This window comes from Elephas maximus, chromosome 12 (assembly GCF_024166365.1).
Source record: "Elephas maximus indicus isolate mEleMax1 chromosome 12, mEleMax1 primary haplotype, whole genome shotgun sequence".
Taxonomy (NCBI): domain Eukaryota; kingdom Metazoa; phylum Chordata; class Mammalia; order Proboscidea; family Elephantidae; genus Elephas; species Elephas maximus.
In genome coordinates, this window is record NC_064830.1 from 61,661,843 (window position 1) to 61,950,200 (window position 288,358).

General features: G+C 42.8%; 2 protein-coding genes across 4 annotated transcripts; one reads left to right on the forward strand and one right to left on the reverse strand.

Annotated features, from left to right (window-relative positions):
* Positions 1 to 4,289: 4,289 nt before the first annotated feature.
* Positions 4,290 to 158,376, reverse strand: CREBBP (CREB binding protein). 3 transcript variants are annotated; one of them, XM_049903808.1, is made up of 31 exons: positions 158,106 to 158,375; positions 128,631 to 129,343; positions 89,528 to 89,704; positions 69,006 to 69,246; positions 67,579 to 67,692; positions 59,022 to 59,264; positions 57,417 to 57,519; positions 56,938 to 57,084; positions 55,826 to 55,943; positions 54,066 to 54,237; positions 53,677 to 53,721; positions 51,536 to 51,660; positions 50,775 to 50,963; positions 48,888 to 49,298; positions 47,329 to 47,508; positions 46,137 to 46,326; positions 34,921 to 35,039; positions 31,480 to 31,719; positions 30,964 to 31,052; positions 25,704 to 25,784; positions 24,245 to 24,301; positions 20,990 to 21,067; positions 20,605 to 20,672; positions 17,011 to 17,161; positions 16,476 to 16,622; positions 15,837 to 15,950; positions 14,637 to 14,802; positions 14,062 to 14,229; positions 11,389 to 11,550; positions 10,591 to 10,872; positions 4,290 to 8,966 (listed from the first exon to the last, which is right to left on the reverse strand). In XM_049903808.1, the coding sequence occupies exons 1-31, from the start codon at positions 158,188 to 158,190 to the stop codon at positions 6,789 to 6,791; spliced, it is 7,353 nt and encodes a 2,450-aa protein (XP_049759765.1). In that variant the 5' UTR covers positions 158,191 to 158,375; the 3' UTR covers positions 4,290 to 6,788. The 3 variants fall into 3 exon arrangements, with proteins under 3 accessions (XP_049759765.1, XP_049759766.1, XP_049759767.1); XM_049903809.1 differs by lacking the exon at positions 89,528 to 89,704 and having other exon boundaries at positions 158,106 to 158,376; XM_049903810.1 differs by lacking the exon at positions 48,888 to 49,298 and having other exon boundaries at positions 158,106 to 158,374.
* A 417-nt stretch (positions 158,377 to 158,793) lies between these two features.
* LOC126087487 (uncharacterized) lies at positions 158,794 to 194,125 on the forward strand. The gene is made up of 2 exons (XM_049905020.1): positions 158,794 to 159,534; positions 194,069 to 194,125. Exons 1-2 carry the CDS (start codon positions 158,956 to 158,958, stop codon positions 194,123 to 194,125), a joined length of 636 nt encoding a protein of 211 aa, XP_049760977.1. The 5' UTR covers positions 158,794 to 158,955.
* The last annotated feature ends 94,233 nt before the right edge of the window (positions 194,126 to 288,358 follow it).

Here is a 288,358-nt window from a genome sequence, read left to right on the forward strand (position 1 = left end):
TGCTACTCTGTCCTATAGGGTCGCTATGAGTCGGAATCGACTCGACAGCGCTGGGTTTCTGGGTATATACTGCTAGTTGCTCTCCATCTAATGAGACAGCACGTTCCTTCTCTCCACCCTGTGTTTCCATGTCCATTCAGCCAGCTTCTGTCCCCCTCGGCCTTCACATCTCCCCTCCAGAAAGGAGCTGCCCAGATAGTCTCATGTGTCTGCTTGATCCAAGAAGCCCACTCAACAGTATCATTTTCTGTCATGTAGTCCAGTCCAATCCCTGTGTAAAGGGTTGGCCTCAAGAATGGTTCATGTCTCGGGCTAACAGAAGGTCTGGGGACCATGACCTCTGGGGTCGTTCTGGTCTCAGACCATGAAGTCCGGTCTTTTTACTAGAATTTGGGGTCTGCATCCCACTGCTCTCCTGCTCCTTTAGGGATTCTCTGTTGTGCTTCCTGTCATGGCAGTCATCGGCTGTAGCTGGGCACCATCTAGTTTTTCTGTTGACACATATTTTTGTAGGACACAATTTAATCCATGACAGCCCTGATGGTGCTGTCTCCCTGAGAGGCACAGGAACAGAGGGTCTACCGTCCTTCATGTCTGTAGCACCCAAACTTCTGCAGAGCGGGTGCTAGAAGGGCACCACCGCCTCCCGTGCTGCAGCTGGGAGACACACAGGAAGCTTGCAGCCCCTCATTTCTCTGCTTTGGGAGCCGAGGATGCGCCCATCTAAGGCAGATGCTGTTTTGGAAACGCAAGCATGATGCCATCTTTCTTTCCCTCCTACCTGGCAGTAAGCACATGAGGGCGTCACCCTGTACCTGTTGTTCCCTGGAGCGAACGAAATGGCCAGGAAGTGCTTCCCAGGTCACTGAAGGTTTTCCTAAGCCCCCCAGACTGTTCACCTGCCCGGAGTGCAACTTCCCAGCCTTAGCATTGCTGTGCTCCTCATCCTGTCTTGGGGGACCTGACACGTTCTCATTTGGGGATTTGGGAAGGGGTCAGCAGTGGGGGCTACGAGGGCACAAGGGGCTCCAGCCTGGAATGAATGTTGTGAAGGAGGCTAAGTGACCACTTGGCCAAAGCCGTACCCCGGCCCCGCCACCCCATGTGGTGAACATTAAAGCAAAGGCAGATTCCCACTCAAGGCATCACGACTCGACATGTGGACAGAGGGAGGGTGACAGCCTCGGCTCCACCAGGGAGTGTGGGAGCAACCAGAATCTCAGGTCCAGCCCCCCCGCCCAGTCAGAATTCTAGCAAGATCCCAGGTACCTCATCCACGCATTGAAGATGGAGACCCACTGTCCTGAGGAACACAGGAGCAGCAGCAACACAAAGAAGGTATGTACTTCCCAAGCCACGAAGCAGCACAGCTACCTGCCCAACAGAGAGGCTCCTCCTCTTTCCAGCACAAACTCCTATAGAGTGGGCTCCTGGAAGGCTGTATCACAGACCTAGGCCCTGCAATCTAAAATGCTGGGGAAGGAACCCGGTGCTGAGACAAGGCCTGCCCATTTGAATGGAATCTAGAAGCGGCAGGAAGCCTGGTGGCACAATGGTGGGCTGCTAACTGAAAGATTGGTGGTTTGAACCCACCAGGGGCACCTCGGGAGAAAATACCTGGCAATCTGCTCCCATAAAGATTACTGTCCCTATGGGGCAGTTCTACTGTCACATGGAGTTGCTATGAATCAGAATTGACTTGACAGCATACGACAACAGAAGCAGCAGGTTCGCCTTAGGAGGGGACTCCTCTACCCTGTTCTGGAAGGCAGGGGCCTTGGCTCAGGGCCCACCCGTCTCTCACGTCGCTTGCTGCTCCCTGCCAACACGAGGACCCCTTTTCCTTGCCCAGCAAACCAAAGCCCGGGAAGCCCAGAGAATCAGGAATGGTGAGAACGGGCTGCCCAGGAAGCCCAGAGGCGGGTCCTGTGCTCCGGCCCCACCGAGATCCAGCTGACACCAACTCTGGCTGCTCACAAGTCAGCTTCAAACTGCTCTGCACAGTTCTGTCTGCCTATTAATCCCTTCCCCTACCTCTTTCTGTCTTCTGGCTTTGGGAGCAAACGGTGATGCTGTTGTCTAGACTCCAAGACTCTTGGCATGCTTCCCCCTCTCCGTCCACCAATAAATGTATCCACCCCACCCCCACCCCATAAGGGAGCCCCTGAAACAACTGTCTGTTCTCAGTACCTCAGACCTGGGCAGGACCTGAGGAGTCAAGACAGGAAGATGGCAGCTGGAAGCGCGGGCCACCCCACCTGCTCTGGCAGGAGAAACGGGGAGCCCTTGCTACAGTACCCCAAGAACACGTCTGTCTCCACTACACCTTGTAGGCCACTCTGGACAGCCCCTGAAGGACCTGCAGGCTGCAGGTTCTCAGTCTAGTTAGGAACACTCCCTGCACATCACTCCCTCCCTTTGAGAGTCCTTTGGTCTAAGTGTCATTGATAGAGCTGCATCTATTTGTAAAATCAGTTCATAAATGCTTGCCTTTTGCTGGGCCAGAGCCATGGGGACGCAGGACTAGAGAACACAAAGCCCAATGTGATCACTTAGCCCTCTCTTAGAGTGGAAGGTAGGTTAGCGTCGTCTACACCAGGAGCCTGGGAGCTCTGCACAGCAGTGCCAACGGACTCTGATGCCCAAGTTCACCAGTGGGCACCAACACAGGCAACGTCTACTACAAGGAGAGCAGTTACCACTTACTATCTACGCACTGAGGGGAGAGGGTCTGCTAATGGTCCAACTCCAGCTACTGAATCTTAGGCTACCTACAATTTATTTTAATTCTCCCACAGCCCTAAGGTGCCCCCAAAGTGGGTTCAAGGCACACATGTGGAGTAAGGAGGGGAGATGGGGTACAGGACAGTCTTCAAGGGCAGAAGGAAGCTCAGAGCCCCTCTGGGTGCCCACGGCCCAGCTCCGCACTGCTCTGCCGCCCGCCGCTGTACGAACCCAGCATGTTACTTAACTTGGTTTCCCTCCCTTATCAACAGGGTGGAGGAGTTAGTCCATTTATTTTCAAGAGCATTTGTTACATATTTTTCCACCTGTTCACTTTTTAGGAGCCTTAGTGGCACAGTGGTTAAGCACTCAGCTGCTAACTGAAAGGTTGGTGGTTCAAACCCACCAGTTATGCTGGGGAAGAAAGATGGAGCAATCTGCTTCTATAAAGATTACAGCCTTGGAAACCCAATGGGGCAGTTCTACTCTGTTCTATACAGTTGCTGTGAGTCGGAATCAGCTTGATGGCAATGGGTTTGGTTTTTTAGACTGGTTTTCACTTTTCTGTTCAGATGAAGGCACTCACTCAAGATGAAGGCAAGGGCTTTGCTGGGGCCCAGGGTTCCTGGCTACTGTGGCACTCTCAGCATCCATTTCTCAACCCCTCCCAGCTCCAGGCCTGACGGCTCACCCCAGAATCACTTCCTAATTCCCTTAAAAATAATGGTAACACTTTCCTAGTTGTTTCACAGCTGTTGGCTCCCTTTGAATTTTTCAGTTTAGCAAACTAACAAAGCGATACGGAGTCAACAAACTCCTAGTCAGTCATCTGTAGAGATGGGAGCCCAGCACATGTATAACTGAGACGCCCACAAAGCATTCTCATCTCCTCCTGGAAGTTCCTTCAGTAGCTTCACTTTGTTAGTCTGGGGCTACATTCACTCAAAAGTTCTAACCTCTTTAAAATCTCACCCTGCACCCATGTTTCCCTACTCTCGACTTTCTAGTTCTTCAGTATGTACAATAAGATTACGCACGAGCACTACATGTGAAATTAGCATATAGCATCTCAATGAGGGACAGTAGGTCCTTATGATCCAGGATGGACTGATTTATCCTCCTTCCTGCGTGCCCCTGCCGTCTATGCAGCTCTGGAGAGCAGGGCTGTGGTGGCTCCTTCCCAGCACGACTTTCTCCAGTGGAACATCCTAGCTGCAGCACTCAATCATCCCCTTAATAAAAGGTGATTTTTTTTTTTTTTTTTTTTTTTACAGTAGCGTGTCTTCCCATGATGTGCTAAAAGCACGTCTTGGCTCAAATGAAATCTTTGGTTCCATTTTGCTGCAATCCAAAGAAGTTACACATCTTTAACCTGAGATCTCAGGAGAGGCATAAGCCTCATGTGATCCAGAGAGGCTTCATTCTATGTAATAAGCTACGTTTTCTAAAACATAATTGAACACATCCACTGGGTGGTCAGGTGTGCATCCTCAATCTTAGAGCGACTGACCACTGAGCTTATCCTAAGGGGCATTGGTCAATGGGAACCATCTTTGAACCCAAGCAGTTTTACCAGATTTTATTATAAACACCAGCACATTTCAAGTTTTCTCTTTTTGATCACAAATGCAGGATTTTTTTTTTCTTCTTTTAAGTACACAACAGGAGACAGAGTTGCGGCTTTCCAGCTTTCTTACAGAGCTGCCCTTTCGCCCCTCTGCAGGCCACACTCTCAGCCCCATCCTCTGGTCTTAACTGCTCAGGACAGTGGCCTGGGATGCAGACTCCAAAGAGGAGGTTGGTGTACAAAGTTTTGAAATCTAGAAAAAACCTGAGAAAAGCTCTCCACTTACATACCCGGGAGAGTGCCCCCTTGGGGCCACTGGAGCTGCCCTGCCAGTGCCCTGATGCCCACCAAGGCTCACTCCCTTCTGGTTTTAACACTGGCCTCAAGACTACTCTGTGGGTGGAAAAGGTGGTCCTGGACACAAATATTCGAGGGCGAGGCCAGCTGACAAGGACAGTTGACCTGGGTGGGGGAGGAGGGTGAGGGAGATGGTCTTAGTCTCACCGGACACAAATCTGGTTAAATTAATCATTAAAACATGAGATAGGAAACCCTGTGCTAAATTGTATACCCTTCCAATTTCTGAAATTCCTCAAATTCAGATTCTAAAACCAAGTATTTTGAAAATATCTCTGTGAACATAACGGCCAAAAGGGAGGCTATTTGAGCCATGATTTTAAAACATAAGCCAGAAAACCCCATGATCTAGACTAGGGATGAGACTGGCCAAGACTAACAACTTCCACTCTCCTGTCCACAGCCCTCCTGAGGTGATTTTTACAGCATCTACGACCTCCCATGCCACCCACCAAGGATGCCTGGACCCTGAGGGGTGTGCTGGGGTGGCTAGTGGCTGAGCCTGTCCCTCAGAGGCAGGGCCTTTGTTAGCCCCATCAGGGCCACTGCACCCTCCCACTGTGCCCTCCAGGGCAGTGCCTGGCCAGCATTTCCTAAGGAGGGTGGAGGTGAGCAGCTGGGGCTGTATTCCTTCGTGGTGACTTCTCCCCCACTAAGCCCCCAATCCAAGAAGCCAGAAGCCCACCTGCAGTCCCTGCCGCACCCCTGGCATCAATTCTGGGGTGTGTGTACAGGAAGGGGGAGCTGCTACCTGAAAATGCTGCAGGAAGCTTTCCCTCTCTGGCTTTTCCCAGGGCAGCTGGCTAAGACAGGGAGGAAGATGGAAGAGGACAGGAAGCAAAAACGCAGTGTCAGACCAAGCTGCCACTTAATCTTGTGGATGAGTCACCAGCGAGCCTCAAATGTGGGGGGCGTTCGGCCCTGGACGGGTTCCCCAGCTGCCACCCAGGCCTTGCCTCTGCAATCACTGCCCTGGGCCTTCCATCTACGAGTGAACAACCAGAACCATGTCTTACAAAGAACAGACTCCAAAAAATATACATAAATAAAAGCCTTAAACATTCTTACATGGATCTTAAAGAACAGAATACATGTTAAAAACTTCAGTAATTTATATCAATTTTAAGCAGTACTTTATATACAAGGGGGAAAAACACATGCATAGTCCAAATACAATGTTGAAAACAGCATTTTCATAACAAAAACCCCAAACACTAAGTGTTAATACCATGTACATGAATTCAAGAAGGACCACCCTTTTTGTCTGTTGCACACAGTTTATTTAACAATATGATATAAGAAACGAGTTGGTATGTTACCATTCTATACAGTGATTGAATCTTCTTGAATTTTCTTATTTATAGTAATTATAGCACTTGCATGATTTACACTAGAATTGCTTTCCTCATTTCAAGTTTCACACAGAAGAAAAAAAAGAATGCTTCTTCCCTAGTAACATTAGCATGGTCTAAGAGAGTGATCGTCCCTATTTTTTATCTAAAACCAGTTTTATCAGAGAAACAAAGCAACAATTTCTACATCTGCAAGACAAGAGTTTGGCTTCGGCCAGCATGTATAGATAGATGTGTGGGTTGGTGTGTGTGCACACAGGAGTCAGTTCCTATCGTCCAGGGTAATACTTGGAGAACGCCCACAGAGTTCACTATAGAAAAAAATCATCCCGCAACGTCAGAAAGTTATCGGGATACATTATAAGCTTGCATTATTTCAGGAATCAGTTTCTGAATATTATTTTTTCTTCTCACTTTTAAACATAAATGCTTAAAGTCTTCAAAATACAAATAAAAAATATGAATATAATGAAATTGTTTTTTTCCCATTTAAAAAAGGCATGAGTCACCAGCAATGACGACAAAAGAATCCAAACAAAACCCCCCTCCCCCAAAAACATAACAAAAAAACAAAAGCAAAAACAAAAAACAGAGAGAGACCAGATATTTAAATCAACTGGTTTTTAACAAAAAAATATATTCTTTGTATTGTTTCTTTAAACAGCAATCCGCCCTTCCACGGCTTGGAAGTAGCAGTTCCATCTAGGAAGAAAAGAACCTAGATGCCTGGGTTTTCAGTACAAAAGGTCCAAGAACACGAAAGGGAACAAAGCGATGCTCTCACGATGCTACAAACCCTCCACAAACTTTTCCAGTGTGTCCCCCGTGGTGTCCCCAACCAGGGACAGCTCACTGGACAGCGCATTCCTGGTGGGGGTGTTCAGCTGTGGAAGCATTGCACTTTGTTCGGGGTTCCCCAGGTGTCCCTGATCTATGGAGCTGGCCATGGTGACGGCGAGTCCGGGGTGGGGGGAGCCAGTCTGGGGGGAGACATGGTGAGGCGAAGGCTGGGGCTGTATCCGTGGTGACGGGCTGGAATGTGGTGGCTGGGACTGGGGCCGCGGAGACTGGACAGGGGCCGGAGAACGCACCTGGTTACTGAGGGACGTGGCCATCTGCTGGCCAGGGAGGTGAGAAGCCTGTGGCTGTCCTGAGAGCATGTGCTGCTGGGGACTCATGGGGTTCGGCTGGCCTGGGGACCCAAGCTGCTGCTTCATCTGCTGCTGCTGCAGAATCCGCTGCTGCAGGGCCTGCTGGATGTTGGGGGTGCTGTCTGCGCCCAGCCCCGGCTGTCCCAGCTGCCCCATCTGAGCTGCCATCTGGCCCATGGAGCTGCCCTGGATGGGGAGGTGCTGTGGCATTCGCTGTGGCTGCAGGGCTGGGGGGTAGCCTCCAGATCCCTGCGGCTGCTGGAACTGGCCATGCCCGGCCATGCCCGCACTCCCCTGCTGCTGCTGCTGCTGCTGCTGTTGCTGCTGCTGCTGCTGCTGTTGCTGCTGCTGCTGCTGCTGCTGCTGCTGTTGCTGCTGCTGCTGCTGCTGCTGCTGCTGCTGCTGCTGCTGAAGCAGCTGCCTCCTCAGCATCTCCCTGTACTGCGGATTCATGCTCGTCATGTTGGGGTTGTGCCCTGGGTTCATGACGTTCAGCGCCTGGCCCTGGGGGTTCAGGCTTCCCATGGCTTGCTGCGGTGGCGGCACACCGGGCCGCGGCACGCTGGCCTGCATGGCATTCAGGTTCTGCAGGCTGGTCTGAGAGTGCATGCTGGGCTGGGACTGCAGGCCAGGCTGGGGCTGCAGGCCAGGCTGGTTGGCCACATACTTGGCCGTGCGCTGCTTGATGAAGGCGGCCATGAGCTGCGGGTTGGACTTGAGGATGTTCAGCACCTGTTGCTGCTGCTGAGGAGAGCTGGGCGACTTCAGGGTTCGCAGCAGGTCTTGCAGGGCACTGGGTGAGATGCTCCGGGGCGGCTGCACGCTAGGCATGCGTGGCCCAGCCACAGCCGGCTGTGTTGGCATGGACATCACCGGCCTTGGCATGCCTGGCATCTGCTGCTGTGGAGGCATGGGCCCCTGCTGCCACTGGCCCGGTGGGATGTTGGATAGGACAGGCCCGCTGACCTGGCTGGGGCGTGACACATTCAAGCCCACGGGGGCCATCTGGCTCACTGGGGTCACCATGCCCGTGCGCCCTGGGGGCATGCTGTTGTTGATGTTGACGCGGTATAGGTGCTGCTGCTGCTGGGCCTCGCGCTCGATCTGCCGAGCAGCCTCCACTGCCGCTGGTGGGGGCTGGGCAGGTGGCGCGGGGGCCGGCACCTGGGTGGTGGGCTTCCCCGTGGACACCGTCGTAGGGGGCTGAGTCCGGGCCACACTAGGGAAGCCAGCTGGTGACATGTTCACAGGAGAGGGCTGAGGCTGAACTGGGGGCTGTGGTGTCTGGGGCGTGCTGGGCTGCTGAGTAGGGGTGCTGGGCGGTGCTGAGGTAGGAGAAGGCAGGCTCTGCTGAGGCACGTTGCGGGTGTTCATGGTGGCCATTCGCCGGCGCATGAGCTGGGCCTGCTGCAGGCGGTGCTGGATCTGCTGCTGGCGGAGCTTGTGTTTGATGTTGAGGCAGAAGGGCACAGGGCATTTGTTCTCTTGGCAGTGTTTGGCATGATAGCAGCAGAGGGCGATGAGCTGCTTGCAGACGGGGCAGCCACCATTGGTTTTGCGCTTACAGCCCTTGGTGTGCTGCACCACCCGCTTCATCTTCTGGCAGGATGGCAGCGAGCAGTTGGCATTTCGGCACTGGCAGGCATGCACCAGCGACTGGATGCAGCGCTGGATGCTCAGGCGCCGAGACTCCTGCGGGCTCTTAGACTGTGGCTCGCCCTGGCTGCTGCCCTCGTCGTCCAGGCCCAGCCCCCACTTGACCATCTTGTGGCTGTGGCTCTTGGTGTTGTAGCAGTTGATGCATAGGTCATAGTCCTTCAAATAAGAGGAGGAAACAGATCAGTATTAGCACAAGGCTTGCATGGGTGGCAGCATGGCCCCCGATACCCTGCCCCCAAGAATGGGGGTCCATCTGCACTCTGGAGGGGGTAACAGATGGCAAAGCATGCCCACCCCCAGTGCCTATACTTCCGGGACCTTCTCTGGAGCTCACAAGAGTCCAAGGACCACCTCCTCTATCTGCTTGCCCGTATCCCCCAGTCCGGGTGGCATGCTGGGCCCTGGCCATGCTCGCTGCCCAATCCACTACTTCACAACGGTCAAGCAGGAGGAAGCAGACACGGTGAGCAGGGAGACCAGTGTCTGCCTAAGCTCCCTGGGCTGTGAGAGAGACCGGTCTCCATGTGCCCCATCCTCGCTGTCCCTCCTCCCTCTGTAGAGACGTCATCTGCATCTACCTCGTCCTGCTCCAACAGGATCCAGAGGCTGGACCACTGAAGGACCTACACCACGAAAGCGCCCTCCAAAGCACTGCCCACAAGTGCTCACACATTGCACCTCGGGGGCTCTCCTCGCCCTCTCTCCAGGCTGCTGCTGGGTGCCCTTGTCATGCCTGCACCACAGGGTAGCAGACAGCAGCCCCCTAAGCCTATCACCAGCAGCAGTCTCCAAAAAGGAGCCCTAGAGTGAGATGCAGTCCCCAGGAGGAAGGCGTGGGCTAGCCACAGGGGCCAAAGTGGTCCTTCCCAATGTGGAGCCCCGTTTCTGAAAACCGCTCGTATGTAGGAAATGTGAAAACAAAGTCCTGCACCAAAAGAACCAGAGGCCCATGGCCAGGCCCTTCCTGGAAGGGTTTGAGGATTCTAGCATGGAAACAAGACAGACGCAAAAGAAGGCTGCAGGGAGCTGGAAACAGAGAAGAGGGTGTCGTGAGGTGGAAAGGGGAGAGAAGGGCTGGAGGTGCGAGGTGCCCTCCCTCAGCTGAGGCAGAGATCCTATCTGATCTCTGACTACAGTCACCCTGAAGACCACCACTGGAGAGAAGATCTGGACAAGAAGAAGGAAGTGAGGAATGGAAGGGCATGTGTCCGTCCCGTCGGTGGAGTGGGAGGTGGGAGGGCTTGCCAACAGCCCAGGACCCCACACAGGCCTAGGGCCTCTGCACAGGTGACAGTGCGGCAGGACTGGGAGGGCCAGCGGGGACACTGAGAAGCTGCTTGAGACCCCTGACCAAGGTCACCCAGCTGACAGCAAGGCAAGGGCACTCCCAACCCCTCAGCAAGCCTAGACCTGAGGCATCAAGAAGGGGTCAGCAGGCCGATGCCCACAGGACACAACACCTGCCACAGAACCTCCCTCCATACTTGCTCTAACACTCTGGGAAGGCAGCATGAACATGGGCCCTGGAGAGCCTCGGTGCACCTGTTCTGTATCCTGGCACCCCCTCCGACCACACGTAGCTCTGTCTGGTAACTACCAGACTCCTCCTGGAGGTGAGAGCCCACTCCCCGTACCGGTGTGTCTTTGCCGCCGAGCAGAACCCAGTAGATGATGAGCTGAGCTGGCTTCTGTTTGTGATTTCAGAACACAATCCTATAACCTCTACCCTAAAGGGCTGGGGTGGAGATGAGCGCTTCTCCTTTGGCCACGTGGCACCCACCTCACACACGGTGCAGTGCCAGCGCGTCTCTACATGGTGCTTGCACTCGTTGCAGGTGTAGACAAAGCGGTCCTGGCCCTGGGTGTGTAGCTCCACCAGCATGCAGAGTGTCGCCCAGCGGGAGCGGCGCAGAGATGAGAATTCCCAGTGCTTGTCCCTGGCCAGTGTGAGGAAGGCATCGCGCCCATCCATGAGGTCGCAGCTAAGCAGGGCGTCGGGGTCCACGATGGGGGGCAGGGTGTTGATTACTGGCCCCGCATGGAGATGGATCACAAAGAAGACCTGCAGGCAGAGTGTGGCCAGAAGAAAGGCGTCACCCGACAGAGGGTGGCTCTGTGCAGCAGGCAGGCAGAAGGCGGGGCCCAGGTCACACCCTGCACCTGCGTCTCCAGCCTGGGCAGTGAGGACGCTAGTCAGCCAGATTCCTGCAGGACCACATGCTCCCTGGGCTGAGCAGGGCTGTCACAGCTCCGAGTTCCGGGGCTTTCACAATACTAGGATGGTGGCCACCAAGCCGGGGCAGGTGGTGGTGGTGCCAGGCTGGGAGGTACCAAGCCCGGGGAGGGAAGGGGGGCGGTGGTAATAAGACAGGGGAGCACCAGGCTGAGTGGTAGGGTACCAGAACCGGTGGGTGGGGCCTCGATGGGGGGTAACAGGCTTGGGGCAGAGGCACTGCTTCTCAGCAACTTCTCTTCCTTTACTGAGGGGCCCAGGCTGGATAAGCTCTGGCCCGTGGATCCCGAGCCTGTGCTGAGGGCCCAGTGCTCCCCTACCCCCTGAGGTAGCCCCATACCGTACCTCTTTGTGCTTCTCCATGGTGGCATACAGCTTTTGCGATAGATCGTTGGAGACATTAGGCATACTAGGCTTCTTCTTGTTGGCTCGGCTGATGCTGCTCTTGTTCTTATTGGTTTTCTTGTTGTTCTTTTTCTTGGCATTCTTGCTGTCTCCCTGGCTGCCCTGCAGTAACATGGAGCTGTCAGGTGCGTCTGGCCTCCCCCACACCAGCCCAGCACACTGAGGTGCCCAGCGCCCAGGCAGTGGGGGCTCCAGAAGGCAGCATCAGTCAACCCTGGTTGACTCCACCTAAGGAGACACTGAGGAAGAGGCAGGAGGAGAAGCAGGCTACACCTGACCGGGATCGGGTGTGCAGAGGGAGGCACAGGCCCTCTAGGTTGCCTGCCCCGCCTCAGCTCCACACAGCAGGCCTTCCAGGGACAGTGACAGCCAGACCTGACATGCACATGAGTGGACATTGGTGTCCCTGCATCATGGTCCTCTCCATGACGCTCGTACCCTGACTCTGTCTGCATGCTTCCACGAGAGGGTTCCAAACACCCATGAACGTGGGCTTTGGTGGGAGACAGGGAGAGTGCCAGCAGGAGGGGCAGATATATGGGTTTGAGTGGGGATACCACAAGGGCCCTGCCCAGGCCCAGATCTCACCCTAGAGGGCTAAGGGCAGGACCAGGCAGGGCAACCCCAGACCCACGGCCCCTACCGGGCTGGCCCAACCTGGAGCCCACTCTCATAGAGTTCACTCCCCAGCTCCAACGCCCCGCCTGGGAAGGACTGCGGCTGTCCCTCATTTAGCACCAGCTGTGGTCTGGAAAGCACTGCTGCCAACAAGATGGAACAGGAGGGGGCGTGAGTCCAGGACACACATGGTCAACAAGAGGGAGCAGGAGGGGGTGTGAGTTGTGACACATGTAGGCAGCATGGCCGAGGGTGCCTCTGGAAAGCAGTTGCCACAGCCCAATGCCTGGAACCCAGTGCCTCAACACCACCAACGCCACCAAGAAAGGACGGTCTCCTCCTCGTAGCACAGCCACCGCCCTGTGCACAGGCTGCCGCCCCAGCCCCAGCTCAGCGTACTCACACCTTCTGACTCCTTACGCTGGAAACTTTTGTTTTAAAAAGGAAATTTCAAAACAACTGCAAAAGACAGCAGTGATAGTCATGCTGACGGTCTGAGCTTTTGAGGAGGCCCTTTACCTCAGGGTCTTACTCCCCAAGCCCTGCCCCTGTCTGGTCATGAGAAGATACCAGGCAAACTCCAAATGAGGAACATTCTACAAAATACCTGTCCAGTCCTCCTCAACACAGTCACGGTCACCAAAAACAAGGAAAATCTAAGAAACTGACACAGCCAGTAAGAATGAGAGTCACGTGGGTCCTGGTGGGGCGTTAGAGGAGCTGAGGAGACCTGGGTAAAGTAGGGCTTTAGGTGGTGCACACCCACCACACGGACTGACACCAGACGCTAACGGACACTGGCCGCAGGCTGTGTGGAACTCTCCAGACTACTTCTCAACTTTTCTCTGAACCTTTTGAAAGCTGTTCTAAAAACAAGGCCTATTTAAAGAATTATGGAAAAAAGACATTTATTTTAAAAATTTAAGAGAGCAGCCCCCAGTGCCAAGGGGGCTATGGACACCGGGGCCATCCTCACAGACTGTCGCAGTCTCAAATGCTGACGGAGGCCAGCCCAGACCCGTAGCTTTAAATGCTGTTCACTTACTGATGACCCCAACAATGTCCCCAAGAGCCAACATTAACACATCCAGCACCCAGTCTGGACATATTCCCCGTGCCCTTCCCTCCTGCTACTCCCCAGCTCCCCCATCTCAGGGGCAGCGGCTCAGGCGCCAAGCGCAGGAGGCACCCCCTCATCCATGCCCCTCCCCTCACGGGATGCCGAGGCCCGCCTCAAGTGCTGGGGGTGCTACTTTCCACATATATCATGTCATTCCTGCAGTGTCACTGCTACAACCGTCGTGCAACCCTGAAGGATCTCTTACCTGGGCAGTTCCAAGAACCGCTGGGGGGCTCCTGCTTCCACTCCTGCCCACCCTGCACCCACCTCCACCTGGCCTCTTGCTTACAGCACCCCCTGCACTGCCTGGCTTCATGACCCTAAACACACACAGGCGCTCCCGACACAGGCACTTCCATCCCCACCCCGCTCCCCCGACCTGGAGGGCCTCCTCCTAGACCTCCACAGCTTGGGCGCTTCTGGTCAGCCACCTCTGCCTCTCCTCCCCTTCCCTGGCAGTCTCCCCAATACTTCCCCCGACACCTTCACCCTGCACTTTGTTCTCTTCTCAGCCCCCACACCACCTGAAGTTATATGATGGTCCATTTGTTTCTGCTTCACCCTCAACAAAAAAACCAAACCCACTGCCGCTGAGTCAATTCTGACTCACAGTGACCCTACAGACAGAACAGAACTGCCCCACAGGATTTCTAAGGCTGTACACATTTAGGGAAGAATCCTTCCACTTTCTTCTCCTGTAGAGTGGCTGGTGGGTTTGAACCATTGACCTTTCAGTTAGAGCTGAGCACTTGAACAGCTGCGTCCTCACTGTCCTGGTGACCCTGGCACCCTCAGGCCAAGCAGAAGGCAGACAGGGGTGTTTACTTCGAGAGTCTTCCTCTGGCCAGGCAGAAGGCAGACTGAGGGGGGCTTACCTCGGGGGTTTCGCTTGCGGCTGTGCTTTCTTCCTTTTTCCGCTCTTCTTCTTCTTGTTCAAGCTCCTTAATGCTCTCTTCCAAGACATTGGGCCAGAAATCACCTTCAAAATAGGGCAGCTCCTTGGCACTTGTGAGCCTGTCCTCTGTCGCTTGTTTGAAAATGTCCTAGAGAGGGAACAAAGCACAGTGTTGAGATGGTAGGGCCGGTGGAACATCCCAGAACACTGGCCTGGGCTGCCCATCGAGGTTACAACAGTCTGTGTCCATCAGGGATTCTGAGTCTCTGGGAAAACCACTAGGACTCGGGGATACCGGCGTGGGTACATTTCAATGGTACACGAACTACAGAAATGAGCTGACTTAACAGGCACACTGTATCAATGTTTTCAGGTTACCAAGTAGAAATCTTGATATGGCGCAAGGTAAGATGTGTCTACATTTTTATTTCTTGCCTTCGAATCTCTTGTAATTATAATTCTACAATAATTAAAAGACACTTGCGTGCTAGAGGATAGCATACAAATGTACCTGGATCACGGAGGCCTGGCCACCCAGCATGTGGGCCCTGGTACCTTGTAGTCGTGAATGATCCGCTCTGCAAATGCCTTGTCCAGCATCTTTTTGTACCACTCCTGCAGTCGTTTTGGCTTCGGGATTTTCTGATCAGGGGGGTGGCAATGGAAGATGTAGTCATCTCCTTCGCTTGGGGGACAGGCCCAGATATGGCCCGTCACATACCTGCAGGACACACACAGTTTAAGGGGATGTCTTAGCAACACCAGGGCCTGCCCGCATGGAGTGACAACCAGGTAAAAGTTGACGGGGACCAAAGCAGGACAGAAATAACGATAAACAAAAAAATAAAACAGAGAAATGACCCTAATGCCTGTGGCAAAATGTGGTGACAGTCTCAGGTCTCAAACAGTGTGCTGGGGGTGGGGCAGGGAGGGCTGAGCACTGAGAGCGCACACATGCAAGCCCCAGACATTGCCCCACCGCACGAGCCCTTCAAGGGCGTGCATGCAGGCGTCAGATCAGCCAGGCCGGGGCTGAGGAGCCTGGGACACAGAGACCCATCCAGGTTTATCCATGCACTTTCTCTCGTGCACATAAAAGGCAGTTAAGCACTTCTCTCTAAGGGGTTAAGGCCAAGATGAATCTCATTCATTCTGTTCAAGACATGTCTACCAAATAATTCTAACTTTCTCAATTTGGGAAAGAAATGGGACAGATCTAGAACACATAAGCAATGTACTAGAGAAAGAAGTCAGACACAAGAGACTATGCATTGTAGGACTCCATTAAATGAATTGCCCCAAAAAGGCAAATTTAGAGAAAGTAGACTAGTGGTTGCCAGGTGCAGGTCGGGAATGGGACTGGGTGTCGATGGGCATGAGGGATCCTACTGGGGGATGAAAACATCCTGAAACTGCCTTAGGTGATGGCTGCATGAACTTTCGAAAATCACTGAATTGTATACCCAAAACAGATGAATTTCATGATATGTAAAATATGCCTTAAAAAAGGAAGGAGAGGGACAAGCAGGAAAAGAATTCATGAGAAGAAAGGAAAGGCAAGGAGATGGCTACTGTGCTGACCACGGATTCATGTCCCCCAGAGGAGCACCCTGAAAGGGGGGCTTTGGAAACTTGGGAATCGATCTAAGGAAGTTAACATAAATATACATTGAAAAATGCTCTCAGTATCTCACCAATACAAAAGGAGAACTAATACAAAGTTTTTAATAAGTTGTATGTGTAGAGTAAACTCACCCCAGTTTCTTCACATATTCGAGATATCCAATGAGGATTTCGTGGTACACGGCTGTTCGGAGGCAGCGGGGCCGGAAGAAGTGGATGCTATCCAGGTAAGATATGTACACTCGCCTGGGAGGATATGAAGGAGACTCGTTTAAAACTGAGAAAGCCCAACACAAGCACCCCAATAAAGCTCCAGAGATGGGTTTTGTTTTGATGGTATTTATGTGGGCACTAGACAGGACATGCTACACTCCCATCACCAACTGTAGCTGCCCATTGGTGAAGGAATTCAGCCTTCATCTCCGAGCAAAGAAGGGCAGGCACCACGGAAACATCAGGGCAGATGAAGAGCCACCTTCAGTGTTCCCACCTGGATTCTTGATGGAGAGGGACACACGTTTCACAGGTGGGTTAAAGAAGGCCTGGCTCATCGAGTGTCCCCACCCAGCTCCCTTGATGTCACCCTTCCCTGGGTTTACTTGTCCTAAATGAGACCTACACACTCGCCCAGCACGTCCCTGCTGGCTTGGTTAGTTCACTGTGTATTTTAATCCAGCACCAAGGTACCCAGTTTCCTTGACATGCTCCTGGCTGTGGTCTGTTACAACCTACCATGCTAAAACAGTGCCCACCCAGGAGATGGAAAATTACCTTGTGTTTGGAGGGGGGCAGTCAGAACCATACTCCTGGACATGCATTCCAAAAAAGCACACGTCCACACCGTCAATTTCCTCAAAAGCAAAGAGCGCTTTGGTTCGGTATGGGAAAGATTCGGACATTTCTCCGGAATCCACAAACCTGAAACAAAAGTGCTCCCGTGACGTTTACACGCATTATTGCTTGAAAGGTGTTGGCACAAACTACACCTGTCGCTCTAAACCTGGTCCATGCGGAGAGCTATAGGCTTGGCCCGCCCTCCCGACCATGGCTGCAGCTCCTCCCACTGGCACAAAGTCTCACAGCCATGACCCTGTTCTTTGTGACACTGCTTCGCTTTCCAAGAATGTTAACTGTCTTAAAGAGTTTGGAAATACTGCTTGGAAGGTTGAGGGAAGCACTGGCTACATGTGTACCACAGACAAGCCTTTGAATTACAGAATTAAACTTAAAAGCACAGCCAAAAAGGAGGGTGTTTTTCATCCTAGTTGGGGAATTCAAAACTTCACCCCACAAAGGGGGCACGTACCGCGACTTCATGCCTGGCTTGACCTCCACAGTCTTATCCGAGCTCGCCACCACTCTGACAAAAACCTCTCCAGCTTCGGGGTGATTCTGTCGCCGCAAAAACTTGTTCACACGGTCTTCCAAGTGGTTACCCAATCGTGTCGTCTGCAACCCTAGAAATAAGACCGACAAAGTAAGCAGGCCCAGGTATGGCTACTGAGATGGTCTGCTGGGACCTCAGAATCCATCTTATGTTCTTTCACTGTGGTCTGATATTTTAAAGCTCCAAACACAGACAGGCTCATCCGTCCTAGGATGCGAGCATCTTAGGAAGCTGCGCGAGCACAGGACTTAACCTGCTCTCCTTGAGAGTCAGGTGGTGCTCCCTTGGGAGGCAGACGGTGCAAGTGCACTCAGTGGTGAGGTCTCCCTCCCAACCAGCTCTTGGGACAGTACCTATGGAGTCTAAAAGCACAGAGAATATTCCAGAATAGCCTAGCTAAGCACATCACCCTATGGTTGTTTGCTATTTTGAGTGCTGTAAATTTTAGCGTTTTAAAAAAAACAATTCATCTGGAGGCAGGGCAGACACTGGATCAGTATTCGAATCTGGCCCCAAGCACCCCCATATGGATGTGTGTTAGTGAGAAGAGCTTGCCTTCCATGAACAACGCCTGGCTCCTGGGCTGGCTCCACCTCCTCCCTCACCCCTCCCAGCCTGCCCCAGGCTTAGGCTTGGCCACTGTGATGGGTTACAGGGCAAGCCACAGAGAGGTGGGAAGACACTAATGAAAGTGTAAAAACTTGCACAGAAAAGAAGACCAGAAGAAACAAGAGCAAAAGGCTAACGGATTATTTACAAATGATGACATTTTAAAGAGGTTTTCCTCTTTGTATTTATTGGTTTTTTATATTTTCTACACTAACGAGAAATTTAAAAATAAAGCTATTTGGGATTTTAGAATCTTCCTAATACCAGGTCTAGGACCTCTTTCTTGTCAGCATACCAAGTTCCGCCATACCCTTAAACTCTAGTTCTCTACAGAATGCATGGCCCATCACTTCAGCCACTCGCTTTCACTTCCGCATCACTCCTCACCCCATTCATCAGCTTACCCACCAAAGGTCCAAATACCTGTTTCCACCTTTCCCTGGACACTGCAGTGGGGGTGGAGGCAGGGCCAGCCTTTGGGGCTCTTTGGCCATTCCCACACACCTGCACCTCCTACCCCTTCCAGCTGTGATTGCTGTTCTATTAAGGTCTACCTCTCCTGATGATTCTGTTTTGTGGTCACTGAAGCTCTGACCCAGAAAAGAGCTAACTTGCTGCCCTGCTTCAGTGATCTCAGTCAGGACGCAGCCTTGAAAGCACAGGTTCTTAAACGTGACTGTGCCCTCGAGGACACCTGCAGTGTCTGGAGACATTTCTAATTGTCGTGACTTGGGGAGGAGGTGCTGCTGGCATCTAGTGGGTAGCAGCCAGGAATGTTGCAGAAGGTAGTCAAGAACTGATTGTATCTGATCAAATAATCATGACGCTCAAAAATAATGCTGTCACTGTTTACAACAGTAAGAAAATGGAAGCAACCAAGGTGCCCATCAATGGATGAATGATAAATAAATTATGGTATAGTCACACAATGGAATACTACACATCGATAAAGAACAGTGAGGAATCTGTGAAACATTTCGTAACATGGAGGAACCTGGAAGGGATTATGCTGAATACAATTAGTCAGTTGCAAAAGGACAAATATTACATGAGACCACCCTTACAAGAACTCGAGAAGTAGTTTAAACAGAAAAGAAAATATTCTTTGATGGTTGCGAGAGTGGGGAAGGAGGGACGGAGGGAGGAAAAGGGGTATTTACTAATTACATAGTAGGCAAGAACTATTTTAGGTAAAGGGAAATACAACACACAATACAGAAGAGGTCAGCACAACTGGACTAAACCAAAAGCAGAGAAGTTTCCTGAATAAACTGAATGCTTCGAAGGCCAGCGTAGCAGGGGCAGGGGTTTGGTTGTCATGCTTTCAGGGGACATCTAGGTCAACTAATAAAATCTATTAAGAAAACATTCTGCATCCCACTTTGGAGAGTGGCATCTGGGGTCTTAAACGCTAGCAGGCAATTGGTCTCAACCCACCCAGAGCAAAGAAGAATGAAGAACACCAAAGACACAAGGTAACTATGAGTCCAAGAGACAGAAATGGCCACATAAACCAGAGACTACGTCAGCCTGAGACCGGAAGAACTAGATGCTGCCCAGCTACAACCGATGACTGCCCCGACAGAGAACACAACAGAGAATCCCTGCGGGAGCAGGAGGGCAGTGGGATGCAGACCTCAAATTCTCATAAAAAGACCAGACTTAATGGTCTGACTGAGACTAGGAGGACCCTGGAGGTCATGGTCCCCAGGCCTTCTGTTAGCCCAGGACAGGAACCACTCCCAAAGCCAACTCTTCAGACAGGGACTGGACTGGACTATGGGATAGAGAATGATACAGGTAAAGTGTGGGTTTCTTGGATCAAGTGGACACGTAAGACTATGTGGGCCCTTCCTGTCTGGAGGGGAGATGAGAGGGCAGAGGGGGCCAGAAGCTAGGTGAATGGACACAAAAATAGAGAGTGGAGAGAGAGCGTGTGCTGTCTTATTGGGGGAGAGCAACTAGGAGTATATAGCAGGGTGTGTATAAATTTTTGTATGAACCCATTAACCCACTGCCATTTTGTATGAAAGATCGACTTTATTTGTGAATTTTCACTTAAAGCACAATAAAAATTAAAAATATATACATATATATAATAATAATGCTCTTAAAAAAAAAATGCCTGAAACTACTGCCCTGAGGTAATCTTTAAAAAACCAAAAATATCCCCTAAAGTCTTTTTAAAATCAAATAGCTTAATTAGTAAAGAATGGCTGCCTTGAACATTGAGCTCTTTTAAAGAACTGTCTGTACGGGATCAAACTGACAACTCTAAAGGTTAGATATGAAGCTTAGGGGGCAGAAAAGAAGGTGAGAATGATTGTACAATTTTAAGAATGCAATCATTATCACTGAATTATACAGGCAGAAACTGTTGAATTGGTGTATCTTCTGCTGTATATATCCTCAACAAAAACAAAGATTAAAAAAAAAAAAATAATGCCTACAGCAGCAAGTTGCTCTTTTTACATATGTACAAACACCACCAGCTGCTCCTAACGTGTCCCTGGGACTGAGGGTGCTGATCATTGGAACCCATCAGTGTGGGTCTGTGCGTGTATATGTGTGTCTTATTTCTAGGCTCTCCTTGAGAAGGGTCTGCTGGCCAATTTTCTCTCTCAGAACTGACAAAATCTGCTGTACACCTAAACTTTCACCCAAAATGCTCATCATAAAGCTGACTTTCATATAAAGATCATACCAAATGATTCCATTTAAGGTTAAGGCAAGACAATGACAAAGGCCGGGAAAAGACCTCATGGACACAAGCCCTCGACGAGCTCCACAACCACGTGTGGAGAGGGACACAGGCCAGGAAATATACACCTCCCTGCACTTACAACCAAAGACAGGAACATGCAGGCACGTTTCTAAAACAGACAAAACGTCCCGCAAACTTACTCTTCGCGCTGAATTTGTTTTCTTTTCGAGTTCTACCAGTTTTCTTCAAGCAGTTGTCGCATACAAAGCTGCAAGAACAATAATGGGTGTGATTAGATGGTATGATACAGTGTATGTTGCCAAACCAATGAAATTCGCATTCAAATGCTTGTTGGCAGCTTAATTCACATCCTTATAAAAAAGGGAAGAGGCAGACTGCTTTAACTCTCTAATTCCTGGAGCAGGCAAATACCCAGACGTAAATTTAGGACCAGCTGCTATCCATCTTAATTGCTGAGTTCCTACTGACAACAATAAATGGGACGCAGCCAAAGCAGCAGACATCTTCTGTTCTAGCTTGTGCAGAAGGGCTCTCCCTACCCCAAGATCACAGGAAATTACCTACCCCGAGGGCCAGATGATGTCATAGTGTAGCACACAAATCTGATGCATTTTCCGGGCACACTCCTTGCAATCCACAAACCTGGGAGACAAAGGAAAGAGGCGGACATGCTCGCGGCCATGCACAGAGGTGCATGACTGACCAGGAGCTGTGTGCCCTGGCTCTCCTGGTCACTTTTAGTGTGTGTGAGACATGAAGTGGGGGTGGGGGGTGGGTGTCGATTCAGCCATACATGTTAAAAAGGCAGCATGTGACACTTCCTACAGGAAAAGTGGACTCCTCCTTCCTTATACAAATGCCCTCCTCTTCCCTTTGCAGCCAGAAATGAAACAATCTGTTTTTACAAATTGCTACGATAGAGGCTTGACTACATATTTTCAAGACCAATGCCTTCTCTAGGTGCTTTCACATGCTTACATTGACTTAAAGGAAAAAAAGAACAACACTTGCGGTGTTACAAACTCTTGCTCTTCAGTCTGAGATTTTTTAGGATTCCTTGATGGAGTTGCCAGTGGGGTGGAGCTCTGCCAGGGGAGCCACACCACACGTGGGTCTGGGAGCCATTCTGCTCTGAGCTGGGGGTAAAAGGCGCCAAGTGTCGCCCACTGCACACGGCCAGGGCTTTACTCAAGCACATGCTGGAAAAGCACAAGCGGGGGCGGGGTGGCCTGCTTGTCAATGACTGCTGCGGGTGGGGTGAGGGTGGAACCAGTTCAGTGCCCCCTCTGCAGTGCCCCCTCCACGGCAGCACAATGGCTCTGTCATTTTGACACTGCTCTGCCCCGGAACCTTAAATCCCAGAGCAAACCTTCGATTCTCAGCCCACTCCCTTACTTCCATCACACCTCTTGGGAATCTAAAGGGACTAGAAAGTATCAACTGTTCCTCACATGACCTGGGTCAGGCTCCTCCTGGCAAGCCCAGAAGCGGGGCTGTGGACATGATCCACAACCCCAGCATCTGCTCAGTCTCTCGCCCCCTAATCTCTACCCAGCCCTGGCCGTGAAAGCCTTCAACCTGGGATCAACCCAACCACTCGGTTCCTCTGTTCCTGTTCTGCTGGAAAAGAAAAAAAGACACATAGGCTTAACTGCACAAGGTGGCTCCACTGCTACCTCCCCGTCCACTGGGACTCCTAGCACCCTGTTCGGCTGGGCCCTCTCCCTCTGGGCAGCTCTGTCCATTCTCCGTTGGCACAGGAGAATCTAAAAAGTCCGGGTCTACGAGCCCCCAGTTTCTGTGTCCCCTCCAAGCACTCACCATGCTTATTCTCTCCCTCCCAGTCAGAGGAGAAATGGCCCCCGTCCACTAAGGACGGAATTCCAGCCTCCCCCACCTCCTCAGCAGGCCCATCCTTGACCTCCAGCCTCCCCCTGCCTCGCCCCTCTTCCTCCCGTCTAAGTGAAGCTCATGGGAAAGTGTCTGGGTATCCTCAACCCTGACCTTCTTCAGGCACTGAGCTGACTGACCAGGTGTCTTGGAACTGCCCTTTTGAAGAGGACCAGATGCCCTCAGGCTCACGTCCACCACTGGGTCCTCCTCTAACACGCTTTCTCATCAGTACCCCTCTGTTGCTCCCCTAGCACTGTTTCTCTGGTTCTTCTCTGGCCCTCCCTTGTAGGCACCTGCCCAACCTGAACTGGCCCTCCCAGGCTCCATCTGCTGCCAGCCTTCTCTTCCTCTCTACGCAGGCTTCTCAGCGGGGCCTGCTCACCACTAGCACCTGGGGAGCTTGCCTGAGCCCTGCCTGGGAGGTGGGGGTTTGGGGTAATTCTCAGCTGGAACTGAGGGCTGCCGCTGCTGTCAAATGTCCCTGCTGCTGCAGTTCACCTCTGTGGCGCTTTCTGCTCATTATGTTAAAAGCAGACCAAATACCAAATCTCTGACACCAAAAGGGCACTCAGTAAGCAGCAGCTACTACCTGTGGTGACACCTGCAAGTCCTACTTGGACAGGTTCCTGCCTACCCTCCCCATGGCACAGCCTCCTCTGCTGCCAACAGATCCTGCTGTAGTTCAGGCCTCTACTTCTTGCCTCAATTGCTGCTCTGTCTCCTAAGTAGTCTCCCAGCTAGACACTGAAATTTTTTCCTCTTCTGATCAGTTCACCTCACAGATCCAGGGTGATCTTTACACACCAGAAACCAATGATGTCCTTTGAAACCACCTGACCTCACAGAGGATCAAGTTCATACATCGGAGAACGGTAAGAGAGGCCTTCACCAAGTGCCCTCCCCTCGGCCACCTCAGGCACCTTCCACCTCATCCCTGTGGCCCACCACACATCCCCACCCTTCCATCCACTCCAGGCTACCTATCATTTTGTTGAACATCTGTGTTCTTCCACTCCTTCAAGTGGAGAATGCTCTGTCCTCGCCCCATAAGTGCCACCTTCTCTTGGAAGCTGAGCTCCATATGACGCCACTCTGCCCAGAGCACCCTCGGGGCCACCTCTGGGCCCACCCTGTGGCTACTGGCTAGTCACCTGCCAGAAGTCCAGCTAGATCTAGTAAATAGGCCTGGGTGGGAAGTCTGTGGGCGGGGTTACTAGGGCCTGATTCTTGGCTCTGGACATGTCATATCCCACAGTTCTCCAGAACTCAGTACTGCTGGAGTGCATGCTCACAGAGCAGCCCCCGATGGGCTTTACCACAGTGACAGAAAACAACAGGCATTGCCATAATCTAGTGTGGCCCTCAGAACTCAGCTTGAAGACTTGGGAGAGGCCCCCAAACCCAAGGGACTCTGAGGCCCTTTTAAGAGTTATTTCAAAGCAAACTTTGCAAATGCAGACTTTTTATTTACCACTGTAGGAAAAGTAAAGTGTCTGCCAATGGTCTTGGAAACCAGACTATACTGAAGTGGGTCGGAAGAACATACCCTGGGGTTCCCGTTATTCATTTTTAGAAAGTGATTTCTGAGAGGGTTTCCTTCTGAAACTGCCCTTTAAATGATGCTAGCACTAATTCAGACCTTTGGTCTCAGAAGAGTCACACACAATGGCTTCTTAAAGTGATAAGTTATTAGAGAAGTCCTTAACCAAAACATCCACCTTCTCTTATTACTTTCAAACTGTTCAGTAACTAAAGAGGATGTTAGAGAGGCATATATATTTTTGTGTGAGTAAAAAAGAATCCCTACCTAAAATGTAACTTCACACAAGAAATTTCGAAAGTCCCCCATGACCCAATCACAAAGTGTTAACTTCCCCGATTTGAAACTAAGATCTGAGAGTTGGACAGAATTAGCTATATACTCACGGTTCAGGGTCTAAGGTGTCATTTTTCTTCTTTTCAAACTGATCCTTTGAAATTGTCCTTGTTCCAGAAAAAAAAGGAAAAATGTCAACAAAATTATCTGTTGAGCATTAACTATAAGATCTCTGAAATATATTCCAAAACTAGCTTTTTAAAAATTTATTTTCATAACTAGTTCTAAAGATGAAAAGTAAATGGTCACCTAAAATCTCAAGGAGATATAACAACGACGTGAATATAAAATTTAATTGCACAGAAAGAATGACCATTTATTTTTCTCTATCTTCCTTGGAATACCTCCTCCCAACTACCATCAACACTTACTAGAAGAAAAATTTAATTAAGATTAGTCAATATATGATGGCAAAATGGAGTTGAGATTCAAACCTGTTCATCTTCAATCAAATCTACAAAATGGATGGCTGCTGAATTTGACTGATATTGGAGCAACCAATTTGTTTAATCAAAATATTCCCTTAAGCAGCCAGGTCAGCATCCATGTGGGGATGTTTTACCTGCTCTTAAGGGGGTGAACATTTGGGTTTCTACTGTCCTTTTGTCATAATTGTGCATTTGCAAACTGCTTTTGAATCACAGAATTACCTGTGGCTCACCCTCCTTGCTGGGTGCAGAACCCCTGGAGGACAGGGGGCCCAGTCTGGAGAGAGAAGAAAACTGAAAAACACTGGCGGCCCTGGGCAGATTTGGGGGACCAGCAACTTTTTAGGTGTCGCAGGTGTATAAAGGAATTGATCATCCAATTTGAGGACGTGCTTCTTCCTTGCCACATTCTGGCCATTCTACCACTCACAGGTAACTCTATCAGAGGACTTGCATTGGGCAGGGAGAAAAAGATCAATATTCAAGAAAGGAATGAATTAAACTCGTTCCTGTCAATTTTGGAGCTAGTGGACAACAGTCAAACCACCAACAGGAAGAGGGCATATTTACACTTCGGGCCAAAAACTGAGCTTTGAGAGAATACTGGGATCATGTTATTGATCTGCATTCTACTTGCTCAGCAACTTAAAGATAAACTAAACATAAGCACACAAGTCTTGTATACAAGACTTACTTTCTGGTGTTGCCAATTCTGCGAATAAGATTACCTGGTTTCTTAGGTGTAACTGAAAATTTATACTTTCCCCAAATGGAGGTTGACAACCACTAGGGAAGCAAGTCTTTTAAAAGAAGAGACACGTCAAGGTCGGGACAGACCAGTGAACTTCACAGATGGAGGGAAAAACGTGGAGGTGGCATCAGTGTTGAGCTAAATCACTGACGTTTTTAAGTATAAATGAGTGTGCACACACACATTCAAATCAAATGTGTACATAGTTGACATGAAAAGATACACTGCACAGAAGTCGAAACGGCAGTGGGGTTTGCCTTTCAATCGCGGACAGGAGGAAAATAACTCGAGTCCCTCCACCCCCATGAAAAATCACAGGATGGTACTTACGTCTGGGGCTGTGAAGGGTCGTCACCCAGGGTAACATTCTCCCCCTGGATCTCTGTGAAACACTTCTCACAGAAATGATACCTGTCAGCAAGAAGGCCATACTTGGGTGAACTGGTCCATCATAACACACAGCCACCCAAGCAACGAAGCCACCAATCAGAGCAGGGCAGATCACCACGACGAAGGGGGGGCGTTGTTGGTTGATTGATGGGTCAGTGAGCACAATGAGAGGAACAGAGGGCAGGTGGGGAAGGGCAGGATTAGAGAACAGGGGAGGGAACAGATAGCACAGACAGAAAGGTAAGACGCACACACCAAGACAACACGGAGCAGAAAGCCAAGGCAAAGCATCGATTAGCACTCGGTCTCATTGCACACATCACAGGCCATCACCCTAACAATGACAGGGCTGTCCGGCTCTGGGACGCCAATCTTTTCAAGGAGCTGTTAATACCAAAATTGCAGGGAGCCTCAATTTAGGGATTCAAATTTTGTTATTGCTTAGAGAAAATTAAATACAACTCCAGGGTCTGCGATGGAAAAAGATTTACTTTGAACAAAACAGTCTGACAAAAGGCCTAAAAAGGCAATTTAAACTGGAAAAGCTTTAATTTTTCAAAATGGAAAATTTATGCTCGACTGCAATTTAGAAATTTTATTTCTGGCATTAAGCCAGATCTTTAAATGTACGGAAATGCTGAATACCCAGAAATAGTTTGAATTTTCTCCTGTTATTTTTCTCATATCAATCATTCAGTTACTTGGGCTACAATACAAATGAAACCAAACCCATGTTCTAGACAAACATTTAACAGAAATGCAGTCAGGGTCAGAGACTTTCCAGCCATTTATCAATAAGTATAAACAGATAAAAAAAAAAAAAAAAAAAAAGCTGTGATATATTGTATAAACAATAGATGCAAATCCACCAATAATCTTAAGATGTTTAAAGTTCATTCTAGGCTTTGGTTTAGAGTTCTGGTCCTGGGACGGATCAGTCATCAATCTGAGATCCTCAGTAAGGGACTGCTCTGGCTTGATGACAGCCCAAGTTAAGCAAATTTAAAGTGAATTTTTTAAGCACAATCTGCATTTGAGAAATTACCCACTTCCCAATTTTTGGTAAGGTAATACAGAGCCTGGCCTCAAACTATCAAATAATAAGGATTAAAATAACAACTATTAAATGTTTGGAAAGGACACAAATTAAAAAAAAAACACAAAAACAAAAACGCAAGCAAATGCTGCAAAAAACAGGATGGGCACATAAGAATACTGTGAAACTGAACAAGCTGAACAGAGGTGGACTGTACAAGCAGAGGATGAGTATAGTAGCAACGGCAGCATGACCAAATGCAGTTTTAGGGCTCAAACTACACCTATAACGCCGAAAACGATTAGTATTGTCAAAAGACTCAGAGTGCCACACTGAACCAACAAGTGCAAGGCGGAGGCAGCAGAACAGCCCACGCATGCACACGCCCCCGCCCCCCGACACACACGGGGAGAGGCGAGTGGACGCCATCCCGGCCCCCGCTTGGCTGAGTGAGCCTTCCTGACGCTAGCACAGGCCCCGCAAGTTCTACTGCTACCTTCACACACACAGTGAGCATTCGGGATGCGATGTCTCACTGACCAAACAAGTAAATTCAGAGCATACAACTTGAGAGCAAGCACAGCATCTCGAATGCACATCACATTTCACGTTTTATTGAAGAGGAACATGGACAGCTCTCAGCAGGTACTGACTGGGTTAATCGAAGCTTCTTGTTGGACTAGTGTATTTAGGATCAATTCAAGTAATGAATTCTGCCATGATTAAAAACTCTTACCAGGAAAAATCAGATTACCATTACTGTTTTTAATGAAAATATATTTTTTATAATGAACTGTAGTGATATTCTAGCTATTCGCTACTTTGTAAATCATGTTATTAAGGACAATTTCTATATGCAGAAGGGCATTATTATCCCTGGCCAGAAAAAATTTAAGTACAGAAACTGTAAGCCAATTCAGTGGCAACCAGAACAGTATGGAAAAAAAAAAACCCTCCATGCCAAGTATTTCCCTTGTTAAAAAAACCTGGAATTGAGTGTTCCAATTCACTATACAATCGAACACACTGTGGCTGTGAGCTAGCTAAAACAGGTGTGCTGACCATGTTTTTAAATGAAATTGCCACGGTAATTACATGTGAGTCTACAAGGTTTTAAAATCTGGGACAAATTCTTTGCTTTTATTCAGGCAGGACCATCAAGCCTAGAACATCCAGGAAACAAGAATCATAAATCCATCATTTTTCAACAGCAGAAACTGATAGAAAAAAGCACTGATGGTTGAATGCCAGACCCTGGAGTGTTCACAGAAACCTAAACTCTCCATTTGCAACCAATCCTCCAGTCCTGAAAAATCCCAGGATCAGAAATCTGGGAGCGACAGAGTTAATACACTCGATTGCCTGTTCCCAAAGCAATGCCAGAAAAATTGGAGAATCCAACCTATTTATGTTCCAGAATGAGAGAGGGAAGTGCCCCCGGCCTCACTTTACTACTCTTCTGAGAGAGATGAAGACAGCAGGGAGAGAGGGTAGGGGACACCCATCCAGTCAAATTGGTGGAAAGCAACCCTGGCAACCAATGAGGGGCAGATGTTGAAGCCAGACGGCCCCATCTTATCACCTAGTCCACACTTTATTCATCCTGGAAACCCATATGGGTTCAGAAATTCACTCTGAAACCCTGACAGCGTAGACAACACTCCACCTTATTTCAAGGAAGCAGTGTGATGGATATGGAGGAGAAACACTGCACTTAAGCTGATGGTGATGCATGTCTGGGTGTCAACAGCACAATGTCACAGTGTAGTTTGTCTTTAAGGGTAATTTAATGTATGGAGTAAGTTTTCAAATGCAGATTGTTTAAAGTACTGTTTAATATAAAGTAACTGGAAAATCTACAGACCAGTTGTCCCACCATGAGTTACTTTTAAACTTCATAAGTATGGAAACAAGTGAAAATGTAACCATGCACAAGTTTATGTATTAGAGTTTCACTTGTTTAAAGAGTCTGTAGAACTTTCTTTTGTTCTAAGTGCCTAAACAGTTTAGGACTACAAGTGCCAAAGCAATTATTTGTAAGAACATTGTTGTGTTCATAAGTAGTTGAAGTTGAGAATGAAAAGGTAAGCAGCTAAGATTTCTGTCACAGAATTTGGCCACTGCTTTTTGACAATCACATCCTGTTCATTGACTCTTGTGCAGGATCCTAGCAAGCCCTAGGAGGTTCAGTGAGAAGTGGTACATCCCTGCTTTAAAATGTATCATTAAAGACACAGACCCCCATGACTTGTGTTTCCACATTTAAGAAAAATACATGAAGTTCTATAGAAAAATAAAGTCAGATATTTCAGAACTTTCACAATAGTCCTGTGTTTGCACTCCTTCAAGGTTCATGCCTCTGACACAGCAGTAGCGTCTCTGATCCCATCCATTCTATTTCATTTCAATGGCTCTCAAACTTTAACACAGCCAAGCCCAAAGGCAGCCTCCCAGATGGCCCAGGAATGGTGAAGCCAACAACGAAAAGGCCCCAAACACTTTAGAATCATCTGTGAGCCTGCGGGCAGCATCTAGATACCAACATGTACTTCCTTCCAGGCCAAAATACGCTGAGCTGCCTGGTAGCAGGGGTATCGTTAAGTTTTAACCTACCTCTTAATGTTTTATAAAAACTATGTTTTGCTTGGCACATAACGGTTTTCAAAGTGGGTTCCTCTTCATTATTTCACTGTAGATGGACAACACGAGGTTGCCAGAGAGGACATTCCTGTGCCCATGCCATGGGTGAGATGGCTATGCTTAACACGGTAAGAGACATGCTCAAGGTCATGGAGTTAAAACAGTAAATGGAAGAAACTGGGGTCAGAACTTCCAAAAGAATCCCTTGTCACAATAGGAGAAATCCCAGTATGAAGGGGCTGTGATATCATTTCAAACTTTTTAAAAATGCTTCTACTGAAAAAGGGGAAGTTAAGACAAAATTAAACTCCAAATGTTAAAGTATTTTGGACAGGACAGTTGTGCGGGCTGTGATTCCAGTACAGACTTTCTGGGGATGTCCACCTTTCACCTACGCCAGCATTTCATGGTACTGGGAATCGGTGGGCAGGTGAGGCTTAGATGTATTTCTGGAAGCATTTTTGTGTTAACAGTTCTTTTTCAAGAAAATAAATTTTTGATGGGACTTACTCGTTATCTTCAACATGGTTAAGATTTTTTTTTAATTAAAATAAAGAAAAATACTTAAATTTGAAAATTCTAAAAATTCAAAATTAAAGGTCTGTGCAGTATACTTTTGAACCAAATAACAACATACCCTCTATCTATCCTCTTTGAAATACCAGAATATATGTAATTACTATAACCAAACAAGATCAAAATAATCAAAATACCAACCCCTAACATTTCATACTGAACATAAGGAAGAAAAATAGCCATGAAGCACATCTTGGTCACAAAGAGTTCAATAGTTGCTTCATAAGATGGAGGCCATGTTACTGACAGTGATTGAGAGTTATATTGTTGTGGGAAACCAATAACAAAAATGTGATTTTCACTCTCCCTCTACTTAAGATAGGAGAGCTAGTCTTCAGCCATCTTCACATTTCAAGAGAATGGCAAATATTTCTTAAGCATACCCACCACTCACAAAAACCCAAAAGAGCCATCTTGTAACAGAAGAATTATTCTTTAACTCAATCAAAACACCAGAGCTCATTTTGTACTGGGCTACTAACTTAAAATTAAAAAATTAAAAGCACAGACTTTTTTGTGGAGTAGCACTAATCCAAGTCTTTCCATGAGACTGTCCTGGCCAAATTCTCTAGACAAATATTTATGAGCAGAAGAGTATGAATATCTTGAAAAAGGCAATGTCAGCCCTTAAGAATTACTCTTAGCTAAGACCCTTGCTTACATGATTACATTTTACGAAGACCACAGCTTAAGACTGAATGTACCCAATTCAAGTAGTATAGCAAGCAGTCTTAAGCTTACATTTTTATACTAAAAAGGATTTAAAAAAAAAGCCTTAAAATTAAGAAAACGTGGGCTTATCTGAATGACCAAGCAGCACCGAAATAAAGGCACTTTTCATTGTGCCAACGTCAGGAAACAAATGATGCACCCTGGCTACATCAGATAAGCTGCCTTGCCCTAAGAGTGTACTGTGCTCACTCATGTAGAAGACCATGTGATGCTTACCTATTCTGGTAGCTGTAGTAGGCAGCGTCTCGAGGAATTGTACACAACTGCTTCCCGTAGCAGCACAAAGTCTGTGGGGAAAACTCATACTGCAAAACAAAGGAGAAAAATACGAAAAACATATACCATTTACCTTCATGGTTCACTTCTAGTTCACTATGGGGAGTTAAGGTTCAAATAGTAAATGGTATCTTTTAGTATGTATGGATAGTCTTCTGACAATCTCCATGTGCCAGAGCGTGGTGTTGGCTTTACCAGGCCATTATTACAGATGAAGAAATAGCACCGGGCAGCTAGAAACACTAAACTCCAGGCCTCATCCAACAAGCATCCCCGTTATACAGCTTCAGGCAACCAATTGTTTTACAAAAGCCCAGGCTTTGACTGGGCACCCCTTCCCCTTAGGTTCCATCAGAATGTTGAGTCTACATTTATCATTATAAATTATCATTATAATACCCTTTTCGGCTAGATTAATCAAGAAAGTTCACTTTCCAGAAAAAAGTAAAATCGTACCTTGCGTCCACAGCAATATCCAAGGGACTGCATAACAGGGTCAATTTCTTGTTCAAAGACCTCAGCGAGTTTGCTGCAAAACTTATAAACCCGGGATGTCTTCCGATTGTAGAGCCAGGCATTGTTAAACATGAGCCAGACATCGTCCACATATTGCCAGGGCTCCTGGTACTGCCCTGTATCCAGCTTTCGCTTGATGGTGGAAAGGTCCATGGGATTCTTCACAATGTCAAAATAATCCTTAAAAACAAAATAGTCTCTCAATCTAGAGGGTCCCCAAATTCCACATGTCAGCTGTATCTCTGAAAACAGTAAAGTGAAACAGAAACAGAAAATACCAGAACTTTCCTTCCCAATAGTAAGAAGTAGGCAGTGAACAGAAAATCATCTCTGGTTTCCTTCTCTAAAATTGGTAACTGATATTTTCGAATGTGATCAAATTGCCCCAATGGCAAACTAAGATTAAAAATAGTGTTAAGTGAATTGTTTAGTGAAGATTTTTAAAATAAGGATTTTAATCCAACTGAATCACAAGTGTGAACAAATTAATCAGACAATGTTTATTTCTAGAGATTCATTCCTTACCCTAGCAAGCAAAGTGAAACTCCAAGATAAAATCAAAAACGACTACAACAAAACAGAATCTTCTGGGTCACCGAGGCTCTTGCAAGATGACACAGGGATACCAAAGTGAGACGCCCAGATATTTTTATCAATGCTCACCAATTCTTTACATTAATGCCTATAGACAAGGTCTCACACAAAACTGCCACTCATAAGGTGAGGCCACAGAGACCACCAGTATTAAGGGGAGTGGCCCAGACACGTGTCTTCCTCTACCTCTGGGGCACCTCCCGCCATGGACCCTGGAATGTGTTCAAAATTTAAAATAAAAAATTTTTTTTTTAGTAAGATAAAGGTACACTATTTTTTTGACAGAAAACAAATTTTTTATTAGAGGAAAGATCTTCAGAGAAAGGGCGTTATTTTACCCAATTTTCAGAGATAAAGCAATGGATACTCATGAGTCACACTGGAAAAGCTTAAGTGTTGCTACATGTTATGGATTAAACTGTCCCCCAAAAATATGAGTTGTAAAATCTTAACCTCTTATGCCTGTGATTATAATCCCATTTGGAGATGGGCTGCCTTTGTTATGTTAGTAAGAAAGGATTAGTGTAGGGTGTGTCTTGAGTCAGTCTCTTGAGACATAAAAGAGATTAAAAAAGCAAGTGAGAGAAGCAGAAATGGAGTAAAAGGGATGCCAAGACAAATGGAGATATCCAAGGAACCAGGAAATGGAAGCTGAAGAGACAAGGACCTTCCTCCAGACCTGAGAAAGCTTCCCCTAGACTCGGTGCCCTGAATGCAAACTTCTAGCCTCCTAAACTGAGAAAATATACTTGTTTGTTAAAATCATCCACATGTGGTATTTGTTATAGCAATACTAGATGACTACGAAAGAATTCGGTACAGAGAAGTGGGGGTGCTGCTCTAATAAATACCTAAAATGTAGAAGTGGTTTTGGAACTGGGTAATGGGTGGAGACTGGAAGAGTTTTAAAGTACCTACTAGCAGAAGACCAGAGTACCCTGAAGAGACTGTTGGTAGAATTACGGACATCAAATGCAATTCTGGCGAGGGCTCAGGAGGAAGCAAGGAGAGCTATCGAGAAATTATCATCTTCGAGAATACACGTGGCACCAGCAACGGCATGTTGCTAGAAATGTGGATATTAAACATGCCTCTTCAAAAGAAAATGATGAACATGTGACTGGACAATGGAGGAAGGGTGATGCTTTTTATGCAGTGGCAAAACACTTGTCTGAATTATGTTCAAATGTTTGGTGGAAGGTAGAACTTGTAAGGTAGAACTTGTAAGGATGAACCTGGACATCTGGCAAAATCTTAAAGGGACCACGCAGTTTCTCCTCGCCACTTATAGTAAAATGTGAAAGGAAGGAGAAGAACTTAAAAATCAACTGTGCAAAATGAAAACAAAGCTTAGAGATTTGGAAAATTCGGCTGTATAAACTAAGAACACATGTCCTAGAATGTACACCAGGGATATGGCTACACAGTCTTTTGTTAAAGAGATGAAACTTGTGACTGATGGATTTAACCAACTGCACCATAGCAGAAAACCTATCAGCTTAGACTGAAGGGGACAGAGAAAGGATGAAAGGAGAGAATGCTGTCTGCCTCTTGGAATTCTACGGGCAGGAAACAGGCCAAAGGAGCTACATCTGTTGTCTCCAAGAAGAGAGAAGGACCATCCCTGGTGCAGCTTGGAGATAAGCAGAACTGCTGGAAGGAGATAAGGTAGCAGGGTTACCCAAGTTTCAAAGGGTGGAACCACAGCCTGCTGGGTTTCAAAGGGTGGGGCCACAGCCTCCTAGGTTACAAAGAGACCTTCGCCAACTTGGTGCTGGAGCGCGGGCTGCTGTTCACGAGTGCCAGGGGATGGGGCTGCCATGTCCAAGGGGCAGAAGAATGAAGCCTGGCGGGGGCTGAAGGGGTAGTAGGGTCGCCACTTAGATGGACTGTGAGAATGCAGTAGTGGGCCTCCACCCAGAGTACAGAGGGTGTGGCCAAAACCCAGAGTTTGGAGAGCAGGGCCATTGCCCTGATGGTCTCAGAGAACAGAGGATTACTTTCGAGCCTTGAGAGTTAAAGTAAATTGTTCTGCTGAGTTTTGGACTTGTTGGTGCCCGTTATCCCTTCTTTCCCTCCAATTTCTTTCATCTGTAATGGAAATGTCTACCCTGTGCCTGTTCTACCATTGTTCTTTGGAAACAAATTATAGTCTAGATTTCACAGGTTCACAGATGAAGAGGAATTTTGCCCCAGGATGGAATACACCTAAAAAATCTCACCCGTATTTGATTTAGATGATTCAGAAGAGATTTTGGACTTGGAGTTGATTTAATCAAGACTTTTGGGATGATGTGATGGGGTGAGTATGTTTTTCATTTCTCAAGGACACGAATTTTGGGGGAGGAGGGGCAAAGGGTGAAATGTTAGGGATTGAATTGTGTCCCCCAAAAATATGTGTTGCAAATTCTAACCTCTATGCCTGTTATAATCCCATTTTGGGTTGGGATGTCTTTGTTATGTTAATGGACACGATGAGGGTGTGTCTTGAGTTAATCTCTTTTGAGGTATAAAGGGTATTAAACAAGCAAGCAAAAGAAGCAGAGATGAAGGAAGAGACATGCCAAGCCACATGAAGACTGCCAAGGGGCAGAAGCTCCAAAGAGACAAGGATCTTCCTATGGAGCCGACAGAGACAGAAAGCCTTCCCTCATAGAGCTGGCACCTTGAATTTGGACTTCTAGCCTCCTAAACTCTGAGAAAATAAATTTCTGTTTGTTAAAGCCATCCACTTGTGGTATTTCTGCTAGAGCAATACTCAATAATTAAGATACTACATTAACTTACGGGAATTCCTAGGAGCTGAGGATCCACGGGCTGCCGAAAAGGCAAGGACTCTGGGTCCTGTCGATACAGCGCTTCCAGAGTTGGCATAAGAGCCTGGCGTAACTCCTCAGGCTTGAAGACTGCAATTAGAAAACATCAGAAAGAGACAGAGTTCACAAGTCACTCAGATGCCTTTACCATCACCTTTAAAACAGAAGTCCAGGCTGCTTCTGAAAGCATCCAAATGCTGCTCTCCCAGGCACTCAGCTTCCCAGACACTTTCTGGGCTTTCAGTTGTCTCAAGAGCCCATGGACACTGAAAAGCTGCAATGCAGGGGTTCTCAAATACAATAATGTCATTAAAAAAAAAAACCCATGTCCAGGTCACGAGGCCAAACGCAACACTACCAGTTTGCTTCTTCAAGGGAAGAGTTTTTCCAGTGCAAACAATTTGTTGGGCTAGGAAATAAAGCCAGCTCCTGAATAAGCTCAGGGATCAAACTTACGGGAGGTAAGTGAAGACACCTTATTGGAAGGGGCCTTGAAAGAGTCTCTGAGAGAACTTTCCTTTGATCAAATTAAACTCAAGAGCACCCAAGACAAATGATTTAAAAAAGGAAAAAAAGTGTATATATACACATATTTTTTAAATTGTGGTAAATATACAGGTAACAAAACATTTACCATTTCAACAATCTTCACGTATACAGTTCAGTGACTTTAAATAAGTTCATTATGTAGAGACAAATAATTTTGTATTAACAGCCTCATAAACAAGTGTATACAGTAGTAGTAAAGCTATAAAAAAATTTTTTTTTTTTAAAGTCTGCCGTTTTTCCTCCCACATTTACCAAGGCTGGTCTCTCCACAATCATTTCTATGACACTTCTTTTGTTCTTTTGTGCTGCCGACACTTTCACGTAGGAAAACAGGTTAATTCACGGTTAGTGTGCTCTGGCCCCACTAGTGACTGTACACTCTTCTGTACAGAATACGAAAATGGCTGGGAACCAGTATGTCAAAGTAGTACCCATGATCTGGGTTACAAGTGATGCAAATATTCTTCTTTGTACTTTTTATATGTTAAAAAATTTTCTATGACAGATACATGGTACACTGTAATTTAAAAATCAGATGAAGATGCTTGTAAACATTACAGTTCCAGCCGGAAGTGGTACACATTACGTATAATGGCCCATCACCATTTTTGTCAGAGGTGTAACGTGTCAAATTTGGGAAAATGCCACCTGATTTCCATTAAAGTAGAATAAAGGAAAATCCAACTTAAGGACTTAACATCCTCCCTTTAGAGATGAAAAAACGGTGGTGCTGAAAAGCTTGGTGGGAGTTCATTCCCATCAGAGCCAGGTGTACTGGCTGCCTTAGACCTGGATGTGGAATATTCAAATGTAGCATTTTCCAAGCATACTCCCCCAGCCTCTCCAAAGCACAGAAGCCTGGTCTAGTGATATGCCTTCCAGCAGCACCCCCGTCCATGTGTGTGCACACACAACCTTGCTTTCAGCTAACTCCATTTCTTCCACTCTGGTTTATACAGAGATGAAGCAGTATTTGGTATTCTTTGAATAACTCTTTATAAAAAAATAATTTACTTAATCAACAGCTTTTTCATTCCTCTATTGCGACCCACAAGCCTAATCTGACCAGCTGCTTGCTTTTGAATGGCCTACGAACTAAGAGCGGATTTGACATTTTTAAATAGTTGGGGAAAATATGAATAGTACCTCAAGACCCATGCAAATTACATGAACTTCAGATTTTAGTATTCAAAAATAAAGTTTTATTGGCACACAGCCACTCCCCTCCGTTTACATATCTACGGCTGCTTTTCTGCTACAACGGCATAGCTCAATGGTTGCAACAGAGACTAAGTGGCCCTCAAAGCCTAAAATATTTACTATCTGGGCCTTTACAGAAAAAGTCTGCTGCCCCCTGTTCCAGACCCTCTCATCACCCTAGTGGCACAGCGATATGGCCTTCAGTGAGGTCTCACTTTTTAGTTCACTCAACATTTATTTAATACTTGTGCCCAGGAAAGCATTTTCAGTCTCCTGTCTTTAACTTCCACATTTAACGTAACAAGACTCCAAATGAGCCGAAGTAGAAGTTGAAAGCTGTATTCGAACCAAACTCTCTGCTCCTGATTATACTGTGGTGTCCTAGGGAGCAAAGCCATCCCACTTCTCTGGCCTCAAAACTGCGTCCATAAAAACAAAAACATGGGGGCCAAGGTGGCAGACTAGGTAGACGCTACCTCGGATCCCTCTTGCAACAAAGACTCGGAAAATCAAGTGAATCGATCACGTACATAACAATCTACGAACCATGAACAACAAACACAGATTTAGAGACAGAAAACCAACAAAAACGGGGAAGCAGCGATTGTTTTCAGAGCCTGGAGCCAGCGTCCCAGTCAGCGGATTTTCTGGAAAAACTAGTTTCCCAGTGATGGCTCGGAGACAGCAGTCCATATCAAACCACATAAAGAAGCAGATCATGAGAGCTTCTACAACCCCCCAAACAAAAGAATCAAAATCTTTCCCAAATGAAGATACAATCCTGGAATTATCAGATACAGAATATAAAAAACTAATTTACAGAATGCTTCAGGACATCACAAACGAAATAAGGCAAACCGCAGAAAAAGCCAAGGAACACACTGATAAAACTGTTGAAGAACTCAAAAAGATTATTCAAGAACATAGTGGAAAAATTAATAAGTTGCAAGAATCCATAGAGAGACAGCATGTAGAAATCCAAAAGATTAACAATAAAATTACAGAATTAGACAATGCAATAGGAAGTCAGAGGAGCAGACTCGAGAAATTAGAATGCAGACTGGGAAATCTGGAGGACCAGGGAATTAACACCAACATAGCTGAAAAAAAATCAGATAAAAGAATTTAAAAAAATGAAGAAACCCTAAGAATCATGTGGGAATCTATCAAGAAGGATAACCTGCGGGTGATTGGAGTCCCAGAACAGGGAGGGAGGACAGAAAACACAGAGAAAATAGTTGAAGAACTTCTGAAAGAAAACTTCACTGACATCATGAAAGACAAAAGGATATCTATCCAAGATGCTCATCGAACCCCATTTAAGATTGATCCAAAAAGAAAAACACCAAGACATATTATCATCAAACTTGCCAAAACCAAAGATAAACAGAAAATTTTAAAAGCAGCCAGGGAGAAAACAAAGGTTTCCTTCAAGGGAGAATCAATAAGAATAAGTTCAGACTACTCAGCAGAAACCATGCAGGCAAGAAGGGAATGGGACAACATATACAGAGCACTGAAGGAGAAAAACTGCCAGCCAAGGATCATATATCCAGAAAAACTCTCTCTGAAATATGAAGGCGAAATTAAGATATTTATAGACAAACACAAGATTAGAGAATTTGCAAAAACCAAACCAAAGCTACAAGAAATACTAAAGGATACTGTTTGGTCAGAAAACCAATAATATCAGATACCAGCACAACACAAGGTCACAAAACAGAACATCCTGATATCAACTCAAATAGGGAAATCACAAAAACAAATTAAGATTAATTAAAAAAAAAAATACTCATAACAGGGAATCACGGAAGTCAATATGTAAAAGATCACAATAATCAAAAAGAGGAACTAAATACAGGTGGCATGGAACTGACATATGGAGAGTGATACAAGGCAATATAGAACAATACAAGTTAGGTCTTTACTTAGAAAAATAGGGGTAAATAATAAGGTAACCACAAAGAGGTATAACAACTCCATAACTCAAGATAAAAGCCAAGAAAAACGTAACGACTCAACAAACATGAAGTCAAACACTATGAAAATGAGGATCTCACAATTTACTAAGAAAAGCGTCTCAGCACAAAAAAGTATGTGGAAAAATGAAATTGTCAACAACGCACATAAAAAGGCATCAAAATGACAGCACTAAAAACTTATTTATCTATAATTATGCTGAATGTAAATGGACTAAATGCACCAATAAAGAGACAGAGAGTCTCGGACTGGATAAAGAAACATGATCCGTCTATATGCTGCCAACAAGAGACACACCTTAGACTTAGAGACACAAACAAACTAAAACTCAAAGGATGGAAAAAAATATATCAAGCAAACAATACGCAAAAAAGAAGAGGAGTAGCAATATTAATTTCTGACAAAATAGACTTTAGACTTAAATCTACCACAAAGGATAAAGAAGGACACTACATAATGATAAAGGGGACAATTGATCAGGAAGACATAACCATATTAAATATTTATGCACCCAACGACAGGGCTGCAAGATACATAAATCAAATTTTAACAGAATTGAAAAGTGAGATAGACACCTCCACAATTATAGTAGGAGACTTCAACACACCACTTTCGGAGAAGGACAGGACATCCAGTAAGAAGCTCAATAGAGACACGGAAGACCTAATTGCTACAATCAACCAAATTGACCTCATTGACTTATACAGAACTCTCCACCCAACTGCTGCAAAGTATACCTTTTTTTCTAGTGCACATGGAACATTCTCTAGAATAGACCACATATTAGGTCATAAAACAAACCTTTGCAGAGTCCAAAACTTCGAAATATTATAAAGCATCTTCTCAGACCACAAGGCAATAAAACTAGAAATCAATAACAGAAAAACTAGGGAAAAGAAATCAAATACTTGGAAAATGAACAATACCCTCCTGAAAAAAGACTGGGTTATAGAAGACATCAAGGAGGGAATAAGGAAATTCATAGAATGCAACGAGAATGAAAATACTTCCTATCAAAACCTCTGGGACACAGCAAAAGCAGTGCTCAGAGGCCAATTTATATCGATACATGCACACATAGAAAAAGAAGAAAGAGCCAAAATCAGAGAACTGTCCCGACAACTTGAACAAATAGAAAGTGAGCAACAAAAGAATCCATCAGGCACCAGAAGAAAACAAATAATAAAAATTAGAGCTGAACTAAATGAATTAGAGAACAGAAAAACAATTGAAAGAATTAACAAAGCCAAAAGCTGGTTCTCTGAAAAAATTAACAAAATTGATAAACCATTGGCTAGACTGACTAAAGAAATACAGGAAAGGAAACAACCCGAATAAGAAATGAGAAGGACCACATCACAACAGAACCAAATGAAATTAAAAGAATCATATCAGATTATTATGAAACATTGTACTCTAACAAATTTGCAAACCTAGAAGAAATGGATGAATTCCTGGAAAAACACTACCTACCTCAACTAACACATTCAGAAGTAGAACAACTAAATAGACCCATAACAAAAAAAGAGATTGAAACGGTAATAAAAAACTCCCAACAAAAAAAAGCCCTGGCCCAGACGGCTTCACTGCAGAGTTCTACCAAACTTTCAGAGAAGAGTTAACACCACTACTACTGAAGGTATTTCAAAGCATAGAAAATGACGGAATACTACCCAACTCATTCTACGAAGCCACCATCTCCCTGATACCAAAACCAGGTAAAGACATTACAAAAAAAGAAAATTACAGACCTATATCCCTCAGGAACATAGATGCAAAAATCCTCAACAAAATTCTAGCCAATAGAATCCAACAACACATCAAAAAAATAATTCACCCTGATCAAGTGGGATTTATACCAGGTATGCAAGGCTGGTTTAATATTAGAAAAACCATTAATGTAAGCCATCACATAAATAAAACCAAAGATAAAAACCACATGATCTTATCAATTGATGCAGAAAAGGCATTTGACAAAGTCCAACACCCATTTATGATAAAAACTCTCACCAAAATAGGAATTGAAGGAAAATTCCTCAACATAATAAAGGGCATCTATGCAAAGCCAAGAGCCAATATCACTCTAAATGGAGAGAACCTGAAAGCATTTCCCTTGAGAACGGGAACCAGACAAGGATGCCCTTTATCACCACTCTTATTCAACATCGTGCTAGAAGTCCTAGCCAGAGCAATTAGGCTAGACAAAGAAATAAAAGGTATCCAGATTGGCAAGGAGGAAGTAAAATTATCTCTATTTGCAGATGACATGATCTTATACACAGAAAACCCTAAGGAATCCTCCAGAACACTACTGAAACTAATAGAAGAGTTTGGCAGAGTCTCAGGTTATAAAATAAACATACAAAAATCACTTGGATTCCTCGACATCAACAAAAAGAACACCGAAGAGGAAATAACCAAATCAATACCATTCACAGTAGCCCCCAAGAAGATAAAATACTTAGGAATAAATCTTACCAAGGATGTAAAAGACCTATACAAAGAAAACTACAAAGCCCTACTACAAGAAATTCAAAAGGACATACTTAAGTGGAAAAACATACCTTGCTCATGGATAGGAAGACTTAACATAGTAAAAATGTCTATTCTACCAAAAGCCATCTATACATATAACGCACTTCCAATCCAAATTCCAATGTCATTTTTTAAGGTGATAGAGAAACAAATCACCAGTTTCCTATGGAAGGGAAAGAAGCCTCGGATAAGCAAAGCATTACTGAAAAAGAAGAAGAAAGTGGGAGGCCTCACTCTACCTGATTTCAGAAGCTATTATACAGCCACAGTAGTCAAAACAGCCTGGTACTGGTACAACAACAGACACATAGACGAATGGAACAGAATTGAGAACCCAGATATAAATCCATTCACATATGAGCAGCTGATATTTGACAAAGGACCAGTGTTAGTTAATTGGGGAAAAGACAGTCTCTTTAACAAATGGTGCTGGTATAACTGGATATCCATTTGCAAAAAAATGAAACAGGACGCATACCTCACACCATGCACAAAAACTAACTCCAAGTGGATCAAAGACCTAAACATAAAGACTAAAACGATAAAGATCATGGAAGAAAAAATAGGGACAACCCTAGGAGCCCTAATACAAGGCATAAACAGAATACAAAACATTACCAAAAATGACGAAGAGAAACCAGATAACTGGGAGCTCCTAAAAATCAAACACCTATGCTCATCTAAAGACTTCACCAAAAGAGTAAAAAGACCACCTACAGATTGGGAAAGAATTTTCAGCTATGACATCTCAGACCAGCGCCTGATCTCTAAAATCTACATGATTCTGTCAAAACTCAACCACAAAAAGACAAACAACCCAATCAAGAAGTGGGCAAAGGATATGAACACACACTTCACTAAAGAAGATATTCAGGCAGCTAACAGATACATGAGAAAATGCTCTCGATCATTAGCCATTAGAGAAATGCAAATTAAAACTACGATGAGATTCCATCTCACTCCAACAAGGCTGGCATTAATCCAAAAAACACAAAATAATAAATGTTGGAGAGGCTGCAGAGAGATTGGAACTCTTATACACTGCTGGTGGGAATGTAAAATGGTACAACCACTTTGGAAATCTATCTGGTGTTATCTTAAACAGTTAGAAATAGAACTACCATACAACCCAGAAATCCCACTCCTCGGAATATACCCTAGAGAACTAAGAGCCTTCACACAAACAGATATATGCACACCCATTTTTACTGCAGCTCTGTTTACAATAGCAAAAAGCTGGAAGCAACCAAGGTGTCCATCAATGGATGAATGGATAAATAAATTATGGTATATTCACACAATGGAATACTACGCATCGATAAAGAACAGTGACGAATCTGTGAAACATTTCATAACATGGAGGAACCTGGAAGGCATTATGCTGAGCGAAATTAGTCAGAGGCAAAAGGACAAATATTGTATAAGACCACTATTATAAGATCTTGAGAAATAGTATAAACTGAGAAGAACACATACTTTTGTGGTTATGGGGGGGGGAGGGAGGGAGGGAGGGAGAGGGTTTTTTATTGATTAATTAGTAGATAAGAACTGCTTTAGGTGAAGGGAAGGACAAGACTCAATACATGGAAGGTCAGCTCAATTGGACTGGACCAAAAGCAAAGAAGTTTCCGGGATAAAATGAATGCTTCAAAGGTCAGCGGAGCAAGGGCGGAGGTTTGGGGAGCATGGTTTGAGGGGACTTCTAAGTCAATTGGCAAAATAATTCTATTATGAAAACATTCTGCATCCCACTTTGAAATGTGGCGTCTGGGGTCTTAAATGCTAACAAGCGGCCATCTAAGATGCATCAATTGGTCTCAACCCACCTGGAACAAAGGAGAATGAAGAACACCAAGGTCACACGACAACTAAGAGCCCAAGAGACAGAAAGGGCCACATGAACCAGAGACCTACATCATCCTGAGACCAGAAGAACTAGTTGGTGCCTGGCCACAATCAATGACTGCCCTGACAGGGAGCACAACAGAGAACCCCTGAGGGAGCAGGAGATCAGTGGGATGCAGACCCCAAATTCTCATAAAAAGACCATACTTAATGGTCTGACTGAGACTAGAGGAATCCCGGCGGCTATGGTCCCCAGACCTTCTGTTGGCACAGGACAGGAACTATCCCCGAAGACAACTCATCAGACATGAAAGGGACTGGACAGTGGGTGGGAGAGAGATGCTGATGAAGAGTGAACTAATTATATCAGGTGGACACTTGAGATTGTGTTGGCATCTCCTGTCTGGAGGGGGGATGGGAGGATAGAGAGAGTGGGAAGCTGGCAAAATTGTCACGAAAGGAGAGACTGGAAGGGCTGACTCATTAGGGGGAGAGCAAGGGGGAGTACGGAGTAAGATGTATGTTAACTTATATGTGACAGACTGACTGGATGTGTAAACGTTCACTTGAAGCTCGATAAAAGTTAATAAAAACAAAAAAAACATGCTGTGCTACATCAGCAGTTCTTAAGAGGGTGGGCCATGAGCCCCTTGGGGGTAGCCTGCGCTAGCCAATATGGCAGCCACCGGCCACAGATGGCTATTTAAATTAACATTAAGTAAAATTAAGAATTTATTTTGTTTCTCGGTCACATTTCAAGTGTTCAGCAGGCAGTTGTGGCTGGTGGCTGCCACAATGGAGAGACAGACGTAAAATATTTCCATCATAGTTCTAATATTGCCCTATTCCCTCCCTAGGGGTCTGTGAGATCAAAATTACTTTCATAATACTATTTTCATTGTAACACTAAGTCATTATTTGCCTTTTTCAGTGTGTTGACATTCCCACAGATGGAGCAAAAGCAATGGTGGGAACACCAAACTTTACCTCATAGTCACTGTATTCTTGGTACTCAGGAAAAAAATGCCAGCATACCTCAGAATATCACTGATGAAGTAGTGAAAATTACTACTTTTATTAAATCTCAACCCTTGCATCCAAAAACCAAACCAAACCCACTGCCGTCGAGTCGATTCCAACTCATAGGAATCCTATAGGACAGAGTAGAACTGGCCCATAGAGTTTCCAAGGAGTGCCTAGCAGATCTGAACCCCCAACCTCTTGGTTAGCAGCTGTAGCACTTAACCACTACGCCACCAGGGTTTCCTAACCCTTGCATACTCATCTCTTATTCTGTCTGATAAAATGGGGAATCTGCATAATATGTTTCTACCTCATACAATGGTTGTCTCCAGAGAAGGCAGTGGTGTGACTAATGGAGTTGAGAGCGAGCTAAGTAGCTGCTTTTTTTTCTTGGAACACCACAGAGTTCAAAAGAATGACTGATAGACAAACTATGGTTGTTCAGACTTGGGTATCTGGCAGACATTTTCTTGAAAATGAACAAAGTGGGCTGTTACTTCAAGGGCAAATGACAGTTATTTGCTGCCAATGGTAAAGTAAGAGCTTTCAAACAAAAATTATAACTTTGAAAACTTGAGCTTGGCAGTTTCTCAAAATTTATAAGACTTGTTTGAAGAGATTGATGGTGATATTAACAAACATGACTTTTTAGAAAATATTATATGGTGAAGCATGTCACCATCTGGAAGATCTGAATAACTAAGAGAAGCAGTCATTTCCAGGTGACTAAAGGATGGCATCATAAATTCACTCAAGGGCCAAAGACTCGCTCCAAGTGCAAGGTGGACCAGTAGGCTGTGATACCATAGGGAACACCAAGTTCAGTGCTATGAATCCGGATTCCACACTGCAACTAGGCTCTTAGAAACTACTAGCATTTGTTGAGTTTTCGTGTACTATCAAAGAATATTCACACTTAAATGTCATTCATAGGTACCATGTAACCCAAAAAAAACCCCTACAGGACAGGGTACAGATCTGTTGTATCTTTAAGTGAATTAAATACTTAAAATTTTTCTCAGTTTTAATTTCTTATGCAGTAAATAGAGATGGATAATTACATAAACAAAAACTCTTTGGGGTCCCAAATTTTAGGAGTATAAAGAGGTCTGGGACCAATGTGTTTGAGAACTGCAAAGCTACATGAGCTCCAGGGCCCCCTCCACTACAATGCCATCCAGCACAGGCTCTCATGTTTTCCTGTGCTTGTTCTTAAGTGAACCACCTGCAGCCCTTAACTTCCTGAGCCTCGCCTTTTATTTCCATAATCACTAGACATTTTCCAGACACAGTTACATCCTTCCATTCGACACACTCCGAGTGGATTCCATCCAACTGCAAGGCTGGAACACTCCACACTCCCCACTTCCCTGGTGTGGAAACCCCGAGCACCTCAACTCCCCCCATCCTGTTCCGTGAAGTTACTGGGCCCTACCCTATCCCTTACTCCACCGCCACTTTACTTTGGGTTTCACCCTTCATTCCTGACCAACATGAAAGTTTCCTACTCACATCAGCATCTACCTACAACCTCCAGTGCACATTTGTGCTGTTGCAGTAATAATTTTCCTAAAAATCACCGTTTCTTCTTTTTTTTTTTTTAAAATCATTTTCAAGATAAATCCTCCAATAGTTCTTTATGCCTTGTTAAGTAATACCCATAAAAATGTTATTTATGGGTGCCATGTAACAGGTTATTGTTAATTTTAAATGAATTAAGAATTTTAAAAATTTCTGTTTCTGCTCAAGGACCTGGATGCAAACTTCCCCTCTGGCCTTCCCAGCCAGCAGCATCCTGGGAGTCACCTCTGCACTGTGTTGGCTTCCCTAAGAGCTGCAACTTGTTTCTCACTCATACCACAAAACCTCAGATTCTCAGGACTGGAGTCCGGTGCACTGTTACAATTTCTAAAGAGAGAAAACTTGGAGAACGGCAAGGCAAGAAAGATAAAGGGGGAGATGGAATTGTTTTGTTTCAGCTTTTAATCCTCAGCATTGACTCACAATATGATGGAAAAGCAGTACAGTTCAAGAAGTTAAAGAAACATGACCTACTTTTTTTGCGTGGCTGCGAAGGCGATGTTGACTGGGCGGCTGTTCCATTAGCACCGTTCTCTTCTTCCTCTTTAGCCTCCACTTTGACTTCAGGTTTCTTTTCATCCACTTCCATTGGCTCTGATTTCTGCTCTGTTGTGTCTGTTTCTTCTTTAATTTGGGAAGATCCTTGTAAATCCTCCTCCATTATCTTGAGGAATACAAAATTATAGACAATGACATACGAATATCAAAGACGTTTCTTCCAACTCAGCCTTGCCAGGAGACTCTTGAACATCCATATGGGCTTGTTAAAAAGCTTTGCCTAGACAGAGTGCCCATCTCTTTCCTTTCTTCTCCCAGAAGCAGAAGTGAAGCATGTGTGGTGTCAGCTGAGTCACTTCCACACAGCACCAGTACAATTACAGGCCTGGTTTTAAAATATTTATATGTGAGAGTACTAACAAAAAAAAATTACATACACATGCCTGTCATCTGCTCAATATTTTTACATATGGCTGTTTTCTAGTTATCTTTGACAACTGGGCCTGGGATCAAAAGGCCAGTTGGTGAGAGTGGCTTTGGGTAAAATAAGTGAATGCAGTAGCATGCATGGTATAAGGCAGCAGTGAAGAGTAGAGACCTGGGCAAACCAGACGGTTGGCCCCAGCAAAGGCCCCAGCTGGGGCTCAGGTGCAGACTGCTGCCTCAAAGGGGGTGTGCACAACACTGGCTGAGCCCCATGTTTTTTAAGAGAAGTCAGAAATCTGGAGTTTTCTTTGCATTGTCCCAATTTTTTAAAATACTGTGTGGGCCAAATAAAACATTTACAGGCTGGATGCTGCCCATGGTCCACCAGGTTTCACCTTTTGCCACCGGCCAGAGAGAAAACGCACACATCCCTTCTGTAGTCCACCACTGCAGAGTTAGAAATGGACTGAGAATGCCAGGGAAAAAGTTGTTGGGTGATTCACAATTGTAAAAATATACGCTGTGGTGTTCTTCATTTCTGGCAAAATAAAATAAACCCATACTTCCTATTTAAAGAATAACCAATCTGTTTTTAACGAACCTACTTTCCACATATTCCAACTTGAACCCGTATTCAAAGAGAATACAAAAACAACCAGGGGCATCTGCTGTTGGGGTTGTCCACTGATGTATCCAGGAGGGCGGGCTTGTGGATACTTCTGCATGCAGGAACAGAACCCACCTCAGACCTGGCCTCCCCTTTAGGATCACGAGGCTCGGGCTCGGGCTCCTCAGTCTTGACCTCTGCTTTCATTTCGAGCACAGGCACATCGGGTCCTTGCTGCTGGGAAACAGTTTCAGTGCTGGCCACCGAGGATGGGGTGGGGACCCTGTTATCAATGCTAGCTGCTGGCTGGGAAAGCTGTGGAAAAACGAAAATCACGCACCTTTGTAAACAAGACAATATAAATGATCTTAGACGCTATAGGTCATCTAATACATAACTTCTTGTTAACATTTTCTGTTACCTACAAAGGCACCCCTATTTGAAAGAAATGAGGAACAGAGGTTAAAGTGGAGTTCTAGAGGAAGTCAGCATCAGTCAGAAACACAACTCACTTCTTGCTGAGAAAAAAGAGATGAAAGTGCTTTCCAAATTTTGATATGAAATTATTTTCTGCAAGTTTCCTATCTCAATCAGAGAACTGTCTATTTTAAAATGAATTCCTCCCAAAAGTTCATTAATGTGGTTTTGGTAAAAGAGTGAATTATAAATATGTAAGTCTATTTTTTTTTTTTTTTTTAAGTCTATAAGAAGGTAAGAGAATAAAGTGCTTATGCGGAAAAGAGTGTGACCAGCCGATTTACTGCAGGGACAGTCAAGGTAAACAAACAATAAGAGAGGGAAGCACTAAAAGAACTTAAAATTTTCAAAGTCTTACCCAACGAAGTTTTAAGTAAACAATCGATAACATTAAACTATACGATAACATTAAACTAAACTCCACATTTCCATGGACAAACATAAATAGCAGTGCCATTTTGGGATACTGCTGGGGTTCAATGTTGACATCTTATTATAACCTAAGTGCCCAAAAATAAGGTTAACGTATTAAGAAGGCCTAAATTAAGACTGATAAGAAAATGGATCCTGAGGTTTCAGAGACAGCGAGGGAGGAAGATGTGGTGGTGATGAGACCAGCCTCTAGAGCCCCTGGTGCAGTGCAGGGTTAGCCCAGCCTGGAAGAGCCCAGCCTCAGCTGGTGGGGCGTGGTGAGCAGCTCATGAGCATGACTCTTCACCCTAAAGGGTGAATGGGCAGCTTGGAACCACAGGATTACAAGCCTGCTCCACCATCTCAGTTCATGAAAAATAAGAGGATTTTCTAGTATGGAGAGAAGGCTGGTAGGCAACACCAAAGCACATGCAAAGGGGCACATGAGTGTTCACCATACCCTCACATCAGAGAGACACCACTGGAATTAAAAGGGGTACATCTAGAATAGATAACGGCAGCACACTAGTCCTGTATATAGACAGCTTGAAAACGACCCATGGGTGACTCCTGATAATTACTTATTTCTGAAAACGAGTTTACTTAGGGAGGATAATCCTAAGTCACGTCCTGCCAAACAGCTTTTGCAGGCAATGTCAGAAATAAGCCACCACTCGTTATGATTTGATGACCATACAGATATTTCCTGGGGCTGCACCAAGATGCTACAGCAACTTCCCAAGAGCCTCGTTACAGGGAGGGTCTCTCCTGGTGCTCCAGCCCACAGCGACTGGGGTGGCACTCACCGGTGTGCCTGGAGGCTGGGCGTGCACAGACGTTGGCTGCTGCTGAGATGACTGTGGGGTGGGCACTGACGGGGGCTGCACGGGGGTAGGAGGTTGTGGGGTCACCTGGGCTGGGGCTGTGGCCTGAACTGTTGGGGTGCTCTGTGTCTGGGTGGCACTGGGCACTGAACCGGGGGTGGGGGTGGGCGTCTGCCCTGAAGACGACACAGGAGTTGATGGTTGAGTGGGGGCTGCTGGCTGGGGAGGGGTCATCCCAGGCGGTGTCGGATGCTGCAGAGATGACATGCCAGCAGCTGTGGAGGAAGGAGGGGGCGTCTGGTGCAAAGGTGACTGTGTTACTGGTGGACAAGGCAGTTGGCCAGCCTGTGGCCCCAGCATGTTTAGAGGGTTAGGAAGAGCAGCCCCAGGCACCTGTCCCGAAGAAAAGAAGACAGGTTAACATCATCTTCCCCTCTGAAAACGCGACAATCGATGTGAATAAATCACATGTATGAAAATCTGATTATGGCGTCCTGGTAGTGTTTGCTGGTTCCCATGAACATTCCAATTATGAGAATTCACCAAGGTGCACACGGCACATGCTGGTAACAGTGGGCACTTCTTGACAGCTATTGCTACAGGCATCTCCCATGCTTTGATCATACAGCCACCAAGCCCTCCAGCTTACACAAACACAAACATCAGCTTATTAGCCATATGCTTTGTCACACAAATCCACAGTTTAGACCACCAGAAAAAGTATTTCTCCTTTTGTTAAATAAAAACAAAAAAAATTATTGAGACACCAAAATGCTTCAGTGAAGCTGTTCTCAAATGGGGACAACACCTCAGAATTAGTTGCCATCTTTTTGAAAGCATGACCGCCTGAGACCCACCCAAATACACAGAACTTCAATCTGAGGATCTGAAAAACACCTGCTAGAAGCTCTGCAGGGCTTCTGAAGCACCGTTCTAGAGCAGGGGTTGGCAAACAACAGGCCTGTGGGCCAGTCCGGCTTGCTGCCTGCTTTTGGAACACAGCCACGCCCATGCATTCATGTATGGCTCTGTTGTGCTACAACAGAAAACAGAGACCCTATGTCCAGCAAAGTTGAAAATATCTACCACCTGGGGCTTTACAGAAAATGTGTGCCAAACCCTGTTCTAGAGCAAGAAATGTATGGAAAATAAGAATGAACAGTTATTTCATGAGTAAATCTAATATATTTAACGACTTTCACTCAGTATTAATTATGATAAAAAGTTTAAGCACGCATTTTATCTTTTGGGAAGATTTGACCAGTTTTAAATATGTGCATATATATATACAACAGCAACCTAAGGCACTACAAAAACAAAAGGGAAAGAAAAGCAATTAGATATACAGAAAGTAGTTCTCTTCACCTTTAGGTTGAAGAATTAAAAACACATCCAACAAGGAGAGCCACTCAAATGATCCAGACCCAGTTGGTGTGAATTTAACTGGGCAAGATGGGCAACAGGATGCCCCAGCAAAATCACGAGGAGGGAACATCCAGGCCCTCCCTCCCTGCCCCTTCAGTCCCAGTGTCCCTTGGGATCACACATAAAGGTCAGAATTTAACACATGCCAACAAAAAACAAGACAACTAAAATATCCAAAATCAAAACAAAAGCACGCAAACCAAGGAAATTACAATGTACTCCACTTTTACGTGACATTCACCCAGAGATGAGAACAGTAATTCCAAACCAGTTAAAAATTGCAGGACAAATGGGGAAGGATAAAGAGATGCTGGTACATGAAAATGAAATGCCTATTCTAGAATTCTAGTTCCCACGAAACAAGATCTGCTCGTGTCAGCAAGGTGGCGGGGGGGGGGGGGGGAGGCGGCGGCAGCATGCATGGTCCACCTGAGAGAATGGTACCTGTGACACTCCCGTCTGTGTGGCCGGCTGACCCAGGCTCACGCTGTTCACACTCATTGCCCCACTGGACGACGGGAACTGGTTCTGAGGCAGGAACTGGCTCTGCGGGGGCGCCTGGGCCATCATGTTGTTGGTGTGCGCACCCATCATGCTCGGGGGCTGGGGCATTCGGGAAGGCGAGATGGCCACCTGAAAGACAGCAAGCAAGCCTGAGGGCTGCCATTCGTAAGAGCAGAGGCCTGGCCCACCCACTCAAATTCTAGGTGCATGGTTCAACCTTCCCTTCCTAAGTGGGGAGGGAGCTGCCACTCCCTAAGAATTCTACATGCTTTCTGGTGCATTCTCCCTAAGAAGCCAACTTCAAAACTGCCCATGAACAAAGTTCAAAACGCAGGTTTTACAACTTCTCTGAAGTGTTTAGGAAGCAGAAGAGGAGAATAAGCTCTAGGTGTCAACAGATGCTGATGATTCCCTCCTGGGCATATAACTGAGACCACCTCCTGCATCCTTAGACCCCTATCTTCTCACCAAGCTCAAACCCCTAGGAATGTGTCATTCTAACAAAAATAAACAAGGCCAAATAATTCTCATTTCAGTAATGAAGACAGTAAAAAAAAGTAGAGAAATAGAGCATAACCCAAATTCAAGGGAGCAAGCATCATATAATTACCAGACAGTACGTGAATTTGATTACTTAAAGAATTTTCTTTACTAAAGCTCGGGATTTCTCAGGCACAACTGAGGGAAGCTGAAGCACTCACCCCTGGAACCGAGCCCATGCTGTTCATCTGGACAGAGTGGTTCATGGGGGAGGCTGCCCGTGGTCCCATGGTGGCTTGTGGCAACTGCACATTCCCCAAGGACATTGGGTTAAACGAATTCATCCCTGTAAAAAAGGACCCACAATGGTTCATTGGGAAAAGCATCCACAGCAAATGAGAATTGTAGCCTGCCAAGAAAACTGAGGTAAAGTAAGATGGAACACACGGGCAACAGGTAACACTGAAGGCGATCATCCCGTTATCACAATAGCTGGCTCAGTAACAGGCTTCTGCATATTGAGCGAGGTATCATACACTTTCCAAGCTTCCACAAAACAGTCAGTGACAGAAAAATGGTATCGATGTGGTGGTGAGGGTGGTGGGGAAGGAAGAAAGAAGGGTGGCAAGCCAGATAAATGCAGATGGAAGAAGCCGAGGCAGAGCTGCTGGGGCACCGAAAACAGGCAGCACACTGACTCAGGAAGCAAAACAACAAAGGAAAAGTCTGAGGAGGAATGCGGGCCAAGACAGCACCCCAACTCTAGGCTGCTGAGTGCATTATTCACACCTAGGTAACCTAACCATTTGAGCAACACTCTAGCACCTCTGGAGCTCTGTCTCCTGCAGAAAGCCTGTTCAGATCACCCGTGGTGTTACACTTTTACATTCATTGCTGGAAGCTGTGATTTAAGACTCAAATCATTGTTTTAATTTTCCAAGCACCCTGAGTGTGTAAAAAGTACCCCAGAGTCAGCGGTTCCCAGTCTCAGCTTCCTCTGCAGAGTGGAGAGGTCTCCCTTTCATGGTCTACCCTCCCCAGCCCAGGAGCTCCTGTCCACATGGAATGTCTCCAGACATGACAATAATCTATAAACTCGAAGTACTAGGTAAGTGCCCGTTCGAGTTATCTAGGACAGACACAGGGTTCTAACCAGAATCCTTGAGAGAATTTCTGGGAGGTGCTATCTTACCACAGGGTCAGCTGCAAGGGTCTCAATGAACCCCTGCCTCCCATGGCACTACCTTCAATGTCACCTCAAACACAGAGCGTCAGCACAGGCCCAGGAGGACTTCCAAGGGAGCCTGTAAGCAAAAGTTTCCCTCTGTCCTTGAGGACTTTATTAACTAAATAAGAGAAAAAGATGTACTAAGAACTGCACCATAAAAAACCCACACCACAAAGACTGCACTGGCAAGTGAGCTTTAGCTGGGAAACATCTCTTTTAGCGGTTAGTTAGAAGCTACCTCAGTATATCCAAACCAGCAATATCCTCTTATGGAGACCAAAGGCCACGCCACCCCCAGCAGACTCTTCAGCACTTTCCTGAGGCTCACTCTCCACTTCTTATTTCACCCCTCATCTCTAGTCCATCAAAACCAGTCCCAGAGTTTTCTCTCTGATATCAGTGTATCTACCACGCCTTTTTAAGTATGAAAAACTACTGCAACTTTCTAAATGGACTCTTCTCTCCTCCAAGCTGCCCTATACACAGCAGCAAGGCCTCTTTCCTTAGATCTTCTGGATTGCCACCTGTTTCACAACTGTAAAAACATCCTACTGCTCAAGTCTCAATCTGTCAAGAGCTGTAAAAGCTTTCAAATGTGGCCTTCCCAAACTCCCACAACAAAAACAGCTGATTTAATTGAGCAAAAGCCCTAAAACCTCAACAGGAGAAAGAACCACGAGCGGTTGTTTACACCAGTGCCCACCGCCCAACCTGATGCAGAATCTCCGTCTACAAACCTTTCTTAAGCAGACACCCGCTGGGCTTGGATACCTGTGCAGCCCGGAGCACCACTGCACCTCTGCACCTCCGGCCTGGACCTCCTGCCTGGGCTCCTTTTCACACATTCAAAAACAGTGCCTCCACCCACCAAGAATGCAGGTTTTTTTTTTTTTGGCCTCTTCCTAAGAGTGATGTCCTCCTGTCTATTTTTTAAAAAAAAGGTACTAAATCCTTCTTCTGATCTCTTTGGAGAGCTTCCTTGTGTGGTCTCCAAAACTCCAAATGCAGCAGATTCATACTGCCCGTGGAACGGAATTCAACAAAAGCGAATGGAAAGGAATAAAACACAATGAGAAGGGGAAGAAAAAAGAGTCACGAAGAAAGAGGAAGTCAATTCACGATGATGTGAACTACCTTGTGAGACCTGCATGCGGTTCACTGGCAGGGCCATAGGTCCATCTGCAACAGCAGGAAAAACTGGTTACTTAAAACAATCTCTGGTTTAGAAATAAGGGATTTTCTGTGAGGACTTCAAACTTACGGGGAAAACATAGTCAAAAGTTCCAAAGGCACAGTGTTTTCTGAAGATGGCATACCATTTAAAGGATCTTCCCACAAGAAAAACTTGACATTCAAATACAGCCAAAATGCAGCTCACTTCATTACAATACAAACAGCTTAAAACATACAGTTTCCAAAGCAGAGGCTGAGATTATAACTCTATATTCTTGGTGATATACCCAAAACACAGAGGAAAAAACAAGCAAACCGATGAGGGTTGGCAGGAGGCGTGAGGCCCTTACTTGGAGGTCGCACGGGCTGCCCTGGCGGAATCCCGGGGGGCTGAGCCCCTGGGGCTGGTAGGGCTGGCTGGTTACCCAAGATGCCTTGCTTATGTAAACGTGACCTCCGCTTTTCTTCTAGTTCCTTTTGAATCTTGTAGATTTTCTCTGCCAGTAAATGATAGTATTCATCCTAAAAAGCAACAAAATCCAATATTAAGCTGTGAAGACTGTACAAAACAATGTTTCCTGTGTTCTAACATACTAAATGAACTTTTAAATTTACATACACTGGCAAGGTGAGTGTTCACACTTGTAACTAATAAACCAAAAGCCCAAATTCTTGTTGAATTCCTATAGGACTTTATCAGACACTAGGGTGTTGCTGTTAGGTGCTGCTGTCGAGTCAGTTGACTCATAGCGACCCTATGCACAACAGAACGAAACACCGCCTGGCCCTGCGCCATCCTTACAATCATTGTTACGCTTGAGCTTAATGTTGCAGCCACTGTGTCAATCCATCTCATTGAGGGTCTTCCTCTTTTCTGCTGGCCCTGGACTCTGCCAAGCATGATGTCCTTCTCCAGGGACTGATCCCTCCTGACAACATGTCCAAAGTATGTAGGACGCAGTCTCGCCATCCTTGCTTCCAAGGAGCATTCTGGTTGTACTTCTTCCAAGACAGATTTATTCGTTCTTCTGGCAGTCCATGGTATATTCAATATTCTTCGCCAACACCACAATTCAAAGGCGTCAATTATTCTGCAGTCTTCCTTATTCATCGTTCAGCTTTCACATGCATATGATGTGACTGAAAATACCAGGGCTTGGGTCAGGCACACCTTAGTCTTCAAGGTGACATATTTGTTCTTCAACACTTTAAAGAGGTCCCTTGCAGCAGATTTGCCCAATGCAATGCGTCTTTTGATTTCTTGACTGCTGCTTCCATGGCTGTTGATTGTGGATCCAAGTTAAATGAAATCCTTGACAACTTCAATCTTTTCTCCGTTTACCGTGATGTTGCTCACTGGTCCAGTTGTGAGGATTTTTGTTTTCTTTATGTGGAGGTGCAATCCATACTGAAGTCTGTGGTCTTTGATCTTCATTAGTAAGTGCTTCAAGTCCTCTTCACTTTCAGCAAGCAAGGTTGTATCATCTGCATAACTCAGGTTGTTAATGAGTCTTCCTCCAATCCTGATGCCCCGTTCTTCATATAGTCCAGCTTCTCGTATTATTTGCTCAGCATACAGATTGAATAGGTATGGTGAAAGAATACAACCCTGACGCACACCTTTCCTGACTTTAAACCAATCAGTATCCCCTTGTTCTGAGAACAACTGCCTCTTGATCTATGTATAGGTTCCTCATGAGCACAATTAAGTGTTCTGGAATTCCCATTCTTTGCAATGTTATCCATAATTTGTTATGATCCACACAGTTGAATGCCTTTGCGTAGTCAATAAAACACAGGTAAACATCCTTTTGTAGGAGTCAAAATCGACTCAACGGCAAAGCCAATAGGTACTAAATGCATATTGTATTTCATTCCACAACTGAACCTCTCCTCAGACATTCACTGCCGGCAACTGAGCACAGCCATTATCCCACAGTCTACCCCACGGATGTAACGGAATTTTATGCAGCTCATTCACCTCTGTGTGTCTACATTCATAGTTTCTCGTGTCACCTACTGCGAAGTCTCTCTGGTCCGCCTCCTCAAGGTGAGGTGTCAGCTGAACATGTTCACATTGCAGAGGCTGGAACATCATGTGGCAACTTACCCGGCTGTTAGCAGACTCATACATGTCCCCTTCCACTTTCTTAGCATAGGCTACCAGGTTCTCCATGCGGCGATCCTTCAGTGCTGCTGGATCAGGGGTTGGAAAGATGGCTTGGACGCTGGAAGAAAAACACACTTCATCAACCTTCTTTCAAAGCAGTCGAATAGTAACTACAAGATTAGCATCTTGCCGTTTCGTACATGGCATGGAACGTGAATGAGGAGCGGCCTGTGTACCTACGGTAGCACCTCGCTGTGGGGTCCCGACTGCTCTTGCCTAGTCGACAGACGTGCCTTGCATGTGCACAAATGAAGCCACTCCCTGGAAACAGTACTGACCTGTCAGCCTATCTGCAGGCTGAACACATCCACATTTTACTACTAACAAATAAGTGATGTGTCAGTCACAAAAATGACATGACTTCAAGTTCCCAATTATTAAACTATTACAAAAAAATAATTTGATTAACATTTTGTTGTTGTCGTTAGCTGCTGTCGAGTCAGATCTTGACTCATGACGACATTATGCGTAACAGAATGAAACGTTGGCGGTCCCGCACCATCTTCATGATTGTTGGTATGTTTGAGTCCACTGTTAAATTAAGGAAGGAAATAATACCACAAGAATCTAGCTAACTCCACCTGCAAGTGGGTCAAGAAAGCCACTTGCTGGATGGTGGTATTGCCAAGCCACCTGTCCTTACCAGCCCCAAACTCCCTGATTCACAGGATTCTCCACAGCGATAATCCTGAGTCGCATTTAGAAGGAAAAGTGCTTGCTCTAACCCCAACCCCTCTCAAGCATCCCAGAGTTCTGAAAACAGGCCTCCTGGCCTCACTGGGGATCCTTGCCTCTGTGACTTGGCCAAAGTCACGCCACTCTGCAGTGCAGAGTGCCACTGATGTTTCGACCCCCACCCTCCCGACGTGGGGCCTAGGTGGTGGCTGTGGCCCCTAAAACAAGCATGTGACCCTCTTTAGCAGACAGGGTACTGTCATTCCTGGAACAGCGGATGACTCAGGCATGAAATCAGACATCCATGGGACTACAAAGCTGTTGTGTCACTTTCAGCCACAGAATGTTCATACCACGCATGAATCATGGGTACATACAGTTTATGCACTAGATGGCTACGCAGGTCCTGAGTGACGTGTTCATGCCAGCCTTTCCGAATGCCAGTGCTGGAAGGCGGTGCTGCTGTTGGGATAGTGCTGAGGGTTCCAATGTTTCCAGAGTTTGAGCCATCATTCATTAGTGGGCTAAGGTAAAAACAAGGAGACCTCATCCATCTACTGAAAAGACTCAAATATGCTTCCTTAAGTAAGGTTTTTCTTCAATCACACATGACTGTGAAAAAGTTTGTTAGGAGAGCCCAGTGACACACATATAACAAAATTTAAATTATGTTTAATCTATTACCTGCTGTACACTTATTAAAAAAAAAAAAAAATCAATCTCCATCTACCACCCTGCTCAAACTATTTTCTCTGCCACACATTCAGAAATAATCACAAAGCCTTGTGAATCCCCACAGACCACTTTCGTGCCTGACCATCACCCCTATATGAGCAAGCTGAAACATGGGTCTTACTTTGTGGCTCCAAGGGAAGCTGGAAGAGCTGACTCTGAAATCAAGTTTGGTGGCTGCTGATCTGTTGTTATTCCTCCTGCTGGAATGTTCACTGGGTTAGTTCCTTTAAAACAAGAAGGAAGAGAAATTGATCAACTCCTCAATTATATGCTTCAAAGTTCTGAAAGCAGATAGACAACACAACAACACAAACAAGTGACTCTGATGTGTTGGGGGTCTGGGAGCCATGTGTCCAGCACTGGGGACAGGCGTGCACAGATTTAGCGGGGAGCTTCTCGCCGCTGGGATCAGAATAAGGCATTTCTACGGAGGCCAGCTGCTAGTAAATGTGTACTCTACAGCTGTGGAAAAATTCAGAAATAACCCATTTGCAGCTTCACACTGGGAATCTGGATCCATTACTATCATTCTCTGAACAACTAAGCTGGCCTGCCACACATCCTTGTGAACATACCAGAAAATAAAATTACAGAATTTCTTAAGAGCAGGGAAAAAAACTTATGTCAATTTGTCTAATGACTTCATTTTAAAGTAAAAAAAGTTGAGGCTCAGAGAGGTTAATGGTCTTGTTGCAAATCACCAATAAGGGGTGGGGTCAGGTCATAACCCAGGTCTCAGGACTCTAGCCCAGTCCCTGTGCTAGTATAAATTAGATATTCACCAGAGGGAGTGTTTCACAAAAAAAGAATACATGAGATGATCTTAACTGGCCATTTTTAAGAGTATAATACTTATTCTAACATCTATTAGGAAAAAAACAAAACTAGCACAACAAAACTATGACCTCACAGACACTGCCGCTTAGCTTATGTCTAAGTTTAAAAGGACTATGCAATTTAAAGAAAAATATTATAGAGACAATATGCAGAGATGGAAAAACTGTGGAGATGTATGAGCAAATGGCCCAAACCGTCAGATAATGGGTTGGGATGACATGGGAAAACACTAAAACATCTAGACGCCTGAGACAGGGGGTATTTCTGAGTCCTGTTAAGCCACTCAAATCCAGGCAGGCACTTCCGTTGTGAGGCAGACACAACTACAATGCACTGGGAGTCAGCAGACCACCTGCACTGCCTCCTTCCACTGAGTGCCAGCGACCGGGCCCAGCAGAGCCTTCACCTGAGCCTCTGGATTCTGAGCCCCTGGAAACGTTCTGCACAAACACTGTCCACCAGAGGCAGTGCAGCAGGCAGGCAACAGAAATGCTGGTTCATTCACAAATGCGATTCTTTGCACAAGCATGTGATGTCTTCCTTGTATCAGATTCTTTAGCTTTCTCCTGGAAGATTTTTATTGTGGCCACTTAAAAGACACCATACCAGCATAAAAACCCAAACCCACTGCTATCGAGTCAATTTCAACTCATGGCGACCCTATAGGACGGGGCAGAAGTCCCCCACAGGGTTCCCAAGGAGTAGCTGATGCGTTTGGTTAGTAGCCGAATGCTTAACCACTGCACCACAAGGGCTCCATACCACCATAATATATACCCAAATAATTTTGACTTTAAAGTGCAAATAACTGAAAACGGACTTAGGTTCCAGTACAAGCTATCATTCTGCTTGACCAAAGAGGTTTGTGTGAGTGGCTTCCTTCACCTACCCAGGGGGTTGATCGTCCTCATCTGCTGGTGAGTTTGAGGCTGTGCTGGTTGCTGGCCGGGAACCTGAGGCTGCAGCTGTGTCTGGGGCTGGTTCATGTAGGGCAGTCCAAGCGCAGCGTATGCCCGTTGCATGGAGCTGGGGTCTATGGGGTTTGGGTTACTTAAAGCAGTGGCATTCTGCTGACCCGTGCCAACAGAACCAATTGTATTCTGAATTCCACTAGTTGGAGACCCCAGGATGGCTACAATAACAAACAGACAAACAAACGAAAAGGTAAGTAAAAGGGAGAAGCCCACAAATGATTTAAAAACTACTGAGGAGCAAATAGAATGTTACCAAAAGGCTCTGCCAGAAAGCCTTCTGCTAAGGCTACCAGGAAAGGAGCTGTGCTGAAAGGAAGGCTGCTCCCTGTGAAGAACACTGCTCTACTCATGTCTTCTCCTGGCGATAGTGGAAAATCAAGCTTCCAACTCAGAAAGCAACAGACCATAAAATCAGAGACCCCTTAATAAAAATTAACAAGTACTGGAGTCTGTAGACTCATGAGGAGTCTGTCCCAGGAAGTAGCAAATGTGTCACAATGAAAACGTTTTGTTTTGTTTTTTACTATTTGGGGTTGCAGCCCCCTCTGTGATGAACTAAGGACACCCCTAGTGCTGCCTCTCTATCTGGGTCCTTCACTGCTCACCTGCACAGGTACAGACGGATTAACAGAAGGAGCAGACTGGTCACTTCTGTTATTTATTAATAAGTCTAAGAAGTGATCTTCCAAACAGTAAAACCATATTTCCTTGAAACTCAGGTGTATAATGACGACATTAACAACAAATGTTCCCTACAGGCTTCCTGCACAGGAGGGTACCACGCTGGGCTCTCTGGCTACATGAAACTGTTCAACAGTGTACTTAATTGATTGCCTGGTCTGGCTGAAATTAACGGATGAGAATGAGGCCTGGAGACCCTGCATGGATTTTCATTTTTTTAAGTGCAACCTCAGTACCTCTGAGATTCAGGAGCAGGCTCTGCCTCAGGTAGGCACCACTGGTGGCCACTGCCTGGGCCTGCAGGTGGGGCATGACGACATTCCCTATGGCTGTCCCAGCAGATGAAAGAAAGAACTCTAATCCTAAGGACTTCAGAGTTAACTGAGGGGTGATCCCAAACCTGTATATCCTTGGTCATTTCACCCATCATCCATCCACACATCCATCCATCCACTGAGCACTTATCATATGGCATGCTATTTATTCTCACTCTTAAGAATTCCTTTCTTTTTAACTCCCCCGAACTTCAGTGTCATGTTGTAAACAAGAGTTTATATAAAACTGACATTGAATGTATGATCTCTGATACATAAAACACCATCATGAAGCCTCTGTTTCAAATTTACACCATTATGTTTACCAGCAGTATTCTCATATTCAACCATAAGTTCTGCTATAACATAAACAACTCAAATACTTACCTGAACAACATAATTAAACCAAAATGTGTTTAAAAATTTCCTTGGTAATTACACATTCCATATTATTCACTTTTCTAATAAGGATATTTCGATCTCAAACTCATTAATGCTCATTAGATATAATTACATACCTCAAGCACCTCATTATTATAAATAAAGCAATTCCCAAGATACATTTTATGACATATATTGGAGATAAGCCATGTACAGTATCTTTAAAAATATTTTTTCTAATAGTTAAACTTTAAAGATGTGTCTATCACACTCCTGAAACTGACATGCTCAATTTCTTAACAGAACTATGAGGTGAAAAGGAAAGTAAAAACTGGGGTAATTTTTTTTTTTAATCACTTTTTTTTGTATCCCTGGATTACATCTGATACATACAGCAACCAACTGTAGAGAGGAAGTTAAAGGAAAAAAAAAAGGAATCTCTGTGGCTCGTTTCTGGGTGAAGATGCAATCAGTCATGCATCGCTTAATATCCATGATACATTCTGTGAAATAGGAAGTTATGTGATTTGGACGTTGTGCAAATACCGTATTATGTACAGGCAGTCCCCAGATTTCAACGAGTTCCATTCCTAAGTCTGTCTTTACGTCGAATTTGTATGTAAGTCGGAACAGTTAGGTGCAGTTCATATCTAATGTTACTCAAATGTCTGTCATAATATATAGTATATTGTATTCCTTTCTATGCATAAAAAAACATTAAAGAAACACTTCCAGATACACTAAAACGTCTTCAATAATATGGTAATAATAATGTTTTGATGCGCATTGCAAAGTAACACCCATTTATTATTACGAACACTGCATGTACCTCGAATTGTTAATATAATTGCTTTACAGAGGCTGGTTTGTGTTGGACATTTGTAACCTGGAGACTTTGCAAAGCTTTATGAGATATACTGTACACATACAGCACTGTATTTTAGCTAATATACCTTACAAGGTAATATACAGGGTAAGTAGGTTAATACTGGGGCCACGGATGTATATGCGGTTGGATGTTGTCTGAACAGACATTATGGCGCATGACTACTGAACTTTAGTAAGGACTTCTTCTTACTATATTCTACCTTTATCTGCATTTCCCAAAATGTTACTTGTTTGGCCAAAATACCCCACCTTATAGTGAACACCACTTCCAAGGCTAAGGCCACTGCTAGAAGCTGCGGACATGGTCAGTGTATCTTGCGTCTGTGTTGAAAGCATTCATTTTCTAAATGTAAACGTTTAAAAGTTTTCTGTATTTTTTTAAAGAAAATATATACCTATAAGACTACTAAGCATTTAGAACCCGACAATTCTAGAAATTCTGAAGCATGGAAAACAAATCACAAGCACACAAAAAAGGCCTCTAACGTTTAAATATGGCCCAAATGATGCTACTTGATGACACAATGACTTAAGGTAAAGGAACCTGGGATCTACTAGGGAGGAACTGGAAACCCTGGTGGTGTAGGAGTTAAGAGCTACAGCTGCCAGCAGAAAGGTTGGCAGTCTGAAACCACCAGGCACCCGTATGGAGCAGTTCTGCTCTGTCCTATAAGGTCGTTACGAGTCGAAATCGACTGGACGGCAACAGGTTTGTTTTTTTTTTTTTTTTTTAATGGAGGGACTGCTGACTGAAAGCGGAGTTACTAGGAGAAGCCATCAGGAACTCTGTTTTGCCACCTCACGACCCTAGCACCCCTCAGTGACAGCTCTCCTGGTCTCTTGGCCAACAGCAGTCTTTCTCTGAATTCCCACAGCGTCTCCTGGGTCACTGGCTCTCTACAGGCATGTACACTTCATGCATTCACCCACTCATTCTTTCTTTCATTGATCACATTAACTGAGTACATACTACTCTGCTAGGTTCTGGGGTATGGTGGTAAGCAAAAATATTCTCTGCTTTCACGGAGCTTAGGGCCTGTTGGGAGAGAGGACAAATCCATCTAATAGTCACCTAAAGAATGTAAAACTGCAGCTCTGGACCCTGTCTCCAAAAAAATTCTGCTCATCCCACCCTCCCCATGCTTCCCCACAGAGCAGGATCAATGGGAGACCACTTCTGTTGAGCCACAGTGCCTGGGTCAAACCCCAACACAGAGCTCACAGGAGTTCATGGGAGTCCTGGCGGTAGTCTACATGATGATGGAAAGCCACAAGGTCCTCCCTCCCACCCAGTACTGGAAAACTGTGTGCCTTTGGGCTGAAAAGTTGCATTAAGTACAGCAAAGCTTCACTTACCTGGCATCACTAAGAATGAGGCCGTCTACATAAGTCAGTTTTCCACAGGACTGACATTTCCCTCCATGTCAAAACCTCTTGTCTTCACATCTTCTTTCCTTTCTTAGCGTCTACAGTCACCTCTCACACACGATCAACCTTTACGCTGTAACGCCACAGTCTCTCTAATACACCAGACCTGGGTCTTCTCCTTGCTGATGAGCTGCCATTTCTGCTATCAGTATATTGCGACCCGTCCCCCGGCACCCTGCCACCAATACTTCCTCTGCCTCACCGCTCCCTTCCTGGTGTAGCTCCACTAGAAGCCCAGAGCCTATGAAAACAAAGGCCACGTTTCAGACTGGGCATTTCCAGGACTCATCTGTCACTTGTCGTAAGGGACAGGTGGTGCCCCACATCCCACACAAAGACCGCTCTACTGACAGGTTCCATGTAAGGAACATACTGCTGGCTAGCAACATTCAATTAACCAGAAAACTTTAGTTCCCAATCATTCTCAATAAAAGTGGATTCAATTGGGAAATTCAATGAAAAACTGAAACAATAAATTTTAATGCTCTGTAAGGGGGGGGTAGGGTGGGGAGGAAAGACATTGCTTAGCAGACAAAGCAGCTACCATATAGTCACCACTTAGGTTTCTATTGAAAGAGTTGCGCTAGAATGTCCCTAGCAGGCCTTGTAGGCCAGGATACACTTCCTTCCACAGCACGTACTGATGCCAAGTCCAAGTGGTGGGACTCGCATCACAGAAACTACCCATCAAGGACACACAAGCCCTCAAACAGAATGTTTCCTTTAGAAGCTAAGAGATTCAGAAGGGGGCAATATTATATTACCCAGAAGAGCAAAGGAAAAGTTATTCTGATGAAACATATCACTAAAGACTGTTTGGCCTTCAAATGCAGCAAACAAAGCCCCCTGGCTCCTTCCTTACAGTCATTATGCTCCACTGCCCCCTTATCTTAGTCCACCACAGAACACCAAGAGGTGTCTAGAGGCCTGTGAAGAGCTTGCCAGTAGAACAAAGAGTCTGTTCACCACACATTTACTGGGCACCCAGAAAGGCTACTCTATGGGTGGAAGAAGTTTTAAGGAGGTGGATTTTGGCTCAATGTAGTGAAAGAATTTTAAACAATCAGAGGTGCCTAAAAAGAGAAAAAAGAGCCAGGCTAGGCCATGAATACCGAGCCCACAGAGGTGTCCCAGCAGTAGGCTAAAGGACTACAGACATCAAACAATGTAATGGGGCGTGAGCGTGGCTATGGACAGGTCCATGGCTGTGCAAATGGCGAGGCGCTTGACTACCAGCCAAAAAGTTGGGGTTCAAATCCACCCAGAGGCCCTCGAAGACAGCCCCGGTGATCTGTTTCCAAAAGGTCACAGCCTTAAAAACCCTATGGAGAAGTTCTAGTCTGCCCACATGGAGTGGCCATGGATTGGTATGGACTCAGCAGCTACAGTGGGCAGCGCTGGGCTGGGGCAGATGCTGTAGCCCACACTGTGACCTCCTCATAGGATTCTGAGCTGGGAATTCATGGCCAGGTGGCCTCAAACCTTCACAACAGCTCCAGCACAGACACCACCCTTTGAGGCACTTTGAGCTGTTCAATGTACATCCCAATCATGTGGGAGCTTGTGAGAATGCAAATCCCAGTTCAGGACACAGGGAAAGGGGCCCAAGTTTTTAGGGTTCTAATCAGCAACCTAGAAATGCCCAGAAGGCTAATCTGAGGACTTTGCTTTGAGCAGCAAGAATCTTCCCAGTGAGGCAGGTTCAGTTCTACCAGGAGACGTGGTAATGGGTCAGCACAGGCCCCATGCTGCCGTGGGCACTGGAACCCACTGGAACCAGATGCCAGGGCTGACCCACTTGGCGTACACCTGAAGAGTCCCACTTATTCAATACACATGGAATATCGCTGCAGGGATGGATACCTTAAGATCGGTGATTTACAGAATCTGTAGAAAAAAATTCAAAGAAAAAATTTAAAAAATCTCCACAAAGGCCAAAAAGGGAGCCCAGGGTCTGGATTTCATTTCAAAGAACACCAGGTTAGCCTATGGTGACTTTGGCAGGTCTTCTCAGTAGAGACACCAATTAAAGCTGCCAGACGGTGGGATGTTGGCATCTGCGGGAAGTGCTCCCCAAAAGCACAGCCCTGCAGGGCGCCTGGGCACACCCTCCATGGTGCAGGCATAGGTGGGCCTCAGCAGACTGTCCCCAGGGGTCTCATTCACCCTCTAATCATCTCCTTGCACATGAACCTCCGAGTTTGGTTAGATCCATCCCCTCACAGACTATGAGCTGTGCTGACAACTGTCCCTGCTGTCTAAAATGTTCTTCCATTGTCATTTTATCTAAAGCAGGCTCCATCAAGCTCCTTTCCCTGTGTAAAAGTCAAGGACAGCCGATAGTTCTGACTGGTCTCTACCCTGCTCCCCCGTGTGCCCCATCGCCCCACCATCTTTAGTGCATGTACTCTTCTGTCTGGCACCCGACTTCAGGCTCCTGGAGGGAGGGGCCGTGCGTCCCACCCCGGGGCCCAGGGCTAGCACCTCATCAGCTTCAGGAGAAACACCAACAAAATGTATAGAACAGGTACCGCCGAAACTTCCTCACTCACCACACTGTACAACCGTGTTCTCACAAATCTATAGTGGTAGAGCCGAAAAGAACACACTCCAAGCTGAAACTCAACTTGAGTATTTCCAATGTTCAAATTCAGTGCTTTCATCAGAGACTACCCAACTCTTGAGCAAAGATCTAAATTTTCTTGATAACATTGTATTATAAAATTGCCCTGGTTACACCTTATGCTATGACTAACCACTTGAGAGTACGCACTGAATCAATTTTCACAATACTCAGGCAGTTGTAAGCATGTTAGAGACAACAACACACAAAAAAAACTCATAAAACCACACATGCAAATAAATTTCTTTTCCTTTTTAAAAATTAAAACCACGTGTTTCTCAAAAAATGAAAAAGATCCAGGTTTACAATCACCATGGCAGTATACATTAAACAACAAAAGATCCCAGAAAAGCCATATCCCCAAACTAAAAGAGTAAAGTCTTTGCTCATTGCTACTCAGCAGTATTTATTCATGAAATTCCTACTGTACAACTCCAAACTGTACGATGAATACCTTAGCACTTAAGAAGCCTATTACTTCTTAATATTAAATGTTTTCTAACAAAAGATTGTAACCATCACAACATACTAGTTTAAAAAAGAGTTTTACACTAACTTGGAGGGAAAACAAACTGTATTCCACTAGAATAATTGTCCCAAATGTCTGGTTCTAGAAGTCCCAGGCTCCTAGAACTTCACTTTATATAAGACATGTCCTGGGAAACTGCGTATGTGAATTAAAAAAAAAAAAAAATTAACAGATTCAGGAAGCTGACTTTTAAGGAAACTATAACTCTTTTTGTGGGCAGAGAAGTCACAGGTCGACCCCCAGAGCTCTCTTCCTCCACGATGCAGACACCCTGCTTTAAGTGCTGCACTCCTGCGCAGGGGGAGACCCTGCATGCGGTCGTGGGCACACCACTCCTCAGGACCCTGAGGAACAGTCTGCTTCTTGGCCTTTTCCCACACCACTGCACCACTTGGAAACAACCAGAAAGACAAGTAGCACATTTTCTCCCAGTGGTATTGAGGTCTTGCGAAAGATGATCAAGAAGAATGAAAGTGATGAACACTTAAAACGCAAACAGGGTAGGGTGGAGAGATGGCACGAATGAGATGAAGATGGCTGTGCTGGAAGAGCTGCTTGGGAGCAGTCCAGGCAAGAGGGTAACAGATTGAGGGCACCTTCTGAACTGGCCAATTGTGGGACACACCAAGAGTAGAGCTTTCTCTCTGACACCATGGGAAGAGGGCATAACTGGAAGCGATGTTCAACCTTCCTGCTGCTTCGTGCTCAGCTCTGATGCCTACGAAGGGGAGGTGGTCCCAAAGCCACTGCTCAGGCCTCCTGACTAAAAGGGTCATGTTTTACCACCTGCTCTGGGGCTACACAGCTGATTTGGAAGATAGCACAACAATGGGAGCGATCAGGAGGGGGCCAGTCCCGGGGCAGAGACTCCCAACCTGAAGCTGCACAAATTGTCAGTTACGCAAATAGGGCTGGGAAGCACTTCACTGGGTAGGACGAAAACCTTCACATAAGTCTACCTGTGGGATGTGAGACTGACCTAGGCTGATAGGCTCTCCTAGAATACCTTCAAAACTTACTTTTGGATAAGGGGATTCCAATTCCAAAGGAAGTTTTCCCCCCATAAAATCCCTGCCACAATAAATGACCCAAAAATCAAGCCAGTGAAAATGTTAGGAATCACAATGCCCCATCTGCAACCGATCATGGGGATGGCGCTGGACTGGGCAGTGTTCTGTTCTGTTGTACGTGGGGTTGCCACGCGTCAGGGTCTGACTTGATGGGAGCTAAAAACAACAGTGACCCTGCATTCAAATCCTTCAGATACTAAGTATTTATAAAGGAACATGGAGAATCTTTACCTTGGCTCTTTGATTAGTTAAAGCGGCTTTCCTCTTCTTTACTGCTCTATCATTACTGAATTCACATGTATGCGAGTGGGGGGCAGGGAAGTGGAGAGGCAGTAAACAGAATTCCACATCTACCAGGTCATTTACGTCCATGGGGACAAGTCCACTCGCCTTAACTTGACCCTGTGTCCTGCATGTCTCTACCTCAAGTACCCCTGCTGGCCACTACACTTGGTGGCGAGTGAATTCTGCCCTGCTTCCTAAATGCTCCTCTGTATTCTCTTTAGAAATAGCTCATTTTCTCATCTCCAGACTTCTCTACCCCCAGTGCTCACTTACTTTGTTGGTTTCGCTTGTCACTGGCATTTTTCAAAGGGAGGCAAACAGGACAGTCATGTCGTGTGCAGTTCTTCCAATGAGAGATGATTTGTCGTGAAGATGCACAATGGGCAACTATGACCAGAAAAACAACGAGATGTTATTTTTCTATCCAAATCGTCACACTTTCCATTATACCTAAGTTATAATGCCAGAGTCCATAAGAAAATGGTAACAAGTGTAACCGTAACACAGTATAGCAGTCCTCAACTTACAAACAGGCTGTTTTCCAAAACGTTTGTAAGGCGACTATGGAGAATTCCAAATAAAAACTTCCCATAGAAGCAATGTTATGAATGATGGGTAGTTAAGGTTCAGCCCACAAAACAAAAACTATTGAACCTGAAATATGGCGCAACTGCAGTAAAAGACAGAACAAATTATAGTTCTGTATTGTCACTAATATAAAATTTGAAATTATGTTTAAAGACGAAAACCATCTAAACACTAGTTGAAGAACTACAGAGAAGCAAATGAGAAGTCTGGAGATTCTGAAGGGCCCCCAGGCGCTGTTTAAAGGACGTCAGAGGGTAAAGAACCTGGTTTCTCATCTTTGTCTCCATTTCTGTACATGGTGTTGTACTTTCTTTCTCAGGGTCTAGCCTTGCCCCCCTTTGCTTCTCTGTCATGATTGGGCTACTCTGGGGACTCACAAATGTCACAGAGAGAGGGAAGGTAGGGAGAGAATTCCCCAAAGCTTGTGAGCATGAGTAAGAAAAGAAGGAAAGAGGACAAGGACTAAAGGGAAGGCAGCTTTGGGTCTGAAACATCCCTCCAGCAGAGTTGAGGCATCTGCCGCAAGAGGGGACAAAGGAGGCAGCAGGATGATGCGCGTCCATGCAGCTCCCAGCCACCACTGCACTGAAAGCCAGCCAGCAGGACAGCTTTGCTGTCCTTCTGATGAGCCTCAAGAGCAAAAGGGAGAGGGGCAAGGGAGCAGGCCCCGGTAGTCAGAACACAGGAAACAGGTGCAAGACAGATGCTCTGAGTCCAGGAGGGGCGTGCGCGTCAGTGTGGGTATACCCTATGTGGCTCAAAAGAAAACCATGATCTAGATGCTTGCGATAAAGACGGTGTTCAAGAAGTGACAGATGTCTTCCATTACAGAGGGAAGAAGAAGAAAAAGAATAAACACTGGACACAGCCTCATCCAGCCTACGTTCACAGACCATTATGAACCCAACCGCCTTTCGCCTCAGCAGATGAGCATTCCTGTGACGTATGAGGGGTCGACGTGTGGGGACCCAAGCAACATGTTCTAGGCTCCTCCAAAAAGGAAGGCAGCACTAGACTGCTGCTCTCTTACTGACAAGAGAGCTGCTTAAGAATGATAAAGACATATTCCATCCTAACTTCCTGCCACTAGGATTTCAGCAAAAGGCACCCACCTTGACAGGCTTTCCCAGCCTGGCAATGTGTCATGTGATTCAGAACGTTTTTCATGGTTCGACAGTGGGGGAGGGAGCAGGGCCGGACCTCGCCGTTGGCTTGCTCTCGCCGCTGACATTTGTGGGCATGGAGCAGTAGAACCAGCTGCTGTTGTATCAGTTTACGTTTCTCCGGGTCGGCAGTGGGGCCTGTTGCAATTGCTTGTGTTGATACAATTCCCACTGACGTTTGCATCTGAGACTGAAAGAAAAGAAACAAACAAAAAATCAAAACATTTAAATAAGCTCACAGAGGTTCAGTTCATGTTTGTTAATTGTTTTTTAAACCAATAATTAAAGCTGATGGGTAATACCATCACACTATAAACCAGCCACAGAGAAGAAAGTTGATGTATTTCTCACTAATCCATCAACAACTTTAAGGAAGATCAAGAAGCACAGAGGCAAGACTGATTAAGGTCTACTCGCACAGATTATCATTGGAGCATGAAAATGACACTTACTCTTAACTGCAGTAATCAAAACCCAACTCACCCTATAAATACACCGTTACAGGAAAAGCTGTGTAGAGTATCAGGCAGAAACATACGAAACTGCTGTCTGTGAAGTTCCCAAATGGCCAAATGGCAGTTTCATATGGTTCGGGCTAATTAAAAAGATTGCCCTAGCCCGATCAACTGTGACGTGCTGCAAATATCCCATGTAGCAAAAAGAATCAGAAACATCCTCCAGATTTCACACTCAGGTGGCCAGAAGGACAATATGCACAGCTTGATTTTACCGTGTTCACCACCTCTCCTAAAAGTACACTTTTCCTTAATATTACCAGCCAGCACTATTGTTTTTAATGCTTTTTCTGCTTTTGTTTTAAGAATGTTTTCCTGCCATTAAAATTTCTACTCAGATGTTTAACAATAATTTTTCCAAGAAGTTTTTGCTGAGCTGCTAAAAGTACAGAAATAGTTTAACGTGTTTTCATCTGTCCAAAAGAACAAGCCATACTAAGCGTATTTCTTGACTGAAAAGAAAAAAATGAAAAGGGAAGGGGTGACCTATAGGGTCTTCTTATTCTTTAAACTACGAATGTTCTTCAGGAGAACTTACTACAGAGACTTATGAAACAAGAGACATATAATGTTCTTAATATGTTCCTAATATGTATGTATATATGAATCAGCTCGATGGCACTGGGTAATATGCAACCAAATAATCCATAATTCAGGGGTTTTCACCCTTCCAAAAATATGATACCCTAAGGCTCTCAGCTTGATTTCACAACACTTATTACTCTATTTTTTTTAAAATTAAGAATCAAAACTACGTATCTGTAATTAGGATGGGGGAAAAACCTATAAAAGCATATCTTAAAGAATCAGAGCTTGTTTTAAAAAGGATGTAGTTTTCTGTTTGATTCTACCCGTTTGTGAACTAGAAGATAATGTGTACAGAGAGGCAGGGTGGCTCCACTCAGGTGCATAATCACTGGGAGCCTCAGCAAGGCCATGGGGCATCCTGACAGCAGAGTAAGTACTGAAATCCTAGGAGAAAACAGCTTCCTTTCCTTATGTTTAGGAAATAAAAGCAGTATATTCGACTCGACGGCACTGGGTTTCTGGGTTATATGTACACTGTAGAAAATCAGGAAGCCAACAGGATGATTAATAAAGTAACTAACATCACCTAGAGTCCATAGCCAGGAGATTACTGTTAAAGAATAAAGTATTCATGTGTTTTTCTTCCAGTATTTTTTCTTGTGTACACATACATGTATGAGCCACAGTCTAGATAGTCTTGCATCCAAACATGCTTTGCTTAGGATTACCCACAGCATTGTCCCATGCCACTAAGCTGTCTCGTGCAGTAAGATTTTCAGTCCACATCCGGCCCTTCTCTGTAGGGCTGTGTACATCCATTTAACCAATCTCCCATTGCTGGGCATTTAAACGGTTCCCATTCTGTTGCCGTTACTGAAAATTTTCAATAAAGTTTCAGTAAACAAAATAATCTTATAGGTAAACCTCTGCTCTTATTTTCCGTGGCTGGATTCTGAGATGTGGAAATAGTGAATCGAGACAGGGCCATCATTAAAGCTCTCTCCTGATACATGTTGCCAAATTATTCTCCAGGAAGGTTGTGGCACTTCCCATTTTCACAGGTTGTTTTTGGAAGTCTCTGCTCTCACTATACCTCTGCTGGTATTCAGTGATAATGCTAAATCTCCCCATAGATCAGCTCATCCCCCTGGATTTAGAAGGTCCAGCCAGAAATCAATAGGAGGAAAGATATAGAAGAATCTGAGGAAAGTATTTTTGTACTTAAAAAAATTTCAAAGTATACTATTATTACACCTAATAAAATCAACAATTTTTTAATATTAGTTAATACCTAGTCTACACTAAGAGTTCTCCTGTTGTCCAAAAGCATCTTTTACAGTTGGTTTACACAATCAGAGCCCAATTAAGGGTCACCCTCTATATTTATTTGTAGTTTTTGTAAGGTTCTTCATCTACTGCCACTTTGCCCCCCCACCCTCCATTTACTATAAAGCTGACTTGTTGGAAAAAACCAGGCCAGCTGGCCTCCCTCTGTTTTTTAAAATACAGAAATGCTATGTACACAAACATAAATCACACAAAAATTAGGTAAAAACCTTACAATTAAATTAGAAGCAGGTTATCTGTAAGTTACAAATTAACCTACTACTTCTCATTTAGAATTTTTCTTTTTTTTTTTTTAATTGTGCCTTAGGTGAAAGTTTACAGCTCAAGTTAGTTTCTCATACAAAAATTTATACACTCATTGTTATGTGACTCTAGTTGCTATCCCTACAACGTACATTTCTCCCCGCCCCCGCGCCCCCCGATTTCCCATGTCCATTCAACAAGCTCCTACCCCTTTCTGCCTTCTCGTCTCGCCTCAGGACAGCAGCTGCCCATTTAGTCTCGTGTATCTACTTGAACTAAGAAGCACACTCTTCATGAGTATCATTTTATGTCTTATACTCCAGTCTATTCTTTGTCTGAAGAGTTGGCTTTGGGAATGGTTTTAGTCCTGGGTTAACAGAGAGTCCAGGGGCCATGTCTTTTGGGGTTCCTGTAGTCTCAGTCAGACCATTAAGTCTGGTCTTTTTACATGAATTTGAGTTCTGCACCCCACTTTTCTCCTGCTCTGTCAAGGACTCTCTGTTGTGTTCCTTGTCAGGGCGGTCATTGGTGGTAGCCGGGCACCAGCTAGTTCTTCCAGTCTCAGGCTGATAGAGTCTCTAGTTTATGTAGCCGTTTTGTCTCCTGGGCTAATATTTTCCTCATGTCTTTGGTGTTTTCCATTCTTCTTTGTTCCAGGTGGGCTCGGACCAATTGATGCATCTTAGATGGCCGCTCCCCAGCTTTTAAGACCCCAGATGTCATTCACCAAAGTGCGATGCATAATGTTTTCTTAATAAACTTTGTTATGCCAATTGACCTAGGTGTCCCCTGAAATCATGGTCACCAGACTCTCGCCCTTGCTACACTGTCCCTCAGGGTGTTTGGCTGTGTTCAGGAAACTTCTTAGCTTTTGGTTTAGTCCAGTGGTGCTGACTTACCCTGTATTGTGTGTTGTCCTTCCTTTCACCTAAGATTAATTCTTGTCTACTATCTAGTTAGTGAATTCCCTTCTTCCTCCCTTCCCACCCTCGTTAAAAAACGTTCTCTTCTGTGTTTAAACCTTTTCATGAGTTCTTGTAATAGTGGTCTCATACAATATTTGTCCTTTTGTGACTGACTAATTTCACTCAGCATAATGCCTTCCAGATTCAACCATGCTGTGAAATGTTTCACGGACTCATCATTATTATCATTGTGTGACTATACCATAATTTGTTTATCCATTCATTCATTTGGGATGTCCCTAATAGGATCACTGAACTACAGCTAGCCATATGCTGGAACCTCAGCATGTACATGTGAAACTTGGTCTATGATTCGTCTACCTGGGGACAGAGGCCAAAGTGTGGTTTAATGAGCTCTACGCATGTTTACATGTATCTCAAAAGCAACCTGGAGGGTGAGTGAAGCTGAGTCAACAGCAAAATGGACCAGAAGACTTAGCTTTTGTCCCTGTGTCTGGCCTTTACCATGGCCGCAGTCAAAGACATGTGGAGCAGAACGGCCCAGCTGAGCCCTGCCCCAATTCTCAACCGACAAAAATTGTGAGATCCGACATGATGTATCGTTGTTATTTGCGGCCAAAATAATAAGGTAAACCCTGTTATGTCTGTATATGTTCTTAGAAAAATCTCTGTAAGACTAGACAGCGGTTCTCCCTGGGCAGGGATGGGGTTATGTGTGTGTGGGGAGATGTCTTTCACTTTTTACTTCATTTAACTGTATATTGTTTGAATGTTTTACAACACCTCTATTTTTATAACCAAAAAATATTTCACTTGGGGGAAAGTTATGGAAAAATGCTATCAGAATAATCAATAGAAAATGATGAGGAAGTAAACATAAAATTGTGAAAGTACTACAGAAAAATTAAGATGAATACTTTCGTAATGTGTAAGTGGTAAAAGCCTTAGTCAAAAACATGAAGCAGTGATTCAGTCACCAATAATCTTTCAAAAACACAGATTCCCGATCCCTCCCACCTGGAGGACACGATTCACAAGTCTAGGGTAGAACCCAGGGCATTTTTATTTTTAGAAGCTCTGTCGGGGATGCTCGATCATTTTTAACTTTATACTTTTTCCCAAATTTTCTAAAATGAACACACGTGCACGTTTACTACTCAAATAAAAAGAAAACATTTAAGAGAAACAAGTACCCCGATGATTCTCATGCAGGGAAGGGCACAGTCATAAAGGGACAAGTAAGGGGTCTAAGTACATAAAAAGTGCAATCGCTCTCAGACTAACACCACTGGGAACAAGCCAAAAGGCAAACAATCCAAGAAAACACATACTGGAAAAACACAAGACACAGCAATCTTACTTCTTCTCTGCTCCATCCCCTGCTGGCCCATCATCTTGCCTTCCCAAACTCTTCCTGTCAGGCAGGCTGGTGTCAGGGAGCAGCAGCTCATTCAATGCTTACCGGCCTGTCCCTCAGGGAGGAACAACTTCCTGACTAGCCTCTCAATCCCCAGAGAAGGTAGGCAGGCCCCAAGCTGAAGGTGGCCGAGCAGGGGGCCCAAGGCAGAGCCCACCCAGAGCTCCTCGGTAGCACTGCCTCCATGGAAAGCTGCCTCTTGATTTAGGAAATGTTCTATTAGTATCTAACAGAACCACCAGGGAAGGGCAGGGACTAAAGACCTAAAACAAGTGCATTTCTAGAAACAAAAATACTTTTAATTTTTCCCTAGTAATCAAAGAAATGCAAATCCAACTAGTTTGACTTCATTTTCACCCATCAAATTGACATGCATGCTCCCCAGCCCTGGAAGGTCCTGGTAACAGGAACTGACGTCCTGGTGGGATGGCTTTTGCTGGAAGGCCACATCTATGGCTCGCCACCCAAACACGGCCAACATCACTGTCCCAGGACATGAGGACAACTCTACAAGCCTTCCACGTGAACAGTCCTCCACCAGCCACGCTCTCCTCCCACGATGACATGGGGCAGCAGCTGCCCAGGGCCTCGTACAGAGCCTCCACGCCACATTCTCTGACACTTGGGCAAACCGAGTCACCATGTTACTCTCAGAATTGCCTTTAAAAAAGTGGCACTTGTGGTGTCTCTCCTGTAGGACACCTTCAAGGACAGTAAGGTCTCCCAAATGTAGCTCTTAAAATTTTCTCCAAAAAAAAAAAAAAATCACACATTCTCACTTCACATTAGAAATAATGCTCATAGAACCCCTGCAACTATGGACCCTGGACACCCTGCTAACTCAGAATTAAGTCCACCTCAGAGTCCACCTTTCAAAGGTTAGACAGGCCTATAAAACAGTAACACATGTGAGGAACATGCTTCCTAGTTCAATCAAGTATACAAGACCAAACAGGCAACACCTGCCCAAAAGCAAAGGCAAGAACGCAGGAAGGGACAGGAAAACTGGACAAATGTACAGGGGAAACCTGGGGTGGAGAGGGAACGGGAGAGAGTACTGACACATTGTGGGTATTGCAACCAATGTCACAGAACAATTTCTGTATAATTTTTTTCTTTGAAGAATCATAGTTTAAAATATTTTACTATTGTTATTATTTGGGATGGGGTGGCGTGGGAAGCCTCACGACATGAAGAGATATAACAAGGCAGTACAAGTAACCTGACCATTGTAGACAAGTTTAGGCAGTAGCACAGGCCTCAGTTTTAAACATTCCAGTAAGGTTTTAGATAAGGTCTATGTGTCCTGCCAAGGTCTCTCTCTTTTTTTTTTCCAGCTTTTATTGTACCTTAAGTGAAAGTTTACAAATCAAGTAAGACTCTCATATAAAAATTTATACACACCTTGCTATATCCTCCTAATTGTTCTCCCCCTAATGAGACAGCACACCCCTTCCCTCCACTCTCTATTCTCCTGTTCATTCGTCCAGCTTCTGACCTCCTCTGCCTTCTCATCTCCCCTCCAGACAGGAGCTGCCCACATAGTCTCATGTGTCTACTAGATCCAAGAAGCTCACTTTTCACCAGTATCATTTTCTATCCCATAGTCCAGTTCAATCCCTGTCTGAAGAGTTGGCTTTGGGAATGGCTCCTGTCCTGAGCTAACGGAAAGTCTGGGAGCCATGACCTCTGGGGTCCTTCTAGTCTCAGTCAGACCCTTAAGTTTGGTCTTTTTATGAGAATTTGGGGTCTGCATCCCACTGCTCTCCTGCTCCCTCAGGGGTTCTCTGTTGTGGTCCCTGTCAGGGCAGTCATCGGTTGTAGCTGGGCACCATCTAGTTCTTCTGGTCTCAGGATGATGTAGTCGCTGGTTTATGTGGCCCTTTCTCTTTCTTGGGCTCATAATTACCTTGTCTTTGGTGTTCTTCATTCTCCTTTGCTCCAGGGGGGTTGAGACCCACTGATCCATCTTAGATGGCCACTTGCTACCTTTTAAGACCCCAGACGCCTCTCTCCAAAGTGGGATGCAGAATGTTTTCTTAATAGATTTTATTATGCCAATTGATGTAGGTGCCCCCTGAAACCATGGTCCCCAGGCCCCTGCCCCTGCTACGATGGCCTTCAAAGCAGTCAGTTTATTCAGGAAATTTCTTTGCTTTTGGTTTAGTCCAGTTGTGGTGACCTCGCCTGTATTGTGTTCTCTTTCTCTTCACCTAATTCTTATCTACTATCTAAATAGTGACAACTCTTCTCCCTCCCTCTTCTTGTAATGATGAAAGAGTATTTTCTTCTCTGTTTAAACTATTTCTAGAGTTCTTATAATAGTGGTCTTATACAATATTTGTCCTTTTGCAACTGACTAATTTCATTCAGCATAACGCCTTCCAGATTCCTTGATGTTATGAAATGTTTCATGGATTCATCATTGTTCTTTATCAATGTGTAGTATTCCATTGTGTGAATATACCATAATTTATTGATCCATTCATCAGCTGATGGGCACCTTGGTTGCTTCCATCTTTTTGCTATTGTAAACAGAGCTGCAATAAACATGGGTGTGCATATATCTGTTCGTGTAAAGGCTCTTATTTCATTAGGATATATTCCAAGGAGTGGGATAGCTGGATTGTATGGTATTTCTCTTTCTAGCTTTTTAAGGAAGTGCCAAATTGATTTCCAAAGTGGCTGAACCATTTTATACTCCCACCAGCAGTGTATAAGTGTTCCAGTCTCTCCACAACCTCTCCAACATTTACTATTTTGTGTTTTTTGGGTTCATGCCGGCCTTGCTGGAGTGAGATGGAATCTTACTGTAGTTTTGATTTGCCTTTCTCTAATGGGTAATGATCGTAAGCATTTCCTCATGTATCTGTTAGCTACCTGAATGTCTTCTTTAGTGAAGTGCCTGTTCATATTCTTTGACCATTTTTGAACTGGATTGTCTCTTTGTAGTTGAGTTTTTGCAGTATCATGTAGATTTTAGAGATCAGACGCTGATCGGAAATGTCATAGCTAAAGCCTTTTCCCCAGTCTGTAGGTAATCTTTTTACTCTTTTGGTGAAGTCTTTGGATGAGCATAGGTGCTTCATTTTTTTTTTTCCAGTTATCTAGTTTTTCTCTGGCATTTTTAGTAATGTTTTGTATACTGTTTATGCCATGTATTAGGGCTCCTAGCGTTGTCCCTATTTTTTCTTCCATGATCTTTATCGTTTTAGGTTTTATATTTAGGTCTTTGACCAATTTTAAACTGGTTTTTGTGCATGGTGTGAGATATGGGTCTTGTTTTATTTTTTTGCAGATGGATATCCAGTTATGCCAGCACCATTTGTTAAACAGACTATCTTTTCCCCATTTAACTGACTTTGGGCCTTTGTCAAATATCAGCTGCTCATATGTGGATGGATTTATGTCTGATTCTCAGTTCTGTTTCATTGGTCTATGTATCTGTTGTTGTACCAGTACCAGGCTGTTTTGACTACTGTGGCAGCATAATAGGCTCTAAAATCAGGTAGAGTGATGCGTTCCACTTTGTTTTTCTTTTTCAGTAATGCTTTACTTACCCGGTGCCCCTTTCCCTTCCATATGAAATTGGTGATTTGTTTCTCCATCTTATTAAAAAATATCGTTGGAATTTGAATCGGAATTGCATTGTATCTCTAGATTGCTTTTGTTAGAATACACATTTTTACAATGGTAAGTCTTCCTATCCATGAGCAAAGTATGTTTTTCCACTTATGTAGGTCACCTTTGGTTTCTTACAGTAGCGTATTGCAGTTTTCTTTGTATAAGTCTTTTACATCTCTTGTAAGATTTACTCCTAATTTTATCTTCTTGGGGGCTGCTGTAAATGGTACTGATTTGGTGATTTCCTCCTCGATGTTCTCTTTGTTGGTGTAGAGGAAGCCGACTGATTTTTGTACGTTTATCTTGTATCCTGATACTCTGCTGAACTATCAGTTTCAGCAATTTTCTTGAGGATTCTCTGGGGTTTTCTGTGTATAAGATCATGTCATCTGCAAATAGAGATAATTTTACTTCTTCCTTGCTAATCCGGATGCCCTTTATATCTTTGTCTAGCCTAACTGCTCTGGCTAGGACCTCTAACACAACGTTGAATAAGAGCGGTGATAAAGGGCATCCTTGTCTGGTTCCCATTCTCAAGGGAAATGCTTTCAGGCTCTCTCCATTTAGAATAATGCTGGCTGTTGTATAAATGCCCTTTATCATGTTGAGGAATTTTCCTTCAATTCCTATTTTGCTGAGAGTTTTTATCATGAATGGATGTTGGACTTTGTCAAATGCCTTTTCTGCTGCATCAATGTACAAGATCATGTGGTTTTTATCTTTTGTTTTATTTATATGGTGGATTACATTAATGGTGTTTCTAATATTAAACCAACCTTGCATACGTGGTATAAATCCCACTTGATTGTGGTGGATTTTTTTTTTTTTTGATACGTTGTTGAATTCTATTGGCTAGAATTTTGTTGAGGATTTTTGCGTCTATGTTTATGGGGATATAGGCCTGTAATTTTCTTTTTTTGTGGTGTCTTTGCCTGGTTTTGGTATCAGGACTTCATAGAATGAGTCAGGTAGTATTCCATCATCTTCTATGCTTTGAAATACCTTTAGTAGTAGTGGTGTTAACTCTTCTCTGAAAGTTTGGTAGAACTCTGCAGTGAAGCCGTCCGGGCCAGGGCTTTTTTTTAGTGGGAGTTTTTTGATCACCTTTTCAATCACTTCTTTTGTTATGGGTCTATTTAGTTGTTCTACCTCTGTTTGTGTTAGTTTAGGCAGGCAGTGTATTTCTAGCAATTCATCCCTTTCTTCTAGGTTTTCAAATTTGTTAGAGTATAATTTTTCATAGTAATCTGATATGATTCTTTTAATTTCAGTTGGGTCTGTTGTAATATTACCCATCTCATTTATTATTTGGGTTATTTGCTTCCTCTTCTGTTCTTCTTTGGTCAGTTTGGCCAATGGTTTATCAATTTTGTTAATTTTTTCAAAGACCCAGCTTTTGGTCTTGTTAACTCTTTCAATTGTTTTTGTTTTCTATTTCATTTAATTCTGCTCTAATTTTTATTATTTGCTTTCTTCTGGTGCTCTGTTTCTCTATGTTCAAGTTATAGGGACAGTTCTTTGATTTTTGCCCTTTCTTCTTTTTGGATGTGTGCATTTATTGATATAAATTGACCTCTGAGCACTGCTTTAGCTGTGTCCCAAAGGTTCTGATAGGAAACGTTTTCATTCTCATTGGATTCTATGAATTTCTTTATTCCATCCTTCATGTGTTCTATAACCTAGTCCTTTTTGAGCAGGGTATTGCTCACTTTCCAAGTGTTTGATTTCTTTTCCCTGCTTTTTCTGTTACTGATTTCCACTTTTATGGCCTTATGGTCAGAGAAGATGCTTTGTAATATTTCAATGTTTTGGATTCTACTAAGGCTTGCTTTATGACCTGATATGTGGTCTCTTCTAGAGAATGTTCCATGTGCACTAGAAAAGAAAGTAGACTTGGATGCTGTTGGGTGGAGTGTTCTGTGTATGTCTATGAGCTCAAGTTGGTTGACTGTGGCAGTTAGATCTTCCATGTCTTTACTGAGCTTCTTTCTGGATGTCTTGTCTTTCACCGAAAGTGGTGTGTTGAAGCCTCCTACTATAATTGTGGAGCTGTCTATCTCACTTTTCAACGCTGATAGAGTTTATTTTATGTATCTTGCAGCCCCTGTCATTGGGTGCACGGATGTTGAACATGGTTATATCCTCCTGGTATACTGTCCCTTTAATCATTATATAGTGTCCTTCCTTGTCCTTTGTGGTGGATCAAACTTTAAAGTCTATTTGGTCAGAAATTAATATTGCCACTCCTGCTTTTTTTTGATTGATATATTTTTTTCCATCCTTTGAGTTTTAGTTTGTGTCTCTAAGTCTAAGGTGTGTCTCTTGTAGGCAGCATACAGATGGACAGTGTTTTTTTTAATCCATTCTGCCACTCTGTATCTTTATTGTTGCATTTAGTCCATTTATATTCAGTGTAATTACAGATAGGTATGAGTTTAGTGCTGTCATTTTGATGTCTTTTTGTGTTGTTGACAGTTTCTTTTCCCACCTGATTTTTTGTGCTGAATAATTTTATATTGCCTTTTTCTCTTATTCGTTGCAGTTGATTTTGTTTCTGATGTGTACTTTTTTCTTGTATTTTATTTTGATGAGTAGGATAGTCTCCTTTGTGGTTACCTTAATATTTACCTCTATTTTTCTAAATTTGAACCTACTTTTATTGGTTTATATTGTCTTCTCGTCCTCTCCATATGAAAGATCTGTGACTACATTTCTTAATCCCTCTTTATTTTATTAATATTGTCTTCTTTTACATAATGACACCGCTGTTTCTCTGTTGTGAGCGTTTTTTTATCTTGATTTATTTTTGTGATTTACCTGTCTAGGCTGACATCTGATTGCTCTGTCCAGGGTTCTGGTCTTGGGTTGATACCTAATATTATTGATCTTCTAACCAAAGAACTCCCTTTAGTATTTCTTGTAGTTTTGGTTTGGTTTTTATGAATTCCCTAAACTTCTGCTTATCTGGATGTGTCCTAATTTCAGCTTCATATTTGAGAGACAGTTTTGCTGGATTTATGGTTCTTGGCTTGCAATTTTTTTCCTTCAATGCTTTGTATAAGTCATCCCATTGCCTTCTTGGCTGCATGGTTTCTGCTGAGTATTCTGAGCTTATTCTTAGTGACTCTCCTTTCTAGGTGACTTTTTGTTTATCCCTCACTGCTCTTAAAATTCTCTATCTTAGGTTTTGGCAAGTTTGATTATAATATGTCTTGGTGCCTTTCTTTTGAGATCTACCTTATGCGGAGTTCGATGGGCATCTTGGATACGTATCTTCTCATCTTTCATGATATCAGGGAAGTTTTCTGCTGACAAATCTTCAACAATTCTCTCTGTATTTTCTGTTGTCTCTCTGTTCTGGTACTCCTATCACTGGTAGGTTATTTCTCTTGATAGAGTCCCACATGATTCTTAAGGTTTCTTAATTTTTAAAAAATTCTTTAATCTGATTTTTCTTCAAATATATTGGTGCTAAGTGCTTTATCTTCAGGCTCACCAATTCTGCCTTCCACTTGCTCAATTCTGCTCCTCTGACTTTCTACTGAGTTGTCTAATTCTGTAATTTTATTGTTAATCTTCTGAATTTCTGATTACTATCTATCTATGGATTCTTGCAGCTTATTAAGGTTTTCATTATGTTCTTGAATAACCTTTTTTATTTCTTCAACTACTTTGCCTGTGTGTTCCTTGGCTTTTTCTAAGTCTAAGGTGTGTCTCTTGTAGGTAGCATATAGATGGATCGTGTTTTTTATCCATTCTGCCACTGTCTCATTATTGTTGCATTTAGTCCATTTACATTCAGCATAATTATAAATAGGTATGATCTTCCTAATTTTGTTCCTGATGTCTTGAAGAGCTCTGTATATTAATCTTTTGAATTCTGCATCCGGTAATTCCAGGAAGGCACCTTCATCCAGAAGATCCGTTGATTGTTTTGAGAGCTTGTTGAGGCAATCATGGTCTGCTTCTTTATGTGCCTTGATATGCCTGTTGTCTCCAAGCTATAAGTTATTTTAGCAGTTTATTTATTTTATGTTTGCTTACTTGCTTCTTGATTTGTTTTGTTTTGATATGCTCAAATAGGTTGCTTGAGTATGATAGGGTGATTATTTTCACCTTTGAAACTCTGACATCTTGTCACCAGATGGCTAGAGCTGTTATCAGGTATATCAGTCTAGGAGTCCATTCACTTTTCTTGTATGAATTCAGCTCAGGTGTCCAGGTAGCTGATCGTCAAGTTTGTGGTACAGCTCTGTCGTACAGTCTTAGAGGGGCAGGGGTGATTGGTGTAGGTACCGGTATCTGGTTGCAGCAGAGGTCACACTCTGAACAAGGCAGGGGACTGAGAATCGTCCCCCAAATATCTGTGAGTAAAATGTGTCCCTGTTCCCTGGAGTGTATAGGTGGGTGGGTTCTGCAGATGGGCCATGGGCACCCAATGCTTTTGTTTGTAAAGACTGGGAGGTACCAGTTATCCTTGGACCCCTTTTGTGGCTGGCTGGGTAACCTGAGTAGAGCCACCATTTCTTACACCCTTGATGTGGGTAGGTGAGGACCCTATTTAATAGGCAAAGTGGTGTCAAATATCAAACACCCACCTCTTCATCGCACAGCTGAAACGGCTGTAGTCTGCCAACAAGGGCCTGTTCTCCTGAAATAGGCCCACACAGGTCCATGCAGGAGGGAAAGGTATTCAAAGTCCACGGACCGTTCATACTGGGACAGGAGTCGCTTCTGTCCTGAGCTCCCCCAGTTAGTGGAGCTGGAAATTATCTTTTTCCCCATTGTGAATTTATTTCTACTCCAAGGACGTGAGGATGGCTTGGGGCACTCAACATGGCCTACCTCAGGCCCAGGGAAGTCAAAAGCCACTGAAGCCGGCTTGAAGGCTAGGGGTGCACTAAAATATACGCGAGTACTTAGCTTTTGCAGAGAGCGCTGTTCTCCTCTGGTTCTGGAGGTATGAGTAGGCTGTGTGGTTGGCTGCTTCTCCCTGAGGAAACTGCGGCCAAACGATACCACCAGCCCGCCACAGTCGCTTCCGGGAATGGTGCCTGAGGGATCCCAGCGATTCAGGTCCAGTAACTCCTCTCCGCTTCTGAACTGTCTCTCCCTGCTCCTGCCACTCAGTCTATTTTCTAACTTTGCGTTTGATGTTCAGGGTTCCTAGGTTGTCATAAATATAATTGTTTCACTTGTTTTTTTCAGGTCTTTGTTGTAAGAGGGATCGCAGGAAGTGCCCGGCTATTCTGCCATCTTGGCCCTGCCTCCTAGTGTTTAAATTTTGGAATGAGAAACTAATCTGCACTGTCAATGTTCACCTAAAACGTTCACAGGACACCACTCTGGGATCCCTGGCAGAAGACAGCGTGGGGAGACCTGACGGTGAGCCCCCTCCTCCCCAGTCCCTAAACTTCCTAAGACTAGACAAATCCAAGCCATGCCTCACTTCTACACAACGCTTCTCTTGAAACAATGCTGACCTGTCCTGAAGGTTCGAAATGACCTAACCAACAAGTTCAGGATGACCTGGCCTTCCCTATTCGGGCGTAAGGGACTAAGATGCAGAGGGCACTAGGCCCATCCACGATGGCTTAAGCCAGAAGGGAGTTGACTGGCTCATCTAATAGAACTGTCCATGGTCAATGAGCACTGTGGGTTTAGCTGGCCTCGGACCCCCACCAGAAGGAATCCAGTGGCTCCTCTCCCTTGAAAATCACCACCTCACTTGCCCTCATGGCTTCACTTTCCTTGTGTGCAGCCCACCACTCAGCGCCCAGCCCCAGCTCCCACAACACTGACCTAACCTCATCTACCGTGCCAAAACCCACGCCTCTGCTTTCATGAACACAGTTCAAATAATTTAAAAATTCTTACACCCGTGTTAGCTATTCTGGAAAACTGCATAAGAATGTATACTCTCAACGGTTATGTTACTCTTACTCAATTTATGAACAAGTAAGTGAAATACTATCCACTCTGTATATCCTCAGATCTAAGACTCAACAAAGCCTAAAATACAACCTGGTTTCAGAGATGCTACAATGTGAAAAAAAGTGATTCTTACAATCATGAAATAAAATAAAAATATGGCAAAATTTATAACAAAGCTTAACTCTGTATAAAGTAAGAAACTACGAATAAAATGGCCAAAGATAGAGCTGCAATGAGATATATCTGAAAATTTAGAAAAAAGTGGTTGTTTCCTTCTGTATATTGCAATGGGAAGATATCTGTCCTCTAGGATGTTGTTGTTAGGTGCCGTTGAGTTGGTTCTGACTCACAGCAGCCCTATATCTAACAGAACGAAACATGGCCCAATCCTGTGCCATCCTCAGAGTCGTTATGGTTGAGGCCACTGTTGCTGCCAGTGTGTCAATCCGTCTTGTTGAGGGTCTTCTTCTTTTTCACTAGCCCTCTACTCTACCAAGCGTGATGTCCTTCTCCAGGGACTGGTCCCTCCTGATGACATGTCCTTGTGTCTAAAAAACACAGGCTATACTTCTTCCAAGACAGATTTGTTCACTCTCCTTGCAGTTCACAGTATATTCAGTATGCTTCACCAACACCATAATACAAAGGCATCAATTCTTCTGTCTTCCTTACTCTCTGTCCAGCTTTCACATGTATATGAGACAAGTGAAAACATCATGGCTTAGTCAGGCACACCTCAGTCCTCAACGTCACATCTTTGCTGTTCAACACATTAAAGAGGTCTTTTGCAGATTTGCCCAATACATCACTTGATTTCTTGACTACTGCTTCCATGGGCATTGACTGTGGATCCAAGTAAAATGAAATCCTTGACAACTTCAATATTTTCTCCATTTATCACAATGTTGTTTATTGGTCCAACTGTTTTCTTTATGTTGAGGTACAATCCATACTGAAAGCTGCAGTCTTTCATCTTCGTCAGTAAGTGCTTCAAGTCCTCTTCCCTTTTTAGCAAGCAAGGCTTCGTCATCTGCATATCACAGGTTGTTAAGGAGTCTTCCTCCAATCCTGATGCTACATTCTTCTTTATATAGTCAAGCTTCTCAGGTTATCTGCTCAGCATACAGACCGCATGAATATGGTGAAAGGATACAGCCTGGACGCACTTTCCCTGACTTTAAACCATGAAGTATCCCCTAGTTCTGTTCTAACGACTACCTCTTGATTTAAGTGCAGATTCCTCAGGAGCATAATTAAGTGTTCTGTAACTCCCACTCTTCGTAATATTATCCATAATTTGTTATGATCCACACAGTTGAATGCCTCCGCACAGTAAATACAACACAGGCAAACATCTTTCTGGTATTCTCTGCTTTCAGCTAGGATCCATCTGACATCAGCAATGATATCCCTCATTCTACACCCTCTTCTGAATCGGGCTTGAATTCCTGGCAGTTCCCTGTCAATGTAATGCTGCAACCACTTTTGAATGATCCTCGGCAAAATTTTACTTGTGTCTGATATTTATGATATTGTTCAATAATTTCAGCATTCTGTGAGATCACCTGTCTTTGGAATGGCCACATATATGGATCTCTTCCAGTCAGTTGGCCAGGTAACTCTCTTCCAAATTTCTTGATATACATGAGTAAACACCTCCAGCACTGCATCGGTTTGTTGAAACATCTCAATTGGTATTCCCTGAATTCCTGGAGCTTTGTTTTTCGCCAATGCCTTCCATGCAGCTTGGACTTCTTCCTTGATCATATGCTACCTCCTAAAATGGTTGGACACCGACCAATTCTTTTTGGTACAGTGACTCTGTATATCTCCCATCTTCTTTTGATGCTTCCTGCATCATTCAATATTTTTCCCGTAGAATCCTTCAATACTGCAGCCTGAGACTTGAGTTTTTTCTTCAGTTCTTTCAGCTTCAGAAATGCCGAGCTTGTTCTTCCCCTCCAGGATAGAGGGGTTCTATATTCTACATCCAAAAAGTGGGGATTCTGGCTGCAGGCATGTAAGCATATATAAAAGAAAGGGCCTTGGGACTTTCAGCACCCCCACACAATACCCTCGCAGACAAGAATTGTTGGGAACGGTGTAGAGGGCCACGGAGCTCGGGAATCCCTAGGCGTCACAACCACAGGTTACATCTAACTCAAATCAAAGAAAGCCTTCCCTTTGCCCCATGTGCACATTCTGACAACAATGTCTCCACAGCCACCACCTCAACTATTCAAAGCCTTCCTCTCTTGGCTGCAAGAATGTAGCCATGCCCTTGCAGTCTCTAGCCCCATCATTTCTCATTGCTCTCCCCTAAGGAACCACATACGTGTCCACAACTTCACTACGATGTGTTTACTGGGAACCCCCACTGGCAGCAGCAGCCGTGCCTCAACACGCATCTCTCTTGGCATCTCCACCTGGACCCTCACAGGTAGCTCAAGAGTAATTCGTATAAGTGGAATCACCAAATCCATCTCCTTCGTTACCATTCTCTACAAGTCTGCCTCTTCTAGCTCAGGAAACTGTTCCACTGCCCACCACGTTGCTGGCTCAGTCCACACTGTCTACCCTAGCAGAGCCTGTATGGTCTCCCATCCCCACTGCGATCACCAGCCACTACAACCTCCAGTGTAGACCATGGCAGTGAGCTCACCCTCCCTCAACCTGTCTCCGCAGATCACTTTCCTGCAAGTCCACGGCCTCCTTCCCCTGCAGGGCCCCCCTGAGTGGCTCCTATATGTCTCTTGACATCCACTCATCCCACTCACCCCTCCACTGGGCTTCTGCCAGTCCCTAAACAAACCAACTTATTCACAGTATTGCAGAGTGTCCAGCTTCTTCTCAGTTCCCCAATCTTGCCTTCAAAGTGCTCTTCCTTGGTGTGGTCTTCTCCATCACTCCATTTAGGAAGGCGCCTCTGTTCACCTCAAGCACTGCCTGCTATTGGGGCCTCTGGGGCAGTGTGCATGTTGTTTATAATACTCCCCCTCCCAACTTCATGAAAGAGGGACCACTCTATGTCACTAACACCTGTACTTCTGGTGCCTGGTCCAGCACCTGGGCACCCAGAAGGCACTCAACAAATATAAATCAAATGAGTGACCACAGCCCCGTCCCCTATCAGTGCCAGCCCACCAGAAATCCTCAGGAAGCCAGGAGAGGAGAGAGCAAGGGCTCCTTGGCCAAGGAACATGCTGGCTGCAATCATTCTGTGAAGATCTCAACCAGGTTCCAGGTGACTCCACATCAACAGCTGACCAAAGTGGTTTAGCTCACCAAATACAGTTTGGCTTCAAGAGATTACAGCCCAAAGCAAGGAAGAAAAAAAAAAAAAACCCAAAGTAACCGATATGTTCTGAAACTGCTTTCCCTCACTGTGTAAAATCTGCTTCAAGGAGACAAATATAATTTAGAAAATTCAAGGAAGACCACAAAACACATTTAAAGAACTGCAAACAAGCTGTGCGAGCAGCAACCAATGACGCATTCCTGGTGGATTCGAGCTGCAAAACATACCAGCAAGCACATAATTAAAAAGATCTGTGGGCTTTGCAGACAGGAAGCTACATAGCCTTGGACAAACCAAAGCCTCCCCAAAGCTTTAATTTCCTCATCTGTAAAATGGGTATGTAATGAAGTCTCTCAATAGGCTGTCTGAAGACTACGGTAAGACACAGGGCGTGACAGCACTTTGAAAGATGTCGGCAAGCTGTGTGTGCTCACGGTTACCACCTATGTGCCAGGCTTCCAGGTCTTTCCCTGGCAGTGCTGACAGCTGTCACTGAGTCACGCTGCCTCACAGACCCCAGCGAGACAGCACGAATGCACGCCATGTGTCTCCCAGAGCAGACAGACTGAAACACCTCCTCAGCCTACCACGATCCTGATGAGACTGAGAGAGAAAGAGAGAGACAGTGGCTGAGAGATTGAGGGGAAGGGAAGGAAGGAAGGAGGGAAGATTGATTTTACTTCTGTTAGATGTCAGGAAGATAGACACAAGGATGAGATACATTACTACTGCCTTCCCTAACTATTCCCCACAGCAGGGGTTCTCCACTGGGGACAATCGGCCCCACAGGGACACTTGGCCATGTCTGAAGACAATTTTGGTTGTCACAGCTTGGGACGGGGAGAGAGGAGGTTGCTACTGGCATCTAGTGGGTAGGGGCCAAGGATGCTGCTAAACATCCTACAGTGCTCAGGACAGTCCCCTACAACCGACAATGATATGGCCCCAAATGTCAGCAGTGCCCAAAGAGACTCCCTACCCTAGAGCCCACAGCCCCAGCTCTGGGTGCAGTGGGAGGGGACTAGAAACCTCTTCCCAGTCCAGTCTGAACTGCTCTTGACAAACACACCTTGCCCAGAAGGTGTAGCCCAGCAGCAAAGGCTAGGAGGGGCGCTCAGAGTGACAGGATTCCATCACCAAGGTGTGGGTAAAGAAGAGAGGATAGCAGAGGAAGGGCTGGGAGAGATTTTAAAAGAGAAGAGGGGAGGAAATGTTAGGTCATGGTTTCCCAGACTGAAACACAGACGCCTGGGAAGAAAGCAGACACTTTTACTCTTTAGTCCTTGTTTGCTCCTTGTCACTGAGCCTGCTCAGGTGATAGCCCTGCACGGGGCCAACGCTAGGGGCTTTCTATGGACTGGGAAAGGAAAAGCAAAAAGAGAGACCAGGAAGAGCTCCAAGTCCCCAGCCCAGCCCCCAAGCCTTACACGGGCCAGGGTTGCCACCAGAACGCAGAGGGGCTGGGCCAAGGAGCACTGGGCTTGGTCTTAGGTTCTTGTCTCCAGAAACAAAGTTACCAGAAAGAGAAGCAGGTCACGGAAAGCAACGGGGAGATGATCAAAAGAAATAGAGACCTCCTTGATTATCATCCCATTTTTTGTTTTTATCAGGCACTAGGAGAAAGAGATCCAATGCTCCGTGCTTCCCAACAGCTTTCCAGCTTTTTCAGAAGCACTGTACTCAATGTTCGCTTCCTAGTTTTGAGAGCTGTACCAAGGCTGCATAACTGGGGGGAGCTGGGTGCAGAAAGTACAGGGTTCTCTGTACTGTCTCTACAACTCTTTTGTAAATCTAAGATTATTTCAAAATAAAAAGTTAAAAAAAAATTATCTTTTCTAAACATAATCCCTTGGCTTTCTTCTGAGTCTTCCCAAAATTTGTGCTGCAGAAATACATGATAGCACTGGGAAGGTCAGGTCCCCAGAGACAAGTCCAGGGAAGTGAAGAGGCAGCTGTTCATGGCCTTTACTGGCTCCCACGTGCACGTCAGTCAGCAGCAGGCGGATGCGCACATGGAGGTAGCACAATAAGAAGCACCCCCCCCCACCCCGAGTCTTCTATTAAAAGAGATTCTGTTTTATGGAGCAAAAGGAGATATTTCCCCCTTAACATCTTACTTAGTTGGGTGCGCGGCTGCAAGGACAGCTTCTAGTTTACAGGTGGGAAGCCTCAGGAAGACTGAAGACACTGGAGTCTAAGTCAGGTCTCCTAAGTGCGGCGTGGTCCTTGGAAGATCACTGTCCTTTACTGGACCGTAGCACAGAGCAACAGGCTCCTAAAACACCTTCAATGGCTAACAAAGTGGAAGAAGTGACGCAAGCCAGGCTCCAGATTCTCTTGCTCCATTACAGAATCAAGGGGGAGAGCTGAAAGGCTAAGACGACTCATGTACAGGGATCCTCTCCACCAACAAAGGGAACTTCGGGAGGAATGGCCGAATAACGCTTAAACTACTACCCTACTTCCACTTCATCACCAAGAGCTTGAAAACCCTTTAGAGAGAGCAGTCAAAAGAAATCTGGGCTACTTTCCTATTGCCCAATGGCAGACATCAGTTACGTATTTTCAGCTAGCAGGTGAAATCCATAAGCCAAAGCACCCTTTGGAGGCCCAAAGCGCAAGAGCCAAGGGCAACTTACCATGTTTGGCACGTTGGTGACGGATGCATTCTTGATGTCTGTAGGGAAGGGAGGCAAGCTGTTAACCATGCTCTGCTTGTTGGACAGCTGGGGGTTCACTCCAGTGGCGCCCATTTGCTGCCCTCCAGTTTGACTAAAGGGTTGTCCAAAGGGACTCGAGCTACCAGTCATTCCCATCTGAAACAGAAAGAGGGCACGTTGGCTTCTGGGATGAGACCACTTATAGAAGAAAAGGGGCTCAGACTCACGGAAGCAAAAGTCATCATTTTCTGTAAAACCCTCATTTCAATTATAAATAAAAGGCTCATTATCAGGGTTCCCAGTGAGGATGATGATGAGAGCAACCTGCTCAGAAGGCAATATACTAAAAGCAGAAGACCAAACAGCTGCCTCGATCCCATCATTCTCAATACCGCCCCCCAAAAGATGGCACTCCTACGTTGTAACTGTCAATTTGACACACAAGAAATTTTCTGATTTATTAGGATACGTCAGGAAAATCACTGGGAGAACAAGCCTTCCAAGGGGAGCCCCTTCAGTTTAATCCTGAACTACTCTAAGAACTGGTTGCTTTCAAGTTCCCCATTACATTCCATTTGAAGAAAGTTTCCATTAGTTCAAAATACACAGAAGAAATAGTTACAGATGAAATGATACAATGTCTGGGAATTGCTTTAAGATAATCTGGTGAGGCAGGGGTGGGAGCTGGGAGGGGGCATCAATGGAAACAGACTGGCATGTGCTGATACTGCTGACTGAGGGAGAGGTGCCTGGGGATCCGTCATCTGCCTTTGCTTCTTCACAAAGTTGCAATGTCCCATCTGCTGCCTAGTGCTTGCTTCTACTTTTCTGGTGTCCCGGTTTGTTTGTATCTGGAAACTGGGAGGAAGGGGTCCCGGCAGGCAAGACCCCCGGAGGGGTCAGAGTTTCCTTCAAGGAGCCTCAGTGGGATTCTCCCCACAGCCTCCTCATAGTGATGGCCACCCCAGACCACCAACAGTGGGTAGCTCACCCCTCTGCACTTCCATTTCCAGGGTGGAGCACATTATTTTTTTTTAGCTCTAAAGCTCTAGGCAGCAAAGAGGTCAATGCTCATGACAGCTGACGGCCGCCACCCTTTGCTGCTGCAATGCCAGTAATAAAGGCACAAACCAAACCAGTATAACCAAAAAGATCCAGTTCTGTGCATTTTCATAGTCAGGTGGTTTCCATGCAGCCCTTACAGCTGACTTTTCTCACCGTTTTGGAAGGTGAATGCATTCTAGTTGCCACTTTTGCGCTATTTGCTTTACTTGCGTAAATTAAAACAAATTCTTCACAAAGCCCACTAATTAACTTGAGTTCAAATGACTTACTCAAGGTGAGATGGTAACTCAGTAAAATGATCAGTATCAGCACGTGCCAGTCTGTTTCCATTGATGCCCCCTCCCGGCTCCCACCCCTGCCTCACCAGATTATCTTAAAGCAATTCCCAGACATTGTATCATTTCATCTGTAACTATTTCTTCTGTGTATTTTGAACTAATGGAATCTTACTTCAAATGGAATATAATGGGGAACTTGAAAGCAACCAGTTCTTAGAGTAAATCAGGATTAAACTGAAGGGGCTCCCCTTGGAAGGCTTGTTCTCCCAATGATTTTCCTGACGTATCCTAATAAATCAGAAAATTTCTTGTGTCAAATTGACAGTTGTAATTTTACCATAAAGGGCATTTCTGATACTCAACTAGGTCCTTTCAATTGTTATCTGAAACTAAGAAGAATTGAAGCAACAGTTTGTATTTTCAGAAAGCATTACACAAAATTAATTACATTTAGCAATGACTTCCCCCAGAATTTGTTTTCTTACATAGACTCAAGTTGCTGAAACACTGTTCTTAAGAGGGCCCAAATATCTGGAAACAAAACACACTGCCATTTCCATTTCCTACAATTCATTTTAAGTTTCTCTACTTATTGTCAAACGTGTCAGAAAGCACACTGCTCCCACCCCATCACTCCATCCCGCTGTCAACCAATGTCTCCCAAGCACCTGCTATTGCTATTAGGTGCCCTCAAGTCAGTTCCGACTCATAGTAACCCTGTGTACAACAGAAGGAAATACTGCTCGGTCCTGTACCATCCTCAAACCTGCTGTCATGCTTGAGCCCACTGTTGCATCCACTGTAAGCCAAGTCTCGGTCGTGCTGACACAATTTGTCTACATGTCATGGAGCACCACCTTACAGCCACCAAACTGACAAATCAACGACATTTTGGAAATTTGTGATTTATTAGGATATGATGAGCACCAACCAAAGTCTATGGCAGTGGGGGGAGGGGGGACTTTAAATGACACTATCCCCCCCACATCCAGTACCCAAGTTAGTCGCACCCCTTCAGTGTCGAGAGGAAATTAAACACCAGAGGAGCCCAAGAGTCTCCAAGTGCACTAGACCTCTTCTGAAAATCTATTTCTGAGATGTGTGAGCACTGTGGACAACTTTCGTGGAATCATCTTGTCAGAGTGAAGATGAAAGGCACAGTCAGTTCAGGTGAGTCACACCTGGGGCACAGCCATGTCTACTTGCCTGAGCCTCACCGGGAAGCCGTCTTCCAGGGACACGTGGATAGATTTCATGAGGAAATGTGCTTTTCACTTTTTCCTCTTTGCCACCCATAAGTGAAGAAAATGATTTCAACAAGGTCTCAAATTTTTATGAGGTGAGAACACGGTAAAATCAGAGATCGAGTGGGGCATGTGAAGGACGTAAACTTGCAGGGCTCTGTACACTTTAATAGGAAAAAAAAAAACCACCCTTGGCCTATGACAAAAGCAAACAAACACACGTTGAAATTCCAAGACGCGTGCAGGAGGTCAGGCTCTGAGGCAGGGGCTCAGCATCAGGGCCAGGACTGGCCAAGCGTGACAGGGAATGCAGAGCAGTCCTCCCTCATATCACCTCTGCTGAGCCCCTCAGGCAAGGCTCTCCCCATGTCACAAGCTGCCCCCTGACAGCCTGGCAGAACCTGGGGGCCCACTCTCCTGTCCAAGGCTGCCTCCTACCCACTGCAGATTTAGGTAAAGCATCTCTTTCTAGAGACTTCTAGATTTTTGAATTTCTAGTCGGTATTCTCTTTTGATCAAATTGAACATTCTGGTTCCCATGTCTAGGCTAATACACATACTTTTAGTACCAATGCTCAAGATAAGACAGTAAAATCATGATGTCTAATTAATTTCAATTAACAAAAATCTTGATACTGCTTCTGATTTCCCAACAGTTACTTAATAGTAATTTAGTGGTAACTTGGCTTTATTTTCAACTGAAATTTACTGGAACTTGGTTTAAGGCTGCTAGAGAGAGAATTACTACATAATTTGTTCAATAAAATCCAGAAAGCAGAACAGAGTAAAATTAGGTAACCCGATGGCAGTGGGTTTTGTTGTGGTATAGCTGATTGTAAAATTTATATAATACGTGAACAAATCAAAATCTATGGAATATTGGTATTCTACCTCATCCGACAAGTCCATATATGTTAAAATTTCCTTTTACTCTATTCTTCCACACAGAGCCCCCTTAAGCGTTTAACTCAAGTTCAATTTCAGAAAATAGGAAAAGTACACTACAGTAAAACCAAAAAACCAAACCCACTGCCGTGGAGTCAATTCCAACTCATAGCGACCCCGTAAGATGGAGCAAAACTGCCTCATAGGGTTTCTAAGGCTATAATCTTTATGGAAGCAGAATTCCACATCTTTCTTCCGTGGAGTGGCTGGTGGGTTTGAACTGCTAACCTTTCAGTTAGCAGCCAAGCACTTAACCACTGCACCACCAGGGCTCCTTGTATAGCAAGTAGTTTTAAAAAAGGGCAAGGGAATAGTTCTGCCATAATGAAATCTAAATGCAATCGCACCTTGTAGCTCTACCAAGCTCTCCCACGAAAAAGCATCCTCCTGACAAAGAAGATCCTTCGTCCTTAGGAACTCAGTGGCTGCAGGTCTGTGTCTACCACTTCACTGAGGGATGAAAATGTGTCAACTACAGCTCCTGCCTGCCCACCCCCCCGCCCCCACAAGGATGTCTTAGCATAGCTCTAAAGCATGAGATCTGATAAGCACAAATCTACTCTTTAGGGTTTAGTTCAAAAAACATGAATCATGCCCATAGAGCCCTTTATTACTGAAACAAAGATGGTGCAGACAGCACCATCTGGTGAGTGCATCAGCCCATCTGTCAAAAGCTGCTCCAGTCCTGAACTATCTGGCGAGTGGGCTGGTGAGGTGGTGAGCAGCCGCCCTCAGCACGGTTGCCTGCGCACAGAAGAGGGCCAGGTAGCTATCCCTCCAGGGCTCTCATACAGTCTGCAGGTGTACTATGGGAAGTACAAAGTGCTTAACAACTGGACAGCGTGACTTTCTCACGAAGTATCCATGATGATCCATCCAGAATCTGTCTTGGGCACAAAACTGTAATAAAACCCTTTGCCCTCCTGGAACGTTCGTCTCCTCTGTGTCAGGTGCTTAATTAGCATTTGTGGAAGAATCACATGAATAAACGCTGCAGACCACGGTACCCTGCAAGCCTTCGGGACAGGAGAGCTCCCAGCATCAGCCCAAAGGGAGAAGGCGACCACAGGATTTGGGCATGTCGCCCCCTGCTGGAGGGGGAGGCAGCAGTAGCGGTCCTCTTTCTATCTTCTAAGATTCTCTGATGCTGAGGTGCCTGTGCTAAAAGACGGAGGGGTTGGTGTCTCCGCACGGTGAAGGTAGTTTTGTGTCTGGTCACATCACATCCAGGGATGCAGTCTGGCCATAAACTGGTCCTCTGTGCTACACTCACTGGCCAATAAGCCCTTAGCTTTGGTGCAAGACCCAGCCCATGCCCTGACCCAGAGCTCACATGGCATGCTGAAATCATGACCCATTGGCCTCAGGGGTCACCTCCGCCGCAGCCTTCAATTTCCTCAGTGTGCAGTACAAAGGTTACCATGGTGTCGGATATAACAACTACAGACACAGTAGTGAGAAAGCAAGCGCTGGGCTCCCAACAAATGTAAGACTTCCTCCACTACACCCTCCAGGAGAAGAACCCCACAGCTCACCCACCTCCCCTGATCAAACAAGGCCTAGTCTTATAAAAGAGGTAGCCAGCTCAAGTCCAAAGCTAGTTAGGGGACTCAGGTGGAAATAACACTGATAGCAAACAGGGGGTTAGACCAAACTGGAACAACACAGAACTGACCATCAAAACAGAAGTTTCACCCCACAACAGGTTTCTACAACCAGTAGCAAACCAAGTATCCATTTCTCACTTCTCTGTAGGACAGAGACAGAGAACGCATCCTTCCCAGGCAGGGCTACCACCAGGTAGCTCCCCTCCTCTCATCCACAGCCCCCACACACGGAGGTGGTGGCGGGCCAGGCACCACCTGGAAGCCCCTGCCCACCCCAGAACCATGTGCAAAATTTTGTGCGCTGTATATTTCGGGGGAGAAGGTTCATCATCAGACTCTCAAAGTGGGTCCCAAGATCCCCTGAAGACTAAGAACCACTGCCCTCAGGGGAAGGAAACCCCCTCCTCACCACACCCTTTGCTGTCACAGATGAGGAGGGGCAAGCTCTCCCTGACCTCAAACCATCCCCTCTACCCTGTTCTGAGGAGTCTCCTGCCCAAAGGCACCAATCATTCAGGTAACAACCATCGTCACAAATGAACTCATCTCCAAATACCCTCCTGAAGTACAAACTCATGAGAGGGTCAGATCCTAACCACTCATTAGCTAAAAGCTGAATGTGGGCATGCTGCCTAACCAGCGGAGACTACCTGGAACAAGAGGGAAGAAGGAGGCTTTCCAGGGGCCCTAGGACGGTGGCCAGAAACACGAATCTACTTCCAATTCCATGTGGAGCAGCCCCTTTAAGTGGTAACAAACGCTGACTTTGATGTGGCTTCGATGAGATCACTAGATGCTTTTGTTTTTCAAAAGCTCAGTTCTTCAGTAGTTTCCTTCATACTCTGATGTACTTTTGAAACCGCAACCCGCAACAGAGCCATCAGAGAAGGCCTGCTCTGGGGAGTTATGGGTGCGGGTCAGAAATGGACAGTAAGGGCAGGAAATACGATGTCAGCAATGAGCTTAGTAGGGACAATTGCACAAGTTAGAATTTTCAGCCGGAAGAGCCTCAAATTATCTGGTTAAAACCTAGCACGTGGATGAGGAAATGGTGGCCCTAAGACCACACCAAATCAGGGAGAGTGAGCTATGAGGCCCTCCCTGCTCCCAGTCTGGTGACCCTGCCCTGCATCCCGCAACTCATCACCTCCTTGCTTAAGCAGAGCATTGTCTCCTCCAAGCACACTGGCCTCTCACCTGTGTGGTACTCAGTATGGCTGGACACAGGCAGGTGAAGGAGACACTGGCTCTGTCCACAAAGACCCAGAGTTGGCAAATATGGCCCAGCGCCTATTTTTATAAAGCTGGACTTCACTTCAAAGAGAAAGTAAGCCATTGTGGTTAAGTGTGTGGACTGCGTAATGGCTCTGCCACTTGCTAGCAATTTACTTAAATCTCCCTGTGCCTTGGTCTTATCATCTGTAAACTGGGGTTAACAGTAGCTCCTCTTAGGGTTGTTATGGGGAGTAAACAAACTGATATATGTGAAGCACTTGGAAGAATAACTGACATGGTGTGTGCTATACATATTGGCTGTTGTAGTATTGGAGTCCCTGGGTGATACAAACAGTTAACAGGCTTGGCTGTTCACCGAAAGGATGGAGGTCTGAGTCCACTAGAGGCACCTAGGAAAAAAGCCTGGTGATCTACTTCTGAAAAATCAACCACTGAAAATCCTACGGAGCATAGTTCTACTCTGACGTACACGGGGTCAGACTCGACAGCAACCGAGTTTTTTTTTCAATACTAGTATTTGGTTTTGGGAGGAATCAATTTACACTAGATATAATTTCTCTTGTAATCACATTTAGGAAGGGTAATAAAAATAAAACAACATTTTCAGAGAACATGTGATGGTGGTCAGTGGCGCAAATATACAGGATGATAGGAGAGGGCAGCTGGAGTTACGCACATTTGATTATGAAACTTTTCAGACAATCATAAAAAAACTTGTAACAAAAACAATGCTGTGCATTTACTGGATGTATAAATGCTTTAAATACACACTTATTTCCAAATTGTGGCACGACGGTTTAAGAGCTACAGCTGCTAACCAAAAGGTTCAAATCTACCAGCTCCTCCTTTTAAAACCTATAGGGCAGTTCTATTCTGTCCTACAGGGTCGCTATGAGTTGGAATCAACTAGATGGCAAAAGGTTTTTGTTGTTGTTTTATTTTCAAATTGTCCTAGTACATTAAAACATTACCAGTTTTCATCCTAGATTATTTACCAGCTCTAAAAACAATAAACTCAGAATAGTCACTTCAAACTTAAAATCTATCATAAGCAATAATGATATATAATCAAAACACTATAACCTAACCTTCCTGGGTTGAAATTCAAATCAAAACATTTAAAAAAAAGAACAAGAAAGAACAGGCCCAAGAAAAAATAAACTGCCGAGACTCCTGCTTGTGAGCCAGCCACGGCAGGGCTATAAGCACTCCATCTGATGTGGCTTCCACCTGATCTGACATTTGTTAAACAGGAGCTTTAAGCATCTTTCTTCACACAATGGTATACACTTAAAACCACAGATTCATATAAAGTGTGTAAAACAACACAATTCAGTACGCCAGGAGAAAAAAATTGCCAAGTGAGAGTCAGAAGTAGTCCTCCCTTTCAATGACACAAAGAACCAGAACTAACCCAGATGATGGCCATATCATTTGTAAAGCCAAAAGGATTTTCTGCTGGCAACTGACCACTGTTGGAGGAAGGCCAAGAAAAGCAGTTTTCATGGAAAGACAGAGCTGTATTCAGTTGTCTGCTATCACCCGCTTGCTCCTGGAATCCTTCCAGGCCCATGACTTGGCAAAGAAAGAACACATAGAAACACTCAACTCACTGCAAGGCCACCAACAGCCCGTGGCCACTGGAAGCACACCTGGAGACAGCACTGACCGCTGCCCCAGAAAGGAGGAGAGAACGGGCTGGGGCCCAAAGCAGCCCCATGCATGTGTCTGAACCCCTACATGCCACTAACACTGATGCAGCCCCAACTCTAAATACCTTCCCTGCACCAATAAAACCTAACTGGGGTGGGTAAAACATCTTTAGCCACTCTCGTGGTATTTCATTCGGATGACACATCTTCCAAGAAGCACGGACCAGAATGTGACTTGGAGAGAACATGACACACTGAGGGACACCAGACATTGGCTTGGGACAGGGGCCTCATGTGTACCCACCATCCCACTGCCCTAGAAGCTTCTGGCAACGAAGCGGTGCCTCGAGAAGTCACCACCATCAGACACACCAGCTCTTCAGGGTGAAGTATGCATCCATCCTCAGCAAGAGCACTGGCAGAATTCCACAGAGACCATTACACCACCCAGCTGTGAGGCAGGAACGCTTCACACTCCCTCTAAGCTTTGGCATCCCTCATCTAGAAAACATGCAGCACTGAGGTTACTGCCAGGTGATCTTTCAAGTTCCTTCTGATTCTAAAATCTGATCAGTTTGTGAGTCATTTAAGGGCTAAGCTCCCCGGAGACGCAGTCTCTTGCTGGAGCCCACAACCCAGGATTCTGGCTCTGCACAGCTAAGTGCCAGCCCTGGACTAGAGGAGCTACATCTCAGCAATGCTATCTGTGAGGACCCTAACGGTGGCCAGTGGAGATGGCGGGTTTTGTAGGGCACTCCCTTGCCATCCACACAGCAAGAAGGATCCAGCTTTATATAGCTCTGCATCCTCCATGCCACTCCATATAGCATTTTACAGAAAGGGCAGCTAGGCCAAGGTACAGTGTATGGGTACTAAGATTTAAGTTGTTTATCTCTCCTAATTCTTCCAAATCCCAATATCTTTTTGGAGTCCCTGGGTGGTGCAAATGGTTAAGCACTAGGATGAAAGCCTGGGGGTTCAAGTCCACCCAGAGGCACCTCAGAAGAAAGATCTGGCAATCTATTTCTGAGAAAACAGCCACTGAAAATCCTATGACGTGCAGTTCTACTCTGACACACATGGGGTTGCCATGAGTGGGAACTGATTTGATGACAACCGGTTTCTTTTTTTTTACTTTTTAAAATCTTTTGAGGTAGGAGAGCAGCCCCATTAGGACTGAGACTCCTTCAAAGCAAGACACTGCCAAGTCCACAGTGGCAATGGAGAAAGAGAAGGAAAGAACAACAGGCAATAAAAGATTTGGAGAGAAAAGGGAAAAAGATGAGAAAAAAAGATGAGGAAACGGCACTATGTGGTATTGCCTTGTACAGAGAATTACTCTTTTGTTAGAGGAGTTTTAATTTGCACCGCAGCTCAGCTATGGGACAGATTAGAGTCTCTAATAATCCCCTTGGTCAACCTATGCATTTACCCAAAGCCCTCGGCCGAGACAGCTCTTGTGTTAGGCAAAGAAGTACCTTCCCCCGTGGCTTTACAATCCTCTCACTGATGAGTGAGAACACTCAGAGGAGGCAATGAAATAACAAAGTGGTGTACACACAGGCAATGCAGGAATCCAGGGAAGAAGAAATAAAGATGGGTTAAAAGATGCATAGGAGGCTTCAAGGAGGAGAGTCCAAGACTCCTTCTAGTAAGATCTAAAGGAGAAAGAAGCCTGACATCTCAGAGAGTTCGGGTTCCTCCTCATTATGGAGGGAGGACAACTCAACAAGTTGTTAAACTAAAGGCTATGAGCTCTACCGCGGACCCTCATGTCCCATCAGGCGGGACACGGGCAGCCAGGCCCAGGCGAAAGCTGTGAGGCCCATGTCCACACAGGGTGTGGTGGGACTTCCCCCTTTCTAACTCCTGGCCTCAGCTGCAGAAGAAGACTGGGGTGGATACAGCCAGGTCCTGCTGATTAACTGCCACACATCTACAACTGAAAAACAAACTCGAAGATGGAGCACTGTTTGAAGAGTATGTGGCTCCACCTCTAACCAAAACTAAGTTGTGAAAAGTCCTAACGAAAGTATACTTGGTACGGAAAAGTGTCTTAAATAGGAGACAGCAGGGTAAAACTACGGGCCTTTTTCATAAAATGTATGTAAAAGTGCTCTGAACGTTGAAAGCTGGAGAATCAACATGAGGTGGGAGTGATGTTATTAAAAGCAAAATGGTTCTTTTACTACAAAAAGTCACTCGTTACGGACGAGGGAAAATGCTCCTTGTAAATTCTGTTTAAACAACAACAACATACAATCTTCAGTAAACGCAAAGGAAGAAGGAAAAACATCAAAATGTAGTGACAACTGGCTGGAGAGGTTATGGGTGATTTTTATTTTCTTTTTTATACTTCTGTATTACTCAAATTCTCTTCACACAGTGTTATTTTATTCTAAAAATTAAAAATTTATTTTTTAAAGCTATTTTCTAGTCAAATATTCTGACTGTCCATGACAACAAGATGACCCACTGTTTGGCTGCACGGCTGTACTTAAAATACTAACGTAAGCCACCATCAGACACAGAGTAAAACTTGTTAGATCAAGTTAATAATGACCATCAAAGATTACTCATGGGTGGTAATTCAAGTCAAATTCGTCCTGGCTGTATGTTGTCATATTTTGCTCTAATGTATTATACATGCGACCAGAAAGAAGCCTGAGGGAGGTGCAGACATCTACCACCACTATCTGCAAAGGCGGCTGGAAGGAGGGACAAAGAGGCAAACGCAGCCCACATGCAGTCAGGATACAACGAGTCTTACATAGCTCTAAGAGCGTACGCTTACCTCCTCAGAGAGCACATGGCTGACTCTTGGTACAACAAAGGTACAATTTACCCTACTATTTAAACTATTCGGTTCACAGTTCGGAAACCCTGGTGGCGCAGTGGTTAAGTGCTATGGCTGCTAACCAGTTCAAATCTGCCAGGCGCTCCTTGGAAGCTCTATGCGGCAGTTCTTCTCTGTCCTATAGAGTCGCTATGAGTTGGAATCAACTTGACGGCAGTGGGTTTTTGGTTTTGGTTCACAGTTCAGGCAGCGAGGAATACCACTTCATAGAAATCTATCTAGCACCTGAGCTCTGGAGAGCAAGAGGTGAGAGATGGGATCATGAGGGATTTGCCTGGATTTATTTAGTTCCCAGGTGTATGCACTTGTCATTCAACAGTACCTATTTAAAAAGCAGGTCTTTCTGGGCAAGGAGACAACGAGCAGCTCTCCCACCCAGTGGTGTCACTAGGGTTGGTGTCACCCTCCTAGGACCTCCTCCAGTACCAGATCACACAGAATCCTTAGTAATGTTTTTTGCACTAATGGTTCTTGTAAATCATTAATTCTTATACATCACTCTTTCTTTTCCTTTAATTACTACTTCATCCTCAAAATATTTATTGATATAGGTTTACAAATACTAATTACCACAATATTGTAGCTAAAATACCAGAAAACTTGACAAAATCAGTGACTATGAAAACACTGGCAGCAACGAAAACAACAGTATGTCCTTATAGTGTCTGTAGACAAAACCATGTGAACTGGGTAATGACAGTTCTGGTGAGAGGGCATTAGAAGGTTCAAAAGTAAATTAGTGTTTTAGCCTTGTAGGTATACTGATACATGTAAGCTGGCCTTACAAAAAATGCCGTTACAACTACAGAGATATTTCTATAAAAAAAAAATAAATTTCTGCTGAAACACTGCACAAAAATTTTACAATCATTTTGGTGTCATCCCCTCTGACAGTGTCATCCAATGTGGTACGAAGCCCCTGCACCCCCCAGTCATGCCACTGCTCACACCTGCCTGGCTCCCTCCCTAAAGCCTCCTTGCCTCCTAGCTCTCCCTAGGCTCTTAGTAATTATGTTCTTATCTCTGGGACAGCAGAAGTAGAAATGGCTAATGAGCCATGAAAGAGATGTCTATTAGGCATCTGCTGGGGGGCGGCACAGTGGGTGGTGACCTGCAACAGCACCCAGGGCCACATTACCACAAGTCCAAGGTAAGAGACACGGGTCACCAGGAAATCAGAGGTGCACCATGAACAGGTGGCACCAACTGCCAAATGGAATCTGAAGAGGGAAAGAAGGGATCTTGACCCAGGAGGCAGGCTAGATGATGACACCAATATCTTAGTGGCCACTGCTTTGCCCCGTCGCTAATGAGAATGCGGTAAGATGCCTCAGCCTCAGGAAGGGGCCTGGATGCCCACTATGCCTGGAGGAGTCCACCAAATAGTCTGAATGTCCACAAGCAATATAGCAAGATGACCAGCCATGTGGCTGGGAAAGAGTTGATAGACGGAAGGCATAAACTATAATGAACATGAGGAATGGAAAGGACAGGGAGAAGCTGATGGTTGATGCTGGAGATTCCTCACCAGAGATGAGCACTGTCCAGAGGAGCATCACTCACATCGACAGACAGGAGAGGAAGATGCTATGACCTCTCCAACCAAATCCTGACAAACGTGACCTGAGTGACAGCTCCTGTCTTCTGGCCACTCCCACCTCTGCACACCTTTCCCTCAATGAATCCACAAGTGGAGGCCACACACCTAGGTGGAGCCACACCCTGACAACCTGGAGAGGACAACAGCCAAACGAGCCAGCACGTTCTGCTCTACAGTACATCTCCAGGCAAAATGTGCCAGGCTTGCAGGCAGTAAAAAAAGCACTGAGTAATCTCTCCTTGGACACCCCACCTTGGTTCCCGCATGTGGTCAGTAGGGTTGCTGGTCACTGAGATCGCATGTGCCCATATGCCATGTACACAGGGTTGCTACGACTTCCGGTTTCTGACTTCAACAGGACAGCACATGGGACAATGCTCTGAAAGCCACCAAGCACTGTGCAATCTGAGGTGGCTTTAAGATCACTTTCCAAAATTAAAGCATAGAAAATCTCTAACATAAGACACGGCTCTTTAAAATGAACACATTTTCTAAAAACCTGAGAAGTTGTCGCATCCTAATGGCAACAACTTACAAAGCCAATGACTGCAGGATATTATACATATGTCTGAAGTCTGTCTTTCCCAGCATTAGCTATCTGTTGCCCTGTCCTAGAAAGGATTTAAGATAGCTTGTTTTCCAGCTCATTCTTCATATACTTGGCAGAAAAACATGCAGTGAAGAATATGGCTCATTATTGAGTACACGAACTTTCCACTTGGTAAATAACAAAGCAAACGCTGCAATCCCATTACTTCAGATCATGCACCATTTTTCAAAAGCCACAAACCAAAGCACTGTGTTCTTACCCTACGATACATAATAATATGCACAGATGTATATACACAGAACTCTGGCCTCACAATTATAACCCACTGATAAATATTGATGTTGACAGGAAACTGTCGTCAACATTCAATTCATAGCCCCAATCAGGTGCTCTAAAGAGTGCTCTGAACACTCGTCTGATTAGAATGTTCAGGAAAGGTGCTTATTCCTTTACTAAGAGTCAACAAGAAATGTAATATTTGAACATGCATAATGTGTTTTACCAAAGTCTTTAAGAGGGCTGGGTGAAACTCAATTTATAATTTTAAGCCTTTATTAAGGAGTCTTGGAGGCACAAACGGTTAAGCACTCGGTTGCTAACTGAAGGTTGGTGGTCTGAACCCACCCAGCCGGTGCAGGAAAGAAAAGACCTGGCGATCTGCTCTCATAAAGATTACAGCCTAGAAAACCCTATGGGACAGTTCTGCCCTGTCACATGAAGTAGCCATGAGTCGGAATTAACCCAACAGAACCTAATAACAAATGCCTTCACTGGAAAAATTACTGCATCACGCCTTCCTGTTTCTGATATTCTGCCACACCTGCTATTTGCACCTCTTAAAAGGGGCACTGACACTAGAAAAGTTTTCGTTTCAGAATGTTGTCTGTACCCTCAAAAGCATGGGCAACAGTAGAGAAAAATTATAATAGAAGAAAAACACAAGGAAGAATTTAAAAAGTCATATAATGGAACATAACACAGAAGTTATATGAATCAAATCTATGCATCAATTTTAATAATGCCAAGTTTTTAAAAAGATGAAGCATATGTTCAGTATATCATATGTAAGACACTATGTTAAATTTGATTTCATTTATTAAAAAACTATAAAGCAAGGTAAATCTCCCATGTAGAATAATTCCAAATAAATGATGTAGCTACTCTACCCTAAAGGAGGTGGAGCATAACTCCAGCTGTGTATGTGTAGTCTGTGCAGTGACTTCCTGCCAAGAGTACAGCATGGATAAGGAGGAAAAGGGTAATTTTACACTGGAGAAACCTGACAAGCATGACCTTAGCCAGGGGACCAAGGTCAGCATCAACAGTGATAAATCATGTAGACAACAAGCACCCCTGATATGATGTGATGAGACTGGCGGTTTACTCCTTTGTAGTCTTTCTCCTAAAACCCATCACCCCAGTCTAATCATGAGGGAAAAAACCCACCAAATTCCAACAGAGGGGTGTCTTACAAAATACCTGCCCAGTACTTGCCAAACTGTCCAGGTCACCCAAAGCCAGGAAAGTCTGAGAAGCTGTCACAGCTAAGAAGAGCCTAAGGAGACATGACAAGTAAATGTAATGTGGTGCTCTGGATGGGATTCTGGTATTTAAAAAAAAAAAAAAGGATATTAAGTAAAAACTAAGGAAATCTGAATAAACTATAGCCTTTACTGATAATGTATCAATACTGGTCCACAAACTGTTGATGAATGCACTTCAAAACGGGGAAGCTGTCTAGTATGGAGGGACAGGGAACATCTCTACCTATCTTAACAGTTTTTCTGTAAGCCTAAAACTGTTTAAAATAAAAAAAGTATTTTAAAATATCGGGGAAAAAACTACAAATATCAACATGTGTTAATGCTAATGAACACAGGTCCCGATTATATTACTCTTTGTTCTTTTTGGTGTTTTGAAAATAGAAAACTCAGAAATTTACAAATCAAACCTTTCTTGTCACAGTAACACAAGAAAAATATTTAGGAAGAAGACTGATTCTTAAAATCACATGTAAAAAGAAGTTATCGTTATGATAGCCTCCTGCATGTAAAGTAAACACACATTTTTCACTAGCCAGAAAAGTCAACTTCTTTATGGGTCTTGCAAAATCTGCTTGGATTAATTAATATCTCCAACTGGGAGCCAAGCCCAATCAGACCCCAGGCAAGGCTCACTTCATACAAGGGTGTGTTTCAATAAAGGTGTAAGCAATAAATCCTCTCACATGGCAAAAAATACTCCCTGGGAAATTAAGACTCACTCTCCAAGTTATTTGTTCTATCAATTTTGTGTATCGGGGAAAGCCTGATCCATACCCAGAAAATTAGGTAGTATGCTCTTTACCACCCTGGTTTGAACTCAGTTGTATTACAGGCAAAACGGTGTAGTAGAAAACACATACAGGCTTTGGAGTTAGACATAACCATATTTTAAGTCAAAGTCTGCCACTTTCTAACCTGTGCCATCTTAAATGATTTCCTGGGAGGCAAGAACGTGGCTCAGAACCTCTTATTCCACATGTCAAATAAGTATGGCACCCACCTCACAGAATTAAAAATGAGATGAGGTGAAACCAGGTTTGCAAAGCATCTAGTTAAGTGTCCCATACAGGAGGCATCAAGGAATGTTATCCCTCCCCATTCTCCCTCTGACTGTAACTCAACAAGAGTAAATATAATGATTGTTATCCTTGTTTGTACCAGGATTAAACTGAAATTTTATGCTATAATTATATACATAATTCAGAATAATGCCAAAAATATTACATGGTAATCAACATAAAAACCCTAAATGTTTTAACTTAGTGACAGATGGACAGCAGTTACTGTCCACAGTAACCATAACTCTTTCCAAAATTTGGTGAACACATTTTGGAGAAGCAGGCCCTGTGAGCTCTGCTTTGGACCCATTTACGTCAAGAATGTTAGGTATAGTGCTACTGTCCTGTTTCCTACACGGAACAGATTACTCTGATAAATAAGACAGTAAGAGAGATAACTTTCAAAGTGTGCCATGTACAATCACCATGGGGCACCATTATATACCTTAACGCATGCTCTTACCATCAGAACAAAGATTATCTCCCGGTGCCCAAAGAAGCACAGCCACAGCCCGCACGCCTTCACAGCTTGTTAGAATGGCAGCATCCCAGGCCCCAGGCCTCTGAAGACTCCCCAGGTGATTGTAGCTCATCCCAGTTTGTGAAGCACTGCCTAGTCTATGCTAAAATGTGTCAGACAGGTTCACGGACAGACTGGGGAATAGTTCTTAAAATGTATGCACTGCTGGAAAAGCACCCTAGAGAACGACAAAGGGCAGAAACTTTTACACAGACTGTGAATTTGAATACTGGGCGGTAACTTCCCAGTTGTGACCCCATGTAAATTACTTTATTTCTGAGCCTTGAATTTTTCATCTCTTTAGTAGTTACAAGGTAACTTTAAGGCTTAGATACAATGATTCTTCCAAAGCACCCAGTAACCTGGCCCCGTCTCCTGCGCTTGGGGGTGGAGGAAAATCCCTCCACCCAAACTCAGAAGCTGATGGGCTGCTGTGGTGGGAGTTCATCTGAGGTGGGGTTGGCCTGCAGAGTCAGGCTCACAGTTTCTGACCTCCCCAGAAATTCCTATTTGTTCCTTCAAATCAGCAAAGTTTTCTGGCCAAGAAATCACAGCACAACAAAATGCAGAACTCCACAGGCACCGGAGAGCCAGCCCAGGGACACATGTGAGCACAGGCAGGGGAGAACTTGGGGTCACTGCCCAAGTGCAGGACTGCCAGAGGGGCTGGAGCTCAGGGGTGCAGCAAGGGCCTTGTGTGTCAGGCGCTGGAGTTTGGGTTTTTAATTGAAAGCACCTGGGAGCTACCCCGGATTTTTGTGAAGAATGCCATGTTGAAGTGTGTGTATTCAGGCCACTGTGTAGAAGAGACCAATTAGAAGATGACTGCAACTGTCCAGGTGAGAAGCTGAAGACCTGCACTCAGGAAGGAGGGCTGAAACAGGCTGGCAAGCCAGGCTGTCTGCATTCAAATCCTGGCCCCTATCTACTGTGTGACCTCCGCAAGTCACTTAACATCTCTGTACTCATCCCTGTCTGTGAAATCGGGATGCCTGAAACATCACTGGATGGTTGTGAGAAGCACAGGAGTTAACCCACATAAAGCACAGCACGCAGTCCCTGATACATGGAAAGGGCCAGTGAGCATTCATTTTCACTGCTACTCTAGGTAAGTGCTGCTCACTGGGTCATCAACTGGACACAACTTAAGGACCCACAATGTAGAGGACGGTTCAAGTGGCAAGACAGTGGCACCAGGAACGTACTGGCTAGTCAGGAGGAGGAGCAGGAGGGGAGATGAGGATGAGTTGAGTTTGAAAGGTTGAAAAGGAAGAGGTGATATTCAGAGGAATAGGTTCGGCTCTGAAGCACAGGAAAGGGGCTGAAGTGAGTAGGAGCCACCAGCGACAAACAGGAGCTGAGGTGCGCTGAGAATCACTACCAGTATAGAGGGCTGAGGTCTGCTGGGAGCAACCACCAGTATACAAGGGCTGAGGTGTGTTGGGAGCAACCACCAGTATACAAGGGCTGAAGTGTTCTGAGAGCCACCACCAGTATACAAGGGGCTTGGTATGCTGGGAGCCACCACCAGTATACAAGGGCTGAGGTGTTCTGGGAGCCACCACCAGTATACAGGGCTGAGGTGTGCTGGGAGCCACCACCAGTATACAGGGCTGAAGCATGCTGGGAGCCACCACCAGTACACAGGGGCTGAGGTGTGCTGGGAGCTACCACCAGTACACAGGGGCTGAGGTGTGCTGGGAACCACCGCCAGTACACAGGGCTGAGGTACACTGGGAACTACCACCAGCATATAAGGGCTGAAGCATGCTGGGAGCCACCACCAGTAACTAGGGGCTGAGGTGCACTGGTGGCAATCAATGTCTTGGATGTGAAGGAGACTGGATGCAGGAAAGTGGTGGATATATACAGAGTTGAAAGGTGGCAGGAGGCAGAACTGAAGGATACCTACCGGTAAAGGGACTAAAAGATCCCAGCAAAGAGAGCTGCCAAGAAGACAGAAGGAGCACAGAGCCAGTAGTGACAGGAGGAAAAGGTGGGGAGAGGGTAGGCACTTCAGGAGAGCAAGAATGCAGAACAGTGTCAAAGATAACTGACAGGGCAAACAGCATCAAGACTGAGTTACCTGGTAAACTTGACAAGGAGGTGAAATTTTTACTTTTAACTTGGTTGGACAGTGGTGGAGAGAGGAAGAGGACAGAGCTGATGTAACCAGTCTTGAGAGGCCTGGCTGGGATGGGGAGGAGGAAGACAGCCATGCTGTGCCCCTCCCGACAGCCTGGCACTGACAGAGCAGAAGTAGCCATAAACGTTAGAACCCCCTCAAAAGAGTTTTAAATAACATACCATCAATTCTCAGGAAAACAGCAAACACCAACATTTTTACAGTAAATATCTCTAGAGAATGGGATTTTGAGATGTTTTATCTTTATATTGTTCTACATCTAATTTTCTAAGAATTCTGTCCCACTTCTATAGCTATAAAACGTCCATTTTATTTTTTTAAAATTGGTTTCCAGACATTCAGCTCTAGGCACCATGAGACCATGACCCCAAGAGGAAAGAGATTCATGAGAACCCCTTTGGTTCAAGGTGCTTCTAACTGCAGTGGGCCAAGGTGCAGCTCCAAAGGAGCACAGTCCACTTGCTGACCTGGGGGCAGGGATGGCGTTTGGGGCTGCTGGGGTGGCTAGAATTTGTGGTGCCAATAATGCACTGGCTAGTCAGAGGAGCTCAAGAGATTGGCATGGATCCCTTTTATGTTTTCAGTGAGTACCTAGTTGTGCAGGAACTAGCAAGGAACTGTGAACTGAACAGATTCCGGAGATGGCACCGGGCTGGGGACATAGGAGTTCTGACCAGCTGGAGATTCAAGACCTTGCTGAACACGCCAGGCATTCAACTAAGACACAAAAAACCCAAGTCTAAGGAGCAGGGCTCCTCAAGGCCTGCACTAATGAAGATTAAAAACAAGCCTTGAAAGACCCAAACCAAGCTAGTTAACTGAGTAATTAACTGCCTGCCAGAACAAAGCTCAACACTCTCTAAAGACAACAAAACCTATATTGTGAATACATCAACCACAATGTACATTCCACAGTCAAAAATTAATGAATAGGTAAGAAAATGTGACCCATAAGCAGGAATTTTTTTTTTTTTAAGCCATACGTGAAACAGATTCAGAGATGCTGGTTGGAATTGGCAGACAATGACTTTAAAAAAGTTGTTAGAAATACTTTTAGAGATTTAAGGAAAAAATGGACATAATGAGTGAACGGGGGGTCTCAGGAGAGAAATGAAAACTACAAAAAAGAACAATAAGGAAATTCTAGAATTAAAGAATACAGTATCTGAAATAAAAAATTTGATGATTGTGGTGATGGCTATACGACTCTAAATTTACTAAAAATCACAGTACTCTTAAATTGAGTGAAGCTGCTAAAAATTATTTTTTTTAATATATAAATAGAATTGTGAAAATTTCCTAATTTGGTGAGGCTTAATAAATCCCACACAAGATAAACACAAAGAAAGCCACACATAGGCATTTCTCCGCCAAACTGCTGAAAAAAAAAAGAGAAAAATTTTAAGGTAGTCAGGGGAAAAAAGATACAGTACACAAAGAATAAGATTATTCACAAACTTCTTATCAAAAGTAATGCAAGCTAAAAGACAACAGAAGGACCCGAAGGCACCAACATCAACAAAAAAAAAAACCCTGTCAAATTGGAATTTTACATTCAGTGAAAATACCCTCCAAAAATCAAGGTAAAATAAAAACATTCTCAGATAAACAAAAGCTGAGAGAATTTGTCACCAGCAGATGCACTATCAATAATGTGATTATGGGAAGTTCCTCAGACTGAAAGAAAAAGAACAGCATATGGAAATATGGATCTGTACAAAATATTGAAAAGCACTAGTAATGGTAAATAAGTTTTTTTTTTAACTTAATTTCTTGAAAAGATAACTGACTGCTTAAAACAAATTTAACAACAACATATTGTGGTGTTTGTAACATATGCCAGCAGTAAAAGTTATGACCACAATAGTACAAAAGGGGCTAAGATTCCTAGACTATACATAAAGTTATAAGATAATAATTCATGGATAGACTGTAAAAAGTTAAGAATCATACTGTATCCCTAGAGTCAACCACTTAAAAAAGAGAAAATAGATATAAAGCAAAAATGTCAAGAAGATATAAAATAAAATACTAATAAGCCAAGACCAAAAAAAAAAAAATCCAACTGTATGCTGTTCATAAGATACTTTAAATATAAAGACACAGGTACATTAAAAGGATGAGAAAAGACATGTTTTGCAAATACTAATCATAAGACAGTAGGAGTGGCTATACTAATATTAGACAAAGTAGATTTCAAGGCAAAAATATTAGCAGAGAAAAAGTGGAATGATAAAAGGTTCAATTCATCAGGAATTGTGTGTTCACCTAATAAAAGGGCTTTAAAAACATGAAGCAAAAACTCAGATTTACTTCTGACTAAAGGAAAAATAGACAAAATCACAATTATTGTGGGATATTTTTAATACTGCTTGCTAAATAACTGAGGGAACAGACAAATTAGTAAGGACAGATCAAACTTGAATGAGGGCTTTGCACCTATTTGTTCCAGTTGGAACCCCTGCTAAGAACTTGCATTTTTACCAAGTTCCCAGGAAGTTATACATATGAATCACCTGGGGGATCTTGTTAAAATGCAGATTCTGACTCAGTATATCTGGGGGTGCAAATGCAAATTCTAAGCAGCAAATTTGCCCTGATTTGAACAATACAATCAACCAGCTTACCCTAGTTGACATTCACAAACACTAATAGCCTACCAGCTATAGAATGCATGTACTTCTTGAGTGCATGTAGAACATTCATGAAGACAGAACATAAAACAAGAATCAATAAATTTCAAAGACAAAAATCAGAGATCTCTGACCAAACGGCATCAAATAAGAAATCATTAACAACATAGTATCTGCAAAATCCCCAAATATTTGAAAATTAAGCAATACAATTCTAGACAGCCTACAGATCAAAGAAACCACAAGAGAAATTTAAAAATATTTTGACTAAATGATGAGAACAAAACATACAAAACTCTATGGGATGAAGTCAAAGCGGTATTTAAAGGGAAATTTAAAGCTCAAATATTAATACTGGAAAAATCTAAAGTCAATGATTTAAGCTTCTACCCTAAGAAGCTAAAAAGAACAAAGAAAACCCAATAAAGTAGACGAAAATTACACAGAAATCAAACAATAGAAAAAAATTAACAAAATCAAAAGTCGATTGTTGAAAATATCAATCAAGTTGATAAGCCTCTATCTACACTGATGGGGGGGCGGGGAGAAAGCACAAACTATAGTATCAGATGGGAACCACCACACCTTATTACAGCTTCTACAGACATTGGAAAAAACTAGGGAAACAAACATACTTATGCCAATATATGCAAGAACTGAGATAAAATAGACAAATTTCTTGAAAAACATGAATTACCAAATAACACAAGAAATGGAAAATCAAAACTATAGTGACATATCATCTCATCCCCATTAGAACGGCAATGATCAAAAAACAGGAAATATTAGGTGTTGGTGAGGTTGTGGAGAAACAGGAACCTACCTTCATTGCTGGTGGGACTGTAAATTGGTACAGCCACTAAGGAAAACAAAAAAAGCTGAACACAGAACTACCACATAACCCAGGAATTCCACTCTTAGGTATTTACCCAAAAGACCTAACAGCAGTGACGCTAACAGACGTACGTACACCAATGTTGATTGGAGCATTTTTCACAGTAGTCAAAAGGTAGAAACAACCAAAATACCCATCAACTGATGAACAGATAAACTGTAGTACATACATACAATGGAATATTATTCAGCCATAAAGAGGAATGAAGTCCTGATGTATGCCACAACACAGATAAACCCAGAGGACATTATGCTGGGTAAAATACGTCAGGCACAAAAGGACAAATACTATATGATCTCACTAATATGAAATAAGCAAATATATAGAAACCCTAAGTAATTAGTGGTTACCAGGCATGGCAAACGGGGAAAGTGGAGGTTTTACTTAGAACGCATTGAATGTATGTTAATGGTGGTGGTATAATTCAGGAAAGGTAGCAAGAGTGGTTGCACAACTTGAAGAATGTAATCAATGCCAAGGAAGTGTATGTGTAGAAATGAAGTGTATGTTTCATTTGTACACGGTATGAAAAAAAAAAAAAAGACATGAAAATCTTTAACAGACAATAACTATTAAAGTAATTGAGTCATTATTTAAAACCTTTCCATGAGGGACGCTCGTAGTCCAGAAGCTTCAATCTTACATAAGCTCTTTCAGAAAAGAGAGAGGAGGGAAAAATTTCCAAGTAATTTTATGAAGCCAGTATATTCCTGATATGAAAGCCAAATGCTAGGAAAGAAAATTATAGAACCATATCCCTCGTGAATACAGATGCACAAATCCTGAACAATATACTAATACATAAGATTTAGCAATCTATAAAAAGCATAATACACCATGATCATGTGGAATTTATCGCAGGAATGCAAGGCTGGTTCAACATTCAGAAAATATGTAATTCACTACATTGACAGAATAAAGAAGAAAACCTATATGATTATCTCAACAGTAGCAAAAAAACCACTTGAGAAAATTCAACAATTATTCATGATAAAACCACTCAGCACACTGGGAATTGAAGGGGACCTTCCTCATCCCGATAAAGGGGAGACCTAAAAAAGCCTACAACTAATGCCATGCTTACTAATGAAAGACTGAATACGTCCCTCCTCAGGTCAAGAACAAGACCAGGGATGCCTGCTCTCATCACTTTAATTAAATATATCATACTAGGTAGAGCAGTAAAGCCAGAAAAAGTAAACAAAAGGCGTACAGATTAGAAAAGGAGTAGTAAAACTGTCTTTTTCTCTCAGACAACACGACCTAGAAAATTCTAAGACATCTACCAAAAAAAGTACTAGAATAAAGGAGTTAGTAAATGCACAGAATACAAAGGTTAATACACACACAAAAAAATCTCATTTCTCCATACTAATACCAGAAACAAATTTAAAAAATGCATCATTTACATTATTAAAAAGCTAAATAATTTAGGGTTAAATTTAATGAACTTTGACAATATGCTAAGTGAAAGAAGGCAAACACAAAAGATCATGGTGTTGTATGATTCCATTTATGGGTAATGTCCAGAACAGGCAAATCTACAGAGACAGAAAATAGATTCATGGTTGTCAGGAGCTGGGGGGAGGAAGAAATGAGGAGTGACCGCTAATGGCTTCTTTTTGTGACGTCTTAGTTACCTAGAGAAGCCTTAGTGGTGCAGTGGTTAAATCTGTTTGTTGAAGACATCACAATTGGTACTCCATCAATTCCTGGAGCCTTTGTTTTGCCAATGCCTTCAGTGCAAAAAAAAAAAAAAAATTTTTTTTTTTTTTTTGCACTGAAGGCATTGGCATAAAATCCTTCAATATTCCAACTTGAGGCTTGATTTTTTTTTCTTCAGTTCTTTCAGCTTGAGAGATGCCAAGCGTGCTCTTCCCTTTTGGTTTTCTAACTCCAGGTCTCCGCACATTTCATTATAATACTTTACTTTGTCTTTTCCAGCCACCCTTTGAAATCTTCGTTTCAGCACTTTTACTTCATCATTTCTTCCATTCACTTTAGCTATTCTATGCTCAAGAACAAGTTTCAGAGTCTCTTCTGACATCCATCCTGGTCTTTCTTTCTTTCTTGTCTCTTTAATGATCTCTTGCTTTCTCCATGTATGGTGTCCTTGATGTCATCCCACAACTCATCTGGTCTTTGGTCATTAGTGTTCAACATGTCAAATCTATTTTTGAGATGGTCTCTAAATTCAGGTGGGATATACTCAAAATCGTATTTTGACACTTATAGAGTTGTTTTAATTTTCTTCAGCTTCAACTCGAACTTGCATATGAAGAGTTGATGGTCTGTTCTGCAGTCAGCCCCTGGCCTTGTTCTGACTGATGATATTGAGATTCTCCATCATCTCTTTCCACAGATATACACCCACTCCTTACTTTCCCACACAGTTAGGGTCCAAAGACCAGGTCATTATGCGAAAATTGGTGTTAATGTGAAAACGGAGGATTTTTTTTTCCTATTTTCACACCATCCATTTGTCTGATTTTATTTAGAAAATATGATCATAGAAATAATAACGGCTCAGATTTACTGACGTGCTCATCACTGTGATGAGTGCAGGTATGGATTATTCCTCCGCAGAAAAGGAAGTCTGGAGGAGACACAGCTGGATAAAGCTGGGCTGTGTGACTGGAGGGTCCAGGCTTACTCACTTCACCTCCCACCTGTGGTGGGTCAGAGCTTCCCTCACAGAGCCACCTCTAGAGTTCCACTCCCACCCCTTCAAGCCCTGCGTTCATGATCCTGGAGCTTGTTCTGTCCTCTGGGCTTGGTGAGTCACCTAAGCTTGAGACTCGGGGCTTCCTGCAAGGGTGCTGGGAGCCTGGCCAAGCACCTGGCCCCATGGAGACAGGCTTCAGGCCCAGTTTGGCCCACTTTGGGATGTCATTAAACTTGCACTCATTTCTTCCAAACACCCTCTCCAATGTCTCTTTCTTTCCTATCTTCCCACCCCACAGCAATTTTGAGCTGCAGGGCCTCAGGCCACTTAAGAGCTGGGAACCCAGAAAAGGTGCCTGCTGGCTCGGTGCCACTCACATGTCTGCCCGGAGGCCATGGCCCTGGAGGAGGCCAGTCCACGTGGCAGCTGGACAGAGTGCCCCCCTGGCAGGAGGAAGCAGAGGGCGTGGGATGGCAGAGTCCAGCTTCTCGGAGGGTGCCCAAAGGCTCTCTCTGAGGGAAGGGATGCTCTGTAGCTGTTGCCACCATGCCCGCTGCCTCATTAATGCACAAAATAGCCAGAGAATAGATATTTTACCACTGTTGCAAATGTAAAATGCTGGATAATGAAATAGTTGATAAATAAGGCGTAGGTGTATAGTTGATTTGATTCCTATGTATTCCATCCTGCAAGGTCTATGTGTACAATCACCATTTATGTTGTTGAAAAAAGATATTTCCAATGAATACCAGCTTCTAGTAGCTAACAGCAATCGTTATAGATGTATTTGTCTTCCTTGCTCCCCCCATGTGTGTCTGTGTGCATTCTGCTCTTTTTATAACTCAGAAGTGATTAGATTAGAACCCATCCTACTCAAGTATGACCTAATTACCATAACAAAGAAACCTCTGTTTCCAAACAGGATCCTATTTATGGCATTGTTGTTGTTGCCAGGTGGCAATGACTCAGCTATGAATCACAGAGATCCCATGTACAACAGGATTGGATCACTGTGATCCATAGGGTTTTCACTGGCTGATTTTTGGAAGTAGATTGCCAGGTCTTTCTTCCTAGTCTGTCTTAGTCTGGAAACTCTGCTGAAACCTATTCAATATCTAACATGAAAGGCTCCACTGACAGATAAGTGGTGACTGCATTTGAGGTGCACTGGCTGGGAACTGAACTCAGGTCTCCTGCATGGATGCTGAAAGCTCTGCCACTCAACCACCACTGCCCTTATATTTATAGGTACAGCAGCCAGGATTTCAATACTTACTTCTGGGAGTCACAATTCAAACCATAACACGGGGTTTTGAAAATATTCTAGAAATTAGTGGTAATGGCTGCACAACCTTTTGAAAATACCAAAACCACTAAATTGTACACTAAAAAAATAATATATGTACATATGTTAGTGAAAGACATGCAAAACCTTTTCACTGAAAACTCCAAAACAGCTAAAACTTTGCATTTCTAACAAGTTCCCAGGTGATGCTAATGCTGCTGGTTAGGGACCAATTCTGAGAACCACTAGTAGATCACTGGTTCTCAAAATGTATTATACATAGAATCAGTTGGGGATCTTGTCAAACTATAGATTCTGATTCAGTATATTGGGGTTGAAATGCAAATTCTCAGCAGGAAATTGAACTGGAACGAACCAGTTCGAAGCCCTGCTCTAAAACCCTGCTGGATTAAAGAAGACCTTAATAAATGGAGAAATATACCACATTCATGGATTGAAAAACTCAAGCCAGTTAAGAAGTCAATTCTCCCCAAATTGATCTATAGATGCAATACAATTTTAACTGTGGGCCTAGCAGGGTTTTTCCTAGAAACTGACAAGATGATTCTAAAATTTCTAGGGAAATCCAAAGGACCCAGAATAGCCAAAATGATCTTGAAAAAGAACAGAGCTGTAAGGCTCATACTACCTGATTTAAAACTCATTAAAAAAAAAAAATTTTTTTTTTTTTTTTGTAAAGCTATAGAAACAGGCAAATAATAGTTCAGACTTCTGTAAAGGGCCAATTAGTAACTGTTTTAGGTTTTGTGGGCCGCATATGGTCTGTCCCACATTATTATTGTTTGTAACCCTTAAAAAATACATAAAGCCATTCTTAGGCTGTGGGAGGTCTAAAAACAGGGCTTGGGTTGGATTTGGCCCATGGGCTGTAGTTTGCCAACCCCTGGAACTAGAGTCCAGAAACAGACCCACCCTTATCCAGGCAACGCTATTCCTAGTTATTTATCCCAAGGGAAATGAAACATATATCCACACAAAGCCTTTACAAAAATGTTCACAGAGCTTTATTCATGATAGCTCCAAATTGGAAACTACCCAAATACCCATCAGCAAGAAAGTGACTAAGTAAACCAAGGCATACGCACAATACAGAATTGTATACATACAAGAGAATGCCATGTGCCAATAAAAAGGAATGAACTACTGATTCATGCAACGACATGGATGAATCTCAAAAACAAGTCATGGGCCTAAAGAAGCCTTGCAAGGAAAGTACATACTGTATGAGTCCATTTACATGAAGCTGGAGAAGAGGTAAAACTAATCTATGGTGAAAGAAATCAGTGGCGATTGTGGGGAGGAGGGCAGGAAATGAAAGGGGATAATAATGTAAATATTTTATCTCTTGACAGGTATGGGTGCATGGGTATATGCATTTTGACAAATGCACCAAACTGTAACACTGAAAATGTGTCCACTGCACTCTATGCAATTATAACTCCAAAAACATTAAAAGTAAAACAATAAAATATTTTTAAAACAAATATATCTTTAACTTCAGATACTAAATGTTTACCTTTGGCAGTTTAACAAGATTGATTGGTTTTTCTTACAAGTATTATCTTCAAGGCAGTCGCCTAGGAAACTTACAAGTCTTCAATGGTGCTATTATGTAAAACAATCAGTTTTTGTTACAGAAAATAATCAGTTACAAAGTTAACGGGGAAAAAGAAATATGACTCTGTCTTGGGCTTAAATCAAGATACATAATTACTGATATAAGACCAGAAGGGAAAACATTAAGGAGCCCTGGTGGCTCAATGGGTAAAGCACTTGGTTGCTAACCAAAAGGTTGGCAGTTCAAGCCCACCAGCGGTTTCAAAGGAGAAAAGACCTGGCAATCTGGTCCTGTAAAGATTACAGCCTAAAAGATTCAATGGGGGCAGTTCTACTCTGTACTATAGGGTCATTATGAGTCAGAATCGACTCGACAGGCACACAACAACAAGGAAAAACATCAGAAACTTAACATGAAGTATAACTCGGTGACAGGAGTATGGTCAACATAATTCCTTTCTAGACTTTCCTGTGCTTTCAAACTTTTGTACAATAAAAACCAAAGATTATTATTATTATTATTTATATTCAATCCGTATGCTGAGCAAATAACCCGAGAAACTGGACTATATGAAGAATGCAGCATCAGGATTGGAGGTAGACTTATTAACAACATGCAATATGCACATGACATAACCCTGCTTGCTGAAAGTGAAGAGGACTTGAAGCACTTTACTGATTAAGACCAAAGGCTGTGTACAGCCTTCAGTATGGATTATACCTCAACATAAGGAAAACAAAAATCCTCAACTGGGCCAATAAGCAACATCATGATAAATGGAGAAAATACTGAAATTGTCAAGAATTTCATTTTACTTGGATCCACAATCAATGCCCATGGAAGCAGCAGTCAAGAAATCAAGTGACGTATTGCACCAGGCAAATCTGCTGCAAAAGACTCTTTAAAGCATTAAAAAACAAAGATGTCACTTTGATGACTAAGGTGCACCCGACTCAAACCATCTTATTTTCAATCGCCTCAAATGCACGCAAAAGCTGGACAGTGAATAAGGAAGACCGAAGAACTGACTCCTTTGAATTATGGTGTTGCCGAAGAATAATGAATTTACCATGGACTGCCAGAAGAAAGAACAAATCTGCCTTGGAAAAACTACAGCCAGAATGCTCCTTAGAAGCAAGGATGGGGAGACTTCATCTTATGTCCTTTGGACATGTTATGAGGAGGGACCAGTCTCTGGAGGACATCATGCTTGGTAGACCATCCCTTAACGAGATGAACTGACACAGTGGCTGCAACAATGGGCTCAAGCACAACAAGGACTGTGAGCACAGCATAGGACTGGGCAATGTTTCGTTCTATTGTTTCTCAGGATTGCTATGAGTAGGAACTGACTCGATGGCACCTAACAACAATTTTTATTATTAGAGAGAAATGTCCTCAGAAAGCATTAGAAAAAGCAGTGTTATTATCACTTCAAGTTTTTGATGGCTATCTCGAATCCTTTATGCAACAACCCCCCACAGGGTTTTCAAGGAGCAGCTGGTGAATTCGAACTGCAGACTTTTTGGTTAGCAGCCCAATGCTTAATCACTGCACCACCAGGTCCCCAACAAAGCACCTAGTGCCAGTTAAGTTTTCTGAAAGGTTTTCAGTAAATGCCAGGCATTGTGCTAAAGATTTTACATACATGATCTAGTTCAAGCAGCACAATTCCATAAAACGTATTATTATTCCCTTTTAAGCTACATACCTTACCCATTGCCATCGAGTCGATTCCGACTCATAGCGACCCTATAGGTCAGAGTAGAACTGCCCCATAGAGTTTCCAAGGAGCTACATAACAACCCTCAAAAGTAGGTGCTGTTATTATTACCGTTGTTAGGTGCCATCAAGTCAGTTCCCACTCATAGCGACTTATCTCAGGCTGGGTTTTCTAGAGAAGCAAAACCAGTAAAGCATATAACTATATGCAGAAAAAGATTTATATCAAGGAAATGGCTCACGAGGTTGTAGAGGCTGGAAGGTCGCAAGTCCGTGGAACAGGATGGAGGCTTCTCTTGATTCACATAGCCGCAGGAGCTGGTGAACCCAAGACCAGCAGGTCAGAGACAAAGGCTCTTGTTCACAGGCTGCAAAGATCGACAAATCCCAAGATCGGCAAATCCCAAGATCGGCAGGCAAGATGGCAGGTAAGCTGCTAGCTCAAGTCCCAAGAACCACAGAGCAGACAAACAGGAGCCAGCTGCAGAATCCACAACAAGCAAAAGCCCACAAGCCCTACCAGAAAGTCCACTTATATTCAATGCGAGCCACACACCCAAGGAAACTTCCTTTCAACTGCTTGGCTACTCACAGCAGATCCCATCATGGAGGTGACACATTATATTAAATCTCATCATGGAAGTGATCACAACATCATATAATTGCCAAACCACTGAGAATCATGGCCCCGCCAAGTGGACACACAGCCTTAATCACTACAGCGACCCTATGAGCAACAGAACGAAACACTGCCCAGACCTGCATCATCCTCATAATCACTGCTATGCTTGAGCTCATTGTTGCAGCCGCTGCGTCAATCCATTTCATTCAGAGTCTTCCTTTTTTTCACTGACCCTCTACTTTACCAAGCATCATGTCCTTCTCCAGCGACTGGTCCCTCCTGATAACATGTTCAAAGTACGTGAGGCAAAGTCTTGCCACCTTCACTTCTAAGGAGCATTCTGGCTGTACTTTTTCCAAGACAGATTTGTTCATTCTTCTGGCAGTCCATGGTATATTCAATATTCTTCGCCAACACTGTAATTCAAAGGCATTGATTCTTCAGTCGGTACTATTATTATGATCATTTAAAAAAAAAAAAAAAAAGACCCAGAGAAACCAAAAACCCACTGCCATCGAGTCAATTCTGACTCATAGCGACCCTGAGGACAGAGCAGAACTGCCCCACAGGGTTTGCAAGGAGCTCATGGGGGATTTGAGCTGCCAACCTCCTGGTTAGCAGCCATAGGTCGTAACCACAACGCCAGCAGGGTTTCCCAGAGAGATTAAGTAATTTCCTCACAGCTAATACCCGGTGGAGCCTGGATTTGAACTAAGGTAGCTTAGTCCAGAGCTCAAGCTCTGTGCTTAAGCACTGAGCTGAACTGTAGTAGGCACTCTGAGCTGCTGCTGTTGCTGCTACTACTAAGCTTAATAAACAGATGGAGTACTATCCATGCCAGACATTTAATATCCATATACAGTTAAAAAGTTTAAAGAAATTAATTCATGGATGAGTATCATGGGAAGGTAGGCATGTCCTGAATCACACATTCTAGAGCACAATTATGAAGACCTTCCATTAAAGTTATAAGATTACTGAGCTGTTACAAAACTGCTCAAAATTGCTGATGGAAACTTGTGACCACAAGAGTTACATATATCCCGCATCGCACTGTATTAATTCAAAGCTTTCAATCTTTTCATTCTAGAAAGTGATAATTTATTTTTGTTATGATCTTTTAAAAAAGGCTAACTTAGGATTTATGTGATACAAAATTCTCTGATTTTCTCTGCATCGCTTTAAGGATTAGATGACCTTACATGAAAGAGTGACAGCATCAAACAAATGTAGAGTATCACTTCTCTTACTATTAAATATTGAAATTTTCTAATTATCTTCCCAAAATAGAGAAAGTGGACTAGTGGTCCCTTTAATAGCTAGCTTAGCCCTACTAATTCTTTACTGACACACCTGCGCTGCGAGCCCATTCCTGTAGAGCACACGTGCTCAGAGTGTGGTCCCTGACCAGCATCACCTGGGAACTGGTTAGAACTGCAGCATCTCAGGCCTCGCCCCAGGTCCCTCAATCAGAATCTCCAGGGGTGTTGCCCAGCCACATGTGTTAACAAGCCCCCAGTGGTTCTGTCAGATGCTCAACTTTGAGAACTACCACTTTCTGGTTTCTGACCAAAATGTTGGCTGACTGAGTCCAGGGAAGCCTCCATCTAAGTCAAAGCCTTAGGGAGAGCTCCAGGTAAAGCATGATCTACATTTTCTCATCACTTTCTAAAAAAAGGATATTCCAAAAATCCTATTAAAAAAATAAACTCTAATCTTTTGTATAGCCTGGGTGAAAATAATTTTCTATTAAGATATAGAGGCCCTGACCATCAGCCTGAGACTGGAAGAACTAGATGGTGCCTGGCTACCAGAAGTTTATAGACAAACTGTTTTGGTCCCTTTTCAGATCCTGTTAGTTATAAGAAAGGATTAAAAGGATTTCTAAGGCCACAAGAGCAAATTTTTATCAACCTTAGAAAGATTCTGGACCTCTTGGCCAAATACATCGAAGTATCTTCCTTTTTCCACCAGCTTCTGGCTTCCTTCTGCCACCTTCTTTGTGCAAAGCCAACAACTCTCAACCCCCCATGGCCAGAATAACTTCAGTGTGTGTACCACTTCGAATTCCACTTATTATATATTGTTCTTTTTTTGCTTTCCTTCTAAAAGACAAGCATTTGGGTTATTTTCAGTAGAAAACTAGAACATGCTACCAAAAAAGGTAATATGATTACATATCACCTTCTGCTACTGTTGAAATGGATGGAGAAATCTGTTTTGTTTCATTTTAAATTTGTATCATGCCTGTTAACACTATTGCCATGTTGCTGGAATGGCTCATTTCCTATTTAAAATATTTCTTCAAGACACACAAGACTAGGAATGAGAAAGGGGAAATAATTACATACAATGAGAAAGCAAAAAAATCACAAGAATTTTGGTACAACTCTAAGTTAACTAATTGTACAGCCTGGGTGAAAATAATTTTCTATTAAGATATAAATTATAAAACTGACCAAAGAGACAAGTGGCATGAGTTAGTGATTAAGAGGCCCTGACCATCAGCCTGAGACCGGAAGAACTAGATGGTGCCTGGCTACTACCAATGGCTACCCTGACAGGGAATACAACAGAGAATCCCTGGTGGAGCAGGAGAAAAGTAGGATGCAGAACTCAAATTCTAGTAAAAAGACCAGACTTAATGGTCTGACTGAGACTGGAGGAACCCCAGAGGACACAGCCCCTGGACTCTTTGTTAGCCCAAAACTAAAACCATTCCAGAAGCCAACTCTTCAGACAAAGATTAGACTGGACTATAAGACATAAAATACTGGTGAGGAGTATGCGTCTTAGCTCAAGTAGACACATGAGATTATGTGGGCAGCTCCTGTTTGGAGGCAAGATGAGAAGGCGGGGGCGGGGGACAGGAGCTGGTTGAATAGACACGGGAAATAAAGAACGGAGTGGAGGAGTGTGCTGTCACATTATAGGGAGAGCAACGAGAGTCACATAACAATGTGTGTATAAGCTTTTGCATGAGAAACTGACTTGAATTGTAAACTTTCACTCAAAAACCAAAGCACGATTAAAAAAGAGGCCCTGAGCCAGACTACCAGGGATCCAGTCCTGGCTCTGTGCCTACTCACTATGTGATCATCAAGTTAGTTAACTTCTGTGGGATTCCATTTCTTAATATTTAACATGCAAGTAACAGGGGTACCTACCTCATAACTTTTTTAAATGAGGATTAAAGAGTTACATATTTTGAGTATTTCTCAGAAATAAAGTAAATTTAGACTTTTCTAAAAGAAAAATGCATTCACCCAAGAGACCAAGTCTAAAAGAACCAACAGCCATAGAAAATAGCAAAAGAAGGGTCAAAGATCTTAAGTCACCCCCAAAAATAAGCTCAGGCCCCCACAATTGGGCAGGTGAAGTCTCCTAAGCCTTGAAGTAACAGATCTTTCCAACACTACTGAAACTGTTCTGGAGAACAGATGTTAACATAACATGGATATCAAAACCTGGCAAAGATGGCACACAAAAAAGAACTATGGGTCAATTTCAACACTGATTAGTGAGAAGCAAAAATTCTAAATGTAACACTAGCAAATAAAATTTAGCAATACATTAACTTCTAATTTCATAATTACAGGAATGGTTCAGTCTGACATTAGGAAATCTACTGAGATAATCTGTCACATAAATAAAAGAGCAAAATCACGGGGTAATCACCATAGATGTTGAAAAGGCATTTGATAAAACCCAACAGTTGATAAATGAGGAATAGATTAGTCCTCAATTTAGAAAATACATTTGTTGACTACAAACCAAAGCTAACATTATGCTTGAAAACAAAATGCTAGATGTATCTCTATTCAAGTCAGATGCGAGAGAGGGATGCTTAAGAGCATAAACACTGGCATGGAGAATACAAAAGTATCAATAATGCAAAAGATGAGTGTCTACTTGGAAAACCAAGCGACTCACCTGAAAAAGAATTAGAATAAATAAGAATTCCGCCATAAAGCAGCCAGATTACCAAAGTGACATATACACATCAACATCTTTCCTATACTAAAAACAATAGCCAGTTGGATAAAAAGAACTCACCTCCAATAGCAAAAAAAAGCCATAATACATTCAGAAATAAGAAAGGCATAACACCTATATGAAGAAAATGATGTCATGCTCCTTAACAATATAAGATTCCAGGAAAAGATGTAATTTGTATTTATAGGATAAGAAGACTCAGGAAGCCACAAAACTGTTAAAATGTCAAACTTCTCCTAAAATGATGTATGAAATTCAATATAATCACAATCAAAATGCCCCAAATTTTTTTAATTTTAAGAATTTGAAAACGGTTTGAAACAGCGGTTTCTCTCTGCCAGCTGCCATGAAAATCACCTAAGGCACTATAAAGTATATTAATGCCCAGCCCACACCCCCCGAGACCCTCGTTTAATGGGTCTGCAAAGGGGCTCAGGCCCCATCTACTTCTGATGCACAGCCAGAGTGGAGATCCACCCATTTCAAAGAGTAACTTATAAGAATGGCAAAGAAAACAACGGTGTCCTGGAAAGGAACGAAGGGCAACTCACGCCATCATACATTAAAATTCTTTGTACAGCTAGGATAAAATCTATGGAACAAAAAAAAAAAAAAGGAGAGAGAGAGACCAGAATTAGACCCAAATCCCATGTATATGAAAACTGAATTAAGCCTATATCAAAAATGGCATGTCAGGTCAACAGGCAAAAACATAGATGACCAATATCTAAATAAATGGTACTGGGGCAACTACTGAAACCCTGGTGGCGCAGTGGTTAAGTGCTACGGCTGCTAAAAAACAGGTCAGCAGTTCGAATTCACCAAGTGCTCCTTAGAAACTCTATGGGGCAGTTCCACCCTGTCATATAGGGTCACTATGAGTTGGAATTGACTTGAAGGCAATAGATTATTTTTTGTTTTTCGGGCAACTATGATTTGGAAAAATATAGAACTGGATTTCTATATCTCACTTCTTGTAAGAGCCAAAATATATTCTGGGTTACAGATCTAAGGGAAAAAAAAACTGCAGTCTGTGTCATAATTTTGAAACAGGGAAAGCATTTCTAAATATGAAATAAAACCCAAAAGCCATAAAGAGAAAAATGGAAAAATTCATTTCTATAAAAACTGAACACATCCATTTGGCGAAAACACAGCTATCATATTGTAAGCAAATGTGGCCATATCACTGGTAAAACAAATTTTGGCAAATAAAAAAGGGGGAAAAGGCTTGGATACACTTATCAAAAGGCTTATATCTTTAATATACAAAGAGTTCTTACAAACAAACAAGAAAAAAAAGGGGAAACCATTCGAGAGAAAAGTGGACAATGGTTATATGCTAACAATTAGCAAAAAACAAATGCCAATTTATGAAAAGATGCATAAAAAAGAAATGCAAAATAGAACAATATGGCTTTTTTACACAACAGAATGGCAAATAATAAAAAGAATGATAATATCTAGTACTGGTGAGATCTAGGGAACAAGAATTCATTCACTGTTAGTGAGGGTGTAATTTGCACAACATTCCTGGAGAATATTTGGCAATATCTCTGTTAGGGTTGCTATGAATTGGAATTAACTCGATGACAACGGGTTTGGGTTTTTGGTTTTTGTGCTTATTAAAAATGTAATATCCTTTAATTTAGAAATTCAACTTCCAAGAATTTATCCAGAAACTATACAAAGATGTTATGTACAGGTAAGTTCAATGCAAAATTGTTGCAATTGTAGAACACTGGGAACAATAATGTCCAGCCAATAGACATTACTCCTATAAATCAAGATACACCCAAATTAGGAAGACTACCATACTATTAAGAATGGCTGAGAGCTATATGCAACATGGAACAAATTTCCAACTTACACTGTTAAGAGTGTATGTGATGGGAGGGATGATATATACACTTTTTTTGCACAAGTGTGCATATTATACTCTACATTTAGAAGAGATATCTACACACACTCCTCTACATGCACAGACCATCTCTGGCAGAACAGAGAAAAAACAGCAGTTGCCTTTGGTGAGAGAATCATGGGTCAAAAACTAAGGGAGATGAACTTTCCAGTTCTTGCCCTTAATGCTATTTATGTTGTTAAACCATGTGCATGATTACTTTCTAGAAACAAAACAAAAAACATTTAACACAGTCTTTGACCCAGTAGTCTAGCTTTTCAGAAGTCTATTCCACAATGCTTGTGGATTTGCCTACACAAGGATATATCTACTGCTGCACTGTTTGTACTCGTGAAGATGCAGAAACAGTCCAAATGTTTGTCATTGGGGGACTAAGTAAACAAATTATGGTGCATGACATAATGGAACACTTTTCTATCAGTAGAAAAAACAAGAAAAATCTGTATGTGCTGACATGGGAAGGCATCTAAGGCATACTGGTAAGTAAACAGGCAAGGTGCTTACGTCCTTTGGTTCCATCTTGTATTAAAAAAGTGTATTAATAAATATTGGCTGTATAGAGGTGGTTATCTGTAAGGAGTGCTGACGTGAGCTGCTGTTTTTTAAAGTTATTTTGTAGGGAATACTTCCTTTGTAATAATTTTTGTAACGTTTTTTATTTTGGTGAAAACACACGTACCATTTCAACAATTTCTACATCTACAATTCAGACACTGATTACATTCTTCAAGTTGTGCCACCATAGTGGTGGTGGAATAATTTGCAAAAGGATAGCAAGAATGGTAGCACAACTTACAGTAATAATTTTTAAAATAAAATTATCTTTTCAAAGGTGTGCACGTGAAGATCTTATTTGGCTGTGCTACAGTGATGTTATAGAGAAGGGATGGCTGAATATAAACCTGCCTCTTGCTGTTACTATCTGTTCATCACTATTTGTCTTGTGTCCCACCCAAAGGGTATGACAAATCTTTCAAAAATTCCAGCCCCCAGCCCATTTACCTCTCTGGGACACCTACAGGAAATGGAGCTGACTGCCACCGTAGCACTCACGTGGCTCACTTCCCAAACAGCGAACGCTCACAAAGTGTTGTCTGGAAGAGAGCTCACATTGTACAAACAGAACTCAAGGATGATAGGAAAAACCTGGGCAGACAGCAGACTGTGAAATGATAAATAGACACAATCGGCAAAATTCGGACTGCAGGCAACTCCCCGGGACAAAAAGCATACAACCACCACCAAACTATCAGTTTCTTTAACAAATAAACTGTAAGGATTCTACATATTAGTAGATTCTCAAGAGACATGTTAACCAAATGAAATACGGATTATTAAGATTTTAAGTAAAAATTTATAAAAATAAATTATGACATTATTAGACAACTGGAAATTTGAATGTTTGGTGGACATCTGATAGTGTGAAGAAATTGTTTATTTATATGTGATAACAATATTGTGTTAGGTTTACGAAGTCTACTTTTCATAGATTTATTTGTATCAGCAGCTCTCAAAGTGTGGTCCGGGGATCCAGACCTTTTGGGGAGGGGCACAAAATCAAAATCATTTTCATAAACTACTAAAACACTCTCTCCCCTTTTCACTCTCATTCTCTCCCAAGTACACAGTGGAATTTCCAGGGCTTCATGACATGTGAAGATTCTTTTCATATCTAATACAGTAAATACTGATAGACGTAATCCACATTTTTAAAACTATCATTTGGGCCCTCATTGATTTTTAAGATTACTCCGCGGTTCCAAGACTAAAAAGTTTGAGAACCACTGCAATGTGTCTTACTTTTCTATACGATTTGAATTCTTCTAAATAAAAAGTTTTCTTACTTGGTAGATAAAATGCTGAGGTGAGGCTATTAAGAAGGCAAAAACATCATCTACCCGGGAACCACGAATCCATTAGAAATCCCTTCTCAACCCCAGACCCTAAAAAAGGCATGCACACACAGAACCCTCTTCAAATACCAGGTACAACTAATGTTTCAAAAGAGGTAAAAGCTATTTTAACTCTGCGAATTATTTCACTTTATTAAGTTTAAAAAAAAAAAAAAAAAAAGCCTCTCCTTACCTAAGACAGTCACAGGAAGGGCTTTGTAGCCATCACAGGATGCTCGAGCCAACACTGTGGAGGAACTGTGTTCTACCCCTAATCTCCCCATCCCTCATTTGGGACTAATCATACCCAAACAACAGCCCAAACTGTTTTTCTGTTCTGGAATTTGCTGTACCAAATACTCCCTGAAACAGTGCGCCAGTGGCTGCAGTTTAGAAACCTCTTGTGGCTGAGCATCTGGAGTGTTTGTTACTGCAACAGGAACCAGCCTGCCTTTCTCCCTCGATCTTCCTCCCTTGTCAGCTTTTATCTTTCTCAGCTGTCTGCTTTTTAGCTTGGTCTTGCCCTTTTCTCTCCCCCAAAGCTCATCTCCCACTCTACACACCAGTTGCAAGGCTCCTGGCTGCCAACCACAGCCCAGACCATTTCCGAGCAAGGCCTCACCTCGCACAGGCCTCACAGCCACCTGGAGGCATCTTAAAACCCAGGTAACGGGGCCCACCCCCTGAGCTTCTGATTCAGCAGGTCTGGGGTAAGGCTTGAGAATGTGCATTTCTAACCAGTCTCCAGGTGATGCTGACGCTGCTGGCCCGGGAATCCCACTTCGAGAGCCACCATGTTAGGGTTTCCTCAGGGGCCTGGGCTTCCCCTAGCTCTGCCACCTCTTAGCCCTATAATTGTGGCAAGTAGTTGAGCTAAAACACTCAGAACGCACCTTCTTCATCACTAAAATGGAGGCCACGGTGACAAATACCTTACTGGATGGCTGTACAACGCGGAGGCTCTGGGTGGTGCCAACAACTAATGCACTTGGCTCTACAGCCCAAAGTTTGGAGGTTCGAGCCTACCCAGAAGCACCTCAGAAGTAAGGCCCAGCAATCTGCTTCCCAAAGATCATGGTCTGAAAACCCCATGGAAAACAATTCTACTCTGACACATATGGTTGGCAAGAGTTGAAGTGGGCACGACAGCACCTGGTCCTGGTATACATGAGTAACGAGTTCGTCAGTTGGGCACAGCGTAGGTCACGCATCCCTTACAGGGTTCACTGATGCAACAAGAAGCTGATGCCCAAGAGGTGTGTGCTCCTATGCCTACACATCTTCCTCAGAGTTGAAAATCAGCAATCAGTCCAAATACATTCCCTACACCTTCAACTGCCTGACGTGCCAGCCACCCTATTGGTGGCTTCTTTGAGAACTCATTCTAAAGACATAGGGCAGAGATCTTTTACCTGGGAAAGAAGGGTTCCGGATAACAGATCCGTCCCTTCCAAACTGAGTTTGGAGAGCCTGCTAGGAGGAACAGGAACAGGTCACGTGATCCCATTTAACATATCACTTGGTTCTGGGAAAAGTAAGGCCAGGAAGCATCAAGCACCTAGCTACTCACCTTAGCCATGCCTCCAGCCTGCGCTGTGTTCAGTCCCGCATGACTGGCCATTTGGGGTGACACCTGTGTTAGTGTCTCGGCCAGCACACTGCCCGAGGCCCCCTGCATGGCGGGGGCGGGGTACGGCATTCCGGCTCCCCTTCCTCTGCCCGCAGCCCCGAGAGATCCGTTCATGACTTGCGCCTGCCCTTGCTGGGCCTGATTCACGAGACTGTGGCCAGAGTTACTACTAAGGAGGCCTTGGTGGGTCTGGTTGAAGTTTGCATTTATGCAGATCCCAGGTCCAGTCTGCGACGTGGCGGGGCTGCTGGTCACCAGCCCTACTTGTTTTTGTGCTTGCGGATTCAGTGCTTGTGAGGCAGGGGGGGTAGGACCGGAGGTGCTAGCTGCCTGTTTGGGCAGGCTAGGGGCGGAAGAGTCTCCCTGGTTCAGAGGGCTCTTGCCCATGGCACCCAAGCTGGCCATGCTCACACTGTTGGGCTGTCCCTGGGCCTGGCCCCCGAGGCCTTGCTGTACAGGGCTGCTGGCGCTCACATTTCCTATTCCTGGGGTGATGCTAGAGCTGCTGCCTCCTCGCAGAAGCTCTGACAGTTGTTTATGTTTGGAAGCAGCATCTGGAACAAGGTTCCCACTGTTTAAAAGGCCTAATTCTCCTCCATTGGGGATCAGCTCATCGGGAAGATCATTTTCCAAGTCAAACAATGATCCAAAATCTAGAAATTAAACAGAAATGGCAATGAGAAACGAAGCAATCACAGTAGCTCTTCAACTGCTGTACATGTTATCATGATCTCAAACTACAGGGCCTTCAACATGAAACACGTGTCTTAAGAGCAATGTCAAAATGATCTGAAAGTTCACTTCAGAAAATGAAACAAAGAACGGTTTTCAAATTCTGAGAAAGAAAGAGTTAACCAGAGCTGAGGAAGGCAAGCCCTGCTAGATTTTATCATGTATTCTGAAACAATAACTAAAGAGTGTGGTGTGAGGACAAAGGCAAACATACAAATTAAAAGAAAGCAACAGCAAGTCCAAAAATTCACTGGATTATAATGTTGAATGTCTTTAAGAATATATGTACGTGTGTAAAAAAGAACTGGGCTTCAGGTTTGATGAGTAGCAACTTGGGGAAGTTAAAGTAAAGCCTAACCTTAAATGATTACACAAATGTGTTTAAAAAAAAAACCTAGCCTTAACATGACATCACTGATGTCTCAAGGTATTGAAGCTGCAGAAATAACTTTAAAAAGAACATGTACAGAAACTAAAAGTAGTTGAAAATAAAAGAACAGTTAAAAACGTGTGTCATATTAAGAGGGTTAGCATAACCCACACGAACACTGAAAAGCATACTGACTGTGTAGGACAACGGACACAAGCAGATAATTATCACTGAGGAAGATAAAATAGTAAAACAGATCCTCCTCCCTCGCAAACACGTGAAAATTAAAACACCTCCTTTTTCCCAGTCCCTCTCAAAAGTGACATTCTTCTAGAGAAATGTCTCTCTGTCATCTCTACTCCCTCACCTCTCATGCACTCTTCAAACCCCACCAACCACGCCAGGCACATGTGTGCAAAGGACAAACGTGTAGAAATATGTTCATCATAGTACTATCTCTAATATTAAAAAAAAAAAAGGCACAACACAACACTCTCCAGAGGCAGCTTAGCACAACAGTTACAAACTCTACAATCACAGTGCCTGCATTTGAACCCCAGCTCTGCCTCCAGCTCCCCATTTTCAGCTGTGGGGCTTTGGGCAAATTCCTTAACTGTTCTGTGCTGAAGTTTCCTCTATATCTCATAGAGTCATTGTGAAGATTAAACAAACTAAAAGCTGTAGAGCACTTAGAACAGTGCCTGCACATGGCAAATGTTAAGTATTAGCTATTATTATCATTACTGTTATCCAATAACAGTAAGGCTTAATAAACTGCCTTGCAATGTTACAATATATTATACATTTACCAACATAATTATGAGCGACGTAGAACTGTAGAAAAATATTTTATGCTATATAAGAACATATGCAAATAAAAAATGTATGCAAAATGGCACACAGAATAAGATTAGAACTAATTAAGAATAAATGCAGTGGACAATGGCTGGAAATGAACGCGCAAGGAACAAAAACAGCTGTTCTGGTTAAGTGGTGGGGGTAATGGGTGCATGGGGCTTTTTTTTTTTTTTTTAAATCATAGCCTCCCCTCTCCCCCCAAACCACCCGTCTTTAGAAAATGAAAACCATTTTCCCCCATTGTGGTAGACCCTAATGACTGCTTAGCCAACAAGCCCTTCCCTTCTCTGCTGGGGAAACCCCATGGTTCCAGGATGGCGGCCAGGTGGCTCCTCCAAGAAAGGGTACTGCCTTCCCCAGCAGGAGGATAAGCCGATCACCATGGTCACAGTTCCCTTGCAAGTGACACATCCCAGCTAAGGGATCTGAAGGTAAGACAGCTCTGGAAAAGGTCTTCTTTCCTAATAAGGGACACTCAGAAAGAAATACTCCTTTTCTTCTTTAGATTTCATTATGGAACAATGGATCTACCTTGCAATGAAGAGAGGAAACAATGCTCACATGTTAAGGATGTGCCAAAAAACAGAGACGCCTGGATTAGCAAAGACATCTCTGAGCTGCTGAATTATGCAACCCTGGAACCTTGCTCCTTTCAGACTTGTTTTGTGAGATGATTTATGTCCCACTGTTTAAGCCACAGGAAACCCTGGTGGTGTAGTGGTTAAGTGCTATGACTGCTAACCAAAAGGTCGGCAGTTTGAATCCACCAGGTGCTCCTTGGAAACTCTATGGGGCAGTTCTGCTCTGTCCTATAGGCCCACTATGAGTCGGAATTGACTCCATGCACGGCAAGGTTTAAGCCACGTTAGCTGGAGTTTATCGTAACTTGCAGCTGGAAGCATCTGTCTGTAGGAGACATTCACATACCTCAGCACGGCATTTGAGGCCACTCAGAATGCAGCCCCTACCTACTTCTCAGCAGAGCTTTGAACCAGTTGTTCTGGCTTGAACCCCTGCTGAGAATTTATATCCCTAACAAGTTCTCAGGCAATGCTAATGTTGTTGGTTAGGGACCAATTCCGAGACATCCGCAATAGAGCAGTAGTTCTCAAAATGTGTTATACATAAAATCATCTGGGAATCTCGGTAAGATGTAGATTCTGATTCAGTATATCTGGGTGGAAACGCAAATTCTAAGCAGGGGTTCCAACCAGAATGAACCAGTTAAAGCCCTGCTTCTCAGCCCTTTTTTCACCCACTTTCTAGCCCTAACACAGTGAGCCGGCACACATGGCAGTCATCTTTCTTCCTCATGCTCTCTCTTGGTCCAGAAAACCCACTCCCAACCTCCACACAGATTAGACACAGTCTCAGACAGCTATGAAGAACTTCTGAGGTTACCCTTGCAGAACTAACCAGTCCCTCTTCTGTGCCTCCAAAGTTCTCTGTACACACGTGCCTAGCAAAACACCTCTAACCCACAACTACTTCTTCCTAACAGGCTGTAAGAAATCAGATAATAATGGCCACGTATACACACACACACTTTTAGTTTTTAACTCTAAGCAGCAGTCAGTCTCATCCTTTCCTCTTAAGCATTTCAGTAGGCATCACCTAATAACATCCTTTTACATGATCATATTACATTTATCAAGTTTGGGAAATTGAACATTGACAGAACACTTGAAGTACTGCCCTTACTCAAATTTTGCCAGTTGTTCCAATACTGTCTTTTTTTTTTTTTTCCTTTCCCCTGATGTAAGATCCAACTCAGGATTTAGGTGTGCATTTACCTGTTGGTTCTTTTTAGTATGCTTTAATCTAGGGCAGTTCCTTTGCCTTTCTTTAACTCTGACATTTTTGAAGAGAGCAGGTCAGCTGTTCTGTAGATGCCCCACGATGTGGGACTGCTTCCTCAGGATTACCAGACAGGGGCCTTTGAGAGACATGAACTTGACTCTTGTGTTGTCCTGCATCTGGAGGTTCACCAAGGTCTCCAGATACAAAGATTACATGCAATAAAGTAAAAAAAAATCCAAAACACTCTCCAACATAACTAAGCTTTGTGGTTGTTGCCATCCAGGCCTTGTTCACAAGCATGCGGGCTCTTGCTCAGTGTGCAGTTTAAACGTCACAAGCCCTGGTGGTGCAGTGGTTAAGGTGCTTGGTTGCTAACTGAAGGTTCAGTGGTTTGAACCCATCAGCTGCACCACAGGAGAAAGATATGGCCGTATGCTTCCGAGTCTACCCGCGAGAAAATGAAGCTGCGTCTAAACCAGAACACGGCAGCTATGATGAAAGACTGGCCTCCCTGCCTGTCTGCCTGAGTGGGGGCGGGAGAGTTTCTATTTACAACTTAGAACAACCTGCAGACCACCCTAACTGGCTCTTCCAGTGTCCCTGAGCTCTTTTCCTGAGAGGTATGGCTGGGCCCAAAGCAGCAGGCAAACCCTTAAGAGCAGGGAGGTAACACGCAAGGTCACCACAGAACAGGAAAGAAAACTGAAGCTCACACATGAGCGCAAACCATAACTTTGTCAATTAGCCATGCATCCTGAGCTAAGTGCTTCATTTTTGCACCTTAATCTCTTCATCCGTAAGACAAGGGTGACAATATCCCAGGATGACATGATAAAAAGGGCCTTTAAGGGCCCTGGTGACCCAGCGGTTAAACAGCCTGGCTGTTAACCAAAAGGTCGGCAGTTCATATCCACCAGCTGCTCTTTGGAAGCCCTATGGGACACTTCTACTCTGTCCTATAGAGTCATTGTGAGTCAGAATCAACTCAGTAGCAACTGGTTTTGTTCTGTTTTTTTGGTTTGGAGCCCTCTGGGCCAGATACTGGGTATTTCATTTTATTTTTGCACAAAAACTTTTTTTACTCTGAAATGTTTTTAACTTTAAAATTTCACCCACCACCTTGCCACTCCCAAATTTACCGGTTTTCATTTATGTTTTATTCTGGTTCTTGTCCAAGTGTACATGTAATTTTTATCACTATAAGCAGGGCATTTTGTCTTAGGCTCATTTTGGTTTTTGTTTGGTCTGCCGCATCTTGTCCACCTTGACCACTTGTTCTCATCCTACTCAGTCCAAACACACCTCATAGCCAGCTGGGGAGGGGAGCTGACTAATTCTACTAATGTCCCCACCTGCCAGGCAAAACACATATGAACTGTGTACACCCAAATACACAGGGTGTGTTTTTTTTAAAAGGCAGTCTGGTTGGGTGGGGTTTGTGGAAGACACCTACAGACCTGTCCTTCTCACCACAGGCTGTCACCACTTTTCCCTACTCTTCTAGTTCAAGACATCGAGAGAGGGGAGTGAGCGCAGGCCAGGATATTGCAACACAACACAGCTATGCTTTCTACACACCAGTGTCCCAATGCATTCTGGGTTGAGCAATAGCAATCTGAATCATCGGAAGTGCCTGAGATTAAAGACTGAGAGCTATCACTTCCAATCCCAGGTAACTCCTCTTCTCTCTAATGCTACCTCAAAGGCATTCTTCCCATTCTTCCAGTGGTACAGCAAATGAGTTCAAACAAACAAACAAGTAAACAAATAAATAATGGAAGCCAGGAATGAGCCACAGAGGCTGACTTGGCCCTTGTGCTCACCAAACCCATTGCCGTCGATTCCAACTCATAGTAACTCTATAGGACAGAGTAGAACTGTGCCATAGGGTTTCCAAGGAGCAGCTGGTGGATTTGAACTGCCGACCTTTTGATTAGCAGCCATAGCTCTTAACCAAGCACCCTGTTTTCAGGGGCTTCCTCCTCAGCAGGAAACTTTCCCATCTCCTGGAACCACTGCTGTTACATGTCCACGGCTAGGGACAGGAATTTTCTCTCATCTGGGGCTTTCTGGCAGCCAACCTGGAGTTCACCCTATCCATGAAGCTGATCTGAGAGAAAAAAGAGCTCCAAGCACTCCAGTCTTTATCACACTCAAAGGAGCTGGGGACTCAGCAAGGGGCTTAGGGAGGGAAAACGTCACAGAAAAACTCAGCAAGCCCGGGGAAAGAGAAGGTTTTCACCAAGTAAGATAGCAAGGACGTTTCACTTCTAAACTGGGAAAGCACACAGAAACTTTGTTCTGGGTGATAACCTACCTCTCAACCCTGGGGGACAGATGGTGGGCCCCACACATGCTGGAGCTCAATTCTTACTTAAACCGTTAACAGGATGCACTATTTCACCTTAAACAAGGACTGATGAAGAAAGCTTTCCATTTTACAGACTTCAACACCAGGTGAGCAAATCAGTCTGCACAGCCAGTAACATTTGAAAATAGTTTTGTTTGAGCAAGGTCAAAACAAATCATCTATAAAACACACCTTTCTCCAGGATTTCTAAAGTCTCTTCTTTATGTCAGAACACCCTTTTCCCTTTTTAGAAATGCATGTGGAGCCCCCAATTCTGGTCTTCAAAATGCTTCTGTATTGACAGAGCTGGTTTTCCTGTCAAAACACATACAAACCACTTTATCATACCCTCTACTGGCATATAAGCTCTTATCCTCCATAAGCATAATGAATCTTAGAATTACGCTTCAGCGTCTCAGTGTAACTCAGGAGGCTGCAAGCTCCATGAGGGCAGGGAGCATGGCTGTGTTGTTCCCCACTTCCCACCCGTGCCCAGCAGACTGATCAGCATGTGCTAGGCATTCAGAAGATCTGTGTGCTGAATGACAAAAAGTGCCAGTTACAGAAGATACACAGTATCAACTTTAACAAGTTACTTGCCTAGTCAAAGATACCAAGTATTAACCTTCACATTTATTACCACTTTCTTAAAACAGACACAAAGAGAACAAAACTCACTAATGAACTCTCCGTTAATGTTATTGTTCTCAGCATCTTTCTCTCCCCTCCTCTCCCGCCTTCTTGCAGGCTCTTGTCTTCTAGGGAGCCATTTGAGTATCTTTCCCTCTGTGGCTACACCTCAGCATCTTAGGGTTGATGCTAAGACGAGATGTCGTTATGTCATTACAGTGGCGTGAAAAAGGCTTTAATAAACTAGACAAGGGTTTTGATAACGTTTTGCTGTGTGTTCACAGTTCTCTACTTCCAAGCACAAAAACACCCCTCCCATGGATAGTTTCTCTTCCCTACCCATCCTGTATCCCTCATTTGCTGTGCAAGAGGGCTGCCTTTTTTTTTTTTCTTTTTTAAAAAGATGTTTTTATCATTTTCTTTAAATTTTCTTTTGGCATTACTTGTACTGTAATGCTGACTACTCCAATGTTTCTCTTAAGTCTTTCAAGAGCTAACTTCCTTTACTTACTCACCCTGGAAAAGCTTACAAGAAGAATTTTTAATTCCTCAATCAAAACTGGTTACAAAAAACTTCACCTAACTTGGGCAATGCATCCTGCAAAAGCTAACATCTAACGACAAGCTCTGTGTTATATGTATTTTACCATGATAAAACTTCAAAAAAATCTAGTATCTAAAGATTAGGCATCCACAGTAGACACTTTCACATGAGATTATTATATTGTTATGGATTGAATTGTGATCCCTAAACATGTGCGTCAACTTGGCTATGCCATGATTCCCAGTATTGTGTAACTGTCCTCTGTTCTGTCGTCTGATATGATTTTCCTATGTGCTGTAAATCCTGAATTAATGAGGCAGAATTAGAGGCAGTTATGTAAATGAGACAGGACTCAATCTGCAAGATTAGGTTCTGTCTTGAGTCAACCTCTTTTGATATATTAAAGAGAGAAGTGAGCAGAAAGAGAGGGGGTGGACAGACCTCATGCCACAAAGAATGAAGTACCAGGAGGGGAGCTCGTCCTTTGGATCCAGGGTCCCTGTGCTAAGAAGCTCCTAGAGGAAGACTGATGACAAGGACCTTCCCCCAGAACCCAAAGAGACAGAAAGCCTTCCCCTGGAGCTGGCACCCTGAATTCAGACTTCTAGTCTCCTAGACTATAAGAAAATTTCTCTTTGTTAAAGCCATACACTTGCAGTATTTCTGTTATAGCAGCACCAGATAATTAAGAGGGATGGCCTACAGACAATTCTAGACAACCTCAATGTACTTATTAATATATTCTTAATTAAACGTTGGGAGTCTCTGGGTGGTGCAGTTAACACACTCAGCTGATAATCAAATGGTTGGAGGTTCACATTCACCCAGTGGCACCTCTGAAGAAAGACCTGGCAATCTACTTCCAAAAAAAAACCAGCCACTGAAAATGGAGCAAAGGTCTACTCTGATATACACACGGCCGCCATGAGTTGGAGTCAACCCGATGGCACCTGGTTACTGGTTATTAGGCTCTGACAACACAGAAAACACAGTATGGGATGGTGGAGAGAGTGCCCAGCCAGGTCTTGGTTCAGGTCCCAGCTCAGTCATTCACTACTCCTGCCTCCCTGTGTGTGTTTCCTTGGCTCTAAATGGAAATGAAAACGGTATCTGCCCCACAGGACTGCTGGTCAAAGAATGAAATTATACAATGGGTATACAGCACTCAGCCTGGCTCAACAAGCAGTCTTCGCCACTGTCATCAGCCCATTCTCCAAGGTTGCTAGGAGGTGTGGGTAAGACAGCATACCCAGGTCCTAGCACACCTGCCTGGTGCTGGCTAGGTGCTCGGCAACTGCCACCTCTCTACGGTAAAGCCTTGCAAATGCGGTCACCCCTGAATGTGCATGACCATCCTGGTAGAATTAAAGCTTACTTTGCTTTGAAACTTCATGGGGCTTGTGCAAATAAATAATGGAACAACTCTTCAACAATGAGGAGCTAAGATACAAAGAAAAAACTGCTGTTTTATTAGCACTTATACCATTAAAATAATTTTTATCTAGGCATTAAAACAAGTTCCCAAAAGACAGTTAACTTTTTTTTTTTTAAAACAATGAATACTAGGAAATAAAGCAAATTTCTCCTGACATCTTCTGTAATTTAAGCTTCTATTATGCAGACACACACCCCTAATTAGTACAGAATAATGAGGTTTTACTTCATTCTGAACAGTGATCTTACACTAAGCAAGAAGTCCGGCCCTTCCTCAGAATCCCTCATCTGCTACAGTCATCTGCCCCTCCTGCTCATTCACTACCGCAGGGAGCCAGTCCTCGTTCTCAGGCGCTCACTCTGGGCAGGATGCCTCTGGGTTTGTCTGTGAGACCCGAGTAAAAGGCAGCCTCCCCAGAAGATTATAATCTAATTGAGAAGGACAGGTCGAGGTCACCACTCAGTGATATCATTTAAATGCATTTCTATCACAGTTTACAGACAAGTGGAATACAGAGTGGACAGAATCAGGAAAGGCTTCAGGAAAGAGACAAACTCTGAACCAAACTGTAGAGGGAAAGGACACCGGGAAAAGAGAAAAGAACATTCCAAGAGGCAGGGACAGAGGGCAGCAAGCTAAGCAAACATAACAAACTGGCTGGTTTGCTTTGGTAAGTTTCAAGAAAAGAGCTCCAAAATGGTAGAACAGCCTGGGTTAAAAACAAAAACAAACCTGTCAAGTCGATTCTGACTTACAGTGACCCAACAGTTGTGAATTTGATACAACAGGAAGGAACCCACTACAATGTCCTAAACAAGAAATGGGTTTCCTGGGAAAAATCATTTTTAAATGCCCATTTAAATAGTCATTCAATCATACAAAGCAGAGCATATGCCAAAAAAATAAGAAAACCCAAGTCTTATCTGCTAATATAAGTGTTGAGGGCTGTAGGACAATCCAATATATAGCTAAATTATGGGACAAATATTCATGTTACGGAAGGATCCATCCATGGGGACTCTTCTAGATGGGAACTTGCCTAGTAAGTTTGCTTACATACTTCAATACCATGAGCTGTACTGTTTGAAGTGAGGGGAAGGAAACCAGGCTATGGCAAAGGTGCAAACAAAAAGAATCTATGGCAAATTAGAAACTGTGATGTAAGTCAGAGGGGAAATATCTGATTTTTAAAAATGTACTTCGTACAATTTTTCAAGAGTAACTCTACTTGGAAAAAGGGAAATCTACCTTATGTGGTAATTTACTATTACAATTTTAACATTTTAGTTTTTCATTCCCAAATACACTTCATGGCTTCACTGCATCAAGTACCGAGAAATCTTGCTTCCCTGAATGTTTGCTATTTACCTTCCCCTTAAAGAGCCCAAAGCAGTTCTTGTCCACAGGACCCTAAGTCACCAGTCCTGGACACAGGCAGCCTTCAACATTCATTCGGTGCACTGGGAAGTTAGAGGAGGTGCCCTCAGACAGCTAAGACAATTTTAAGTTACCTAAATGTGGATTCCCCATGTGTCTGTCAGTTTGTCGTACTGTGGGGGCTTGCGTGTTGCTGTGATGCTGGAAGCTATGCCACCGGTATTCAGATACCAGCAGGGTCACTCATGGAGGAGAGGTTTCAGCTGAGCTTCCAGACTAAGACAGACAAAGGAGAAGGACCTGGTGGTCTACTTCTGAAAAGCATTAGCCAGTGAAAATCTTATGAATAGCAGCAGAACACTGTCTGATATAGTGCCAGAAGATGAGCCCCCCAGGCTGGAAGGCACTTAAAAGATGACTGGGGAAGAGCTGCCTCCTCAAAGTAGAGTCAACTTTAATGACGTGGATGGAGTAAAGCTTTCAGGACCTTCGTTGGCTGATGTGGCTCGACTGACTCTAAATGAGAAGAAACAGCTGCAAACATCCATTAATAATCGGAACCTGCAATGTACAAAGTATGAATCTAGGAAAACTGGAAATCGTCAAAAATGAAATGGAATGCATAAACATCGATATCCTAGGCATTAGTGAGCTGAAATGGACTGGTATTGGCCTTTTTGAATTGGACACACAGTCTACTGTGCTGGGAATGACAACTCGAAGACGAATGGTGTTGCATTCATCGTCAAAAAGAACGTTTCAAGATCTATCCTGAAGTACAACACCGTCAGTGATAGGATAATATCCATACGCCTACAAGGAAGACCAGTTAATACTATTATTATTCAAATTTACGTACCAACCACTAGGGCCAAAGATGAAGAAATAGAAGATTTTTATCAGCTGCTGCAGTCTGAAATTGATTGAACATGCAATCAAGATGCATTGATAATTATCGGCGATTGGAATGCAAAAGTTGGAAACAAAGAAGAAGGATCAGCAGTTGGAAAATATGGCCTTGGTGACAAAAACAATGCCAGAGATGGAATGATAGAATTTTGCAAGACCAACAACTTCTTCATTGCAAATACCTTCTTTCACCAGCATAAACGGCAACTATACACATGGACCTCGCCAGATGGAACACACAGGAACCAGATTAACTACATCCGTGGAAAGAGACAATGGAAAGCTCAATATCATCAGTCAGAACAAGGCCAGGGGCCGACTGTGGAACAGACCATCAATTGCTCATATGCAAGTTCAAGCTGAAACTGAAGAAAATCAGAGCAAGTCCACGAGAGCCAAAATATGACCTTTAGTATATCCCACCTGAATTTAGAGACCATTTGAAGAACAGATTTGACGCATTGAACACTAGTGACCGAAGACCAGACGAGTTGTGGAAGGACATCGTACATGAAGCAAGCAAGAGGTCACTGAAAAGACAGGAAAGAAAGAAAAGGCCAAGATGAATGTCAGAGGAGACTGTGAAAACTTGCTCTTGAGCATCAACCAGCTAAAGCAAAAGGAAGAATTGATGAAGTAAAAGAACTGAACAGAAGATTTCAAAGGACCTCTCGAGAAGACAAAGTAAAGTATTATAATGACGTGTGCAAAGAGCTGGAGAAGGAAAACCAAAAGGGAAGAACATACTCGGCGTTTCTCAAACTGAAAGAAGTGGAGAAAAATTCAAGCCTTGAGTTGCAACAGTGAAGGATTCTATAGGGAAAATATTAAACAACAGAGGAAGCATCAAAAGAAGATGGAAGGAACACACAGAGTCATTACACCAAAAAGAATTAGTTGATGTTCAGCCATTTCAAGAGGTAGCATATGATCAGGAACCAATGGTGCTGAAGGAAGAAATCCAAGCTGCTCTGAAGGCACTGGTGAAAAACAAGGCTCCAGGAATTGATGGAATATCAATTGATGTTTCAACAAACAGACACAGTGCTGGAGGTGCTCACTCGTCTATGCCAAGAAATATGGAGGACAGCTTCCTGGCCAACGGACTGGAAGAGATCCATATTTATGCCTATTCCCAAGAAAGGTGATCCAACTGAATGTGGAAATTATAGAACAATATCATTAATATCACACACAAGCAAAATTTTGCTGAAGATCTTTCAAAAACGGCTGCAGCAGCATATCAACAGGGAACTGCCAGAAATTCAGGCGGGTTTCAGAAGAAGACATGGAACAGGGATATCACTGCTGATGTCAGATGAATCCTGGCTGAAAACAGAGAATGCGAGAAGGATGTTTACCTGTGTCTTATTGACTATGCAAAGGTATTCGACCGTGTGGATGGTAACAAACTATGGATAACATTGCGAAGAATGGGAACTCCAGAACACTTAATTGTGCTCATGAGGAACCTTTACATAGATCAAGAGGCGGTTGTTCGGACAGAACAAGGGGATACTGATTGGTTTAAAGTCAGGAAAGATGTGTGTCAGGCTTGTATTCTTTCACCATACCTATTCAATCTGTATGCTGAGCAAATAATACGAGAAGCTGGACTATATGAAGAAGAACGGGGCATCAGGATTGGAGGAAGACTCATTAAAAACCTGCGTTATGCAGATGACACAACCTGGCCTGCTGAAACTGAAGAGGACTTGAAACACTAATGAAGATCAAAGACCACAGCCTTTGGTACGGATTGCACCTCAACATAAAGAAAACAAAAATCCTCACAACTGGACCAATGAGTAACATCGTGAAAAATGGAGAAAAGATTGAAGTTGTCAAGGATTTCATTTTGCTTGGATCCATAATCAACAGCCGTGGGAGCAGCAGTCAAGAAACCAAAAGACGGGTTACATTGGGTAAATCTGCCGCAAAGGAGCTCTTCAATGTGTTGAAGAGCAAAGATGTCACCCTGAAGACTAAGGTGCACCTGACCTAAGCCATGGTATTTTCAATCACATCACATGTACATGAAAGCTGCATGATGAATAAAGAAGACTGAAGAAGAGTTGATGCCTTTGAATTGTGGCGTCGGGGAAGAATATTGAATATACCATGGACTGCCAAAAGAACGAACAAATCTGTCTTAAGAGAGGTACAGCCAGAATGCTCCTTAGAGGCAAGGATGGTGAGACTGTGTCTTGCATACTTTGCACATGTTGTCAGGAGGGATCAGTCCCTTGAGAAGGACATCATGCTTGGCAGAGTACAGGGTCAGCGGAAAGGAGGAAGACCCTCAACGAGGTGGACTGACACAGTGGCTGCAACAATGAGCTCAAGCATAATAGCGATTTTAAGGATGGCTCACGACAGAGCAGTGTTTTGTTCTGTTGTGCAGCACAGGGTCGCTATGAGTCGGAACCAAGTCAACAGCACCTAGCAATAACAACAACAAATGCAGATGGTCTGTGAGTGGCCTCCCTCAGCCCTGAATAGGGAAGAAGCCTTCGTGGATGCAAGGCTGGAACTGAAGGTGGCTGTCACAGCAGCATGCCACCACTAGACTGTAAATGTCCCAAACAAAAAAACCCAAACCTGTTGCTGTCGAGTCAATTCTGACTCATAGCAATCCTATAAGAGTAGAACTACTCCATATGGTTTCCAAGGAGCAGCTGGTAGGTTTGAACTGCCAACGTTTTTGGTTAGCAGGAAAGTTCTTAACCATTGTGCCACCAGGACTTCATAAATGACCCAGCAGCCCCTAAACTTTCACCAGATTGTCTGGATCAGGGGTAGTAGAAAGGGGTTCATCTTCCTTCCTCACCACAGCTCGGGGGGCACTGGGGCACCAGTGAGGAGCTGTCATCAGCTGCCTACCCACCCTGCAGCTTCATAAGCTGCTGGAGGTGGGCCAATCCTGCCAAGGACAGCCCTGGAAGAAGGAATTTGAGGGCTGAGCTAGGATCCATCCTCTGCAAAGTAAGCCCCAGACCCCAGATGCCTGACCACTTCAGACTACCTGGCCACACGCACCGTAAGAACAAGCAAGTGGGCACCCGGGGACCAGGTCCTTTGCCCCAGGTGCACAGAGCTGCAGCAAACAGGCAGCAATACCAAGTCAGGAGAAAAAAGACCATACGCTGGGCATCAACGGAGACTTGAGAGGCATCAGTGTACAACGTATGCAAAGTGGGAGCGCTATGCGTGCCAAATGTAGGAGTCAGAGCGCCAAGCCAAAGATTAGGGACAAATCAGAAGCAACAGAAAGGTAAAAAATGATGGAGTATCATGAGCTAAAGAATAGCTTGAGTATCCATCAGCTGTTGTTTCTGTTGTGTGCCGTCGAGTCGATTGTGACTCATAACAACCCTAACAGGGCAGAGTAGAACTGCCCCATAGGGTTTCCAAGGAGCAGCTGATGGATTCAAACTGCTGACCTTTTGGTTAGCAGCCAGAGCTCTTAACCACTGCGCACCAGTGCACCATTCATCAACTACACAATATTAATAAATAAAATATACAAAATGAAAAACCCTGGTGACGTAGTGGTTCAAAGCTATTGCTGCTAAAAAGGTCAGCAGTTCGAATTCACCAGGCACTCCTTGGAAACTCTATGGGGCAGCTCTACTCTGTCCTATAGGGTTGCTATGAGTTGGAATCGACTCAACGGCAACAGGTTTGGTTTTTTTTTTAATACACAAAATACCCAGCAACATCTATGCTGGCTCTAAGTATACTGTGTTTAAAACTTTAAAAAACCAACAGCATCCAAGCTCTTGGAGGACAATCTGATGACATGATCAAAGTTACAAATGCATCCTTTAAACCATTAATTTTATCTCCAGAACTTGTTCTATAGATGTATACCTGCACGTATGATTGTATGAGGCTATTCACTAAAGCACTGTCTGTGAGAGGGCAAGATGGAAAAACCCTAAACACCCTTCAGAGGAGAGTAGGTTAAATCAAGACCAGCACCTCTCAGATAACTGGATCCTGTTGATAGCTTTCTCCAAGTGGCACTGACTCATGGCAACCCATCCACAACTCAACAAAAAGCTGCTGGTCTTGCACCATCCCCACAATAGGCTGTGGATCAGACTGTTGTGATCCACAGGGTTTTCGCTAGATGATTTTTGGAAGCAGATCACTAGCCCTTTCTTCCTAGTCCATCTCAGTCTGAAAACTCTGCTGAAACCTGTTCACCATCATAGCAACACACAAGCCTCTATTGACAGATGGGTGGATGGTAGCTGCGCATGAAGTCATTGGCCAGGAATTGAGCCCAAGTCTCCTGCATGGAAGGTGAGAGTTCTACCACTGAACCACCACCGCCCCCCAACAGAATCCTAGGCAACTATAAAAAGATCACGTGGAAACTCTCCGTGTGCTGACATGTAGAGGTGTGCCACAGTGGGTACAGGACACTACCTTGACTAAGAAGAAAAAGGCAGGAAGGGGCAATAAGAATCGACATTAGCACCTGCCTGAATATAGGTAAAGAAATCTGGAACAGAACACCAGAAACTACTCATGGAGCTCACCTGGGGGGAGCTGGATGGAGGGAGGTGCTCACTCTACAGCTTTTTGTCCTGTTCTGATTTTTGAACCATGTGAGTGGACTACCTATTTAATTAAGGAAATTGATTTTTTTTAAGGCAGCTCTCCCACTCCTGGGTGTTCAAGCCCAGGTGATCAGCTTCAGTACCAGGTGATAAACACCTGGAATAGGTTCAGTTGCTCCAGTTTCCCACTGAAGTGTTTGCAGTTCGAGGATGAAATCAGAAATGGGCTCAATATTAGTTTAAAATACTTCCAGGGTTCAAATGAGCTTGAAAAGCAAGAAAAGAAAAATACTTTAAAGAAGTTTTCAAAAGTAATAGCGTTTTTAAAAGACTGTCACAATCTACAAGTAACAGTTTGTACCCAATGTAGTCGAGTAAGATAAATGTTGCACACATCGGGAAATCAGACATTATTTCCAAATGCTCAAGGAAACACTAGTTTGGTGTCAGGTCTTGTAGCTCCCAGCACATCCATGAAGATATTACTAATGAAAACACACAGTCAGAGATGCAGCTGGCCACAAAGGAAGTGGTGACTGGACACCACACTATACACAATCATGCTCTCGTGTACCTGGACAGCATCTCCTAGTCAATTTGCACTCTGTTCAAATAAATCTTGCTAGAGGTCAAAAAGGTTTCGCAACAGTAACCAACCAAAACTTTATCTTTCACCACTTAACTAATTCTCCTGTCATCAAAGACAAAAATTTTTCTTTGAATTTTTTTGTTTTGTTTTGTTATAAAAATACACGCTTAAAACCAAACAAGGGTTTAGCTTAACTAGTAAAGAATATCTACCTTGAATACTGTGCTTTTTTAAGAAATATCTCTATGGGGTCAAATTGACAACAACTTGAAATCTTAGATAGGAACCTTAGGGGGCAGTGAGTTATGTCAACGGGGTTGGAACAACTCAGAAAAAGAGGGTGAGAATGGCTGCACAACTTCAAGAATGTAATCAATGTCACTAAATTGTACATACAGGAACTGTTGAATTGGTGTATGTTCTGCTGTATATATTCTCAATGAAAATAAATTTTATAAAAAAAGAAAGGAAATACATGTTCATGGTTTAACCATTAAAAAAAAGAAAACCACTCCGAAGAATGTGAAAAGTAGGAGCTCCCTCAGGTAGACACGTGAGACTACGTGGGCAGCGCCTGTTTGGACGTGAGATGAGAAGGCAGTGGGGGACAGGAGCTGGTTGAGTGGACACAGCGAATACAGGCTAGAGAGGAGGAGTGTGCTGTCTCATCAGGGGGATAGCAGCTAGGAGTACATAGCAAGGTGTGTATAAGTTTTTGTAGGAAAGGCTGACTTGATTTGTATAACTTTTTACTCAAAGCACAGAAAATTAAAAAAAATTTTTTTAAAAAGCAGGAGCCCCTGAACTATCCCCAGTTCCTTACCCCAAGATAAAATGTCCAGGATTTCCTATGTACATATTTGCATGTATCTTTTTACTCCAAAAATGCTCTAATTATCATTATTGTTCTACGGCCTGATTTTTCATTTAATGATTCTCAACTTACCTTCTCTGGTCAGAACCCACCACTCTCCCTCTCCTCACCCAGATTTGCTGAGATTGATTACAATTTATTTAACCCTTTCTCTTCTGAAGGACTTTTGGGTCATTTTCAGTGTTTTGCAATCTCACCTTCATTCTTCAGCTCTGCCCTAGCATTACTCCCCAAGGAAGACTTCCCAGACCCTGCAGAACGGGCTGTCTGTCTAGGCTCTGACCATCTGTGTTCTCAATCACACCTGGCTGTAGAGACCTGTTCAGGCTCTGTCCTCCCCGCCGCCCCATGAAGGCAGAGTCTGGGCCTGTGGTGTCCCTGCTAGATCCCCGGCCCTACGCCACAATGTGACAAATATTTTCTAAATGGGTGAAAAACCTTGAACAGAGCGACCTAAAGAAATGAATATTTTCTACAGAGTCTTCTTTCTTAAAAAGATGGTCCTTTTGGCCACATGAACTAGAGACTCACATCATCCCGAGACCAGAGGAACTAGATGGTGCCCAGCTACAACAGGTGACTGCCCTGACAGGGAACACAACAGAGAACCCCTGAGGCAGCAGGAGAGCAGTGGGATACACACTTCAAATTCTCATAAAAAGACCAGGCTTAATGGTCTGAATGAGTCTAGAAGGACCCTGGAGGTCATGGTCCCCAGACCTTCTGTTAGCCCAAGACAGGAACCACTCCCAAAGCCAACTCTTCAGACAGGGACTGGACTGGACTATGGGACAGAAAATGATACTGATGAGCAGTGAGCTTCTTGGATCAAGTAGACACATGAGACTATGTGGGCAGCTCCTGTCTGGATGGGAGATGAGAGGGCAAGGGAGTCAGAAGCTGGCCAAATGTACACAAAAATAGAGAGTGGAAAGAGTGTGTTGTCTCATTAGCGGGAGAGCAATTAGGAGTATATAGTAAGGTGTATATAAATTTTTGCATGAGAGACTGACTCAATTTGTAAACTTTCACTTAAAGCACAATAAAAAAAAAAAGATGGTCCTTTTAAATGAGCTTTGTCCTTCAGGTCATATATATCCTAAAGAAATTTTCAGACAAAGGAGAGAAGTAAATGTTCTTAGAGCTCTGCTGTCCAATGCAGTAGCCACTAGAACACATTGTTATTTACACTTACATTTACACTTACATCATTTAAAATTAAAAAAATTAGAATTTTAGCTTCTTGGTCTCCTTCGTCATATTTAAGTGCTCAGAATGTGGCCCAGGGCTCCAGCACTGGACACATACAAGTCCTGTTGGAATCAGTTCTTCTTTAAACTCTTAGAAATTGAGAGAGTCATCTGTGATGGCTAACACACTGAATTAACTCTCAATAATCCAAACGATTCCCTCAGAAACTTTTCAAGAGACATTTAACATTGGGCAGGGTATACTCTTCAAACAAAACTGACTTCAACACTGGTAGATGAATGGCCCAAATGACAGAAAACTGATCACTATGCCTTTTCCTTATTTCCAATAAAAGTTATTTACAAACATGTACATGAAATTTAATATAAAGATACCTGTGAATTGGGGGAAAAATTCTTCGTTCACCACGGGACAATTTTTACTAACAAAGAAACAACCACAACATCTAGAATTTCTAGGAGACTAGAAAATAGCAACCTCCACTGAAATAATTACCTAACCTAATTACAGAATCTGTAGGAAGAGAAAATTCACAACATTTATATCCTCAGCAAGGAGCTGAAGCCATTCTTTTCCAGATCAGTGGTAGCTGAACCGGAGCCCTGGCTATAGGAGTGGTTAAGAGCTTAGCTGCTAACCAAAAGGTCGGCAGTTTGAATCCACCAGCTGCTCCCTGAAAACCCTATGGGGTAGTTCTACTCTGTCCTATAGGGCCACAATGAGTCAGAATTGACTGGACAGCAACAGGTTTTTGTTTTTTTTTTGTACTTTAGAACAAACTAGCTTCTCATTAAACAGTTTTTAAACATATTGTTTTATGACATTGGTTAACAGCCCTACAACGTGTCAACACTCTCGCTACTCCATGTTGGGTTCCCTATTACCAGCTTTCCTGTCCCCTCCTGCCTTCTAGTCCTTGCCACTCAGCAGTTGTACCCCTTTAGTCTCGTATTGTTTTATGGTCCTGTCTAATCTTTGACTAAAGGGTGAACCTTAGGACTGACTTCATTACTGAGCTAAATGGGTATCTGGGGGCCAAACTCTCGGGTTTCTCTGGTCTCTGTGAGGCCGGTAAGTCTGGTCTTTTTCTGTGAGTTATACTTTTGTTCTACATTTTTCTCCAGCTCTGTCCGGAACTCTCTATTGTGACCCCTGTCAGAGCAGTCAGTGGTGGTAGCCGGGCACCATCTAGTCGTACTGGACTCAGTCTGGTAGAGGCCATGGTAGTTGTGGTCCACTAGTCCTCTGGACTAATGTCTCCCTTGTGTCTTTAGTTTTCTTCATTCTCCCTTACTCCCAAAGGAGTGAGACCAGTGGAGTATCTTAGATGGCCACTTACAGGCTTTTAAGACCCCAGGTGCTACTCACCAAAGTATAATGTAAGAACATTTTCTTTATAAACTATGCAATGGGTTTTTTAACGGGGGTAGCTGAACCACAGTCGAAGTTTGTTTCATCCTTATTTATTTCACCCAGTCGAATTGGCTCAATTGGATCAGAATCCCAAGCCCATTCTTCCCCTGTTTCCTAAAGAAAAAAAAAAAAGCCTTTTATAATTTCTCAGTCCTCACTTTCCTTCCTCCTCTAAGTTCTAACCTAAATCCAGCCCTTGTCTGCACAATAACTAGAAAAACAGTTTTATTTAATCGGAGTTCAATTTTCCAACAAAGAAGTTTAACTTCAAACACATTGGGGAAAGGGAATCAAACTATTATCCATGTTGTTGTTGTCCTTGCTGCTGTTGTTATGTACTGTCAAGTCCATTCCAACTCATACTGACCATGTAGGACGGAGTAGCACTGCCCCGCAGGGTTTCCTAGGCTGTAATCTTTACAAAAGTAGATCGCCAGGTCTTTTCCCCCACAGAGCACCACTGGTGGGTTCCAACCCCCAACCCTTCAGTAAGCAGCTGAGCTTAACCACTGTGCCACCAGGGGTCTCAGCTCATTCTCTGAGAAACTGGCACTGAGGCTGCACTAGACCTGCAGGTGGAAGTGAAGCAGGCAGGGCAGCAGCTTCCCATTTCTTCAATGAGATGCTGCTGTGGGCTGGAGTTGGGGTCAGGCCTCTCACCTAAGTTACCCCAGTTCTCCTCATGGGTCTGAGAGGCAGGTGCCCAAGAGACAGCCTCTGCAGGACCAACAGTCTGAAGTGTTCTCATATAGGTAAACAGTAACGCTGGCTGTCTTTATTGAGCACCTGGCATATGCCAGCCACCATACTGTTAGTGCCATCAAGCTGATTCCGACTCATAGTAACCCCATGTGACAGAGCAGAACTGCCCCAAAGGGTTTCCAGGCTGTAATTGTTATGAAAGCAGATCACTAGGCCTTTCTCCTGTGGAGCTTCTAGTAGTTTCCAACCACCAACCACTGTGCCACCAGGGCTCCTTGGCTGGCACCATAGTAGCCCAAGAGTCCACATTAATCAAAATGAGCAGAAATGGAAAATTGTAGGAAAATCACTCTCTCCCTCTCCCTCTTAGAGATAAAATCCTCAAAACCCATATGAGAAGTCACTGGCTGAAGTCATAGAGCTGATGACTGGGAGACAGAGCTTATGGTTGGGAGTCAGGACTCTTGTGTCCACTCTGAGCTGAATCCAGTCTCCTTCCTTACTATAAGCTGCCCACCTCCCAGTATAAAAAGCTCTGACATTTCCTTCAGCTCTGAGCCATGGTTAGAAGGTTATACTTTTAATCAGGTGACAAAAACTCAAAATAATTTAATCCAAAGGAATTGGGCTAGGCTCTTGTAGTCTGTAATTGTCAAAGCAAATTCTAATTATTGACAGATTTCTGTGGCTCCTGAAGGCTATCATTCAGTCTGTAATCAAATGCCAAAATCCACTCCGTTTAAAGGTTATACAAGTCTTTTTACAAACTATCTAAAGAACAGCAACTTACTATTCTTGCTCTTTATTCGCTATTCTAAGAAGTTAAAACATGTACAAAGTGGCTCCATTTTGATAAAATCCAAACTTTTTTGTGTGTGTGGGGTAGAGGCAAGGGGAAGTTTCCGAATTTAGACATGCTTTACAACAGAATTGCACAACCCCACTAAACAGTTCACTTTCTCTGTTTATTACAGATTCTTTAAATTTAAAAGGTTTATCTAGGTACAACCATAATAAATGCCTACTGTATACATTAAAGCACGGTCCAATTAGAAGTCTCAAACAGTAACAGACAAGGCACTCAGAAATAGGAAAGAGAAGTCAGATTTAATCAAGTGAAACTTTTGTCACCATTAGACTTCACTATTCTTAGTAATGGTTCAACCAGTCTTTTGATTAATGAAAGTAAACGGGGGCGGGGGCGGGCCCCACAGGGATGGTACTCAAGTCTTTCTTAAGGATAAGATTTAAAAAGAAAGGAATTCACCTTTCAAACATAAGAGTTCAAACAGAGCCCTGCTTCCCAAATTTAGAACCAGAAAACATTCTAAAGGCAGTTTTTCAGACAGCAACACTCATTCACTAAACTGTCTAGAAATTAAAAAAAAAAAAAAAAGCCCCTCTTGTTTCCCACCATGCCTTTAGAAGCACCTGCCTTGGCCCAAAGTGTGCTCCCCCTGCCCCAAGTCCCACACAAAGTCTGAGTGATTCACGGTCTCTTCAAGACAAAGCTCCCAGGGCACGCTCTGCCCCACAGGACCCTCAGGAGCCTCCCAGCACTGCTGTAAGGGTCACAGCCCCTCACATGAATTTGAATTTGCAACCCCTCCACACACACACACAGATGCTGGTGCAACAGTGCAAGCTGCTGCATTAATGATGGGCTGAAATGTGAGACTTTTGCTAGAAGGGAAGCTTACAGGTGGACTGAGAAAAGTACAGCTTCCCTTCCTTCCCTGTTAATCCAGGAGCCATGGGCAAGCACACCAGCATCAGGAACCCATCAGTCAGACTTGTGATGGTGTTCTGAGGAAGAGGAAGCAGAGTGGGCTGAAAGGAACACGAGGCTCCTCTGCTGAGAACCGAGGGGCTGGCCAGAGATTTGAGAGTTTCTGTGAGACTGTCTGGGGACCACCACACACGATGGCTTAGATGCCAGCCACGGCCTGAGATGATGCCCAAGAAGACAGTACTGAGGGATCAGAGTATTTCTGGAAGGCATGGAAACTAGGTGGGCTTCCTCAGGAACCTCGGGACACCAGGACAGCAGTACTCACTCCTCATCCAACCCCAAGAACACCTCAGTGCCAGCCCCCGCTCAGGCACTAGCCCTGGGTCTTCTGCATACAGGGGCATTCAGTAAAAGCAGAAAAATGAAGACTCTCGGATTGCCCTTTCTGACTCCCACACTTTGATGCTTGATTGCATTTTTTAATTCTTTCCTGAAGTCTTTTCCATAAGTCCTATCTTCTCAGTGTAGCTCTAGGCTACTCAACTTTGTACACAGCTATTGTCTAATAGTTTTTAAAATATTAATAATGTTAAATTTAATAATAATATTTACTATTAATATTAATATTGTTTAAGTTTTTTTATTGTCTAATAGTTACCTCAAGTTGAATTATAATACAGTAAAGAAAGAGAACCACATATCCGTTTGCTGCTTAACAGTCCACAAAATATGCTTCAAAATTAGTAAGAATTTTCAGAACGCATAACACCACTTAAGAGTTTTTGTAACTTTAAAATTCCATGACTGTCACTGTTCCAATAAAAAAAAAAAAAAAGTGAAAATGGAGGCAAAAATCACCATTATTGGTTACAGAGTTCCTGGCTATCCATCTGCAGAGCAGGCTACCACAAATTCGCTGCTCATGGGCCTCCATGGCGCGCACATGCACGTGGCTCTGGCTTCCAGAACCATCGACAAGCAGCGCTCTGGTCCTATCAGACTGGCACACCCGCTCTCCCTGGCAGCCACAGTGCCAGCTGCCATTCTCTGAGCCCTCACTCCATGTCAGGCTCGAGGCAAAGCACTTTCGACACATTCTCATTCTAACCTCACAGCCACCCTCTGATATGGGAATCATGATCATCTCTATCTTACAGACAGGGAAACTGAGGCTCAGAGATGGAACTCAACCAGGGTCATGTTAGCAACAGAAACTGAACCCCAGCAGCCTGGCTCCCAAGCCCAGACTGTTCAACACCGTGCCCTGTGCTGCCATCAGGCTGGTCTGAGGTGAGAACACACACCTGTGTGTGTAGGTTCATGTCTGTAAACTGGGGATTAGTGAGCAAAGGGCAGACCCTAAGATTTAGGGCAACTGGCTTAAAAGTAAAATCTTAGGAGAAGAGATAAGAGAACATTGAAGAGGACGTAACACTATCCACCCATTCCCTCAGATTTCCGGAGGGCCTACTCTGAACTGGGAGTGTGACAATGAACACGTTCTCACTAAGCTGGCTCTGGGCTAAGCTCTCAGAAGGCTGGAACTCCCAGGACACGGAGAACTTACAAGTGGTGGAGATGCTGTGTGGGCCACTGGGGTCAACAAAAAGCAAATGAACAAAAACACTCTTCATTAAGTTAACTGGGCTTTTTCCCCCACCTAGAAAGAGACACTATGCTAAACTCACCTTATTTTAAATAAGAAGGTACATAAAACAGTGGAAGAACAAAAAAGACAGAGAGGCTCTTGATAAGCTCAGACGTGTGAGCAAACTCTCGGCCCCCTTCCCTGAGGCTCACTTGGGCTCATCAGCTTACTCCTGCTCCTAGCTCCTCACCTCAGGGTCACCGTCCAAACCAGTACACAGCAGGTGATCAGAAACCCTGTGCTGCTGCTCTTCCGCCACACTTCTCCCTTAAGCTTTCAGAGGGGTGCAGTGCTCCCAAGTGGTTCCTCAGAACATCAGTCCCACACTACCTCAGGGGCTGCAAACTACAACCCACGGGCCAAATCCTGCCTCTTTTTGTAGCTAAAGTTTACTGGAACACAGCCACGTCCATGCATTGTCTACGGCTGCTTTGTGCTAAAGCGACAGACTTGAGCAGCCGCAACAGAGACCCCACAGCCTACAAAGCTGAAAATATGTGCCCCTGGATCCTTTACAGAAGTTTGCTGAACCTTGTATTACATAAAAAGGGGGTGGTTAAGAACCTGGCTGCTAACCAAAGGGTGACTAGTTCAAATCTACCAGCAGCTCCTTGGAAACCCTATGGGGCAGTTCTACTCTGTCCTATAGGGTTGCTATGAGTCAGAATTGACTTGACAGCAAAGGGTTTTTTTTTTAAGGTTAATTAGGTTTGGGATGGTTCGAACTACAGCCCCTCTCTTGAAGCTTTGCTGCGCCTGTCAGCAAGCTGAGGCTCTTGGAAGGCCACAGAAAAGATTCCTTGGCTATTCCCAACCCTGTTTCAGCAGGAAAGCTTTTTTGAGAAACAACTCTTAGCATGGACCCCAATTTTGTGGAGAAGTGCAAGTTTAAGTCAGATAAAGAGGTGGTACCCGGAGTAATGTGACTTCAGATTGAAGCTAGCTTAAAAGCAGCCCCTTTTCCTCATCTTTAAAAACCCACAGTAAGGTACACTTCATCTCAAACAAGGCAAGGCATATCCTGGCAGAATCATTTTTAACTATTTCGTTTTTGAATACACCGAGTAAAAATACAAAGTCAGTGCTTAAGCTTACGTTAGGATACTTGTAACACGGGCAGAGCTCCAAGTAATCGCGCAGTTCATCACACACTTAGATGCTGTAAAAGCAGAGGTTAACAATCTAGTCTTAGCATCAACTTCCCACTGTAGGATTAAGCCTGTCCCTTTAAAAGTCATTTTCAATTACAGGTAGTTGCCGACTTATGACATATTCGAGTTACAACAAACTGCACTTATGACCGTTTTTAATATCTTATTGTTAGTAATACTTACTACAATGTAACAGCGTGTAATCTGCTGTTATCATTCTCACACCAACCCCCAAAGACAAATAAAGACTGAATTTATAAAGATACTGATAATAAAATAATAATGAAAACTAAAAAAAAAAAAAGGTACTCAACATAATGTCAGGAGCAACTTAACAATGGAGTCATAAGTCAGAAACTACTTCTATGTTTAAAAATCGCAGCATCAAATTTAAATGTCAAATCACTAGTGATTCTCGATCTTTTTTATCTACCACTAAGGCTCTAGACCCTATAGGGAAGGCTCTAGAGCCCTGGTGGAACAGTGGTTAAGAGCTTAGCTGCTAACCAAAAGGTCAGTGGTTCGAACCCATGAGCTGCTCTTTGGGATAAAGATCAGGCGATCTGCTTCTGCAAAAATTACAGCCTAGGAAACCCTACGGGCCAGTTCTACTTTGTCACATAGGGTCGCTACGAGTTCGAATCGACTCTACGGCACAGAAAAACAAGGCTCGCTTGGCGTGATTCCTACTTACCCACCATCATACCTAAGAAGCCTCAAATACTAGCCACTGTTCCCGTCCCTCTGGCACAGGTATTCAAAAGTCCCTACTTTCACAAGGCAAGGCAAGGCAAAGGCGTATAAAGCCCTAGCCCCGAAAATTTTTACTTCCTTTTTAGCTAGAACTTAGTGATAAAAATCATATAACTTAGCCATCTCTCGATTATCCATTCCAATAAGCAAGAAAATGAGCGTACAGGGGTGTGGATAACATTCTGCTGCGTCTGAGCCGGAGTAAAGGGGGGCCTGACCTACCCCTGCAGTAGGAAGACTATCCTGTCCCCCCCATACATGGTAACAAACTTTCCCCTTAGGGATTTAACTCACTTGCTGGAGTTGTATGGCAGTGTCCTGGGTCAGTTTTTCAAGTAAAGTCAAAGTTTGCAAATGCGGATTTACAAATACACAGAACTACTGATGGGCTTGGGTTCTGGTTTTGACTCTATGTTGCTTTGGGCAAATTACCTCTTTCGAGTCTGTTTCTTCACCTAGAAAATGGCAACAACAGCAGTACCTTCTCTTCCTACCTCCCCAGATAATGTGAGGATAAAATGAGAAGATGCATACAAATGTACTCTGGTATGTAAAGCACCACACAAACACAAAGACCTTCATTTTGTCGTGAAAGATATTTTGGCTAGTCACTGTCACCACCAGCTTTCTTTAAAAAAGCTTCTCTACTGCATTTATAAGGGTTCATGTTATAAAATATAATCACAATTTCTTAAGGACACATATACAGCACCCCATAAAATATACCTGGTTCAATTTTCAGAATGCAGTTTCTAAAAATTTTTTTATAAACATTTTATTTATTATATGTACATTTTGCCTCAATAAAGCTGACCCCCATCCCCCTCCCCCGCAAAAAAAAAAAAAAAAGAAAAAACTACTGCTTGCCTGGATATTTATTTTCCCTACACTACACTGTTAAATCATGAATTCCCTCTGTTGAAAGACATTCATGTGCTGTTTTAATGTGAATATATTAAGTAAGGACATTTCCATAACGCGCAACATTACAGTCGTCACTTCTTATGAGAGATGCCAAATAAAGGAAGGCTTCGTGTGTGAGACAGCGTTTTGGCACTCCATGTAAAACTAGAAAAAGTTACTTCAACGTCTGATGCCATCAAATTCTGTCACTCCAGAGCTGGTGTTTTACTAGGGTCTGTTTCTCTCCTTTCTCTCAGGGGGAGTCTGCTCCCTCCTTGGGATGCCCCCACCACCAGACTACAAGCACCTTGTGGGCAGGACCCTGGCTGGGAAGCTCCCCAAGGTCAGGGGTACTGTTGGGTCTCCGCCCACCTTGCCTCCAGAGGCCAGTCCCCACAGACCAGCAGTACACCATGGCAGCAGGGTACTCACTCTACTTCTCCCCATTTCTTGGGCCTCCTCCTCTTCCTTCCAACCCCTCAGCTCTTGCCACAAATTTTATCACGTGCCATACCTTCTCCACCTGCCAAATTTTCTGGGAGCCTCCCAGGCACATCCCTTCAATAAAGTAAGGCTGAGTCTCTCAGGACCGCTACTCCCAGGACTCTGGGCACATTCCCATCCCAAACCTTTGGATGGATTTGGTGGACAGTACATATTTTAGTCATTTACTTGCCTTACTATCTCTGTCCACCTCATCACTTGGTGTCTTAGCCTAGTCGTTACTAGGAGACAAGGTTGTACCTCAATTAATGTGCTTGACAATGACTCCTTCCTCCTGCCCCTCTCCCCCAACTAATAGACCCTTCTGTGAAAACGTGATGGACGTGGCCAAGGACTAAACTAAAGTAGGAGCATTAATTTTATTCTTTGGATTATTTAAAAGGGAGCCATTAGAAACAGAATCTTTTGTTCCACATTTGAAAAAGTAAAAAGAGCCTCTGTTTGTTCAAATGGTAAGGAAGAAAAAATGTTAAAAGTGGAATCCTTCCTGATAATCTATGTTGGGATTCCAAAATAAACACCAAACCCAGTGCCTTCAAGTCGATTTCCACGGATTAACAGCACCTTAATTAAATATCTGGCCATCCACTAACAGAACTACTCAAAAAAGCCATCCTTTGGGGTCCATGCTGGAAACAACACCCCTTTTTGCTAAGTCTCCAGTTAATCACTTGCTCCCTTATAAAACAAAACCTATGGTAACCTCATTCAACAACTGCAAAGCTGTGCAGCCACTCAAAAGTTACCCGGTTTCAGAGGACAAGCTTGAAAGCTCAACTTTCCTGGTACGAGCTGTATCTCTACGTTTCCTAAGACTGAAAACTTTTCACTTAAATATGGCAAGGTTTTAAGCAAATAATATCTGTTCTGCAGCAAAACGGCATTTAAAATATGGTTGTTACCAAATTTTTCACTTCGGATAAATTGAGACTTGTATCCCACCGCCCCCAGTTTAACAAAATTTTAACTACACGAAAACCAACTTAAGACCGATTTTTTAAAAAATTGCTTCTCTCATTTCTACATTATTACATGCCACTTTTCATAACTAGATCCCAGGAATTGTATTAAAACTGAAGCCACAAGATTTGTTTCAACAGCAGAACTAGATTTTTGTCTACGCAAATGGACAGTCACAGAAATACTTCCACAAGTTAAACAGCTGTGTCTAGTGCAAATCTGAAGGCACTGCAGCGCGATACAATTCGATTTGGACCCATTCATTATAAATTGATTTTCAGATGCTGTTACTCAAAGCCTGCACTGGAGAAAGGCAAATACTGTATTGCGCTGGAGACCAAAATCGCTTGCAGCTGCACCCAAGTTTTTACTGCAGAATCGAGAGCTCTAAAAGAGGAAATGCCACCGGCTGGTACTGTTACCACGAACCAGCCTAGAAAACCCAGCACTGTTAAGTGAAGCAAAAACTAACATGCTTTTCTTAGGCAACTGATAGGATTACTTAAGAAAGTTTTCATGGATGCTGTTTGATGAGAAGAAAAAAAAAAAAAAAAAGACGATTTACTCCATATTCTGCCAACATTTCTGGAAGAAAGGTAATTTCTACATTTCTTCACATAATTTTTTGCACATCTACACTGTAAAACCAAGACAAGCTCAAATGGAGGCTGTGGCTCAAATGAATCTATTCACTTTCTAAGTTTTATAAGTGAGATTAAACACATCACAGCAACCTTTACAACATCTTGCTAAGGGAGTTCAGGGTTTTGAAAAATGGGATGATTAGGTGACAAGAAGAGTCTTCAAAATAACTACTAAACATTTCCCCAGGAAACATAATCCAAGAAACTTCTAAGTTGCAACTCACAAGCTGGTGGCTGCGTGCGTGTTGGGGTTGCAGGGTTGTGAATACATTACCAATTCAGAAAACACACCAAGTCACCCTCTGGCTCCGAGATTTCTTTCCGTAGCCAGAAATCGTACCTTCCCTCCCCTGTCATTCCTCTAGACAGCCACGCGTGTGTGGACACATGGCCGCAGTCGGAGGCGTGTGATGTGACCAAACAGAATGAACACACTCCACTTTACTTTTTCTCCCGGGAAGTCTCATTCCTCTGCCACGCGACGGGGGCTAGCCAACTCCAGGAAGCCCAGCGCATGCAGGACTCGGGCCGAGTGACAGTCTTCCCCCACAAACTTCCACTCTCCCTGGCGGGGGCACGGGCCGGGGGCTGCGTGGGCCCCACTTCGGGCCGCGATCCACAGTCGGGTCTCGGCGACCCCTGCCCGACAGGCGCTCGCGGGGCGATCCTCAGTCGCGGAAGCCCTCGCCTTGGGTGGGGATGACAGCCCCCGTCAGGCTCCCGCCGCCCTGGGTCCGCCCGGCCCCCTCCTCACCTGTGCTGTCATTAGCAGAAAATCCAGGCGAGCTGAGTTTGGCTCGTTTCGGATTGGGCGGTCCGTCCAGCAAGTTCTCGGCCATTTTCACCTGCTCCCGAGGAGCGCCCCAGCACGGGCTCGGGCGCGGGTCGGTGGGCGCCGGCCGGCGGCCGAGGGAGCGGGGCGGGAGCGGGCGAGGAGGCCAGAGGAGGCGCGCAGGCCGGTGGGGGAGGCGGCGGCAAATCTCAGCCTCAGCAACAGCGCCCCGCAGCGCTCACCGAGCGCCCCCGGCCGCGGCCGCCGCCGCCGCCGCCCGCGGCCCCCTCATCCCCTGCCCGCCTCCTGAGCGCGACACGCCGCGGCGGGGGTGCTCCGGCGGCCCGGCCGCCCCCCGTGCCCGGCTGGCAGCGACGGCGCCGGCCCGGCGGCTCAGACGGTCCCCGGGAACATGGTGCCGCCGCCTCCTCGGCCGCGCTCCCCCCCCCTCCGCGCCCCACTTAATGGATTCACTCGCGGACGGCGAGGAGGGGGCCGGGGGTCCGCGCCCGCCCCGGCCCGCCGCCGCCGGGAGGCAAAACAATGCGCCGAGCGGAGCCGCGCCGCCGCCGCCGCGGCCCCCCCACCCCCGTGCCGCCGCCGCCGCCGCCGCCGCCGCCGCCGCCGCCGCCACCGCCGCCGCCGCCGCCGCCGCCGCCGCCGCCGGGCTCCGGGAGGCCGGGCCGAGGGGCGAGTGGGGCCGCCGGAGCGGGCGCCGAGGGCCGGACGGAGCGGACCGGCCGGCGGAGCGGGGTGCGCGGGCGGTTGTGGGGCCCGGGACCGGCGGGGCCGAGTAGATCGCGCTCGAAGCCCCGATCGGGTCCGCGACAAGATGGCGGCTGTTGATTCCTCAATTAAAAAAAAAAGAAAGTTTTTTTTCTTCTCTTTCCAGAGCCAGAACAGGGAGGGGGAGGGGGCGGGGCACGCCTTGCGTCACTCCCAAGCGTCAGCACGCACGGCCCCGCCCCGCCCCCTCCACCTGCGCCCGCCACGGCGGAAAGAGCCGAGTGCCCCAGGCGGAAAGGGCCGAATGCGCGGCAGAGGAGCTTGTGAATGCCTAGCCCGGCCGTGGGGCCAGGGCCGGGCCTGCGGGCCACTTGGCACCTGGCTTTTGGCGGCGACTCGGGGGCGGAGGCCCGGGCGTCGGGGCCTCGTCTGGGCGGGCCGCCCCCGGGCCCCGCGGTGCCACTGGGCCCCTGCCCGCCACCCTCCCCGACGACGTCCGGAGGGGAGGGCCGGGGCGACCTGGACCCGAGGCCGGGCCACTGCCCCTCTCCGGGTGCCTGTGACGTCGAGTGTGCAGGGTCCGCCACCAAGCGTGTGCAGATGGGAAACAGGCAGGGAGGGCAAAGTAATTCATTCAAGGTCGGCGAGGCAGACAGTGGCAAGGCCTGGATTCGAAACCCTCCAGGTAAGGTGGGGGCACGTAAGACTCCGGAGTCCCGAGCCCGATGCCATGGCGGGGCTTCCAGGTGCGACACCCTTACCTGCCGGAGAAGGGTGGTGGGCGCCACCTCCACCCCGAGCCAAGCGCGCTCTGCCCGCTCCTCTAGCGGAAAAGTTCCCATTCCCTCTGGGCTCAGGGCCTCAGGAGGCACTCTAGGACACCGCCACCACCTGGCACCCTGCAGGTGCTCCAGGCAGGTGTGGGGCCTCGGGGAGACCGGCTTGCGTCGCCATCCCCTGAGGGACAGTCACCAAAACCTGAGGTGTTCACATCTCACTTCGTTATCTGCTCCTCAAAACTTGCTTATCTTAAAGACATCACCAGCTACTCTGTTTCCTAAGCCAGAAACCTGTGAATCAGTGCCGACTCCTCCCTCTTTCTCTACACACCACGCAGCCAGCCTCCCCATGTCCTTTACCTGGGGAAAATGGTCCCGCTTCGTTTTCCACTGCCCCACTGTCGTCCAGCATGGCTCGGGCAGGTACGCTACCGGGCAGCTTCCCATTTAGTATTCCCTCTGCTCTACGCCTTTCCTCACGGAGCAGCAGAGTTAGCTTTCTGAAAATAAGAAAGAAATCTTTAAAAAAAATAGCTCCTATACATAGAAAAAAAAAGATTAGAAATGCATTTGGCTATCCCAGTCCCAGTAGAGTGACTCATGGTGATATAGATATATGTTGTTGTTAGTTGGTGAAGTTCAAGTTGATTCTGACCGCTTGTGACCCCATGTGTGCAGAGTAGAACTGGTCTTAGAGTTTCCAAGTCTGTGGCCTATTGGAAGCCAATGGCCAGGCCATACTTCTGAAGTGCCTCCGGATGAGTTTGAACTGCCAGTCTTTGTGGTTAGCAGTCCAATGCTTAAGCATTCGTACCACCCAGGGGCTCCACAGATATACCAAAAGAGTGAATGTCTTTGAGTGTTGAGACTGATCTGTTTTTTTTTTTTTCCTATTTATCTTTATTGTTCAAAATCTTGTGCTGCACCTCTCACCCTCATTTTCCATCCCTCACTTCACCATCACCGCCCCACACCCCACTCTAGTCACTAGGAAGGTCTCATCAGGACCTTTCTATATACTTCTGCAAATGCTGCTCCCTATGCTGAGAACATATATACCTGGCAACACAAACTCATCCTCCAAGACCCAGTTCAAGTGTCACCTAGTCCAGGAAGTCCTTTATAGAGAGTTCATGTCTACCCAGAACCTCAGAATGTGATCTTATTTAAAATAGGTCTTCGCAGATGTGACTAGTTAAAGATCTCCAGATGGAACCATCCTGGGACTAGGATGGGGCCCTAACCCCAGTGACTGGTGTCCTTATAGAAAATAAGAGGCACAGACACACAGAGAAGCCATGTGAAGATGGAGGCAGAGATTACAGCGATGCTACCACAAGCCAAGGAACGTGTGGAGACACCAGAAGCTGGAGGAGACAAGAAACTGGAAGAGACAAGAAAGGATTCTCCCCCAGAGCCTTTGGAGGGAGTGCAGCTGTGCCGACATCTTGACTTTCAGCTTCCCGATACGTGAGAGAATGATTTCTGCTGTTTTAAGCAAGGTTGTGGCATGTGGTTAGACCAGCCACGGGAGACTAATACACCCTCCTAGACCATGGTAGGGTCTCTCACAGCACTGTCTCTCTCAGGGCATATAACCACATTGTGTCTTTTTTCCTCCCATTCATTCAAGTTTTTATTTATTCATCAAGTATCTCTTGAGAATCTACTGAGGGCATTTCCACTGCATTAATCTCCTGTGGCAAAAAATGAAGAAATCCCTGTATATTCCCTAAACATCATAAGAAGTCCCTGAGTGGTGCAAAGAGTTAATGCATTCAGCTGCTAATCAAAAGGTAGCTCTAGTCTACCCAAGGACTCCTTGGAAGAAAAGTCTGGTGATCTATTTCTGAAAAATCAGCCATTGAACCTATGGGGCACAGCTGTACTCTAACACGTGTGGGATCATCGTGAGTCAGAATTGATTCCATGGTACTTGGTTATTTTAGAAATCATAAACAGAAGTACTCAAGAAGTCACTGTAGGAGGCGGGGCCAAGATGGCAGAGTAGTCAGATGCTTCCGATGATCCCTCTTAGAACGAAGACCCGAAAAAACAAGTGAAACGATTATATAATATGACAAGCTAGGAGCTCCGAACATCAAAGGCAAAGTTAGAAAACGGACTGAATATCAGGGGGAAGGAGAGACGGTTCAGAAGCAGTGAGGAGTTGCCGGACCTGACTCATCAGGAGCCCTCAGGCACGATCCCCTGAAGTGACCACGGCGGGTCTTGCAGTAGCATTCCGGACCCGGTTTCCTCCGGGAGAGACAGTGAGCCACACAGTTTACTCACACCTCCAGAACCAGAGAAGAACGCCACTCTTAGCAAAAGCTAAGTACTTGCTTTTATTTTATCACCCCCTCCCCCGAGCCCCCAAGATGGCTTCACTGACTGTTGATTTCCCTGGGCCTGAGATAGGTCCTGCTGCACACTCTGAGCCATTCTCCTAGCCTTGGAGAAGGAATAAATTCACAATTGGGGGAAAAGATAATCTGCCAGCTCCACTAAGCTGGGGAGCTCAGGACAGAAGTGGCTGCTCTGCAGGCACAAATCGCCCACGGGCATTGAATACCTTTCACCCCTGCATGGACCTTTGTGGACCCATTTCAGGAGAATAGGCAACTGTTTCAGCTGTGTGGTACAAAGGTGGGTTTTTGACATTTGACACCATTTTGCCAATTAAACACAGTCCTCACCTACCCACATCAGGGGCCTAATGACTGGTGGCTCCACTCATATCACCTAGCCACCCGTGACAGGGGTCCAAGGATAAGTGATACCCCCCAGTCCTTACAACCAAAAGCATTGGATGCCCATGGTCCAACTGCAGAACCCACCCACCTGTGCGCTGTAGGGAACAGTCAACTGCTTTCCTCACAAACACTCAGGGAACGGTTGTCAGGCCCCTGCCTTGTTCAGAGTGTGACCCCCACCTGCAACCAGATACCTGTGCCTACATCTATCACTCTTGCCCCTCTAAGACTGTGGGACAGAGTCTGTACCACATGCTTGATGATCAACTATCTGGACACCTGAGCTGAACCCATACCAGAAAAGTGAATTGACTCCTAGGCTCATATACCTGGTAACAGCCCTAGGCATCTGGTGACAGGATGTTAGAGCTTTGAAGGCGAAAATAATCAAGCTAGCTCACTCAAGCCTCCTATTTGGGCATATCAAAACAAAACAAAGCAAGAAGCTAGGATACACTAAGCAAACAAAATTAATTAATACAGTAACTTATAGATGGCTCAGAGACAACAGTCAATATCAAATCACATAAATAAGCAGACCATGATTGCTTCAACAAGCTCTCAAAACAAAGAATCACGGATCTACTGGATGAAGGTGCCTCCCTGGAATTACCAGATGCAAAACATGAAAGATTAATATACAGAACTGTTCAAGACATCAGGAAGGAGATCAGGCAAAACACAGAACAAGCCAAGGAACACACAGATAAAGCAGTTGAAGAATTAAAAAGGTTATTTAAGAACATAATGGAAAATTTAATAGGCTGCAGTAATCAGAAATTCAGAAGATTAACAATAAAATTACAGAATTAGACAACTCAATAGTCAGAGGAGCAGAATTGAGAAAATGGAAAGCAGAATTAGTGAGATTGAAGATAAAACACTTGGACCAATATATTTGAAGAAAAATCAGACAAAAGAATTTTAAAAAAAGAAGAAACCCTGAGAATCATGTGGGACTCTATCAAGAGAAATAACCTATGAGTGATTGGAGTAACAACAGGGAGGGAAAACAGAAAATACAGAGAGAATTGTTAAAGATTTGTTGGCAGAAAACTACCCTGATATTGAGAAAGATGAGAAGATATCTATCCAAGATTCTCATCAAACTCCACAAAAGGTAGATGGCAAAAGAATGTCACCAAGACAAGTTATAATCAACTCACCAAAACCAAAGATAAAGAGAATTTTAAGAGCAGCTAGGGATAAACAAAAAGTCACCTACGAAGGAGAGTCAATAAGAATAAGCTTGAATTACTCAGCAGAAACCAGGCAGGAAAGAAGGCAATGGGAGAACTTATATAAAGCATTGAAGGAAAAAGAATTGCCAGCCAAGAATCGTATATCCGGCAAAACGGTCTCTCAAATATGAAGGTGAAATTAGGACATTTCTAGATAAACAAAAATTAAAGGAATTTGTAAAAACAAAACCAAAACTACAAGAAATACTGAAGGGAGTTCTCTGGTTAGAAAATCAATAATCTCAAATATCAACCCAAAACTAGAACACAGGACTGAGCAACCAGATGTCAACCCAGATAGGGAAATCACAAAAATAAATCAAGATAAAAAAAGCTCAAAACAGGGAAACAGTGATGTCATTACATAAAAGATAACAACATTAAAACAATAAAGAGGGACTAAGAAATGTAGTCATAGATCTTTCAGATGGAGAGGAAGTCAAGGTGATATAAAGTAATAAAAGTTAGCTTTAAACTTAGAAAAAAAGGGGTAAATATTAAGGTAACCACAAAGGAGACTAACAATCCTACTCATCAAAATAAAATACAGGAAAAAATAAAGACTCAGTAAAAACAAAATCAACAACAACAAAAAAGAGGAAAAGACAATATAGAAACTACTCAGCAGAAAAACTTAAGTGGGAAAAAGAAACTGTCAACAACACACAAAAAAAGACATCAAAATGACAGCACTAAACTCATAAAAAAAAAAAAATACCTGTCTATAATTACGCTGAATGTAAATGGACTAAATGCAGCAATAAAGAGACAAGAGAGTGGCAGGATGGATTAAAAAACATGATCCCTCTATATGTTGCCTACAGCAGACACACCTTAGACTTAAGAGACAGAAACACACTAAAACTCAAAGGATGGAAAAAAATATATCAAGCAAACAACAATCAAGAGTAGGAGTGGTGTTATTAATTCTTGACAAAATAGACTTTAAAGTTAAATCCATCGAAAGGATAAGGAAGGACACTATATAATGATTAAAGTGACAGTATATCAGAAGGATCTAACTGTATTAAATATTTACGCACCCAATGACAGGGCTTCAAGACACACAAAACAAACTGTAACTGCATTGAAAAGTGAGATAGACAGCTCCACAATTATAGTAGGAGACATTAACACACCACTTTCAGTGAAGGACAGAAGATCCAGAAAGAAGCTCAATAAAGACACGGAAGATCTAAATGCCACAATCAACCAACTTGACTTCACAGACATATACAGAACACTCCACCCAACAGCAGCTGAATATACTTTCTTTTCCAGCGCACCAGGAACATTCTCTAGAATAGAGCATGTATCAGGTAATAAAGCAAGCCTTAACAGAATCCAAAACATCGAAATATTTCAAAGCATATTCTCTGACCATAAGGCCAAAAAAGTAGAAATCGATAACAGAAAAAGCAGGGAAAATCAAACACTCAGAAATTGAACAATACCCTGCTCAAAAATGACTGGGTTATAGAAGACATTAAGGATGGAGTAAAGAAATTCAGAGAATCCGATGAGAATGAAAACACTTCCTATCATAACTTTTGGGACACAACTAAAGCAGTGCTCAGAGGTCAATTTATATCAATAAATGCACACATACAAAAGAAGAAAGGGCCAAAATCAAAGAATTATCCCTACAACTTGAACAAATAGAAAGAGAGCAACAAAAGAAACCCTCAGGCACGAGAAGAAAGCAAATAATAAAAATTAGAGCAGAATTAAATGAAATAGAAAACAGAAAAACAATTGAAAGAGTTAATAAGACCAAAGCTGATTCTTTGAAAAAATTAACAAAATTGATAAACCATTGGCCAAACTGACAAAAGAAAAACAGGAGAGGAAGCAAATAAAAGAGATTGGCGATATTACAATAGGCGCAAATGAAATTGAAAGAATCATATCAGCTTACTAGGAAAAATTGTACTCTAGCCAATTTGAAAACCTAGAAGAAATGGATGCATTACTAGAAACACACTACCTACCTAAACTAACACAAACAGAGGTAGAACAACTAAGGAAACCCATAACAAAAGAGATTGAAAAGGTAATTAAAAAACTCTGAACAACAAAAAAACAGCCATGGCCTGGACAGCTTCACTGTTCTACCAAACTTTCAGAGAAGAGTTAACACCACTACTACTAACGGTATTTCAGAGCATAGGAAAGGAAGGAATACTCCCAAACTCATTCTATGTAGCCAGCATATCCCTGATACCAAAACCAGGTAAACACCACAAAAAAAGAAAATTACAGAACTATATCCCTCGTGAACTTAGATGCAAAAATTCTCAACAAAATTCTGGCCAATAGAATTCAGCAACATATCAAAAAAATAATTCACCATGATCAAGTGGGATTCATACCAGGTATGCACGGATGCTTCAACATTAGAAAAACAATCAATGTAATTCATCATAAATAAAACAAAAGACAAGAACCACATAATCTTATCAATTGACGTAGAAAAGGCATTTGACAAAGTCCAACACCCACTCATGATTAAAAACTCTCAGCAAAATAGGAATAGAAGAAAAATTCCTCAACATAACAAAGGGCATTTCTACAAAGCCAACAGCCAACATCATCCTAAATGGAGAGAGTTTAAAAGCATTCCCCTTGAGATCGGGAACCAGACAAGGATGCCCTTTATTACCACTCTTACTCAACATTGTGCTGGAGGTACTAGCCAGAGCAATTAGTCTAGGCAAAGAAATAAAGGGCATCCAGATTGGTAAGCAAGAAGTTAAAGTATCTCTTTTTACAGATGACATGATCTTATACACAGAAAACCCCAAAGAATCCTCAAGAAAACTGCTGAATCTACTAGAAGAGTTCAGCAGAGCATCAGGATACAAGACAAGCATACAAAAATCAGTTGGATTCCTCTACACCAACAAAGAGAACACTGAAGAGGAAATCACCAAATCGATACCGTTATACTAGCCCCTAAGAAGATAAAATACTTAGGAATAAATCTAACCAGAGACATAAAAGACTTATACAAAGAAAACTACAAGGCACTATTCTAGGAAATCAAAAGAGACCTACATAAGTGGAAAAACATACCTTGCTCACGGATAGGAAGACTGAACATTGTAAAAATGCCTATTCTACCAAAAACGATCTATATTTACAACGCAATTCCTATCCAAATTCCAACGACATGTTTAATGAGTTGGAGAAACAAATCACCACCTTCATATGGAAGGCTAAAGAGGCTCTGGATAAGTAAAGCATTACTGAAGACAAAAAAGAACAAAGTTGGAGGCCTCACACTACCTGATTTTAGAACCTATTATACCGCCACAGTAGTCAAAACAGCCTGGTACTGGTACAACAACAGATACACAGTGCAATGGAACAGAATTGAGAATCCAGACATAAATCCATCCACATATGAGCGGCTGATGTTTGACAAAGGCCCAAAGTCAGTTAAATGGAGAAAACACAGCCTCTTTAACAAATGGTGCTGGCATAACTGGATAGCCACCTGCAAAAAAATGAAACAAGATCTGTACCTCACACCATGCACAAAAACTAACTCAAAAGAGATCGAAGACCTAAATATAAAATCTAAAACGATAAAGATCATGGAAGAAAAAATAGGGACAACTCTAGGATCCCTAATTCGTGGCGTAAACAGTATACGAAACATTACTAATAACGCACAAACACCAGAAGAGAAGCTAGGTAACTGGGAGCTTCTAAAAATCAAACACCTATGCTCATCCAAAGACTTCAACAAAAGAGTAAAAACATTACCTACAGACTGGGAAAAGTTTTTAGCTAATCAGCATCTGATCTCTAAAATCTACATGATAGTGCAAAAACTGAACAACAAAAAGAAAAATAACCCAATTTAAAAATGGGCGAAGGATATGAACAGGCACTTCACTAAAGAAGCCATTCAGGTAGCTAACAGATACATGAGGAAATGTTCATGATCATTAGCCATTAGAGAAATGCAGATCAAAACTACAGTGAGATTCCATCTCACTCCAGCAAGGCTGGCATTAATCCAAAAAACACAGAATAATAAATGTTGGAGAGGCTGTGAAGAGATTGGAACACTTATACACTGCTTGTGAGAATGTAAAATGTTACAACTACTTTGGAAATTGATTTGGCACTTCCTTAAAAAGCTAGAAATAGAACTACCATACGATCCAGCAAGCCCACTCCTTGGAATATATCCTAGAGAAATAAGAGCCTTTACACGAACAGATATATGCACACCCATGTTGACTGCAGCACTGTTTACAATAGCAAAAACATGGAAGCAACCAAGGTGCCCATCAACGGATGAATGGATAAATAAATTATGGTATATTCACATGATGGAATACTACGCATTGATAAAGAACAGTGATGAATCTGTGAAACATTTTATAACATAGAGGAATCTGGAAGGCATTATGCTGAGTGAAATTAGTTGAAAAAGGACGAATATTGTATGAGACCACTATTATAAGAACTCAAGAAATAGTTTAAACAGAAGAAAATATTCTTTGATGGTTACGAGATTGGGAATGGTGGGAGAGAGAGGGGATTCACTAATTAGATTGTTGACAGAACTATTTTAGGTGAAGGGAAAGACAACACACAATACAGGAGAGGTCAGCACAACTGGACTAAATCAAAGCCAGAGTAGCAGGTGCGGGGGTTTGGGAACCATGGTTTCAGTGGACGTGTAGTCAACTGACATAATAAAATCAAGAAAACATTCTACATCCCACTTGAGTGGCGTCTGGAGTCTTAAATGCCAGCAAGCGGCCATCTAAGATGCATCAGTTGGTCTCAACCCACCTGGAGCAAAGGAGAATGAAGAACATCAAAGACACATGGTAATTATGAGCCCAAGAGACAGAAAGGGCCACATAAATCAGAGACTGCATCAGCCTGAGACTGGAAGAACTAGGCAGTGCCTGGCTATAACCAATAACTGCCCTGACAGGGAGCTCAAGAGAGAATCCATAATGGAGCAGGAGAGCAGTGAGATGCAGGCCTCAAATTCTCGTAAAAAGACCAGACTTAATGGTCTGACTGAGACTAGGCGGACCCCAGAGGTCATGGTCCCCAGACCCAAAGCCAACTCTTCAGACAGGGATTGGACTAGAGCATAAGATAGAAAATGATACTGGTGAGGAGTGAGCTTCTTGGCTCAAGTAGACATGAGACTATGTGGGCAGCTTCTGTCTGGAGGGGAGATGAGAAGGTGGAGGGGGACAGAAGCTGGCTGAATGGACATGGGGATACAGGGTGGAGGGAAGGAATGTGCTGTCTCATTAGGGGGAGAGCAACTAGGAGTATATAGCAATGTGTATATAAAATTTTTTTATTAAGTTTTTTTTTTACAGTACTTTAGATGAAAGTTTACAGAACAAACTAGTTTCTTATTAAACAGTTAGTACACACATTGTTCCCTGACATTGGTTAGCAATCCCACGAGAGGTCAACACTCTCCCTTCTCAACCCTGGGTTCCCTGTTACCAGCTTTCCTGTGCCCTGCTGCCTTCTAGTCCTTGCCCCAGGGCTGGTGTGCTCCTTTAGGCTTGTTTTATTCCATGGGCCTGTTCAGTCCTCGGCTGAAGCGTGAACCTCAGGAGTGACCTCATTACTGAGCTGAAAGTGTGTACGGGGGCCACACTCTCAGGGCTTCTCCAGTCTCTGTCAGGCCAGCAAGTCTGGTCTTTCTTTCTGAGTTAGAGTTTTGTTCTACATTTCTCTCTAGCTCTGTCTGGGACCCTGCATTGTGATTCCTGTCAGAGCAGTCAGTGGTGGTAGCCGGGCACCATCTCGTTGTACTGGACTCAGTCTGGTGGAGGCAATGGTAGATGTGGTCCATTTCCATCCTATGTATTTATTTTTGTTTTCCATTGTCTTTTTTTTTTTTAATTTTTATGCAAGGTGTCTATAAATTTTTGTATGAGAGTCTGACTTGATTTGTAAACTTTCACTTAAAGCACAATAAAACAAATAAAAAACAGTGTGCACAGGGGAAGGCAGGAAGTGTCTTGAGTTGTAGAATAGTGTGGAGCTGGACAGGACACTGCATCTGAACTCACCGTCCGTGTGTCCATCTCACCCCTAGACTGTGAGCTTTTTGAGGGGAGGAGCTGTGTCTTATGCACAGTACAGCGAACTGTGAGGTGCAGGTTTGTAAATTCTATGAATGAGTGAGTGAGTGAGTGAATGAATGAGTGAACAGTGTCAGGTTACCCTAAGCCCTACGTCCTCCAGGAAGGCTGAGAGGTTGGCCTCCAGCCAGAGGTGGCTCCAGGCCACCCCTCCAAGAGTGGACAACATGTCAGGCCACTAAAGGTCTTCATTAATGCCTCCTTTGGGGCAGTGGAGGCCACAGTCAGCCCTGAGAGCCCTTGGGGTGTATGGCTGATACAGTGGTGTGCATATGAGCGCATGTCATCCCCCTGCCTCGTGGGCAGCTGTGGTGCGGATTCATACCCCATTTTACAGGGGAGGAAATGGAAGGAACCCAGTCCCAGTGACTTCCAGAGGAAAGTGAGCTGGACAGGTCAGGGCTGGGCCTGGGACATAGGGCTTTGGACACCAACCCCTTGCCCTTCCTGCCTCTCTGTGCTCAACCCCAAAACACACCCGCTCTGCAGGCCTGTTTTCCTTCTTGTGTCTTCTCATCTGTGCTGTTTTGATGAGTTCCTCTGGTGTGTCCTGAGGTCTGTGCTTTCTCTCCTTTCTACTTCTTTTTCCTTCGTCCTATGTCTCTCCAAAGTACGCTGTGCTCGGGCATTCATGGGGGACAGTAAGGAAGACAGTGTGGCTCATTATGCTAAGTGAAAAAAAGCAGTCACAAAAGGCCACACATTTTATGATTTCACTGATATGAAATGTCCAGATTAGGCAAATCTATTAAAAAAAATAAATTAGTGGTTGCCTAGGACTGAGGAAAGAGCCCAGGTGGTGCAACAGTTAAGCACTCCGCTATCAGAAAGGGTGGTGGTTCCAACCCACCCAGCATCTCCGCAGGAGAAAGACCTGGTGATCTGCTCCCATAAAGATTACAGTTAAGAAGACCCTATGAGGCAGTTCTCTGTCACATGGGATCACCATGAGTCAGAATCAACTCGATGGCAACTAAGAACAACAATGACAGGGCTGAGAGTTTGGGGAGAAAGAAAGTGATAGCTAAAGGGTAATGGGGTTTCTTTTAGTGGCGATAAAAATGCTCTAAAACTGAGACTGTGGTGATGGTGCGCAACTCAACAAATCCACCAAAGCGCCTTGAGGTGTATACCTACACGGTGCATCTTATGGTATGTGAATTATATCTCAATAAAGATGCTTTTAAAGAAGTCAATTTGGAAAGAAGGTAGAGAGACAAGGAATGGAAAAAAGAGAGGTAGGTGCTCTCAGCAGGAGTAAACCAAAATGAAATGGAAAGAAGTTATGGGTTCCATTGGAAGAGTGGCAAGTGGATCTGTGTGGCGCAGCCAAGAGGAAAACGGCCTACTCAGAAGGTCCAGAGTTAGATTTGATGTCATTGGACTTTCTGAACTTGGCTGGGGGACAAATGGCAGGAAGAAAATGGAGAGAAAATGACACGGGGTAAACTGGAAGGAGAGGAAAGGAGAGACGTTTCTCCCAAGCTCCAGCTGCACATCCAGCTGTTGTGGTTTGAATTGTGCCCCCAAAAGATATGCTGAAGCCCTAACCCTTGTAGCTGTGAACATGATCTTGTTTGGAACTGTTGTCGTTGGGTGTCATTGAGTCGATTTTGATTTATAGTGACCCCAGGTGACAGAGTAGAACTGCCCCATAAGGTTTTTTTGGCTGTAATCTTTTCGGAAGGAGATCGCCAGGTCTCTTCTCCTAGGAAGCTGCTGGGTGGGTTCAAATGGCCAGCCTTTAGGTTAGCACCCAAGAGCTTCGCCACTGGAGCTTCTTTGTTTGGAACTAAGGTATTTGAAGATGTTAATCAGTTAACATGAGGTCATACTGGAGTAGGGTGGGTCCTAATCCTATATGAGTGGTGTCTTTATAAAAGAGGAGAAGAGACACAGAGAGAAGACTGCCCATGAGAAGACTGAAGCAGAGATTGGAGGGATGCACCTAAAAGCCAAGGAACACCAATGATTGCGGCTGTCACCAGAAGCTAAGAAAAAGGCTTGAAACAGATTGTCCCTCAGAGCTCTCAGAAGGAATCAACCCTGATTTCAAACTCCTAGCTTCCAAAAGTGCCAGACAATAAATTTTGGTTTTTATAACCTGTTGCCATTGAGTCAACTCCTGCTAGGCTGCCCATGGGTAAACCCATGGCCTGTTTTAAAATACCAGCACCTGGAGGCACAGGTCAAGGTGAAGGGTGAAGATGTCTGTCACGTAGCGTATACCTATCCTCAACTTTAGTAGGAATTTCCAAATGGCTTTCCAAATGATTTTATCTATTTATATTCCCACCAGGAGTGTATATAGATCCACAAAACCACATCTTTGCTGTTAATTACCAGATGTTATGAGTTGAATTTCCCCCACCCCTAAAAAGCTCTAACCCATGGTACCTGTGAACATGACTTTGTTTGGAATAGCGCCTTTGAAGATGTTATCAGTTCATATGAGGCCATACAGGGTCCTAATCCAATGTGAGAGACTCCTTACAAAGAAAGAGACAGAGGAAGGACGCCCACACGAAGATACATCTACATGCCAAGGAATGCCTGGGACTACCAGAAGCTGAGAGAAGCAGGAAAGGATCCTCCCCTAGGGCCTTCCGAGAGAACACAGCTCTGCTGACACCCTGAATTCGGACTTCTAGCCTCCAGAACTGTGAGACAATACAATTCTGTTTCCATAAACCACACAGTTTGTGATGATTTGTTACGGCAGCCCTAGTAAACTAATACACCAGATTTAATAATTTCTTCCAGTATGAAATGGTGTCTTGTAATTTTAATATGCAGTTCCCTAATTACTAATGAGGTTGATCATTTTTGTATACTTATTGGCTTTAGGAAACCCTGGTGGCATAGTGGCTAAGAGCTACCGCTGCTAACCAAAAAGTCAACAGTTCAAATCCACCAGGTCCTCCTTGGAAACCCTATTGGCCAGGTCTACTCTGTCCTATAGGGTCACTATGAGTTGGAATCAACTCGATGGCAACATGTTTTTATGTTGTAAATTGCTTATGTAGATCCAGTACCCATTTATCTATTGGGTTGTTCATCTTGCTCTCATTAATTAGTAAATTCTGGATGGTAATCCTTCATAAATAAAGAAAGTTATACACGTCTTCTGTCTGTGGCTTATTTTTTTCACTTTTAGTGTCTTTTGTTATACAGATGTTTTAAATTTTAATCTCTTCAAATTTATCACATGTGTATTTGTGGGTTAAGAAATCCTTCCCTACCTGATGTCATAAGAGTCTCCTATGTTTCCATCTAAATGTTTTACAGTTTTGCATTTCATTTTAGGACTTTTATCCATCTGGGAATGTGAGTGGGATTTGAAGTAAGGATCTGCTTATATTTTTTCCCTTATAGATGGCAGTATCACTTCCTGAATGTTCTACCTTCTTCTCTTTGATTTATTACACCAACTCTTGTCTTATACCAAGCTCTTTAGCCTGTTCAATTGGTCTATTTGTATTCCCCTGCACCAATATTACAATGTTTCAAATGATTACTTTAGAGTAATCCCTGAAATCTGGTAAGGAGAATTCCCCCAACTCTCTTCATTTTCAAAATTGTTTTGACTGTCCTTGGCCCTTTATTTTTCCATATGGATTTTAGGATCAGTTTGTCAAGGTTCTTTAAAAAAAAAAGAAAGAAAGAAATTGGAGTTTTTATTGGAATTGCATTGAATTTGAAGGTTAATTTGAGGGGATTTCCATTTTGACAGTAGTGAGCCTTCCTACAAATTAACAGAAAAGACAGAGAGCAGAAGAACATGTTATCTAATGCTATGGGATGTAATCAACAAAATCGAGACTATGTAAAACCTGAAGAACAAATGACCTGGTTTCCCTTATCAATAATTTTAAAGAAAAAAAGCATAAAACAAATGCAAAGAGAACCTATATGTTAAGAGACTTAAGAAAGATAAGAAGCAATTTCATTGTGAACTTTGTATGAATCCTGATTCAAATAAATTAAGGTAAAATAATGAGGCAACTGGTAATTGAACAGTGATGTGTGGAATAATGCTAGGGAATTGCTGTTAATTTTTCTAGATGTGAAAATAATATGTAGTTATATATTTTTAGGTAGTCCTTGCCTTTTAGAGGCAGAGGCTGAAGTGTTTATGTATAAGATAATATGATGTCTTGATTTGCTTCAAAATAATATGGGAGGAGGGGAAGCAGGTGAGATAGCAGATGAAACAAGATGGGCTAGGAGTTGATAATTATTGAAGCCAAGTAATGGTCACATGATGGCTCATTATGTGATTTTGGCACTTTTGTGTATTTTGAAGTTTTCTATAATAAAAAATTTTTAAATACTGAGTTTTTCTATCCATAAACATGATACGGCCATTTATTTAATTTTCCTTCTGTTTTTCAATAAAGACTTAGATTTTTTTTTCCCCATAAAATCCTACACATCTTTGTCTGATGCAACAAATTTACTAAAACTCTTTTATTAGTTCTAATCATTCTAATACTTTTTTCTGTAGAAACTGGAGTTTTCTATGTAGAGCATTAGATTGTATGTTAAACAAAGGAAAGGAACAGAAATGAAATTTTATTTCTTCTATCTAATACTTATAATTTTTATTTCTTTGTCTTGTTGTACCCTGCTGGCTAGAATCTCCCAAATGATGTTGAACACAATATGCATCTCTGTCTCGTTTCTGACTTTAGTAAGAATGATGCTTTTTGTTGGTTTATTCATTTATTCATTGCAAAATATTTGTTGAGCATCTGCTATATTGAGCACCTACTGTGTGTATTAGGTGCTGGAGATACAACAGTGAACAAAACACATAAGTCTCTGCCCTCACAGAGCTTATATTCTAGTAGACAAAGAGAGAAGGTAAACTCTGATCTGCATCATCAATGGGCTGGATCAGTCTCTTCAGATAGAAATATGCTCTCATTTCTCCCATCTTAAAAAAAGAACAAAGAGATAACCCTTCTTTTGCTCTCGCTTCCCTCGCCATTTCTCAGCTCCACTTTGCTGCTAAACTCCTTTTAAGAATTATATGTACACGTAGTCTCCCATTTCTTTCCTCCAATTTTCTTTTATAAAAAATTCCATATACCCATCCCCTTCGCGTATAACTCTTGTCGTATCTTTTACTTCAACTGCATCAATGAACTTCACCTAAAAATGTTACTATTGCTTTAAATAGTCAAAAAAGTTGTTTTTAAGTAAAAAATAAAACAAGGTCTTTTATACTCTCTTGTTTACCATTTTTGGTGCTCTTCATTTCTTTCCCATAGATACGATTTTCCGTCGAGTATTATTTTACTTCAGCCTGAAGGAAATCCTTTAGCATTTCTTACAGTGCAGTTTTGTTGTTGTTAGGTGCCATTGAGCTGATTTCAACTCATACTGACTGCATGTGGCAGAGTAGACCTGCCCCATAGGGCTTTCTTGGCTGTAATCTTTATGGAAGAAGATCAGCAGGTCTTCCTCTTGTGGACCCACTGGGTGCGTTGTAACTGCCGACCTTTTAGTTAGCAGCTGAGTGTTTAATCATTGTGCTACCAGGGCTTCTCAGTGCAATGCAGTTCTACTGGCAACAAATTCCTTCTGGCAATGTCTATTTCACCCTAGTTTTTGACGAATATCTTTATGGACATAAAAGTTGGGGTTGACAGAGTTTTCGTTGTTGTCTTTCAGCACTTTAAAAATGTCTTTGTGTTGTTTTCTGACCTCTATTATTCCTAATAAGCCAGCAGTCATTCAGCAGGCTGCTCCCCACATGTAATGTGTCTTTGTTCCCTTGATGCTTTCAAGATTTTTTCTTTATCTTTGGTCTGACAGTATGACTAATATATCCTAGCTGTGGTTCTCCATTCTTTTCTCTTTTTAATATTTTCTTTTTGTTGTTGTTAAAAACACACACAGCGGAACATACACCAATTCAACAGTTTCTACATGTACCATTCAGTGACATTGATTACATTCTTTGAGTGGTGCAACCATTCTCACCCTCCTTTTCTGAGTTGTTCCTCCCCCATTAACATAAACTAATTGTCACCTAGAGTTCCTATCTAGTCTTTCAAGTTGCTGTTGTAAATTTGATCACATATAGATAGATCTTAAAAGGTTCTCAGTTCTTTGACCCCTGTTTGGAATTAATGTAAAATTATCCCTGTAAGTTGGTGTTTTTCATAAATCTGGAAAGTTTTTAGACTTTTTTTTTTTTTTTTTTTTGCCTCAATATCACTCTCTTTTCTTTCTGGGCCTTCAATCATATGAATAACCAATTGTTTGATATTGTCCCAGAAGCTTTGTTCATCTTCAGTCTTTTTCTCTCTGTTCTTCAGCCTGAATAATTTCTGTTGATCAGTCTTCAAGTTTACTGGCTCTTCTGTCATCCCCAAACTACTGTTAAGGCCACCAGTGAATTTTTCATTTCAGTTATTGTATTTTTCAGTTGTAGAATTTCCATTTAGCTTTCTTTTATAGTTTCAATTTCTCTGCTGAAAGTCCCTATCTGTTCACTTTCTAAAACCATATTTGCTTTTAAATATATATATATACATATATTTTATTTTTAATTTTTTTAAATAGCTGCTTTAAAATATTTGCCTGTAAGTACAACATCTGGGCTACCTTTGCTTAATTTCCAGTGATTGCATTTTTCTTGGTTTTGGATCATATTTGTTCTGTTTCTTAATATCTCTAGTGATTTGAATTCAATACTAGATATTTTGGATCACACATTGTAGAGACAATGGGTTATGTTATATTCCTCTGAAGATTATTGATTCTTATTCTAGAAGGCAGTTCAATTACTGGCTGTTCACCTTGAACTTCTATGGGCTTGCTTTTACACTTGTTAATGTGGATCTGTAGACACCCAAGGTGTTTCTCAAGCCTAACTTGGCAGGACTCAACCTTCAAACTTTGTCTCTGCTGCAGATCTTGCTGTGGTTTGGCTTTAGATGTTGTTAGAATGGGCCTAGAATACATACCACTTTAGTGCAGGGTTGTCAAACTACAGCCTCTTAGCCAAATCCACCTATCACTTGTTTGTGTAAATAAAGTTTTATTGGAACACAGCCATACCCACTCACTTATGTGTGTCTGTGGCTGCTTTCACACTACAGGAGCAGAGTTGAGTAGCTGTAGCAGAGATCATATAGCCCACAAAGCCTAAAATGCTTAATATCTGGTCATTTAGGAAAAAGCTTGCTGACCCCTGCTCTAGGGTCTAGTCCTTATTCTTTTCTGCTCTCTGAGTTGGATGTCCAGAGTATTAATGAGATCCTAATGAAGTTTCTCCACTCTAGCAGGGCTAGAACCCCAATACTGCCTACACTGAGCTTCCTCCAGCCACTCTCTGGTAAGCCTACAGTGGTGTCACCATGCACATGTGCAGCCCAGCCCTCAGCCATGGACTCATGAGGGACACCCACACAAACTTCTCCCTCTCACCTCACCTCCCCCCCACAGCTTCCTCCACTCCAATGCCTCTTAAGGTTTGCTAAACTCTGATCTCTGTCTCCTCAGCTTATGCCACAACTATGCTCTCTCAGAATCCAGATCTCTGACTGGGTTGAGAAATGGTCCTGAGGCAGAAGGCTAGGCAATCGTGGGGCCACTCATGAGTTTCTCTTCTTTTAGGGATCATAGGCTTGCACTACATGATGCCCAATGCCTGATAACATTTGCCTCTTATATTTGGCCAGTTTTATAGTTGTTTGTGTTTGCAGGACCAGTCCAGTACTGTTTAGTCCATTATGTCAGGAAATGGAAGTGCCACGTTTTTTCTTAAACCCATTCTAGTTAGGCTTTGACCCTCACTATTTCACCAAAAAGGAGCCTTGGTGGTGCAATGGTTAAGCACTTGGTTGCTAACCGAAAGGTTGGCGGTTTGAACCCACCCAGCAGCTCTGTGGGAGAAAGAGCTGGAGATCTGCTTCTGTAAAGATTACCCTTTAGGACCATTCTATTCTGTTGCATGGGGTCACTATGAGGCCAAATTGTCTCAAGGGCACCTTATAAACAACAACATTTCACTGAAATCTGCAGTTGTCAAGGTCACCCGTGACTACAGAGTTGCTAAGCGCAATAGTTAATTCTCAATCCTCATATTTCTGGATTTACCAGTAGCATCTGACACAGCTTATGGTTCTCCCTTGATAAACCCATTACCATTGAGTCAATTCTGACTTACAGGGACCCTATCTTTACTTCATTTCCAGGACAACAAATTTAGTTTTCTTCCTAGATTTACTAATTGGTCCTTATCAGTCACCTTTGCTGGTTCCTCCTCTTCTACTTGATTTCTTGAGGTTGGAATGCTCCAGGGCTCCAGTCCTTTTCCTTGGTCTTCTTCTCTGTCTTTACCAATTCTCTTGATGATTCATTTTAAATACCATTTAAACACCCATGACTTCCGAATGTATATCTCTATCCCAGACTTGTCTCCTGAACTCTAGGTGAAAAAACAGAATAAACAAAAAAATCCTTTACTGTAGAGTCAATTATGACTCATGTCAATCTCACGCCTTATAGAGTAGAATCTGCTCCATAGAGTTTTCTTGGCTGTAACCTTTATGGAAGCAGACTGATAGGCCTTTCTTCTAGGGTGCCACTGGGAGGGCTTGAACCTCCAACCTTTTTAGGTTAGTACAAAACCCATTGCCCTAGAATCAATTCCGACTCATAGCAGGCCTTTATGACAGAGTAGAACTGCCTCATAGGGTTTCCAAGGAGCAGCTGGTGGATTTGAACTGCTGACCTTTTGGTTAGCAGCTGTTTTATGTTAGCAGTCAAGTGCAAAATTGTGCTACCCAAGGACCTTCTAGATCAAATAAAAAAAAAAAAAAATTTAGGTATCTCAAAATTAACATGGCTAAAACTCAACTTTTGATATTTCCTCCACAACATCTGCTCCAACCAATGTCTTCTCATTACTTTCACTGCTACCATCTCTTGTCCAGATTATTGAAGTGCCCTACTAACTGGTCTCCTTGCTTCTACACTTGTCCCACTACAGGCCATGATCAACACAGTGTTCAGAATAATTTTGAAAATAAAAATCAGGTGATGACACTACTCTGCTCAAAATCATCCAGTGATTCCCTATTTATACAATTATTCATTCCTTTCTTCAAAAAATATTTATTAAAAGTCTTCTATGGATGAGGCACTGTTCTAGAAACATGCAACATTTCAGTGAACAAAACAGTAGAAAGCCTTTTACTTGATAAAGTCTAGTGTAGGGAGACAGATAATAAGTAATACAAATAAAAAACAGATTGTCTAGTTTTCTTTTTATTAGAAGAGGATAAGTGGCTACAGAGAAAAGATACTGAGCAGAGTAAAAAGGATTGGGAATGTAGAGATAGGGCAATTTTAAATAAGGCTTTCTAGGAAGATCTCATCAAGAAGGTGAAGTTTGAGCAGATTAAAAGAAGATAAAAGATAGAACCTTGAGGACTCCTGGAATAATAGACCTCTAGGCAGAAGGAGGAAACCCTGGTGGTGTAGTGGTAAAGAGCTACAGCTGCTAACCAAAAGGTCAGCAGTTTGAATCCACCAGGTGCTCCTTGGAAACCCTATGGGGCAGTTCTCCTCTGTCCTATAGGGTCACTATGAGTCGGAGTTGACTCTATGGCAATGGGTTTCTGCAGAAGGAGGGGCTGTGGTGGCTCAGTGGTTAAGCATTTTGATAGCTAACCAAAAGGTTGGCAGTTCGAATCCACCAGCTGCTCCTTGGAGACCCTACAGGTCAGTTCTGTTACCAATCACCAATCTGACACAAAGGGTCCTTGTCCTTTCCCAAGTATGAATACATGCGAAAGACAAACTTTATCTTCAGCAAGCTTTTGTCTGAGTCAAGCAAAAGGAGTCAACGGGGGACTAAGCCTCTCCAAAAGGCTGACTTGAAAAGGGAAGGAAGGCTAGGGCTTATATGGGTTTGGTGGAAACAATAGAGTAATGAATATTTAGTGGGCTTCTTTTAAGGGGTGAGTACTTTCCAGAATGGCAGTGCATGTTAATTAAGTTGTGTGCGTATCTGGAATCCAAGATGGAACCTGTTGATATTCAAGATGGAGTCCTCTTGGCAGCCCTTGGCATCACTTATTATGGGATATAACACAAGTGCACTGATTTTTGGCACTACATCGCCACCTTTGGAGGGCTAAGGAAGGTTAAACAGCAGTCACACTTTGTTCTTCTGTGCATGGGGGAGCCTGTAAAGAGGGAAGAGACTAGAAAAACACTAAGAAGGAGATAGTAATTCAGGGGTTGTTTCAACCTTATCTTATGTTGACAGGGTGTGGTTCGTGTTTACCCAACTTCTAGATGGTAATCTTTTAACAGCTCTTTTGTTCTGCCAGCACAGTTAACCCTATCTGTCTCAATCCCCCCTGAGAGATTTCATATTCATGATTCTTTATGAAGGTTCAGGGGCAGAGGTCTCTTCTGTAACTTCTTCAAGCTGACACTGGGTTGTTGGCCTGCCTAGCAGAGTAGAAATCTCTCCCTATCTGGTCTAAAGCTTTGTAAGGACTGGAGGTCTCACTTTCAGTAATGGGCTGGAAACCCTGCATCATCTTGGAATTGTTGTACCCTAGAGGACACAAACTTTATCAGAAGCTTGAGGAGACAAGGCCCAAAAATAAGAAGTAGAATTATAGCAACTAGGGGCCCAAAAAAGGGTAGAAACCAAGCAATAGAGGGGAGTGCCTCCCCCATTGTCCACCAAATATCTTGGCCTCCCCCTCTTTTGCTTCTCAATCTCACACTGTTCTTTTCTTTACATTCTCTGTGTCTCTGTCTCTCTTTTCTTACGGGCTCTGTCTTCTTCTCACACCCTCGCTTTCTAGAACTCTCCCCAGTCTCACCTTCTCTCTCTCTCTCTCTCCAATCTTTGTCTCTTTTTGTCTATCTCTCTCACTTACTTTCTTCTCCTCTATCCTCCTATATCACTTTTTCACCCAACCTTTTTGTTTCTCTTTCCTTTAGTCTCACTTTTTCATCACTAACCCATATGGGGCTGTAGGGCGTGGGCTACATGGGGTATAAAGGGGCGCCAATATCCTAGGAGCCTGACAAATGCCTGTGGTTGCATCACAGTTTCTGGGTGGGGGTAGGCTTGGACCTTATCACCACTTCAGGCATCACTCACATCTTACCTGACCAGATAACACTCAAGTACTTGACCGACAAGCCAGACCCCTGTATTTTTCCTCCTTCACTGCCCATCCCCGTGACTGGAGGTGTGTGACTATCTCACCAACTGCAGTATGGTCCTCCATCCCATTTATGGAGTTTTTTTTGTGAATGTTTATAGAGCTTTGTCCTATGAATATATTAACCATTGGTTGATTTTCAGTAGCTTCAGGATCTATGTCAGTATGTCTCCAGAAGAAAAATTCTTTCAAGAAACTCAGAGAGTTTCTTTAGGTCCCTGAATTACTTCATAAATATTTGAGAGGTTTTTCTGTTTTTGTGCCCCAGTTTTAAGGCCTTCTAATAAGCACTTTCTATAATAAGCACTTTCTATAATGCCTCAGCCTACTCATGCCCTCCTTTGAATAGTAGTCCCACTCTGGATCAATTCCAGGGACTGCGTTATCAGCTGGCAGTTTGTCAGGATTTTGGGGGTCTTCATTGGTCCAACAAATTTTCTATTTACTAAATGCTATAGAGAAAAAGAGTGGAAGGTCTTTTGTGTTACGTTTGATTGGCTTTATATAAAATTTCCCTAAAAGATAATTTTCAAGGTTGTCTCGTCTATTCTCTATATCTCAGGACTCAGTTGATGCGTCTTTGTGAGTCCTTGTGAGCTCTTGAGCCCAGCTCCAGCTGGGTCACATTCTCTATGCTCAAGGACAGGGAACACATCGATGATCAATACCTGGACTTAGCTGAGGTCCTAGATGGCGGCCATTGCAGGCTCTTTAAACTCACAGTGCTGGCTTTCCACTGGATACATCTGATTCTTCACCATGATCTTAAGTAGGAGCAAAGTTCTCATCAATTGCAAACTCAATGTACATCAACATTTTAGCCCGAGGCTTTTCTTTTGTCTTTTAAGTGTATAAGACAATAGAGGATAAATTTTATTATGTTTAATACTATCAGGACTATCCCTTGCAGTAGTGATCTAGCTCATGTACTTATTCTTGATAGTAACCAACCCAATAAATCTGGTGTTTGTAAGGGTGTGAAAGTGTGTAACCAAGTAGCTTGTTGTCCAATTCTACGTGCTCTACTTCCTTTGTAAACTACACTTTTCTTGGACCAATAAATAAAAATCTAAAGCTATTTTGTTATCTCATGTCATTTTGGCTTAATGAAGTCAGAGATCAATGTTGCATTTTCATCCCACTAGCAATTTCACCTGTTATTTGTCACATAGTCATTGATAAATTTCTTAAAGATTTCTCCAATTCAAATATACCCTAAGCAGGAATTAAAGTTACCAACCATACCCTGAGTGTTGGACCAATGGGCTTTTTTCTGACCCTTGTTTTACAATGGGTAACAAATTTAACATTACCTTTCTAATATTTACTGTGGATATCTAAAGATAATCCTAAAGTTCCCAAAGTATATTGTCTACGCATTTATCAGGAATTTAAACAAGAAATTGTCCACATAAATTCACTTCAGTTGGAAAGGGATCATTTAAAATAGTGTAGGTGGATATATCACATAAAAACATATCTAGAAGGAACACACAACATTTGTCCAGAGAAAACAGAGAATATAGAAAACATACCTGTGACAACCAAGTTTTCATTAAGAGAATTCACGATTAGCAAGATAATACAGGATAGACTTCTCCTGTTGGAGGTCTCCAGTTAATCTGTCTAAAACATACTAAGTGTTCTCCCTGAGGAGAAGCTGTCCCTCCTTGGCTTACCTATTAACAGTCATGGGTCACTTTCTCAGAAGCAGAAGTGGAGTCTAAGACAAAATGACTCATGTCTGACTCATGAGATCAATCTCCTCTGAGAACTTGGTTTCTTTAAGATACATAATTTTCTATATAGCAAGAGAGTGAGAGTTTGATTATAAACATTAGACAGGTATTTCATACAACATTGTCTTGAAGACTGATTAAACTGTTTATTGATTTACCCTTAACATAATTCTCAGTCTGATCTTTGGAGTCAGTTTCTCAAAACAGACTGAATTCTTAAAAAAAAAAAAAAAAAAAAGCATGAAGCCTAGAGCAAAAGGGTCTTGCTAGTTTATCTGGACCATTGTTTCACTCAAAGTAGCTTCAGGAATCAGTTTTTTTCTTAAAGCTTGAGGTTCAAAAGGACACCCAAAGATGATGGCCTATGTAGGTTGCCCCACACTCCATGAAAGCCAGAAATCTGGATTCTAGGAGAATTACATATACCTCTCTCAATTGTTCCCTCTTTTGGCTCATGATCTTGTTATAGAATCTTTGATCAAAAAAGCTCAATAAATGGTAATTGGGCACTATTTGGTTTTTAAGATCTCAGGCACTGTACAGGAAATCAGGAGGTAGAATAGAAACACTAAAAATAGTATTAGGCCAATTGTCTAATATGACCAATGAAACCATGACCCTGAGGTCTTTGAACCGAGGAAACAAATCTCGTGAGGTGTTTGTTTATGCATAAGCAGCAAAAAAAAAAAAAAAATTTTTTTTTTTTAAGCAGCATCAGTAACTGTTTTTCATGTGCCTCAGCAACAACTACATTCTGCCACACCTAAGATTGAGTATTAGTATAAACACAGCAACATTTATCTATTAAGGCACAAATTATTCTTTCAGAGAACTAATAGGAAATCTAATGCTATTCTAATTTGTAAAATCATAGCTCAAATTTCAGACACTTCTCTGGTTATGATATTTACAACTTTGCTAAGTTTACCAACAGGAACTTCTAATTCAAAAGTTAAAATAATTAAACCTATTATTAGTTAGATAATTTAGAGGAAAATGGTTTCGTATCTCTAGAATGTAGGACCTTAAAGCATTTCTTATTTCCGGAAAGAAAGACTAAAACATCAGCAATATGTTTACATAAAACCCATAGTATCTTTTCTTTTACTCAGCCTTATGTAGCTAACTTCTGTTGAAGTGATTCTGGATCAACTGCAGTCTGCAAAACCATCAGCTTCTGCATAAAAGTTCTGGAAATCTAAATGAGTCTAGTCACAGTCCCTTCGTAAGTCCAATATAGTCCATCTTTTTTTGCTCAGATATTCTGGTTAAATGTATTCAGAAAATCAGCAAAGTAAAAACATCTGCAGATGACAAAACTTAATATGGCCATGATTAATTTATAAACATAACTCTTAATAGTGAAAGACCTGATAGGAATTAATTACAAGCATAATGTAAGGGCCAAATAAAATCAGTTAAAAAAAAAAAAACTTTAGATAAAGAAATCTCTAAATATAATCATTAACCATATTTTTAAAGAGCTTCAGGTATAATACATAATAATCTTGAGACATAATACCACATAGTCAGGATATACTAAAACTATACCAAGATTATCGAGTCTCTAAATACCTGAATAATAATAAAAATAACTTTATAAGTAAATAATTTGAATTCCCCAGTCAAACTATTGGCTTTGACGATGCCAAATTAAAAAAAAAAAAGTCTCAACCAAGTTAGCAATACAGAGATAATAATAAAATTATGACATAATGTTATGCATTTGCTGCCTAATATTAGGCAAAAACACATGAGGAAATGCTAACATAAATTTTAACTTATAGTGAATCAAGTACTTTTCTTGATTTTAACATGTTCTATGTAATTTATAACATGTTAAATAAACCTTTTTAGCACTTTTTCTTTATAAAAAAATCTTCTTGGCTTTCAGACTTGTCAGGAGTTTATCATAAGTTACCAAGAAATAATACTTTTAGTTATTTAACCAAAGATCTTAAAATAAAACTAAAAACCTTAGCTTTTTCTTTTTTCTTAAAGCCATGTGGCTTGGTTTCCAACTCAGGAATCTTATTCTAACGAGAGAGGCAGATTACACAAAGAAGAGATTAACTCTTCAACTCAGCAATCAATCAAAGAAACTTGTTATTTTAACAGCGAGAACCCTAATTCTTTGGTTTATATGCTATTTAACATTAAAGCTTTTAGAAATCTCATAAATTAAACTACTAAACTTTAGTCAGACGTAAAACTTTTGACCATTGTCAAATAAATTTCTTTTTTCAATAAACCTCTTAAACCTTTTTTTGTTGTATATTTCTCCCTTTAAATGGCAAAAATGAACTTACTCATTAGCAGACCCAAATACACACATATACATGTATATATACATATACATACCCAAACCCACATACACATAAACATATATTTGGCTTCTTAAAGTTCTTTTACAATGAAGAGAACTTGTTTATAGTTCTTTTATGATTAGGATTTACCCAATTTCTGATACTACAGTAAAGCAGCAATTTTCCTTATCTTTTTTTTTTTTTTGTCTTAAAAAGGTCTCCACCTAGTTGGAAAGGGTCTTTTAAAAGCTTCCCTGGAGCTATAGCTTGGAGACTAGGGCTGGAGGCTTTGAAGGCCTGATCTTGACCACCCTTACCTACCTGTTAACTCATGGTAAAAAAAAACAAAACCAAACTCACTGCTGTCAAGTCAATTTCTGACTCATAGTGACCCTATAGGACATAGTAGAACTGCCCCATAGAGTTTCCAAGGAGCACCTGGCGGATCTGAACTGCCAACCTCTTAGTTAACAGCCATAGCACTTAACCACTACGCCACCAGCATTTCCAACTCATGGTAGGAGACAAGATTAGGTCATCCTGATTCATTTACATATGATTAAGTCACCTAGACGTTTTTGAAAGGCAAAAGATAACTAATTTCTTTCCCTTTTACTGTTCTGGAACTGTTACTTTTACTTTAAGACAAAATTATCTTTTTCTTCAGCCCACTCAACAAATTCTCAACAAATTCTATAAGTATGTTCTAATTTAACCTGAATTTCTTTTCATCAGTTAATTTTTATGCATCACACACAAATTACACAAAAGACACACAGAGACGACTGAGATAATCTTGCAATCTCGACCTCCCAGACAGCCTGGTCACACATAAGATTTACAAATAAGACAGACAAACAGAGCGTGCTCAGGCCAGACAAGCTAGAATGGGAAAGGGGAGATGAGGATGATCTTAGTGAGGTCTAACACATTACTAGGAATATCCGAATCTCTACTTCAATCCTCCAGATACCTCCTATCCCCAATACCAGACGGAGGGGCATCAATCTCCCAAACTAAACATAGATGTCTATATCCACTCCCCAGAACCAGAGTGCACCAACCAGAGAAGACAACATCCAGACACACAAAAAGGATGGCTGCCATGCACTCATATACCTGCCCAAACTCTAGAGTCACCAAGACCAAGAGTCCCGTCTGAGAGAATAGTTTGAAAACAAAAGGAAAGAAGAAGGAGGCGGGGCCAAGATGGCAGAGTAGGTGGACGCTACCGCGGATCCCTCTCACAACAAAGACTCGGAAAAACAAGTGAATCGATCACATACATGACAATCTACGAACTCTGAACAACAAACACAGATTTAGAGACGGAGAACGAGCAAATACGGGGAGACAGCGATTATTTTCAGAGCCAGGAGCCAGCGTACCAGCGGATTTTCTGGAAAAACTAGTTTCCCAGTGATGGCTCAGAGACAGCAGTCCATATCAAACCACATAAAGAAGCAGACCATGACAGCTTCTCCAACCCCCCAAACAAAAGAATCAAAATCTTTCCCAAATGAAGATACAATCCTGGAATTATCAGATACAGAATATAAAAAACTAATTTACAGAATGCTTAAAGACATCACAAAGGAAATTAGGCTAACTGCAGAAAAAGCCAAGGAACACACTGATAAAACTGTTAAAGAACTCAAAAAGATTATTCAAGAACATAGTGGAAAAATTAATAAGTTGCAAGAATCCATAGAGAGACTGCATGTAGAAATCCAAAAGATTAACAATAAAATTACAGAATTAGACAACGCAAGGAAGTCAGAGGAGCAGACTCGAGCAATTAGAATGTAGACTGGGACATCTGGAGGACCAGGGAATCAACACCAACATAGCTGAAAAAAAATCAGATAAAAGAATTTAAAAAAATGAAGAAACCCTAAGAATCATGTGGGACTCTATCAAGAAGGATAACTTGCGAGTGATTGGAATCCCAGAACAGGGAGAGGGGACAGAAAACACAGAGAAAATAGTTGAAGAACTCCTGACACAAAACTTCCCTGACATCATGAAAGACAAAAGGATATCTATCCAAGATGCTCATCGAACCCCATTTAAGCTTGATCCAAAAAGAAAAACACCAAGACATATTATCATCAAACTTGCCAAAACCAAAGATAAACAGAAAATTTTAAAAGCAGCCAGGGAGAAAAGAAAGGTTTCCTTCAAGGGAGAATCAATAAGAATAAGTTCAGACTACTCAGCAGAAACCATGCAGGCAAGAAGGGAATGGGACGACGAATACAGAGCACTGAAGGAGAAAAACTGCCAACCAAGGATCATATATATCCAGCAAAACTCTCTCTGAAATATGAAGGAGAAATTAAGATATTTACAGATAAACACAACTTTAGAGAATTTGCAAAAACCAAACCAAGGCTACAAGAAATGCTAAAGGAGATTGTTTGGTCAGATGACCAATAATATCAGATACCAGCACAATACAAGGTCACAAAACAGAACGTCCTGATATCAACTCAAATAGGGAAAGCACAAAACCAAACAAATTAAGATTAATTCTAAAAAATAAATAAATAAACAAAATAATACACATAACAGGGAATCATGGAAATCAATATTAAAAGATCACAATAATCAAAAAGAGGGACTAAATATAGGAGGCATTGAACTGCCAGATGGAGAGTGATACAAGGCGATATAGAACAATACAAGTTAGGTTTTTACTTAGAAAAATAGGGGTAAATAATAAGGTAACCACAGAAAGGAATATCAACTCCATAACTCAAGAAAAAAGCCAAGAAAAACGTAACGACTCAACTAACATAAAGTTAAACGTTATGAAAATGAGGATCTCACAATCTACTAAGAAAAAGTCTCAGCACAAAAAAGTATGTGGAAAAATGAAATGGCCAACAACTCACATGAAAAGGCATCAAAATGACAGCACTAAAAACTTATTTATCTATAATTACGCTGAATGTAAATGGACTAAATGCACCAATAAAGAGACAGAGAGTCACGGACTGGATAAAGAAACACGATCCATCTATATGCTGCCTACAAGAGACACACCTTAGACTTAGAGACACAAACAAACTAAAACTCAAAGGATGGAAAAAAATATATCAAGCAAACAATAAGCAAAAAAGAAGAGGAGTAGCAATATTAATTTCTGACAAAATAGACTTTAGACTTAAATCCACCACAAAGGATAAAGAAGGACACTACATAATGATAAAAGGGACAATTGATCAGGAAGACATAACCATATTAAATATTTATGCACCCAATGACAGGGCTGCAAGATACATAAATCAAATTTTAACAGAATTGAAAAGTGAGATAGACACCTCCACATTTATAGTAGGAGACTTCAACACACCACTTTCGGAGAAGGACAGGACATCCAGTAAGAAGCTCAATAAAGACACGGAAGATCTAATTACAACAGTCAACCAACTTGACCTCATTGACTTATACAGAACTCTCCACCCAACTGCTACAAAATATACTTTTTTTTCTAGTGCACATGGAACATTCTCTAGAATAGACCACATATTAGGTCATAAAACAAATCTTTGCAGAGTCCAAAACATCGAAATATTACAAAGCATCTTCTCAGACCACAAGGCAATGGAGCTAGAAATCAATAACAGAAAAACGCGGGAAAAGAAATCAAATACTTGGAAAATGAACAATACCCTCCTGAAAAAAGACTGGGTTATAGAAGACATCAAGGAGGGAATAAGGAAATTCTTAGAAAGCAACGAGAATGAAAATACTTCCTATCAAAACCTCTGGGACACAGCAAAAGCAGTGCTCAGAGGCCAATTTATATCGATAAATGCACACATACAGAAAGAAGAAAGAGCCAAAATCAGAGAACTGTCCCGACAACTTGAACAAATAGAAAGTGAGCAACAAAAGAACCCATCAGGCACCAGAAGAAAACAAATAATAAAAATTAGAGCTGAACTAAATGAATTAGAGAACAGAAAAACAATTGAAAGAAGTAACAAAGCCAAAAGCTGGTTCTTTGAAAAAATTAACAAAATTGATAAACCATTGGCTAGACTGACTAAAGAAAAACAGGAAAGGAAACAAATAACCTGAATAAGAAACGAGAAGGACCACATCACAACAGAGCCAAATGAAATTAAAAGAATCATTTCAGATTACTACGAAAAATTGTACTCTAACAAATTTGAAAACCTAGAAGAAATGGATAAATTCTTGGAAAAACACTACCTACCTAAACTAACACATTCAGAAGTAGAACATCTAAATAGACCCATAACAAAAAAAGAGATTGAAACAGTAATTAAAAAACTTCCAACAAAAAAAAGCCCTGGTCCGGACGGCTTCACTGCAGAGTTCTACCAAACCTTCAGAGCAGACTTAACACCACTACTACTGAAGGTATTTCAAAGCATAGAAAAAGACGGAATACTACCCAACTCATTCTATGAAGCTACCATCTCCCTGATACCAAAACCAGGTAAAGACATTACAAAAAAAGAAAATTATAGACCTATATCCCTCATGAACATAGATGGAAAAATCCTCAACAAAATTCTAGCCAATAGAATCCAACAACACATCAAAAAAATAATTCACCCTGATCAAGTGGGATTTATACCAGGTATGCAAGGCTGGTTTAATATCAGAAAAACCATTAATGTAATCCATCACATAAATAAAACAAAAGATAAAAACCACATGATCTTATCAATAGATGCAGAAAAGGCATTTGACAAAGTTCAACACCCATTTATGATAAAAACTCTTACCAAAATAGGAATTGAAGGAAAATTCCTCAACATAATAAAGGGCATCTATGCAAAGCCAAGAGCCAATATCACTCTAAATGGAGAGAACCTGAAAGCATTTCCCTTGAGAACGGGAACCAGACAAGGATGCCCTTTATCACCACTCTTATTGAACATCATACTTGAAGTCCTAGCCAGGGCAATTAGGCTAGACAAAGAAATAAAGGGTATCTGGATTGTCAAGGAGGAAGTAAAGCTATCACTATTTGCAGATGACATGATCGTATACACGGAAAACCCTAAGGAATCCTCCAGAAAACTACTGAAACTAATAGAAGAGTTTGGCAGAGTCTCAGGTTATAAAATAAACATACAAAAATCACTTGGATTCCTCTGCATCAAAAAGAACACCGAAGAGGAAATAACCAAATCAATACCATTCACAGTAGCCCCCAAGAAGATAAAATACTTAGGAATAAATCTTACCAAGGATGTAAAAGACCTACACAAAGAAAACTACAAAGCTCTACTACAAGAAATTCAAAAGGACATACTTAAGTGGAAAAACATACCCTGCTCATGGATAGGAAGACTTAACATAGTAAAAATGTCTATTCTACCAAAAGCCATCTATACCTATAACGCACTTCCGATCCAAATTCCAGTGTCATATTTTAAGGGGATAGAGAAACAAATCACCAATTTCATATGGAAGGGAAAGAAGCCCCGGATAAGCAAAGCATTACTGAAAAAGAAGAAGAAAGTGGGAGGCCTCACTCTACCTGATTTCAGAACCTATTATACAGCCACAGTAGTCAAAACAGCCTGGTACTGGTACAACAACAGGCACATAGACCAATGGAACAGAATTGAGAACCCAGATATAAATCCATCCATGTATGAGCAGCTGATATTTGACAAAGGACCAGTGTCAGTCAATTGGGGAAATGATAGTCTTTTTAACAAATGGTGCTGGCATAACTGGATATCCATTTGCAAAAGAATGAAACAGGACCCATACCTCACACCATGCACAAAAACTAACTCCAAGTGGATCAAAGACCTAAACATAAAGACTAAAACGATAAAGATCATAGAAGAAAAAATAGGGACAACCCTAGGAGCCCTAATACAAGGCATAAACAGAATACAAAACATTACCAAAAATGATGAAGAGAAACCAGATAACTGGGAGCTCCTAAAAATCAAACACCTATGCTCATCTAAAGACTTCACCAAAAGAGTAAAAAGACCACCTACAGACTGGGAAAGAATATTCAGCTATGACATCTCAGACCAGCGCCTGATCTCTAAAATCTACATGATTCTGTCAAAACTCAACCACAAAAAGACAAACAACCCAATCAAGAAGTGGGCAAAGGATATGAACACACATTTCACTAAAGAAGATATTCAGACAGCCAACAGATACATGAGAAAATGCTCCCGATCATCAGCCGTTAGAGAAATGCAAATTAAAACTACGATGAGATTCCATCTCACACCAACTAAAAAAAAAAAAAAAAACTAGACTGGCATTAATCCAAAAAACACAAAATAATAAATGTTGGAGAGGCTGCGGAGAGATTGGAACTCTTATACACTGCTGGTGGGATTGTAAAATGGTACAACCACTTTGGAAATCCATCTGGCGTTATCTTAAACAGTTAGAAATAGAACTACCATACAACCCAGAAATCCCTCTCCTTGGAATATACCCTAGAGATACAAGAGCCTTCACACAAACAGATATATGCACACCCATGTTTATTGCAGCTCTGTTTACAATAGCAAAAAGCTGGAAGCAACCAAGGTGTCCGTCAACGGATGAATGGGTAAATCAATTGTGGTATATTCACACAATGGAATACTACGCATCGATAAAGAACAGTGACAAATCTCTGAAACATTTCATAACATGGAGGAATCTGGAAGGCATTATGCTGAGCGAAATGAGTCAGAGGCAAAAGGGACAAATATTATATAAGACCACTATTATAAGATCTCGAGAAATAGAAAAAACTGAGAAGAACACATACTTTTGTGGCTATGAAGGGGGAAGGGAGGGAGGGAGGGAGAGGGTTTTTTATTGATCAATCAGTAGATAAGAACTGCTTTGGGTGAAGGGAAAGACAACACTCAATACAAGGAAGGTCAGCCCATTTGGACTGGACTAAAAGCAAGGAGGTTTCCGGGATAAAATGAATGCTTCAAAGGTCAGCGGAGCAGGGGCTGGGGTCTGGGGAACATGGTTTGAGGGGACTTCTAAGTCTATTGGCAAAATAATTCTATTATGAAAACATTCTGCATCCCACTTTGAAATGTGGCGTCTGGGGTCCTAAATGCTAACAAGCGGCCATCTAAGATGCATCAATTGGTCTCAACCCGCCTGGAGCAAAGGAAAATGAAGAACACCAAGGTCACACAACAACTAAGAACCCAGGAGACAGAGAGGGCCACATGAACCAGAGACCTACATTATCCTGAGACCAGAAGAACTATTTGGTGCCCGGCCACAATCGATGACTGCCCTGTCAGGGAGCACAACAGAGAACTCCTGAGGGAACAGGAGATCAGTGGGATACAGACCCCAAATTCTCATAAAAAGACCATGCTTAATGGTCTGACTGCGACTAGAGGAATCCCAGCGGCAATGCTCCCCAGACCTTCTGTTGGCACAGGACAGGAACCATCCCCGAAGACAACTCATCAGACATGAAAGGGACTGGTCAGCGGGGGGGAGAGAGATGCTGATGAAGAGTGAGCTAATTAAATCAGGTGGACACTGGAGAGTGTGTTGGCAACTCTTGACTGGAGGGGGGATGGGAAGATAGAGAGAGAGGGAAGATGGCAAAATTGGCACGAAACGAGAGACTGAAAGGGCTGACTCAATAGGGGGAGAGCAAGTGAGAGAAGGGAGTAAGATGTATGTAAACTTATATGTGACAGACTGATTGGAATTGTAAATGTTCACTTGAAGCTTAATAAAAGTTAATTAAAAAAAAAAAAGGAAAGAAGAAGAAAAGTCAAGAAAGTAGACTATTAGAGCGCTCTCCACGGCCTCTTCCTGTTGGAGGCTCACAACTCGCTCAATTTACCAAGCGCTCTCCATGACCCTCTGGGCGGGGTTTGTGACCCACTCAGTGGATGCTCTCTGCAGCTCTATCCAAGATCTGTGACCCCCCCTTGGGACATAGGGTGACCACCCCCTCACAAGGACTCACTCCTTGTCCCCAAACTCATTTTCATGAAAGCCAAATGACTGGAACGCTCTCTGTGAACTCCCCTCTTTGGGCTCGTGACCCGTTCAGTGGAAAGAGGAAAGAAGAAGAGAGAGAGAGAGAAAAAAAAAATGGAGACAAGGTACACAGAAAGAAAGAGGATAAGAAAAGTTGCTAAACAGGGAAGGAGGACTGATGTGAAGAGTCGCCCAAACTTAGCATTTCAAAAAGACACCAGACAAAAGGGTCCAGGGCAGCCGCTTGTCTCTGAGTAGAGGTCTGTTCCAGAGGCTTAGTCCCTCTGGTCCGCGTCCCCCAACTGGGGGCTAATTTGAGCCCCTAGTCTCCTGGCTGACTTGCCAAATTTTGTTACCAATCGCCAGTCTGACACAAAGGGTCCTTGTCTTTTCCCAAGTAAGAATACACGTGAAAGACAAACTTTATTTTCAGCAAGCTTTATTTTGCTTGAGTCAAGCAAAGGGAGTCAGCGGAGGACTAAACCTCTCCAAAAGGCTGACTCAAAAAGGGAAGCAAGGCTAGTGCTTATATGGATTCGGTGGAGACAATAATGACTATTTAGTGGGCTTCTTTTAAGGGGTGGGAACTTCTCAGAATGGCAGTGCATGTTAATTAGGTTGTGTGCACATCTGGAATTCAAGATGGAACCAGCTAATATTCAAGATGGAGTCCTCTCGGCAGCCCTTGGCATCACTTATTATGGGATATAGCTGAAGTGTACTGATCTTTGGCATTACATCGCCATCTTTGGAGGGTAAGGAAGGTTAAACAGTGGTCACACTGTGTTCTTCTATGCATGCGGGAGCCTGTAAAGAAGGGTGAAGGGACTAGAAAAACTAGAAAAAAGGAGATAGTAATTCAAGGGTTGTTTCAGCCTTATCTCATGTTGACAGGGTGTGGTTCGTGTTTACCCAACTTCTAGATGGAAATCTTTTAACAGCTCTTTTGTTCCGCCAGCACAGTTAACCCTATCTGTTTCAGTTCTACTCTGTCCTATAGGGTTGTTATGAGTTGAAATGGACTTTATGACAATGGTTTTGTTTGTTTGTTTTTAGGCAAAAGGAACAGACCAAAAGAAGGCCAGAGATAGCAGCAGACACAACATGTTCTAGGAACAGCAAACAGGTCACGGCTGAAAAGGAGGTCCAAAAAACCAAACCCGCTGCCATCCAGCTGATTCTGACTCACAGCGACCCTAATGAACAGGGTAGGACTGCCCTATAGGGCTTCTAAGGAGCAGCTGGTGGACTGAAACTGCCAGTTTTGGTTAGGAGCCAAGCTCTTAACCACTACACCGCCAGGGCTCCGGAAACAAGGCAGTGAGGGGGAAAGTGGTGGTCAGATACATCCTGGTGGGCCAGACCTTGGAGGGTCTTGTAGGACACTATAAGAAACTTTGGATTTTATTCTGAGCAATATAGAGCCATTAGAAGAATCCAAAGCAGAGGAGTGACAAGATCTGACTTTAAGAGGACCCCTTTAGCTGCAAATCATATATCTAAGGGACTTGTACCTAGGATATATAAAAAACTACTACAACTCAATACTAAAAATACAAATAACTAAAAAATGGGCAGAGAATCTGAATAAACAGTTCTCCAGAGAAGATATACGAGTGAGCAAAAAGCACAAGGAAAGGTGCACCATTAGCCATCAGGGAAATGCAAATCAAAACCATAATGAGATACCACTTTACACCTACTAAGAAGGCTATAATAATAATATTGATAATAATAAAGAGATAGTAACAGGTGTTGGCCATGATGTGGAGAAACTGGAAAATTTACACACTTCTGGTGGGACTATAAAATGGTGCAACTGCTGTTGCAAACAGTTCAACAATTCTCAATAGTTAAGTGTAGAGTTACAATTTGGACATGTTATCAGGAGGGACCAGTTCCTGGAGAAGGACATCAGGCTTAGTAAAGTAGAGGGTTGGCACAAAAAGGAAGACCCTCAACGAGAGTCTTGACACAGTGGCTGCAACAATGGGCTCAAGCATAGCAGAGATTGTGAGGTAGGCACAGGACAGGGCAGTGTTTCGTTTTGTTGTGCATAGGGTTGCTGTGAGTCAGAACTGGCTCAATGGCACCTAACAACAACAACAACCATTTGACTCAGCAATTTCACTCTTAGGTATCTGTCATGGATTGAATTATGTCCCCCCTCCAAAAATTTGTGTATCGACTTGGTTAGGCCATGATTCCCAGTATTGTGTGGTTGTCCTCCATTTTGTGACTATAATTTTGCATTGAGAGGATTAGGGTGGAATCATAACACCACCCTTACTCGTGTCACCTCCCTGATCCAAGGTAAAGGGAGTTTCCCTGAGGTGTGGCCTGCACCACCTTTTATCTCTCAAGAGATAAAAGGAAAGGGAAGCAAGCGGAGAGTTGGGGACCTCATACCACCAAAAAGCAGCACCAGGAGCACAGTGCATCCTTTGGACCTGGGGTCCCTGTGCCTGAAAATCTTCTCGATCATGGGAAGATTGAGGACAAGGACCTCCCTCTAGAGCCGACAGAAAGAGAAAGGCTTCCTCTGGAGACGACACCCTGAATTTGGACTTGTAACCTACTAGACTGAGAGCAAACAAATTTCTCTTTGTTAAAGCCACCCACTTGTGGTATTTCTGTTATGGTGGCACTAGATGACTAAGACAGTATCTACTCAAGATAAATGAAAACCTATGTCTATGCAAAAATTTCTACATGAATGTTCATAGTAACATTTGCCATAATAGCCAAAAAGTAGAAACAACCCAAATGTCCATCAACTGCTGAATGGATAAACAAAATGTAGTCTCTCCATATAATGAAATATTATTCAGCAATAAAAAGAAATGAAGTACTGGTACATGCTACAACATGGATGAACCTTCAAAAACATTATACTAAGTGAAAAAAGTCAGAAACAAAAGACCAATATTATGATTCCATTTATATAACATGTCTAGAACTGGCAAATCTGTAGAGACAGAAATTAGATTAGTGGTTGCCAGGGGATAAGGAGAGGATAGAACTGAGACTGCAGCCAAGAGGTATGGAGGGAGTTTTTGGTGGGGGATAGAAATGGAATTAGATAGTGGTGATGGTTGTACAACTCTGTGAATGTACTAAAAGCCATTGAATTGTACACTTTAAAAGGTTAAATGGTATGATATGTGAAATCTATCTTTTAAAACTATTTAAAAGCGGGGGCAGTGGGCAGGTTGCAAGTCCCTTTAGACACTGCATTGATAATACACATGAGAAGCAGAGTTGGAAGAAAGCCTTCCAGGTAAGAGGCTAACACATTAATCCAGGTGGTGATGGCTCGGGCCAGTGGTAATAGTGTGTGTTCTTAGGTGCCACTGAGTTGGTTTCAACTCATAGTGATCCTATGTACAACAGAACAAAACACTGCCAAGTCTTGCACCATTCTCACAATGGTTGCTATGTTTGAGTCCACTGTTGCAGCCACTGTGTCAATCCACCTCATTGAGGGTCTTCCTCTTTATTGATGACCCTTTATTTTACCAAGTATGGTGTCCTTCTCCATGGACTGGTCCTTCCTGATGACATGTCCAAAACGTGAGACAAGTCTCGCCATCCTTGCTTCCAAGGAGCATTCTGGTTGTACTTCTTCCAAGACAAATTTGTTCATTCTTTTAGCAGTCCATGGTATATTCAGTATATTCATTCTTTTAGCAGTCCATGGTATATCCAGTATTCTTTGCTAACATCATAATTCAAAGATAGTGGAGGTGGGGAAAGTGGTTTGATTCTGGATATATTTTGAAAGTAGAGCCAACCAGATTTCCTGATGAATTGGAAGTGGGCTGCTTGAAGAGACAGGAGTAGAGGGTGACTCCAAATTTTAGTCTAAGAAACTGGAGAATTAGGGTTGCTCTTTGTTGTTGTTGTTGTTAGGTACCGTCGAGGTGGTTCCGTCTCATAGCGACCCTATGCACGACAGAATGAAACACTGCCCGGTCCTGAGCCATCCTTACAATTGTTGTTATGCTTGAACTCATTGTTGCAGCCGCTGTGTCAATCCACCTCATTGAGGGTCTTCCTCTTTCCCTCTGACCCTGTACTCTGCCAAGTATGATGTCCTTCTCTATGAACTGACCCCTCCTGACAACATGGCCAAAGTATGTAAGATGCAGTCTCACCATCCTTGCTTCTAAGGAGCATTCTGGTTGCACTTCCTCCAAGACAGATTTGTTCGTTCTGGCAGTCCACAGTATGTTCAATATTCATCGCCAACACCACAATTCAAAGGGATCAGTTCTTCTTCGGTCTTCCTTACTCATTGTCCAGCTTTCACATGCATATGATGCGATTGAAAATACCATGCCTTGGGTCAGGCGCACCTTAGTCTTCAAGGTGACATCTTTGCTCTTCAATGCTTTAAAGAGGTCCTTTGCAGCACATTTACCCAATGCAATGCGTTTTTTGATTTCTTGGCTGCTGCTTTCATGGCTGTTGATTGTGGATCCAAGTAAAATGAAATCCTAGAAATACACAGAGTCATTATACCAAAAAGAATTAGTCGATCTTCAACCATTTCAAGAGGTGGCATATGATCAGGAACCGATGGTACTGAAGGAAGAAGTCCAAGCTGCTCTGAAGGCACTGGTGAAAAACAAGGCTCCAGGAATTGACAGAATATTGAGATGTTTCAACAAACAGATGCAGCACTGGAGGTGCTCACTCGTCTATGCCAAGAAATGTGGAAGACAGCTTCCTGGCCAACTGACTGGAAGAGATCCATATTTATGCCTATTCCCAAGAAAGGTGATCCAACCTAACGCAGAAATTATAGAACAATGTCATTAATATCACACGCAAGCAAGATTTTGCTGAAGATCGTTAAAAAACGTCTGCAGCAGTATAGCAGCAGGGAACTGCCAGAAATTCAGGCCAGTTTCAGAAGAGGACGTGGAACCAGGGATATCATTGCTGATGTCAGATGGATCCTGGCTGAAAGCAGAGAATACCAGAAGGATGTTTACCTGTATTTTATTGACTATGCAAAGGCATTTGACTGTGTGGATCGTAACAAACTATGGATAACCTTGCGAAGAATGGGAATTCCGGAACACTTAATTGTGCTCATGAGGAACCTTTACATAGATCAAGAGGCAGTTGTTCGGACAGAACAAGGGGATACTGATTGGTTTAAAGTCAGGAAAGATGTGCGTCAGGCTTGTATTCTTTCACCATACCTATTTAATCTGTATGCTGAGCAAATAATACAAGAAGCTGGACTATATGAAGAACGGGGCATCAGGATTGGAGGAAGACTCATTAACAACCTGCATTATGCAGATGACACAACCTTGCTTGCTGAAAGTGAAGAGGACTTGAAGCACTTACTAATGAAGATCAAAGACCTCAGCCTTCAGTTTGGATTGCACCTCAACATAAAGAAAACAAAAATCCTCACAAGTGGACCAATGAGCAACATTGTGATAAATGGAGAAAAGATTGAAGTTGTCAAGGATTTCATTTACTAAGGGTGAGCAGTTTTAGGAAGGAGCGTCAGCAATCAGATCTCAGCATATCAATAGAGGTTTTGTTAGATACACTTTTTCAGGTTAAAAAATTTTCCCTTCTAATCTTTATTTTCTGAGTTGTTGTTAGGTGCTATAGTGTCAGTTCCAACTCATAGTAACCCTGTGTTGCTATGAGTACCAAATACCAATGGGTCCTGCACCATCCCCCAAATTGTTGCTATGCTTGAGCCCAGTGTCGTAGCCACTGTGCCAATCCATCTTATTGAGGGGCTCCCTCTCTTTCACTGATTCTCTACTATGTTGTTGTTTTCGTTAGGTGCTGTTGAGTCAGTTCGACCCATAGTCACCCCATGTTCAACAGAATGAAACACTGCCCTGTCCTGCGCAGTCCTCACAAACTTTGCTATGCTTGAGCCTATTTTTGCAGCCATTGTGTCAGCCCATCTCACTGAGAGTCTTCCTCTTTTTCGATGACCCTCCAGTTTATCAAACATAATGTCCTTTCCAGGGACTGGTCCCTTCTGATAACATGTCCAAAGTACATGAGATGAAGTCTCACCATCCTTCCTTCTAAGGAGCATTCTGGCTGTACATCTTCCAAGACAGATTTGTTCGTTCTCAAAGCCCATGGTTTATTCAATATTCTTTGCCAACACCGTAATTCAATGGCATCAATTCTTCAGTATTCCTTACTCATTTTTCAGTTTTCACACGGATGTGAGGCGATTGAAAATACCATGGCTTTGGTCGGTGTACCTTAGTCCTCAAAGTGACATCTTTGCTTTTTAACACTTTAAAGAGGTCTTTTGCAGCAGATTTCCCCAACACAATAAGACGTCTGATTTCTGGACTCCTTCTTCCATGGGGGTTGATTATGGATCCAAGTAAAATAAAATCCTTGACAACTTTGGTCTTTATCATGATGTTGTTCATTTGCCCAGTTGTGAGGATTTTTGTTTTCTTTATATTGAGGTGCAATCCATACTGAAGGCTGTGGTTTTTGACCTTCATCAGTAAGTGCTTCAAGTCCTCTTCACTTTCAGCAAGCAAGGTTGTGTCATCTGTATAATGCAGGATGTTAATGTGTCTTCCTCCAATCCTGAAGTTCTGTTCTTCTTCATATAGTCCAGTTTCTCTGAGTATTTGCTCAGCATACCGACTGAATAAGTATGGTGAAAGGATACAACCCTGACACACACCTTTGCTGATTTTAAACCATGCAGTATTCCTTTTTTCCACTTGAACGAATGCCTCCTTGTCTATGTGCAGGCTCTGCATGACCACAATTAAGTGTTCTGGAATTCCCATTCTTCACAATGTTATCTGTAATTTACTATGATCCATGCAGCTGAATGCTTTTGCATAGTCGATAAAACACAGGTAAACATCTTTCTGGTATTCTCTGGTTTCAGCCAAGGTCCATTTGACATCGGCAATGATATCCCTCTTTCCATACCCTCCTCTGAATCCAACTTGTCTTTTCGGCAGTTCCCTGTTGATGTGCTGCTGCAACCATTTTTGAATTATCTTCAGCAAAATTTTACTTGAGTGTGGTATTAATGATATTGTTGGATATTTCCCACATTCTGTTGGATCACCTTTCTTTGAAATGCAGTTAGTTGGCCAGGTATCTGTCTTCCAAATTTCTTGGCATAGTAACAGTTTGATATCCAGAACATATAAAGAACTCCTAATGCCATTAGTCATAATGGAAAGGCAAGTCAAAACCTCAATGAGTTACCATGTCACACCCACTAGGATGGCTATGATCAGAAAAAATGGAAAATAACAAGTGCTGACGAGGATGTGGAAAAATTGGAACCCTCTTCCATTGCTGGTGAGATTGTAAAATGGTGCATCTGCTGTGGAAAACAGCTTGGCAATATCTCAAAAAATAAGAAATAGAACTATCTTATGACCCAGTAAAAGAGCCGTGGTGGAGCAATGGTTAAGTCCTCAGCTGCTAACTGAAAGGTCCATGGTTTGAACCCTCCAGCCGCTCTGCAGAAGAAAGATGTAGCAGTCTGTTTCCGTAAAAATTACAGCCTTGGAAACCCTATGGGGTAGTTATAGTCTGTCCTATGGGGTCGCTATGGATCAGAATTGACTTGACAGCAATGGGTTTGGTTTTTTGTTTTATAACCCAGTAATTCCACTCATAGGTATATACACCAAAAAATGGACACCAGAGACTCAAGCAGACACTTGTACAGCAGTGTTCATTACAGCACTATTCACAATAGTGAAGAGGTGGAAACAATCAAAGCATCCATCAACAGATGAATGGATAAATAATACGTGATATATCCATAATTTTTGTTTTTTTATATCCATACAATAGAATATTATTCAGTCATAGAGACAAATGAAGTTCTGATACATGCTACAACATGGATGAACCTTGAAACATTATGCTGAGTGAAATAAATCAATTGCAAAAGGATGAATATTGTATGATCCCACTTATATGATATGAAATGTCTAGAATAGGCAAATGTATAGAGGCCAAAGTTTATTAGTGGTTACCAGGGGCTGGGGGAGGAGGAAAGGAAGAGCCATTCCCTAGGGGGCACAGAGTTTCTGTTAATGGTGGTGGAATAATTTGGAAAAAGATAGTGACGATGGTTGCACAACATGATGAAAGTCACTAATGTCACTGAATTGTATATGTAAAAAATGTTGGAATGGCAAATGTTTTATTATGTACATTTTTATCACAATAATAATAATAAAAAGAATGAGTGGATGCATGCAAGGCGTATAGCACAGATCTAGACACATGGTAAACAGTCAATACAGGCTATTATAAAGAAACAGGAAAAAGAGAACAATCTAATAGATAAATAAGTATAAAGAAGAAAATAAAGAGTGGAAATTAATGAAAGGGAAAGCAGAAAACAAACAGAAAAATCAATGAAACCAAAAGCTGGCTTTTTGAAAATACCAATAAAATTGATAAACCTCTGCGAGAGGAGGGGAAGAAGACAAAAATTTCCAGGCGAGAATGAAAGAGGTGATACCATACACACCCTGGTGAGAGGGATAATAAAAGGATATTGTGAATAATTTTATGGCAACAAATCTAAAAACTTAGATGAAATGGACAAATTCCTTGACAGACACAAACTACCGAAGCTCGCTCAAGAAAAAATAGATTTAATTTTTATGTAGTTTTATTAAAGAAATTACATTTGTGGTTAAAAACCTTTCGAGAAAGAAAGCTGTAGGCCCAGATGGTCTTACTGGTGAATTTGACAAAAATTTAAGAAAAAAATAAAATTAATTCTACACAAGTTTTTCCAGAAAATAGAAGAGGAAGTATTTATAATTCATTTTATGAGCCCCACATTAACTTACACTAAAATCAGACAAAGATATTGCAATAAAACTGCAAACCAGTATTACTAATGAACACAGACACAAGGAATGTCATCAGCAATCAGAAGCTGGAAGATGAAAAGAATGGATTTTCCCCTCCAGCCTTTGGAGGGAGTGCAGCCCTGCTGACACCTTGAGTTCAGATTTCTGGCCTTCAGACATACGAGAGAATAGATTTCTGTTGTTTTCAGTTTGTGGTTATTTGTTATGGCAGCCTCAGGAAGCAAATACACAGACTAATAAGGAAAAACCTTATGATCATTTCTTTTGATGCAGAAAAAGCATTTGACAAAATTTAACATCCACTCACAACGAAGAAGAAGAACAACAACAAAACCAACAACAATAATTCTCAGTAAACTAGAATTGAAGGCAACTTCTTCAGCCTAACAACTGGCATCTACAGAAAGCCTACAGCTAACATCTTACTTAGCAGTGAAAGATTGAATCCTTTCTCCCTGAGATTGGGAACAAGGCAGAGATATCCACTCTTACCAGTTTTATTTAACACTGTAATGAAGGTCCCATCTGATGCAACAAAGCAAAAACAGGAGATAAAATGCATACAGACCAGAAAGGAAGGAGTAAAAATGTCTTTATTCACAGATGACATTATTGTTTCTGTACAAAATCCTAAGGAATCTAGAAAAAAGTCCTAGAATTAATTTATCAAGGTCAGAGACATAAGGCCAATTTACGAAAATCAATAGCATTTCTTTCTATACTAGCAACAAAAAATGGAACTTGATATAAAAAAATAACATTTAAGATAGCATCAAAAATGTAAAATACTTAGGGATGAATTTACAAAAGGTATGCAAGACCTGTACTTATAAACAACAAAATATTTCTGAAAATTAAAGAAAACCTAAATAAATAATGAGAAATACCATGTTCAAGAATTAAGACTCAATATTGTTAACATATCAATTTTCCTCAAATTGACATATAGACTCAATGCAATCCTAATCAAAATCTCAGTGGCTTTTTTGGAAAACACTCACTAAAAAACAGATATGGGAACGTAAGGAACCTAGAAGTGCCAAAAGAGTCTCTGGCTTCACGTGGAGAAGGCATTGGAAGAACTAAAACGGAAGTAGGAAGGCCAGTTAGGAGAATGTTGTCACATAACCCCAGCTAGAGATTGTGTTAACAGTGGCAGTGAAGATGGAGAAAAACAGGTAGATTTAAGACAGGTTAAGAAGATAAAGACCACTCGGTTTTGAAGATTGAATGTTGAGGTGAGGGGATCCAGAATGACCCCCAAATTTCTGATTTGGGAAACTATGTGGATGGCGTGGATATTCATCGTGATGGAGAACACAGGAAAAGTAGTTTTGAGAGAAGATATAATGATATCAGTTTAGGAGATGATAAGTTAAAGGATCTTTTGACCTATCCAGCAGGCAGCTAGTTCTGGCCTAGAGTTTTCAGCAAATAGATGACAACTGAAGACAAGTTTGGCTGAACTAGCCCAAGCAGTATGCAGAGTAAGAACAAGGAGTCCAAGATTGAGCCACTAGAGGGTTCTAAGCATGTGAAGAATGATTTGGATGGGGATGAGAAGGACTAAGAGAAACCAGTTTGCAAGTTACTAGTTTAGTCTCGTTACTGCTATGGTGACTTAGGCTAATGTAGATGAAGTGAAGGTAGAGAGATCTGAATTTATTCCAGTCGTTTTTAGGACTTTATTCAGGTATGGGAAAGTAGCTCCTATTGTATCAGTTTTTGAATAGATTGCAACTACAAATTCTGGGTAAAAGAAAAAAAACAAAAACAAAACCCAATTACGTGCAGGCAATGGAGAGACCAAATGCAATACTGGAAGGGCATCAACACTTGAAAGAATGGAACTGCATTAGGTGTTTCACATTGTGTATGGCTTCTAGCCTGGGGGAAGGATTTAGCCACTTCAGATGGCTAAATCTCCAATAGGAAATTCATTATCTTACTGGATTAAAGAACCAGAGTACAATTTGTGATTATCATCACTTCTAGAAAGTAAGGAGGGAAAACGTGGAAAGAACAGAGCCAGATATTGAGTGCTCCAAATTCTATGTAGAAACTCTGCCCAAATCTCTGGCTGACTCACGAACAATGTGTGCATGTGGCCAACTCCAGGCTAAGGCTAAAAGAACAGAACTTAATTTTCTGCTGCTGTCTAGTATAGGTAAGACAGAATTTGCGAATTTAGTCCAGCCAAGTTATGTGCCTGCTTAAAAAAAAAAAGCTACTCTTTGGAGGAACATAACAGAATTCAGTCTCTGCAATGTATCACTCACAATGTTGAGTATACAATCCAATGTCACTAGACATACAAAGGCATAGAAAAATGTAACCCACTTTAGAAAAGACGATCAATGGAGATTGACCCCAAACTAAACAGTTGTTGGAATGATCAGACAAGGATTTTTAAAAAGCAATTATAAATATAAGTACATATATCGTTGTTGTGATTTTATGTGCCATCAACTTGACTCCAATTCATAGTGATCCTATAGGACAGAGTAGAACTGCCCCACAGGGTTTCCTGGTCTGCAAACTTTACGGGAGCAGATCTCCAGGTCTTTTCTCCCATAGAGCTGCTGGTGGGTTCAAACTGCTAACCTTTCGGTTAGTAGCTGAACGCTTAACCGTCATGTCACCAGGACTCCCAAAGGACTAAAAAACCAAACCAAACCCGTTGCCATGGAACAGCCCCATAACGTTTCCAAGGAGCAGCTGGTGGATTCAAACTGCCAACCTTTTGGTTAGTAGCCAAACGCTTAACCACTTGCACCACCAGGGATCCCCAAAAGGACTGGAGAGTACAAAACAGTAATAAAAATGTGATAGCTGGAAAGAAGATGAACAGCTGGAAACTGAACTAACATCTTGAGAAAGCTAAATCCTAATCCAGTAGAGCAGAAAGATGAAAAGCAAACAGTTTCACATAGCAGAGCCTCCAAAAAATTTCACAAATTGATAGCACCAAGCACTTCTGGAAATAAAGATGAAGGTGGGACTAAAAAAACCGAAGGATTGTTTGAGTCTGTTTAAAAAGAAGACTGCCGGATTTCCCCTCCACTCTATGCAACCTGGTGACTGCCTCTCCCTTACCCAGGCAGAAGGCTGAAGTTCTATTCTCTGTATAGGGTAAAACAGTAGGTCTCTGGACTGGAGAACACAAGGCACAATTAAGAGCATTGGTATGACAATGAGAACAGGGATCAAATGAAAGTTGAGAAAGTAATGTGGAGACCCCATCCTTCTCGCTCCATTCAGATCCCTTGATTGTGGCAGCCAGGCTTGTACTCTATAGACAGGAGATGGGAAAAACTTCTCTGGGGAATCTGACTAGCCCAAGATAAAATATCTAAACATGTTCAAAACTGGGTTCTTCTTGGATAGTCCCAGCCAGGTCAACAATAAACATGACTAGGTCTTCACATACGCAGACCTTCCAATCTACTTTTTAGAAGCCTGCTATCAAATATGAGTGGCTGGTCAAAGACAATCAGACATTTGAGAAAAGCATCTTATAATTGCACTGGCCAAAAACAAAAACTCACCACCACTAACAACAAAAGCATAAATGAAACAAAACAGAAAAAAAAAAAGCAAACAAAAAACAAATAACATGGAGGAAATAGACCATGCAGGGAGAAGAAAAAAAAATTTAATTTAAAAATGTATGTCTTCAGAGAGAGAAGATAAAATAACATGTAAAATAAAAAGAAGAGGTTGCATTAAAAACGTAACATTTAAAGAACATAAAAGAGTTTTTGGAGACTAAAAATTTGATTATAGAAACAAACAATTTCAAATGTAAAGATTGGAGGAGAAAATACAGCAAAAAAAAAAAAAAAGAGAAAGCTAAGAAAACTAGAGGACTCGCATAAGAAGTCCAGCATAAAACTAATTGGAGCTCTGGATGGAAAGGCCAGAGAATGTGGCAGAGAGAAAATCACCTAAGAAATAATTCAAGAAATTTCCCAGAACCATGGACAGGCATTACCAGATAAGAGGATGCCCAGCATTGCCCAACCAGCCCCACCCCAAATACTTGTAGGGTCTGGGACATGAGTACAAATGGAGGCCAGTATGCCATATGTCTAAATTTTTAAACATTATAAATGAAGTTAACAAATTATTAAATAAAATATGTTCCAGCCTCCTACCTTGACAAATATACCTTCATAACTACCTGGAAGATCAGGTTCTGATATAGAATACTCAGGCGCCTTGGAGTTCTGCTCCAGAATATATAGGTATAGGGAAAGCTGGCCTCTGGTCCCTGGCTGACAGCCCCTCAGCTCACTCTCTCTTCCAAATTCTAGATCTGACCCACACCACGAGGGGCCTCATGTGCATGTGTGGGGATAGTCTGCCTCACACATCCAAGCTCCACCCCTATCTCCCACAAAGAGCTGTTCCTTGGCTACCCCATAAGCACAGGGGTGCACACAACAATGTTGAGGTCTGTCCTCAGGAGAACAGACCTGGGAAAAATGCCTGCACAAGTCGCGGAAGTGGGGTCAGGGCCATGTGGGCAGGGAACTCCAGGATTCTAGGAATGTACCTATAGCATTGGCAGGGTGTGGGTTCTGACTTGTCCAGTAGACTACCCATCCCTAGGGAAGGGGCATGGCTGGAGGGTGGTCAGAGTGGGGTTCTCTAAGTCGTAGGACCTAGGGTAGAGAACCCTCTTACCTAAGTTTCAGGGTGGCCTTTTCCAGGCTAGTGGGTGACAATAGAACTACACCAAGGCACATCCTTGTGATAGTTCAGGACAGCGAGACAAAGAGAAGATTCTACAAATTAAGAGCGAAAACAGATTTCATACAAAGAACCAATTATTGGAATGAGAACAGACTTCTCAACGGCAACACTAGAAGCTAGACAACAAGGAAGCAATGCTAACATAAAATTCTATATCCAGCCAAATTTTCGGTTAAGTGTGAGTATAAAAACAATTTCAGATGCGCAAGTTTGTTTTCCATATATCTTTCTTAGAAAGCTACTGATGGATGTGCCCCACTTAAACAAGGGAGTAACCAGGAGAAAGAAAGAAGATTCAGAAGAACAGGAGGTCCAACCAAAGAGAGAGGTGAAGGGAATGCCCAGGATGAGTGCATTAATTTTCTATTTCTGTGTAACAGATTACCATAAACCCAGCTGCTTAAAACAACACCCATTTATCTCACAGTTCTATAGGTCAAGAGTCCTGGGTGGGGACTCAGTTGAGTTTTCTGCTTAAGGCCTTACAAGGGTAAAATCAAGGTGTCAGCTGAGCTGTATTCTCTTCTGGAGGATTTGGGGAAGAATCTAATTCCAAGTTTATTCAGGTGGTTGGCAGAATCCAATTCCGTGTGGGTATGGAACTGAAGTCCCCATTGCCTTGCTAGCTTTTGTCTAGGGACCACTCTCAGCTCCCAGGGGTCGTTCTCAGGTCCTTACCCCATTGCCCCCTCCAGCTCGGCAATGGAGAATGTTCCTCACATTGTACTCTCCCACTTGGAATCTCTCTGACTTCCTTTTTCTGCTATAGGCTGGAAAAAAACTCTGCTTTTAAAGAGTTCACATGATTAGGTTAGGCCCACCTAGATGATCTTTTAAGGTCAACTGGTTGTTACTGTTATTAGGTGCCGTAGAGTCAATTTTTCATTCAGTGACCCCATGTGACAGAGTAGAACTGCCCCATAGGGTTTTCAAGGCTGTGAGGAGCCCTGGTGGCGCAGTGGTTAAGCATTTGGCTGCTAACGAAAAGGTCATCGGTTTGAACCTGCCAGCCACTCTGTGGAATAAAGATGTGGCAGTCTGCTTGGAAACCCTATGGGGAAGTTTTCTGCTCTGTCCTTTTTCATTTCTCCCTTTCAAATATATGTTCTGTGAAGACGAGGGCTGTACCTGTTTTGTTTGGCTTTGTGGCAAATGTAGTACCTAATTTGTAGTCAATAAATGTTTGTTTAATAAATGAACAGGTTAAAGGATAAACAAACAAACCTGACTTCTCAGCACTGTCCTCCCTGTGCTGGCTTCAATCTCAGGCCCATCGAGGTGGCAGAAGGGAGACGTAGTCCTGGCACTAGCTATAGTGTTGTCTGTTTTCTAGAAGTCCCAGCAAAAGCCTCATTGCATTTCCGTGTGCCTCCTTCCCCTTCTCAACCCATCACATTCTGCTGGGGTATGCATTGCCCTGATGGACTTCATACCTCAGTCTCACCTGAGCTGAGAACAAAAAAAAAGGGAGCAATTCTGCAAAGGAAAACCAAGGAACAGTAGATGAGAGAGAGGGTGCAAGTGGAACAACGTCACAGTCGTCTACCGCTTCCTGGACGGCCAATAGCCACACACGCCCTCATTCCTTACGTGCCTTTCAAAGGGCGGCTTGAGAAGACAAAGCATTATAATAACATGTGCAAAGAGCTGGAGATAGAAAAACAAAAGGGAAGAATGTGCTTGGAATTTCTCAAGCTGAAAGAACTGAAGAAAAAATTCAAGCCTTGAGTTGCAATAGTGAAGGGTTCTACAGGGAATATATTAAACAACCCAGGAACTACCAAAAGAAGATGGACAGAATAGAGTCACTATACCAAAACTGGTCGATGTTGAAGCATTTCAGGGGGTAGCATATGATCAGGAACCGATCGTAGTGAAGGAAGAAGTCCAAGCTGTACTGAAGGCCTTGGCGAAAAACCCCAACACCACAAACCTACTGCTGTCGAGTCAATTCCGACTCATAGCAACCCTATAGGACAGAGTAGAACTGCCCCATAGAGTTCCCAAGGAGCGCTTGGCAGATTAGAAATGCCGACCTCTTGATTACGAGCCATAGCACTTAACCACTACACCACCAGGGTTTCCTGGCGAAAAACAAGGCTCCAAAAATTGACGGAATACCAATTGAGATGTTTCAACAAATGGATGCAGCACTGGAAGTGCTCACTCATTTATGCCAAGAAATTTGGAAGACAGCTACCTAGCCAACCGACTGGAAGAGATCCATATTTATACCTTGTGATGGTTAAAAAAAAAAAAAAAAATTTTTTTTTTTTTTTTTGATGGTTAAGATTGTGTGCCAACTTGTCTGGGCCATGATTCTCAGTGTTTATATGTGATCATTCTCATGATTGAATCTATTGTGAGTAGGAAATCAGTTGAAAGAGCGTTTCCTTGGGGGTGTGGCCTGCATCCAAATATAAGCAGACGTTCTGGCTTCTTTGCTCACTCTGGATCCTGCACTGCCTCCTGTTCGTCTCACCTCCGGCTCTTGGGCCTTGAGCTATCAACTTATCTGCAGATCTTGGAATTTGTCGATCTGCACAGCCTGAGAGCCAGAGCTCCGCTCTCTGACCTGCCAGTCTTGGCCAGTCCCTGTGGCTACATGAATTGAGAGAAGCCTCTATCCTTCTACACCGACTTGGGACGTTTCAGCCTATACAATCACATGAGCTGTTTATTTGGTATAAACCTCTCTCTATATATGTATTTATACGCTTTACCGGTTTTGTTTCTCTAGAGAACTGAACCTAAGACATACCTATTCCCAAGAAAGGTGATCCAACCTAATGCGGAAATTAGAGAACAGTAGCATTAATATTACATGCAACTAAAATTTTGCTGAAGATCTTTCAAAAGCGGCTGCAGCAGTATATTTACAGGGAACTGTCAGAAATTCAAGCTGGATTCATAAAAGCATGCGGAACGAGGGATATCATTGCTGGTGTTAGATGGATCTTGGCTGAAAGCAGAGAATCACAGAAGGATGTTTACTTGTGTTTTATTGACCATGCAAAGGCATTTGACTGTGTGGATCACAACAAATTACCGATAATATTGAGAAGAATGGGAATTCCAGTACCCTTAATTGTGCTCATGAGGAACCTGTACATAGATCAAGAGGCAGTCATTCGAACAGAACAAGGGGCTACGGCGTGGTTTAAAGTCAAGAAAAGTGTGCGTCAGGGTTGTATCCTTTCACCATACCTATTCAATCTCAATCTGTATGTTGAGCAAATAATCCGAGAAGTTGGACTCTATGAAGAAGAATGGGGCATCAAGACTGGAGGAAGACTCATTAACAACCCGCGTTATGCAGATGACACAACCTTGCTTGCTGAGAGTGAAGAGGACTTGAAGCACTTACTGATGTAGACCAAAGACTAAGCCTTCGGTATGGATTACACCTCAGCATAAAACAAAAATCGTCACAATTGGACCAATAAGCAACATCATGATAAACAGAGAAAAGGATTTCATTTTACTCGGATCCACAATCAACACCCATGGAAGCAGCAGTCAAGAAATCAAAAGACACAGTACATTGGACAAATCTGCTGTAAAAGACCTCTTTAAAATGTTGAAAAGCAAAGATATCACCTTGAAGACTAAGGTGTGCCTGACCCAAGCCTTCTATGCATGCCAAAGCTGGACAATGAATAAGAAAGACAGAAGAAGAATTGGAGCCTTTGAATTGTGGTGTAGGCGAAGAATATTGAATATACCATGGACTGCTAAAAGAATGAACAAATCCGTCTTGGAAGAAGTACAACTAGAATGCTCCTTAGAAGCAAGGATGGTGAGACTACATCTCATATAAGTTTGACATTTTACCAGGAGGTATGAGTCCCTGGAGGAGGACATCATGCTTGGTAAAGCCGAGGGTCAGTGAAAAAGAGGAAGATTCTCCATGAGATGGCTTGACACAGTGGCTGCAACAATGGGTTCAAGCGTAACAAAGACACACTTGCAAATGTTAACACCAAACCAACCACGAACTGAGGGGTATGAGTACTTAATCCTTTGGCCTGGAATAAAAAACTAACAAAAACAACAAAAAAACCCCAAATCTGTTCCTGTCAAGTTGATTCCAACTCATACTGACCCTTCAGGACAGAGTAGAACTGCCCCACAGGGTTTCCAAGGAGCGGCTGGTGGATTCGAACTGCCGACCTTTTGGTTAGCAGTCATAGAGGAGGAAAAGTGGATTTTAAAACAATAAGTTCATGTATCACTTGCATGATTAAAAAAAGTTTTTTTAAATCATGAAAAAAAAATGACTAAAGGAACCAGTGCCCATTAAAAATGCAAACCTACAGAAGAGCATAGACAGCTGTACAGAAGAGCAGAAGGAGTTGCCTGGCTACCCATGGATGGCTCATGTGCATAGCAAGGCCATGCACAGGGTGGGTGAAGGTGTCAGGGTGGAACCGAGCTCTATTCAGCCACCTCTGTAGCTCCAGCGGGTCTTATGGCGCCATCGGCAGAAGCCTAGGGACCACCAGTGCTTTCTCTCATTTGATGTAGAGAGAATACAGCACACCGTGGAGACAGCCTGTAGGACTGTTGAGTTGTAAGCAAAAACATTTGCAACAAGGTTCACCTGACACTTGAGGACATGCCTAATCCTAATTGTGTAATATGCCAATCAGACACACACCCAAGCATATGTAATTAGCAATATTGTTGCATTGTTGACCAAGCTTTTCCATGGTCAACCATGGGAAGGGATCAGTGGGAGGAGCAGGAATTTGTTCTGAGGCTCCTCTTAAGTCTCTGCAACTGTAACCCAGTGTGACTCAGGCCACGGCCTCCCGACCCTCTGCAAGGGACACCCATGAACCAGGTGATCCAGTCACCTTGTGCTGACAGTCCCCAGGGGCTGAGACAGGGCACAAGGTGGGTACTGAGGTCCAGGACACATTTAGTTCAAGGCGAGGCAGCCCTCTCTCCCTGAACTGGCAGAACCCTTCTGCTCTCATTGTTGTCCTAAAAGTGATCGGGGCCACAGTGGACACTGCCATGATTGCCCTGCCCCCCAGTCACCCTTCTGGAGTGAAGGACTTGGTCATACAACTGCTGGGAATGTCTCATTCAAGACCATGTCCCCTTTCTGGTGATCTGCATCTAAGATGGCATGTTCAGGGGTAGAAAAGCCTAGTTCCCTCCCCTCAACTCAACTCTGAAGGGCCATCCTGACTTTGAGTAGGTTGAGGCCATGGTGGAGATGGTGTGGAAGCCCAGCCTTTCTCTTTGCCCAGTCTGGCTTCCTTACTTCCCTCACAAGGGCTGACCTCGAGAGCACTCCTAATAAACCTCCCACAAGCTCATCTCCATCTGAGTCTGCTTCCTGGGGAGCACAACTTGCAAAAGTCTAGCTCCTGGGAGGGCAGAGTTTACTGTTGTATTCCTTTGTGTGCCTCTAGGGGGGCCCTCAAGGTGCCCTGGTATTGCAACGGTTAAACACTCAGCTGCTAACCAAAAGATTGGTGGTTCAAACCTACCTAGAGGCTCTGCGGAAGAAAGAACTGGTGATCTGTTCCTGTAAAGATTATAGCCTAGAAAGCCCTATAGGGCAGTTCTTCTTTGTGGTAACACGGGGTAAGTATGAGTTGAAATCATTTTGATGGTACCTAACAACAACAACAACAGGGGGGCTCTCAGAAGGGGTAACTACAGGAATAGACCCATCTGCCCTGCCATGAACTACCCTGAAGGTGGCACTGAGAGCAAAACAAAGCTGGCTAGCTCCTGGGAGAGATCTTTGTTGTATGTGCAGGGAAGGACACAGGTCCCATCCCCCATGCCAGCACCCCAAAAGCTGCAGCCAAGAGGAGCCGCTTTGGAAATAGAGTTTTCCATCTGTCTCCACCAAACCACTCAGCACAGGTTATCCAGGTAGTGTTGAGAGTGGTCAGAGGAAAGAGAGAAGGCCTGAGAGTCTGGACATCTTTTGATACTTCCCACTGAGAGTGAAAAATAACTGTTCTCCACTAGAGAAACTGTCAGAGTTAAAGATCAAAAAGTTTCTAGGGGACCAAGCCAGTCGCAGGAACCCTAACTGGTAATGTGGCTCTGAGATAGACCTATCTGTGATAACCAGCTACTGTCAGGGGGTATCCATCAGGTTACGGTGGTAAATCCAGTCATTTAAAAAAACTTTTGTGTTTGTGGTAAAATATATCAGAACATTTGCCATTTCAGCCATTTTTAAGTGCACAATTCAGTAATATTAATTATGTTCACTATGTTGCACAACTATAACTATTATTTATTTTCAAAAATCTTTAATACTATTATGGATAGAATTGTGCCCACCCAAAATATGTGTTGTAAATTCTACTATACCTGTGGTTATAATCCCATTTGGAAGTACAGTTTTCTTCATTTTGTTAAGGAGGCAGTATTAGTGTAGGGTATATCTTGAGTCAACCTCTTTTGAGACATAAAAGAGCAGATTAAGAAAGACAAGCAAGCAGAGATGGGGAAGATAGATGCTATGCCACATGAGATCTCCAGGGTACCAAGAAACTGAAGCTGAAGAGACAAGGACCTTCCCCCAGAGCCAACAGAGAAGGGCTTCCCCTAGAGCCAGCGTCCTGAATTTGGACTTCCAGTCTCCTAAACTGTGAGAGAATAGATTTCTGTTTGCTAAAGTCACCCACTTGTGGTATTCCTGTGATAGCAGCACTAAATAACTAAGACAATCACTCTTAACAGAAACTCAGTACCTCTTAAGCAGTATCTCCGCATTTTCCCTACTACCCACCTCTAGTAACCATTAGTAAATTTTGGTCTCTATGTATTTGCCTATTTTAGATATTTCATGCAAGTGGGATCATATAGCATTTGTCCTTTTGTGCCTGACTTATTTCACTCAGCATAATGTTTTTGAAGTTCATCTATGTTGTGGCATGTATCAGAACTTCATTTCTCTTTATGGCTGGCAATAGTCCATCGTATGGATATACCCCATTTTGATTATACATTCACCTGTTGATGCACACTTGGGTTGTTTCCACTTTTTGGCTATTGCAAATAATGTTACAATGAACATTGGTGTACAAATATCTGTGTGAGTCCCTGTTTTCAATTTTTTTTATTCCAGCTATTTTTTTAAACTTTATTTGCTTTAGGTGAAAGTTTACAGGGCAAATTAGTTTACCATTCAAAAATTTACACACAAATTGTTTTGTGACACTGGTTGCAATCATTGCATTGTGTCAGCACTCTCCCCCTTTCACTTTACTCCCTGGGCTCCCTATGTCCATTCAATCAGGTTTCCTGTCCCTTCCTGCCTTCTCATCTTTGCTTTTGGGCTGGTATTGCCCACTTGGTCTCATATACTTGATTGAACTAAGAAGCATGTTCCTCACATGTGTTATTGTTTGTTTTATAGGCCTGTCTAATCTTTGGCTGAAAGGTGGACTTCAGGAGTGGCTTCTGTTCTGAGTTAGTGGGGTGTCTGTGGGCCATAGTCTCAGGAGTTCTTCCAGTCTCTGTTAGACCAGTAAATCTGGTCTTTTTTTGTGAATTTGAATCTTGTTCTATATTTTTTCCCCCGCTGTATCTGGAACCCTCTACTGTGATCCCTGTCAGAGCAATGGGTGGTGGTAGCTGGGCACCATCTAGTTCTTCTGGGCTCAGGCTGGTGGAGGTTGTGGTTCATGTGATCCATTAGTCCTCTGAACTAATACTTTCCTTACATCTTTGGTTTTCTTCATTCTTCTTTGCTTCAAATGGAATCGGACCAATAGACATATCTGAGATGGTTGAACACAAGCTTTTAAGGCCCCAGATGTTACTCACCAAAGTAGAATGTAGAACATTTTCATTATGAACTGTGTTACGCCAATTGACTTAGATTTCTCCCGAGATCACGGTCCCCAGCCTTCAGCCCCAGTAACTCAGTCTCTCAAGGTGTTTGGACGTATCTAGGAAGCTTCTATGACTTTGGCTTGGTGCTGACTTCCCCTGTATTGTGTGTTGTCTTTCCCTTTGCCAAAGTTAACACTTGTCTACTCTCTAGTTAGTGACTCACCTTCCCCACCTCCCCTCTCATAACCATCAAAGATTGATTTTTTCCTGTGTGTAAACTTTTTCTTAAGTTCTTATAATAGTGGTCTCATACAATATTTGTCCTTTTGTGATTGACTTATTTCACTCAGCATAATGCCCTCTAGATTCATCCATGTTGTGAGATGTTTTGAGGATTCATCATTGTTCTTTATTGTTGCATAGTATTCCGCTGTGTGTATGTACCATAGTTTGTTTATTCATTCATCTGTTGATGGACACTTAGGTTGTTTCCATCTTTTTTGCTATTGTGAATAATATTGCAATGAACATGGGTGTGCATATGTCTATTTATGTGACTGCTCTCATTTCTCTACGATATATTCTCAGGGGTGGGGTTGCTGGATCGTATGGTATTTCTATTTCTAGCTTTTTAAGGATAATCCAACTATTTTTAATAAAGAGGGAAAATGTGCTATTTGAAGGAATTGCTAGGCACATCCCTTGTGCTTTTCTTTCTTGGCAGTTCAGACTCTGACATTGCAGAATGGGGCCCCATTTGGGTGATTATTTTGATTCTGGCAATTTTGCTCTGCTCTAGGGAGCCTGGGATGCTCAGAGGGCAAAGTTGACCAGAAATGGAAGATGCCACCAGCAGCCTCTTGCCCCCTGTATGCTCCAGGGAAGCCTAAGGATGTCTCTAGGGGGAGCCAAGGGGACCACTTAAGGTGAAATCCTGAAGTCTCAAAAGGCGGTAACTGAGAGGGGTCAGCTGCTGTGGGAAACAGTTTAAAAAACTAAACATAGAATTACCGTATGGCCCAGTAATTCCACTCTAGGTATTTACTCAAAAGAGTTGAAAACTGGTCCTCAAACAAATACACGTACAGGAATGTTCACTGCAGCATAATAGCCCAAAAGGTGAAAACAACCCAAAAGTCCATGAGCTGATAAATGGATAAACAAAATGTGGTATATCCATACAACCGAACAGTACTCAACCATAGAAAGGAACAAAGTTCTGATTCCTGCTACAACATGGGCGAACCTTGAAAACATTAAGTCAACGAAAGAAGCCAGACACAAAAGGACAAATATTATATGATTCTACTTAATGTGAACTGTCCCGAGTAGGAAAATTCACAGAAATGGAAAGTAGATTAGTGATTACCAGGGGCTAGGGTTGGGGGAGGGCACGGAATGACTACTGAATGGTGATGAAAATGTTTTGGAATTGGATAAGATGATGGTTGCACAACCCTGTGAATGTATTAAACACCACCGAATTCTTTAAAACGGTTAATTTTGTGTTACTGGAATTTCAGCTCAATAAGTGAATAAATAAAGAGGGTACAGGGATCAGTGTTGACAGTGAGGTGTGTTTAGATATACAGTGCATGGGGTCTACTAAAGGGTGGTTTCCCAGAAAACAATGGCTCTTGGAAGTCACTGGGGTGCAGGGTCCCTGTGTGGTACCCCTGTCACCCCATGGCCTCTTTCCCTGCTGTGATTTCCATGGGCATGGGGGGTGCCTAGAAGAGAGGCAGAATGAGTTTTAGTGCCTAGGCTGGACCTTGCTGCCCCTCACCTGTAGGTTTCATCCAGCCTTGCCATCGCGTAGGGCTGTTGTGAGGCCCAGTGAGATGATGAACAGACAGGGCAGCAGTCAGATGCTGAGCTTTGGTCTCAGACAGGACTACAGCTTTGGCTGCTCACTCTCAGAGGAGATTTGGGACAGCTGGGTTCTCAGAACCTCAATTTCCTCACGGTAAAATAACAAGCATCAAAGGATCACAGCATGTGCTCCTAAATGGTGGGCATCACGACCATGAAGGACAACTGGCTCAATGCCTGGCACATATTAGGAGCGCCGAAGGCAAGTTCTTACCCTTCCTAAGGGCAAGTGGTCGCACAGGGTGCAGAAGGGCACTGTGGGAGTGGGGACGTGGCTGCATGTGAGTGTCTGGGGGCAGGTGGCCACAGGTGGCCTGCGGTGAGATGTCTCCATCCTCACCTGCCTGCAGCTTGACGGTTTTTACTCACTTCGAGGCTGTTGTTGTTAGCTGTTGCTCTGTTGGTCCTCCACTCATGGTGACCCCATGTGTTACAGAGTAGAACTGTGCTCCAGAGGGTTTTCCTGACTCTAACCGACATCCTTTTGGTTAGCAGCCAATGACAAACCGCTCGCACCACCCAGGCTCCTACTTTGAAGCTAGCCCCAGCTACAACAGGAGTCCTGCTTCTTTGTGATTCTAAATAAGTGGTAAAATCATGTTTGATCCACAAGACTCATGACGTGTAGACACCCTTAATAGGCAGCAGATGTGGCTTTGTGGATACATATATAAACACATGGACTGCCTGGCAGTTCTGTCTTTGAGGTAAATATTAGATGCCTTGTGGTGCAAGGGGGAGGAGGTAGGATGCAGAGGTCTGTGGGGTTTGCTCCACCAACTTGTACAATAAGCCCCTGTATATGCTGCTGGATCTGTCTGCTGCTGTGGGGACAGAGGGAGCGGAGTGCTGTCTTACTCAGGGCTTTGTACAAGGGCTTCGGAGTTACCTGCACTCCTGGTTCGACTCCTTGCTGGGAGATGGAGTCAGGACCAGGAGCCCCCCACCTCCTGCTCAAACTAGCCTGCTTCCTGGTGCCTCTTCGTTTCCTCTAGGTCCTGCTGTGCCTCTTCCCACTTCTCTTTACCTCCTCCATGCAGTCCTGCACTTGTTTAGCCATAAACTTCAATGGGCGCTTTTGTTCCCCATTTACTACCCTTAATATATAAAGTGTTAGTTTAAAAGTTTCATTTAGTGAAGAAGCATATGATCCATACATCTGATAGAAATTTTAATTATTGTAGTCTTCCAAAACAGTTTTTTAAAAATTGTGTTACAAATATATATAACAAAACATTTGCCATTTCCACATTGTTTACATAGACAATTCAGTGGCATTACTTATGTTCATCACATTGAACCTATTACCACTGTTGTTGGGTCCTGTGTCGATTCCAACTCATAGCGAACTTATTGGACAGAGTAGACCTGCCCCCTAGGGTTTCCAAGGCTGTAACCTTTACGGGAGCAGATCACCAGATCACCAGGTTTTTCCTTCTGCAGAGCCAATGGTGGATTTGAACTGCCATTGTGCCATCAGGGTTCCTTCTATCAGTACTACAGAGCCAGTTTTGATGAGATCACAGCATCCCTTGACTAGCCGGGGTATCAGTGGAGAGTAGCCCAGCCTCATAAAACCATTCCCATGGCCAGCATCATGATACAAAATGCATGAAATGGGACATCCCTCTGAACGGTCACATTGACTTCAGGGAATGCCCAGTGAGCGCTTATATGTGGACTATAGGGACTGAGCCACACACTATGTACGATACCTTGTTTAATCCTCACAACAGCTCTGACAAGAAGATGCTGTTATTCTCATTTTACAAGTGGATCACTCAAAGCTCAGAAACATATCCTGGGACAGGCAGCTCGAGAGGGACAGACACTAGGTCTATCTAACCTGAAGTCGGAGCACTTGGCCCTAACCTATAGAGGCAGCTCTGCGGAGGGTGGCATGGGGAGCCTGCCCTTAATTGCACTGCTAGGAGTGATCAGACCAGTTCTATCACATGCCATCGCAACAGTCCCCTCTGGTGCTTGGAAGACATTGCAGAGCACCTCCTGCTGATGGAGGGAGGACAGAGGGAGGAAGGGAAGAGGCTGTCCCAGCCTCCCCAGCCCCACTCTGCTGAATGACCAGAGATTCACTGCCATGGTTGGTCCCTCCAGGCCCTGAGCCAGCCCTGACCCAGGCAGCAGGCTATTTGGTGGCATCCAGACTCATCCTGTGCCTGAAGCCTGGCCCAGGTCCTGGGCACAACTCTCACCCCCAGCCCCTGCTTCACTGTCCAGTTTCCCAGGGGGCAAAATCTAGTCTTGGGCCTAGGCTGGGCTCACAGTTTGACTTGTGGAAACTTATCTTGAGCTGAGAAGTCGTTGGTGGTTCAGTGGTAGAATTGTCAACTTCCATGCAAGAGGCCTGGGTTTGATTCCTGGCCAGGGCACCTCGTGCTCAGCCACACTCATCTATTAGCAGAGGCATTCATGTTGCTAGCATGCTGAACAGGTTTTAGCAGAGCTTTCAGACTAAGATGAACTAGGAAGAAAGGCCTGGTGATCTACTTCCTAAAATCAGCAATGAAAACCCTGTGGAGTAATGGTGTAATCTCAACTCATCATGGGGATGTTGCAGGACTGGGCAGCCTTTTGTTCTGTTGTGCGCGGGGTTGCTATGAGTCAGGGGTCGACTCGATGGCAGCTAACAACAATGTGTTGAACTGGTGGGTCTGGCCTAGGAACCTCTGGGAAGTAATTCACCCAAGCAAGGAAGGAGCCAGACCTAGCAACTATTACCCTGTAATAGTCAACTCTGTCAAATGGCCCAGCAACCAAGAGACTCGTGTGATACCCTGAGGGCTGGTGAGAAGAGAGGGATATGTGTGCCATAAGTAAAAGCTAATGGAGCTGTCTGAACTCATAAAACAGGGCATAGGTGCTGCTTTGGCAATCAGAGCAGCCGTGTGTTTGAGCACAAGAACACACGTTTGATGGCATCTTTGCAGGGGCTGGAGCCAGTGAAATCCATACTCTGTGTGGCAAGGTCTGTGCACTGTGCTAGTGGGACAGCTGGTTGAGCTGAGCAATTTCCCCCCGTGGAGGCAGCATGGCATGGCAGAAAGGATTCGGGCGTGGGCGACCTGGCTTCTAATCCCATTTCTGCCACTATATTCTTGTAGTGTGACATCGGGAAAGTTACTTGGGATAGAAATAATGTTGCCCATCCTGGTGATTTTAAAGTATGTCCGCAAGTTCTTTTTGACACTCCTCCATTCAAGAGGAGGAGCTTAATTCTGCCCTCCTTGAGTAGAATATGAACAGAATAAAATGGACAGTGTGTCACCTTGGAGATTAGGTCATAAAAGGCAATGTGGCTTCCAGTCTATTCCTTCTCTTGTTCTTGGATCACTCGCTCTGGGAAAAGCAAGCTGCCATGTCATGGAGAGAGGCCATGTAGTGAAGAATTGAAGTTTATAGCCAATAGCCATGCAGAGAGGCCATCTTCGAAGCAGATTCTTCAGCCCTGGTCAAGCCTTCAGATGGCTGTAGAGCTGGCCGACATCTTGACAGAAACCTCCTGGGAAACCCTGAGCCTGAACCACTGTCTTAGTTATCCAGGGCTGCTATAACAGAGATAACCCAAGTGGGTGACTTTAACAAATAGAAATTTATTTTCTCACAGCTAGGAGGCTAGAAATCCAAATTGAGGGTGCTAGCTTAGCTTTAGGGGAAGGCTATCTCCCTCTGTCAGCTCTAGAGGAAGGTCCTTGTCTCTTTTGAGCTTCTGTCTTGGCAATCTTCACGTGGCTTGGCATCTGTTTTCCTCCATCTCTGCTTTTTTGCTGCTAGCTTAATCTGTTCTTCTATAGCCCCAAAGATATTGACATCCTACATTAATACTGCCAAATTAACATAACAAAGAAAACCCATTCCCACATGGGATTATAGGGGTTAAATTTCAAAACACATATTTTGGGGGGACACAATTCAATTGATAACAACCACCTAGTTAAGATGCTCCTGAATTTCTGACCCTCGGAAACTGTGAGATAATGTTTGTTGTTTTAAGCCAGTAAATTCTGGGGTAATTTGTTACATAGCAATAGATAACTGACACATTCACCTCCAGGTATTTGTCAGGACCTACAAGACACACAGTCTAATTAGCTTCTTTTCACTTCGAGGTCTCAGCATCCCATTCCCCATGAGGGCTAAGGTTCGGACTTGGGTTATGCTCCTCAGGGCCAACCCTCCAGCTAAGTACTTGGCTTCCTTCCCTTTCACCCCAGGCCCACTGGAGACACTGTTGCACTGGGGGAGGCTCACTCTCTGTTTCATACAAAGGATCAAAGCAAGTAGTTAGCATCCAGTTGAATTCATACCCTGTGGTAATACTGTGTACCAACCTCCCTACCCAGGTTTGTCTTCCAAAAGACAGCACGATTAAGATGTGCAAAACATAAAGCAGTGCATGTGACTTGTGGCCAAAACCCTCCAATGGCTCCCTTTACCCTTAGGGTAAAAATCTCAACCTGTTACCATGGCTATAAGACTCGTGGGCTCAGCCCCTCCCCCCATAGCTGGTTGTCATGCTCCAGGCCCCTGTCCTCTTTGTGCCTCAAACATACTGTCTGAGTCTTCGGGGGCTGCTATAACAACTTACCATAAAATGGGAGGAGGGAGCCTTAAACCAGCAGAAATATATCCCCTCACAGTTCTGGAGGCTAGAAGTCTGAAATAAAGGTGTCAGCAGGGTCATGCTCTTTCTGAAGGCTCTAGAGGAAGATCTTTCCTTGTCTCTTCAGCTTCTGGTGGCCCCAGGCTTTCCTTGGCTTGTGGCACCATCACTCCAGTCTCCGCCTCTGTCTTCACGTGGCTTCTCCCTCTGGGTCCTCTGTTTCTTTGTCTCTTTCTTTTTATAAATACACCACTCAGATTGGATTAGGGCCCACCCTACTCCAGTATGATCTTGTGTTAATGAATTACATCAGCAAAGATGTTATTTCCAAATAAGTTCCCATTCTGGGGTACCAGGGGCTAGGACCTCAATATGTCTTTTTGGGGGGGACATGATTCAACCCATAACACATGCTAAGCCTCTGTACATGGAACATTCTCCTGCCAGATCTTCACAAGCTGCCTCCTTCCCATCATTCTGATCTCTACTCACCTGTCACCTCCTCAGAGAGCCCCCACCCCAGTTCCTTTCTACCACAGGACCCTATTGTATTTTTTTCATCCCCAGCTGAAATGACCTTGTTTGTTTGTCTATTGTCTGGCCCCATACCAGCACATGACCTCCTCAAGGGCAGAGCACTACTGTGCTTACCCTGGGGTAAGAATAGTGTCTGGTGCTCACAGACATTCAATACATGTTTGTGGGCTGAGTACTTTTTTAGATATCAATCAAATTCCCTTTTGAAAACTTTGGAGGTAGATAGCTTTCTCCTTGAGGAACCCTCCGGAAAATCCTTTCATAAAGGTAATTAATCACCTTCAAGCTCCCTAACACTGGCTGACACCTGCAACATAATCACTTAAATCCAGGACACCTCTTGTCAGGGATTTGGAAACACCAGAATTCAGAGGGGAGAGAAATCTTTCTCTAATTTAGCTCCAGGTAACATATGTGAACTGGAACACACTGATTCCTTTCCCCTTGGGTAGGTTTTAACTTGCTGTCTGACTGGCCAGCTGTTCCACAGCCCTGTGAGGCAAACCCTCCCCAGGACTGCTGTGGATTTGGGGGTGTGCCCAGGCAGAGTAGAAGCAAAACAGATGGCCAGACACCAAGAAAGGGGGTAGTAACGCTGAGCCCTCCTGGTCAACCAGGAGGGAAGGGGCCCAGCAAAGGGCCGTGTGAGAGCCAGGGAACTCCTGAGGCCCTGGAGGTGGGAGAAAGGAAGAGAGGGAAAGGAGGGAGGAGGGCCCAGGAAGGGCTGAGGGAGATGGAGGTTCAGCTGAGAACTGATGAAGCAGGAGTGGTGGCTTGGCACCCAGACCCTATCTTGGCTGCTCCACCCCTTCTATCTGATGGGCCATGCACTGTGTCATCATTTACCTGGTCTATGTCCAGTCCCCCCGTCCTTCCATCAAGCCCTTGAAGACCACTCCCTCAGGGCTTTCCCATGCAGTGTTTCCTCTCCCTAGAGGCTCTCTGGCCCTAAAAAAAACAAAAGAAAAACCCAAATCAGTTGCCATTGAGTCAATTTCAATTCACAGCAACCCCATGTGTGTCAGAGTAGAACTGCGCTCCATAGGGCTTTCATGGCTATGACCTTTCGGAAGCAGATCGCCAAGCCTTATTTTTATCCTTCCAAGGTCAGCTTAGATGTCCCTTAGGAGAGCTTTCCCTGACCCTTTAGTCTGGTACAGGTCCCTGGTCATTCTCCAAACCCTCTTATCTTTCCCAGGACCTGTCGTCTTTCCTAGAACTTGTCACAGTTCATAATTCTACACCGACAAGTGTTTCCCCATTAAACTAAGTCCCTGAGGGCAGACCAGAACTATTCATGCTCACAACTCTATCATCACTATCTCACTACTTGCTAAATGGATGAGTTAACACCTGCCTTCTGGTGGACCCCATGATCACTCTCCCTTGCTATGCCTCCAGGTAAGAAGGACCCAATCCTGGGGTCTAGGAAAACATGGGTTCTGAGAGGATGCTGGGACCCCAGATCCTCCCCGTAGTAGTAACAAGAGCCCATGTGGGCTGGCTGTGAGGGGCAGATGATTCTACCAGGGACCTGGGGCTGAGTGCAGAGAGAAGTTACCCAGGACACCCACGTGTGTGTCCACAGGAGCCTTTTCAGCCCAGACCTCTCTCCCATGGTTCACCTCCTTTTAGGCACCTTCTCTGGTCTCCCAGCACTGGGGCAAGAAACCTGTTGTGCGTTGGCATTGCCATTGAACAGACAACAACCATCTATATGATTTGTCTCTCCATTTTGTTTGACTGCCCCTCCGCCTGTAAAAATATTGATTCTTTCTTGACTGGGTAGAAAAGTAGTTTTAAAAAGAAAAAAGAGATTTAACTAAAGACCATGGGCTTATCAAAAAGCTGTTATAGACTCAAACAAATACTTGTACGCCAGTGTTCATTGCAGCACTGTTCACAATAGCCAAAAGGGAGAAAATGCCCATCAACAGATGAATTGATAAATTGTGGTCTATTTTTATCCATGTAATGGAATATTACTCATCCATAAAGAGAAATGAGGTTCTGATACATGCTACAACATGGACAAACCTTGAAAACATTACGCTGAGTGAAATAAGTCAATTACAAAAGAACCAATATTGTATAATTTCAATACATGAAATATCTAGAATAGGAAAATGCATAGAGACAAAAGTAGATTAGAGGTTACCAGGTGCAGACGGGAGGAGGAAATGGGGAAGTACTGCTGAAGGGGTACTGAGTTTCTGTTTGAGGGGGGATGAAAAACTTTTGGAAATGAATAGTGGTGATGGTTGTACAACATGGTGAGTACAATAATGTCACTGAATTGTATACTTAAAAGGGAAAACTTTTTGTTATATATATTTTACCACAATAAAATTGAAAAAAATAGGTTGTATATTTCATACTTTTCTTTAATGCATAACAAACTTAGTACTGTGCTGCTATCTAGCATCAGGGCCTGTCTATATTCAGGAAGAAGGAAGAGAATCACCATGTTCCTGTGAGGTGGAGCCAGACATACCTCCACTTTCCAACTTTCTCACCATTTCTCACACCAGCCATCCCATGCATGGCACTCTCTACTTCTCCAGTGGGTTCAACAATTCATTACAATGGCCACATAGAACTCATAGACTGTACTCATGACTATGTGCTTTATTAGGGAAACAAAAGGTAACAACTTGGGATGAGGAAGTGACAGGATACAACTCAGGAGACAGCATACAGTTTATCTGGACAGCTTCCAACCAAAACAGATCTCAGCTGCTTCTTGGCTGTGCCAGCCAATGGCCCTTCTCTCAGAGGTGCCAGTCGACGGCCTCCACTGCCGAGCACTTCTTGGCCTCTGTCCTGCTCAGGCAAGTGTTACATGCTTTAGCTCTGCCAACAAGCTTCCTGCCTGAGGGCGCTCAGTTCTCTCTCTCTCTGTGGACCAGCAAGCCCACTGTGCCTTCTTGTGCCAGTCTCCTGTTCCCCGCTGCTTGTACTGCTGCCATCATTTCTCTGCCACTGGGCTCTGCTGTGTTTGCTGCAGTTTCTGACCATCTTGTGCCATCTCCAGTGTTACAGCTCTCTTTCTTCTGGGTCTAGGATTTTCTCAGTGCAGGGATCCCAGGTCCAAAGGACACACTCCATTCCAGACTCTTCTTGATAGTAGTGAGGTCCCTCTCAACCTCTGTAGGATTGGTCCTTATATTCACTTTCAAGGCATGGTCCTCCCAAGCAGACTTTGAACTGACCAATCCCTTCGGTAGACCACAATCACTCAGTTTGCATAGTAATCAACAAATTCCAATTCCCACAAGGTCACTTAATCCTATTGGTGGTTTTACATACCCTATTCCATAGGGAAACACTGATGGTGTAGTGGTTGAGTGCTATGGCTGCTAACCAAAGGGTTGGCAGTTTGAATCCACCAGGCACTCATTGGTAACTCTATGGGGCAGTTCTACTCTGTTCTATAGGGTTGCTGTGAGTCAGAATCGACTCGACGGCACTGGGTTTGGTTTTGGTTTTTTATTCCATAGTATACTGACAAATCCCTTGCAAGATTGTGGCCTAGCCAATCAGTTTTGGCAGAATAAAAACCTAAGGCCATAAGAGAAACCCACTGCACTGCACATACTAAGGGGAGCAGATGAGAGATAGGATGAGAAGTCTTCCCTCATTCAATCCTTCACCTGCCCAAACTGGGAATGGCTTGGTCAGATATTTTCGAGGATAGACTCCCCTGCTGCTGAAAGCAATTCTCCTGGTGCCAGAGTCTTTTGGGATGGACTACACACACTCCAGCCTTCCCTCTCCTGAGGTGCCCACAATGGCTGAGCCTTACCTGACTGTGATGGGGCCCCTTCTGTGCATGGCCTTCAGCAAAGCCAAGAGTTAGCCTGGCTCACTGGATTCTGGCCCTTGAGCTGCCAATCATCACACAAAAGCAATGTGCTGGTGGGACCCTTTACAGAAATGCTCAGGGGACCTGCAGCCTGAGCCCAGAACTTGGAAAGGACAGGGAGGAAGCTAACCTGCAGAACTAGGAAAACCTATTCTGGTTGGGAGAGGCTGTGCCATGGCAGGGACCCCAGCTCAGAAGTGGCAGCACAACAGGAGACCTCAGTGGAGGGACTACAATAGTCTTTGCTAATCTTGACTGGGTCCTGTATCTCTCCAGCAGTGAGATTTTTAAAGTCATACAAATTGGGAAAGATGAATTCGTTCAACGGAGAAGGGGTCAAGGGTAGGGGAAGAGTTGAGGTGAGTGGCTCTAACTGTTGAACAAGCTGTAAAACCTGACCATGAATGGAAAACTTGAGATGAAGGGAAAATTCTAACAAAGATGGAATTTAAGCTTTTGCCAGGCATGCAGAATGGGTTCAGGGGGTTCTCCTTTAGCTCTGGTGGGTGACAGCAATGTGGGGAAGCTGAGATCTAGGGGAGAAATAGAACCAGAAGTTAAACACAAACAGGCAGCATTGTTTTTCCAGCTATGGCAAGAATTCTGGTGGCATCATTAGTCATCAGGGAAATGCAAATCAAAAGCACATGAGATACCACTTCACACAGACTTGGCTGGCTATAATAAAAAAGACAAATAATAGCAAGTGTTGGTGAGGATATGGAGACACTGGAACCCTCACACAGTTCTGGAGGGAATATAAAATGGTGCAACCAGTTTGAAAAACAGGTTCTCAAAAGGTTGAATGTAGAGTCATATGATCATAGCAATTTCAATCCTAGGTATACCTAGCAGAATTGAAAATGCATGTCCACACAAAAACTCATACACAAATGTTCGTAGTAGCATTGTTCATAATGGCTAAAAACTGGGAACAACCCAAATGTCCATCAATAGATGAATGAATAAACAAAATGTGGTGTATCCATATGTCTTAGTTGTCTAGTGCTGCTTTGACTGAAATACCGCAAGTGGATGGCTTTAACAAAGAAAAATTTACTCTTTCACAGTCTAGGAAGCTAGAAGTCCAAATTCAGGGTGCCAGCTCCAGAGGAAGGCTTTCTTTTTCTGTCTGGGGGAAGTTCCTTGTCCTCAATCTTCCCCTGGTCTAGGAGCTTCTCAGCACAGGGACCCCAGGTTCTCTCTGATCCATTCTCTCTTTCATATCTCAAAAGAGATTGACTCAACATACAACCTAATTCTGTAGATTGAGTCCTGCCTCATTAACATAACATCCTCCAATCCCACCTCTTTAACATCACAGAGGTAGGATTTATAACACATAGAAAAATCACATCAGATCACAAAATGGTGGACAACCACACAGTGCTAGGAATCATGGCCTAGCTAAGTTGACACACATTTTGGGGGGATACAATTCAATCCACAACACCATACAATGGAGTATTATTCAGCCATAAAGAGAAATGAAGCTTTGATACATGCTACAACATAGATGAACTTTGTAAACACGATGCTAAGTGAAAAAAGCCAGTCACAAAAGGCCATGTATTCTATGATTCCATTTATGTAAAATGTCCAGAACAGACAAATCCATAGAAACAAAAGGTAGATGAGTGGTTGCCTGGGGCTAGGGGGATGGAAGGACTGGGGAAATTCAGTTTAAAGTAAAAGAATTTTGGTGGGCTAGGAAGTCTCTTCTCACTCTGTGTGGCAGGACCCCATAATTCCTTCAACCACTGGCCTGTGAAATGGCTGACCTGGGCCAGACGAGGCTAACAATAAAGGAATTTCTTATTATAATAAGTGCATAAGGTAGGGGTATAGATTCTGCCCAGAGGCACTCATAGAATAAGAAAACCAGGAAAGAAAATAACGATCTGCAAACTCAGGGCTAGCAAGAATCAACACATAGTGACTGAGTACAGCCCACAGCGCAGGCTGGGAGAAGGAAATTCTGCAGGCAGAAGTTACTGATACACAAGTTGGGAGCCAGTGATGGCAAAGGGAGAGAGATGACCAGTTCTGATAGGCTTGTGTGTGCCTGCCTATCCTCCCACTGTCTCCTACTGACACACTCACTGCTTAGCTGGATGTATGTGTGTGATTAGTAATTACACTCTGTACTGACTACTGTTACTGTTGGCTGTCATCAAGTTGATTCCAACTCATAGGGACCATATGTGACAGACTAGAACTGTCCCATAGGGTTTTCTAGGCTGTAACTTTTATGGAGGAGTGCTGGTGGCACAATGTTAAGTATTCAGCTGCCAGCTGAAAGGTCGGTAGTTCAAACACACCAGCTGCTCCTTAAGAGTAAAGAGCTGACAACCTGCTCCCGTAAAGATTACAGCCGTGGAAACCTTATGGAACACTTCTCCTCTGTCCTATAGGGTCCCTATGAGTCAGAATTGGCTCGATGGCACATAACGACAACAATAATCTTTACAGCAGTAGGTTGTCAGATTTTTCTCCCAAGAGACCACTGGGTGGGTCTGAACTGCCGACTTTTGGTTAGCAGCCAAGCGCTTAATTGTTGCACCACCATGGTGTACTGACTTAAGGTTTTTGTCATTAACCTGAAGTTCATAATCAGGATAAAACAATCTAGAGCTAAGTTTGAAGAGACAAGAAAATGGCAAATATAGAATAGTTAAGACACATAAGTGATCTGGTGAGAATAACTACTGTATGTTTAATTGGATTTTCAGGAAGAGAGAAGAGAAAGAATAAAGCAGAAGAAATATTTGAAGAAAAAAACTGAGCATTTTCCAAATGTGATGAAACACATCAACGCACAAATTTGAGAAAACAAATCAATCTCAAGCAGGATAAATAAAAAGAAATCCACGCTTAGTGTGTAACTTGTTGTTAGGTGCCATCGAGTCAGTTCCAACTCAATGACCCTATGCACAACAGATCAAAGCACTGCCCGGTCCTGCTATATCCTTACAATCATTATGCTTGAGGTCATTGTTGCAGCCACTGTGTCAGTTCAGCTCACTGAGGGTCTTCCTCTTTTCTGCTGACCCTGTACTCTGCCAAGCACGATGTCCTTCTCCAGGGACTGATCCCTCCTGACAACATGTCCAAAGTATGTAAGACGCAGTCTCGCCATCCTTGCTTCTAAGAAGCATTCTGGTTGTACTTCTTCTAAGACAGATTTGTTCATTGTTTTGGCAGTCTGTGGTATATTCAATATTCTTCGCCAACACGACAATTCAAAGGCGTCAGTTCTTCTTTCGTCTTCCTTATTCATTGTCTAGCTTTCACATGCATATGATGCAATTGAAAATACCATGGCTTGGGTCAGGTGCACCTTAGCCTTCAAGATGACATCTTTGCTCTTCAATACTTTAAAGAGGTCCTTTGCAGCAGATTTACCCAATGCAATGTGTCCTTTGATTTCTTTTTTTTAATATAATTTTTATTGTGCTTTAAGTGAAAGTTTACAAATCAAGTCAGTCTCTCACACAAAAACCCATATACACCTTGCTACACACTCCCAATTACTCTCCCCCTCATGAGACAGCCCATTCTCTTCCTCTACTCTCTCTTTTCCTGTCCATTTTGCCAGCTTCTAACCCCCTCCACCCTCTCATCTCCCCTCCAGGCAGGAGATGCCAACATAGTCTCAAGTGTCCACCTGATCCAAGAAGCTCACTCCTCACCAGCATCCCTCTCCAACCCATTGTCCAGTCCAATCCGTGTCTGAAGAGTTGCCTTTGGGAATGGGTCCTGTCCTGGGCCAACAGAAGATCTGCGGGCCATGACTACCGGGGTCCTTCTAGTCTCAGTTGGATCATTAAGTCTGGTCTTATGAGAATTTGGGGTCTGCATCCCACTGCTCTCCTGCTTCCTCAGGGGTTCTCTGTCGTGTTCCCTCAGGGCAGTCATCAGTTGTAGCCGGGCACCATCTAGTTCTTCTGGTCTCAGGATGATGTAGTCACTGGTTCATGTGGCCCTTTCTGTCTCTTGGGCTCGTAATTGCCTTGTGTCCTTGGTGTTTTTCATTCTCCTTTGATCCAGGTGGATCGAGACCAACTGATGCATCTTAGATGGCTGCTTGCTAGCGTTTAAGACCCCAGACACCACTCTTCAAAGTGGGATGCAGAATGTTTCTTAATAGATTTTATTATGCCAATTGACTTAGATGTCCCCTGAAACCATGGTCCCCAGATCCCTCCCCCTGCTACACTGGCCTTCGAAGCATTCAGTTTATTCAGGAAACTTCTTTGCTCTTGGTTTAGTCCAGTTGTGCTGATCTCCCCTGTATTGTGTGCTGTCTAATCTACTATCTAATTAGTGAATTCCTCTTACCCACTCTCCCTTCCTCCCCCCTCTCATAACCACAAAAGAATGTTTTCTTCTCAGTTTAAACTATTTCTCAAGTTCTTATAATAGTGGTCTTATACAATATTCGTCCTTTTGCATCTAATTTCACTCAGCATAATGCCTTCCAGGTTCCTCCATGTTATGAAATGTTTCACAGATTCCTCACTGTTCTTTATCGATGCATAGAATTCCATTGTGTGAATATACCATAATTTATTTATCTATCCATCCATGATGGGCACCTTGGTTGCTTCCATCTTTTTGCTATTGTAAACAGTGCTGCAATCAACATGGGTGTGCATATTTCTGTTCGTGTAAAGGCTCTTATTTCTCTAGGGTATATTCCAAGGAGCAGGATTGCTGGATCCTATGGAAGTCCTATTTCTAGCTTTTTAAGGAAGCGCCAAATCGATTTCCAAAGTGGTTGTGCCATTTTACATTCCCACCAGCAGTGTATAAGTGTTCCAATCTCTCCACAGCCTCTCCAACATTTATTATTTTGTGTTTTTTGGATTAATGCCAGCTTTGTTGGAGTGAGATGAAATCTCATTGTAGTTTTGATCTGCATTTCTCTAATGGCTAATGATCGTGAACATTTCTTCATATATCTGTTAGGTACCTGAATGTCTTCTTTAGGGAAGTGTCTATTCATTTCTTTTGCCCATTTTTAAACTGGGTTATTTGTCTTTTTGCAGTTGAGTTTTTGCAGTATCATGTAGATCAGAAATGTCATAGCTAAAAACTTTTTCCCAGTCTGTAGGTAGTCTTTTTACTCTTTGGATGAGCATAAGTGTTTGATTTTTAGGAGCTCCCAGTTATCTAGTTTTTTTCTACATTCTTAACAATGTTTTGTATACTGTTTATGCCATTTATTAGGGCTCCTAATGTTGCCCCTATTTTTTCTTCCATGATCTTTATCGTTTTAGATTTTACATTTAGGTCTCTGATCCATTTTGAGTTCGTTTTTCTGCATGGTGTGAGGTATGGGTCTTGTTTCATTTTTTTGCAGATGGATATCCAGTTATGCTAGCACCATTTGTTAAAAAGGCTGTCTTTTCCCCATTTAACTGTTTTGGGGCTTTTGTCAAATATCAACTGCTCATATGTGGATGGATTTATGTCTGGATTCTCAATTCTGTTCCATTGCACTGTGTATCTGTTGTTGTACCAGTACCAGGCTCTTTTGACTACTGTGGTGGTATAATAGGTTCTAAAATCAGGTAAAGTAAGGCCTCCCACTTTGTCCTTCTTTTTCAGTAATGCCTTATGTATCCAGGGCCTCTTTCCCTTCCATATGAAGTTGGTGATTTGTTTCTCCATCTCATTAAAGAATGTCGTTGGGATTTGGATCGGAATTGCATTAAATGTATAGATCACTTTTGGTAAAATAGACATTTTTATAGTGTTAAGTCTTTCTATCCACGAACAAGGTGTATTCTTCCACTGATGTAAGTCTCCTTTGGTTTCTTGCAGACATGTCCTGTACTTCTCTTTGCATAAGTCTTCTACATCTCTGGTAAGATTTATTCCTAAGCATTTTATCTTCTTGGGGGCTACTGTAAATGGCATTGATTTGGTGATTTCCTCTTCGATGTTCTTTTTGTTGATGTAGAGGAATCCAACTGATTTTTGTATGTTTACCTTGTATCCTGATGCTCTGCTGAACTCTTCTATTAGTTTCAGCAGTTTTCTGGAGGATTCCTTAGGGTTTTCTATGTATAAGATCATGTCATCTGCAAATAGAGGTACTTTAACTTCTTCCTTGCCAATCTGGATGCCCTTTATTTCCTTATCTAGACTAATTGCTCGGCTAGGACTTCCAGCACAATGTTGAATAAGAGTGGTGATAAAGGGCATCCTTGTCTGGTTCCCGATCTCAGTGGGAATATTTCAGGCTCTCTCCATTTAGGGTGATGTTGGCTGTTGGCTTTGTATAAATGCCCTTTATTATGCTGAGAAATTTTCCTTCTATTCCTATTTTGCTGAGAGTTTTTATCATGAATGGGTGTTGAACTTTGTCAAATGCCTTTTCTGTATCAATTGATAAAATCACGTGATTTTTGTCTTTTGTTTTATTTATATGATGGATTACATTTGTTGTTTTTCTAATGTTGAACCATCCCTGCATACCTGGTATGAATCCCACTTGGTCATGGTGAATTATTTTTTTGATATGTTGTTGAATTCTATTGGCTAGAATTTTGTTGAGGATTTTTGTATCTACATTCATGAGGGATACAGGTCTATAATTTTCTTTTCTTGTGTGTCTTTAACTGGTTTTGGTATCAGGGATATGGTGGCTTTATAGAATGAGTTTGGTAGTAATCCGTCCTTTTCTGTACTCTGAAATACCTTTGTTAGTAGTGGTGTTAACTCTTCTCTGAAAGTTTGGTAGAACTCTGCAGTGAAGCCCTCTGGGCCAGGGCTTTTTTTTGTTGGGAGTTTTTTGATTACATTTTCAATCTCTTCTTTTGTTATGGGTCTATTTAGTTGTTCTACCTCTGTTTGTGTTAGTTTAGGTAGGTAGTTTCTAGGAATTCATCCATTTCTTCTTTTCAAATTTGTTAGGGTACAATTTCTCATAGTAATCTGATATGATTCTTTTAACTTCAGTTGGGTCTGTTGTAATATCGCCCATCTCATTTCTTGTTCAGGTTATTTGCTTCCTCTCCTGTTTTTCTTTTGTCAGTTTGGCCAGTGGTTTATCAAATTTGTTGATTTTTTTAAAAACCAGCTTTCGGTCTTGTTAATTCTTTCAATTGTTTTTCTGTTTTCTTATTCATTTAGTTCAGTTCTAAGTTTTATTATTTGTTTTCTTCTCGTGCCTGTGGGTTTCTTTTGTTGCTCTCTTTCTATTTGTTCAAGTTGTAGGGATAATTCTTGGATTTTGGCCCTTTCTTCTTTTTGGATGTGTGCATTTATTGATATAAATTGGCCCCTAAGCACCACTTGCGCTGTTTCCCAAAGGTTCTGATAGGAAGTGTTTTCATTCTCATTGGATTCTCTGAATTTCTTTATTCCATCCTTAATGTCTTCTATAATCCAGTCTTTTTTGAGCAGGGTATTGTTCAGTTTCCAAGTGTTTGATTTCTTTTCCCTGCTTTTCTTGTTATTGATTTCTACTTTTATGACCTTATGGTCAGAGAAGATGCTTTGTAATATTTTGATGTTTTGGATTCTGCTAAGGCTTGCTTTATGACCTGATATGTGGTCTATTCTAGAGAATGTTCCATGTGTACTCGAAAAGAAAGTATACTTGGCTGTTGTTGGGTGGAGTGTTCTGTATATGTCTACGAGGTCAAGTTGGTTGATTGTGGCATTTAGATCTTCCGTGTCTTTATTGAGCTTCTTTCTGGATGTCCTGTCCTTCACCGAAAGTGGTGTGTTGAAGTCTCCTACTATTATTGCGGAGCTGTCTATCTCACTTTCCAATGCTGTTAGAGTTTGTTTTGTGTACCTTGCAGCCCTGTCACTGGGTGCATAAATATTTAATATGGTTATATCTTCTTGGTGTATTGGTTATATCTTCTTTTTTGATTCTTGTTTGCTTGATATATTTTTTTCCATCCTTTGAGTTTTAGTTTGTTTGCATCTCTAAGTCGAAGGTGTGTCTCTTGTAGGCAGCATAGAGACGGATCCTGTTTTTTAATCCATTCTGCCACTGTCTGTCTCTTTATTGGTGCATTTATTCCATTTACATTCAGGGTAATTATGGATAGGTATGAATTTAGTGCTATCATTTTTATGTGTTTGTGTGTTGACAGCTTCTTTTTGCCACTTGATTTTATGTGCTGAGTAGATTTTCTTTATGTATTGTCCTTTTCTCATATTTGTTGTTGTTGATTTTGTTTCTGCTGAGTCTGTATTTTTCCCTTGTATTTTATTTTGATGAGTAGGATAGTTTGTCTCCTTTGTGGTTACCTTATTATTTACCCCTATTTTTCTAATTTTAAAACTAACTTTTATTTCTTTCTATTGCCGTATCTTCCTCTCCATACGGAAGGTATATGATTACATTTCTTAGTTCCTCTTTATTATTTTAATGTTGTCCTCTTTTATATAATTAATCGCTGGTACCCTGTTTTGGGCTTTTTTTTTTTATAGTCTTGCTTTTTTTTGGATTTCCCTGTTTGGGTTGACTTCTGGTTGCTCTGCCAGTGTTCTAATCTTGGGCTGATACCTGATATTATTGATTTTCTAACAAAACTCCCTTTAGTATTTCTTGTAGTTTTGGTTTGGTTTTTATGAATTCCCTCAACTTGTGTTTTTCTGGGAATGTCTTAATTTCACCTTCATATTTAAGAGACAGTTTTGCTGGATATATGATTCTTGGCAGGCAATTTTTTTCCTTCAATTTTTTAAATATGTCATCCCTTTGCCTTCTTGCCTGCATAGTTTCTGCTGAGTAGTCCGAGCTTATTCTTATTGGCTCCCCTTTGTAGGTGACTTTTCATTTATCCCTCGCTGCTCTTATAATTGTCTCTTTATCTTTGGTTTTGGCAAGCTTGATTATAATATATCTTGGTGACTTTCTTTTAAGATCTACCTTATGTGGAGTTCAATGAGCATCTTGGATAGATATCTTCTCATCTTTCACAATATCAGGGAAGTTTTCTGACAACAAGTCTCCAACAATTTTCTCTGTATTTTCTGTTATCCCTCCCTGTTCTGGTACTCCAATCACTCATAGGTTATTTCTCTTGATAGAGTCCCACATTATTCTTAAGGTTTCTTCATTTTTTTAAATTCTTTTATCTGATTTTTCTTCAAATATATTAGTGCCAAGTGATTTATCTTCGAGTTCAGAAATTCTAGCTTCTACTTGCTTAATTCTGCTCCTCTGACCTTCTATTGCGTTATCTAATTCTGTAATTTTATTGTTAATCTTCTGAATTTCTGATTGTAGTCTGTTTATGGGTTTTTCCAACTTATGAAACTTTTCATTATGTTCCTGAATAATCTTTCTAATTTCTTCAGTTGCTTTATCTGTGTGTTCCTTGGTTTGTTCTGTGTATTGCCTCATTTCCTTCCTGATTTCTTGAATGGTTCTGTATATTAAACTTTTGTATTCTGCATCTGGTAATTCCAGGGATGCACTTTCATCTAAAAGATCCCTGGATTCTTTGTTTTGAGAGCCTGTTGAGGTGATCATGGCCTGTTTCTTTATGTGACTTGATATTGACTGTTGTCTCTGAGCCATCTATAAGTTATTGTATTTAGTTTATGCTTGCTTACTGTGTCATAGCTGCTTGCTTAGTTTTGTTTTGGTATATCCCTGTGGGTTGCTTGAGTGAGCTAGCTTGATTATTTTCACCTTTGGAGCTCTGGTGTCCTGTCCCCAGCTGGCTAGAGCTGTTATCAGGTATATCAGTATAGGAGTCCATTCAGTTTTCTTGTATGAATTCAGCTCAGGTTTCCAGGTGGCTGAACATCAAGTGAGTGGTACAGGCTCTGTCCTACAGTCTTAGAGGGGCAGGGGTGATTGGCATATATACCGGTATCTGATTGCAGCAGGGGGTCATGCTCTGAACAAAGCAGGGGGCTGAGAACTGACCCCCAAGTGTCTCGGAGGAAAACTCATCTCTGTTCCCTAGAGCATGCTGGTGGGTGGGTTCTGCAGAGGGACAATGGGCACCCAAAATTTTTGGTTATAAGGACTGGGAGGTGCCAGTTATCTTTGGACCCCTTTTGTGGGTGGCTGGGTGACCTGAGTGGAGCTACCAGTCCTTAGGTCCCTGATGTGGGTAGGTGAGGACCTTGTTTAATAGTGAAAGCAATGTCAAACGTCAAACACCCAGCTCTCCACTGCACAGCTGAAATGGTTGGAGTTTGCCAACAAGGGCCTATCCTCTCGAAATAGGCCCACACAGGTCCATGAAGAAGGGAAAGGTGCTCAAGGTCCACGGACGGTTTATGCCTGGACAGAAGCAGCTTCTGTCCTGAGCTCCCCTGGTTAATGGAGCTAGCAAATTATCTTTTCCCCCCAATTGCAAATTTTTTCCTTCCCCAAGGCCGGAAGGATGGGTCTAGGTGCTCAGTTCCAGGGATTCAGCCGCTGAAGCCGGCTTGGGGGTGGGGTGGGGGGTGGGGGCGGTAAAATATACAGAAGTACTTAGCTTTTGCCGAGAGCACCATTCTCCTCAGGTTCCAGAGGTGTGAGTAGGCTGTGTGGCTGGCTGCTTCTCCCTAAGGAAACTGCGGCCCAACGCTAGTGCCAGCCCGCCGCCGCCGCCACTGCTGCCTCTCCAGGATTGCCGCCCGAGGGCTCCCTGTGATTCAGGTCCAGTAACTCCTCTCCACTTCTGAGTGGCCTCTGAGTCCCCCTGCCCCTCAGTTCATTGTCTAAGCTTGTCTTTGATGCTCAGGGCTCCCAGCTTGTCACAAATATACTCGTTTCACTTGTTTTTTTGGGTCTTTGTTGTAAAGCGGGCTGGACGGAAGCGTCTGTCTGTTCCGCCATCTTGGCTCCACCCCCAGTCTTTTGATTTCTTGACTGCTGCTTCCATGGCTGTTGATTGTGGATCCAAGTAAAACGAAATCCTTGACAACTTCAATCTTTTCTGCATTTATCATGATGTTGCTCATTGGTCCACTTGTGAGGATTTTTGTTTTCTTTATGGTGAGTTGCAATCTGTACTGAAGGCTGTGCTTCAAGTCCTTTTCACTTTCAGCAAGCAAGGTTGTATCATCTGCATAACTCAGGTTGTTAATGAGTCTTCCTCCAATCTTGATACCCCGTTCTTCTTCATATAGTCCAGCTTCTCGTATTATTTGCTCAGCATACAGATTGAATAGGTATGGTGAAAGAATACAACCCTGACGCACAACTTTCCTGACTTTAAGCCAATCAGTATCCCCTTGTTCTGTCCAAACAACTGCCTCTTGATCTATGTAAAGGTTCCTCATGAGCACAATTAAGTGTTCTGGAATTCCCATTCTTCACAATGTTATCCATAATTTGTTATGATCCACACAGTCAAATGCCTTTGTATAATCAATAAAACACAGGTAAACATCCTTCTGGTATTCTCTGCTTTCAGCCAGGATCCATCTGACATCAGCAATGATATCCCTGGTTCCAAGTCCTCTTCTGAGACCGGCCTGAATTTCTGGCAGTTCCCTGTCAATATACTGCTGTAGCCATTTTTGAATGATCTTCAGGAAAATTTTACTTGCGTGTGATATTAATGACGTTGTTCTATAATTTCTGCATTAGGTTGGATCACCTTTCTTGGGAATAGGCATAAATATGGATCTCTTCCAGTCAGTTGACCAGGAAGCTGTCTTCCATATTTCTTGGCATAGATGAGTGAGCACCTCCAGTCCTGCATCTGTTTGCTGAAACATCTCAATTGATATTCCATCAATTCCTGGAGCCTTGTTTTTCACCAATGCCTTCAGAGCAGCTTGGACTTCTTCCTTCGGTACCATCGGTTCCTAATCATATGCTACCTCTTGAAATGGTTGAACATTGGCTAATTCTTTTTCGTATAATGACTCTGTGTATTCCTTCCATCTTCTTTTGATGCCTCCTGGATCGTTTAATATTTTCTCCATAGAATCCTTCACTATTGTGACTCGAGGCTTGAATTTTTTCTCTAGTTCTTTCAGCTTGGGAAACGCAGAGTGTGTTCTTCCCTTTCGGTTTTCCATCTGAGGAAGATCAGAGCAAGTCCACGAGAGCCAAAATATGACCTTGAGTATATCCCACCTGAATTTAGAGACCATCTCAAGAATAGATTTGACGCATTGAACACTAGTGACCGAAGGCCAGACAAGTTGTGGAATGACATCAAGAACATATACATGAAGAAAGCAAGGGGTCATTGAAAAGAAAGAAAAGACCAAGATGGATGTCAGAGGAGTCTCTGAAACTTGCTCTTGAATGTCGAGCAGCTAAAGCAAAAGGAAGAATTGATGAAGTAAAAGAACTGAATAGAAGACTTCAAAGGGTGGCTTGAGAAGACAAAGCAAAATATTATAATGACATGCGCAAAGAGCTGGAGATGGAAAACCAAAAGGCAAGAACACGCTCGGCATTTCTCAAGCTGAAAGAACTGAACTGAACACCTAGTGTAGAAAACCCCAAAACAAAGAACCTTAAAAGTTACCAAAGGAAAACAAAAGATGACTTTCAAAAGCAGGACTTTTGCTGACTTTTTAACAGCAACAACAGTACCCAGAGAAGCAGAATTTTATCTTCAATGTGTTGAGAAGAAACAAAAACAACACAGCAACAACAAAAACCTTGATAACCTAGAATTCTATACCTAGTAACGCGAATTCTGAGGTGTTCTTCAAGTAGAAGGAAAAAATTAAAGTATGCAATAGCATCATGTCTAAAAAAATGTACATATCTTAATTAAAAAATACTGCTAAAAATGCTAACCATCATCTAAGCCTTCAGCAAGTCATAATCTTTTTGCTGGTGGAGGGTCTTTCCTTGATGTTGATAGCTGCTGACTGGTGAAGGTGGTGGTTACTGAAAGACTGGGGCAGTTGTGGCAATTTCTTAAAATAAGGCAACAAAAAAGTTTGCCACATCAATTGACTCTTCCTTTCATGAAAGACTTCTCTGCAGCGTGTGATGCTGTTTGATATCATTTTACCCACAGTAGAACTTCTTTCAAAATTGGAGTCAATCCTCTCACATCCTGCTGCTGCTTTATCAACTAAGTTTAATTGTTTTTCTAATGTTTAACCACCCCTGCATACCTGGTATGAATCCCACTGGGTCATGGTGAATTATTTTTTTGATACGTTGTTGAATTCTATTGACCAGAATTTTGTTGAGGATTCTCGCATCTAAGTTCATGAGGGATATAGGTCTGTAATTTTCATTTTTTGTGGTGTCTTTACCTGGTTTTGGTATTAGGGATATGCTGGCTTCATAGAATGAGTTTGGGAGTATTCTGCCCTCTTCTATGCTCTGAAATACCTTTAGTAGTAGTGGTGTTAACTCTTCTCTAAACGTTTGCTTGAACTCTGCAGTGAAGCCGCCTGGGCAAGGGCTTTTTTTGTTGGGAGTTTTTTGATTACCTTTTCAACTTCTTCTTTTCTTATGGATTTAGTTGTTCTACCTCTGTGTTAGTTTAGGTAGGTAGTGTGTTTCTGGAAATTCATCAATTTCTTCTAGGTTTTCAAATTTGTTTGAATACAATTTTTTGTAGTAATCTCACATGATTCTTTTAATTTCAGTTGGGTCTGTTGTAATATCGCCCACCTCATTTCTTATTCAGGTTATTTGCTTCCTCTTCTGTTTCTCTTTTGTCAGTTTGGCCAATGGTTTATCAATTTTGTTAATTTTTTCAAAGAACCAGCTTTTGGTCTTGTTAACTCTTGCAATTGTTTTTGTTTTCTATTTCATTTAATTCTGCTCTAATTTTTATTATTTGCTTTCTTCTGGTGCCTGAGGGTTTCTTTTGTTGCTCTCTTCTATTTGTTCAAGTTGTAGGGATAATTCTTTGATTTGGGGCCTTTCTTCTTCTTTTTTTTTTAATTAACTTTTATTAAGCTTCAAGTCAACATTTACAATTCCAATCAGTCTGTCACATGTAAGTTTACATACATCTTACTCCCTTCTCCCACTTGCTCTCCCCCTATTGAGTCACCCCTTTCAGTATCTCGTTTCGTGCCAATTTTGCCGTCTTCCCTCTTTCTCTATCTTCCCATCCCCCCTCCAGTCAAGAGTTGCCAACACACTCTCCAGTGTCCACCTGATTTAATTAGCTCACTCTTCATCAGCATCTCTCTCTCCCCCGCTGACCAGTCCTTTTCATGCCTGATGAGTTGTCTTCGGGGATGGTTCCTGTCCTGTGCCATCAGAAGGTCTGGGGAGCATTGTCTCCGGGATTCCTCTAGTCGCAGTCAGACCATTAAGTATGGTCTTTTTATGAGAATTTGGGGTCTGTATTCATTGGTCTCCTGTTCCCTCAGGAGTTCTCTGTTGTGCTCCCTGACAGGGCAGTCATCGATTGTGGCCGGGCACCAAATAGTTCTTCTGGTCTCAGGATAATGTAGGTCTCTGGTTCATGTGGCCCTTTCTGTCTCTTGGGTTCTTAGTTGTCGTGTGACCTTGGTGTTCTTCCTTTGCCTTTGCTCCAGGTGGGTTGAGACCAATTGATGTATCTTAGATGGCCACTTGTTGGCATTTAGGACCCCAGACGCCACTTTTCAAAGTGGGATGCAGAATGTTTTCATAATAGAATTGTTTTGCCCGTTGACTTAGAAGTCCCCTCAAACCATGTTCCCCAGACCCCAGCTCCTGCTCCGCTGACCTTTGAAGCTTTCATTTTATCCTGGAAACCTCTTTGCTTTTAGTCCAGTCCAATTAGACTGACCTTCCTTGTATTGAGTGTTGTCTTTCCCTTCACCCAAAGCAGTTCTTATCTACTGATTGATCAATAAAAAACCCTCTCCCTCCCTCCCTCCCTTCCCCCTTTGTAACCACAAAAGTATGTGTTCTTCTCCGTTTTTTCTATTTCTCAAGATCTTATAATAGAGGTCTTATACAATATTTGTCCTTTTGCCTCTGACTCATTTCGCTCAGCATAATGCCTTCCAGATTCCTCCATGTTATGAAATGTTTCAGAGATTTGTCACTGTTCTTTATCGATGCGTAGTATTCCATTGTGTGAATATACCACAATTTATTTACCCATTCATCCGTTGACGGACACCTTGGTTGCTTCCAGCTTTTTGCTATTGTAAACAGAGCTGCAATAAACATGGGTGTGCATATATCTGTTTGTGTGATGGCTCTTGTATCTCTAGGGTATATTCCGAGGAGTGGGATTTCTGGGTTGTATGGTAGTTCTATTTCTAACTGTTTAAGATAACGCCAGATGGATTTCCAAAGTGGTTGTACCATTTTACAATCCCACCAGCAGTGTATGAGAGTTCCAATCTCTCCGCAGCCTCTCCAACATTTATTATTTTGTGTTTTTTGGATTAATGCCAGTCTAGTTGGTGTGAGATGGAATCTCATCATAGTTTTAATTTGCATTTCTCTAACGGCTAATGATCGGGAGCATTTTCTCATGTGTCTGTTGGCTGCCTGAATATCTTCTTTAGTGAAATGTGTGTTCATATCCTTTGCCCACTTCTTGATTGGGTTGTTTGTCTTTTTGTGGTTGAGTTTTGACAGAATCATGTAGATTTTAGAGATCAGGCGCTGGTCTGAGATGTCATAGCTGAATATTCTTTCCCAGTCTGTAGGTGGTCTTTTTACTCTTTTGGTGAAGTCTTCAGATGAGCATAGGTGTTTGATTTTTAGGAGCTCCCAGTTATCTGGTTTCTCTTCATCATTTTTGGTAATGTTTTGTATTCTGTTTATGCCCTGTATTAGGGCTCCTAGGGTTGTCCCTATTTTTTCTTCTATGATCTTTATCGTTTTAGTCTTTATGTTTAGGTCTTTGATCCACTTGGAGTTAGTTTTTGTGCATGGTGTGAGGTATGGGTCCTGTTTCATTCTTTTGCAAATGGATATCCAGTTATGCCAGCACCATTTGTTAAAAAGACTATCATTTCCCCAACTGACTGACACTGGTCCTTTGTCAAATATCAGCTGCTCATACATGGATGGATTTATATCTGGGTTCTCAATTCTGTTCCATTGGTCTATGTGCCTGTTGTTGTACCAGTACCAGCCTGTTTTGACTACTGTAGCTGTATAATAGGTTCTGAAATCAGGTAGAGTGAGGCCTCCCACTTTCTTCTTTTTCAGTAGTGCTTTGCTTATCCGGGGCTTCTTTCCCTTCCATATGAAATTGGTGATTTGTTTCTCTATCCCCTTAAAATATGACATTGGAATTTGGATCGGAAGTGCATTATATGTATAGATGGCTTTTGGTAGAATAGATATTTTTACAATGTTAAGTCTTCCTATCCATGAGCAGGGTATGTTTTTCCACTTAAGTATGTCCTTTTGAATTTCTTGTAGCAGAGTTTTATAGTTTTCTTTGTATAGGTCTTTCACATCCTTGGTAAGATTTATTGCTAAGTATTTTATCTTCTTGGGGGCTACTGTGAATGGTATTGATTTGCTTATTTCCTCTTCGGTGTTCTTTTTGTTGATGTAGAGGAATCCAAGTGATTTTTGTATGTTTATTTTATAACCTGAGACTCTGCCAAACTCTTCTATTAGTTTCAGTAGTTTTCTGGAGGATTCCTTAGGGTTTTCCATGTATACAATCATGTAATCTGCAAATAGTGATAGCTTTACTTCCTCCTTGCCAATCTGGATACCCTTTATTTCTTTGTCTAGCCTAATTGCCCTGGCTAGGACTTCAAGTATGATGTTCAATAAGAGCGGTGATAAAGGGCATCCTTGTCTGGTTCCCGTTCTCAAGGGAAATGCTTTCAGGTTCTCTCCATTTAGAGTGATATTGGCTCTTGGCTTTGCATAGATGCCCTTTATTATGTTGAGGAATTTTCCTTCAATTCCTATTTTGGTAAGAGTTTTTATCATAAATGGGTGTTGAACTTTGTCAAATGCCTTTTCTGCATCTATTGATAAGATCATGTGGTTTTTGTCTTTTGTTTTATTTATGTGATGGATTACATTAATGGTTTTTCTGATATTAAACCAGCCTTGCATACCTGGTATAAATCCCACTTGATCAGGGTGAATTATTTTTTTGATGTGTTGTTGGATTCTATTGGCTAGAATTTTGTTGAGGATTTTTCCATCTATGTTCATGAGGGATATAGGTCTATAATTTTCTTTTTTTGTAATGTCTTTACCTGGTTTTGGTATCAGGGAGATGGTAGCTTCATAGAATGAGTTGGGTAGTATTCCGTCTTTTTCTATGCTTTGAAATACCTTCAGTAGTAGTGGTGTTAAGTCTGCTCTGAAGGTTTGGTAGAACTCTGCAGTGAAGCCGTCCGGACCAGGGCTTTTTTTTGTTGGAAGTTTTTTAATTACCGTTTCAATCTCTTTTTTTGTTATGGGTCTATTTAGATGTTCTACTTCTGAATGTGTTAGTTTAGGTAGGTAGTGTTTTTCCAAGAATTTATCCATTTCTTCTAGGTTTTCAAATTTGTTAGAGTACAATTTTTTGTAGTAATCTGAAATGATTCTTTTAATTTCATTTGGCTCTGTTGTGATGTGGTCCTTCTCGTTTCTTATTCAGGTTATTTGTTTCCTTTCCTGTTTTTCTTTAGTCAGTCTAGCCAATGGTTTATCAATTTTGTTAATTTTTTCAAAGAACCAGCTTTTGGCTTTGTTACTTCTTTCAATTGTTTTTCTGTTCTCTAATTCATTTAGTTCAGCTCTAATTTTTATTATTTGTTTTCTTCTGGTGCCTGATGGGTTCTTTTGTTGCTCACTTTCTATTTGTTCAAGTTGTCGGGACAGTTCTCTGATTTTGGCTCTTTCTTCTTTCTGTATGTGTGCATTTATCGATATAAATTGGCCTCTGAGCACTGCTTTTGCTGTGTCCCAGAGGTTTTGAGAGGAAGTATTTTCATTCTCGTTGCTTTCTAAGAATTTCCTTATTCCCTCCTTGATGTCTTCTATAACCCAGTCTTTTTTCAGGAGGGTATTGTTCATTTTCCAAGTATTTGATTTCTTTTCCCTAGTTTTTCTGTTATTGATTTCTAGCTCCATTGCCTTGTGGTCTGAGAAGATGCTTTGTAATATTTCGATGTTTTGGACTCTGCAAAGATTTGTTTTATGACCTAATATGTGGTCTATTCTAGAGAATGTTCCATGTGCACTAGAAAAAAAAGTATATTTTGTAGCAGTTGGGTGGAGAGTTCTGTATAAGTCAATGAGGTCAAGTTGGTTGACTGTTGTAATTAGATCTTCCGTGTCTTTATTGAGCTTCTTACTGGATGTCCTGTCCTTCTCCGAAAGTGGTGTGTTGAAGTCTCCTACTATAAATGTGGAGGTGTCTATCTCACTTTTCAATTCTGTTAAAATTTGATTTATGTATCTTGCAGCCCTGTCATTGGGTGCATAAATATTTAATATGGTTATGTCTTCCTGATCAATTGTCCCTTTTATCATTATGTAGTGTCCTTCTTTATCCTTTGTGGTGGATTTAAGTCTAAAGTCTATTTTGTCAGAAATTAATATTGCTACTCCTCTTCTTTTTTGCTTATTGTTTGCTTGATATATTTTTTTCCATCCTTTGAGTTTTAGTTTGTTTGTGTCTCTAAGTCTAAGGTGTGTCTCTTGTAGGCAGCATATAGATGGATCGTGTTTCTTTATCCAGTCCGTGACTCTCTGTCTCTTTATTGGTGCATTTAGTCCATTTACATTCAGCGTAATTATAGATAAATAAGTTTTTAGTGCTGTCATTTTGATGCCTTTTCATGTGAGTTGTTGGCCATTTCATTTTTCCACATACTTTTTTGTGCTGAGACTTTTTCTTAGTAGATTGTGAGATCCTCATTTTCATAACGTTTAACTTTATGTTAGTTGAGTCGTTACGTTTTTCTTGGCTTTTTTCTTGAGTTATGGAGTTGATATTCCTTTCTGTGGTTACCTTATTATTTACCCCTATTTTTCTAAGTAAAAACCTAACTTGTATTGTTCTATATCGCCTTGTATCACTCTCCATCTGGCAGTTCAATGCCTCCTATATTTAGTCCCTCTTTTTGATTATTGTGATCTTTTAATATTGATTTCCATGATTCCCTGTTATGTGTATTATTTTGTTTATTTATTTATTTTTTAGAATTAATCTTAATTTGTTTGGTTTTGTGCTTTCCCTATTTGAGTTGATATCAGGACGTTCTGTTTTGTGACCTTGTATTGTGCTGGTATCTGATATTATTGGTCATCTGACCAAACAATCTCCTTTAGCATTTCTTGTAGCCTTGGTTTGGTTTTTGCAAATTCTCTAAAGTTGTGTTTATCTGTAAATATCTTAATTTCTCCTTCATATTTCAGAGAGAGTTTTGCTGGATATATATGATCCTTGGTTGGCAGTTTTTCTCCTTCAGTGCTCTGTATTCGTCGTCCCATTCCCTTCTTGCCTGCATGGTTTCTGCTGAGTAGTCTGAACTTATTCTTATTGATTCTCCCTTGAAGGAAACCTTTCTTTTCTCCCTGGCTGCTTTTAAAATTTTCTGTTTGTCTTTGTTTTTGGCAAGTTTGATGATAATGTGTCTTGGTGTTTTTCTTTTTGGATCAATCTTAAATGGGGTTCGATGAGCATCTTGGATAGATATCCTTTCGTCTTTCATGATGTCAGGGAAGTTTTGTGTCAGGAGTTCTTCAACTATTTTCTCTGTGTTTTCTGTCCCCTCTCCCTGTTCTGGGACTCTAATCACTCGCAAGTTATCCTTCTTGATAGAGTCCTACATGATTCTTAGGGTTTCTTCCTTTTTTTAAATTCTTTTATCTGATTTTTTTTCAGCTATGTTGGTGTTGATTCCCTGGTCCTCCAGAAGTCCCAGTCTACATTCTAATTGCTCGAGTCTGCTCCTCTGACTTCCTATTGCGTTGTCTAATTCTGTAATTTTATTGTTAATCTTTTGGATTTCTACATGCAGTCTCTCTATGGATTCTTGCAACTTATTAATTTTTCCACTATGTTCTTGAATAATCTTTTTGAGTCCTTCAACAGTTTTATCGGTGTGTTCCTTGGCTTTTTCTGCAGTTAGCCTAATTTCCTTTGTGATGTCTTTAAGCATTCTGTAAATTAGTTTTTTATATTCTGTATCTGATAATTCCAGGATTGTATCTTCATTTGGGAAAGATTTTGATTCTTTTGTTTGGGGGGTTGGAGAAGCTGTCATGGTATGTTTCTTTATGTGGTTTGATATGGACTGCTGTCTCTGAGCCATCACTGGGAAACTAGTTTTTCCAGGTAATCAGCTAAAAAAAATGCAGTCAGATCCCTATCTGAATTCTTCCTCTGGCTCAGGGTATTCGGATGTTAATGGAGCCGCCTGGGGAGGGTGGGGGAGGGATCAGGGAGCTAGGAGTGTAGCACCTCAGAATATAGAGCTGATCCCCTCATTCACGCTCCGCCTGCATCCGCCAAAATCCCAGCGGGACGGCTCCCCGGCTGGGATGCTGCTCTCCCCGCTCCAAGACCAGTCACTTCCTCTTGGGGACTTCTCCCACCGGCGCGCCGCTCCGTTCGCGCGAACTGGGTGGGCGTCGCCCTCACGAACAGCTGGGCCCGTCCCCGGGGTCTATTCAGGGGAACGCGCTCATGCCCCGTCCGCGCTCGCCAAAATCCTAGCAGGACGGCTCCCCGGCTGGGACGCTGCTCTCCCCTCTCCGAGACCTGTCACTTCCTCCCGGGAACTTCTCCCTCCGGTGCGCCGCACCGCTTGCGCGAACTGGGTGGGCGTCGCCCTCATGAACAGCTGGGCCCGCCCCTGGGGTCTATTCAGGGGAACGTGCCCGTGCTCGCCAAAATCCCATCGGGACCGCTCCCCGGCTGTGACGCTGCTCTCCCGGCTCCAAGATCAGTCAGTGCCTCCCGGGTGCTTCTCCCACCGGCTGCGCCGCTACGCCGCCCACGCCAACTGGCTAGGCTCTCTCCCGGGATGAGTTTGCGGGGTAGGGCTGGGCCCCTTGTCTGTGCCGTCTGCCCCCCTGGGGTCTGCCCCAGATTGGGCTCCAAAGGTCACCTGCCTGGTACGCTGGCTCCTGGTTCTGAAAGCGATCGCTGTCTGCCCGTATTTGTTCGTTCTCTGTCTCTAAGTCTGTGTTTGTTGTTCAGAGTTCGTAGATTGTTATGTATGTGATCGATTCACTTTTTTTCCGAGTCTTTGTTGCAAGAGGGATCCGCGGTAGCGTCCACCTAGTCCGCCATCTTGGCCCCGCCCCGCCTTTCTTCTTTTTGTATGTGTGCATTTATTTATATAAATTGACCTCTGAGCCCTGCTTTAGCTGTGTCCCAAAGGTTCTGATAGAAAGTGCTTTCATTCTCATTGGATTCTATGAATTTCTTTATTCCATCCTTCATATGTTCTATAACCCAGTCATTTTTGAGCAGAGTATTGTTCAGTTTCCAAGTGTTTGATTTCTTTTCCCTGTTATTGATTTCTACTTTTCTTTTGATTTCTACTTTTATGACCTTATGGTCAGAAAAGATGTTTTGTAATATTTTGATGTTTTGGATTCTGGTAAGGCTTGCTTTATGACCTGATATATGGTCTATTGTTGAGAATGTTCCATGTGCACTAGAAAAGAAAGCATATTTGGGTGGTGTTGGGTGGAGTGTTCTGTATACATCTATGAGGTCAAGTTGGTTGATTGTGGCATTTAGATCTTCCATGTCTTATATTGAGTTTCTTTCTGAATGTTCTGTCCTTCACCGAAAGTGGTATGTAGAAGCCTCCTACTATAATTGTGGAGCTATCTCACTTTTCAATGCTGTTAGAGTTTGTTTTATGTATCTTGCAGTCCTGTCACTGGGTGCATAAATATTTAATATGGTTATATCCTCCTGGTATATTGTGCCTTTAATCATTATATAGTGTCTTTCCTTATCCTTTGTGGTGGATTTAACTGTAAAGTCTATTTTGTCAGAAGTTAATATTGCCACTTCTGCTCTGTTTTGATTGTTGTTTGCTTGATATATTTTTTTCCATCCTTTGAGTTTTAGTTTGTGTCTCTAAGTCTAAGGTTTGTCTCTTTTAGGCAGCGTAGAGACGGATCATGTTTTTGAATCCATTTTGCCACTCTCTGTCTCTTTATTGGTGCATTTAGTCCATTTACATTCAGTATAATTATGGATAGGTTTAGTGTTGTTATTTTGATGTCTTTTTTGTGTGTGTTGTTGACAGTTTCTCTTTCCCGCTTAATTTTTTGTGCTGTTTATATATTGTCTTTTCCTCTTATTCATTGTTGTTGATTTTGTTTCTGCTGAGTCTCTATTCTTTTCTTGTATTTTATTTTGATAAGTAGGATTGTTAGTGTCCTTTGTGGTTACCTTAATATTTACCCCTATTTTTTGAAGTTTAAACTTAGCTTTTTTTTTTTATATTGCCTTCTCTTCCTCTCCATATGAAAGATCTATGACTACATTTCTGAGTCCCTTTTTTTGTTTTAATGTCGTCTTCTTTTACATAATGACATCGCTGTTTCCCTTTTTTGAGCGTTTTTTTTTTTTTTTTTTTCCCTTTCGGGTTGACATCTGATTGCTCTGTCTGGTGCTCTAGTCTTGGGTTGATATCTGTTATTCTTGATTTTCCAACCAGAGAACTCCCTTTAGTATTTCTTAAGTTTTGGTTTGGTTTTTAAGAATCCCCTAAACTTTTGTTTATCTGGAAATGTCCTGATTTCACCTTCATATTTGAGAGACAGTTTGGTGGATATATGATTCTTGGCTGGCAATTCTTTTCCTTCAGTTCTTTATAGAAGCCATCCCATTGCCTTCTTGCCTGCATGGTTTCTGCCAAGTAGTCCAAGCTCATTCTTACTGACTCTCCTTTGCAGGTGACTTTTCATTTATCTCTAAATTCAAAACCAGACCCACTGCTGTTGAGTCAATTCCAACTCATAGCGACCCTATAGGACAGAGTAGAACTTCCCCATAGGGTTTCCAAAGAGGATTCAAACTGCCGACCTCTTGGTTAGCAGCCATAGCTCTTAACCTCTATGCCACCAGGGTTTCCTGTTTATCCCTAGCTGCCCTTAAAATTGTCTCTTTATTTTTGGTTTTGGCAAGTTTGATTATATTATGTCTTGGTGATTTTCTTTTAAGATCTACCTTATGTGGAGTTCGATGAGCATCTTGGATAGACATCTTCTCATTTCTCACAATATCAGGGAAGTTTTCTGCCAATAAATCTTCAACAATTCTCTCTGTATTTTCTGTTATCCCTCCCTGTTCTGGTACTCCAATCACTCGTAGGTTATTTCTCTTGATAGAGTCCCACATAATTCTTAGGGTTTCTTCTTTTTTAAAAAATTCTTTAATCTGATTTTTCTTCAAGTATAGTGTTGCCAAGTGCTTTATCTTCATTCTCATCAATTCTGCTTTCCATTTTCTCAATTCTGCTCCTCTGACTTTCTATTGAGTTGTCAAATCTGTAATTTTATTTTTAATCTTCTGAATTTCTGATTGCTGTCTCTCTATGGATTCTTGCAGACTATTAAATTTTTCATTATGTTCTTGAATAACCTTTTTAATTTCTTCAGCTGCTTTATTTGTGCATTCCTTGGCTTGTTCTGTGTATTGCCTGATCTCCTTCCTGATCTCGTTCCCGATTTCTTGAAGGGTTTTGTATATTAATGTTTTGTATTCTGCATCTGTTTATTCCAGGAAGGCACCTTCATCCAGAAGATCCCTTGATTCTTTGTTTCGAGAGCTTGTTGAAGCAATCATGATTTACTTCTTTCTGTGATTTGATATCGACTGTTGTCTCTGAGCCATCTATAAGTTATTGTATTAGTTTTTTTATTTTTGCTTAGTGTATCCTAGGTTCTTGCTTTGTTTTGTTTTTATATGCCCAAATAGGCTGCTTGAGTGAGCTAGCTTGATTATTTTCATCTTTATAGCTATAATGTCCTGTCACCAGATGGCTAGAGCTGTTACCAGGTATATGAGCCTAGGAATCCACTCATTTTTCTTGTATGGATTCAGCTCAGGTTTCCAGGCAGCTGGTCATCAAGTGCGTGGTACAGGCTCTGTCTTATGGTCTTAGAGGGGCAAGAGTGATTGTTGTAGGTACAGGTATCTGGTTGCAGCTGGACGTCATGCTCTGAACAAGGCAGGGGACTGACAAACATCCCCCAAATGTTTGTAAGAACAGCATGTCCCTGTTCCCTAGAGCACACAAGTGGGTGGGTTGTGTAGTCAGACCATGGGCACCCAATGCTTTTGGTTGTAAGGACTGGGAGGTACCACTTATCCCCAGACCCCTGTTGTGGGTGGCTAGGTGACATGAGTGGAGCCAGCAGTCCTTAGGCCCCTGGTGTGGATAGCTGAGGACCCTGTTTAATAGGCAAAGCGGTGTCAAACATTAAACACCCACGTCTCCACTGCACAGCTGAAACAGTTGCAGTCTGCCAACAGGGGCCTGTTCTCTTGAAATAGGCCCACACAGGTCCATGCAGGGGGGAAAGGTGTTCAAATTCCACAGACCGTTTATGCCTGGACAGGAGCTGCTTCTGTCCTGAGCTCCCCAGTTTAGTGGAGCTGGCAGATTATCTTTTCCCCCAGTTGTGAATTTATTCCTTCTCCAAGGCTGGGAGAATGACTCAGGGCTCTCAGCAGAACCTATCTCAGGCCCAGAGAAATCAACAGACACTGATGTCGGCTTGGGGGCTGGGGGCACAGTAAAATATACGCAAGTAATTAGGTTTTGCCAAGAAAGCCTTTCTTTTCTGGCTCTGGAGGTGTGAGTAGGCTCTGCGGCTGGCTGTATCTCCCTGAGGAAATTGCAGCCAAACACTACAACCAGACCGACGCAGTCATTCCTGGAATGGTGCCTGAGGGTTCCTGGTGATTCAGGTCTGGCAACTCCTCTCAGCTTCTGAACTGTCTCTCTCTCCCGCTGCTGCTCAGCCCATTTTCTAACTTTGCCCTTGATGTTCAGGGCTCCTATTTCGTCATAATCGTTTCACTCGTTTCTTTGGGTCTTTGTTGTAAGAGGGATCTCCAGAAGTGCCTGACTACCCTGCCATTTTGGCCCCGCCTCTCATGAATATTCTTAACGGCATCTAGTATGGTGAATCCTTTCCAGACGGTTTTCAGTTTTGCCTAGATCCATCAGGAGAATCACTATGTATGGCACCTATAATCTTATGAAATGCATTTCTTAAATAATAAGATTTAAAATTTGGAATTACTCCTTGATCCATGGGCTGCAGAATGTATGTTGTGTTAGCAGGCATGAAAACAACATTAATTTCCTTGTACATCTCAATCAGAGCTCCAGGGTGACCAGGTGCATTGTCAATGAGCAGTGAAATTTTGAAAGGAATCTTTTTTTTCTGAGCAGTAGGTCTCCACCGTGGGCTTAAAATATTCAGTAAACCATGTTGTTAACAGATGCGCTGTCATTCCAGCTTTGTTGCTCTACTTAAGAGGACATGCAGAGTAGATATAGAATAATTCTTAAGGGTCCTAGAATTTTCAGAATGGTAAATGAGCATTGGCTTCAAAATGTCACCAGCTGCATTAGCTGCTCACAAGAGAGTCAGCCTGTTCTTTGGAAACTTTGAAACCAGGCATTGACTTCTCCTCTCCAGCTATGAATGTCCTAGATGGCATCTTCTCCCAATATAAGGCTATTTCATCTACATGGAAAATCTCTTGTTTATTATAGCCACGTTTATCAATTATCTCAGCTAGATTTTTCTGGATAACTTGCTGCAGCTTCTACATCAGCACTTGTTGCTTCACCTTGCATTTTTGTTATGGAGATGGCTTATTCCTTAAGCCTTATGAACCACCAACTTCAAACTTTTCTTCTGTAGCTTCCTCTCCTCTCTCTCTCAGCATTCATAGAATTGAAGAGAATCAGGACCTTGCTCTGGATTAGGCTTTGGCTTAAGAGAATATTGTGGCTGGTTTGATCTATCCACACCACTAAAACTTTCTCTGTATCAGCAATAAGGCTGTTTTGCTTTCTTATCATTTGTGTGTTCATTAGAATAGCACTTTTAATTTCCTTCAAAAACTTTTCCTTTGCATTCACAACTTGGCTAATGGTTTGGCACAAGAATTCTAGCTTCTGGCCTAACTAAGCTTAATAATTTCTAGTTTTTGATTTAAAGTGAGAGATGTATGACTTTTCACTTGCACAGTTAGAGGCCACTTTAGGGTTATTAACTGGCTTAATTTCAACATTGTTGCATCTCAGGGAATAGGGAGGCCCAAGGAGAGGGAGAGAGACCGGGGAATGTCCAGTTAGTGGGGCAGTCAGAACACACACAACATTTATCCATTAAGTTCACCGTTTTATATGGGCATAGTTAGTGGTGCCCCAAAACAATTACAATACAAACATCAAAGATCACAGATCACCATAACACATATAATAATAATGAAAAGTTTGAAATATTTTGAGGATTACCAAAACGTGACAGAGAGACACGAAGTGAGCACATGCTGTTGGAAAAAATGGTGCCAACGGACTTGCTTGCCACAAACCTTCAATTGTAAAAAGTGCAGTATCTGTGAAGCACAATGAAGCGAAGTGTAATAAAATGAGGTATGCCTGTACACTTCTAAATAATGTATAGTTACAGAAGAAATCAAAACAGAAATTAGAAATAATCTTGAACTAAACTATAAAAAAATAAAATAAAAATAAACTATAATGACAAAATAACACAGCAAAACTTGAGGAATAAAGCTAAAGCAGTGCTTGGAGGATAGATTATAGCCTTAATTACATATTTTAGGGAAAAAAAAGCCTGAAATATAATGAGCTAAATATGCATTTCAAAAAATTAGGAAAAGAGCAGCAAAATACACACAAATATAGTAGAAGGGAGAAATAATATAAAAGTATAAATAAACATAAAAGAAAACATACAGAAGAGAGAATCAAAAAAGCAAAAAATGAAAAGACTAATAAAATTGGTAAACCTCTAGTGAGAGTGCTCCTTGGAAATAAGGATGTTGAGACTTCCTCTCACATACTTTGGACTTGTTATCAGGAGGGACCAGTCCCTGGAGAAGGACATCATGTTTGATAAGGTAGAGGCTCAGTGAAAAAGAGGAAGACCCTCAGTGAGATGGATGACACAGTGGTTGTAACAGTGGGCTTAAACACAGCAATGATTGTGAAGATGGCGCAGGACAGTGTTTTGTTCTGTTGTACACAGGGTCACTATGAGTCAGAACTGACTCAGTGGCACCTAACAACAACAACTAGTGAGAATGATTAAAAGAAAGAGAAGGTACAAGAAAAAGAAATGAAAAAGGGATCTCACACAAAAATGAGGGGATATTATGAGCGGTTTTATGCCAATAAATTTGAAATTTAGATAAAATGGACAGGTTAACAGAAAAATGAAACTTAATGATACAAAAATAAATCCAAAAACCAAAACTGTTGCCATCGAGTCGATTCCGACTCATAGCGACCCTATAAGTCAGAGTAGAACTGTCCCATAGGGTTTCCACAGCTGTGATCTTTACGGAAGCAGACTGCCATATCTTTCACCTGCAAAGCTGTAGCTCTGCAGGAGAAAAGACCTGGTTATCTGCTTCCATAAAGATTACAGCCTTGGAAACCCTATGGGGCAGTTTTACTCTGTCACCTGAGGTTGCTAGCATGATAGCAACCTCATGTATATAGATCATAATAAGGTCATAAGGGAAGGTAGCAGCCTGGGCAGAGTCTAGGAAACGGATTGCCAAAGGCTGAGAATTTGCTATTGCTCCCTCAGCAATAACAATAGCAGATGGATTCTGTGACTGGCACAGGACCACTCTCCAGGAACAAGGATGACTCCAAGTTCCACCTCAGCTGGACAAAACACACACAGGATTACCAGCTCTCTATGCTCTGCCCCGTGCTCACCAAGACTCTGTGGTCCTGGGTTCACAAATTCAAAGCTGTGTGAACTTGGACAAGTTATGTATCCTTTCCAAGCCTCAGTTTCCTCATCTGTAGTATGGGGACACAACTCAGATGGGTAGGTGCCATGTTGTATCTAAGGTGGTAGGTGTATGTCAAGAAGGGCTACAAGCCTGCTATGTACCAGGCACTAAGCTGAGCAGTCTGCACTAATGGGCAGCAGAGGGACTGAATGGGAAGGAGAAAAATCTGCAGGCTGGGCTCCTGGCCTCCTTCCTTCCACCCTTGAACTCTGGGGGTGGTGGTGTGGTGCAGGAGTGAATTGGGATTTGACACATTTTAGACAGAGGTGTCTAAGGACAGGGCCTTCATCTCTTGACTAGCTGAAGAGCAGCTGTGGACAAATAGTATAAAGCCCAAGTCAGTTATCGACCTTCCATTTGCTGGCTGTATGACCTTGGATGAAGCACTTAATATCTACGAACTTCACTGGCACTATCCCTATCCACAAATCGGGATACAGTTTTGTCTCACAGGGTTGTTGGGAAGAGCAAAATGGAACAATAGCATTAACATGGGGTTAAACAGATTATGATGTAACAGTACCATGGAACAACAGCACAGAGCTGATAAAATGATAGGGTAATTACTTCAAAATAAAAAGTTTTTAAAAACGAGTATATAAGAAATTCTACGACACATCACTGAATGAACGAAGCAAATTCCAACATTTTAAACGTGGGCCTCAACTCTCTCGAGTCAGAATCTCTGTGCGATTCTCATTGAATTGTTCTGGAGTGAGACCTAGCATTTAAAAACAAACTGAAAAACAAACAGACAAAGCAGGTTATTCTAATATGCAGCCTAGGGCTGAAAACCACTGGTAATAATAATAACTGGCTTATTATGCACTTACTATGTAGCAGACACGTAGCAGGCACTGCTCTAAGCACTTAGAATATATTAACCCATTGAGTCCTAATGTAAACTATGGACTTTAGTTCATGATAATATATCGACATAGGGTCATCAACTGTAACAAATGTGCCACTCAGATGCAAAATGTTAATAATGAACGGTGTGCAGGTGGAGAGGAGGTATATGGGAACTCTCTATTTTCTTCACTATTGTTCTGTAAACCTAAAACTGCTCTGAAAAATAAATAAATAAAGCCTATTAACAACAACAACAACAAAAAAAAAACAGTCAAGAGTGGAAGACCACAGAAGAAAGGAAAAGAAGTTTGTATCTTAGTATCCATAATGGCATTTTTTTCTGCTGTTTGGACAAGGGGCCCTCTGTTTTCATTTTGCATTGGGCCTTGCATATTATGTAGCTGGCCCTGGTCCCAGAGATTCTTACTGTTAGGGAAGTTTGGAAAGGTCCAGAGGAGTCTGGACTGGGTGAAGCTCTAGGAGGGGGTCTTGGTGTTTGCCAACCATTGTCCCGTTTTGCGGAGCATTTTAGCTAACATCACTGTTCTAGACTTTTCAACCTTCCTGGGTTCCCAGTTACCAGGGAGTGTCTAGGGAGCAACTACCTTGTTAAATCCACCGTTCATTCGGGGATAAGGGCAGGAAACCAAATTCTCAGATGATAGGGCTGGCGTGGGAGGTGAGGAGACCCAGGCTCATCAACAAACAGCCTTCACAGCGTCCGCTGTTGGCACCCCATCTTTGGCATGGGTGCCCATGAGCCCAGGGAGAAGAGTAGCTGTGGGAGAAAAGCACTGGGTATGGGGTTGCCTGACAAAATGCAGGGTGCCCTGTAAAATGTGCATTTCAGATAAACAGTGAATAATTATTTAGTATAAGTATGTCCCAACCCCCACACTATTTGGGATATACTTATACTAAAAAACTATTCATCGTTTATTTGAAACCCAAATTTAACTGAGCGTCCTGTGTTTTTACTTGCTAAATCTGGCAACTTCAACTGGACAGGAATTTCTAGTCCTGGTTCTGTCGCTAACCAGGTGTCCAAGCACAGGCAGTTTACTGTTTGTATTAGTTTCTGATGGAGGCTTATAAGAACAGAAATTTTTTGTCTCACAGTCCTGGAGGCGAGAAGTCCGAAATCAGGGTGCCGGCAGGGCCATGTTCTCTCTGAAGGCTCTAGGGGAAGATGCTTCTTTGTCTCTTCCAGCTTCTGGCAGCCCCAGGTGTTCTGTGGCTTGCCCCTGCAACGTCACACGGAATCTTCCCTCCCTGTCTCCGTTTCTGTGTCTCTTCTTCTCAGATTGGATCAGGACCCACCATACCCCCAGTATGACCTTGTTAACTGATAACAGCTGCGAAGACCCTATTTCCAAACAGGGTCACACTCACAGGCACCAGGGGCTAGGACTTCAACCTAGTACCTTCTGGAGACACAATTTGATCCATAACACTGCTTCTCTGGCTTCTTTGGCATTGAATGGGAAGACTTAATATTATAAGTACATAAATTCTCAAACTGATCTGTAGAGAACCCACCCCTCTGCCCACCGTCATCCAGGAAGAAAGGAGGATACATTTGGACACCACCTGAGTCGGACCTCAAGTGTGTGTTTTCCAGGGTAAGTCAGATCGAATCACTCTAAAGCTACAAGTGTTCTCAACAGTTACCAGTCCATTAGATTTATCTGGGAAATGGGAAAATTCTGACGCTTAGGCCCAGCTCCAGAGACTCTAATTCATTTGGCTTGGTGTGGGGCTCAGATGATGGGCTTGTGAAAAGTTCCTCCAGGTGATGCTAATGAGCTATCAAGGTTAGGAGACTGCGGTGGAGTCTGGACGATTTCCGCTGATGGATTAGGGCTGCGGGTTTTCCTGGCACTTGGCCGCAAACTTTCAGAGCTTGAAGAGGCCCTGATGTCATTATGTGCCCTTCTCCTCTGCTGTTAAACCAAACCAAACCAGTTGTCATGGAGTCATTCCGACTCATGGCGACCCATGTGTGTCAGAGTAGAACTGTGCTCACAGGGTCTTCAAGTGACTGATCTTTTGGAAATACATCACCAGGCATTTCTTCTGAGGCACCTCTGGGTGGACTTCAAACTCCAACCCTTCAGTGAGCTGCCGCCTGCATTAACCATTTGTACTACCCAGGGATTTAAACACCACCTAGCTACTCCCCTCTGCTGTTACACATGAATACACTGAGGCTTCAGACCGCGGAGGAATTGAGGAGGGGCTAGGGCCCTATCCCTAGTCCCAATCCAGTGCTCTTCCCACACAAGGTACAAAAACCAAAAAAAAAAAAAAAACCCACTGCCGTCGAGTTGATTCCAACTCATAGCGACCCTATAGGACAGAGTAGAACTGCCCGATAGAGTTTCCAAGGAGCACCTCGTGGATTTGAACTGCCAACCTCTTGGTTAGCAGCTGTAGCACTTAACCACTACGCCACCAGGGTTTCTCCCAAAGTACAAGGACTCCCAAAAGGGAGAGAGCAAAAGCCACGGAGAGCCTTACGTGGGGTGAGGCTTATAGCTGCAGTGCTGGCTGCAAACGTTTCAGTCCTGCTCACGGCTAGGGGCTGACACTGAAATCCAAAACTTTTCTCTTGGGTTAACTTTTTCCAGGAGCTTGGAAATCTAGAAGCTGCAGGAGCCAGGAAAGTATTTGGGATTGTGGAGGAAGACTACTTCCCCACCACCGGGAGCCCAGCAGGAGGGGCCAGCTCCAGGACTGGCGAACGCTAGGTGGCGCCCGAGAGCGGGAGATGCGCTCCTCTTGGGAGACCTGCGGAGTTGGGGCCTGAGCAGGGTGCCACCGCATCACCCCGCTCTGGGAAGTACGCATCGAGTCTCTGAGCGGCCCCCGTTTTAGCAGCTCTTTCACAGGACTGGGTTTTATTATGTACAATAACTTCACAAGACCTAGCATGTTGCCCAGCCGTATTGTTCTTAGGTGCAGTGAGTCGAGTCCATCTTCATAATCATTGGTATGCTTGCGCCTGTTCTTGCAGCCACTGTATCAATCCATCTTTTTGAAGGTCTTCCTCTCTTTGGTGACCCTCTACTTTACCAAGCATAAGGTCCTTCTCCCGGGACTGGTCCCTCCTGATAACATGTCCAAAGTACGTGAGATGAAGTATCACCATTCCACTTCTAAGAAGCATTCTGGCTATACTTCTTCCAAGACATATCTGTTCATTCTTCTGGCAGTCCATGGTATATTCAATATCCTTCGCCAACACCGTAATTCGAAGTTATCAGTTCTTCTTTGGTCTTATTCATTGTCCAGCTTTCACATGCATACAAGGCAACTGAAAACATCATGGCTTGGCTAAGGTGCACTTTAGCCCTCAAAGTGACATCTTCACTTTAATCCATGCCACCTTACCTCCCTCTTACCTCCTTTCACAAGGGACCAGTGGTGTAGGTCTGTCTTTTCAGGTGAGATGCACATTTCTGTTAGGCAAATGCGCACGATTCCTGTAAGTTTTGCTTCTTTATTTATTTTTAATTGTGCTGTAAGTGAAAGTTTACAGTTCAAGTTAGCTTCTCATACAAAAATCTATACACATTGTTATGTGACCCTAGTTGCTCTTCCTGTAATGTGACAGCACACTCCTGCTTTCCACTCCAGATTTCCCCTGTCCATTCAATCAGCTCCTATCCCTTTTCTGCCTTCTCATCTCACCTCTGGATAGGAGTGGCCATTTAGTCTCATTTATACTTGAGCTAAGAAGCATTCTTTTCACAAGTATCATTTTATATCTTATACTCCAGTCTAATCTTCGTCTGAAGAGTTAGGTTAGAATGGTTTCAGCTCTGGGCTAACAGACAGTCCAAGAGCCATGTCTTCTGGAGTCTCTCTAAGTTTTGCTTCTTGATGAGTGCTTCAGATGACTTCTGATTGCCAAATAAGTCACACTTAAAAAAAGAAAGAGAGATTTGTCAGAATAAATTCAAACTAGTGGATTTCTGCACTAATGTCACCAGAGAGGAGATTCACAGTGATGGCCCTGAGATGTTATAAAATCCCGCATCAAAAAAGATCCAGTGTTGTCCCGTTATTTTCATGTAAAATGCTTTAAGTCTTACAGAAAATTTTTAAACAAGGGACTATCACTGATGCTGCTACTAAGCGTTTTTGTTGGATTTCAACTCATAACAACTCATAGGACAGAGTAAAAATGCCCCATAGGGTTTCCTACTCTGTAATCTTTTTGGAAGCAGATTGCCAGGTTTTTCTCCAACAGAGGGGCTGGGTGGGTTTGAATCACCAACTTTTCAGTTAGGAGCCAAGGGTTTAACCATTGTGCCACCAGGGCTCCTTATACTAGCCCTCCCTAAACCAGAACGTATAAAAACCCCAACAGCCAAAGATATTTCAAACTAATCTGTTCTCTTGCAGTTCTGAGTACTTGAAATATCTCCTTTTGAGCAATCTGAGCTAGCTTTTGGAAAATGGTCTTTCCCACGTTACCAATGAGTTCTTTTCTCCCTCCCATTTTATTTTAAAATTTTATTCAACTAACATTTATTGAGGACCCACTATACATAACAGATTCCAAGTCACAAAACAAAAAACAATGAACGATAGGAAGCTAACCCTGCCCCTAGGAAGCTCACCTTCTAACTTTGGAAACAGAAGCCAGTTGCCATCGAGTCAATTCTGACTCATAGCGACCGTATAGGACAGAGTAGAGCTGCCCTGTAGAGTTTCCAAGGAGTGGCTAGTGGATTTGAACTGCCAACCTTTTGGTTAGCAGCCAACCTCTTAGCCACTGCGCTGCCAGGGCTCCAGCTTGGGAGACAGGAGGTGTAAATAATGACAATATAGTGTGCTTGAGGATTTTATAGAAATGTGTGTATTCAGAGTGCTGTGGGAGCACAGACGAGCAAATAATTTCAAAGTTTTTTATTATGAAAAAGATTAAACGTAAACAAAAGTAAAAATATAACGAACTCTTGTAATCCATCACCCAACTTTCAAAATTATCAGTGTATTACTAATTTTGTTTCATCTATGCCTCACAAACTTCTACTCCTTGCTAGTTATTTTTTCATGGTATTGTTAAGGTATAATGTATGTACTGTAGAATTCACCCATTATAAATGTACAACTCAGTCATAAAATATGTGGCCCTGTGTGGCCATTTCACTTCGGAGATTGCTTTTCAAGGTTCATTCATGATGTTGCATGTATCAGTACGTCATTTTTTTTACTAATGAATTATATTCTACTGTATGGGTAGACTGTATTTTCTTTATCTTTTCATCAGACGGACATTTGTTTGGGTTGTTTCTACTTTTTGGCTCTATGAAAAATGTTTCTATGAACATTCACATACAAGTCTTTGTGTAAACATATGTTTTCATTTCTCTTTGGTAGATACCTATAAGTGAAATTGCTGGGTAATATGGTAAGTTTGTTGTTGTTGTTTTTGGTAGATGCCATTGTTAAGTGCTGGGTTCCGACTCATAGCGACCAGATGTACAACAGAACAAAACTTGGGTGGGTCCTGCACCATCCTCACAATCGTTGCTATGTTTAAGCTCATTGTTGCGGCCACTGTGTCAATCCATCTCATTGAGGGTCTTCCTCTTTTTTGCTGATCCTCTACTTTACCAGACATGATGTCTTTCTCTAGGGATTGGTCCCTTGTGATAGCATGTCCAAAGTAAGCAAGACAAAGTCTCACCATCCTTTTTTCTACAGAGAATTCTGGCTATACTTCTTCCTTTAACATTTGAAGAAACTGCTAACTTTTTTTTTTTCCCAAAGTGACGGTACCATTTTAAATCCTCACCCAGCAGGGTTTGAGGGTTCTGATTTCTCTATGGGGGGCGGGGCCAAGATGGCTAGCTAGGCAGAAGTTTCCACTGAACCCTCTTGCAACAAAGACCCGAAAAAACAAGTGAATCGATTACATATATGACAATCTACAAACCCTGACCATTAAACACAGAACTAAGGAATCGACCTGAGTGACAGGGGAGCAAGAGACTGCAGAGAAGCAGCGATGAGTTGCCGAGCCTGCACAGTGCCTCAGTTCTGATTCCTTGGTGCCATCCTTTGGTGCGAGTGCGGTGGGGCTGATGGTAGTTTCCTGAGACACAGCAAGCACAGGACACAGCCCTAACCCCCTGGGACAATCTCTGCGGGGACCCAGCCAGTGCACGCAAGCTGTACATGCCTCTGGAATCTGAGATAAAACAGCACTCTCGACACAAGGTAAGTGATTTTGTCTGTTTTACTGCGTGGATCTAACAGTTCCTTCTGAAAGTACTCTCTCCTATCTATCTGATCCCTCCCCTCCCTGCCTCAGCCGGCTTCATTAACATTTGAATTCCCTGCGTCTGAGATAGAAGTGCCTGTGCTTTTTCTGACCCATTCTCCTGGCCTGGGAGAAGAAGCAAATTAACAAATAGGGGAAAAATACTTTCCTGACTCCCCTAAACTGGAAGATCAGAGCTGAAGTGGCTCCAGTCCAGGCATGAGATCCACAGACTTTGGCTTTCACCCCTAGGTGGAACCAGGTGGCTATTATAGTGCAAAGGCTAATCTGTTAGAGGTCTGACTGTAATTGTTTCAGCTGTGTGGTGGAAAGGCAGGTTTTGGAGGTCTGATACTGCTCTACCTATCAGAGCCCTCACCTACCCACAGCAGGGATCTGAGGGCTGAGGCTCCATTCACGCCACCTAGCCACTGGCAAAAGAGGTCTGAGGATAGTGGTGCCTACCAGTCTTTACAGGTATAAGCATTGGGTGTCTAAGGTACAGCTGCAGAGCCCAGGCACCAGAGTACTCTAGAGAACAGAGACACTCCTTCCTCACTGACACTTGGGGGAAGGCTGTCAGCACTCTGCCTCCTCAGAGTATGACCCCCTGCCGCGATCAGAAACCAGTGTATACAATCATCACCACTACTCCTCTAAGATAGTAGGTGAGAGCCTACACCACACACTAGGTGACCGACTATCAGGACACCTGAGCTGGTTCTATTCAAGAATAGTGAATGGACTCATAGGCTTATATACCTGGTAATAGCTCTAACCATATGGTAACAGGACATTAGTGCTTCAGAGGCTCCAACAATTAAGTTAGCGCACTCTAGTAGCCTATCTTGGTATATTGAAACAAAACAAAACAAGAAGATAGGACACGGTGAGCAAATATAAAATAAATTATTACAGTAATTCATAGATGGCTCAGAGACAGCAGTCGATATCAAATCACATAAAGAAGCAGACCATGATTTCTCTACAACCGAACCAACACTTGTTATTATAGCCATTCTAGAGGGTGGGAAGTGACATCTCCTTGTGGTTTTAATTTGCATTTCTGTAATGAATAATGTTGTTGAGCACTTTTTCATAGGCTCATTAGCCATTTGTATATCTTTCTTGTTGAAATGTATATTCAAATCTTTTTTCTGTTTTTTAAAATAAACTTTATTTTAGATTTACCAAAAAATCATGAATATAGTACAGAGTTCCCATGTACCCCACACCCAGTTTCCCCATTACAAATAATCTTACATTAGTGTGGCATATCTGTCACAATTAGTGAACCAATATCAACACATTATTATTAACTAAACCATATTTTATTTAGATTTCCTTGGTTGTTTTCCTAATATCCCTTTTCTGTTCCAGGATCCCATCCAGGACACCATGTTACATTTAGTTGTCACGTCTTCTTAGGCTTCTCTTGCATGTAACAATTTCTCAGACTTTCCTTGTTTTTGATGATCTTGACAGTTTTGAAGAGGACTGTGGCAGTGCTTTGTAGAACATCCATTATTTGGATTTATCTGATTTTTTTTTCATGATTAGACTGGGCTTATATGTTTTTAGGAGGAAGATCACAGAGGCTAAGTGCCATTCTTATCACTTCATATCAAGTGTACATATAATCAACGCAATTTATCACTGTTGATATTGACCTTGATCGCCTAGCTGAGGTCATGTTTGTCAGGTTTCCCCCGTAAAGTCACTCTTTTCTCTCCCTTTCCATGTAATTCTCTTTGGAAGGAAGTCACCGTGCACAGAACACACTCAAGGAGTGGGGAGTTATGTTCCACTTCCAGTTTTGCTCACTTTTAAATTGAGTTGTCTTATTATTGAATTTGGAAACCCTGGTGGTGTAGTGGTTAAGTGCTATAGCTGCTAATCAAAACGTTGCCAGTTTGAATCCACCAGGTGTCCTTGGAAACTCTATGGGGCAGTTCTACTCTGCCCTGTAGGGTCACTATGAGTCGGAATCGACTCGATGGCAATTGGTTTGGTTTTTTGGTTTATTATTGAGTTCTAAGAATCCTTTCTACATTATAGATTTAAGTCCCATATCAGATATATGATTTGCAAATATTTCCTCCCAGTCTGTAGCCTGTCTTTTCATTTTCTCAGTAGCATCTTCTGAAACACAAAAGGTTTTAATTTTGATGATGAACAATTCATCAATTTTTTTCATGTATTGTGCTTTTGTTGCTGTATCTAAGAATTTTTAGACTAACTCAAAGTCATAAAGATTCTCTTGTATGTTTTCTTCTGTAAGTTTTATAATTTTAGCTCTTAACTTAAGGCCTATGACCCCTTTGGAGTTAATTTTTATGTATCATGTAAAGAAAAGGTCTAAATTTATCTTTTTTGCATGTGGATATCCAGTTGTCCCAGCACCATTTATTGAAAAGACCATCCTTTCCTCATTGACACTTTTGTTGAAAATCGGTTGACAATAGATGTAAGGTTTGTTTCTGGACTCTATTTTGTTCCATTGATTTATGTCTGTCTTTACTCCCTTACCACACTGTCTGGATTACTGCAGCTTTATTGTCAGTTTTGAAATAAAATAGTGTAAGTTTTCTGACTTTGTTCTTCTTTTTCAAAATTGTTTTAGCTATTCTGAGTCCTTAGTATTTCCATATAAATTTTAGGATCAAGTGGTCAGTTACTACAAACAAATCTGTCTTGATTTTTATATGGATTGTGTTAAATCTATAGATCAATTTGGTGCAAACTGTGATCTTAACAATATTTAGTCTTCCAATGCACGAACATAAAATGTCTCTCCATTTATTTAGATTTTTATTTAATTTCTCTCAGCAATGTTTTGTAGTTTTGAGTGTGTAAGTATTCCACTTCTTTTATTAAATTTATTCCTAAGTATTCTACTCTTTTTTTTTTATGATACTGTGAAAGGAATTGTTTTATTAATTTCATTTTTGGACTGTTGCTAGTATATAGAAATATTGGCTTTTGTTATTGTTATCTGTGACTTTGTAATTTTGATTCTTAGTTCTGGTCTTTGTGTGTGTTTGTGTGTATGTGTGTATTGTTTAATTGCTTAGAATTTTCTACATACAGAATCACGTTATCTGAAAATAAAGTTTTACTTCTTCCTTTCTAATTTGAATGCCTTTACTTTTTGCCTTATTACACTGACTAGAATCTCCAGTAAATGTTAAATAGAAGGGGCAAGAGTGGACATCGTACCTTGGTCCTTTTCTTAAGGGTAAAGCAGTCAGTTTTTTACCTTAAGTATCACGTTAACTATAGCTTTTTCATCGATACCCTTTATCAGGTTGAAGAAATTTCCTTTTATTCTTATTTTGTTGAGAGCTTTTATTAGGAACGGATATTAGATTTTGTCAAATGTTTTTTCTGCATCTATTAAGGTGATCATGTGGGGTTTTTTTGTTCTTTATTGTTGTCATTAGGTGCCATGAAGTCAATTTTTGACTCACGGTGACCCCAGGTGTTACAGAAGAGATTTAGCCCGTAAGATTTTCTTGGCTGTAATCTTTACAGGTGCAGATTACCAGGTCTTTGTCTTGAGGAGCTGCTGGGAGGGTACAAGCCACCAGCATTCAGGTTAGCAACTGAGTGCTTAACTGCTGTACCACCAGGGCTCCTTTTTATTCTATTAACACAGTGTATTATATTAACTGAGTTTCAGATGTTAAACCAACCCTGTACTTCTGGAATAAACCACACTTGGTCTTGGAGTATAATCCTTTTTATATGTTGTTGAATTTATGTTGCTAATGTAACTTTAAAGATTTTTACATCTATGTTTATGAGCAATATTTCCTCTCTTGTGATGTCTTTTTCTGGTTTTGGTGTCAGGGTAATGCTGGCCTCATAAAATGAGGTGAGAAGTGTTCTCTCCTGTTTTTTCTACTTTCTGAAAGAAATTGTGTAGAATTGGTGTTATTTCTTCTTTAAATGCTTGGAAGAATTTGCCAATGAAACCATTTGGGCATGGAGTTTTCTGTTTTGGAAGGTTTTTAACTATGAATTAAATTTCTTAAAATGATATAGGATTATTCAGGTTACCATTTAATCATAGGTGGTAAGATTTTGATTAGGAATTTAATTTCTTTACTTGAATTTAAAAAAATTATTATATTTTAAGTGAAAGTTTACAAATCAAGTAAGTCTCTCATACAAAAATTTATATATATCTTGCTATATACTCCTAGTTGCCTTCTGCCTAATGAAACAGAACACTCTTCTTCACCCTGTAGTCCTATGTCCATTCAGCCAGTTTCTGACCCCCTCTGCCTTCTCATCTCCCCTCCAGACAGGAGCTGCCCACATAGTCTCATGTGTCTACTTGGTCCAAGAAGCACACTCCTCACTAGCACCATTTTCAATCTTATAGTCCTGTCCAATCCCTGTCTGAAGAGTTGGCATGGGAATGGCTCCTGTCTTGGGCTAACAGAAGGTCTGGGGACTATGACCTCCAGGGTCCTTCTAGTCTCAGTCAGACCATTAAGTCTGGTCTTTCTACAAGAATTTGAGGTCTGCATCCCACTGCTCTCCTGCTCCATCAGAGATTCTCTGTTGTGTTCCCTGTCAGGGCAGTGATCAGTTGTAGTCAGGCACCATCTAGTTCTTCTGGTCTCAGGCTGATGTAGTCTCTAGTTTATGTAGTCCTTTCCATCTCTTGGGCTCATAATTACCTTGTGTCTTTGGTGTTCTTCATTCTCCTTTGCAATTGATGCATCTTAGATGGCTGCTTCCTAGCGTTTAAGACCCCAGATGCCACTCTCCAAAGTGGGATGCAGAATGTTTTCTTAATAGATTTTATTATGCCGATTGATCTAGCTGTCCCCTGAAACCATGGTCCCCAAACTCCTGACACTGTGACACTGGCCTTCAAAGCATTCGGTTTATTCAGGAAACTTCTTTTCTTCAGTTTAGTCCAGTTGTGCTGACTTCTGCTGTATTGTGTGTTGCCTCTCCCTTCACCTAAAATAGTTCTTGCCTACTATCTAATTAGTAAACACCCCTCTTTGTCCCTCTCTCCCCAATCTTGTAACCATCAAAGAATATTTTCTTCTCTGTTTAAACTATCTGAATTCTTGTAACAGTGGTCTCATACAATATTGGTCCTTTTGCAGCTGACTAATTTCACTCAGCGTAATGCCTTCCAGATTCCTCCATGTTATAAAACATTGCAGGGATTCATCATTGTTCTTTATCAATGCATTGTATTCCATTGTGTGAACATACCATAATTTATTTATCCATTCAACCATTGATGGGCACCTTGGTTGCTTCTATCTTTTTGCTATTGTAAACAGTGCTGCAGTGAACATGGGTGTGCATATATCTGTTCATGTAAAAGCTCTTATTTCTCTAGGATATATTCCAAGGAGTGGGATTGCTGGATCGTATGGTAGTTCTATTTCTATCTTTTTAAGGAAGCACCAAATTGAGTTTCCAAAGTGGTTGTACCATTTTACATTCCCACCAAAAGTGTATAAGTGTTCCAGTCTCTCCACGACCTCTCCAACATTTATTATTTTGTGTTTTTTGAATTAATGCCAGCCTTGTTGGAGTGAGATGGAATCTCATTGCAGTTTTGATTTGCATTTCTCTAATAGCTAATGACCATTTCCTCATGTATCTCTTAGCTACCTGAATGTCTTCATTACTGAAGTGCCTATGCATATCCTTTGCCCATTTGTCTTTTTATAGTTGAGTTTTTGCAGTATCATGTAGATTTTAGAGATCAGATGCTGATTGGAAATGTCATAGTTAAAAACTTTTTCCCAGTCTGTAGGTAATCCTTTTATGCTTTTGGTGAAGTCCCTGGATGAGCATAGGTGTTTGATTTTTAGGAGCTCCTGGTTATCTAATTTCTCCTCTGGTGTTTCTGCATTGTTAGTAATGTTTTGTATACCGTTTATGCCATGTATTAGGGCTCCAATGTCATCCCTATATTTTCTTCCATGATCTTCGTCATTTTAGATTTTATATTTAGGCCTTCGATCCATTTTGAGTTCGTTTTTGTGCATGGTGTGAGGTATGGGTCTTGTTTCATTTTTTTGCAGATGGATACCTAGTTATGCCAGCACCATGTGTTAAAGAGACTGTCTTTTCCCCCATTTAACTGACTTTGGGCCTTTGTCAAATATCAGCTGCTCATATGTGAATGGATTTATGTCCGGATTCTCAATTCTGTCCCATTGATCTATGTATCTGTTGTTGCACAAGTACCAGGCTGTTTTGACTACTGTGGTGGTATAATAGGTTCTAAAATCAGGTAGTGTGAGGCCTCCAACTTTGTTCTTCTTTTTCAGTAGTAATGCTTTACTTATCTGGGGACTCTTTCCCTTCCATATGAAGTTTTTCTCCATCTCATTAAAAAATGTTGTTGGAATTTGGGTTGGAATTGCATCGTATCTATAGATCGCTTTTGGTAGAACAGACATTTTTACAATGTTAAGTCTTCCTATCCGTGAGCAAGGTATGTTTTTCACTTATGTAAGCCTCTTTTGGTTTCTTGCAGTAGTGCCTTGGAGTTTTCTTTGTATAAGTCTTTGACGTCTCTGGTAAGATTTATTCGTAAGTATTTTATCTTCTTGGGGGCTAATGTAAACGGTATTGGTTTGGTGATTTCGTCTTTGATGCTCTCTTTGTTGGTGTAGAGGAATCCAACTGATTTTTATATGTTTATCTTGTATCCTGACGCTCTGCCTAACTCTTCTATTAGTTTCAGCAGTTTTCTTGAAGATTCTTTGGGGGTTTTCTGTGTATAAGATCATGTCATCTGTAAAAAGAGATACTTTAACTTCTTGCTTACCAATCTGGATGCCCTTTATTTCTTTATGTAGACTAATTGCTCTGGCTAGGACCTCCACCACAATGTTAAATGAGAGTGACGATAAAGAGCATCCTCGTCTGGTTCCTGTTCTTGAGGGGAAATACTTTCGGACTCTTTCCATTTACAATGATGTTGGCTGTTGGCTTTGTATAAATGCCCTTTATTATGTTGAGAAATTTTCCTTCTATTCCTATTGTGCTGAGAGTTTTTATCATGAATGGGCGTTGGACTTTGTCAAATGCCTTTTCTGCATGAATTGATAGGATCATGTGATTCTTGTCTTTTGTTTTATTTATATGATGGATTACATTGTTTTTCTATGTTGAACCATCCCTGCATACCTGGTATGAATCTCCCTTGGTCACGGTGAATTATGCTTTTGATAAGTTGTTGAGTTCTATTGGCTAGAATTTTGTTGAGGATTTTTGCATTTAAGTTCATGAGGGATATAGGTCTGTAATTTCCTTTTTTTGTGGCGTCTTTACCTGGTTTTGGTATAAAGGATATGCTGGCTTCACACAATGAGTTTGGGAGTATTCCATTCTTTTGAAGTACCTTTAGTAGTAGTGGTGTTAACTCTTCTCTGAAAGTTTGGTAGAATAGTGAAGCTGTCCAGGCCATGGCTTTTTTTTTTTTGGTTCAGAGTTTTTTAATTACCTTTTCAATCTCTTCTTTTGTTATGGGTTTCTTTAATTGTTCTACCTCTGCTTGTGTTAGTTTAGGTAGGTAGTTTGTTTCTAGAAATTCATCCATTTCTTCTAGGTTTTCAAATTTGTTAGAGTACAATTTTTCATAGTAATCTGATATGATTCTTTTAATTTTAGTTGGGTTTGTTGTGATTTTGCCCATCTTATTTCTTATTTGGGTTATTGGCTTCCTCTTCTGTTTGCTTTTGTCAGTTTGGCCAATGGTTTATCAATTTCATTAATTTTTTCGAAGAACCAGCTTTTGGTCTTGTTAATTCTTTCAATTGTTTTTCTGTTTTCTATTTCATTTAGTTCTGCTCTAATTTTTATTATTTGCTTTCTTTTGGTGCTTGAGGGTTTCTTTCATTGCTCTCTTTCTATTTGTTCAAGTTGTAGGGATAATTCTTTGATTTTTGCCCTTTCTTCTTTTTCTATGTGTGCATATATTGATATAAATTGACCTCTGAGCACTGCTTTTGCTGTGTCCCAAAGGTTCTGGTAGGAAGTGTTTTCATTCTCCTTGGATCCTATGAATTTCTTTATTCCATCCTTAATTTCTTCTATAACCCACTCTTTTTTGAGCAGGGTATTGTTCAGTTTCCAAGTGTTTGATTTCTTTCCCTGCTTTTTCCGTTATCGATTTCTATTTTTATGGCCTTATGACCAGAGAAGATCCTTTGTAATATTTCAATGTTTTTGATTCTGTTAAGGCTTGCTTTATGACCTAGTATGTGGTCTATTCTAGAGAATGTTCCATGTGTGCTGGAAAAGAAAGTATACTTGGGTGCTGTTGGGTGGAGTGTTCTGTATATGTCTATGAGGTCAAGTTGGTTGATTGTGGCATTTACATCTTCCATGTCTTTATTGAGCTTCTTTCTGGATGTTCTGTCCTTCACCGAAAGTGGTGTGTTGAAGCCTCCTACTATAATTGTGGAGCTGTCTACCTCACTTTTCAATGCTGATAGAGTTTGTTTTATGTATCTTGCAGCCCTGTAATTGGGTGCATAAACATTTAATATGGTTATATCCTCCTCGTATTTTGTCCCTTTAGTCATCATATAGTGTCCTTCCTCATCCTTTGTGGTGGATTTAAAGTCTATTCTGTCAGAAGTTAATATTGCCACTCCTGCTCTTTTTTGATTGTTGTTTGCTTGATATATTTTTTTCCATCCCCTTTGAGTTTTAGTCTGTGTCTCTAAGTCTAAGGTATGTCTCTTGTAGGCAGCATATAGACAGATCGTGTTTTTTTTAATACATTCTGCCCCTCTCTCTGTCTCTTTATTGGTGCATTTAGTCCATTTACATTCAGCATAATTATGGATAGGTATGAGTTTAATGCTGTCATTTTGATTTTTGTGTGTGTGTGTGTGTTGTTGACAGTTTCTTTTTCCCACTTAGTTTTTTGTGCTGAATAGTTTATATATTGTCTTTTCCTCTTATTCATTGTTGTTGATTTTGTTTTTGCTCAGTATTATTTTCTTGTATTTTATTTTGATGAGTAGGATTATCAGTCTCCTTTGTGGTTACCTTAATATTTATCCCTATTTTTCTAATTTTAAAACTAACTTTCTTTATATCACCTTGACTTCTTCTCCATATGAAAGATCTATGACTACATTTCTTAGCCCCGCTTCATTCTTTTCATGTTGTCTTCTTTTACATAAGGACATCGCTGTTTCCCTGTTGTGAGGGTTTTTTTTTTTATCTTGATTTATTTTTGTGATTTCCCTGTCTGGGTTGACATCTGGTTGCTCTGTCCTGTGTTCTTGTCTTGGGGTCATATCTGATATTATTTATTTTCTAACCAGAGAACTCCTTTTAGTATTAGTTGTAGTTTTGGTTTGGTTTTTATGAATTCCCTAAACTTCTGTTTATCTGGAAATGTCCTAATTTCGCCTTCATATTTGAGAGCAGTTTTGCTGGATATTTGATTTTTGGCTGGCAATTTTTTCCTTAAATGCTTTTTATAAGTCATCCCATTGCCTTGTTGCCTGCATGGTTTCTGCTAAGTAATCTGAGCTAATTCTTCTTGACTCTCCTTTGTAGGTGACTTTTTGATTTCTCTCTTTATCTTTGGTTTTGGTGATTTTCTTTTGAGATCTACCTTATGTGGAGTCCAGTGAGCATCTTGGATAGATATCTTCTCATCTTTCACAATATCAGGGAAGTTTTCTGCCATCAAATCTTCAATAATTCTCTCTGTATTTTGTGTTATCTCTCCCTGTTCTGGTACTTCAATCATTTGTAGGTTATTTCTCTTGATAGAGTCCCACATGATTCTTAGGGTTTCTTCATTTTTTTTAAAATCTTTTATCAGATTTTTCTTCAAATATATTGGTGTCAAGTGTTTTATCTTGAATCTCACTAATTCTGCCTTCCACATCCTCAATTCTGCTCCTCTGACTTTCTATTGAGTTGTCTACTTCTGTAATTTTATTGTTAATCTTCTGAATTTCTGATTGCTGTCTGTCTATGGATTCTTGCAGACTATTAAATTTTTCATTATGTTCTTGAATAACCTTTTTGATTTCTTCAATTGCTTTATCTGTGTGTTCCTTGGCTTCTTCTGCGTTTTGCCTGATCTCGTTTCTGATGTCTTGAAGAGTTCTGTATATTAATCTTTTGTATTCTGCATCTGATAATTCCAGGAATTCAGAAGATCCCTTGATTCTTTGTTTTGAGAGCTTGTTGGAGCGATCATGGATCTGCTTCTTTATGTGATTTGATATTGACTGTTGTCTCCGAGCCATCTATAAGTTATTGTATTAGTTTATTTTATGTTTGCTTAGTGTGTCCTAGCTTCTTGCTTTGTTTTGTTTTGATATGCCCAAATAGGCTACTTGAGTGAGCTAGCTTCATTATCTTCGTCTTTGAAGCTCTAACGTCCTGTCACCAGATGGCTAGAGCTGTTACCAGGTATATGAGCCTAGGAGTCCATTCACTTTTCGTGTATGGATTCAGTTCAGGTTTCCAGGCAGCTGGTCATCAAGCGTGTGGTACAGGCTGTCCTGCAGTCTTAGAGGGGCAGAAATGATTGGTGTAGGTACAGGTATCTGATTGCAGCAGGAGGTCATGCTCTGAACACGCAGGGGACTGACAACCATCCCCTGAGTGTCTGTAAGGACAACATGTCCCTGTTCCTGAGAGCACACAAGTGGGTGGGTTCTGCAGTTGGACCTTGAGCACCCAATGCTTTTGATTGTAAGGACTGGGAGGTACCACTTATCCTTGGACCCCTGTCGCAGGTGGCTAGGTGACATGGGGGGAGCCACCCGTTCTTAGGCCCCTGGTGTGGATAGGTGAGGACTCTGTTTAATAGGCAAAGTGGTATCAAACATTAAACACCTACCTTTCCATCACATAGCAGAAACAGTTGCAGTCTGCCAACAGGGGCCTATTATCCTGAAATGGGCCCACACAGGTCCATGCAGGGGTGAAAGGTATTCAAGGTCCACAGACCATTTGTGCCTGGACAGGAGCTGCTTCTGTCCTGAGCTCCCCAGTTTAGTGGAGCTGGCAGATTACCTTTTCCCCCAATTGTGAATTTATTCCTTCTCAAAGGCTGGAAGAATAGCTCAGGGTGCGCAGCAGGGCCTATCTCAGGCCCAGGGAAATTGACAACCACTGAAGTCAGCTTGAGGGCTGAGGGCACAGTAAAATAAATGCAAGTACTTAGCTTTTGCTGAGAGCACCATTCTTCTCTAGCTCCAGAGGTGTGAGTAGGCTATGCAGCTTGCTGTCTCTCCCTGAGGAAACTGCACCCAGAATGCTACCAACAGCCCCACTGCGGTTGCTCCAGGGAATGGTGCCTGAGGGTTCCCGGTGATTCAGGTCCGGCAACTCCTTGCCACTTCTGAACCTTCTCTTCCTCCCCATGATGCTCAGTCCGTTTTCCAACTTTGCCTTTGATGTTCAGGGCTCCTAGCTTGTCATATATATAACTGTTTCACTTCATTTTTTGGGTGTTTGTTGTAAGAGGGATCACTGGAAGCATCTGACTAATCTGACATCATGGCCCCACCTCTTTACTTGAATTTTTTATTTCTTGATTCAGTTTTTGTAATTTGAGTCTTTACAGGAATATGAATATTTCACCTAAGTTAAGTTTGTTGGAATAAAATTGTTCAGAGTACTCCCTTACAATCCTTTTAATTTCTGTAGGGTCACTACCTGATTCTGGGAATTTTTTCTTCTTTTTTCCCCTCTGCTAAGATTTGTCAGTTTCATTGCTCTGTTCCCAAAACAAGCTTTTGATTTCTTTGGTTTTCTCTGCTGGTTCTCTGGTTTTTATCTCATTGATTTCTACTCTTATCTTTATCATTTCTTTCCTTGGTTTGCTTTAGGTTTAGTTTGCTTTTCTTTTTCTAGTTCCTAAAGGTGGAGTCTCAGGTAGATCTAAGAAGATTTTAGAACTACCTTCTTTTCTAATATAAACATCACAGGATATAAATTTTCTGCTAAGCATTAGCTGTGTCTCATAAATTTTGATGTGCTGTATTTTTGTTTTTATTCAGTTCAAAGCATTTTCTAATTCTGTTGTGATTCCTTCTTTGGTCCATGGTGTCTTATCTAGTGCTGCTATAACAGAAATACCATAAGTGGGTGACTTTAACAAACAGAAATTTATTTTTTCACAACTTTGGAGGCTAGAAGTCCAAATTCAGGGTGTTGGCTCTAGGGGAGGGCTTTCTCTCTCTGTCAGCTCTGGAGGATGGTCCTTGTCTCTTCTGAGCTTCTGCTCCTGAGCGGTCTTCATGTGGCTTGGCATGATTCTTCCCCCATCTCTGCTGCTTTTGCTTGTTTGTTTAATCTCCTTTATATCTCAAAAGAGATTGATTTAAGACACATGCTACACTAATCCTGTCTCATTAAAATAACAAAGATGACCCATTTCCAAATGGGATTATAACCATAGGCATAGATGTTAAGATTAACAACACATATTTTGGGGGGACACAAATCAATCCATAACACATGATTTATTTAGAAATGTGTTGCTTCATTTTCAAATATTTGAGGATTCCTCATATTTCTTTCTGTTGTTGAGTTCTAATTTAATTCAGTTGTGATTGAAAAAATACATTGTAGGATTTCAATTTCTTTAAATTTATTGGAATTTTTATTGTTTATGGCCTAGCACAGGGTTCAGAAAGGGCTAAATAGTAAATATTTTAGACTTTGCAGGCCACATATGGTTTCTGTTGCATATTCTTTGTTTTTGCTTTTTTTTTTTTAAACAACTTAAAAATGTAAAAAACCTGTTGCCATCGTGTCAAATCTGACCCATAGAGACCCTATAGGACAGAGTAGAACTACAGGGTTTTTTTTTTTTTTATTAACTTTTATTAAGCTTCAAGTGAACGTTTACAAATCCAATCAGGAGAGTAGCACCTCAGAATATAGCCAGAGTTGCTTGTCTTGCTTGGAATGACTATTATATCTGAGATTCCTGTGGGGCGCGTCGCCTATGTGTGCTGGCTGCGTGGAGATTGCCCCCGGGGGGTCTGGCCCACTGAAGTCACGGTCAGATCCTCCGCTGCCAGCCCCACGCCCAACGTCAAGGTTCCCTTGCTGGGACGGTGCACTCTCGACTCCAAAATCAGTCGCGGCCTCCCAGGGACTTCTCGTCCTGCCAGCCGCGTCGCCGTGCCGCCCCCCCCAACTGGCTGGGCCCCCTCCCGGGGTTAGTTCAGGTGAGTGGAGCAGCTCCCCGTGCTTGTGCCATGACTGCGTGTCCCGGCTGGGACGCTGCTCTCCCCACTCCAAGACCAGTTGCTGCCTCCCGGGGACTTCTCCCACCGGCTGCATCGCCACGCCGCCCACGCGAACCGGCTGGGCCCCCTCCTGGGGTTATTTCAGGGGAGTGGAGCAGCTCTCCGTGCTTATGCCGTGCCTGCGCCCAGTCAAAATCCCGGCAGGACGGTTCCCCGGCTGGGACGCTGCTCTCCCAGCTCCAAGACCAGTCACTGCCTCCCGGGGACTTCTCCCACCGGCTGTGTTGCCACGCCGCCCGCGCGAACCGGCTGGGCCCCCTCCCGGGGTGGATTCGGGGGCTAGGGCTGGGCCCCTTGTTAGGGCTGGGCCCCTTGTTTGCGCCGTCTGCTCCCCTGGGCTCTGCCCTAAATTGGGCGCCGAAGGTTACCTGACTGGTACGCTGGCTCCAGGCTCTGAAAACAATCGCTGCTTCCCCGTATTTGTTCGTTCTCCGTCTCTAAATCTGTGTTTGTTGTTCAGGTTCGTAGATTGTTATGTATGTGATCGATTCACTTGTTTTTCTGAGTCTTTGTTGCAAGAGGGATCCGAGGTAGCGTCTACCTAGTCCGCCATCTTGGCCCTGCCTCCCCTATAGGGTTTTAAAGGAGCAACTGGTGGATTCAAACTGCCGTCCTTTTGGTTAGCAGCCAAGCTCTTAACCACTGCACCACTAGGATTCCAAAAAATGTAAAAACCATTCTTATCTCAGGCCATGGGCTGCATTTAGCCCAAACCAAAAACCAAACCCAGTGCCATCAAGTCGATTCCGACTCATAGCGATCCTATAGAACACAGTAGAACTGCACCATAGAGTTTCCAAGGAGCACCTGGCGGACTCGAACTTCCGACCCTTTGGTTAGCAGCCGTAGCACTTAACCACTACGCCACCGGGGTTTCGGGTTATCATTTTCTAACACTGGCATAGACTATAATCTATCATATTCTGGAGATTGTTCTATATGCACTTAAAAAAAAAGTATATTCTCTAATAGTTGAGTAGAATGTTCTATAAATATTAGGTAAATTTAGTTGATACCCACTGTCAGACCCCCTGCCGTCGAGTCGGTTCTGACTCATAGTGACCCTATAGGACAGAGTAGAACTGCCCGATAGAGTTTCCAAGGAGCACCTGGCAGATTTGAACTGCTGACCTCTTGGTTAGCAGCTGTAGCACTTAACCACTGTGCTACCAGGGTTTCCTAATTTAGATGATAGTGCTGTTTAAGTCTATATCCTTGTTGATTTTCTGCCTAGTTATTCTATTAATTATTGAGAGTGGAGTATTGAAATAAAAAACTTTATTGAGTTTTTCTATTTATTGAGTCATTGTTATACTTTCCTTTAAGTCTTCAAATACATTTTTCTGTAGTTCTTTGGACACATTTATAATAGCTGATTTGAAGCTAATGCTAAGTCTAACAACTGGGCTCACTCAGAGACAGCATCTGTTGATGGCTTTTTCTCCTGAGTATGGGTCACACTTTTTTTGTTTCTTTGCATGTCTTGTGATTTTCACTGAAAACTGGATATTTTAAATATATTGTAACAGCTCTGGATTTGTATCCCCCCTACAGTTGTTGTTGCTGCTGTTTTGGTTTGTTTGGTAACTTGCCTCAACTAAATCTGTGGAATGTGTGGTGTACAGCCACTGATGTCTCTGCTCAGTTAAAAAAAAAAAAAATCTGTTTTTAAAAAGCATGATTTCCCATGGTTTTTGCTTTGTGTGTGTATAGTTTAGTGGTCAGCCAATGTTGTCAGACATTGTTCTCAAACACCTCAAGCCAGTAAGGCTTCCACCCTCTGCTGAAAGATTTGTGTATAGGTTTGGGAGTACATCAAAAGTTTAAGCAGTTTCCAAATCTGCCTGGCTTTTACTTTCCACTGGGCCTTCTTGCATCTCCTCTTCATGAGTGTGAAGGTTCACAATCAGATAGCTTGGGTCCACTCTGGTCTCCCCTACATGAGTTTGAAACAATCTAGTTGGCAAGGGATATGTGGAGAGCATGTCTCATTTTACAATCCGTATGTTATATTTCTGGTTAGTCTGCCATTCCATTGCTTGCCCTAACTAGTATTGCAATCTCAGACTATCTGGCTGTCCTTGTTTGTTTATCACCAAGATTACTAATGTTACTGATAACAATGTAGCATTTTCTGCACTCCATTTCAAATCAGGTGGGCCCCTCCAGCAAAGCTGCTGCTTCTCATGACTTGTGCAACTCTGGAACTACCATACCTATGGGCCTGGGAAGGTGGGGGATAGGAAGAGCTCCAGACAAGAATGTCATAGGCTCCTACTGTTTTTATCCTAGATTCAGTGCTTTTTCATTCATAAATGCTTCTCAGTTTGTTGTAGCCTATGGTTGATTTACAGAACACTAAGACAGTTATTTTTTACAACTTTGTCCAGTTTCATCATTGCTCTTTGGGAAGAGGACCTATGGAGTTCCTTACTCTGCCATATTGGAAGTCCTGCTCTTGCAAGCCATTAATCTCACAGAGGTTACATGAAGGCTTGGCAGAGGAGGCCACTATCAAAGATTTTATTTAGCCTGGATAAAGGAAGAGCCCCCCACGTGTCTGTCAGTTCGTCGTACTGTGGGGGCTTGCAGCGTGTTGCTGCAATGCTGGAAGCTATGCCACTGGTATTCAGATACCAGCAGGGTCACCCACAGAGGACAGGTTTCAGCTGAGCTTCCAGACTAAGACAGACTAGGAAGAAGGACCTGGCAGTCTACTTCTGAAAAGCATTAGCCAGTGAAAACCTTATGAATAGCAGCAGAACACTGTCTGATATAGTGCTGGAAGATGAGCACCCCAGGTTGGAAGGCACTCAAAACATGACTGAGGAAAAGCTGCCTCCTCAAAGTAGAGTCTACCTCAATGACATGGATGGAGTAAAGCTTTCGGGACCTTCGTTTGCTGATGTGGCATGACTCAAAATGAGAAGAAATAGCTGCAAACATCCATTAATAATCAGAACCTGGAATGTATGAAATATGAATCTAGGAAAATTGGAAATCATCAAAAATGAAAAGGAACGCATAAACATCGATATCCTAGGCATTAGTGAGCTGAAATGGACTGGTATTGGCCATTTTGAATCAGATAATCATATAGTCTACTATGCTGGAAATGACAACTCGAAGAGGAATGGTGTTGCATTCATCATCAAAAAGAACGTTTTAAGATCTATCCTGAAGTACAACACTGTCAGTAATAGGTAAATATCCATACGCCTACAAGGAAGACTGGTTAATACGACTATTATTCAAATTTACGCACCAACCACTAGGGCCAAAGATGAAGAAATAGAAGATTTTTATCAGCTGCTGCAGTCTGAAATTGATAGAACATGCAATCAAGATGCATTGATAATTACTGGCGATTGGAATGCGAAAGTTGAAAACAAAGAAGAAAGATCAGAGTTGGAAAATATGGCCTTGGTGATAGAAACAATGCCGGAGATCGAATGATAGACTTTTGCAAGACCAACGACTTCTTCATTGCAAATACCTTCTTTCACCAACATAAACAGCGACTGTACACATGGAGCTCACCAGATGGAACACACAGAAATCAAATTGACTACATCTGTGGAAAGAGACGATGGAAAGGCTCAATATCATCAGTCAGAACAAGGCCAGGGGCCGACTGTGGAACAGACCATCAATTGCTCGTATGCAAGTTCAAGCTGAAACTGAAGAATATTAGAGCAAGTCCACGAGAGCCAAAATATGACCTTGAGTATATCCCACCTGAATTTAGAGAACATCTCAAGAATAGACTTGACACATTGAACATTAGTGACCGAAGACCAGACGAGTTGTGGAATGACATCAAGGACATCATCCATGAAGAAAGCAAGAGGTCACTGAAAAGACAGGAAAGAAAGAAAAGACCAAGGTGGATGTCAGAGGAGACTCTGAAACTTGAGTGTTGAGCAGCTAAAGCAAAAGGAAGAATTCATGAAGTAAAACAACTGAACAGAAGATTTCTAAGGGCCTCTCGAGAAGACAAAATAAAGTATTACAATGACGTGTAAAGAGCTGGAGATGGAAAACCAAAAGGAAAGAACACGCTCGGTGTTTCTCAAGCTGAAAGAACTGAAGAAAAAATTCAAGCCTCGAGTTGCAATAGTGAAGAATTCCATGGGGAAAATATGAAATGATGTAGGAAGCATCAAAAGAAGATGAAAAGAATACACAGAGTCATTATACCAAAAAGAATTAGTCGATATTCAACCATTTCAAGAAGTGGCATATGATCAGGAACCGAAGGTACTGAAGGAAGAAGTCCAAGTTGCTCTGAAGGCATTGGCAAAAAAACAAGGCTCCAGGAATTGATGGAATATCAATTGAAATGTTTCAACAAACAGATGCAGGACTGGAGGTGATCACTCATATATGCCAAGAAATGTGGACGACAGCTTCCTGGCCAACTGATTGGAAGAGATCCATATTTATGCCTATCCGCAAGAAAGGGGATCCAACCGAAGGTGGAAATTATAGAACAATATCATTAATATCACATGCAAGCAAAATTCTGCTGAAGATCATTCAAAAACGGCTGCAGCAGTATATCAACAGGGAACTGCCAGAAATTCAGGCCAGTTTCAGAAGAGGACGTGGAACTGGGGATATCATTGCTGATGTCAGATGGATCCTGGCTGAAAGCAGAGAATACCAGAAGGATGTTTACCTGTGTTTTAATGACTATGAAAAGGCATTCGACTGTGTGGATCATAACAAACTATGGATAACACTGCGAAGAATGGGAATTCCAGAACAGTTAATTGTGCTCATGAGGAACCTTTACATAGATCAACAGGCAGTTGTTCGGACAGAACAAGGGGATACTGATTGGTTTAAAGTCAGGAAAGGTGTGCGTGAGGGTTGTATTCTTTCACCATACCTATTTAATCTGTATGCTGAGCAAATAATACAAGAAGCCAGACTATGTGAAGAGGAATGAGGCATCAAGATTGGAGGAAGACTCATTAACAACCTGAGTTATGCAGATGACACAACCTTGCTTGCTGAAAGTGAAGAGGACTTGAAGCACTTACTAATGAAGATCAAAGACGACAGCCTTCAGTATGGATTATACCTCAACCTAAAGAAAACAAAAATCCTCACAACTGGACAAATGAGTAACATCATGATAAACGGAGAAAAGATTGAAGTTGTCAAGGATTTCATTTAACTTGGATCCACAATCAACAGCCATGGAAGCAACAGTCAAGAAATCAAAAGACGCATTGCATTGGGCAAATCTGCTGCAAAGGACCTCTTCAAAGTGTTGAAGAGCAAAGATGTCACCCTGAAGACTAAGGTGCTCCTGACCCAAGCCATGGTATTTTCAATTGCATCATATGCGTATGAAAGCTGGACAATGAATAAGGAAGACCAAAGAAGAGTTGACGCCTTTGAATTGTGGTGTTGGCGAAGAATATTGAATATACCACAGACTGCCAAAAGGACGAACAAATCTGTCTTAGAAAAAGTACAACCAGAATGCTCCTTAGAAGCAAGGATGGTGAGACTGCGTCTTACCAGAATGCTCCTTAGAAGCAAGGATGGTGAGACTGCGTCTTACATACTTTGGACATGTTGTCAGGGGGGATCAGTCCCTGGAGAAGGACATCGTGCTTGGCAGAGTACAGGGTCAGCGGAAAAGAGGAAGACCCTCAATGAGCTGGATTGACACAGTGGCTGCAACAATGAGCTCGAGCATAACAACGATTGTAAGGATGGCGCAGGACCGGGCAGTGTTTCGTTCTGTTGTGCATAGGGTCACTATGAATTGGAACCGACTCGACGGCATCTAACAACAACAACAACAGAGGAACAGCATCAGAGAAGAAGTCATGATCAGAATCATGGTATCGTGAAAATGGAGACATATTTAGGAAGGAACAGCAAGTCCATAGTCGTTTGAATTTATAATCTAAGATGAATGGTGGGAAAGAGTTAGATCCTGAAGAGCATTTTAGGCCATTCTAAGTTGGGGTTTTCTCCCAAAGTCAACAAATGGGGTGCCACTCTCGGATTTATAGGATTCAGACAGTTAAAGTAAACAAGTGACAAAAACAAGTGATAAGGTCACTGTCAAATAAGTACCCATACCATGTTTAAAATTCAAACTTTAAAAGTGCCACGTGGGTGAAAGTAAACAAAGCCATAGGAGAAATTTGGTCTATGGGCTTTAAGTTTGCACCTCACTCTTAAAATATGATCAGATCTGTTTTAGAAATATAATTCTGGAAAGGGTAAAAGGGAGAGACAGAGGCACAGAAGTCAATTGCACTGGTTCAAACACGATTTAAGGTGTCCTTAGTCTATTCTTTTCAGTCTGTAACACACTGGGTAACTTACAGGAGTACATGGTCAGGGATAAGAAGTAGTGTGCTATCATACCCCCAGCGCATCTTCCCACTGTCCAAATGTTTAGCCTTGTTGTTTGTCTCCCTCCTGAGATACAAATGTAGTATCCCCAAGTGCCAAGGTAACCCACTCGTGCTCTAGGGGATTGGCTGCTGGTTGACAACTTGGAGAACCTTCTGCCCAGCTACCTTATTCCTTACTGACTGCGGAACAAAAGTGCCAGGGGTAGCCCTAATACATGACATAAACAGAATACCAAACATAACCAAAAATGCACAAACAGCAGAAGATAAATTAGATAACTGGGATCTCCTGAAAACTAAACACATACTCATCAAAAGACTTCACCAAAAGAGTAAAAAGCGAATCTACAGACTGGGGGAAAAATTTTGACAAGGGTCTAATCTCTAAAATTTATAGAAAACTTCAACACCTCAACAACAAAAAGACAAACGATCCAATTAAAACATGGGCAAAGGACATGAACAGACACTTCACCAAAGAGGACACTCAGGCAGCTAACAAACACATGAAGAAATGATCATGATCATTAGCCATTAAAAACCAAACCAAACTTATTGTCATCGAGTCGATTCCAACTCATAGCAGCCCTACAGGACAGAGTAGAACTTCCCCATAGGGTTTCCAAGGAGTGGCTGGTGAATTTGAACTGCTGACCTTTTGGTTAGTAGATAAATGCTTAATCACTGTGCCACCAGGGCCCCCATTAGCCACTAAACCAAACCAAAGTCAAGTTGATTTGGACTCATAGCAACCCAATAGAACAGAGTAGAACTGCTCCATAGGGTTTCCAACGAGCAGTTGGTGGATTCAAACTGCCAACCTTTTGGTTAGCAACTTGAGCTCTTAACCACTGTGCCACCAGCACTCCATTAACCATTAGAGAGATGCAAATCAAAACTACAATGAGATACCATCTTACCCCAGCAATAATGGCACTGATCAAAAAACAGAAAACAACAAATCCTGGCAAGGTTGTGGGGAGATTGGAACTCTCATACACTGCTGGTGGGAATGTAAAATTGTACAACTATGGAAAGTGGTAAAGCTAGAAATAGAAACACCATATGATCCAGCAATCCCACCCAAAAACCCAGTGCCATCTAGTCGATTCCGACTCATAGCGACCCTATAGGACAGAGTAGAGCTGCCCCATGGAGTTTCCAAGGAGCGCCTGGTGGATTCGAACTGCCGACCCTTTGGTTAGCACCCATAGCACTTAACCACTACGCCACCAGGGTTTCCAACCCTAGGTGTATATCCTAAAGGAATGAGAGCCATAACACAAATAGACATACACATGCCCATGTTCACTGCAGCATTATTCACAATTACCAACAACAACAAAAAAGGAAACAACCTAAATGCCCATCGATGAATGAATGGATGAAAACCTGTGGTACATACATACACTGGAATACGACACAACAGTAAAGAATAATGATGAATCCACGAAACACCTCACAACATGGATGAATCTGGAGGACATTATGCTGAGTGAAATAAGCCAATTATAACAGGACAAATATTGTATGAGACCACTATTATAAAAAGTCAAGAAAAGGTTTATACACAGAAAGAAACATTCTTTGATGGTTATCAGTGATGGGAGGTGAGGGGAGGGAAAATCACTAACTAGGAAATAGACACATGCTACCTTTGGTGACGGGAAAGGCAATACACAATATGGGGGAAGTCAGCAGAACATGACCAAGGCAAGGGAAGACAGAGGTATGCAAGAGTAAAAGGCAATGACAGTAAATACCATAACATATACGATCCTGCAACGGTAGTAGTAACAATAATTTATGAGTGGATACATAGGTAGATAAATACGTGAAATAGGTGAGGGAAAGCGTATGGGAGTATACCCATGTGCATATATAGGTTTGACTGTGGATATTTCTACATACGTATTTGTATGCAGCATGTATATTCATATCTACAATAGAGCACACATGGGACACAATCATGGAAACTTCCTAGACATAACCAAACACCTTGTAGGACTCAGCTACTGGGCTTGAAGGCTAGAGACCATAGTTTTGGAGGACATCCAGGTCAGTTGGCATAACATAATTCGTAAAGACAATGTTCTACGTCTTACTTAGGTGAGTAGCTACTAGGATCTTAAAAGAGCTCATGAGCAGCCATCTAAGATACAACTACTGGTCTCTTTCTGTCCAGAACAAAGGAGAGTGAAGAAAACCAAAGACTCAAGGAAGCAGTTAGTCCAAAGGAACCATAGCTTCCACTAGCCTGAGACCAGATGAAATAGATGATGCCTGGCTACCACTACAGACCGCTCTGACCGGAAACACAAAGAAGGTCCTGGTTAGAGTAGGAAAAAGAATGTAGAACAAAATTCAAATTCAAAAAAAGACCAGACCTACTGGTCTGAGACTGGAAGAAATACCAAGACTATGCCCCTTAGGCACCTAATTTGGAACTGATGCCATTGGAGATCACCTTTCAGCCAAACAATAGACAGGCCTATAAAACAAACAACAGCTGAGAGGAATGTGCTCCTTAGGACAATTGTTTACATGAGACCTAAAGGACAACACTGGCACAAAAGCAGAGATGAGAAAGCAGAAGGGACAGGAAAACCAGGGGGAACTCAGGGTGGTAATGGGTAGAGCGCTGACACGTTGTGGGGACTGCAGCCAATGTCACGGAACAATTTGTGTATAAACTATTGAATGGGAAATGAATTTTCTCTGTAAACCTTCACCTAAAGCACAATTAAAAACAAACAAACAAAAAAGTGTTAGGGGTAGAGGCAGGACAAGAACATACACAAGCACCAGCCAGGTTTCTCTGAAAAAGCTGTGGAATATTTTCCTCTGCTCTGAGCTTTTGCACTTGCGTCAACCAAGTATACTTGAACAGTAAGGAATTTAAGCCACAGGCTTATTCCTGGCCTCCTTCCAAGGAACTGGAATAGTTAGGAAGATTTGCTTCCTGAGGCAGATTCAGCTCCAGACCTTCTTGAGAAGTGGGTTGTGGGGTCCTTGCTGTGCTCAAGAGTGGAGGACCCTGTTCCTGCTCCAAGCTCTGGAAGCAGATGGGTTCCCCAGTAACCTAGGCACAGATATAAGAGAAACTGGTTTAGTTCTCAGGCCAACCTTGGCTCCCCATGTTCCTTATATTCCTCTGAGTCTTTATTTGCCTCTCTGTAAAATGTGATTCCTTGCATTTTGCTGAGTTTTAAAACATTTTATTAGAATTAATATAGTGGTTACTGGGAGGTTGTTGGAATACTAGGAATCCATCATACTGAGAGTTTATTCCCCCCAGGTGAAACACATCTCAATTTAATGAGTATTTACTAGTGCTCAATTCTGGGTATGATGCAGACCACCGAGGCAGATCCACAAAACCTTCACTCGCCAGCATCGTGGGGGCTATTTGTGGTCTGGATGGAGGAGGCACCATGATTAAGACAGTGCCGCTGTATGAGTAGCATGCCTCAGACCCTGGAGGGAAGCAGGCCCAGGGATGCAGGCCAGAGTCACACTCAGGGAGCCCCACCAGGAGCCTTTGTAGGCTCAGCGCAGGTGAAGGAAACCCCAGCCCTACCAGCCCTAGAAGCTCTATGTCAGCGTGAAGAAAGCCATGAGGCACTCAGGTGGAGAGAAGGTTCCCAAAGCCAAAGCTGATCGCTCAAGAGTCTCCCGAGCACACAGTCACTGTGCCTCTGTCTCATCTGTGATGGCTTCCATCTTCTGCTCGTGTCCAATGTCTTCCCAGTGTCACTATCAACTCATGTGACAGAATAGGAGGTACTTTCTATTTGAAGGTTACATAAACCAATAGGTTAATGAATGAATGAATGCCACGGGCAGATAGTTTCTGCAGAGCCACAGGGTGGGCTGCGAGTTGTTGTTAGGAGCCATCAAGTCTGTTTTTACTCATATCGACCCTATGCACAACAGAATGAAACACTGCCCAGTCCTGTGCCATCCTCACAATTGTGGCTATGCTTAAGCCCATTGATGCAGCCACTGTGTCAATCCATCTTGTTGAGGGTCTTCCTCTTTTTTGCTAACCCTCTCCTTTACCAAGCATGATGTCCTTCCCCAAGGACTGATCCCTCCTGATAACATGCCCAAAATATGTAAGACATGGTCTCATCTTTCTTACTTCTAAGGAGCATTCTGGTTGTACTTCTTCCAAGACAGATTTCTTCGTTCTTTTGGCAGTCCATAGTATATTCAATATTCTTCACCAAAACCCAGTTCAAAGGCGTCGATTCTTCTGCGGTCTTCCTTATTCATTGTCCAGCTTTCACATGCATATGAGGTGACTGAAAACACCGTGGCTTGGGTCAGGCACACCTTAGTCCTCAAGATGACATCTTTGCTTTTCAACACTTTAAAGAGGGCTTTCACAGCCGATTTGCCCAATGCAATGTGTCTTTCGATTTCTTGACTGCTGCTTCCATGGGTGTTGATTGTGGATCCAAGTAAAATGAAATCTTTGACAACCTCAGTCCTTCTCTGTTTATCATGACGCTGCTTATTGGTCCAGTTGTGGGGATTTTTGTTTTCTTTATGTTGAGGTATAATCCACACTGAAGTCTGTGTTCTTTGATCTTCATTAGTAAGTGCTTCAAGTCCTCTTCACTTTCAGCAAGCAAGGTTGTGTCATCTGCATAACATAGGTTGTTAATGAGTCTTCCTCCAATCCTGTTGCTCCGTTTTTCTTCATATAGTCCAGCTTCTCGGATTATATGCTCAGCATACGGATTGATATGGTGAAATAGGTATGGTGAAAGGATACAACCGTGACCCACACCTTTCCTGACTTTAACTATGCAGTATCCCCTTGTTCTGCTTGAATGACTGCCTCTTGATCCATGTACAGGTTCCTCATGAGCACAATTAAGTGTTCCAGAATTTCCATTCTTTGCAATGTTATCCATAATTTGTTATGATCCACACAGTCAAATGTCTTTGCATAGTCAATAAAACACAGGTTAAACATCTTTCTGGTATTCTCTGCTTTCAGCCAGGATCCATCTGACATCAGCAATGATATCCATGGTTCTAGGTCCTCTTCTAAATCCTACTTGAATTTCTGGCAGTTCCCTTTTGATACTGCTGCAAAAGCATCAGCAAAATTTTACTTGTGTGTGACATCAATGATATTGTTCTATAATTTCCACATTTGGTTGGATCACCTTTCTTGGGAATAGGCATAAATATGGATCTATTCCAGTTGGTGGCCAGATAACTGTCTTCCAAATTTCTTGGTATAGATGAGTGAGCACTTCCAGCGCTGCATCCATTTGTTGAAACATCTCAGCTGGTATTCCATCAATTCCCAGGGCCTTGTTTTTCACAATGCCTTCAGTGCAGTTTGGACTTCTTCCTTGATCATATGTTACCCCTGAAATGGTTGAACATTGACGAATTCTTTTTGGTATAGTGACTCTGTGTATTCCTTCCATCTTCTTTTGATGCTTCCTGCATCATTTAAATATTTTCCCCATAGACTCCTTTAATATTGCAACTCGAGGCTTTAATTTTTTCTTCAGTTCTTTCAGCTTGAGAAATGCTGAGTGTGTTCTTCCCTTTTGGTTTTCTATCTCCAGCTTTTTGCACATGTTATAATACTTTACTTTGTCTTCTTGAGCCACCCTTTGAAATCTTCTCTTCAGGTCTTTTCATCATTTTTTCCTTTTGCTTTAGCTACTCGACGTTAAAGAGCAAGCTTCTGAGTCTCTTCTGACATCCACTTAGGTCTTTTCTTTCTCTCTTGTCTTTTTAATAACCTTTCGCTTCTTCATGGAGGATGTCCTTGATGTGTGCATAATGCAGATTGTTAATGAGTCTTCCTCCAATCCTGATGCCCCATTCTTCGTCTGGTCTTTGGTTATTAGCGTTCAATGCATCAAATCTATTCTTGAGATGGTTTCTAAATTCAGGTGGGATATACTCAAGGTCATATTTTGGCTCTCATGGACTTGCTCTGATTTTCTTCAATTTGAACTTGCATATGAGTAATTGGCCTGTTGCACAGCCTCTGCCCTTGTTCTGACTGATGATATTGAGCTTTTCCATTGTCTTTTTCCACAGATGTAGTCGATTTGATTCCTGTGTATTCCATCTGGTGAGGTCCATGTGTACAGTTGCCATTTATGTTGGTGAAAAAAGGTATTTGCAGTGAAGAAGTGGTTGGCCTTGCAAAATTCTATCATTTGATCTCCGGCATTGTTTCCATCATCAAGGCCATATTTTCCAACTACTGATCCTTCTGTGTTTCCAACTTTTGAATTCCAATCATCAGTAGTTATCAGTGCATCCTGATTGCATGTTCGATCAATTTCAGACTGCCGAAGTTGGTAATAATCTCGATTTCTTCATCTTCCGCCTTAGTGGTTGGTGTGTAAATTTGAATAATAGTCGTATTAACTGGTCTTCCTTGTAGGCTTATGGATATTATTCTATCATTGACAGCATTGTGCTTCAGGATAGATCTTGAAATGTTCTTTTTGATGATGAATGCAATGTGGCATAGTAGACTATATGATTGTCCAATTCAAAATGACAAATACCAGTCCATTTCAGCTCAGAAATGCCTAGGATATCAATATTTATGCATTCCTTTTTATTTTTGAAGATTTCCAATTTTCCTAGGTTCATATTTCGTACATTCCACGTTCTGATTATTAATGGATGTTTACAGCTGTTTCTTCTCACTTTGAGTCATACCACATCAGCAAATGAAGGTCCCGAAAGCTTGACTCCAACCACGTCATTTAGGTTAATTCTACCTTGAGGAGGCAGCTCTTCCCCAGTCGTGTTTTGAGTGCCTTCCAACCTGAGGGGCTCACCTTCTGTCACTTTAGCAGACAATGTTCCACTGCATTCATAAGGTTTTCACTGGCTAATTCTTTTCAGACATAGACCGCCGGGTCCTTCTTCCTAGTCTTAGTCTGGAAGCTCAGCTGAAGCCTACCTGCCATGGGTGACCCTACTGGTATTTGAGTACCAGTGGCATAGCTTCCAGCATCACAGCAACACACAAGCCCCACAGTATGACAAACTGACAGACACATGGCGGGGGGGCTGGGAGTAGTCCTTGGAAAAAAAACCCACTGAATCGTACCTATTAAAAGGGCAAATCTCATGATACATAAATTATATCTCAATAAAAAACTTTTAAAAAAAGTGTAGGTTTAGAGGGAAGGCAGAGTTTTACCCTTGCTTGATGTTGGATGGGCATACCAGACTGAAGGAAGAAAACCAATGCAGACATTTTGAAGGACTACTTTCAGCCCTTTAATTTTTGAATAGGAAATGCATTCATATGGCTTAAAATTCGATTCGTAAAACGAATATGCACTAAAAGTATCCTCTTCCCACCCCTGTCTCCTGCTTATGGTCCCCATAAACAATTAATATTATCCATTTTTTTACTATACACCTATACATATTTTATGCAAATTCAAACAAAGGTATAACCCCCTCCCCGTTTTTATATACTATGTATACTATTCTGCATCTTTCTTTTTTTCACTCAACAGAACTCAGAAATCATGCCATGCCACAGTACTTTCTCAGCTCTTTTTATGGCTGCACTGTATTCTACTCCATGGATGAATCAACATTTACTGATGGGCATTTAGGTCAAGTCCAAACTTAGTTTTTACAAATAGGTGTTGTAATGAAGAGTCTTGTGTATAACACGTCTTCCGGGTTTGAGCAGATCTGTAGAATAAGCTCTGATAAGCATGTGTGCTTTTCTAACTTTGACAGTTCTTGTCAAAATGCCCTCCATAGAGGGCACTTCTAAACCTACTCTGAAACACAGCAACACTGACAAGAATGCTTGTAGCTGCGTTATTTGTAACAGTTCCAAAGTGTAAGCAACCCAAGTGATCCTCAACAAGAGAATGGTTGAATAAATTATGGTTTTGTCATACAATGGAATATTACACAGAAACAAAAAAGAACAAACTCTTGCTACTCACCACATGAAGGAATCTCACAGGAATACTGAGGAGTGAAAGCCAGACACGAATCAGTACTTGCTGTATTACCCCACTGACAAAAGTTAAAAAGGAAAAAGTAATCTATGACAGAGATTATAACCTCATAGCACCAGACTTCCTCTAACTTCAAGACAAAGGATGAGAATCAAGATCAGTCCAAAGCTGATTCCTACTCAGAGATGGAGGTCAGACATACCTCCACTATCCAACTTTTTCATCATTTCTGATGCCAGCTGTCTCCCCCAACTCCCACAATATTCTCTACTTCTCTACTGGGTTTG

Excerpts from the sequence above, each read along its gene's own strand:
- CREBBP (XM_049903808.1), bottom strand. The coding sequence starts at position 158,190 with ATGGCCGAGAACTTGCTGGACGGACCGCCCAATCCGAAACGAGCCAAA. Across the intron at positions 129,344-158,105 it reads TTCTGCTAATGACAGCACAG|ATTTTGGATCATTGTTTGAC; the intron begins GTGAGGAGGGGG and ends TTTAATTTCTAG. Across the intron at positions 16,623-17,010 it reads AAGCCAGGCATGAAGTCGCG|GTTTGTGGATTCCGGAGAAA; the intron begins GTACGTGCCCCC and ends CTTTTGTTTCAG.
- LOC126087487 (XM_049905020.1), top strand. The coding sequence starts at position 158,956 with ATGGCGGCTGTTGATTCCTCAATTAAAAAAAAAAGAAAGTTTTTTTTC. Across the intron at positions 159,535-194,068 it reads CTGGATTCGAAACCCTCCAG|GCAAAAGGAACAGACCAAAA; the intron begins GTAAGGTGGGGG and ends GTTTGTTTTTAG.